At 48.3% G+C, this 286,030-nt stretch overlaps 8 protein-coding genes across 9 annotated transcripts in view; 4 read left to right on the plus strand and 4 right to left on the minus strand.

The window, feature by feature from the left end:
• DHX30 (DExH-box helicase 30) overlaps positions 1-20,928 on the plus strand; it is a 35,339-nt gene extending 14,411 nt beyond the window's left edge. For both annotated transcript variants that reach the window (XM_050891328.1, XM_050891326.1), the window contains 18 exons: positions 2,207-2,337; positions 4,647-4,757; positions 6,880-7,235; positions 8,032-8,158; positions 8,891-9,040; positions 9,818-9,970; positions 11,555-12,376; positions 13,544-13,622; positions 14,415-14,519; positions 15,634-15,809; positions 16,896-17,102; positions 17,498-17,579; positions 18,102-18,295; positions 18,378-18,537; positions 18,848-19,005; positions 19,482-19,585; positions 19,722-19,861; positions 20,602-20,928. In XM_050891328.1, coding sequence (XP_050747285.1) covers positions 2,207-2,337; positions 4,647-4,757; positions 6,880-7,235; positions 8,032-8,158; positions 8,891-9,040; positions 9,818-9,970; positions 11,555-12,376; positions 13,544-13,622; positions 14,415-14,519; positions 15,634-15,809; positions 16,896-17,102; positions 17,498-17,579; positions 18,102-18,295; positions 18,378-18,537; positions 18,848-19,005; positions 19,482-19,585; positions 19,722-19,861; positions 20,602-20,837 — 3,491 coding nt within the window. In that variant the 3' untranslated portion in view covers positions 20,838-20,928. The remainder of the gene's footprint in view (positions 1-2,206; positions 2,338-4,646; positions 4,758-6,879; positions 7,236-8,031; positions 8,159-8,890; positions 9,041-9,817; positions 9,971-11,554; positions 12,377-13,543; positions 13,623-14,414; positions 14,520-15,633; positions 15,810-16,895; positions 17,103-17,497; positions 17,580-18,101; positions 18,296-18,377; positions 18,538-18,847; positions 19,006-19,481; positions 19,586-19,721; positions 19,862-20,601) is intronic.
• An 8,879-nt stretch (positions 20,929-29,807) lies between these two features.
• MAP4 (microtubule associated protein 4) lies at positions 29,808-191,056 on the minus strand. Its single transcript, XM_050892110.1, is given in 25 exon segments — positions 29,808-29,869; positions 30,168-30,345; positions 33,131-33,243; positions 35,287-35,368; positions 40,166-40,258; positions 41,822-41,950; positions 44,261-44,583; positions 44,746-44,805; positions 48,391-48,568; positions 50,059-50,271; positions 51,186-51,286; positions 80,897-81,067; positions 81,876-82,019; positions 83,124-83,762; positions 85,565-85,681; positions 87,008-87,082; positions 87,616-87,744; positions 88,352-88,462; positions 92,497-92,619; positions 117,205-117,210; positions 126,884-126,949; positions 136,755-136,809; positions 136,811-137,009; positions 159,348-159,401; positions 191,005-191,056. Coding segments are annotated over 23 exon segments (3,291 nt in total). The 5' UTR covers positions 136,991-137,009; positions 159,348-159,401; positions 191,005-191,056; the 3' UTR covers positions 29,808-29,864.
• Positions 191,057-206,741: 15,685 nt separating this feature from the next.
• LOC127012725 (40S ribosomal protein S27-like) lies at positions 206,742-206,918 on the plus strand. Its single transcript, XM_050890959.1, has one exon. The coding sequence runs from the start codon at positions 206,742-206,744 to the stop codon at positions 206,916-206,918; it is 177 nt and encodes a 58-aa protein (XP_050746916.1).
• Positions 206,919-218,410: 11,492 nt separating this feature from the next.
• CDC25A (cell division cycle 25A) lies at positions 218,411-232,032 on the minus strand. The gene is given in 17 exon segments (XM_050892111.1): positions 218,411-218,587; positions 219,969-220,080; positions 220,472-220,602; positions 221,336-221,434; positions 221,538-221,600; positions 222,003-222,095; positions 222,423-222,575; positions 223,262-223,336; positions 224,000-224,134; positions 225,024-225,140; positions 225,965-226,066; positions 226,458-226,494; positions 226,640-226,675; positions 227,436-227,490; positions 229,529-229,614; positions 231,876-231,930; positions 231,933-232,032. Coding segments are annotated over 17 exon segments (1,584 nt in total). The 5' UTR covers positions 232,027-232,032; the 3' UTR covers positions 218,411-218,446.
• A 1,891-nt stretch (positions 232,033-233,923) lies between these two features.
• LOC127013313 (E3 ubiquitin-protein ligase TRIM7-like) lies at positions 233,924-239,216 on the minus strand. The gene is made up of 7 exons (XM_050892112.1): positions 238,809-239,216; positions 237,600-237,686; positions 236,989-237,219; positions 236,595-236,617; positions 236,160-236,275; positions 235,800-235,832; positions 233,924-234,620 (listed from the first exon to the last, which is right to left on the minus strand). Exons 1-7 carry the CDS (start codon positions 239,214-239,216, stop codon positions 234,109-234,111), a joined length of 1,410 nt encoding a protein of 469 aa, XP_050748069.1. The 3' UTR covers positions 233,924-234,108.
• Positions 239,217-244,405: 5,189 nt separating this feature from the next.
• Positions 244,406-286,030, minus strand: part of LOC127012726 (uncharacterized) — a gene marked incomplete at its 5' end in the record, with an annotated part of 43,295 nt that continues 1,670 nt past the window's right edge. The window contains 20 exons of the mRNA XM_050890960.1: positions 244,406-245,956; positions 247,974-248,228; positions 249,249-249,362; positions 250,187-250,313; positions 251,612-252,004; positions 252,874-252,962; positions 259,050-259,075; positions 260,322-261,237; positions 263,453-263,563; positions 263,808-263,921; positions 265,677-265,803; positions 266,477-266,875; positions 267,108-267,135; positions 269,380-270,212; positions 283,035-283,824; positions 283,877-284,006; positions 284,122-284,232; positions 284,833-284,946; positions 285,418-285,544; positions 285,647-286,030. The exon at positions 285,647-286,030 is cut by the window's right edge and continues 18 nt beyond it. Coding sequence (XP_050746917.1) covers positions 244,866-245,956; positions 247,974-248,228; positions 249,249-249,362; positions 250,187-250,313; positions 251,612-252,004; positions 252,874-252,962; positions 259,050-259,075; positions 260,322-261,237; positions 263,453-263,563; positions 263,808-263,921; positions 265,677-265,803; positions 266,477-266,875; positions 267,108-267,135; positions 269,380-270,212; positions 283,035-283,824; positions 283,877-284,006; positions 284,122-284,232; positions 284,833-284,946; positions 285,418-285,544; positions 285,647-286,030 — 6,279 coding nt within the window. The remainder of the gene's footprint in view (positions 245,957-247,973; positions 248,229-249,248; positions 249,363-250,186; positions 250,314-251,611; positions 252,005-252,873; positions 252,963-259,049; positions 259,076-260,321; positions 261,238-263,452; positions 263,564-263,807; positions 263,922-265,676; positions 265,804-266,476; positions 266,876-267,107; positions 267,136-269,379; positions 270,213-283,034; positions 283,825-283,876; positions 284,007-284,121; positions 284,233-284,832; positions 284,947-285,417; positions 285,545-285,646) is intronic.
• LOC127030015 (tigger transposable element-derived protein 3-like) lies at positions 267,842-270,460 on the plus strand. Its single transcript, XM_050915930.1, is given in 4 exon segments — positions 267,842-267,890; positions 268,190-268,309; positions 268,439-269,500; positions 269,503-270,460. Coding segments are annotated over 4 exon segments (2,001 nt in total). The 5' UTR covers positions 267,842-267,856; the 3' UTR covers positions 270,288-270,460.
• LOC127030016 (uncharacterized) lies at positions 273,337-278,492 on the plus strand. The gene is made up of 4 exons (XM_050915931.1): positions 273,337-273,383; positions 275,217-275,851; positions 277,251-277,454; positions 278,040-278,492. The coding sequence occupies exons 2-4, from the start codon at positions 275,314-275,316 to the stop codon at positions 278,450-278,452; spliced, it is 1,155 nt and encodes a 384-aa protein (XP_050771888.1). The 5' UTR covers positions 273,337-273,383; positions 275,217-275,313; the 3' UTR covers positions 278,453-278,492.

Raw genomic sequence — 286,030 nt, forward strand, 5'->3', positions numbered from 1 at the left:
GCTGGGTTTTTGTTTGTGTTTTTAGAGAGGGTGGTATGATCAGCAACATGGTTTTTTGCTCTCCCTTACCCAAGTATCCACAGTCTGACAAGTGCTGGGTCTGCCATGGTACAACATAACTCTTTTGCCTTCCCTAAAACTCCTGTGATTTCCCTGTTGGTCAGCTTTCAGGTGAGCCCTCATAATACACCCTCATGACTTCAGTTTTCCCTTGCTGAGCAGCAGCTTGGAGAACGTCTCTCCCACACGCCTGTATTACAGAGCCTTTCTCTTAAACGCTTGCTTTCTTCTCTGGAGCCAGTTACTTTGTATCTTCATTATAGCCACTCTGCAATCCGAGTTTTCAGCAAAACATGATGGCAGGTCTTGGTGATGATCTAATGAGTGTGACTGTTGGGTCGTTTCTCCTTGGATTTGGTAGCTCAATCTGAAATTCCAGATTCTGGCAGTACTGATGATCATGTGTTGCTGACTTCTTGCTCGTTGCTGAAACTTCCCCTGAATACCTGTAGAGAATTAGAAGCCTTCTACAAAGTAGTGCCCAAACCCATTGATGGTCTGCAAGAAGATTAATGAAGTTCTGACTGCCTGGGGAGTGTGTGTTTGTGATGTTGAGTGAACATAGGATCAGAGTGGCTTAGCTGTGCTTGCTGCTGCCAGAATGGGAGATCCCGTTCCTCTCTCCTATTCCCTTGCACTGGTTTTGGGTGCCTGCAGGACTGTGCAGTTGGCTGATTTACTTCTGAGGCAAGCAAAAACCAGCGTACTCCCTTTTTCTGGTTTAGCTTTGTGTTGGATTAGGGCTGCAAATCATCTCTCCATACGTTTGGGTTTGTGCCAGAGCTGGAGCAGTGGTGGTGTTAGAGCCTGGGAGAAGTGGCACTTACCCCTCGCCGCAACAGCGAGCTGTTAGATCTGCCCGTTTGTGTAGCGTAACTGCGTCCAGAATTGTTATCACATTAAACTTAATCTGATCTTGCTTGGGCTGCTGCTCAAAATAAAAGCTCTCCCCTACAGTGCCAGATACAACCGTGATGCATGCGAGAGGTGAGTTAGAGCAGCTTCCTCGCCAGCTAAAACTGCTGGTGTTGGCATCAGGGAGGAGGCTGGAACGTGAGGTGGGCATGACATTGCTCTGTCTGGGGGCAGTGTGATTTTTATTATTGTTACTTTTTTAAATGAGTGATTTGAACTGATCGTTAATATCCCCTTCCTGCAAGTGCCGTAGCCTGAGCAGCATTTCTCACCTGTCGGGGCAGGGGACCTGTGCTCGGCTAGCCAGTCCTACCTGCCATCAGTACCTGCCACCTCGGGCGCTGCTTCTCGCCTTCCTGCTTGGGCTGGTTTATCTCCAAAGTCTGTGCTGGCAAACTTCTTTCCAGGGGGTTCTCTGAGCAATTTAGTACAAACCCATATTCCCAGCCTCTAACCAAGCCATCTCAATAAATTCAGGGAGAAGTCCTCAGGCGTTACTTCACGTTACTACCAATGGCTGCATCTAATGTGTAACTTGTGTGTTGTCGAGATCCTTGATTTAACCCTGAGGTGATACGCATGGTTCAGGAGGGGGATGCAAATACCAAAGTCTGTTCAAAGTAGTTATTGCTTAGATTGTTTTCGATATCGAAGAATGACAAACAGAGCTGCTTTTGCCTCCATAGTGAGGAAACAGCACCAGCTCCATAGGTTAATCTGGGCTTTGAATTCTGTGCTAGGATATTTGTATTCAGATTCCACAGGTATATGTAGTCTGTCATTTTTTCTGTTGATACTGTATTCTTTTGGGGGGAAAAAGTCTTTCCAAGCTGTTACGTGATTGTTAGCATCACTGAATCACGGAGTTAGACTGTCAGTGCTGCAGTTCTAACTAGAGGATATTCATACTTTTAAAAGAGGGGGAAACAATCTGTGCATTTCAGGAGAAGTATGGGACATACAGTATTGCTGCCCATTTTGGATTTGCAGTGTCATCTTACATTTGGAGCTCAGGAGACTTTGCACTCCTGTGTACCATTCTGCTGATGGCTGGAGACATTGTGGGTGAACCACTTAATACCTCTGCTTGCTTTTCTATCTGTAACCTTGGAGACATTAAGGCCCACAGAGCTGCAGTGAAGCAGGTGTTTGAACATGTCTTTGAACAGGACTGCACAAGAACTATAAGATATTTAGTTCCTCTGTTGTTTTGTTGGTGTGTTTTTTTCAGATTCCAGAGACTTATTAAAGGAATTTCCACAGCCTAAAAACTTGCTCAACAGCGTGATTGGACGAGCCCTGGGCATTTCTCATGCAAGGGACAAGCTGGTGTACATCCATACTAATGGGCCAAGAAAAAAGGTAATCCTTTTGTGCTGGGGGTGGTGGTGGGTAGGTATGTTGCACATAGAGTGGGAAGTGAGCCAAGAATACTGCTAGTCCTGGAAGTAACTCTTTAATAGAGAAAATTATAGAAGTGTTTTAATTCCACGTAAAAGTTGCGTGATAATCTTTCAAACAAGAAATATTCTCACTTTTTCCTGTTTCTCTTTATTTTCACATACTTTAATAGGTATATAAATGTAGGTCCTGTCCCTCTCCTTTTGTGTGTGGAAGGATGGATTTTTTTCTTTTAAGTAGCTTGCTGTAGCTGGCTTTTCTCAGCATGAAAGACACATAGTCTGCGCTCAGATGTGTTGGGCTATGTATGCCACTACCTTAGAAAATTCAAATTTAAATGCTGTATTTTAGACCTTAGTAGGCCTAGTTTTTATTGTAGATTCTAATAGAACAAATGCCTAAGCCTAAAATGTTCAGTTGCAACCAGAAGAGAAGAATTTGTTTGCCATGGAGGGAGACTTCTAATGTTACTTAAGGGCAAAATGAAATACAGACTCTTCTTTTTGTTAAATGAAGCAGAGGAATTCCAAGCAAACAGTTTGCCAAGTAGTTTGAGCTCTTACTGGGATGCGAGAGGCCTAGATCCAAATCTGTGCTATAAACTGAGCAGAAGTTCTTAACTGATGGGTGCTCTGTGTTCAAGGGTTTGCCTCCTTTTGTCATACCAGCTCTCGTTCTAGAGCAGAAAGCCCTTTCCAGCTGAAGTTTAACTGTAACATACATTCCAGGAAAAGATTCAGTTCTGATGGATTAACATTTTCCAATAACATTCTGTCTAAAATTTCCCAGACAATTTTTATTACCACATCCTTTTTAAGCATCCCTGCATTTTAGGCAATACATTAGTAATGGTTACTTTAGAGTTCCTTTATTATTTGTGTTTTTGTTTTTCTTGCTTTTCCTCGAGCAGTAGTGCAGTTTCCTAACTTCAATTTTGGAATACCATAACCAATGCCTCATAATTTTATTTTGCGTAATCAGTTCACGTTCTTGCTAGCACTTAAATAGACTAATGTTGGGGATAACTTCAGATTAAAAAACAACAAAACAAAACACTAAACCAAAAAAAAACAATAAAAGAGCTCTTGGAGAAAATGAGGGTTGAATCGCAAAAAAAACCCCAAAAAACAACAACCCAGAAAAAGTGTGTGGGGACAGAAGGACAGATGAGACAACCTGGAGTAGTCTCGGTTGGAAGTGAGCAAGGTTCTTTCATGAGCACCAAGTAACTTGGCTGTCATGAGACAACTTTTTTTCTCAGCAGGTCTGTGCCTTTTCATGCAGAGCCCCTAGGCAAAATACGTAGCAATTTCCTACAGTAAGATGAGATTCAGATGGCAGGCAGGCAGCCAGCCAGATGTAGACTGTTGAAAAGTCAGGAGCCCTTTCTCTAGCCTTATAGGTGGGGTTTTCCCAGCGGACCTAAATGCTCCCTTTCATCTCTGCTGCAGAAACAGGAGAGAATTCCTTAGGCATTTCCCTCCTTTGAGCCTTGCAGAAACTCAGCTACAGCATCTGCAGGGCCGGGAGTAGAACGAGTTCTTGATTTGGAGCACTTTTTCAAAAAGGGCAGGGTTCAGCTTTCAGCATTCTTTGCCTCTGCAGGTTTTGCAGCTGCTCTCATCCAACTGTACTGGTGTAAGAGGAGCTCTGGTGGTACTGTTAGTTACTAGCTTAATAGCTTGTGTTGGGCAGCGCAAGCTGAAGGCTGGGTTCTCGTGTGCCCCATGAGTATGGTAGCTGCCTGTGTAACTGTGATGCAATATGCTGCTAGTTAGAATTACAGTAAGGAAGCAGTTAGGAAGATTTGCTTGCCATTGCAACTGGAAATGTGTTGGAGAGTGCATGTTGCTTCTCAGGCACGGTCTGGTATGCTGCAGCGTACATAGGAACAGTTACTCTGAAACGGAATTGTTCTTGTAATGAGCTCTTGGCATTTGATTCCTCTGAGCTGACACAGTGCAGCCTGTGAAGTTCCGGCCCAGAGTACGTGGCGCTGTGCTGGAAGTCAGCCTGGCTTCTGGGCCTGGCTCAGCCGTGCAGCTTCTATGTGACTGTGGGCACCTCGTATCCCTTTTTCAGGCTTTTCTTTCTGTGTTACTGGAATGGACCTTCCCATAAAGGGACCAAACAAGCAGTTTCTTTGGGATTTTCATTTGTAGTTCTCTTCTTTGCCTGGAGTTCAGAGATGTTTGGAGTAGCTATGCTCCTGGTGGAGGAGGGAGATTGTTCTGTGCTGTCTCACTTTACTGGTTATCTTTGCTTTTCAGAAAGTCACTCTGCATATAAAGTGGCCTAAGAATGTGGAAGTGGAAGGCTATGGGACCAAGAAGATTGATGCTGAGAGGCAGGCAGCAGCTGCGGCATGTCAGCTCTTCAAGGTGAGCTTATGCTCCTCCTTAGCTTGAAGAAACAAGCATTTCAGTGTGCAGGCCTCATCCATTTTGGTGATACGATTTCTGACTTTTATGTCTCTCTTTGCCTGTTCACTTTCTTAGTTGGCCTATCTGTTAATCAAGGGTAGAGGGTGAAGTCTTGAGCTGTCTGAATCCGTTTGAGCTTAAAAGCCCGCTTACTTCAGTCAGGCATGAACTCACTAAATTCTCCGAGTTCTGGTCTTTGTTCTTTATGTCCTAGACCTTAATCAGCTTCTATCTTAGTCTCAGCATCTATGGCGAGTAGTATACCCTTGGGTATATTTGCTGTTACTGTTCACTGACTGACACTTCTGTCAGTCTACTTGTGGGTATTTGCAAGCATAGCGCTTTCAGAGGCTCTTGTTTCCTCGTCATGTAAGCCATAGTGTGGCAATTACATGTTCTGTTTTATGATTACTCTTTTAAAGTTATGCTAGTCTACCACTTATTTATGGCTGGAAATGGTCAATATGTGTGCACAGCCAGTATCAAACAAGTACAGTAAAGTTATAAAGGTCACCGTTTAAGATACGGTGCTACGTAGCCGCTATCCGAGAATAAGATGCATTTTTTTTCTTCAGCTCTGCCACTGTCTGTTGTCTGTAACCTTGAGCAAGTGAGTTTGCTTTTGGAGTTTCCCTTTCATCTATGGAGTAGGAACAATGACGCCTTCCTACTAAGGAGCCTAGAAAAGATGCTGCAGATGCTCTAACAATAAGAGAGCTTTTTGATTTGCTTGTCGATCAAGAAAGCTACATTAAGAAATAACTATTTAGTTTTTAAATTAAGCCTTCAGAGGTTAAGAATTGCAGCATGAAAACTAGCAGTTTCTTCAGCTGGCCCCTGTCTAAGGCTAGTTTCTTTAATCCTGTGATTAGCAAAACTTGTTTCACTGACTGACTTCATTCCACCTGAAGCATGGCTGGTGCTCATTCAGTTAACGTTCACTGGAAATATATTCTTGTTTTATCCTCACTAGTCAGTCTGCAATGAAAGCATTGTTTCCTGCTTGCTTTGAGAGCCTGGAAGTTTTCAAAGGAAAAAAAAATCCTATGTACACTTATAAAATATTTTTCGCCAAATTTTGGAAATGGCTAAACTGTACTTTAGTTTAGAACTTAAAAAAAAAAAACCCAAAAACCCCCAACACCCTGAAACCATAGATTCAGCGTGCAAAGCTTTAACTCTGGTGCTTTGCCAGCTAAACCTATAACCCAACAGAAGTCCCTCATGATGGGAGGCCTTGTGCAATCATAGCTGTAGAAATAGCTACAAATGCTGCTTTAAATAAATACTTATCAGTTCAAGAAAAGTAGTAGTGGTTAATTGGTGCAGAGACTCTCTGAATATAGTGACTTTGAGTACAGCAGCTAGCAAAGTGAATTCTTGCTGTTTTAGGCACTCCTACAGCACAAAATAATACAGCCTTGTCTAATATGGGGCCATTGAGAGGCCTAAAGATGTAACTTTTAATTTATTGCAGCAGTCTGGTAAGACGTGGTGTGTGTTGCACTCTAGATATGTCTGGAGCCTGATGGAAGGTTCGGTCCTAAATGTAGGTGGTAGGCCAGCAGTAATTAGGAACTCTTCTGTTTCAAAACCTGCTGGGTTAGGGAGATCGTACTACTGCTTATACAAATAACTGTTCCTGTGAAAAGAAAGGAGATGAACCATTCCCTGAATTCTCATCTTGTGTTATCCCAGATTATACTTGTTTAGACTAGCCTTTCCAAAAAGATGCGTTTTTCATGCTCTGAGGTGGGTTTCAAAACTTCAAAATGCTAAATGTAATTAATAGTTTGTAAAATACCAATAAATCTTGGCCCACCCTTTCTAACAAGCTATATGGTGCTAAGCAATTGTGCTCTGGGAAGTGAGGTTAGTGAACAGATTCCCTTTCTTAAGAAATAATGGCAGGAGGAAAGCTTTAAGTTTCTGAAAGTCCCTTTTCTTTCTCTCTTTTTTCTGTGGGATATGAAGAAATTGCTCCTGCATTTCTCTCCTTTACCAGATGTGTTTGGGTTTCCTGCAGAGTTACCCCTATCTGTCTCTTTACTGCAGCTAACAATGCCTTTTTCTCTCGTAGGGCTGGGGTTTGCTGGGGCCCAGAAATGAGCTCTTTGATGCTGCAAAGTACCGGCTTCTCGCTGACCAGCTTGGCTGTCCCGACGAGAGGTGGTGCTCGGAGGGCAAGTGGCGCTCCAAGTCCGGACCTTCTCTCGCCGACTTGTCAACCTGCTGGCGACGGATGGAGCCAGACGATTCCATTCAGCCCATGGAACAGGGCAGGATGCCTAAAGCAATGAGGAGAGAAGAGCTGGAGGAAGGGGAGCTAGAGGAAGGGGAACTGGAGGAAGGAGAGCTCGAAGAAGAAGCAATCGATGTTTCTGATTATCTCCCTATGGCACATCAGGATGCTCGAACCCCAGGCAGAGATGCAAGGTACGTCTGCCCTGGTGGCTGCTAATCCAGGGCAGTAAAGAAGAGAGACTTTTCTTTGTAGCTGATGCACCCCTGCAGTTCCTCACAGTTGAGCTGCAGCTTCCCACGTTGCTGGTGTGGCTTGTAGATGGGCCAAACACTGACTACTGTACCGTTCTCTATGCGAGCAATAGTGGGGCAGCCTGGTCTTGTACGTGGCTATCTTCACAAGGGAATGCACACGCACCTTCTCTGGAGTCTTGCCCTTTGGAAAGGCTGCTGCCTACTTGTTCCCTGCCGTTCTTATTCTTCTGTGCCTAAAGAGGTTTCCATTCCCAGAAATTGTGCACGTGCACTTAGACCTTTTTTGACCACCCTTGTTTTGAGGGCAATATTAAATCTGCTCCTTTTCATCACCATAGTTGCTTGCTTGACTTCATATTTTATGAGCACGAATCCTGGATTTTTAGTGGTCAACAGGAGTAAGATCCATAAGGACCTGATGGTGGTGGTTGTTTTTGGGGATGCTCTTTGGGTTCAGAATTACTTATTTATTTATTAAGTCTGTTGATGCTGTCTGGTTTGTAGTGCTAGTGTAAAGGTTTGGTTGCTTTTTAGTAGGTGGCTTTACTGGGCTGAGTGATTGTTCCGTGACTGACAGATTTTAGTAGCAAGGTACAGCTTGACTTTTCAGACGACCAAAAGTATCTGTGCCTTTAACTACTCAGTTTCAGACCTCGGTAGCAGACCTGAAGTGAGGTGCGTCTGAGCACAGAGTGGATATTTGTATATCAAACTGTTCTCATCTTCCATCTAGCCGAGGAGGGAGTTCCATTGAAATGACAGACGACAACACTGCCATCCGTGCCCTGACGCAGTTCCCACTTCCCAAAAATCTCCTGGCCCAAGTGATTCAGATTGCAACCTCTTCCTCCACAGTCAAGGTAAGGTGCTGTTTGACTGGCCCCTGCCAGGGACCTGCAGGGGATGAAGCTCAAAAACTCTGACTGGAATCACTTTGGATGCTTTTTTGGGCAGCTGAGAACTGGGGAGAGAAGGGAAGTTGAAACTAGGCCTAGAAAAATCAGCCTGGAGAGTGAGAGAAAGACTTTGTGGTGTGAGAGTTGAGGAAACATCTTAACAGAAGCATGAGGAATATTGTTACTTGAGGCCGGGGTGATAGAGGAGCTGCTGTGTGAATGAAGGAGGATATTTTCTAAGGTGATAAAATTTGCATTTCCCCATATATCTGCAACAAATACAAGTTTGTGTTGCTCAAAGTAATGTGTAATTTCTGTGCTGACGGAATCTTTCCACAACTCTATTCTTGCCAGTATCTGGTGATCCTCCTCCTTGGTATGTGTCACCCACCTCCTTTCCAGACCTCATGTGCTTAGCAAACAGTAGCTGTGCTCCACCCCGTAGGCTCTCAATGACGTTCACCACACAGCTGTCTGCTCTCACTTCTGCTTATCCAGTGCCTTGTGAGCTGAGGGAGTGGAATTCAGTGCAGTAAACCTGTTCTAGTGCACCGTTAAAGAAAAACAAAACCAAAAAAAACCCCCAAACCAATTTAAGCTCTGCTTAGAAATATTGGGGTGTATTTGAAAATGCCTGCCTAGTTATGTAGGCTCTTAACACCTCCCCAGATCTGATGTTGTTTATGTGTCTTTTAGGAATACATGCAGTTCCGTACAGTAGGCACTAAGACCAAGATCTGCAAGCTCACGCTCCGCTGGCCCTGTCCGATGACTTTTGCTGCCAAGGGCCGTCGCAAGGTGGAGGCAGAAAACAAAGCGGCGGCACTGGCCTGTCAGAAGCTTAAGGTAAGTGCACATGGCTCCTACATCCCATGTCTAATGTGTCTATGAATAGAGGCTCCTTGCACCCGACTCACCATATTTGAGCCTAATGGGATGATGTCTGAAACTTTCTGATCTTTGACTTCATGCTAAATAAACACGTATTTCTGAACCTTAGGATTCAGTCCAAACTGCTGTTGTGCTCCTGTGGTGTCTAATCTGTGATGACCCCTTGAAGGCTGTTGTGCTTGTTTTGAGCCCTCACAAAGTGATGTATAGCGATCACCCTGGAAGTGTTAACCTGTTCGCTTGGCCACCTTGCTGCTGTCTACTAAGACAGACTGTCTTCTCATTCTTGTAGGTGGACTAATCCAGACACATTGCCACAATAGTTTTGCTGCAGACTCTAGAGTCAGCAGAGGGGAAGTCCAAGAAATAGCGTAGGACTTACTATTGAATTGGCACAATATACCAGAACCATAGCAAGAGAGTTAACAGCCCTTGCAAGAGGGTTTTGTCAGATACAGTTGTGGCTGCTGTTTCTTTGATGGGTCTGTTTAAGACCACCTTGTGAGTGTTGTGTTGGGGGCAGGTAGCAGTTGGCTCCAGCGTGTCCGTTTCACCAGAGTTGATGGGATCATGTCTTGTTTCTTGCTGTGGCAAAAGCAGGAAGCGACGGATTTGGGATATGGGGTAAGGATTTAGCCTATCCGAACATGTGGGACCCATGTGCTCTGTATACCAGCACTTCGTATGCAGCAGTCTTGTGTCTGATAGTGTTGTTTGCCTCTTCCTTTGCAGAGCCTTGGCTTGGTGGACAAGAACAACAACCCCCTCAGCCATGCTATGTACAACATGACTTCACTCCGGGAGCTTGGTGAGAACCAGAGGAAACCCTGCCACATCAAAGTCCCCGAAGCAACCCTGCGCAAGATTGAGAACTACCTGAATCACGTAAGGCTTGCTCAGCTCTTTGAGAATCACCTTTGGCTGATCCCATTTAACTTCAGGGATTGCACGCGGGTTGAAAGCTTCATGTCAAAATGTTGAGGGAATTCATGGCTTGATAGTATGCCACAAAAACTGATCGGTCTCTGCCGACCTTTGGGGGAAGGGAGACCCTTTCTGGGCAGCGGGCCTTCTCTGTATGCATCTGTGACGTTTGTCTGCGTTATTTGGCTTTTGGGATGTTACGAGTGCAGTTTTGGCTTGCTTGTAGCTTCCTTTGTAGGCTTACGAATGCTGCCTTGTGCAGGCGTTGGTTCCGTTAAACTCTGGTTGTGCCTCGTAGCTTTACAAGGACCAGGTGCCGGTACTTGCACATTTCCCTTGGGAGCGTCTCTCGCAGTATTGTACATTAGTGGTGGGTGCAGGTCCCCAGGTGCCTGGTGGTGCTTTCACCCAGGAGATCCCTCTTCCTGGTGGACCAGTGGTGAACAGACACCCGTGGGAGATGAAGCAGTGCCGAGACAGGGTTCCTTAGGAGCATTCACTGTCAAAGCAGGAGTTAGCGCTAACGTAAGATGAGGTTGAGCGTAGCTCAGGTACAAATGTGCGTAGCTTATGGAAGTCACTGAAAAGAATGCCTGTGTTTGGAAGTTGGCAAGTCACTGATGCAGTACTCTTGGGACTGAACAGTAAAGATGTCGGGCAATCTTTACAGTATCTTACAGATACTTACAGATACTGTACAGTATCTTACAGATACTGTAAAGTAAACGAAGCAGTAGTGAATGTCCTAGAAAGCCAAGACTGCCTAAGACCGCAGCCGCTTCTGAATGACCTGCTCTAAGTGACTGAACTAAGGGCTAGGAAAGTTAGAAAAACAGCAGCATCTTGAAGGAACTTGGTCTGCCTCCCATGCTTACACGAACGTGAGCTGTCACACCATGTGTGGAAGGGATGGCTTTGCAACTCTGAATAAGGCTGAATCCAAAAGTACTGATTTGAAGCTGAACTTTTAATCCTGCGAACATCTGGGCCAATGCTTTGATTTGTGTTCTAGACAAATCCTGACCTATTGTTGCTCCTTTTAGTTCTTCCTGTGGGATGTGGGACTTCTGTTTTTTCTTTTGCCAAGATAGACTATTTCTGGCTCAGCTGAATGCTTATGTTTTGTGCAAGTTACGTGTCTGGGCTTCCTGAGGGAGAGAAGGGTGGTGGTGTAACTTGATAGTTTCCAAAAGTTGTCTTTGAGGGGCCGTTGCATCACTTGTATGCGGTGTAGCCACTGACTTGGAGAGCTTAAGTTACTGTTTTGTGCCTGTCAGTTCAGGCATCAGCGCTAATACCTCTCTTAAAATAGGGGACACGATGAGGAAAATGCAGGGAGCTGCCCAAGTTAATTCTCACTTTAAATAACCTCAATTCAGAATATAAGTGGCTGAGTTACCTAAAATCTGAAGAGACTTTGGCAAAGCTTCATGGTCACTGCAAAGCCAGTCTGGCTGAGTCTGTTCCAGGCACTTGTTTCTTTCTGTCCTTCTCAGGACTGGTACTAATCTTTTTGTCCCTGCCAACTTTCTCCGTCTCTCCCAGTATCCAGTGGACATCAGGGAATCCAGGCCCCGGATTGCCGATGACATGATGAACCTGAGCAAGGAATCTGGTGCGATAAGTGATGCAATCACGGGGAAGACATACATACCCATGTTGGAAGCAGAGGAAGTGCGCCTTAGCCAGAATCTCCTGGCCCTCTGGAAAAGGAGAGGATCCTCGTGGCAGGAGAGCCACCCACTGCCAGTAGACCCTCACAAGGACACCATCCTATCAGCCATTGAGCAGAACCCTGTAGTGGTAATAGCAGGAGATACAGGTTGTGGGAAAACCACGAGGATCCCTCAGCTCCTTCTGGAACACTACATCCTGGAGGGACGTGGTGCCCGCTGCAACGTAGTGATCACCCAGCCAAGGAGGATCAGCGCCATCTCGGTCGCCCAGCGCGTGGCACAAGAGTTGGGTCCCAACATGAGGAAGAACGTGGGCTACCAGGTGCGACTGGAGAGCAAGCCACCCGCCAGGGGAGGAGCCCTGCTCTTCTGCACCGTGGGCATCCTGCTGCGGAAACTGCAGGGGAACCCCAGCCTGGAGGGGGTCAGCCACGTCGTGGTCGATGAGGTCCACGAGCGAGACGTCAACACTGATTTCCTGCTCATCCTGCTGAAAGGCATCCAGAAGCTCAACCCTGACCTGCGCCTGGTCTTAATGAGCGCCACAGGAGACAATCAGCGTTTCTCGCATTACTTTGGGGATTGCCCTGTGGTCAAGGTGCCGGGTTTCATGTACCCAGTGAAGGAGTACTATCTGGAGGAGATCTTGGCCAAGCTGGGCCGGCACCGGCACCGACACTATGAGATCAAGGTGGGTACGCAGCGTGGTGTTTAAGCTGTTTCCCTTGGATGAGGCACTGACTTCTGACATATCAGCAGGGGAGAGTTTGGGCCTGGAACTGGTCCCTCTTTCCTGTGGTGGCTGGACAGTGTTTGTTTAGCTTTAATTCCACATCAACCCTCCTGAGGTAAAGTCAGCTTAGTAGAATCCCTGAGTATTTTATTAAATTACGGATAAAGATGACTTCAGATTTGGGTCTAAGTTACTTTTGTCCCTCTTTAACGTGAAGTTTGTTTATGTTTGAGTAAGATGCAGACTTGAATGTTTGCATGCTCTGTGCAAGCCTGGTCCAAGACTTGGACAGTTATGACTTACAGCAGTCTGTTACCGAAGTGCTCACCGTCCTGCATGACTGAATTCCCTGATGACTCCTTTTTGCAACTAGCCTTACTGTTCCTCTGGAAGATACCCTCCAGACGTGTACTCTTTGCTGTGGTTATTCTTATTTTGGTTGTGGGTCGTGGAGTCACAGAACTGTTGAGGTTGGTAGGGACCTCTAGAGATCATCTAGTCCAGCCTGCTGGACTAGACGCTGTCAGCCCATTTCTCCAGCCTGTAGAGGTCCCTCCCTATGGCTGAGCAACCATCTGGTGTATCAGCCACTTCTCCCAGTTTTGTATCATCAGCAAACTTGCTGAGGGCGTTCCATGCCTTCAGGGCAATCTTCCTGTTTCTGTTGTGGCTGGGATTTTTACCTGCGCTTTTCAAGCTGGCCTGATAGGTATGTTCAAAATTACCGAGAGATACAAAAGCTGCTGCTCTGTGCCTGGTGGATTCGAAGTCCCAGGTGCATATGGCACAGTTTTGTCCCCCAAAAATTCATGTTAATTTGTGTTACTTGTTAGTTGCTGTTCAGTAGAGGTACACAAATCTCAGTTAGCTTCCAAGTCTGGAGAACAGGAAAGGGACTGTATATTCTCACTGCACAGTAGAGGAAACTGGCAGCAGTTGTGACCAGAGCAAGTTCCAGATGGAGCCAAAACCAGGCTCCTGAGGTTCCTGGCTCCTAGTCCTGGGCAGGCTGTCCAAGTACAGGCATTTGCTCTCTCCAGAAGATGCTCTGGGAGACTGTGTGCCTTTCTGCTGCCTGCTAGATTGCCGCTCATTTATCTACATGTGTCCTCCTGTTTTATCCAGCAATCAGATGATGAATGTGTCCTTGATCTTGATCTGATCACCGACCTCGTACTCCAGATTGATGCTCATGGAGAACCGGGTAGGTTCTGCCTTGCCCCCTTGCTCTTTCCTTTTGCTGGGTGGAAAAAAGCGAACCCTGCAGAGCCCAGACCCTTTGCAGAGAAAACTTGATGCTGAGCTGACTTCTGCAAGGCCACCTTGAATTCCTGTTGAACTGAGTGGTCTCGAGCGGTGTGGCATGAGCTAATTCTGAGTCTTTGGCTAAGACGTCCGAGTCCTCAGTGTCTCAGTCTTAGTGTCCTGAGATACAGCTGTTCCTGGGGTGAAGGGCAAGACTTGTCTGTGCTCCAGCATTTGCAACCTTGTGCTGCATAATTTAGTTATTTTTCTGTATGGGAGACCTGTCCCTGTTAAATATCTTTACATGGGAGGTGATGTTTTTGTGAAGAAAGCAGGACTCTCAGATGAATTCTAAGAGTTTTAAGTGTTTCAAAGCTGGTAGAAGGTATTCACTCTCAAACTACAGGTAGCCTGATTTCTTTCTGGCTTTAAAACCTTGCCCTAATGAGCTCACAGAAGCAGATACAGCATAGCAGGTATGAAGTCTAGACAAACCTTCCCCTGGGTCTGACTTCCCATAATAGCTGTATCTGTCATTTGTTCACGATAAGTATGATGCATGTTTCCTTAGAGATCAGCTGGCGGGGGGGATCACAGACCAGGGCCTTGCTTTTCTTTCGGGTTTCTTGCTGTGGACTTGGGGAAATAACGGGTGTCCTTTCTGTGCAGCAGAAGCAGTTTCTGTGTCTCCAGCTGGGGAAAAGTGCTTGGATTTCTAGGTCGCTTGTTCTTAACTCTTGCTCTGTTTCAGGTGGGATCCTCTGCTTCCTCCCTGGTTGGCAGGAAATCAAAGGAGTGCAGCAGCGCCTGCTCGAGATGCTCGGATCTCAGAACAGCCGGTACCTCGTCTTACCAGGTGAGATGGCAGCGCCAGACCTTTTTCTCCCCAGGATTCAGGAGAATGGATAGCCCAATTGACTTGATGAGCCCCTTCAGCTGTTGCACTCTGATACAGAGCAAGCTTCTATGCTCTGATGTACATACCTGTTGTCTAATTGTGCATGAATAACTCCTCCTAGCAGAGGCCTTCCAAACCTGTATGGGATCAAAGAAACTGGCTTCCTGTTTGCCTTCAGCAATTCAGAATTAGGCAAGGAGAAAAGTGCTAAATTCTGCATTGCCGTAGCTGCATGCTGAGCCTACATAGAAAAGATCTTCCAGCCCTGTTTTGTGGGATGGAGATGTACTCTGTAGCTCAGCTTTGATTAGTGAATTTAATGTCCCCTATCCCAGGAGGGAAATTTATAACAAAAGGCAGTATTGCTCTGCAAGGCTGCAAGATTTTGGGGGTTGGTTTGTTTAGGGTTGGTTGGTTTGTTTGTTTAACGGTCCTCCCTATTCAATGTCAAATAAGGCCAACCAGGAGCACAACTTTGAGCAGCTCAGTTGCTAATAAATGCAGGTGTTCTTTTGTGAAAACTGCATGTTCTTGTGCTCCCCTGCTGTTCTGTGCGGTTGCTGGGAATTTTTCCGCATCAGTGATCTGTAATAGGGCAAATATGTGATATAGAAGAGTTACAGGCCCTTGCTGATAACCATTTTTGACCAAGTGAAACCCAATGACAATGAGGATACTCCGTTCCCCTGCTCTGTAGGCCCTTTTGAAAAGGGGGAGCTGCAGAACTGGACTGTGGGAGGGAGTGGGACTTCTGCTTGGGGCCCAGGGATATTCTGGTGGTGCCATTAGCGCCTCTGGGATGGGAGGTGATCAGAGCTCCTGCTGATGTTGAGCCACAGGTTGAAGCAGCTGAAATGAGGCCTTCCCTAAAGATGTGTGGAAGATTTTTCCTGGGGTCTGGCTGGCAGGGAACTGCTGACAATGAACATTTACAAGTGGTGTCCCCATTTCTGTCCTCCATTTCTGGAAGTGGGAGGTGATGGTACAAGAGGGCTGAGAATCTCTGCCCGCCTTGGCCGTGTACTGCGAAGCAGCTCAGCAGGGCAGGACTGACTCTGGTTTTATTTCCTAGTGCACTCCAACATCCCCATGATGGACCAGCAAAACATCTTCCAGCGGCCTCCACCTGGCGTCAGGAAGATCGTCCTGGCCACCAACATCGCTGAGACCTCCATCACCATCAATGACATTGTCCACGTGGTGGACAGTGGCACGCACAAGGAGGAACGCTATGATCTAAAGACCAAGGTACTGATGCTTTCTTGCCTCTAAGTGCATTTGGGACATGCTGGAGCTAATGGATGTTTTCAGAGCAACATTTGAGATGCCATTAATGGGATGATAGATAGAGCTGCTTCCCATTTGGCCCTTGGGGCACTGCCGCTGTGTCCCTGTTTGGGGACAGAGTGTTTGACTCATCATTCAGAGAGCGTTTGCCTTTACCGAGCTCCCTGCCAGGCTCCCCATCGACTTCTGCTGAACAGGCAAAAGTCTGGTGTCTTCAAAGAAATTTAAGGCAAATCCTGCTCCCTTCCCACCTCTCTGTTAATGCCATCTAACATCTGTAGCCTTTCCATTTGCTTTCTGCCTTTTTCTATGATTTCATCGTAAACCTCTTTCTAGCCAAAGCAGGGCAGCTCTGACCTATTAGGTAGTGCTCCTGTTTGAAGCTATCTTGACCCCAATGCCTTAGCTCGTTAGTCAGCTTTAAGAGGGGGAGTACACCGGTCTCGGGCCATGTTTCTGGCGGCGTTGGGCCCTGCGAAAGCTCTTGTGCATGCACTTTCATAACAACGTGAAGGCACTGTTGCTCTTGGAAGAAGGAATTCTGGCTATGTACTGCTGCCCCTTGCCTTCCCTGTGCTAGAACATCATCTTACAGGGCCGGGTGGCATTTCACACCTTGGAACAGTTCTAGTTTAAAAACAACCCTTTTATATTTGCCCACTTTTACCCTGGTTCATCTCACAAGGCAGACCCTGCAGTGCCTGTGCTAGCACGCAGCAGGGCTGGCGTGGGGGAAGCGGGGACCGGGCTGGGCTGGCAGCTCGCAGCGGGGCAGGGTGATGAGCCCCTGGGGAGCGCCGTGGTGTGGAGCCAAGGCAGGTGTCCAGCAGATGGCATCAGGGTCTCATCCATGCGCTGAGCGGCTCAGGCCTTCACACCGCTGCCTGCTAGAGACCGGCATTGCAAGATGCAGGAGAGTGGGAAAGGCTTCCCTTGCCCTTTAGCGGGAATGGGTGATCCGTCGTGAGGAGTGGACTGGATGGAAAGCTGCATTTAAACAGGACAGAGAGCCATGAGAGCATTCACGCCTAATCCTTCTTCTCCTAGGTGTCCTGCCTGGAAACGGTGTGGGTGTCCAAGTCAAATGTGGTGCAGAGGCGAGGGCGTGCTGGCCGCTGTCAGTCGGGATTTGCCTATCACCTCTTCCCTCGCAGCCGCCTGGACAAGATGCCAACTTACCAGGTTCCAGAGATCCTACGCACCCCACTAGAGAACCTGGTGGTTCAGGCCAAGATCCACATGCCGGAGAAAACAGTAAGCACAGTACATGCCTGCAAGACTGCAGCCGACCGAACCAGCAGGATGCGGCCTGCCTGGTGCCAGTTCCAGAGTCGTGATTTGACCGCAAACATGAGTAGGAAAAACCCAAGATGCTGATGACTTTAGTTCTTGCTTTCCTAAATGCAGTGCTGTCTAGGGAAGTTAAGACCAGGAAATGTATAGATTACGTAGATTACAGAGTACGTCTAAAAGACTCTGCAAGAATGGAGAGGGCTGAGCTCATATCCCTGTAGGCAAACAAAGAGGGAACCGTGTTGCACTCTGGGGCCGTGGGGCAGGGCAGTGGGCTCCCGAGGGCTCTCCCACACTCCTGTATGGGAAACATGCCGGTTTTTTTTTCTTTTCCCTTCCCCTCCGCTGTGTTGCAGGCAGTTGAATTTCTCTCCAAGGCTCTGGACAGCCCTGACATCAAAGCTGTGGATGAAGCAGTGATCTTGCTGCAGGAGATCGGTGAGCTGATGTTGTGTCCTGGTGTGGGTGTGATGGAAACGTGTTTGCTGTCTAAACACGGGAAGTGGGAGTTGGCACAGGATCCTGTGGGACAGACTGGGCAGGATTGTCCCTAGATAGGGATGGCAGCTGACAGGGACTGCCCAAACCACACACGTTGTGGTGCTATTTTATTTCCCCACGCTGCTTTGCTCAAGAAGTGGGGAGAACTTCCCAAGGTTTAAAAAAAAAAGCAGGGGGCTGACAGAGGAAGAAGGAAAGTTGTGATCTGGAGTTCATAGCTGGGGTCTTGTTGATTGTCATCGGGCTGTTACAGCCTTTTCTTTGGCCTCAGGTCAGTTAGACCTGGGAGGTTCTGGGTGCTTATTGCAGGCACCTATGCTGTGTGCCTCAGCTGGAGGTTACACCAAATCTTCCAAGCCTGGTAGGCGGGTTCTCCTGGCAGCTCCCCGAAGCCACCGGCCACCACTTTGGCCCCACTCGGAGCTGATGGATGTGCCCTCGCGGGCGGCTCTGTTGCAGGAGTGCTGGACCAGCGAGAAGCCCTCACCACTTTGGGCAAACGCCTTGCCCAGATCTCCACAGATCCTCGGCTGGCGAAGGCCATTGTCTTGGCGTCCATCTACCGTTGCCTCCACCCTCTGCTCGTCATTGTTTCCTGCCTCACCCGGGACCCCTTCAGCAGCAGCCTGCAAAACCGTGCGGAGGTGGACAAGGTGAGGAGCCCTTCCTAGAGGAAGGTAGAAAGCAGGTAGGGAAGGGGCTGCCGCTTGGCTGACACGTGTGTCTGTCTCCCAGGCCAAGGCTGTTCTCAGCCGGGAGAGTGGGAGCGATCACCTCGCGTTTGTCAGAGCTGTGGCGGGCTGGGAGGAGGTGCTGCGACGCAGAGACAGTCGTGCCAGGGATAACTACCTGCAGGACTATTACCTGTACGGCCCCAGCCTTCGCTTCATCAATGGTGAGTCCCAGAGGCCTGCTTCTCTCCTCTGTCCCCTGAAAAAGCTGAAGCACTGGTGAAGAACGTGGTGCGGAAACGGGTTAGACTGGACAGGTGACTGCTGGACTGGGCGCAGGTTCTGGCTTTGGCACTCGTGAGTGCAGGCGTAGCCCTGGGTGCCGGGGAGGCCGCAGGCAGGACAGGTCTCCTGTCCTAGTGCCGAGGCTGAGCCTCCAAGGCCAGAGCTGGTGCTGCCCTGCTGAGGTTATTTCATTCAGTGGGGCGAAGGAGAGGGTGAATCTCATTCCCTGGGCCTGTCTCCTCCCTGTAGGCCTTGTCAAGCAGTTCTCTGAGAACCTCTACGAAGCCTTCCTGGTGTCGTCCCCATCTGACTGTACCATGCCATCGTCTGTATGTAACCAGTACAGTGAAGAGGAAGAACTTGTCAAGGGAGTCCTTATGGCCGGGCTCTACCCCAACCTCATCCAGGTACCGGCTCCCTGCTCTGCCATCACTCCCCTGGACTTGCTGGTCACTGCGGGTAGCGCAGGGAAGCGTCGAGGTGCCAGAGACACTTATGCTCTCTTGGGAGCATGTGTCCTAGGCAGGCTGCCTGCTTGGGCTTCTGCGTGCTGCTCCAGTGCTGTCCCTGGATCCCTCCTTGTGAGGAGCGGCCCCCCCAGCCTGCGCAGGTCCACGCTTGGGTTCTTGTAGCTTGGTCTGGGAGCCATCGAGGTGGCATCTTCCTCCTCCTGTTCGCTGCCCCTTGCATGGCATTCGGTGACTGCCCGATCTGGTCACTCCCACGTATGTGCTCCGCTAACACAGCGTTGCTGCTGGCAGTGGAGTGACATACTTACCCCTCTACACGTGTAGGAGAAGCAGTTGTGGGGAAAGCCAGGCTGGCTGCTTGTGGGCAGTGCCTGCTGCTTGTGCAAGTGTTCGAGATGCTCTTCTCATTTCAGGTGAGACAAGGCAAAGTGACCCGTCAAGGGAAGTTCAAACCCAACAGCTACGCATATCGGACAAAGGCTGGCACCGTTCTGCTCCACAAGTCAACAATCAACAGGTGGGTGATCTATGTACGTCTGTGACCGTGGGAGGGTGGGGACCCCACACCATGCGCTGCGGACCCCGACACCTGCGCCAGTACCGGAGTACGACTCGTCTCTGCCCGTGGTTGACGAAGCTGTTCCCCTGTGCAGGGAGGCATCCAAGCTCTACAGCCGCTGGCTAACATACTTCATGGCGGTGAAGTCCAATGGCGGGGTGTTTGTGCGGGACTCCTCCCAGGTCCACCCGCTAGCCGTGCTGCTCATGACCGACACAGATATCCATGTCCGAGGTGAGTGCCGCAGCAGCTGCAGGGCTGGCGCGTCCACCTGCACCTCCTCTTGTGCCGCTGCGGGCTCCTCCTGCCGCGCCTGGCACCCCAGGCACCCCGCTCCTGCAGCTGTACCGCGGTCTGAGGGGCTGCGAGGTGGCTACCCCTGACCTCTGCTATGAGCAGCTCTCCTTCTTCCCTTGGCCAACTATCTTCCCCTGCTTTCTAAGCCTCTTGCTTTGGACTGGCTGTTGCTGTAACGGGCCCACAAAGGCAATGATTTGTGAGCTGTTCTCAGCCGTAGCTCTGCGGGGAGACAAGGAAGCCAAGCCACAGGCAGCTGAGCAAGCGGGCTTGTGTCCGGAGGCTCGTCCTTGGGGAACGAGGAGTTGAGCTGGTCTTCAGCCATGGCTGGTGTGTGGGGAGGAGCGAGCCCTTCTCCCTGTGGATGTGTTGCTTTAGCCCGTGGGTTTTTGGCAGCGCTGCAGTTGGTCTCTAGCCCTCGAGCTCAGAGGGGCTCTGCAATCAGTCACCGCCTGTGGGAAAGAGTGGGAGGATCCCAGTGTGATGGGTCAGAATGCTGCCTGGCTTTTGTGGGAACTGTTTGGCCCAGTTGAGTCCCCAGACTCTGGGCTAAAGTGAGCGTGGGGAGGACCTGCGCTGCCCCTGGTAACGGTGGTGGAGAGGGCCGAGCGGCCAGCGCAGGCTGGAGCAGGTCAGCACCATTCCCGCTTCTCACCTCCTCTCTTCTTCCCACTAAGATGATGGCTGGCGAGCAACAGTCTCCCTGACAGACAGTGATCTCCTGGTGCTGGAGGGAGACTCCTACACCATCCGCCTCCTGCGTGATTTCCGTGTGTCGCTCTCCAAGATGGTGGAGACGTGCCTGTGCTACGAGATGGCAGCCATCCCTGGGGACCTGCACCACCAGCACAGCCAGCTGCTCGACATCCTGGTGGATCTGCTCAAAGGCCCTCCTGGCAGCTTTGGCGCTTAGGCAGAGCTGGAGGATTGTGTGGGGACTTGTAATTTGTATAAAGATGTTCACAAATGTTTATTTAAATAAAGTTCTATTTATCCCTTGTGAAGTCATCTCTCTCCATCCTAGAAGATTAATGTTGTCTGAATCTCCTGCTGTCGGCTCCGTGCATGGTCACCGCGTAGGAAGAACCAGCGCAGTACCGCCTGGAATGGACTGGAAGTGCCGATGGACCCTGACGCGAGCTTCGTGGACACCCACCTCCTCCGCTCTTACCAGCGTCAGTCCCTGAACTGGAAAGCAAGGACGCAGCTGCTGCGGGCCTCCTCTGCCCCATCCCCACAGGGCCGGGCTGGAGCAGCTCTGGTGCGAGAGCTACTCCCGGCTCAAGAGGAGGACGGATGTTTTGCCTTGCGGCTGTGCCTGCTCCGGGGGCCGGGGCCGGGCAGAGCGTGGATCCAGCAGCTCTGGTGCAGGGTGGTGATCGTCGTCGTCGTCATCTTCGCTCTCCCTGCGCCGGGTGCCCTGAGGACGTCGGAGGGGAGGAAGCCCTGAAGGCCCTGGATGGACGTGACATTCCACGCGGGATCTCTGAGCCTCACAGCGGGGCCCTGCCACCCCACAGCGCGAGCGCAGTCGTGGCGTTATGAGTGTGAGATGTGACTTGTCGTTCCTAATCTGCCTGTACTTTTTGTCCTCTTGCGTTGTTATTATTATTTTTTTCTTTTTTTTAATTTCTTGTTCTCCCTACGTCAAGGAGGCCGGATCCCTGTAACTTGTGCAACACAGGACATGATTGTAGATGCCAGTCTGCCTGTGAGCGCTTTCTCCTGCGGGAAGCCAGGAGCATAGGCACAAAATTCTTTGTTTTCTATGAACAGGGACCATATTTCTGTGGAAGGGAGGATTGTGACAGGCGCAGCATTAAATGAGAAATCTGGAGTTTAATCCCAGCTTTGCCTTGGATTCCCTGTCAAATGAAGACAGTGACCTACCTCACAGGGCTGTTGTGAGGCTTCGTTGTTGTTTGTAACGCATGTGAGCCCTCGGGCTGGACAGTGCGGGAGAGGAACAGGTACTTCACACTCGGTGTGCAGGCGGTGGGGCGTAGCTACAGGGTTGTGCCCTCACGGGGTGGAAGCGTCGCAGGGCTGCGAATGGCGCTGGAGGGAGGGGGCGGCCGCTGCTTTTCCCCAGCAGCTGAGCAAAAGGCAGTCGCAGGGCCTGGGCTCGTTTGTTTTTATTCACCGTTTCTTACGCTCTTTGTATCTGAAATCAAGGCGAGGTTTGAGCGCGCCAGCCGGGCCGCGCTCCGCCGGGAAAACGGGGCAGGAACGCGTCAGCTGAGCACGGGTGCGAGGCTGTTTCTGCACGTGGGAGCGATGGCAAAGGGGCTCCTGCCCTGGCAGCGTCCGCCCCGCGCTCGGGACGGGAGCTGCCTTCCTCGGGGGCCACCGTTTGGTTCTCCTAGTTGTTCTCTACTAAGATTTAATTTACTTGTCGCGGGCTTTAGTTAAGGGAGCTGTGGCCTCTGCCATCGGAGCTGATGTACTGTAGCGGGGGTGTGCGGGAGCCCCACGGCTTCCAGTGGCTGTGGGCGAAAAGCACAAGGGTGGGGGGCCGGGGTGGGGGGGCTTGTGCCCGACTCCAGCAGCGGGAGCCAGGGCTGGAGGCGTTTCTGTTCCAGAGCCTCCTGGCTCCGCTCTGCCAGGCCGTGGTGGATGAGCCAGCGCGGGGCCCTCGGAGTCCTGCAGCCTGTGTTCACTCAAAACTTTTCATCTTCATTTCACTTGCTTGAGGTTGTCACTATTATTTGACCAGTGTTTGTTTCTTTTGGCCTGTATAATGGGCAGTATGGTTTTCCCTTCCAGCAGGTTTAAAAAAAAAAAAAAAAAAGACAAAAAAAAAAAGACTAAGCTATTGTCTAAATGGTTCAGAACTAGTGTGATATTGGGATACTTCAGTGGCTGTTATGTGATACTGGATCTTTTTACAACATAGATTAAAGACAATAAAAAGGGATAGAGTAGTAACCGCCTCTGTCCTCTTCATTCTTTTTTTTTCCCTTTTTTTTTTTTTTTTTTGTTTTTTTAAATAGCTGAGCAAAGCCTGAAGCTTGTTGTTTTCTTGCTCCTTTTCCTGGGATGGGGAAGAGCAGCGGTGACAGCGAGGGGAGAGGTGCGTGGGTACCCCTGCCTTGCTGTGGGCGACTCAGCGGCACGGCTGTGCTGTCCCACGGCTGGGGCTTTCTGACCCTGTGCGTGTCCGAGCTCCTGCAGAGGGGAAAGCAGCCGTGGTCATTTGGGGTCCGGCAGGCCGGGGGTGCGGGTGGAAGACGTGTGGTGAAGGCAGAGGGGGGTGGTTCTGCAGAAGGGACCCGGCAGCACCGCTACCTGCTGTCAGGTGAAGCCTTCAGGAGCGAGAGGGGAGCTGAAGGGTCTTGAGGGGAGTCACGGGCATCCCGCGAGCAGCCGGGCTTACAGCAGCCGTGGGGGCACAGAGGCACCCAGGGGCGCTTGAGCACATCCTGGTGCTGTGGGTGCTTGGGGGGAACCAGCGTGGCCGTGGCTGCCAGAGGTGGGGGATTCCTACAGCAGGGATGGGGAAGCGGGACAGGAGCTGGCTGCTGCTGCTCAAAAACCTGTCAAGGGCCCGGCTGTTTGGGATCTCGGGCCACATCCATGCTGCGCGCTAAGCCTGAGCGCACATCCTGCCTGAGCCAAGGTAGAAAACCTTTCTTTTTTTAAGAGCGGGCAGGGGGGCAGCTGCTGCGAGGTGGTGGTGGCCCCTGGGGACCCCCCCTTTAGTCGCAGCCATGTACGGGACCTCGCGCTTGCCTTGGAGCTGGCCTTGGCCGCTGCTCAACAAGGAGCTGGGTGGGATGGGCAGAAGGAAGCAAGCCCCAGGTTGGTGCCTGCGTGTGCCTGTGGCTCTGCCCGCTGGCTGTACCAGCCGTGCTGCTCTGCACCGGGCACCGAGGGCTGACGTTGGCCACGGGGAGGTGGCAGGCCGGTGCCTGCTGTGAGCCCAGCAACCCCCTCCCCTCTGAGCCCAGGCGTGAGGAGCAAAGTCAGGGAAGGGGGAATTCTCCAGTGGTTGAAGGCATCGGAGATGACACAATTCCTTCCCCCCCTTTCTTTATGGCTTCCTCTGCCACCAGCAGGACATCAGGTGTCCCCGACTGTGCCAACACCCCCCTGCCCAGCCTTCCCAGCCCCCCCACAAACTCACGCCCATGCTGAGGAGGAACATCTAGAAGCTTTATTTCAACCCTTTACAATAGTAAGAATCACAACATCAAGTCAGGAAATGTTGCTAAGGAGACGACAGTCTTACAGCCCCTCGCAGGAGGGCGCGACAGAAAGGCAGAAGCAAACCGGTATGAATTCACTCCATGGCAGGAGGGGCTCTGCCCCGGCCCCCCCTGCCCACAGAGCTGTTGTCTCAGGCCTTACACCCATGCACTAACCTCCCCCCCTCCCCAGCCCTCGCCTCCCTCCCCTCAGCACCACCCCACTACGGTACAGGTACAGCGGTGGCGCTTGCCCCAGCACCGGCTGCGCCCCCTCCTCGGGCAGCACGGTGCACCCATGGCCACGGAGGAGACAGTGCCGCCACAGAATAATCCTATGACACAAAATAATAATAGAATGTCACATTTAGAGAACACGTCACATGCTGCTCACTCCTCACAACAGCCCGGTGAGGTAAGTAGTATCATCCCCACCTTGCAGATGGGGAAACTGAGGCAGAGAGGTTAAGTGACTTCCCAAGACCACAGAAGGAGCCCTCCCGGGTCCTGCACCCCGAGCCCTCGTCTCCAGCCGCACTGTCCTCTCGGTCCGACCCCTCCACGCGGTCATTTCCCCCACTATGTCATTACTCGTTGTACCTATGTTACGGGGTAATCGAAGCTGCAGGCAGTGCTGAATGCTGGGGTGGGACGATCACAACGGGTGCAAGACAGGAGTCTCGTGTCTGATCGCTTACTCTAGACACCAGCTGGTGGCCAGAGAGACTCGTGTGAGGGAGATTTGAAAGGCAAACACTTACTCTAGCTGGACTTCAGGTGGTGAGGAGGAAGGAGAGACGGAGCATGCTTTCCGCTGCTGCCTCCCGGAGCAGTTTTCCACCCCACCCGCAGGCTGCCCCGGGCCAGGAGAGCTTTCAGGTGACATTTCTCCCAAGCCTAGAGGCTGCTGGCCTCCCAACAGCTATGGCCTTTTGCAGGGACAGCGTTGAACAGCCCTGACCGGCTCAGGAGGGGCTCGGCCGTTCCCTCCTTCCACGCGCGGGGAGGACACAGGAGCCCCTGTCACCCCAAAGATGTCACCGACATCAAGCTCCTGCCGCGTTCCAAGAAAACTAGAAATTCTGCCTAAACGACACAAACACGCGAGGGTCCTAGAGCCCCACTCACACACCGACACTACGCAGGGGACAACAGCGAGGGTCAGCATAGAAAACTACATTCAGTTTGCAGTCAGGACTCGGACCCAAGGGGAGGCGCATACTGGGGGCAGCAGCAAAGCCGCCGCAGCTCCCGGCCTCCTGCGGCCTCAAGCCCACAAACTTGGTTACTTGAATGTACTTTGTTGAACAGTATAAAAAGCCCCAAAGTAACTGTATATGCCACTGATATGCAGGGAGACCCCAGGCTGCAGCAGACCGGGTGGCAGCTGAGCAGCCTGAGCCATGGGGAAGCCTCCTGCCCACCAGAGCATGGGTGCTGGCAGCCGGGGAGGGACCCCAGCGCCTGCCAGAAAGGAGCTCCCACCCAGCCCTTCCTGCTGCACCACATCCCCTGCCCGCAGCCTGCACTGCTTCCTCATCACTTCACCAGCTCAGACACCTCCAAGCCAACGCTCACCCTGACCATGAGCTTAGGAAAGGTCTTTGCTGAGCATCTTGCCTGAGGCAGGCGCAGGCTCTGGCACGCCTAGAGCTTGAGCGCGCACTCCTGCGCACACTGCCTCTGTGCCCCATCCAGCAGGGACCAAGCCCACCAGCGCCTGACTTCTCCCAGCTCACCAAAGCCACCAGGCTGCCCCGGCCACCCCAGCCCTCCTCTCTCCCCCTACGCTGCCTTCCCCCAGAGCAGAGTCACACCACGTGCAGCCGCAGAGAAAGCCAGGACTCAGGAGGCATCTCAGGACAGGAACACGTACATTCAACTTGCATCTAATTGAGACCACAACTCATTTTTTTTTTCCCCCAAGAGAATTTGCTACCTCTAGCCCTAGATCAAGCCAACAGCAAACACAGCTCCTTCCCCTGCTCTGCCCGGCTGGGCGGGCGCTCGGCCAGCCAGCAGCTTCTCTGCAGTCTTCATTCAAGGTCTCAGCACTAACCAGCTCACTCCCACCTCTCCAGATAGGAAACTAAAGTCATTTTCACCACACATGGATCTCTTCCCAGGCTAGCAATATGTACAGCTGTTTCCTTAGAATAAAATTAAAAAAAAAAAAAAAAAATCCGTATTAAAACCAAAGCTGTCCTAGAAAAACCACACCAAACTAGTGTATCTGGATTTAGTTTGTCAGCTAAACACAGGCACAGCAAGTGTTAGAGAAAGTGGCACAGAAGCACAGGTCGGTCGGTTAGTGTTCAGCTGAACCGTGTGAGAGTCTGGGAAGGTTTGTGCATGTTCAGAGACACACCTGAATGCCGCCGCAGCCGTATGCAGGCATGAAAGCCTTATCCGAGACTGCCGAGCAGTCAAAGAATCAGATAAAAGCAATGCAGGAGGAGAAGGTGGCGTTACTGTCCCTTTGCCGGGTGCTAGGGGTTTGCTTGCTTTTTTTTATTTATTTGCAATCTCAGAAGATAAAGTGCAATGTTGCCACTTGCCTTCCTCCTGCAGCACCTGAACTAAGACCAGGACCCGGCTGCCTCCCTCCGCCCGGGCATCTCACCCCCTGGGCGCCCAGGGCAGAGCAGCAAGAGGAACGCGACATTTCAGCTTCCACCTCCTCTTTGGTTAACCACAAACACCACCGGACTTTGCCGTCCCCACCGCAAGCCCCGCGGCTGGTGCCCGGCCGCTGCTCACCAGCACAAACTTCCCAGCTCCTCTGCCCGGCCGGTGAGCCTGGAGGTCGGCTTCAGCCTGCTGCCAGCCAGCATTTGCCTTTCGCAGGCAGGGAAGCAGGGCTCCGCGCACACCTCGCGGGCACCGGACCCTCTCAGCAGCGCCTGCCTGCCCTCCCGCAGCTGCCGGCGCAGCCCTGCCTGCCCTAGCCCGGAGCAGATCGACATTATTGCTTGGGGAAGCACAGCCCCTGCCTTCTCCTGCTGAGGGGATCAGCCTGCTCTCCTCTCAGTCCCTCTCCTCCAAACTTCCCCTCAAATTCAAGTGTTGGAAAAAAAAAAAACAACCCCAAGATTGACAAGATCAAGCCCGTATTTAGAATTTAGCAGTAAGAGAAAGAAGGAAGCATCAGCGAAGGGGCAGTGATATATACCGGGGGGCAGCATGCAGGTGAACGGGTGGTTGGAGGCAGCACCATCACGGGCCACGGGACCGGCTGGAGGGTTTCAAAGCATCACGACACAGCTCTGCTCTCTTGAGAAATGAGGTTTCCAACCCCAGCCCGGAGCTGGAGACGGCCTCTGCGCCTGCCCAGGCAGCTGCCTGCCCCACGCGGGGCAGGAGGGCGGCTTCAGCCCCTTCCCCAGCTCCAGCTTTTCTCTCTGCAGAGCCAGCCACACGTCAGGAGAGCGAGAGGGCCCGGGGTGTTAGTGCTGGCTCGCCTAGGGCCAGCCTCAGCAGCGGTGAACGCCGAGGCTGCGCAGCACACACAACACGAGGGCAGGGAGCGACCAGCTCAGCTGCTTCCCCTGGTTTGGGATTAGAGGGATGTGGCATGGAGGGGAGAGGAGAGATGGGGAGGAGGAGGAGGAGGAGGAGGAGGAGGAGGAGGGGGGGGGGGGGGGGAGGAGGAGGAGGAGGAGGAGGAGGAGGAAGGGAAGCACTGGGAGTTTTCTAGGGTATATATAACCGCCCCTTTCAGGTGCAAATCTGCATTGATTATTTAAATTTGTATTCAGAGGAAAAAGCACTTATGAAACTAGCAGACGACTTTGATGCAAACTAGTACATTTTAATGCCATTTTATTAGAAATCATGCAAACTTTAATATAAAAAATACAAGTGCAATAAGAATCTTTGTGTGTAAATACAGATTCCGGGTTATCGTGTCATTGTCGGCTTCCCAAAGAAATATTCCCAACAAGCATGAGAAGCTGCAGGCTTCCCTCTGTCCCCTCCTTGAACAGCCCCCCCTTAGCACACGCCTGGTTCAGTTCACTTTGATCCCAGTGTTTTGTTATTCCGCCTTTTTTTTTTTTTTTGCTTTAAATTAGTTTGACGACCCAAGAACACTTTTTTTTTTTTAATTTATTTACATTTCATTTCTTTAGTGTCATTTGCAACATGAAACGAGGAGCTCACACCTCAAAGAGTAGGTAAAATCTCCTTCCTAGTCAGAGCTGCAACTCCCTGGCATTAGAAACCTGCCTCTGCCGCCCCAGCCAAGGGCTCTGCCTCCCTCCCAGCCCTCCACAGACGTTCTGCTACCCCTGCCTCACGCCCCGGGTGAGAGGTGGCCTTTCCCTTCTTCCCCACCTCGGCCTCCCACCAGCCTCGCTCAGCCTGACGATACGGTCACCCATACACATCAGCCTCTGTTAAAACACCACACGCGCACACCACAGACCTGCTTTTGCCTCGGAACTCACGGCCTGCGTTAACCTGCAACTCCACCGCGAAAGCAGCCTCCTGCCTTTCCTCCAGACCTCAGGCCCTGGCTGAAAAAAAGATAAATCCCAAGGCTTTGGCTGTGCAAGTTAATAAATAAACTGTCTTTGCCTTGCTAATGCGCAGAAGGTCCTAGGCAACCTCCAGGGCTGGCGGTTTGGCCCCACAGGAGGTTTTACGAGGATCGATTCAACGCGTCTCGTTGCAGTCAACACAGGCTTCATCTGATCTGTTACAGCAAGTTTTCCTTTAACACATTCTTGTGCCTTTCATTTCAGACACGGCTTAATCCCATGAATTTGCTCCATCGTTTTAAAATATTAAAAAAAAAACCCCAAAACAACAACAAAAAGAGTTACAATTGCTGGATATGTCAATAAGAAGCCAGCACTGCAGCAGCGGTTAATGTCTCTACTCTCCTACAGTTAGGAAAAGAAGGAAAGAGAAAAGGAAACTTAGCATGGGTTCGTAGCACAATAAATCATCAACACATCGTCACAAAGAATAAAAGGTTAAAGTCAACAGTTAAAACAGCCTAACGTGTGTGTATAATATATATCGTCATCAAACAGGATCAGCAGAAACTGAAGTGGCAAGGAGGAAAAGGTTGTTTGTTTTTTTTTTTTAAAAAAAAAAGACAGAAAGAAAGATCACAGCTTATCCCTATTAACTCTGGCCTGGCTTCAGCCACCAGCAGCGTAGGCGTGCTCCTACCCAGCCACCCGCCGCCCAGGCTCGGTGGCCGTCTCCCCGCTGCTCGGGACAGTGAGACACAGCCTGGAAGTCACTAGATGCCCGTCCCTGACACATGACACTAACACTCAACTCTAGTATCCCCCTAAAAGCAAAAGGGACGAGGCGCGGAGAGGGAAGGAAGCCCTTTCCAGCCAAAAAGGGACCACCAGAGTCCGGCACGCTCGGGCAGGGGCAAACCTCCAGGATGCTTCGAGGAGTCAGCGCGGCTGAAAGGGACGCTAGCCCTGCTAAACGCTGTCCCCTTCCCATCTAAAGCCAGACGCCGGGTTAAGAGAGCCAAGCTGCGTTACTCTGGGGAGCACGTGGGAGACGGGGCTGGGAGGGGTCACAAGCCTTGCTGAGAAAGCGCTGCAAGGGGAGCTGGCTGTTGCAGCGGTGACAAGGAGGCGACTGAGCCCAGGCTCTCGCTGACGGATGTGCTACGCCAGGGGGAAGTGCTGCTGGAAAGGTTGGGGGGTTTGGAGACGACGATTTCCGCTCCGTGGTCTGTTCGAGCCTTGGCCTCCTCACGGAACGTCAGCTTGTGAGATTCAATCTGCAGCAACACAAGGGCAGGTGAGAAGGGGAAGGGCAGGAGAAGGAAAGAGGAGGAGAGAGGGGACAGGAGGGGAATGGAAGACGATACCATAATGTCATCATTAGATGCCTGGAAAATAAAAGGCAATTTTCTGAATTAAAAAAAGGCAAAAAAACCCTACAGACATCGAAACAAACAGTTCAACGTTCAGATTACAGCGGTGTGACCAGTGCCCAGGGGCGGCCGCTCTGCCCTGCTGCAGCGCTCTCCCCACCCCACCCGGCAGAGTGCGTAGAGAGAAGGCGCAGGCACTTACTTGTTTCTTGTATCTGAGTCTCGAAGCTCTGAATTTCCCTTTGGTCACCACCGCTCAGGGCAGTGGGCACTGCCGGCCCTACGCCATTCTCCCGCATCTCACTGCCTGCCTGGGCCGCTGTCACCTCTCCATTCTGAGGGGCTGGCGGGAGCTGCCCTGGCTCCGCGCTCCCCTCAGCCTACAATGAGACAACGGGGTGGGGGAGGACGACAGGGACGAGTCAATAGAAGATAGGGGTGCGGGGTGGGGGGGTGAAGTGCGGGTTCCCGGAGCCCCCTCCGCCCTCCCCAGCTGCCGAGACACACGCAGGGACGAGGGGGTGTTTGGAAGCGGGAAGCAGCCCCTCGCTCCCCAAGAAACCACCGTCCTGACCAGCTTTCCAGCTTCTCAGAGCGCTTCGGTCCCCGCAGACCCATCAGCCCCACGCTGCTCCCTGCCAGCTCGTCCAAGCACAGGTGCCATGCGGTCCAGAGCTCAGCACCCTCTCCCCAAACACATGCCTGTAATGCCCTGGTGATGGAGGACAACCAAGGCAAAGGCAGCTCAAGGCACGTTGACAGGACTAAAGCAGAGCGCTACGGGGTCAAAAGCAAGCAGGTGGTTGGGTACATCGCAGTAAAGCAGCCTCCGTTATTTGGGGACACATTTATATACCAGACCTAAACAATACACAGCGGATCCTAAAACAGGAAGGCCAAGTTTGCACAAAGGACCTCATCCTCACTTGATGCTGGACTACGAACTGGGAGCACAGTCTTTAGAGAAGACCCCGTCCTGGTCTGTTCTCCTACCATAGCTGGTCGTCCCACCTGGAGTCACCAACTTCTACTAGCCTCGGAGGAGAGCTAAGTCCTACTGTCATTAGAGAAGAGACTAAAACACTGGTGGGAGCCTGCTGAGAGCAACGCAGAGTTGCTTGGAAAGACATTCCGATACCACCAACACTGCAGGGCATAGCAAGCAGAGGAGATGTCACGTTGGATCAGCGCAGCTCCGGGAAGGAGGAACCCATCCAGCCAGGACACCCCCTTGCTGTCACCTTCAGTAGGGAGGAGTACAGGGAGGGGGTGGCACCCTCCAGTCCAAAGCAGCTCTTCTCTGACCCCACGCCCTTGCCCCCACAAAGTCTTATCCACAGGGAATAAGGCTGCTGCGCTCTTCTCAAGACTAAGTCAGGCCCTCTCCCTGCGGCCCAGGTAGCAATGCGAGACAGCCATGGACCGGCTCTGGACCTGCTTACTCAACAAGCAGCAAAACCACCTGGCTTTCCTTCTGGGGTCCAAAGTCCCCACCCATGAACTGAGAGCAAGACCAATATCTAGGTGCTTTTGCAGGAACTACAGGGAGCTGGATGATCGCTGCACCTCCATGAGAGCCACGGCGGGTAGCTGAGCGAGAGCAGCCAGCCCTCTTGCACATGGGTGCCAGCCCCTAAGCGCCACGTGCCCCTGCTCCGACGACAGCACTGGCTGAGATCTGCGGGATGCAACAGGGAAATGATTTGGTCTCTGTATTGAAAGGCTAAATATTAGAGCCCAAAAAAATACTGGATGAGAGCATCATCGACAGAGACTCTTTGCAGCCATGGAGATGGGGGAAAAATATTTAAAAAAATCAGACTAATTCTGAACAGGTAAGATTTTAGAACTTCAATGAAAACCCTAGTTACCAGCAAATAGCACCAGTATATGGACTAGACACTCCAGTAAACTGGACCAGCCAGGCACCGTTACAGAAAGGTCCCTATCCCTCCCAACACACCAGCAGCTTCTCTAGTTCCTTTCAGCTTTTCACTGAGCCCCAATCTGCAAGGCTGAAGTTTACATAAAGGACTGGAGACAGGAGAGTCCTGATGTGTCCCCAGCAAATACTCTGGCAGTCACCTCTTGCCTTGTTTTAACGGGGATGATTAACCACATACTAAATATACTTGTGAATTCTGCTGCATGATCTGCTCTTTAGGACAGGGATTATTTCTTTCCAATTCACACGGCATTTAACACAATAGCTCAAGCCAGCTGAACTCTAAAGCGTTTCACAACACAAAAGTGTTCAAACAAAACAATGCTGGGACAACCAAGGGAACTCAGTGCTTAGAAGGGGTTTCTTCTCCTCCCTCTGTCTATCCTGCTGGGGGCAAAGACTAAGTCATATTTTAACAGTTCTGATGCTGGAGCACAGGATTGTTTTCTCCGCTTCCAGAGCTACCAGCCAATTCAGAAGCAGCGGTGTTTCACATAAAAGCCCCAGCACTAGTGACTACCTAAACATAATCCCCAGCACTGCTCTAATCGTTATGTGGCATGATAGGTCAAGCCCACACATCCATCACTCGGTCATTCAAGCGGGGGTCATTTCCCTGCCCTAAGCACAGATGTTGCATTGCTGTAGCGAGACCCGCAATTTGCAGAGCCGAGGCTGGGGACAGTTTATGTTCTCATGGGGAGAAGCGCTGAATCACAGCAATGAGAGGCGCAACAATCTTTTCTTATCCTCGCACAAAGGGCCTTCGGGCTGGGCTGTAGTACGGGTTACAGGCTGAAGAGTGCTCCGAGAGCTGCAAGGTGCTGTCTCCCACCACAGAGCACTTTGATCTCACCAGCTTTACTGGGGGTAAAAAAAAAAAAAAAAGGTGGGGGGAAGGGCCACAGGCAGCTTCTCTGATGGGCTCATAGCTTACAGAGCAATCCCTGCTCTCAAATTCTTCGAGGAAGGATGCAGATGTGCAGCACGAGGCCTCTGAGTAACGCCTAGCAGGGAGCCCATTCAGGCAGGCCACTGAGGTGGTTCATAGAGCTCTCCTTTTCAACTCATACCTCCTCCTGGGGTTCACAACAGAGCCCACAGAAATAAGCAGATGGCTATAAAAGGCTGGGGGTGGAGAAGCTGCACTACAACAGCAGGACAGGGAGAAACACCAAATTTAAACCCTACCCTGATGTGCCAGAGCTTGCTGCACCCACCTTCACGGTTCCTCCTGCTGGCAAGTGTCCCACGTTGTCCAGAGAACCCACTTTGGCTTGGGCCTTCTCCTTGAAGTTCAGCTTCTGGTTCTCAATTTTGACATCTCCTCCCCCTAGAACAAGATTGCGTAGGAGTGAGTTTATTAATGCCTCCAGAACAGTCCCACCTGAGTTCCGTCCCCTTCCCAGCCCCACCGAAGAACCACTGGGGACCCAAGGTACTTTGGAGGAGGGACAGGACCAAGTAATACATTTAGTGTTTCAGTCTCTTTCCAGTTAAGGTTCAGTTTAAAAACCAGCAAGATCAAAGTTGGTGATCTGCACGCGTGCAGGCCAAGCAACAGTGCAAGCGAGCAGGGCTGCACGGCAAAGCCCTGGAGGTGCCCTCAGGTGGGGAACTCCACACGTCCGGACAGACAGGCTGGAAGCTATCCGCATGCCAACCTCCTCACTAGATCCGCTCGTGAATCTGTCTCCCCCAGCAGAGATGTGAAATGCCAGTTCCACTCGATCCCACACCAGTGTGTTTTTGATGGTTAATACCAGCTGCCCACTCCTATCCGCGTCCCTTGCCAAGGTCTCCGCCAGCTCAGCCCATCTGCGTGGTTGTCGGTGCCGGGACACGTTCTGCTCCTTTTCGTTAACTGCGTTCCTTTGCTCATGATCCATTCCCACTCCTACTCCATCACTGGCACTTGTTTTGACTGCCCGGACCGCCAGCTCCCTCCCCGACACACAGACCCATGTGTCACTGCTTGAACTACTCAGGAGGCAGCCGCGCAGGCAGGGAGAAGCCAAGCGTGGGAACTGGACAGACACGTCAGGTTCAGGAGAACACGACAGTCAGAAAAGCAGCTGTAGATTTCTAGCAAGATTCTTCTAGATTTAGAATACTGTAGTTCCCATTAATAAATAATACTGTATGTGCAGCCCATATTCCAGTAGGTTTCTCAAAAAAACCTATTTAAGTATTGCTAAGCACAACTTTGCTTCCCAGTGACATCATTAAATACTCAGTCCTCAGCACTTTGGAAGCCTGGCACGGCCAATGATGGAAGCCAACTGATTCGGTCTAACAAAATCAGTAAAACATCTGACAACAGATGGATGGATTATTCTGCTTTAATCAGCCCTGGACAAGAGCAGTTATTGTCGCGCACAGCTTGTTATCACAGAGCATTGAATAAACAGAGGTCATGTTTGTGGCACCACGTTCTCAAAGCGGGAGCGCGTTTTGAGGCATTGAACCGTGGTGCTCGGTGTATAAGGTTGAACTGCTTTCAACCTAACAGGCTGGCAGAAAGGGTGCAGGAAACTCCCAGGAGCAGACAAAGACAAGCTTGTAGTATTTGTTTGCAGCTTTGGTCAGTGAACTTTGTCCCTCGTGCATGGATGTTTGACTGCCAGGAGTTTTCCTGTGCAGACAACTGTCCTCAAACGAGCAAAAGTCAGTGAACTGACCATACTTTAGGATGCTACAAAGGTACAGATCCAAATCTGCCTACAGCCACGGTACCTTGAACTCGAGGCTTGCCTATGCTCCAGCTGAGCGGTGGGCTGGTCACTGCTCGGTTAGGAAACCCGAGATTCGCAGGAATTCACGCAGAGTAATCGCTGTGTTCTCAGCGGGGAGCAAATAATTCCTGCACACTCATCCCATAATATGCCATTAAAGAGCCAAAAGCGGTTTATATAAGACAGGAGCTGCTACTGAACTGAAGGCTAAAAAGACCCTTGTATCTGCTTTGAAGAACTAGAGGGAAGTTATTTTATCCTTCCACAGCACATCTATGTTCAGAGAGCCCCAAAGCCCTCTGTACGCACAGATGAAGCTTCCAGACTCCTGGAACGGTCATGGTAGGTATCCACCTTTTTTTTCCCCCCTTTTTTTTTTTTTTCCTCCAAATGGGGAGGGAAAAAGAGAACTGAGTCAAAGCAGTAGATTATCTTCACAGGCAAGATGAAATCCCACATCTCCTAATCCCCTTCTCCGCTCATGAAACCACCAGGAATTGCTAAAGCAGCTAGACAGTACTTCTAGAAATACTCCCTGAATGCAACAAACCTCTTAAACTATTTCAGTCGCAATCCAGGACTATATTTAAGTGACGTGCAATATCTACAGACAAATCATGAAGAAATGGTAAAACTTCTACCTGGCTTATGCTTGATATTTGCTTTGGAGCCACACTTCGAGGACACTTTGGAAAGGTCAACTTTCTTGTTCTGGATCTGCACCTAAAGAGACAAAAAGAAACAACTCAACACAGAGAAACATTTCCTGTGAATCTGGAGGCCAATGCGCCATCTCAAACATCAGGTCACACTTAACCAACCTGCACCCCTTTTCTACCATATTATATTTTCATATTGACTTCCCAGCCACTGTGTGCCAAATGCTATCGTCGGCTTTAGCATTATTTAAAGGCCTGCACCAGCCAAAAGCGGTTAATGTGAGCAGACAGAAATTGAGACCAGATAAAACTAACAGATGGACAGTAACCAGAAACGGGAGTCTTGAGTTCATGGCACATCCACGGAATACAAAAGCACTTGGGAGAGGGACCAAAAAAAAGCCAATCCCATTGCCATGTTCCCCAGACTGTTTCTGCCCAGCGCTGGCTCTGCCTCTGAAGACCTGGGCAGCTCCAGATAGTCACCAGGACAGATGTCATCTCACGGTTCTACTCAGCCACTCTCTTGCTGTAGGGCCAGAGACATGCCGCCAGCTCCAACTTTTTCTCTCTACCATCTTCAACGTGCAGACTGACCCATGTCTAATTGTCAGGCTTTGTTTGCAGCCTCCTCACAGCGGTCCTTCCTCCCTGCTGAGAACAGGACGCCAGGAAGGATCGTCGTGCCCAGATGGAACAAACTGCTCGAAGAAGCTATCCTTCTCAAAGACAAAACACTGGGAGTGGGGAAGCTATTCCCCCATATTATCTCCTTTAACCTCATTCTACCAGTGACTTGACACTGGCATACAAAACCTTCCACAAAAAAATGTACGGCCATGCAGTCATGAAATCATGAGATATTCATGACTCAGTAAATGACCTTCTTCCAAGTCATGGTGTTTGTGGATGTAAGTTTGAATTTGGGGAGAAGTGTCTTCTCTCAGGTAAGACAAAGGTGGAGTCAAAATGTCACAGGCTTTTTGTCTTTTTGCTCAAAAAATATTTCATCTCCAACACCTGGACCAAGTGCATCGTACAGAGCCCCATTTCTGACATCTTTAAAATTCCTCCTGCAGCTCCAGGTGGATGAAAAATTCCTCTATTCCAGAACGAACTTTTTGTCTAACTGCTTGGAGATCCTTCAATTCATACAAACATAGGATAATTTATACCGGAAGGAACTTTTGGTCATCTGGTCTAACCTCCTACTAAGCTGACATTATAACTTTCCATGGGAAAATTCTGGGGGTTTTTGGTAGTAATTTTAAGACGACCTCTCCCAATTATGTCAGCAACCGCCAGCTGACACCTACGTCCACAGAAAGTTCTGCTATAGATCATCTCGCAGAGAAAATGAAAATCTTTCTTTTTGAATGTGACAAGAATTCATTCATTTACCAGCTACTCTAAAAGCTTATTGAGAATTATCATGATAATTTGCAATATATCTTTCTCAGGAAGCACGAATCCTCCTAGTACTTGTGAAGAGGGATGAGTCAAAGCCCTGATGTCTTGTTTGCTCAAAATTAGTAGAACAGCACAGTTCAGCCTCCTGCTATGCTGTTCCATGTTCATGTACCCTGACTCAGTGACACCAGACACTCTGAAAAGGTGAGATCACGGCTACTGGATTTGATTTTCTTGGGGGTTGCTAGTAAAGTTACTACCGCTTTTATAATGAGTACTTGTTTGCTTAGAACTGGAATAAAACTAGATTTATTTCACAGAATGCATTTTAAAATAATGTTTGTTATCAGCTATGGTAGACATACCCAGTTATGACTCCCCATGATTTCACCTGAGGATCCAAACAATTATACCTAAATGGAAGTGTATTTCTTGTAAGATTTCTAACATTAGTTGTTTCGAGTTTGCAATGGGAGACACATTTAAAGGCTTGGGCTTGCATTTATAGAGCCAAATACTCAGACTCTGGTGCCAGAAATAAACTTTAGATCTGAAAGCTTGATACGGAGCCTCAGATGGGAAACGTGATCCTCATCTGTTTTTAGATTTTCTATCTCTGACCATTTCCCAATCCATCTAAGCAGGTCAAGCCAAAGGGCAGAGAAAGCTATGTACATTCCAAATCACCTTGTTAAATCTTCAACAACACGTACGCTACCTGCACTTTCTAAAATCTACCTCTTTACTGTTGCTTTCTTTAAAAAGAGAGGGGGAAAATACTAAAGCGCAACAAAAGCTTTTACCCAGGAAATCTATCTATGTTTGTGTCTAGGTATTTCTGACAAATATAATGTTGAGTAGGAACAATATCTACTGCTTTTGAACATGTCTTCTTGGGTATCTTGGAGGGGAGAAGAAATTACCTCTGTGTATAGAAGACAAAATGGGTATGCAAACAGTGTACCAGCTAGGAACCACTTCACTTAGGTAGGATGTCCATCACTTCTACCAGAGCAACCCTAAAGCTGAATCATAATTTGCTACTAACCACAGCTCTTGTCCACAGGATTCCTAAAAGCTTTAACTGAAGCCACTAGAACAACGGACTTTCCAGACATCCCCATCAGCAGTGGGGTTCAGGAATTAGACATCAGGAAGTCTTCTGTCAGAGTGATCATCGTTAGCTATTTGAACAAGAAAACATCTTGGAAGAGGACACTAATATTACAGTGCCCCAAAGGGAGTGAGCAGATATAAAAATGAATAAAAGGAAACGCTTTTATAGGAAGCCAGACCGGCCACTGCGTCTCATCTACTCACATTGGTACTGCCTGTGCAGGGTTTGGGGGCGTTGGATGGCTGGGAACGACTGCCTGAAGCTGGTTTGGGGGCATTTGGAACCTGGAAATAATAAGCACTTTGCTATCTATTCTCAAAGCAAAAAGCTTAAGCAGTTGAGCAAGGAGGAAAACTGCAGTGGTAAAAGGAGAGTGTGGAAGAAGAGAAAAAGAAAGCAGGCACACACTTGTCCCCTAGAGCTGGGAATGTCCCCAGGACAGGGCAGTCAAGAGGAAAGAACAGGTTTGGTGATTCATTAGAAGAAAGAATAGTTCACTAATGTAGTTAAGCAAGCAAGAAAAATATCCCCCACATTTAAATCACATTTCTGTTGGCCTCAAAAAGAGGAAAAGTATGTGTGAGACTCGCTGTCCACTAAAAGGCTATACAAGGTAAGAGTGGCAAAATTAAAGCGGCTTATAAAACAGAGCTCCTTTGAGTGCCTGAACAGTTAAGATACAACAGCTGCTCTTTAACAGTATAGCCAAAGGGACTTCTGCCACAAAACACTGATCATGTATAAACAGTCTGTTCCAAACTTGGGTGACAAAACCAGCTGAAGTATGCAGTAGGAACAGAAATGTGCATAGCTAAAAAAATATTATGAGGGCACCTAATTGACATGATGGTCTCAACATCAGTTTGTCTTTCTGTGGCGCAGAGAATTCTCCTGCATGAGCATTTCTATGGGAAGCTCCATACACACATGTATGCACTCCTATAAACATTGGGTAAGTCCCAGAAATATCAAATAAGAATGGCAAATGCCACCACCACTGGTGAGAATCCGCAAACTGGAAGGCAAGCAGGGCAGCAGAGATGCGTGTCCAGCGACTCTCAATGGGAAGTCAAGCTTAGTTAAGGGAACACTGCATGTGTGCCTTCAACATCTGTCCCTTACCATCTTGGCAACCAACCTGCAGGGAACAAGTTTGTTAAGAACCCAGATTTGCCTTTTGCAAAGATTTAAGGAAGAATTGGTCACGTAAAGGTTCAGCCAGCTAGACAAATACCCACGTATTTCCCAGGAAAAGTGGCCACAGCAGTTTGCACCACAGTCGGGTCCTATGTAGCACTTGTATCCGCTGAACCAGACATCAAACAGAACACACTGACTATACAGCAGTAAGTCTGGCCCCAGAAGTTGAATATTTGCAGGCAGTTTCATTGATGCTGGCTCTCAGGCACTGGGCACAGAGAAAGCATCACAAGATGTGATAGCTGGACATCACTCCTCAGGAACCCGGCATATTTGAACACCAATGGAAAAAACTTCCTTAGGCTTAAGTACTTCAGTGTCTTTTTGAAACCATCCAATCTTTGCACTTCTGCAAACTACCCCTAGTACAAACAGCCTAGCATAGATTTGTTAAGGTAGTACAGATTTGCCCACAAGGAAACAAGCCTGCCAGACTATAGTCATGTTTTCAAAAGCTTCAGTATCTAGATAGTCAATCTGGTTTTTTTGCCAGACACTTTCAGGATATAATACTCCAAACCAAGTACACAGACATTCCAAGATTACCCTTCTACTTTAATAAGCTCAACTCTGCTGCCAGAGATACCAGTAGCCTTTAAATTTAGAAATTAATCACAGCTCAAAGATTAAGTCCCAAAGTATTTTCCTCCTCCTTTTTCGAAGTCTCCCTTCTCGTGAAACACGAAGTGAAATTAATCTGACTCAGGCTCGCTCTATTAGCCAGTGAAGAGTAACAAGCGCTTCTAGGCCACAATTCATTTCATCTGAAAAATCTGACATCTAAAATAGGCCAGAGGACTGATGAGGTGCCTCCATTGACTGCAGAGGGAATCCACGGTGAGCTAACTCCTGGGGTCAACGATGCGCACATCCTACATTTGGTCATGAATACCACGTAAACCATGTGAGAAATAGGTCAGGTGTATTTGTAGTACTATGAAACAACACACACACATTCAACCTAGCATCCCATGGGCAAAAAAAAAAAGTCTCCAGCCTACATTATTTCCAGAAGCCCTGAAACTCTGCCACACCTTTCTGCCTGAAACAGAGCATTCTTAAGACTGACATATAAAAACATAGTACAAGAGAAGGAGTTAGTAGAAAGACAGCTTGCCCAGAGCCCATACTTACATTCCCACCTCCAGGGACATGCTTAATATTGTCCTTGGAACCACACTTGGACTGAACATGGCTGTAGTTCGCTTTTTTGGAGACTATCTGGACCTGGAATGTTACAGAATGGAAAACAACACAAGGGAAGAGGACTGGTTAGAGTTGTCATACGGCAGGCTGGAGTGGATGCTCTAACATGGTGGATAAACAAGGAGTTGTGTTAAACTCAATCCAACTTTAGCATTAGGTGTGAAAGCAACTGAGGAGGAGAGTGAGAAAAAAGTGAACGAAACAAGAGGCTGCACAGACAGTGTTAGTGCGAGAGCGTAAGCGCTACTGTGAAGACTGCTTCTCCGTATACTCTACGGGTTAGCATCACTGGGTGGGCGCCTGCCTGCCAGAAGGGCTGGGTTTGTCTATGTCCCCCGTGAAGCTTCCCAGGAACTCTCCGGTGAGAGCTTCCCCAGAGCAGGGAGAGCCAGCTCAGCTGCCTCCTTCCTCCACCGATCGGAGCCATGGGGCCACCACTTCCAACAACGCTACGAACTGCTCGGTGTCTGCACCTTATTTCCATTTGCCTGGATTGGCTTCAGTCCTGGGTAACGTCTTTCAAAACCTCTGGGCAGTAAAGCCCGGTCTGAGAAACAATTCTTCTGATGAAGGTTGTCAAACCGTCAGTTAAATTTTATCAGACAAGTCTTATGTTAATTAAATTGTTTCTCCTTTAAACTGACTCGGACATTTTCAAAATACAAAAGGAGTATGCTAAGTGAGCTTTTACTCACAAAGGTAGTAACTGAGTTAGAGTAACAGGCCCATGTTTACAAAGGTTAGTTACGACACGTGTTTAGTCTGGGAGTTATTTAACACAGCACAAAACGTGGCAGAAGCTGTATCCTACGTTCTAGAAAGAGGGGATAAATTCGAAGCACAAAAGGAATCACCAGAACATTCTCACTTTAGCAGGTTTCCAAAAGGTCCTTAGCCAGTTCAGAAAGACTGGATTCAGTGCAACAGCAGCTCTGAAAATGTACTCGTGCCATGGAAGCATATAGTGGTTTTCTGACTTCTCTAGAGGTACAAATCCCGTCCATTCATTAACAGGCTGATAATATCCGAATTAAACCAGCACTGCAGGCACTCCCGCCTCACTCCCCATCCACTCGTGCTGAAATACCATGTCATGACAGCTTCGGAGTAACTCATCAAATGGTGACCGCCTAATGCATGGAGTTAAAGAGTTTTGATGCAACTGGGTCGGGAATATTGCAGGAAAGATATTAAGTCCTTAATATTCTGCAATCTTAAAACAAGCAGCGCTGAACTAAAGCGCTCTCTTCCTAGTTACAAACTAGTGCTGTGTGTGAAGAACGGGTCTTAAGGGAAACCTCCGACTCAAAGTTAAGCCTATCTACCTAAAAGTGAAAATGGAGGACTCTACTCTGAAAACATTTACATTTACAGCAGGCATGGAAAAGATACCTATGATAGCGATCTCTGAACGTGTTTAACTGAGAGCATCTCAGGATTTACAAGAAAGAATTGGAAAAGTGTCTGTGCAAGGAACAGTGACACTGACAGGAGAAAGCAGAAGAGCTGAAGAGAAGGGAAAGTGACTCAAAATGGAAATGTTTTCCTTCATCTCCCACAGAGAAAAGTCTGAAATAAACTCACTTTCCCATTGGGCTGTTTTGGGGCACCCTCTTTTGATACGGTTGTTTTAGTAGTAGCCATTTTAGAGACCGCATTGGGTTCAGACTTTCGTGCAGCAGCGGCTGATTCTGGCTTTTTCTCTATTTTCCCCTAGATGGAGACAAATGGATGATTTCAACCAGCAAAAGCAAAAGTGTGGGCAGGAGATTACGGGAACACAAGCTACCCAGATAAACTTAGTGGAGCAGACAACCCAGGAGAACTTCTTACATGCTGTAATCCTCAGGCAAAATATAATCCCATGCCCAGGAATGATAAAACTAAGGGGGTGGCAGGGAAGCAACATCACTCAGACATGGGATGAAACAGGCACCCTGGGGTCATAAAGCAATAATTAAGTTCTCTGTTTCAAAAAGCTCGTAGGTGCCCTTCATTGGTATCTTATCATTTCCCCAACAGTCATGATGGCAGGTCTCCAAGTGACCCCAGTACATGATATTCTGCCAAAAAATTAAACCCAATCTTTTAGTAACCCAATAGCAGTGCAGGACCACCTCCTTCACACAGAGGACGTTATACAGATCTTAGAGGCAAACACATCCACTGGCTGATTTTCTTTGCCTTCAAGCTCTAAGAGCTCTGCTGGATACAGATACACTGTGCTTCCATTTCTGATTTTGCACCCACACACTGATTTGACTCAGGCTTTGAGATCAACAGCTGATATAGTTTTCAACTCATGAAATGCAGGTGGACCTAGCTAATCCAGCTAAGCAGAAAACTGAATGAAAATTTACAGGTTTTAGAAAAATTCAGCAGCTACCTGAGAATGGATATTCTTCTGCTAATCTAGATCCAGATAAGTGCAGCAGAACCTGCATTTTTGGGGGGACTCAGCATAAATCCTGTATTTCACTAACCTACCAGCAACAGAACAGTAAACAAAAAAACCCCAGCACTCCTACGATATTCTCAGATTCTAAAAACATCTCAGTATAAATAAGACTACACAAAGGACAATTTTCTTAAAAGTACAATTGTTAGGATTTAACAATTCTATGAAAATACTTAGAAAATAAAGGACAGTACAATTACATGTAAAAATAAATTCCCTTAAACTGACACAATAACCCTCTAAGCTAAAAAGCTCTGCAATCCTCAGAATGCTAGCACAGTTTAAAATAACAGAACAATCCTACGTGTTCTTTTTGACCAGATGGCAGAAGGCTTTCTGAACTTCTATTTGGTTTCAAGCTACAATATACAGTATATGAAAGGATCACCCTCCTGCTTGCCTCAAAGTTTTTCAGCAGACTTGGTCTGTCATTTCCAGAAACTCCGTTTTGGGGAGTGGAAGCTTCTGTCCTCTAGACGTCTAAGCTCTGAGGACTGTATTATGATATTGTACAACTAAAATACTCTTAACTCTGAAGAATAAATCCATGCTATATCGATGCTGTCTGTGACATACAACACCACAGCCCACAAATGCCCTTGACTTTAATGTTTTTGCAAGCAGATTAAGGCTCCCAGCATGAAACGTGCTCTCTTGGCATCAGATTAAAGTTATGTGCCAAGTTATTCATTACCGCAGACCTTCAGCAAAGATAAGTGGGCAAATCTGTTCCACTTTGTGGAAATTAAAGCCTTCTGACTACGGGCAAGCTGCTAACACATTTGGTCAGGCAAAGATCGGTGTATCTGTTATACAATATCCAATAAAGGTTTTATGATTATGCATATGCACAAAATTATTTAAACCCTCAGAAGAGGGCTACAGGTATATCCCTAGACCTTTATAATTTACATTGTAGATATTCACAGTGAAAGTTTAATTTAAGACCATTACTGATTGAGAGCCTCAAGTTCTATCTATGTACATGTTTTTCCCTACAGCTCACTTAACACTGCCCTCTTCTTTTCTTGTGGCCACCACAGGTTATCCAAAGAGCAGCGTATGTAGACCCATTTCATTTCAGCTTTAGGCCTGACAAGTTGAAGAGTCCCCGTTCCTAGACCTGGGAAAGGTGCTGTGGAACTTGCTCCTGAATCCAGATTTCCTGCATCGTAGTGCATTATTCCACCTTCTGTACCATTCAGCAGACTCAATTCCTCTATTCAAAGGCAAAGTTTTGGAATATAGACAAGATTTTGAGCTTCCAGTACCAACTAGTTTCTATGTTAGGACGTACGACAGAAAAACAGAACCACAGAGTTTTGAATTCCTGTACGTATGCCAGTAAATACCATGAAGGCTCTTAAGGTGGATTCCTTCTGTACACTACTACCACTACCTTGTTAATGCCTTGTGCATAAACCAGGAACCCAAAGAGGAGCTCTGCAGAGCATAAACGAGAAGAGCAGTGAGGATACAGCCACCAAAATTAGCAAAGAGCACCCATAATGCTTAAGAGCTACTGTTCCAAAGTGCATATTGTTATCAAGTTTGAAGAAACTTACCTTTCCTCCACCAGGCTGATGTTTAATATTATCTGTTGATCCAATTTTGGAACGTACATTTTTCAGATCTGGAGCTGAAACGCTGCTGGTCGGGCGAGGTGGCTTGGAAACAGTGCTGGGTTTAGTCGGAGCCTTAGCAGTTGTTTTTTTAGCATCTGCTGTTGCGGTTGAGGTTGCAGTGGGTTTGGTTGCAGCAGGCTTGGTTTTGGGACGACTGGTGGCTACTCCAGGTAAAGTAGGTGCGCTGGAGGCGGTGGTAGAAGGAGTGGTGGCACTACTTTTTACTGCATTTCCAGTAGCACTCTTAGGGCGGCTTATGTCTGCTACAATTATCATAGCGACAGTTGGAAGGAAGGAGGAAAAAGATGGGTCAGAGGCCATTTATACAAACTTCCTCCGAGTCCTAAAGATGCACGGTGGCTTGTTTAATAAACACAGCCCCGAACAAGGAGCATTTGATTCAGACGGAAACTGAACAAAGTTACCTGATGGTGACTTTGCAGAAGTCTTCTTGGCATCTGCAGGCTTTGCATCAGTCTTGATAGCTGCCCAACACAAAACACACTGATTAGTATTTCAGAGTGGGAGCCAGTTTGCCCGGATGAGAAGCCTGGGATCCCGGCACAGCTTCCCCTGGAGGTCAGGGGCTCTCTGCAGCTCCTCACATACCGATGGTCCTCTTTACCCACAGTCCACATTTCTAACATGCTGCTTGAAAGAAAGCACCACAAGAATTAACTGCTCTGTTTGAACACCTGACTGAGGTCCTCCTCCTAACAGGAAAACCCACTCATGTTTTCCAGCAAAAGGATCAATTCATCTGAAGGATCAGCATTCAGTGATGCAACACACTTGGGGTATGGTTTGCATTTTGTTTTTTGTTCAAATAACTTTCTGAATCTGACAGCACTCACTAAGATTATTTTAATCCCGCTCCAATTTCATTTCTCAAAAAAACCAACCAAACAACAAACCCCAAAACACAACTCCTTTCTTTACTAAATAGCAAAAGCAAAACCACATTTGCCCATCTATAAACTTGGTCTCATTGCTAGATCAGTTCTAACCCATACCAATTTTCTAGCACAGAAGTTATTGCACGTATTTTGGTCCCTATTATCACTGTATAAAACCAAAAATCAATCACTAAACCGAACTACGCCTTCGGGCAAACACCAATGATCATGACCTGATTACATTCCACATAGAGGACAGTCGAAACCAGGAACACATCTATATTTCTCAAAGCAGAAGAAAAACACAGATGAAAGTGATCAAGGCAAAAATCACAGACTGAAAAATATAAACAGAACCTTATTTTAAGGAGCTCTTTGATAATGAAATTGTAGCTTTTTTTTTTTTTTTTTTTTTTTTTTTTTTTTTACTATCAGCGATGAACAACTTTGGCTAAAATCGGCTTCATTTCAATAGCCAAAGAAAGGCAACATTAAAAACAAACAATAAATGGAAAAAAATCTAAGTTAGAAATTATGAAAAACCCCATCTTCTAATATTTAATTTCCATTAACAGTCTTAGATTTTCAGATAAACTCAAGCAGCTGGCAGGGTATTTTATGGAATGCCAATATAGAAAAGAGCAAGCAGAAGAGGCAGATAACTGTAGGCCAAGTTAGTCTGGATCATTCCATCCTGACTTTGCTAAAAGCATTCAGTTAAACACTACAGATAAGATACTAGCTAATGAGATGAAACGCATCTGGATAATTTAATAAGGCCTAAAGGATAGATATCTAATTAACACCAAACACTTCAAAAAAGGTCCTGTCAAACCAACCCAATCTCATTTCTTGAGACCACAACTTTAATTGGGAAAACTGTATGGACAGAACAGACTTAGTTTTATATAGAGGCAAGAGACTAATATGTTGCTCTAATATATAAAGAGATGTTATTTCTACTCATGTCAGCGGAGAGCCAAATGCTGGAACGCTTTTGTCTATGTTATTAGCATGCGATGTTGAAAACCTGGAGAATGATAAAGCTACTGGAAAAATGGTCTATAATGACAGTCAAAGACTTTGATCTTTTTCTGATCTGAAAGACAGAGAGGTGGTCTTGTACAAACATAAAAGTCATTTTTATGGAAAGGGGGGAAAACTGGGAAGAAAAAAAAAATTAAAAAAATCAAGCACCACATAGCCCGTGGCTCTCATTTAGTAGAGAAAGTGACTGACATTTAATACCTGAAAAAGTAAAACCATATAATTTCAAAACACGCCACTATACACATATTTTTAAACAGTGAGAATGACTAAACATTTGAGCAAACCACAAGGAAGTGAGAGTCTCTGTCTTTTGAACCTGAGAAGCTAGAGCAAACGTCCTTCTGAAATACCATCTTTAGCCAGAAACTTATTATCTGTCTCAATGCTACATAATGAGAAACGAAATTGTGATCAGAAGACATCCAGGTGTCCATCACTTTCACCTATGGATCCAGCTGAAGATGCACATGCTCTACCTAAACAGAATTGTTTGGCTCGTTGCGATTCCCCTTCAGGCCCCACAACGCTGTTCATCCTCTATCACACCCTTCCTTTCTCCTCTTCCCAAAGAGGACTCCCTTCTCTTACCATTCATGACTCCTCTGTGCATTTCCAGATCCAGACAAAACAGCTTTTAACTCCGGATGGAGTTTCTCCAGCTGACCTCATCTCTCCCTCGCCCACCCAGTTCTCACTGTACTTTGGCAATGTCCCACCACCCTCGCTGGTGCAGAAGCCTCTTCCTCTGTACATCTTGCCACTTGGAACAACCTTCCTGCATCTCTGCATCGTTGACTCCATCTCTTTTCACGAGTCATCAGAAAACACTTCTTTGTTTGTGTCTCAATTTTGGAAGGAGAAATTAACTGAACTCATTAAAACGTATTAAGCGTTCTGGGCTACAGTTTGCATAAAAGACCACACAAAATGAATTTTACAAGGATGTCCACAGGATCAGTTAAGATACATGGCTCTTGGAAAGTGCAACACTTCCTCTACACTTGATTAATTATATATTCCCCTAGAGCATGAAGTATGGAATGTACATCTAGCCTAATATATTTCAACATAGTTAAAACATTACTATTCTTTTGGGAAAGACGGGTTATGAATTCATGCTTTGGGACTCATAGAACAAAGCAACCAATACGTATTATTAGTTTTACATGTTTATTGGCAAAATTTGCCAATGAGGTCTAGTCATTTGAAGAAACTTGACAACTTTTAACTATATTTTTATCTGACGTTAAATCTCTCAGGCTCCATTAAAATGAGTGAAAACACTGTTTTCAAGATGCTAATACACTGCTCATGTTTCATGCTGACTGTGTTAAACTCATGGGAAGTTCCCTCTTTGGCAACAGTAGGAGTGGGATACAGTTTTCTGATGAAGCTGATGTGATTTCAGCTCCAAATTCTTCCTGCACTAGCAAACCCCCTCCACTTCTGTTCAACCTTTTTTGTTTTTCAGATGCACTAGTTTGAGTGCTTCAGCTCCTCTTCTGAAGATTTGCTCTTCCCAAGTTTTAAATTGGTTTTAGTGTTTATTCTAACTGTTACTATGGCAAAATACAGAGGTAATAGCATCCTTTTTCTTAAATCAAGCATGTTCAGTAATTCTATTAACCCTGAATCACACAGAGCTGATCTGAGTCGGCCTTGAAGGTCATTCAGATTTGTGTTTGGAAGAAGGAGCCCTGGAGAGAAAAAAGTCTGACCTATGGTCTCTGTGCCTTGGCACAGGATCTTGTCTTGTGTTGTATTAAAACGGTTAAACATTTCAGCTACCACTAAGCTTCAAGTCAACTCCTGACTGACTGCTAGGCCAGTTTACACCTCTCAGAAGTACTGGTTAACAGCAGCTGCAGCTTCTCATAAATGGCTACATTTCAAGGTTTTGGTTTTTTTCCCTTCTTTTGAACCTGAAGATCACAAGCTTGTTTACCAGGAGGCTAATTTTAATAAACTGATGGGGCCACAGGATGACCTAAACACAAGAAAAAGCAGTCAGCGTACTGGAATATGTGAGAAAGACATCATAGCGTGAACCAACAGTGCTACTCAAACAGAAACTTGCAGCTGGTTAGAAAGAGATCTCCTGAAGAAAAACAAGAGAATACTTACATGTTGGCCTCTTCGGTGGAGAAGTAGCAGTATTTTTCGCAGCAGCAGCTGCGGTGACTGGCGATGCCGCTGTTGTCCTAGGAGTAGCAGGGGTGCTCCTGACAGTAGTTTTAGGAGTGGCAGATGATGGAGGCTTTGAAAGTGAGGTCCGCTTATCTGTGGTCTTCGCATCTGCAACCTGAAAATGAACAGGCTACATTAAAGCCAGTATTTCACTGACAGTCTCTTCAAAGTGTTTGCCAACGAAAAGCCTGAAATAAATTGAAATTGTTTAAATTCTTAAACACGTAAGCTAGGCACCGCTGAAACATTATAATGCAGAAGATTAAAAATAATTAAGGCATGCAGAAGCGACCGACTATATTCGGTGCAGGACACAGAGCACAGACCCTGCTGAATGTTAGAATTCATCCAGATCTGTTTCAGCATTAATGTGTGGAGGCCATTTACAGATGTGAACGAGGTTCTGATTTCTGAACAAAATGGAGAACATCAGTCCACTAGCAATACTTCTGGGAGAGATTTCTTTCCTTCATGAGCAGAAATGCTTCCTAAGCTAAGAAGGCATTTATTAAAACACTGTGGACATAAGAATTAGGTGTCCGTGGTTCATTCCTAACTTGGAAAAGAACTTCATGTCTGTCCCTGGTAAGTCACTTGTTTGTAAACTGACTGATCTCAAGTATTAAAATACTGAGTTAATGTATGGAAACAAATGAGATGAGATTTTGATTTCATCAAAAAGGGACTCAGAATCATGCAAAAACTTAAACAAAACTGAAGCCACTGGCTTACAGAAAAAAAGTACAGATTTACGCCTGTGCTTTCATACTCTTTTTGTTACTTTTATTTAGTTTTAAAGACACTCAAATGCAGTTATTTAAGCTTAAATGTATAGTAGAAATGCTAGCATTTAAACATCAGCTGAAAGCTTCTGAAATAGATTTTAACATTCCCTTTCAAATTTGAATTCTTCTACTATATAATATCACAAGTGAACGTAGGGAAGATTCAAGGGACGTTTCCCATTCTTAACATCACATGTGGATACCCTACTTCAGCTTTAAGATGCAACACTAAGAACTGTCCACAAGTCTTCTCTTATTGGAGAATTACAAATCTCCAATATTTCCTAAGCATGTAAGTGTATGATCAGTTATCTTTGTACAGTTTTTATAATGACCAGACATCATAAAGAGACAATCAGTGGGAAATACTGAACTGTTCAAACTGATTTTTTTCCCCTCAATATTAATATTGAAGCTCTCCATTCACTTTTCCCATGCTCTTGTCTGGATTTAAGAGTTATCCTATGTTTGTAGTGTATCTATATTTAAAAAACCCTCCTCCTCTAGTAACGGAAAGAAATAAAGAATTATCTTGTGTACTTCATGACAGTTCACTATGAAAATCGTAGTAACACAGTCAAGTTTAATTTTCTCCTCTGCGATGACACAATTAAATGCTTGGGACCTGATGCCGTAAGTGGGTTAATGGAAGCTGATACTAATAACTGCGCAGCTCTCGTAACACAGTGAATCACGTTCCTGATCTTATCCTCCCATGATTAGCACTAGAATTATGTTTCAACTCTTGGGTAAGACAGCTGATAAGTTAACATGTAAGTAAGTTCTTGGAGCTCCCCCGCAAAAGCAAATTGTTTCTTACCTTTGGTTTAGTCTCTTTGGGAGTTAAGGTGGAGGGACGTGTAGTACTGGTGGCTGGGCGTTTAGTAGTAGTGGCTGAAGTAGGACCTGCAGTAGGGCTGGTGGGTTTTTTGTTTGGGCCAGGCGTGGCAGAGGCTGGCCGCTTGGGGCTGGTAGCGGACAGGGGCCTGGCTTTCGTTGCTGCAGGCTTTGTAGATGATGTGGATGCGGCAGGCTTTATGTTTTTTCAAAAAGCAAAATCCAGTATAAAAACAAAAAAATACAACAAAAAATAGCGCATTGTAAACCAAAACATTGAGCTGCAAGAACATAACGATGATATTTTAAATGAAACAAAAAAAAAATTAGCTTTCTGTTTTCTGAGCATAACAAAAAGACCAAAATGAAGGAGCAGAAGAGGGCTGCCTGCGGCACCCAGTGGAGTTTTGCCATTCAATTCAAAGCGAACAGGATTTATTCCAGCAACATCTAAAGCAACAGAAGGAATCGCTGGTAAAGCTGGGATTAGTAATTGGGTGTTCCTGGCATCCAGTCCTACGTGCAATACACAGGACGTTGCTTTCCAATTACATGCACACAACGGATTGCAAGCTCTAAATCCTCATCTGATCAACTCTAGTGGTCATACGTCCGCTGCCTTCGAGGGGACCAAGAACCTCCTGCCCCTACCACTGCTCTAAGAATTTGGGGTTGCATTTTGCTGAATGCTGCAAGCTTCTGAAAGCAGGTGTCTCCCATCTTTCACAAACAGCTCTAAAATAAGAGAATATCAGATCCTGAGCAAGATCTCTGAATGCTAATTGTAATGCAAACAAATGTGTTGTAAACAACTAGGAGAGTATCAGTGTAGCAGAAGTGTTATAAATGTTTACTACTTCTACACCACCGATACCAACCAGAGAATTAATTTAAATAAAGCTTACCACACATTTATTAAATCCACTTTCAGTCACATTTGCTACAGGCTGAGTTGCTTGCAACTTCATAACTGGATGTCTTTGTTCCAGTAAAATGGTTCACAAACAGCAGCTCAGAAAACAGAACTTGTGTTGCCACAGCTTAAGAAGCAGAAAAGCCAGCAAATAAAAACCATGGAAGCGAAGACGCTGACCATGAAACAACACCTACCTTTGTCTTCTTCTCAGGGCTGGGAGGAAGCTCTTTGTTGGGAGGTGCTGTGATATCATTCCCTGTCACAGCTTCAGCTGGTTTGGTCTCTTCTGGTTTTGCTGGGGGGAAAAAAAAAAAGGGAGACTTCGTAAGTTTGAGCTGGTGGGGTTTTGGGGGTTTTTTTGTTTGTTTTTTTTAACATATAATTTTTTTTTTAGTTTACTATTATTCAACACAGTAGCGGGAGGAGACAGAACTGAGACAGTTACAGGTTGACTATTTCTGGAAAATTTCCCCCAAACCAGAATCTCTACAGGAAGAAAGATTTTCCCTGTAACAGGACAGGTTCATCCAGATGCCATTAGCATCCAATTTCTCGTAATATGCCAGTGGGAAAAGACAGAAAGCAGACAAAGGAAAGCTCTGGTTTAATTAAAATAGCAAACCTTCCCATCTTTCAAGTTATTAAAATAAATTGTTGGAATGTTAATGGTGAAGTTCTGACCTCTCCGAGGTTTTACACTATGACTTATCCTGAAGTAGGGCACTGTTTTCAAGCTATCCCTATCGTTATGGCTGTTTCTTCTTGACCTTTCTTCTGCCCACATCCACGCGTTGCAGCTCTCCGCGAGCAGGGCGGATTCCCAGCAGCCGAAGGGAGCCGGACTGCTAACGGGAAAGGTTGCACAGGAAAGCAGGAACATGGAGATCTCATTCTAACACGCGTGGATGATACCGACCCTTGTTAGTGTGGAAACCATCGTGTCATGCTGGTGTACGCGGTGTTTCACAGCACAAAGCTTAGATTCAGTTACAGAGGTTGCCAGTTTTTCACTGTGATTGTTCATTTTTGTCATTGCCACCAAAGGTTGTTAGGCTGAGTGGGGACGGCGAATATACGCGCTCTTCTAACAGCAGCAGAGCAGCCACAACCACTTCCTCATCCCCTTTTAAAAACCAGTCTCTAAAGCATTGTCCAGCCACCAGCAGAAGGATAACTACTGCCCTCCAAAGCAAACAATATAACAAAACATTAATTTAGTAGCAGCTTCGCCAAGTTTTCTCCCTAAATCTTATAAATCCTACAGCAGAACTGCCATGCTGCTTTGCACCATGAGACGTGCAAGAGGCAATTTCCCTATAAATAGCTTTTACAACACTAATTCTCAGCGGTGTTGCTGTACAACTGCACTGCTATGAGCTGTCTTCTGCTGCAATTCCTGTGGCATTTGAATTTTATGAAGGATATGGTGCAAACAACCCATCACAAATTTATGCATTTTCCCTTGTCATCTGGGCATTAAAATAAAGCGTTATCTGTGTTGGATGTTTCTTTTTATAACTACACAACAGATTGTAATGCTGCGGCGCATGCTAAGGGCCCACCAGACAATAGCGTAACAATTCCAACAGTAAAAAGGTTGTTTTCCATGTCTTTTCAAAATTACTATTTATATTTCACATTTTCTTGCTTGCCAGTCTTGAAGGGAGCGTCTCAGAGGACAGTTCAATTCTGGTACAAACGCCACTGTTGAAACAAGCAAAATAAAATAAAATCGTGCCTTCTGCCTTCCCCAGTGACGCTCAACAGCAGGATCGTTTTGTTGTTGTTATTTATTTTTCTGACTCCAGGACAAGTTTAGAAGCCTTTTTTTCCCTTGCGTTGCATTAGCCTCTTCCTAGCCATTTAGCTTCCAAGTCATACTAAATGTTTTGCAGCACTGGGTTTAGCATCCTAGGCATACAAAAAAGACTTGTGAAGAAAAACAAGCACCAAAATGTACAGGCTGGACACTTTTTAATGCAAAATTCTTAAGAATCATTAACGTTCACCTAGAAAGCCCATTTTTTTGTAGCTAATCTATATTGGCTCCTCTATACTAGTTTTCTCCACTGCATTTCAATAAATCTTTATATTCTCCCTTATTTAACTTGTCAGTTTTATCTACAGCAATACCAGAAAGAGCAATTGTTGTTGACGGCTCCTGTTTCTGAATAACAACCTTCTGTCCATTCACTGCTCTCTGCTCCCAGGACCCCACGCCTGGGGATGGCTTTATTTTGAATCCTACCAGTCTCAGGTATCTCAGACATTAAGGTGACTTTCCATCCGTTGGAAGTTACCTTTCATGTACTGCCTGTTGTTATTATTTCAGCTAATTCAGCGGCAACATTAAACCTCTCGCTTGATGACAGTATCACAGCATCCACGCAGCAACACGAATTTGTCTGCTTCAGGGAGCCTAATGCGGCTCCTCAAAAAACCTCAGCTTCCAAAGTTTCAGGATTTAAACTCCAGCAGCTTCCATGCTTCTGAACTAACGACAACATGAATTTCATGTTATTTCATGTTACTTAGTCGAATACGGGCTACTAGACAAGAAACTTGGAGTGAATAACTTCAACACACAAATTATCAGAGAGTACATTAAGGTTCTACAAAAACAAACAGGATTTTTTTTTTTTTTTTTTTTAAATGTAAACCAGAAATGTAGCATCACCAAGCTGATGGAGCTACACTGCAGGACAGCACACATACAGGTTAAGCAACTTGCATCTATAAATAATAATAATAATAATGATAAACCCCGGAGAGCTGGTTAGGGAACTTTCCTACTTCAGGGGCCACAGGACCATAATTCAGGTTCCATCTCTCATAGCCGCTGATATACTGGGGTACACCACCCCAAGGGATTACAGAAGGATAGTTTTGTTCTGTGCTGCCTCAATTTGAGTAACAACCCAATGCGCTCATCAGTACACTTGCTTTCATTCATCATTTAATTATGAGGATGCTCTCTCCTATACAGAGCAGAGAACTGCCTGGGAAGATTTCCTTGTTACACGGAATATTAGGAAAAGCTGCCAAATCTTAATCAAATCTGTTCATTAGTCTGCAAGAATTATTTAAGAGACTTTTCAGTTTGCTTGTTCCTCCGAGCATGGCAACAAACCTCTGAAAGATAATTCAAAGACATTTTGTTGGGAGCTCTGCCCTGAGCAGGGCTCCTCCTTCAGCCGCCGCAGCTCCGGCTCCTCGTGGTGTTCGCTGATGGAGAAAATTCAGCTCAGCTGAGTCAGCACCCAGAACTGAATTACTCCTGGGGGAAAAGGGGACGGGGACTTGAAGGAGAGAGGGAAGGACATTCCAATCTGGCATCTTCCACCGATAAACTCAAATGCATAACCCTGGGATCAGGTGCTTTCTCCCTGCTGCTACTCACTGCAACGGCAAGCTGTGCCGTGCTGTTTTGTACATCCATCCTCACCCCCAGCTTACCATTCGTTACTAACTATGTTTTTAATGGTGGAAATCAAACTTTTTGTACATGTCAGTTCACAACACCGTGAGGCACCACTGCTTCACAATTTCTAAGAGCGACACTGGAAGAAATTATTCATATCTAAGCGCACCAGAGAAAACAAATGACTCCACAATAACGACTAAACCCACAAACCGCAAACTCCAGAATTTTGTCTGAGGTTTTACTGACATCAATTATGAAAGAGCAAACTTGATAAGTGGTGCTTATGTCTCCTTTAACAGCGATACCAAGTGTACTTCAGACACACTCCAGCCGGCAGAAAGAGGGATGGTCGCAATTCCTGACATGCTGTGTGGAGGAGGGACCCCCCGGGGTGCCCCGGCACTTCTCACATGGACGCTGTGTGTCGGTTACTTCGTATTTATAGTACCTATCTGCCTCTAAATGGTTTTCAACCAAACAGGCCAGTTCTCAGAAAAATGCTAAAGACAACTATCCTGCATATCAAAGATAACTGCAATGTTTTCCTTGACAAGGTTTCGCTCTCATCTGCTGCAGGAGGAGTTTGACGCTGGCAGATGCAGCCTTGCTGTCAGACAAGTGCCTTCTCATATAAAAATCTGCTCAAATTCAGCAATGTTATAATTCACTAAAAAAAACCCCCACCCCATAGTTTGAACCCTCTTGCTGGTTGAAGCCTCAGGTGGCTCCTCACCTTGGCCATGCTCAGTGGCCCATCTCCCAGTGCTTCCCAGGCTGTATCCACACCATCCCCAGCGTCAGCTGCGTACAAGCCACCTCTTCCAGGTTCCCGGGCAGATGGAGCTGAGCAAACCAAGATGTACACAAGTTGCAGGTGGGAGAAACCAGACTTCTCCCTTACCGACCCTGCACCAGCCTTGCCAGAGCACTCACCGCCGTGGTGCTAGGTTGGTCAACCAAACCCTGCTCAAAGGCAATCCCTAAGCTGTGGTAACGCACAGCCAAGACCACGCGCAGAAGCCATAGCGCTGAAACTACATTTGGCAAAGGCACGCTAGAGCCAACACAAGTTAAAAAGCATATTTTTAAAATAAATTTGTCACCAGAAACCAGATATTTGCCATTGCTGGATGAAAGACCCAGGAAACAAGACGACATGGTGTTCAGATAAAACTGAAGTCAGAGGGAACAAGACTCGTAACAAACAAGCAATGGTGACTTTTCAGAATAAATAGTAAAAATGAGATGATCTGTGCCAAAACTGACACTAAAAAAAAAGCTCCAGCTCCTTGTTATAAAAGGGGACAATACTCTTCCTATAGGTCTTAAAAATTACGGAAAATATAACTCATTATGTTTGTCTCATACAAGCAGAGTGAGCCATAAAAAAACACTAATGAGGAAATTTATAGTTCTGCCTCCAACAGCCAAGTATAAATACTGTGATGCAAATAAAGCATGTGGGGCCATCCACGCAGCCATGGAGTAGGCACAGTCTCCTGAAAGGCAATTCATCCTGATTTTTAGGTATCAGCAGCCACTCATAACAAGTTATTTACACAAGAACCCTGGTGTCCGAGGAGATTCTTAACATATTTTATCCTCAACCTCTTACTTCTATACATGCTGCCACTCTCTCGGTGGTTACTAGAAGCAGGTGAGTTACCATTAGAGGAAATGTAATTGTGATATAAAGCAGAGTAGATGATGCAATGGTTATAAGAATATTTTTTTTCCCCAGAAAGAACAGACTGTAGAACAGCTACCTTATCAACCGTATAAAAGACCAAAGCTGTCCTCCAAGGCTGAACAGTAATGTTTAAATAGACTGTCTATTATTTCTTTAAAAAAACTTCGCTGTTTGAACAGTGAGTCTCTCTCCAAAGTTTCCTATACAGCACTAACGCAGCTCAAGAGAACAACTTTCCAAGGAGCCTTCAAGCACATCTTACAACTAGTCATTCAGAGCCAACCCATTCCACTGCATCCACAGAAGACTGTCATCAACTAAACCACAAGATTCTGATGTCAAAGCTTTTCCTCTGGTTATCTTTCCTCTAGGGAGACTTTCTCTCATTAGAAGGAGGTTAAGGAATGGAGCATTTCCCCTTCATATCACAAGGATGTACAGAACTTCCCTCCAAATGAATTTAAAAAAACAAGTATGATGACAGAGAGTTTGGTTGATTTAAAGCTCTGCTGTCTAAAAACCATAGGCAGCTTTTGAAAAAGACCAAGGAACAAGACAAACCAAACTCAGTGTTTTGACGGAGTTTTGCAGATGCTAAGGGGGACTCTTCTTCAAAAGCAGCAACAAAGTGGGGGCAAAAGCTGCTGAAGTCTGTTTGAAAACAGAACAGCTGGGCAATAGGAAACGACAGCAGCGGTGACGTTCACCTTCACACTTCTGAATGAAGCAGCAGAGTAACGCAGCAAGGAAGGGTAGGGTGAGACGAACTGCCACGCCACTCCTAAAAAGGAGGATTTCAAACCCACATATTGAAAGCTAAGACAATGCTTCATGATTTTAACCTTGAACTCATTACTCAAAATGCAGTTACACCTATCGTACAGGGTTATTGTGAGAATTCAGCAATCTGCCTGCATGGATGTACCAAAGGGGTCAAGCGACATAGGATCACAGAGCAATGAAGGGTTGGAAGGGACCTCAGAGGTCACCAGCCCAACCCATCACTCAAAGCAGGTCCCAGCAGATCAGGTTGCTTACAGTCATGGCCAACATAATTTCCAAATATAAGGAAAAATTTCTTCAATGTGAGGGAGGTCAACCACTGGAAGAGGCCCAAAGAGATTGCGAGATCTCCATCCTTGGAGACGTTCAGACCTGGAAAGGACACACACGGCCCTGGAGCAACCTGATCTATTTACATGTGGTTTAGAGTCAGGGGTTAAACCAGAGACCTCCAGAGCCCTGTTCCAGTCTAAGTGACTCTGTATTACAGCTACGTAGTGGAGGATGCCCACATTGTACGCAATTAATCATATGTCTTCTTGAAGCCAAGTCCTGATTATGAATAACTATATATAGTTTTCCTAACCGTAAGGAGAAAAACACCCACCCCACTCTTCTCCAAAGAAAATATCTCTCTCACCATCCTGTGACTTGCAGTCTAGAGACTACCCGCTTGTCCAACTGCTTTTTAGCCCATGTAATCATTTAACATTAGCATAGCACAACAATGTAGGTTGGAAGAGATGTCTGGAGGTCATTTAGCCCAATTCCTCACTCAAATTATACCAGATTGCTTGGGGTTTTTTCAGTCATATTCTGAGCATCTCCAAGGATGGAGATTCCACATCCTGGGGCTTCTCCTCCAATATTTGATTAGCTTCATGGTAAAAAAAACACCAAAACAAAACAACAACAACAAACAACAATTCACAAATTCCTGGCACAAGATGTTTTACAGCTTCACTGTAAATTGAATTCAGAAGTCACCCAGCATCATTTGCTTTCATCTGCTGCTGCTATTTTCATTTGATGACCCATATTCTTACACTGGAAAAACTGAACAGTCTTCTCTTGTTCACAACTTTCATGTCATTGATGACTTTATAGACAGTAATCACAACCGTCTCCCTCTCCAAGTCCTCTCACTTTCAGGCTAGAGAGTCTTAGTTTATTCGGCCATTCCCATGTGAACTTCGCTAATATGATGCCTTTATTTATCATACTTCTAATTCTCTTACAACCTTTTTGAGGCAGAGGACAACATGCGGATTTACATATTGTATTCAGAATGCAAGTGCATAATGGATTTATAAATTGATACAATTTTTTCTAGTTTGTTCTCTCTTCCTTTCTGAATTCCTAGAACTCCATTTGGTGAAGGAAAGCCACACAAAAGCATCCTTATGACAACTATAAAATCCTTACAACAGTAGCATTATTGCTCCTCCTCTACAAGTACAGAAGCAAAACCACCAGGGTTACAGCTCGTGCGAGGTGACATTGAGCTGGAACCCAAGAGGAGAGCAAACACAGACCTTCAGCCTTTCAGATCCTTTCACCATCAGTTTTGCTGTTACAGCTCTCATGAAAGCTGTTACTGTGTGTGAAAAAAACAGGCACTAAATCTGAAAAGCTTAACTGTTTGTGTTTCCTTCCCTGAAGTAGTAAAATTAGGAAAAAGTACTTATAGAAACATACCTGTGAGTATCTTTTTAAAGTTAAACCATGTTACTGCATTGTTTTATAAATCATGGAACTCAGAATAAAAGCCTATGTGCATGTATTTCTCAAATATCATGCAGCAACTTATTCAAGAATAAGCACTCCCAAAAATTCATTCTCCACGTCAAAAGGAAGAGGTGAAGACCCCAGTATAACATATCTTAGGCTCATCTCAAAAGGCCAGAAGCAAGTATTTCTATTTTCTGGTACTGCGGTAAGCAAGAGCTAAAGTGAAGATAAAGGATAGCAGTAATTACATACCGTGCATCTGGAAAATTTTTAAGAATGTTACATCTTGTTTTCCTTTCTCCCCTTTATTGACTAGTTAAATGAGCATTTCAGGGGGTACTTGAGACTATATCACTTAAATCCTCTCCTCTCCTAGCTATCCCACTTGGTAAGGTATTAGCTCCCATTTTATGGGGTCTGTATTTCACCTGCCTTGCCCCTAGTCTCTGATCCAGGCTGGGTCATTTACGTGCTTCAAAATGGAAGGGGTCTTGCAGCTGCATTCAAACGTGCTTGTGAACGAGACCAGGCGCTCATCTTCCATATCCCCAGCAAGGGATATTTAGCAGGCTAAGCTGAACTAAAACATCATTCAATGAAACAGCTCCATAATTCTCATAGGGATTAGAGTCATCAGCTGAAAATCCATTAAGAGAAATAGATTAAGCAACAAGGCAATGACCATCGTTACTCTCCCTCTTAAACGTAAACAACCTTCGAAACAAAACCAGACCATGTTAAATACTGCTTTTGCCAGAAATGCTGCAGAGAGGCACAAGCTCTTTCTTGTTCACCATCCAGAAGGAGCTGCTTCATCATAAACATCACCATCAAATAAAGCCTTTTTGTTTAAGGCTCTTAAAGTATCTACAAATATAACAAATCTCAGTCTAAGCAGAAATACAACCCTTATCTGCTTTCTCCTCCCCAGAAAAGGCTAAATAAAATGTCTCCTGCTTGACCCAAATACAGAATAGCTAAGCATTTTATTTGGCACCGAATGCAACTCGATCAACGTATACATTTTTACTTGTTATCAAGAATTGAGGAATAAACTAGATGTCCTCTTTGCCTGCATCTTGTAAACCTAGGTTGACTTGTTAAGACTCTATTTTTCACCCAGGAAGGGAAATCCTAAATCAGAACTTGTTCTTCTAGAACAACCTAAACTACTTGCCATGTTTACCTAACATGGTATGAACTGAAATCAAACAGCTAGTTAGAGTAATTAACATACTCTGTTTGACTGTAATACTGTGCTAAAAATTTGATGCTAGATATAAAAAAGCTAACAAAATCATGAGCTTTTCCCTTTTCATTGATAAAAGTGGAAGCACATTCATAAAACCAACAAAAAGCTCTATTTTCTGTCAATGCCCCTGACAAAACAAAGCAAGAGACACAAGCACACCTCCCAGTCAAACTAAAAATACCAGCAAAACCACAACATTAACCAAAGCTGTCTTAGGAAGGATATCAAGTGGGGAGCAGGGAAGAAACCCGCCTGAATTCGTATTTCAGTCTGTCCCTAAGGCTGGCCTGAACGCTGATGAAACCTCAGAGCATTTCCAGGTGGCCACTCGAGCTTGGGCAGTGCTTGGGCCAGGGGACACCCGGGGTATTTTCAGTATCTGAAGGCATAAACCTGCAATTCCATACTGTTCAAAATGCAAAACAATTACAAGCACAATCCTGTCTTTGAACACTTAAGCATAGAGATAAGCTATTACCAATGATCCAACTAGTCCAACATCAACTTCTTGCTTGTCATCTGATATCAACAAGCCACACAGAAGCCGGTCTGAGGGGTCTTTCTAACCCTTGTATCAGCTGATATATCACTGGCCTTGGACTTGAAGCACAACATTTTATATACCTTTATCCTATCTAGCATACCTTGGAGTCCCATCCGTAGAAATTCCCATTCTTTAAGTCCTGCCACACTTGGCACCTCAGGCTTGCAGCAGGAATTTCCAGGGATGAGCAGTGCACCGTCACAAACAACACCCCTGCACAAAACCAACACATGCTGCCCTCAACCCATCTTCTGCTCCTGAATATCTCCTTGCTCTTCGCATCTCTGTCCCCAGAGAAAGGGGCAGAGGAAAGCTTATGCATCTGCTGTAAACCACTGTTTTGAAGGTAGTCTCCCTCAAACAGCCAGTAGTTTTTGCTATTTCTGAGAAAGCACAGCGGGTGTTACAGAACAGGGAACCCACCTAATTTATGTAACGATTACAATACTTTCAGCATCAATTTTAAACTCAGTCCCTGAGAGATGCCAATGTTTATTTTATATTTAAGGCTGAACATGTGTACACCAAGAATTTTCACTGAACTATCCACAGCCTGTATCAGGCACTGTTTATCACTGGTGCCTTCATTTTCTCCTCCTTCCCGCAGCCTGCAATCCTTTATTTCTTTTCTTTCTCATTAAAAGCATGATTTCACCTGGCAAGGAGCCTTGTTTGCAAGCCACCATCCACACCGCTAACATTACCTGAACAAGTATCATTAGTTCATTACAAGGTAGCTGGGCTGATATTTCCTAATTCCATAATTAACTTTAATCTGTGTAAACCTGAGGCGATAGGCTATCACAGCCTCACTTATTTGTGTTGGAAGTCTCGGATTCTATATTTACCTAAACCACAAAGTGTTCTGCTGCAAAAAAACCTGCAGGAGATTGAGAAGTTACGTTGGATTGCGCCCCTTGCTTATGGATTTATAAAGAAATAAAAGTCAGAAGACCAAGACAATTTTTCTGATGCATATGCTGAGCTGCTGAGTATCAGAAAGGTGACAGTCCGAACCGAGCATGGTCGAGCAGAGCCTGGAATTCCTGGTATTTCAGAGCAGAAAATATTTCAAGTTGGAGGAAATTCAAAGAAAATGAGAAAAGGCAGAAGGTGAAGGCAGTGGTGAATGACATCGCTTATCTAAGTTATACCACTGGAGGTGACATATTAGGTACGTGCAATAAATCACACAACAGCTTATACACAATGTGAACATGAATCAAATCTGTTGTTCAGTGCAGGAAACAATGTGACCGCTTGTTTTGGTGAGAATCTGCAGTGATTGCTGATGTGATTGCAGATGAAATAAGGGACCAGAACAAGTTCTGCAGCTCAGCTCTGATCAGGACTAATCTGCAGCCAGGATCTCCTTGCTTAAAATACCTGCCGTGGGTACACGAGAGATTTGGACGGATATGTCTTTTTGACAATTTTTAGAATGAAATTAAACTAAATGTGCTATCATACTAACACCCAACTATTTGCAAGAAGAAATATTTTATGTACAATTCTAGGTCACCTTAAAAAAAAAAAAAAACCAAACCCAGGAGTAGCAGATGTTTAGCAAAAAACCCCACAACCCTGGCTGGGTAAGACCAAGGAAGTCTACTTTTGGCAGAAGTTCTGAGAGATGCCATTCAAATGATTAGAATCAGGTTGGACAATTCTTTCAGGAATTTTTAGGATGAAAGAAGGTGCAAGTGACAAAAGTTGTTACCCTAAATATAAGCGCTAAGTTCAGAATGAACAGGTAGAACAGGCAGAAAAACAGAGGAATTAACAAAGAGAAGGAAAAACACATTTCTATCAGATAAAATAGGTATGTTGGCCATTTTGGACACATTGTGTTGTGACTGGAAGGAGACCTGCAAAGTGAATGCCAAGACTGAAGCAGGGGAAGTTGATAAGGATAGGAATGGGTAATTTAGCTGTGATTCAAATGCAAAGGACAGATTTAGAATCAGTTCCATACTTACAGCCAAGACTGCTTGCTTGGTTGTTTTTATTATAACCACCTCTCTGCTTATTAACAGGGGAGAGGAAGCAAAAGCTCATCACAGAAAGTTTGAAAGCATTTCAGAAACATCCGAGGAATTTTTGTCTGTTTTCTCTTGTATTCCAAAAATCCCTTCTAACCTACGCATATATAAAGCAAAGAAAACATTTTATCACGTCTACTGCTATGTTCCAGGAGAGAATAAATCCAGAGTTTATTTTTTACCAATGCATTGTAGGCAACAGAACAAACCAAACCTAACCTAACCAGCTGTTAATTTTGGAGAAGAGAGTAAAAAAGAAGTTACAACTCTATCGTATTCTTGCCCAGGAAAGCCCGTGAGCTGTCTGCTACCTCCGTTATTACTGTATCAGTTCACACTCAGACCTATGGTTACAAAGACAGTAAACTAGCTTTTAAAATAAAGATTGTGAGAGCGCAAAATTTTAAACCTAGATGCTTGAAAAAAAACTTGGCAATACGAATTACCCATCTGCAAAAAGCAACCCAACCAGAAGACTCTGCGCGTTCATATCTTTCAGTGACCTTTACATCACTGATGCTCAACCCCTCTGGGGAAAACATGTCAATCCACTTTAGATTATGTTTTAAATGTTTTTCTGATTTAAAGATCCCACATATCTGTGTTTTGAAACAGTTGCCTCTTGAGCTCGACAGAATTTGCCAGCCTACCTAAATCTGGTTTCCTAATTGTCCAAAATATCAACCTCCTTGCTAATTTGCCCCATTGCAAATAAACTGCAGTCGCAGAGCAGATGTCGGCAAACCTAACCACCCCAGAAATTCTGTGATGTGAAAGATGTGCACAAATACAGTATTTTTTCTGTTCCACATTTGTTGCCAACATCACTTTTACCCATGTCATGCGTAAGTTGTCAAGAAGTCTGATGATCTTTTCGCGTTTAAGTATAAAATCGAGCACATGTAAACACACAGCTGCACGGGTCCTACTTGCGCCCAAGCAAACACATCTCCAGGCGTCCCCTCCAACCGCAGCTCGCGGCCAGGAGCTCACTGCATAGCTCTGGCGACTATCAACAGGAGAGCTGATGACTCCTGCCCACGTGAAAGGACTTGACATCTCTGTTCAGGCTCGGAAGGACCGACGTCTGCCATCTGTGACGCGCTGCCACCAAAACTGACACTACTTCATCTCACAACTGCCAGAGTTATTTAAAATCTGTACACCAAGTAGACCGTAAGGAACAAGGTAACACTGAGATAATGGAAACGGGAAGAAGGTAAAGACATGTTGGCACTTCGGAGAAGGGAGGTTGGTATTGCCAAAACCTCGTTCTACAGATCTCTGACCATGAGTCCTGGAAATTGAAGCACCTTAGAGAAATCATTAGAGAAAAGTAAAACTTTAATTAGAGACAAAATATGATTCTGTTGAAAGTGCTTACTGACAGCTGGGAGAAGGACGGATGATCAGAGCCTCGCGCAGGCAGCCAGGAGCCGACCGGCCGACCATTGGGTGTCACTAACACACCGCAAAACCAGAGAAGGTAACTCTCCAATCTGGTAGTTATCACAGCACACCACCTTGCTCAGAGACTGCCTTTCCGTGCTCATCGCTGCGGAGAGCTCAGCTCATCAACCCAAATTAAGCGTTTTGGAGCTCTACCTGAACTGCGCATCCCTCTGCCCACCTGCATGTCACTCTCCCCTCTCACACCAGGGTATTACAATTTCAAGTTTTATATTAGTCCTCTGAAGGTTTAGCAAACCAGCTGGCTACAAAAGAAGTCATCGGATCCAAAAATTCTCATGCAAGTCTTTTGTCTTTATTCCCCGACACATTTTCTTTCCTCTTCCCACGCAAAGCTCTCGTTAATGCGGGCGACAGACAAAGCACACAGACCATCCTCACACCCAAAATCTGGGAAAAAAGCAGGTTTATTGCTGGCTGAAGCTGGCAAAAGGGACAGAGATGTTGTTCCAGGCTGGAAAACAAAGATTAACTACTCTTCTCACAGATTTTAAATCCGGGAAGACTGACCTCATACATCACAGCACTATCGAAACAACAAAACACTACAAAATAAAACAAGCTGCTATTGAACACTTAGCAATGGGAAAGGCTCCATTGTAACTGGGGTTTTGGGAAAGAGGTTACAGAAAGTAATGGGGAAATTCCACTTTGAATTTCAGCACTGAAACAGTTTGGAAGAGCTTAACTACGTAAATCATTCTACCCATGTACTCTCGCTGGCCCCCTCAAACAGAAATACCAAAAGGTGCTAAAAGCTTAACGGAAAAGCACAACCCTCAGATCTTTTTGACACTGGTTGAAAGGTTTTAACTTTGATAACGCCCTCACTCTAACAATACAGCTTGCAAATCAGAAGGGTATCTCTGCTCAAAAGAGGGAGTGGCAAGAGGGTACTGAAGAGAGACCTATGTGGATCACTGTGGATGCTACAGATTTTAAAAGCTGTTAGTCAGGTTTAGAATCCCAGCAAGAAATTAATAGCTGGTGCTACAACAGATGCTGTGGCACCAGCCAGGCAATTATTTCTTTTACATTTTTCTTCCATTTTGGTCTATCCAAAGATACAGCCTTTGTTCTAACTACCGGAACCTGAACCATGTCAGTCTTTTCAGGTGTACCCAGCCACCCACCCTCTGCCTGCAGTCTGTAAAGTCAGTTAGTGGCTTCCTAGCTACTGTCTGCTCGCTCCCCAGGAAGGTAAAAATTAGCAACATACCATCACGTGGTAAATCTCCTTGCTTGGGAGATGGAGAGCTCTGCACACTGCTGACCTCAATTTCTTTTCTTTCCAGTGGAGCAGTTTTGCTGGATTCCATCTCGGTGCATTTGCTTTTCGGAGAATCAAACCCAGCAGCTCCATCGGTGGCGTTTCTCTTCTCCCTCTTCACCGCCACCTCCTCCCTCTCTTTGTCCTGGCTGCTGATTTCAGGGATTTGCTCCAGCTTGCTGTGATACAAGCTCGGGCTGCCCAGCTCTTTCTTGACCGAGTTGCTGCCGCTGTTCCACTCCTCTCTCTTCTTGGCAGCCGGCTCCTCTGCCAGGAGGGACTGATGCTCCTTCACCACCAGGCTGGGCAGCCCCGCACGGCTCTGCTCGGGACCCAAGCTGCAGACAGATGTTTGCTCTTCTGACACGGTCATTGACCTTTTCATCGGAGCGCCCGGCTTTCTGGCTGTGGGGCTCGAGCACTGGGTCAGGCTGCTATTAGGAGAGAGCAGACCAGTAGCGACGTCTTCTCTAAGCACCGGCTCAGGGTATTTATCAGCCAGGTTAAGGGTTAGGGGCACTGACAAGTGAGAGCACTCTGACATTGCACGCCTCATTGCCTTCCTTTGGTGGGCAGCCCTGTTCAGAAAATTGCCGTCGTCTGCACAGCTCAGCTTGTCTTCCATCTCTTCCTCCATTTCAGTGGTATTATTAAAGTAACTACTTTTGGAGTCATCTTGTGCAAGCTCTATGGTGGTAGTTGGAGGTTCTGGCTTAGATGCCGTTGAGGAAGAAGAAAATCCACTCTGCACATAGTTGTCATTAACCACCCCAATTACACAATAGCTGGGGGCTCCATCTTTTTTCACGGTTGCTTCTTTAGACCCCGAATCATTAGGCAGGATAGGGTGGAAATTTGGATTCCAGACACTGATTTCCTGTTCCTTCATGTATTTGCTGGGATCGCTCTCCGACACCGAGAGACTGGGCAGGTTTGGGTCTGGCTGGCATTTGGTCTCCATTCCAGCCTTACCGGCTGCTTTCTCCTGATCGGTGATGGCTTCATTTTTACCCAGCCCAGGACCAGGTTTTTCAGCTCCTGCCTGTCCCACGTGAAAATCTGTAGTTTTAGGGTTTGCAAAGTTCCCTTCTGCAGAAGGAAACGTTTCAGAAATCAAAGACCAGCTCTCAAGGTGACCTGCAGCTGCCTGGTATTTTTTGCCTTGCACCTCAATTTCTCTTTTGTCTTTCTGAGCTATTTTTAGCTCTTTGTCTAGTTTTCCTTCAAAGAAGCAGAGCTTGTCCTCATCCGTGAAACCAGCATTCTTAACGAGCCCATCCTTAATCGGTCCCCCTGAGTTTACATTCAAGCCAATCTCATTAAGCTTCCCCTCAGTCCTCTGCCATTCGAATTCAGCTTTGCCGAAGTCTTTCGGGGACTCCATGCAGTGGAAGGCTTCCGAGAAGCTCTCCGTGTTCTTGCTTTTGCACAGCTGGCTGTATTCGGAGAGCGATGCGGGCTGCTTGTTCGAGAGAGACATCTCCGATCGCTTCGCTTCCTCCCGTGGCTGTAACACCAGCTCCGAGCGAGCCGAGCTCGCAGGCTGCTGGCGCCGGTGACGACACACCATGCCCCCTGTATTCATGACAAAACTCCTTCCTCCCCACCCCCTGCCTGCCGCACGCCTTCATTTACTGGATTCAGCCACTAGTTCAAACGAAAACGTCAGGTTTTATCTTTTTGTTAAAAAAAAAAAAAAAAATCAAGAGGAATACACTTCTGTAACAGAAATACCCATCTCTGGTTAGATGCTAGTGGGGGTTTAATCATCTCAGTGAAATGATTTTCCTGTGAGCAGCATTTCTTAGGTAGTTGCACATTTCAGGAAATATTGCCATCTCCTTTTTCTCTGTCAAACTATATTATGATCAATGCACTGATAAGTATTAATTCCTGCTGATGAACCACTCTTAAGAATACTTAGGAACTAAGGTCAGCAATTTTCCTCTCCTTAAACAAAACCAAAACCAACCCCCAAAACAAGGCCAGCCCCAAACATTACAGCACAGAATGATCTCTTTCAGCACAAGGGCTTTGTTTTCAGTGAATTTTAATGTATTCTTTTGGAGTCAACAGTGATCACAAGTGTTGCTGTAATGAGGATTTCACGATTCACAAACCATATCGCTCATACGAGCAAGTGCACAAAGCTAAAAAGGATGAAATGGGACAAGTTAGGAGAGGTTTTGTAGTCTTAAAATACTGTAAACTTGATTTTTTTTTTTTTTTTAAATGTGAACATATCTTACAACATTTTTGAGCTGCATTTTTCCTATTGCACTTAATTTACACTCAGCATTTCACATTTTGTGTTGATCTATTCAAAACCAGTCTCAACATGTATGAAGTGCACTACTTGGCCATCCTGCAAAGCCTCTATATCCAGCATCCTTGACAAGGGTTTTCTAACTGCTGTTCTGGATTTGGACACCATTTCCCTGGTTAAACTGGGAGCCTACCCGAGAGGGCTGAAGATCGCTTCTAGCCACTCAGCCACCAGTATCTGGATTGCTACTATTGCATTAGCACCAAACTGCAGAGTCGTCTTTTTTCTTAAGTGCCTGGTACAGATTAATCCTTGACTAAGGCAAATTTTCTTCTTTGAACCACAGTTACAATACTTTACCGACATTGACCATTACAGACATCAAAATATTCCAGTCCAGGAGAAAATTTTGTCCTTATAGCTGAAGCAGTAAAAGGACTCCCTGCTATAGTTTAACTGAGCATAAATGTATTTTTACACCCAGAGTCTGCAAGCTACACTACGCCCCCTGAATTTAACCTGCTGCTGAGAAATGCTACAATCCACACATTTATCTACTTGTATTTAAGCTTTGGATTTAAGACACTGCTATATTTAAAAACAATGACTAAGGAACTGTAAGTTATATGAATCTTTCATGACACCCTCTAATTAACCAGAATAGTTCCACCCACAAGCTTCACTTCTCAAAAAGCCTCAACAATTTTTCTGTACTTTAAAATATTCATAGGTGTCTTGCTAGTGGAAAATGGGACCTTAGCTCAAGGCTTGCATTCTCTCTCGTAACTGATGTAGGACTAATGTTTGCAAGCACTTGCTCACTCTGAAAGTATTTAGTCTGCTCCCCAAAATGGCAGACCTGGAAGTTATCTAATCTCATGTAATTACTGTTATTCCTCTATTGCTCAGTCAATTCCAAAACAAGATTTTTGCAGCAAATCTCAACCCATTAGAGATCACTTAATGCACTTCACCAGGAGCGAGGGCAAGTTTGTAAAGCTACCTGAAACCACCTAGTAGATTTTTTTTTTTTTTTTTTTTTTAAAAAGCAAACAGCTACCATTTATAATAGAAGAGAAAACTCTCATTGATTTAGGGGCTCGTACTTCAGAGCCCACTATCACAGAAGAGATTTGCATCACTGGAAAGAAAAGCCTGACTGAAAGTCAATATACAGCCAGTAACAGCCACCACTGCTACTTTATTTAATATTTTTTTTTTACTGTAGGAAGTGAACCATGTTCAATACCTGGGATACTCAGAAGCAGGAGAATGCTTAGCTATGAAAAATCTCTAAAGTAATTTAATATTTAATCTCTCAGGACATTAACGGAGGTAATGTAGAGTTCATACACTGAGAGCTTTTCAACAGCTTCATCCTGCCCATAGCATGTTGTTTCCAGATACTCATTCTCAGTTCCAGTGCTCTAGCCTCTACCTTCTACTAAATGCATTTTTTTTCCTTTAAATTCATTAATATTCTGCTTCTGAAGCTATACCATGGTTGTTGCGCTAAGCTTTCAACAAGACCAGAAATCGCCTCTCACAAGATGCAACCAGCAGTCCTCACACCAGAGCTTTGGTCCCAGTTGTTCCTTTAGATTCTTACAAACCTTAAATTTTCTAAAGAATTCTAAGAGAAACTAGTCAATGAAGATAAACAGGAAAGAGTGGGAGGATGTTCAGAAAACAGGAGTTGGATAGATTTTGAAAAACAACTCAAATGAGGAAGGGCCCATGCTAAAGAGGAGTTGGGTTAGAAGGGTAAGTTAGACTTCCTGAAAGGAAACCCATCCACTGCTTTTACCCTCAGTTCAACTTTGAGGCAGATTTCATACTCTTCAAATATCAAATCTGGGGTTTCACAATCCTTTTGGCTCTCCACCATCTGGGTTTTTTTGAGAACGTGTCAAATAATGGCAGTGAAATAGTTATAAGCTCTTGCAAGTCAGACGCTGGTCCAGCTTCTAGACATGGAGATTCACCCACTGCCTGGAGCTTCTCGCAACCTTCCAGTGGTGAGACAGCAGCCTGTTTCACAAGGAGGAAGGTTATATTTTGCCTGTTCACATCCTTTTATCATCATTAAATCCTATCTTTTCTTACAGGTACAGTTGACAAAAATAAGCCTGTCAGGGAAGCTGAGCACATACAGCACATTTCAGTACCAACATTAAACACATCTGTAGTCATTTATCTGAGCTGCTTAGATATATTTTGATGCTTATATTGTATCTCTGAACATGAGCATTTTCCAAGGGAAGACACACTCATGTGCTGAAGAAACTGCAAAGAATCCCTGTCCACTTCACTGGGCTTTACCAGGTAAAACACGGCTGCGCAGGCTGAGAGAATGCCAATAACCAGAGCAGACTAAGATCGCTACATCAACACGTCACAACTTAATACCCAATCTGCAAGCTTCCAGCCTCAGCAGATGAATCAGCCTAGTGTTTCTATTTTTGCTTCGCTCCCGAAGCTATTACTTATCCCTTCTAATGCCCCCTTTTTTTTTTTTTTTTTTTTAAATCTAACACAATCGTTTCCGTGCAGTCCTTTGCACTGGTTTCTAAGGCAACATCACTTCCCAGGATGATAAGCTACTCCTTGCCAGCATCGCCAACTAATGTGATCTCTAATTAAGTGTTATTACCAATAACAGTCAGTGATCAGACTGACCAAAACCATCAAGGACACGCTCTGTCTATAAAAGCCAAGACCATAAAACTGCAATTTACACACTCACTCGTCTGTATGTTCACACATGCACACACACAAGTGTTGTGCTGCTCAGCCACTCACTCACTGCGTGTAAAACAAGCAGCAACACGAAGCCTGAAGCCTGACACTACCCGCTGAACTTGCACGCTTCGTTTCTTCTCACAGTCTGGAAGAAGCCAGGCTAAAGGATAAAAAGGTGAACCGGAATATTTAGTATTCTGGCCATCGTAACTTTGCACTACAAGCTTAACATTTCAAAGGTGTGGAGCTGTACAATACTTAAACACAGTCTCATGTTTTATAGAACAGGACATTTACAGACAAATCCCATTTACTTTAGAATTTACATATAATACATTAAAAATCCTAGTGACCAGCCAAAACCATAATTAAAATGCACTCAAGAGTGTTTCCAACTCAAAATATTACCAGTATTTGGCTATTGTAGGAGTATTTGATAGTGGAAACTGAAAAGAGGCAAAGCAAAGTCAACTGAATGATACACAAGCAATGAACGAGCAACATCAGCAAGGAAAGATGAGGCCTGAAATTCAGAGATCCCCTGAAAGTTAAACATCACCACTAAGGAAATGTGTTCAACATTCTTAAACTGGCAGAATTTACAAACAGAAGTGTATTTGTTTCGCTCCCAGCTTTTCTTGAAAATCAGAGTGTCAAGGATGAGCAGGCATATAAAATAAAGGAAGAAAATAAAACTTAGGAAGTCTTAGCCAAAGACTATGGGGTGCCAGCTTAAAATGAGAGTTGGTGCATGAGACCGTCCAGCTAGAGAAAAAGCCAGTATCAATATAATACACAGTACAAAACCAACTAGAAGAAAAAAGATGGGCTTATGCAGTCAGTTACAACTGTTTTGAGCAACCCTTAAAAGAACATATTCAGAGCTATGCACTGATTCAACAGAAGACAGAGAGGCCTCTGAACACCCGCTATCTGGAAGCTACAGATCTGCAAAAATGTCCTCTAAGCTCAACTCACCTTTTCATTACGGACAGAACCGATACCTCAACAAAACTTTCTGTTAAAGCAGAATCAAATACAAACACACAACTGCAAAAAATTAGGGGGAAAGCAGATAATAGCAAAGATCTCTTGCTGCTTCATAAATACGTTTAATACTGACATGAGAATTGGCTGGTGATATTGTTTGGTTTTCACTTCTCTCATACACCTCACTGGTATAATTAACAGGTCTTAATTAATGAACAGGCTGCAATATGATGTTATTCTGACCATTTCAAAAGCATTATTAAAGTACCACTGTTATTACGAGGTACTTGTCCACGACTGCATTTGTGATGATGATTTCAGGTAAGATGGATGGAGTTAGTTACACATCCATACAGTCCACTGCCCCACCGCGTTCACGTAGCTGGTTAGCTCATATTAGCAAACCCCATTACAGTTTGGGGTCCCACAGCAGAATTACAGACATTATATGAATGAAAGGTTACTGTGGAATTGCTAAACGGACTGAACATTATAATGACACCAGTATAATGGAAACCAGTCAGGAAAAGAAAATATTTAGAGAGAGGGCTTCATTGTGGCTGTAAAAGAAAAGCAAATACTGTAATTAAGCAGGGATGGCATTTCTTGCTTTTAAATGTATCTTATTTACACACAAGGGATTTAGAGCTGTCATATTGAGAAATATGTACTGTATTACACACGGTGATTGTGCCAATGGGCTGCAAAGACAGCTTGTCATCAGCTCAGCTGAAAGGACGGGCTCTGGAAGGGTGCCCACAGAAGGCAGTGACAGAGATTGCGATGGAAGCTTTTGAGGAAAGAGGGAAACTAAGCATCAGATGACCACTTCAACAGGCCCCTCCAATCTGTGTTTGGGAGAGTAATTCAGAAGCATAACTGTCCAGACCACAGTGTGGTTATGCAATAAGCTCTTTATTCTGCCAACACCGAAGCCCACAGCATTAAGTACTGGAGCATCACTATAATAGACACACATGAAGATGGCCCTTTCCTGAACAGCTTATGCAAATAAAAAACCATAAAATACAAAACTCAAAACACTGAAACAAATAAATTTCTTTTTTTAAAATAGACTATTCTTTAAGGACAGATTGGAGGAAAAAAAATCTTTTGAAAGTCTCAATGTTGAAATACAGCTTGAGGAGTAAAGGGAAGAGGGATGCTAGCAGTAAATCTGAATCCAATGGCTCAACACTGGATAAATGAAAACCTTCCATCATTTCTTCTATTAACCATTCTTCAACATCAGATCCCCAGCCCTGCATCAGCCAGGGTACCTGCTTGGAAGTACAGATTTTAGGACCCTGCTTTTTCATACATAATTCCCAATTTTAGTTTTAATTCCACACAAGAGGTAGCATAAAGGCTCAGTCACATTTTAAAGGCTGATAACGTCTGACGTGTTTTGGTTATCATCTCAGCTGCCTCCTGACATTAAAAGATATAAAATAATTTTCCAGAAGAATCTGGGGCAGTTCTTACAATGGCAACAACAAAAATGAGAAGCTGAAATAAATCCACAAGATGGATAAGGGATTAAATTCAAATTGCATGAACAGCCTTACATCCAACCTTTCTTAACTTTAAGCTGCAAAGTCAAAATTAGAAAAAAAAAATTATAAAATTACAGAAGTTTGCAGGCCTGGTTTATAAAAGATACATACAACTTCCGTCAGTGAGAGAAATCTGCAGCATCACAGTTGCCATGACTCCCAAGGGAGCTGTATCACAAAGCTCATATGTATTTTAGCAGTACCAACAGGAGCTGATGCTTTTAAGGAAAGCCATCCTGTTATTCTAGAAGACACAGTGTAAGACATGGGAGCCTGTCTAAAGAGATTTTAGTTACTAAACTTTAGCAGAAGATCCTCCAAAATATCTACGTGCATTATTCTGATAGCAGATCACTGACTGCCCACCAGAGGAAAGAAAAATAGATTATATGGGCGGATATTAGGTGTTGCAAAGTATGAGCTTCACAGTCCTGCCTGACAAACACAGATGAAGTGTTGGCCAAGTTCTGGTGACAGGTAAAAATATAAAACCTTTGAGCAGTCAATTGTTATCTTAACAGGAGGATGAACAGACATGTAGAGGGTATGTACAGTCCACAGCCCCATCAGCCCAGTGAAAATCTGGACTATCTCCTGGATCCCTGTAGCTCCTTCTCTGCCCAGTAAACAAGCACACTCATGTTCATGGTCTTGAATCTCAACACCTTTCCCTTCATTGATTTCTGGTTTTAACTTGTGTTCAGTTGATGCATGAATTCACTGTTTCATCCTCGGATCCAGCCTAAGGCACTTCCACACCAGTTGTGCCAATTTAGGGATTCAGTCTGGGTTTTGCAACTCACTGAACAGCTGCTTCGTTATGAGTTGGGCAGTTGAGAGACAAGCCTCGGTAACATATCTGGATGGCAAAGCAAATCTGCTTCCCTGCTCCTCCACTGCTAAGAGCTCGACTGCAACTTACGCTCTGTCACTCAGCCCAGATGTTGTGCGGTCACCATGAGATTGCCCGAAGCTATGCCAGGGGCCAGGTCTGCTGCCAGCGCTCCTCAGCAGCCCTGCACCTGACAGCATTTGGATTTGAACTGCCATAGGAACACGTCAACCAACATTTCCAAAACAAGTTCAGTCATTCACAGCTTCTCTTAAAAAAAACCCACCGTTGAGTCTATGAAGTGCTGAAAGTATGAAAGCAACTGAATATTAAAGTCCTGTGCAAACTCAGGTCAGGCCAACTTACAGATGCAAAGTGTGTACCGATTTACTCACACGCTGAAGTGCTACTCTGAACCAGGAATCCTTCAACTCCGTAAACACTTTACCTGCGCAAAACATTCAGGAAGAGCTTTTCTTTTTTGCATGGATCTGCTACTAAAATTCTGCTCCCTTGAATACAGCAGTTAGCAAAGGAAAATAAAGACTTCTAGCAGACAATGGAAAGGCTTTAAAGAAGTGTCTTTTAAAAAAGATGCTGCCTTTAGCTTTCCCTTTACTTTGTAGCATCATGCATCAGAGAACATTACTTCTGCAGGCACAAGTTCATGCACAGAACACCACTTTCACTAAAATAGAACTACTTCAGGTTATGCAACACTCATTAAAATTACAAAACCTCTCAAAAACCTGACCAGCATGTTAAGGCGCACTTGAGCTCTATCTTTGTTAAGTTAGTGGCTGCATCATGCAAACTGGCAGCAAGGAACTCCACAGAAACAGGAACAGGAACAAACTTTCATGCCTGATGACAAGGCAAAAACTAAGAGCACCTAAGGGCAGGGATAAACTTCCCCAGCCCCTCTCAGCAGACTGCAATTCACAGAGAAGATGCCAATTCTTTCTGAGGAAGGTTTAGAATGAGCAGAAGTACAAGAATACTTTTTTATTTCATCTCTATGCATACTATATTCTCCATTTCAAAATTCCTATGAACTTCATTAAACTCTATGAAATTAATTCCATCTCATTTTCTATGAGTACAGGGATCTTGTTCCCTGGACAACAGCCAGGGTAAACAGTCCAAAATGCTCACCAGTCCATCCATAGTCTCAACAGAGAGATAAAGTCTTAAAATCTGTATCAGTCCCGCTATTGTTTTGTTACAACTCTGCTTTAGTAAAGATTATTATTCTAGAAGGAAGCACATTTTATAGATGTAGCAGTTCAAGGTAGCTTAAAATAAAGTCATTAACCAATTGCAGGAGGAAAAGTAGATGGTTGCAGTTAGCCTGAGCTAGGATTAAAACCAAACCCTGCAACATGACAGCGATCGAGAACATTTCCTACCACAGACATACTCCGTTCCCTGCCCGCCAGTGGCATACAGTGCTATTTAGTGATCACGATGATTCACTGTTGCACCGCAGATGAAGGTCACTTTCAGTCTCAGATGACAAGAAGCTAATGTAACTTAACACCAAAAAGTGCAAGTTTACTTAAATATTGTACAATATATATGTAAAATAATCAAGAGTTCTGGAACTTGGACCAAGCTGTCAATCCTTCAAACTTTGGGAATTAGCACTGTGAGACAGGCAAGCAGAACTAACAGCCTTTTAAGATCAGCCAAAAAACCAGTCATGCCACACTCGCTTGTGCCACATAGGATTAACAATTATGTATTCATGCCAACGCACTGACAAATAGCAAGGTCTTGCACGCAAGCTGTCTGGATTACTGCTGCTAGCTCAAATCGCAAACACACACCTTTTTCTTGCCTCTGCCGGCTCATACCAGTGGGTTTCAGCTGCCTTTGTTTCTCTCTGTCTGGAGCAGCAGACCTGGCTGGCACAGTTGGCACCCCTCTTGACTTTGTGGGTCTCATGTAGCCTTTTATCTGTTCTGCTGCTTTAACTCTCTCCTTCTTTGCCTCCTTCACAGCTTTTTGTTCACATTCTTCTTCTTTTTCTTTAGTTGTGTCTTGAGGTTTATGTACTTCAGACTTCAATGCCGGGGCATCCTTCAGGTGAGCTTCCCCACCGTGAGCAGCATCCTCTTCTGCAGGCTGAGGATAACCTTTATTGTTATCTTCAGGACTTATTTTGGTTGTTTGGGCAGCTGTCAGATTTAAACCAGCAGCCTCTGCTTCAATTGCTTTATTGTCCAAACTGCCCGGACACTTCAGCGAGCTCTGCTCACTCTTCCTACCTCCATCCAGCTCAGCCTCTTCAGCTTTGTTCTCCATCAATGCTTCTGCCACAACCTGCGACGCGGCTGCTTTTGCTTTGCTCTCTGGTTTCGCTGCAAGTTCTGGGGAAACGCACCCAGTGTCCTTCTCTCCAGAAGAGACAGTTGCTTCTAGTTTCTCTGTCCCTTCGGCACCTACAGGAGCTGGTCTATTTTTTGAATCCGCCGCCTTCTGAGGAAGGTCTGAGAAAGTGTTGTCAGTGTTGTGCTTTTTATCAGGAGTTCTTATTTCTTTATCATTCACCCTTGCCACAGGAGAAAGCTGAACTTTGTCCTTCTTTGATTTCATGTCCTGTTTAACTGAATGATCCAAAGAAAGTGGTTTACCTGCCTCATTGCCATCCTGGGAACCAGTCTCTTTGGTTTTACCATCTTTCTTTGAAACTTCTTTTCCAGGCTCTTTTTGTCCCAGATTGATCCGTTGCTCGCAAGATTTCTGTGTCTGTATCTCCTTCTTAGCACCAGATCCAGGCTCTTTGCTGCTTTTCTCTGCTACTGCTTCAGGAGGAGGAAGCCCCTTACTTCTTGCACCCTCATCTGTCTGCTTTGGGAAGCCAGAAGAAATATTGCCAGTGTTATCAGGGCCAGTTACTGCAGTCTGAGCAAAGAATTCAAAGTCACTTCCTTTATTATTCCAAAGCATTTGAGGCTAATGGGAAAGTTTTTAATATTTCTGTTTTCATCTACAAAATCCATGTCTTCCATTCCATATTCCATCTCAGATCCCATGGGAGGCTGCACTTCACTCCTGTTTGGTTTTGTCTCTAGAAAAACAGGCTGCTTAGAGGCATTTTTAGCCTTTTTACTACTTCCATCATAACCCCTCTTTTTCGATCTATCAGTAACTGTGGCCAAAGCGTGATCTGCCGCTGCCGGATGCTCTAGGATAGGAAGTCCACCCTCCCTGCTGCAAGGAGTGGGACTTTCTGCTTCAGATTTGTCAGTTATCTCCACGTCATGGGGAGGAAACATCTCTGCACCTGCTTTACGCTCCAGAAGAAATGGCTGCTGCAAGTTAGCCTCCATCTTTTTGCACTTCTCTTTACTACTTGTGTGTGATTTTTCTGGCTCCAGAAGTATAGCAGCGGCTTGTACTTTCGTAGTATCAGTTAGGTCACCTAGCAGACTCGCTAAAGTACTGGAATTAGTCTCTTTGCCTTTATCAAAAGACTGAGTTTGTTTGATATTTCCCACCTCTTCACCTACTGCAGGGATGTTACCTGGACCCAGTACAACAGAGCGCTCAAGACTATTTTCAGCCTTTTTGCCTTTCACATCTCTACTTTTTTTCTTAGGCTTGTCCATCACCAGTTCCCTGGTTGGACTGTGGGCCACAGCTGCGTCTGTCCTGTGCTCTGGGAGAGGCTCGGATGTATCTAGTTCCCTACCTTTATTCATGGGCCAGGTTTCTTCAGTGCTGACTATTTCTGGCTCTGATGTCTCTACTTTATGACCTGAAAGAACTGGCTGATTAGACAAACTTTTTCTAGTGCCACCCTGTATTTCAGGCTTTTCCAGCACCTCTTTGGTTATACCTGTCACATTCTCCAGCAAAAGCTCTCTTTCAAAACCAGACACCTTATCTTTATCAAAGGCCATTTCTTTTGTGTTTCCAGCCACCTTCTCTTTGCTTGGAAGATTGCTTGTTTCCACCCCAGCATCCAGGACAGCTGCCTGCCCCAAAGGACTTTTTTCAGGTTTTTTTCTTTTCCCATCACTACACCTCTTTCTAGGTTTGTCTGCCACCAGTGTTGCATCAGAATTGATCACAACTGATTCACCTGCAGAAGTAATTCCAGCCTCTTTGTCTTTATTAATCACATTTGCCTCTGTTGTTTTGCTGATCGTGTCAGCCATAGCAAGATGCTTTGCTTCCTCTCTCCTACTCTCCAGCAGGAATGGTTGGTCTAAAGCACCCAAATCAGCTATTTCATTTTTTCCAACATTTTCTTTAGGCTCCTCTGTTACCAGTTCAATTGGCCTTTGCATTTTAGTTACATCTGATGTATTCTCCTGAAAACACTCAGCAGTAATACAGCCCCTCTCTCTGCCTTTATCACTAACTTCCTTAGTTTTATCAGTTATGTCAGGAAAACTACTTGGGTCCATCCTATTCTCAAGAAAAGGCTGCTGGAAAAAACTTCTTTCACCTTTTTTACTTCTTCCATCACTACCTCTTTTTTTTGGCTTGTCTGCAGGATAAGCATGTGTAGTGCTTACTGACGGATGTCCTCTAGCAGTAAAACCTCTGCCTTTATCAGGGTAAGTTGTTTCTTTTATAGTCTCATCTGTCCTCACTCCATCAGTAAGTTTGCTTACATCCTCCGAAAGCATCATCTGCTCAGAGAAGCTTTTGATTTTTTTTACTTTCCCTTCACCACGCTTTTTTTTAGGTCTGTCCATCCCATGTGCAATATCGGGATCTTTTCCAGTCTGCTGCTCTAACACAACAAATCCTTTCCCTTTGTTTTTATCAGGGGAATCTGCTACCATCATTCTGTCCACTGCTTCAGCAGAGGTGGGATGTTTGGTTGCATCAGACTTAGCCGACAAAAAAAATGGCTGCTCTGAAAAACAGTCAGCCTTTCTGCTTTGCAAAGCAGTAACTTCCTCAGGTTTTGGTAAAACTAATGGTGTAACAGGCATTTTAGTAGTATCTGTTGGGGTCTTCAATACTCCCTCTGAAGTACTAAAGTCAACGGCTGTGCACTTATCAGAGGACACTGGTTTAGTTTCATCAGCTGCCTTTGGCTCGTGAGGAAGCTTGTCCGACAGGGCCGCAGCCTCTAGGAGAGCACGCTGTTTGAAGGATTCGTTTTCAAGCCCTTTGCTTTTTTCACAACTACCTCTTTGCTTTGCTGCTGCTTCCAATGCCCCACTGGAAGTCTGAAGCTCAGGATGGACGGTGTCACTGAACGCTTCACGCCTGGGAGATGTGCATTTAGCCTCCTTATCCTTATCAGAAAGGAGCAATTCTGAAGGGTTGGTCTGTAAAGGAGTTTCTACTTTGCTTAGATTGATCGCTTCTGAAAGAGATGCCGTCAGGGCAGCACATTTTGACTCCTTATACTCCCTCTTCTCATTTTTATCAAGAAAATCTCTTTCCATAGGCTCGGTTGGCCCCTTTGCTGTAACAGATTCCCCCACCATCCCTACCTGCTCCAAGGGAACATCTTTTCTTTTGCCTTTAGATTGCAACATCAAACTGTCATCTCTCATTTCTTCTGTTTTCAAGACATCCCCATTTTTTGCATCCAACACAGATTCTGACAGCACGCTGGGTTTTTGGGCCTGCTGTCCTGGTGCTGGCACTGAGAAGGCATTTTGCTCATCCAGGATATGACTTCCAGTTATTATTTTAGCATCTTTTGGCATATCTGAAGCTCTGCTTCCTGAGGCAATTGACTGTTCTTTGCGAGCTTCAGCAGGCATTACGGGACAGACATCTGGTTTTTGCAATTCAACAGCAAATGGAGAATTTCTAGGAGCTTTTGAGACTGTTACATTTTCATCCCAGAACTCCACGTTCTTGGCAGCTGGTTTTTCTTTTGTTTTGGTTTCTTTTTCTTTTTTTTCACAATGGCCAGAGAACCTTCCAAATCCCAGCTCTCCCTTGGTACGTCTCTGCAGCTCTCCACAAACTCCGACAGCACACTGGATGGCTGCTCAGTTGCCTTTTTATGTGAAACCCTAGTGCGAGGGGATGTTCCAGCAACACATCCAAGTTCCACTACAGAATAGGGGTCTACTTTTGGGTCAGTACTCTTCTGTTGTGGGAGACCTATTAGACGTTCCTCTGGTACATCTGTAATAGGCACTGGTGCAGGTTTTGCTCTGCCAAACCTGCGTTCACTTGATTTGTTAGCTTGCCTTATTTGTGCAGTAGGGAGACCTGGAATACAGGAAGCCTGCTCAAACATCAAAGCAACTATTTGCTTTAAAAAAAAATAAATATACTATATATGTGATTTTAGCCATCTAGAACAGTCCATACAGTCATATATGCAGAATTTTCCAGCTCTGATACCACACTAATTCTAAAGCCACCTCAGTAGGGCTGGGATAGACATTTACACGCAAAACCTATTTAAACTACTACCGATAAATACGTCAATGCTATTTAAAAATACGTAATTCCTGATGCATGCTCTTACCCCACCAAAAAGCAACAGTTCTTGTAAGGACATGCTATGGCTTTTTAAAAATGCATTAAGGATCCATTTTGTCTTAGCAAGACAAGATAACAGATACACTTTTTATATCGCTAGCTGGCATCTTTCCAAAATGTGAAAATAGAAGTTTAGCGGAAAGATGAGACTAGGGAAGAGAGAAGGGGGAGTAAAAGAGCTAAGTTTCCCCCAGCACCCACGGTGGAAGCAGCGGAAGGCAGAACCTCCGTAACAGAAGTCATTTGCTGTACTCTGTTATAGGCAGCGCTAGGTTTCCTTAGCTACAAGCCACTGATTTTAAAGGGAGCATCAGTCGTTTATCAGTTAGCCCTGGCCCACAAATCAGCCTCCAGTCACAAGCGTAAGCAATAACAGCTCATCGGAGAGGCTGGGTTAGTGGAGCAGGAAAAAAATTACATTTTCCTTTGGTAATTACAAAACTCAATTTGGAAGGAGGTCTTCACTAGGAATATTGTAGTAAGAATTAATGGTCCTTTTTAATACCAAAATAAAAAGCTAGCAGTAATGGCAAAAAGATGGTGAGCTTTTAAATTCTACAGCAGAACAGATACAAGCCAGTCCCAGTGATAAAGTACTAGCAGCACCCATATTTGGGCTTTTAGTCCGGTGAACATGGAGGGGAAAAGAGTATTTAAGAGGGCAGGGATTAGAGGCAAAGTGCAAGCAGAATCACCGATGAATGCAAAGAACCGCACAGCTGCTTGGTGCAAAAAAGATTTCTGCTTGCTCAAGTGGCAACGCAGTCAGTAGGAAAAGGTGAATAGTTCACAGAGGATATTTCCATTCTAAAATTGAATTATTATTTATATTCTACCTGTAGGCTCTTGCAGGGTTTTTTCTTGCTGAGGTTCTGCGTGTTGGACATGGTTGTGTTCAGCCTCCTCCTTCTGTTTCTCTGTAACAGTAACATCCACAGTAGTAACAGATTTTTCTGGAAGGAGGTCTTTATTTTCTAGTGCAACGGCTTCTTTTGCTTCTACTGGAACTGAAATATGAAAAATATGAACAGAATGCTTCAGTTCTGATGAATACAGGCAACCTGCAGTTTAAAAGCAAGCCCTTGGAAAGGTATAGGTTTTATTTTATTTTTAATAGGAATGAAGTTTATAAAGACATGGTAGTCTACTACATATTATCTCCTCACAATCCCATTTTAAGCAGCAATTGTATATTTTGGCAGACGTGCCAAGGTGGAGGTAAAACATGAAGCAAAGACTGTCTTGGGGCTTAAGCACAGGGTGAGGGTTTGCTGGGGTTTTTTTTCCTCTTTGTAATCAACTGAATTCAGACTATACTAGCTTCCCACTGGAATTTAAATCCAGAATATACTCCATTATCAGTCTGGAGTCCCTATCTAATGCTAATCATCTAGTATTCATATATATCTTAGAATATATTCATGCAGACACTACAAAATTCCTAGCTACACATAATTATAACAAGTTTTAATTTGTAAGGCATAATTACATTGGAGAACAGTTCTCTGTGTAATTAATTTTATTTAAATTTTAAATAGAAATAAAAATTTTGACAGACATTGGTACAACAACTATGGATGAGGAAGGAAAAGGCAAGTTATATGATGGTAATTTCAAATGTTAAGACTACCATCTATTTATAACAGTCCCCGTGTTAACACACGCTAATAACCTTCTTGAAATTAAACCTTTGTTGCTTTTTCCTTGCTAAGGACAGGAGAACAGTCTCTGCGAGAAAGAACTTAGGTGGTGGGGCAGAATTAGCTGATAGCAAAGTGCTGGCTCCAGTTTTATACTGTGGTTTGCATTTCTCACCCGCTGGTTCTGAAAGATGGTTTGTCTGTTCTGGAAGATGCTCTTCATGGTGGCTGGGAGGTGGTCTGCTGTCTTTAGCTTTCTCTAACAGATCAACACAAGCTTCTGGGACTTTTGATTCTGGTTCCACATTTGCAGTTGCTTCTGCAAACAGAATGTAAAGAATAAAAATTCATATTATTTTTAATTTAGATCAGATTAAGCAAGACAAAAATCACCTCCTCACCTAATTCTTATCTTCCACAAGAAAATAAAGGTTTTCCTCACTTTCAAAACAGTGGTAATCCGCTTTTCAGGATCACGTTCTACCAGCTCCCCCCTCCTGAAAGCCTAAGATTTCTGCTAAAGCATATCTTCCTGTATTGGCCAGTATTTACTCTTTCATTCACCCACTATGCCTCTCAGTTACTACATTCTAGTAGGGGTTTTTTTTGTTAAAACTTCTCTCTTTTGAAATTTATTCCTACCTTTAAATTAAAGAGTATTAGAAGGCGAGAAAGAAAATATCTCACTCCAACTCCTTCTGCAATCAAGCCACATATACTGCCTCTGCCCAGTACTATTTGCTATATTTTGACCGTGATTTTCTCTCCGAAAGGATAGTGTCCTTAGAGAAATCTCTGCAGCACAGCAAATTTATTGTCCACCGCATGGAAAAAACAAAAACACCCGCCTCGCCACTTTGATGCCTATAGTCATTCCAAGGAAATGTCACAAAATTATCAACAAAGCCTATCAGTCTATTCAGAAACCGTTTTCAAGATAAGAACCTTTGTTTGAAAACACTGTGTCCTACAGGATCTGTGGAGATCTCAGTATAAGCTGAGGATGATAGTGATACAAAAATAAGAACTAACAGGGATGAACTAAAATGTCTCTATGGCTGTCCTAAAAACTATACATCACTGCTAACGATGCCAAGTAAAAAAAAAAAATTGAAAATCATTAAGATATTCTAGTTTTATATTTTATAATCAAAAAATCCTCGTGAAGCACTTCCTGTGTCTGTACCTTGACAGCAGAACTGAGCTCTGCTTAAGATGTTTTGTGCAAGGCATATCATAATCTTTACTGCTAAAAAAAATGCTTTTTATTTGACAGTCTTACGACAATTGTGCATCTGTGTAGCCATCACTATGTGCTACCAGGAGTGTTGCTGCTAGTGCTATGCCAACTTACAGTGGCCTTCTCACACCACTTGCCGTGCTATTTCAAGCCTGAACGAAGCTTTCAGGCATACACGCTCACCTGCAGGAGGCTTGTCGAAAGGTGACTTGTCTTGCTCAAGAGAAGACTCAGACGTCATCAGCTCTTCAGATGCAGCAATCTCGGTGTCAGCTGCGGAGACAGACTTAGCTTCTGTAGAGGCAAACCCAGAATCCATGGCAGGAAGAGGCTTGGCTTCTGCTACAGGAGCAAACCCAGAATCCATAGCATGAAGATGGTTGACTTCTGCTGCAGGGGCAAACTCTGCATCTGCTGCTGGTGCAAACTCAGAACCCACAGCATGATGAGATTTAGTATCTGCTGCTGGGGCAAATGCCAAATCCATAGCATAGTGAGATTCTGCATCTGCTGCTGGGGCAAACCCTGCATCTTCTGCTGGGGCAAACTCCAAATCTGTAGCATAATGGGACATAGCATCTGCTGCTGGGGTGAAGCCAGTATCTGCCACTGGGGCAGATGCATCATTGACAGCATTAGGAGGCTTGGCTTCAGGTGCAGGAGCAAACCCAACATCCATAGGCTGAAGAGGGCTGGCTTCTGCTGTAGGTGCAAATCCAGCATCCAGAGCTTGAGGAGGCTTGGTGTCTCCTGCAAGAATGGACCCAGCTTTTTCTGCAGAAATGGACATGACATCCGAGGCAGGAACATATGCTGCATCTGCTACAGAAACACAGATCACAGAAATCAACAAAAAAATACGGAATGTAAATACCTGACAGTGTGGTTTTATGACTAGAGAAGACAGGGCTTTCACTCCTTGTCTGTCTTCTTGTCTTTCAGCATCACTTACTCCCCCCACTTATGCCAGTGCACTCAAGTCGTACCAGTCTTCATGACACTCCTCAGTGCATCCAAGTGCTTTTCCTACTACAGCCTCATGTGCCTTGTTTTGTATCCTTGACTACAGTGTTAGACATCCATCTGCTCCTAACGTACATCAGCCAAAAGATGCGTTGTTTTCGTTTAAAAACTACCTGATGCTACATAGCTGGCAAGAGACCAGAGCTGCTGGATCCACTGTGAGCAACACATTCCAACAGAATATATACAGGCATCACAATGAAGGGTTTTTCCTATATAGCAGGACACAGAAACTTTTGGTGTCACCTTTATGAGCCCAGCTGTGTATTCCAACAGCGGAAAAAGTCCTGAAACATTCCAGAGTCATACGGACTTCATTTTAAATAGTGTTTACGCTGTTCACGGGTGGTATGGTGCTGCAACTTGAGCAGAAGCATTGGCACTCTTGACACAAAAGACACTGCCATCCACTGAATCACCAATTGCCCTTTATTCTTTCATGCCCAACTTGGTCTCGTCCATTTTTTACATAGTATCTACTAAACACTGAGCTGTTAGTTTCAAAATAACATTTGTCAGTTTGCAGTACAGTCAAATCTCTGCATTTAAGTTAGCGTTTTCATAAAATCCCCTTAAAGGAGTTTTTTCAGTCAGTTTTAGTTTAATGTTTCAGCTGTCTAGAGGCAAGTTTTTACACGTTATCAAAAGCCAGAAGCACTAGATTTCTCTTCTGCAGCTATTAATTTCAACAGCCCCAAGCACTACCCATACTCGGTGTAATGCAGCACGGTGACCTGAACATCTTAGATATATTGCTGAGTAGATGTTAAAAAAAAAAAAAATAAAATTTCTACTGATTGTTTGAGTCACATCTAAAAACACCCTCCCCAAACAATGGACAAGATATTAAATCTTAAATTAGATACTTAAACTGAAAAAGGAAAGAAATTAGAAAAATGGAAAAAGTCCCTTTTAAAATAGCACTTCAGGATCCATTTAGATAAAACCAATATTCCAGTGAACCACACCAAAAAGATCCATTATGCACTAGCCCTCATTTGGTTTTGCCTTTTTTTTTTTTTTTTTGAAGTAGTATCATGATCCTCTCCAAAATAAAACTTAAAGATTGCTGTCTTATTCTTCTGTAAAATCACAAAGAAATGGATATTAAAAGTAGTATGGATGCTCCCTGGTGAATCACGGAAAGTACTGGAATAAAGCATAAAGAAACTGGACAAAGACTGGTACAAAATGTACCACGAGTCTGATGCTGTATATAAATACCTTAAAAACTCTGTTTAAAGAGAGTCTCTAAAACGGACAGTTTTTAAGATATTTATATATAGCATCAGACTTATGGTACAACCACGTTCTTGACACACCTTAACATTTTTCTGGAGCTAAAATTTTGAGAAAGTAAAGAATCATTAAATCAGTTACTGGACTGTGACACAAGAGTTGAAAAGTCAAGTAGACTTGCTATTTCTCACCAACACAATTCAGGTATCATAAACCTTTAGTCACAATGGACTTCGTTAATACCTTGCTGTGTCTCCTTCAGAAGAGGCAATCCCATGTCTTTCCACCGTTACAGCTTGCTCATGAAGGGCCTAAACCCAGGACCAATCTTTAGACTGGAGCAACTTTACCTGATGCCGCACCTTTTGGTCCATCAGTAGCTTCAGCCTCTCCTGGGGATGCTGTTACTGCAGCAGGAACGAAAACAGGAGCCACTGCTGCAGGGCCTTCCGGCAAATTCAGCTTTATTGCTTCAGTCACTGTGGGGGCACTGGGCATACAAAAGGAAGTTTGATTAAGCACTCAGAAAATTCTTAGCAAACAGCTTTCTCTTCTGGAGCTGCCAGGATGTGAATCACCCTCTCAAGGTGCTGCCTGCAGCAGCAACCCTGATGAGTAAGCTCCCCCACTTCAGCATCCCAGTCAGATCAGACCAAAACAGAATTGTTTTTTATTGTCAATTTTCAGAAAATTAATTTGTGCAATGCTTAGGAAAACACTTGTATCTTGAGAGAAGCAGCTGCTCTGACAAAGTTTAGGAACGTTCAGTTACAAAGCATCCCAGTTCTACCCTGAGCCCTAGGTAGAGCCACCAGCTCCAGAAACACTTTCTACCTAGCACCAGTGTTAAACTACTTTCTTCTTATCTTGTTCACCAAAATCAGCAATAAAGATCCCATTGGATCAAATATCGTGATATACATGCAACCGCAATGGAATTATGTCTCAATGGAGCTTCACAGATTTACCTGTAAACAGAATCTGAAGACAAGTGGACAGAATACACAGGTCTGCAATTAGAATTTAGTTTAAAATTCTGTTGATTATGCACGAGCCAAAATTGTTTGTTGGTGCCCTCAGCTGCACTGACCCTTAGAAGCAGTAAACATGAGTGCTCTGACTTACCACTCAAGTCAGCAGATTTGACTCTCAGTGTGTACAAAGACTAGAATCCTTGACAGAGTACAGTTCCAGTTTTAGAGTTTCTTTTCAAGAGTAAATTTTATTCACCCTATTTATTATTTTAGGGTCAAGTAATGCTTGAACACGCATCCCAACTGGAAATTAAGGTACCTTCACTGTAACAGAGACGCACAGAATGGAGACACAGTCTGGAATCCACACAGCTTGCTGCTGAACATATTTTTTTTTGCACACATCTACATCTGCTAACTTAATTCCCCAAAACCCACGAAAAGGGCACGCTTTCAGTGGGTTAAAGCCCTGCTACACGATATGCCCCCAAAAGGGCATGCCACTAATATCTACTGACGGTTGGACTTGGAACTGCATGTATTAAATTTGTTATCCTAAATTAGAAGTAAACAGTCTAAAATGAAGGGTTCTCCCCATGCCTTACAGCACTAAACCAGAAAACGCGTGTTAAGCAATATCTCTCTAAAACACACGTTTCTATTCTAAATTGATTTGAGAACTAGAAACAATGTTTTTCTTGGTCAGGTCCCACTTCACTCCATTACAGCCTTGTGTTTCTTGAAAAGGTGGACAAGGAGAGAAGCTCTGCTTCTGCTTTTCAGAAACTCTCTATAGACAGTTCCTGCAGATCAAGTCAAAACTATTTTTACCTGGTGGCTCAACAAAGAAAGAGGCATCTGGTCCCTTCACGTCATGCTGAGCTCCCATCCAATGTTCTTCAGGCACTATGGAAAACAAACACATTTAGTCCTGCCACTGACACTAACACTGCTTTATTTTTTCAGCTGAAGGTATTGACTCTGCTGTTTTATGAGTTCATTCTCAGGTAACTTATCGGTTCCCTTTAAGAATGGTACCAGAACATCATGTACTTCTGTGATTATTGCTCGTGAAAGCTTGCATCAGAGAAGAGTTATAACCAGCACTGACCTCAGGGCACAACAGAGCAGGTTCTTTCCTCAGTTCTTCTGAGCAACTGGCTCTAGGTGGCCCTGCTTGAGCAGGGGGGTTGGACGAGACAACCTCCAGAGGTCTCCTTCCAACCTCAGCCATTCTGTGATCTCCTAACATCTTCAGAACATTCACACTGAACCAAGAACTGTCACTGCCAGTCGGATACTTTCTAATCTTGACTCATTTTACGTATCAACTCCCCCACCAAGATTCTTTAGGACTAGTAAACCAACATTTTCCAGCTGCGTACCCTTCAAACCCCGCTAGCAAGACAGACAGAAATAGCAAAACATCTGCTTCTTACCTGCTTTGTCTTGCAGAAATTCTGCAGTTGGGTCCAGGCCAATGAAGGCTGATGGGTCTAGAGCCTCTGCAGGAGAATACAGGGGCCCCAAGAAAGGTTGTTCAGGTACCATCATAGATCCATGCGGTGCTAATGAAATAAAAGGCCATTTGTTAATCACCACGCTAGCCCTACTGACTCCCCCTGAAAATCTAAAGTCTATACAACACTTGGAAAATAAACTATTCTGTTCTGCTCACAAGCAGTTTAGATGAAGTTTGTAAGCAACTCTCTCAATTAGCTCACCTTTACAAACTGCATTGTAAATTATGTATGCATGTATAATTTTTTAACAAGGTATAAAACAGTAAGCACAGGCAAATTATTTCCCTTTTGCTTTCTGCTTCTGCTCCCATGAATTCTTGTTAATAACCACTTAAACGCCAATAGTCCAAACACCGAAGACCACTTTGTGGAAAAAGTTCATGTGTATTTGGTTTCTAGCCATGAAGACAAAAGCCATTGGTAACCCGTGCTTCAACTCGTCGAGATGTCCTATCTCCTTCTGCCTAAATACACTTCAAAAAAACCTTCCTGGAACTAGCTATTGCAATGGCTTTAGGCACGCACACAAAAAATTTAAAAAAACTAATGTGAAGAGATTATATAGTCTATGCACTTAGCAGCTCAATAGTTTTCAGTACATGAAAGTCAACAGAGAAAACACCAAAACCTGGCCATCAGAGGAGGAACTCACCATGGATGTCTCTGGAAGCATCAACATGGTCCGTGAACAGCGGCACATTCTTCATGTCAGTAGGAAACGATAAATCAGGCAGATTCTCGCCTCTGTGCATGCTGAAGGGGTCTGGCAGGAGACAAGAATGAGGCCAGTGTCACCACACAGGGGGAAGACACGGTGCAGAGTAAGATTATTTAAAAGAAAAAGATGAAGATGCACCCAACACCACCACTGGACTTCGGAGGGAAAGCTGCTTTCAAGATTATTTACCAGGGCCAAACACCTTCATAATTAGAATTTATGGCCAACAGTAAAACACAGTTGCTCAGACTGCTTCCTAGGGAAAACTGACTGAAGTTTAGATTACGACTGTTGCACGGAGAACCTGTCTCCTCCTCTCACGGAGGAAGCATCTGTTTCTGACCTGATGGACACATACAGCTAACCTGAGTCAGGAACAACGGCTGAGCTCCGGATCAGTTAACTTGACAGCAGACCAAGGAAAGCCTTTGTAAGCTACGTGCTCTTCTCCCCAAGAACAGCACACCAGTATAAACTGACTGATGGGCCAGTATTTTAACCAAGTTACAAGCCAGAGAGGAAGATAACACATTTCAACAGTGTCCCAGGCAGATGAACAGCCTTTGCCCTTAGTTCCAGACCAGACGCACTGGTGAGGCTGTCAGAATTTTTAGTCCACGTTTGCAAGTTGTCTGGCGTCAGCTTTGGTTGGTCTAACATGCATTAGCTTTGTTCTGCTTTTGGTCCGTGTTTTAAGTGGATGTATCAATGTCATCTGCAAAAGATGGTACTCCAGCAGCTGAAGATTCAGCAAGAGAAAATTCCTTTTCTGCAAGTTTTATTTTTTGTGTGCACACATCTCCTTTCCCCTCAAGTAATCAGCATGGGCATTCAAACCAGACGGGACAGAGAGAACCACCATGCTGGGTTTTATAAGATGGATTACTTAACTGAAATGCCATGAGTCAGAGAGTAGACAGATGACCTAACTGACAGAATAAAATGAAGAAAAGACGACCCTTCCATGAGTTAGTCACTGTACCGTAATACAGTCAAGGGCAAGACACTGCAAGGGAAAGGAAACGTGGCATTCCCCTCTCAAATTATTCTGTAGTTTACAAACGCCTGGATGTGTTTTATGATCAATGATTCCTAACACATCTTGCTGGCTTGTGCCAGATGTACATTGCATTTCTCTCCAGACAGGCACAGCTGAGCAGCAAGAGGTTTCGACTCAAGGGGCCTCTTGCAGACAAGTGACATTTCTCAAGACTCTCTCACATGTGGCATTACCCAGGAGCTGAAGAACTCTCTGTTCCCAAAATGGCTGTCACACACCGATCTTCAGACACTGCACAGATTTCTTCCGGTTAAGCACAATTAAAAGGGATTCACTTGAAGGCTGTTATTCATTTTTACGTCAGGCATGCTATCTGCGGGGATGACAGCCAAACTTCAAATGTTCACATGCCCACAGTGCTCCAAGATGTCAAGATCAGGTGAGCCGCATGAGTTCTTTTTATAAATCTATCAGACTATTTGAGATGCCAAGACAATGTCTTGCTTCAGAGTAAATTGTAGAAAATTTTAATTTCAAGCTGTTTAAAACAGTATTACCAAGACTAAATAACTGCCTTTTTTCCAATTAAAACAAACAAACAAACAAAAAAAACCAACACAAAAAAGTCCAAACAAAAAAACCCACAAAAAAGCATCATGACTGAAACCAATTTAAAAACTAAAAGAGATGCTGATGATCTCCCCTCTTTGTCCAGCAGTTATATGACGTGGCAAAAATGGACGACCCAGATTAAACCCTATCTCTGCTCCAGGGGGAGAAAGGGGAGAAGTGGAAGGAGTTATGGCTGAACTTTTGTTTCCCATCTCCAAAGATCCTCCACAGACTCAAAGTGGACCTATGCCCTCCTCAAATTTTAGCATTTTTGTGACTGGGAAGCGATGCCGCTCTGCTGATGACAAGGTGACGCTTCCAGCAAAACACACTGCAGCTGAAAATTGAAAGGCAGATGGGTAAGGATGAACTGTATGGATGGGATACGGCCAGTTCAGGAAATCATCAGTTCTTGCATTAAATGAGCCCTGAAAATAATTCTCTACTTGCTCAAAATTTGCAGCTTCTTTAGAATATTAGGAAGCCAGGCAAATGTTAAGAATCTGAGAGTATTGTTTCTAGACAGCTGGAGGTAAGATTGACAAAACATTTACAGAAGCTTCTTTTCAGCTCACGTCCATAGACACTCGTATCCTTTGCTGTTCAGAGACATAGTTTCAATTTGCCAATGACTGTGAACTAAGAAAAGCATATTACTGTAGATCATTTAAACAGGGACTCTTCATGTTTAGATATTTACCTGTAGTTACAGTAATAAATCATGATACACTTGTGATTAAGGGCCTTGCAGCACTTTCAAAGCTTGCAAGCAATTAGATAATGTTTGAGTTTTATTCCTTCTACATTACAATAACAGTTTTAAAACAAGTCTTTTTATTACAGGTAGTGTGTAGAATACATATGTACGTTTTTGCTCATAACTGTTACTTTCATAGGGTTGGGTCCCACTGTCAGACCCCAACACAGTGTTTGTAATATATAACAGTAAAGTGCAGACCAGACTCAAACGCACTCTTTCAGCTGCTCACAGAAGTGGCAGAGCTGGCGTTCCCCATGTTTCTCACCAAGGAACGAGGAATTAGAGCAATGCTGGTCGGGAGATCTGTTACACCACTGACCAGAGAATTCTCTCCTTGGGAGGGAAATCATCCTACCGTTTTCCAAAGAGTGTGCATAAAAATATATAATAAACCTGTAGACTTTTATGAGTCTGCTGTTCACGTTTTTCTCCTTCTGCTAACAAGTCCTTAAAGCTTGTCTGTCCTCTCTGGTCCCTCTGCTCAGTTATGGGAATCGACTAATCTCTAAGCAGAAACTCTTGTTTACACAGTACCAGGAAGAGCAGTATGGAGGAACACTTTCATACCGAAGTATACGTGGTACCTTATGCATGTACAGGTGCGCAAGATACTCTAAGGACATGAAACCTAAGGAAATGTGGTTTCATGCAATAGATAACCTACGGATTCATATTATTCAGGCCAAAAGAATACTGGGTGATGGGCTAGGTATGTAAATTGCTCCTAATCAACAAGTTGGTCATCTGGCTATTGAGCATAACTACATCAACATGCCATTCTTTCACCTAACAAAGCAATGGGAGGGAAAAACCCAACAACTGTGTTTTAGAAACCAGTGGCTCTTTTGATCCAGTTGTTCCATGAATCATTTCTTACCCTTGTAACAATATACAATTTCTTCACAGAATCTCTTAGTAAAGATGAGATACAGATAGCAAGAAAATAATTTAGTAAGCGGGTCTACAGTGCTCAAAAATATATATAAAGAAACTTTCATCCTGTTTCAGCCAGTATCTTTCCCAGGTTTATTGCCTGTTATAATCTGAGCAGCACATGCATTTCTCATACCCTCCAAGAGCTAGCAAGTAGTTTCCCATAAGCTTTCTCAAAAATGAGAGAAAATTGGGTGAAAGTCGTTGGGTGAAAGGGTATCTTTTCGCAGGGGCAAGTTATACAAGGTTCATTTAATTTTCAAGAGAGTCAGCAGCTACACAGGCTGCCTCTGGAACAGACTGACCTGCATTGCAGACACAGCTACGTGACAGCTGGAACTGGCATTTCTGAGAGCCAGGGAAGACTGGCTTTCAGCTGTCAACAATTTTGGCGAGGTTTGCACTGAAAGCCACAGTACTCCAGAGCCGTTAAACTGTGGGAGTCAACCAAAAACTGCTATCGCTATGTGAGCCAAGTCAGGGGGAAATCTGCTCACCCACACTCTGTGTACTCTAACACACCGGACTTGCAGCTCCATTTTTAACCAGCTAGACTATGCTCTAGGGCAAGTTACGGGCTTGATGCGCTAAGTGAACTCTGGTGTCAAGATGTTACACATTTTAGGAAAACCGAGTAACACATCCTAAAGAACACAGGCATGAGTACAGGGCAAGAGGACAAAACCACCCTTAGGGATAGAGGCTAGGACTCTGTCATGTTACACAGCTGATAAAATAACTGATGCTACAGTTTTAAGAGTAATACAGTCATACCAGTCATTTCCATGGGTTTGAATACGGGCTGTGATTCAAAGCACAGGTCTCTGTCATCCATCGTCCAGGAGTCATTGCGATCGAGAAATTCTTTGTAAGACAGCTTTTCATCCATGATTTCTCCTGGGAATACTGAAATTAGAGAAGAAAATGACACAGTCAAAAGAGAAAGGTTAAGCTAAAATATTTAAAATAGATTACTGTATGATATGACATTTGGAGGCCAACAGATAACATGAACCGTTAGCCAAACCAGAGACCATGAATATTCATTTTTTACTGCTTTGATCCAACTCTTCAAATGGAAGAAACATAATAATGGGAAATTCTGCATCTTGATACAAACGTAAGATTGACAATGGACTCGCACGTCAAAGTGCTGTCCTGTTTTCAGATGCTGGACAACTCACACTACCTCCTCACGTTCATCTTTAGGGAGATTTTTTCATTAATGTGTGAGCTGGAACAACGCTGAGACCCTGAACTTGTGAGGCTGAGCAAAGCTTTCATGTCTGTCAATACAGAAACACTGAACACAATTTGCTCATCAGGTCACAGTGAGGAGGAGGGGAAACCAAAGCCCCTTCCCTCTCCTGCCTAGGCATCGACTCGTATGCGCCAAATCTGACCATATTCACAAAAACGTTAGTGCCACCACAGACACACAGTACCCATAGGATGGTTTTGTTCTCTATTTACTAGGAAGACAAAATCCAAATCATTTAAGTGAATAACTTTTCACTGAATACCTCAAAGGCCTTTATTTGTATATCTTTATATTTCACACTTAAGCCTAATCTTCCCCCAGTTTACAGTAAAGACAGTTCTTCGAACACATGAATACATCAAAGCCTGACGGTTTATATCTGACCAAGGAAAACATTAATCTTTCTTTGCTGCCCCATGTTAAAAACAACTGCACTGAGACTAACAGCCGTCAGCAACTTGAGATGTCAGAGAGTCAAGTATTTTATTACTGAAGCCTTGGTAGGCACCTTTCACAACCTATAAATGCCCCACAGAAAAATGCATGGAAATAAAGAAGTTAGACTACATAAAACTATTTAAATAAGGTTTGTCACAAGGAATATTAAAAATATGCAGATCAGCCTTCTCCTGAAGTCCTTACAAGCAGTTGGAAGACATTTAGAAAACCGAAGCAAGAAAGCTCAGCTGTGAACTGAGACACGCCATGGGCTCTCCTCTTCCTCACCTTCCACGCTTGGTTTGGTTTTTTTATTTACATCTCCACTTTGCTCCAGCCTATTCACTTCTCCCAGTGTAGCACCTTGGGATGAACTAGTGGATAAGCAAGAGCCTATAGCACCCCTGCACCCCCCGCCACGATACGCAGACATACAAAACACTGACAACAGCCCCAGACGCACCAACATCTTCATGAACAAGATTTCACCTCTGTCCTGGGAGGCTGGGATTTAGAGGCCCCTGAGAGTGCTGCAGGCCTCTCGAGGAGGGTGGTCCACCCCTACATGTTGGGGGGAAGCTTTGGATATGAAGGGAACTGCACATGCATCTCTACCGACCGCTATTTTTAACACTTTAAATCACTTCAGCAGAAAAACAAAAGCAGCAGCTAGTGGCAATGGCCAGGATGGGAAAAAGCACTAAGGCATAAATTAAGTTGTCCTTGTAAATAAGATGTGTATCAATATGTACAGCATATGAAAGCTAGCTATAAATGAGCTAACACTCACGAGGTTTCATTTACACTTAGAATTAACACACAAAAAAATGCCGAACTTCAGCTGTGTCAATACTGGCTACTGTACTGTAGCTCCCTTGTAACCTCAGCTGTTACTGTAAAAAGCCCGGTCGTTTCAGCTTTCAAAGACATTTCCAGATCCTGTAGTTGTACAAAAGAAACAAAAATATAAGTCCTAAAGTTTTCAAATATGACAAAGGCAAGGGAAAGACTCAAAATAAATACCCAAACTCACAACTTTTCAGATTAATTTTCATTTTAAGGAGGCCTGAATTTGTCAATCCTTACATCAACAACATTAGAATTTCAAACTGATTTCCAGTTTCTTCTGGAAAGAAACACAAAAAGTGTACACAATCTCCTTCTCTCATCCCCTAATGCAATATACTACACTCTCTTGCCAATACATCTCTTTATGCTTTTAATATTTTTACCTTCATTTAGGCTAACAATACCACTTGCAAGATGGGAGCTCAGGAAAGGAAATTGATAGTGTGCCTCAAAAGATATCCCTGAAGACAACCCTTAATTCAGTGCAAAACTGCAGTTAATAAAAGCAAAACCAATGTTAACACACAGAAGGAACAGAACGGAAGAAATAATTAAAAACACTACACTGGTATATAAAAGCAACAATCGCTGCCTCTTCTAGGAGGCTGAGGTACCAGCTAGCCGCAAACAGAGAATCCATAGCAAGGTGGAACAGAGATTCATAAAGAGACTGTAAAAATTCTAGTAATAATAAAGTGATTGAGAAAGAGTAAGATGAAAGAGGGCTTTTGTGGGTTTTTTGGTTTTACATCAAAAAATAATGAAACAATACCAGTATAAATCTATCAGTGGTTACAGCAATTTTATCAGAGATTTTGTTTTTACAAGAACAGGTGAAGATTCAATGAAGTTAGAAACATGTCAAAATCTCAGATTAGTACATAAATACTACTTCCCATAGTTAGACTCTGGAGCTCAATGCCATACAGTGTCCCTGGGGTCTAAAACTTTGCAAGGTCAGAGGCATATGATGGTCTGCATATTCCTATTCTGAGTCATTAACAGCAATACACTTTAGCAGAGACTTCACAGATAATCCCCAGGGAAGGCAGGAGAATTAATGAGCTTTAACTCCCTTTGAGGCGTTACATGAACTGCGGCATGACAGACAGGACAGGGGACTAGGCGAGCGCCTCTCTACCCAAATTCAGAGGGAGGCAGTGATGGTGTCACCAGGTTTCAGTTAACAGCAGCTCGGTTCCCTCGGCGGGAGGCAGGACCCGGGCTCTCCCTGCCCACGCTGGCCTCCTGCTAGGCAGGGAACCCGCTGCCTTCCCGAGGTGCCGACAGGCAGCCCTGCGGCCGCCGGCTCGTCCTCCTGCTCCATCCCCAGCCCTGTGCAAACAGAGGTGCTTCCAGCTGCCAAGCTGACCTGAACGGGGACGTCCCAGGTGTGCTCCGCTTCCAAGGGGGCTGAGAAACGTTGTACCAGACGTGCCGTACTGTGGACGCAGTGAGCAAAACCGAACTGGATCTTCAAAGGGAAACGAGACAGACTATTCACAAGACTGCTCATGGCACCAGCGTTTGAACTTGGGTGTCCCACAAGAAACAACCAAACAAGTAACACGCTGGAAACATGCTTTTTTCCTACTGAAATTCAAAATACAGAGAACGCTGCCTACAAGCCGCAGGTTGGGTACTGACACACCACAACACGACGGGCACTAACTACAGGAAGCCATGTTATGCTCCAACAGAAGTTCACAACTGTAGAAGAGTTCCTGGTTCAGATTCTGAACCAACTAAATAGAAATAAAATGCATTTATTTTTTACCCTTATATGCACTCAGAGGGCCAGAGAATGCGAATTCAAAGTATAATTCTAGTAAACACAAGATCATCTACTACTTCGCTTCTGTGTAAACACCACCAAGAGAAAGCGCTGAACAACTGCTTTTGAATAAATTCAATTTCTGACCACCAGCGGAGTTATTCCTACCTCTCGTGCTACAACCCTGCAGATGCTACAAGCATCCTAAAGCAGGGCTGATTTGGCAAGTGGATGCTGCTTTTCTGCCAGTGGCTTTTAGCTATTATTCTGCTAAATGACTACATTTGACATGGTTGACTTCAGGAGAGAGGATACAGAAGCTTCCCAGGCCAAGCTTTACGACAGCTCTGCTTCCTCCATGCAAAGGATGAGGTACAACTGTGTGCAAGCAAGCAAGCAGGAAAGGTGACACGTGAAGGCAATAACCCCCTCGTGCTCAGCAGCAAAATCAGCCTAGGCAATGCTGGCTGATCATGGAGTCTGAGGGTAGCTTAGAGGCTGACAATTTAAGCAGGAAATATTTTATTAAGACAGACAATGATCATTTAGATTTGCAAAGTACTTTGAAGATAAAGTGCCACTACACGTGTCAAGAGACATTATTATTTACGATTATTTGTGGTGCAGAATAGCAAGGGATTTAATTATATTCTACGGTAAATTCTTCTGGACAGGAGCCTGTCATTCATTTGTCTATAAAACTCCATTTAAAGCAAAAAACCCAGGAGACTGTAAATGTTCTTGTCAGTGTGAGGAAGAGGCCTGGGAGCAGTTAAGAAAATTTGACATGAACTTTCTCAAAGATGACTTTAACTGATTTTTGGATTGGACCCACACTAAGTCTGATCAACTGTAGAGCACACACCAATTGAACTCTAAATATTTTAACTAAATCTGTTAGTACTAGACCACAAATACATATTGGCATATTGCTATTATTAATAGATCTCACAGGGGAAGAACATAAAATTAGGGTCACAACAGGTAAAGCAGAAGTAAAACCTCCAGGGTTGGGTTGGTTTTGGGTTTTTGGGTTTTTTTTTGTTTTGGGTTTTTTGTTTTTTTTTTTTTTTTTTTTCCAGTAGACAGGTTGCATTCATGCCTTTAAATAAAGAGGAGGGGAACCTCCCTCAATCACACACCTTGCTGGAAAAGGAATAAGCAGGACAGTAAGGCAGCAGACAAAAAGGAGTGTAAAGGGAAACATTTACATGTGACATCAGATGAAATCAAACTCCTGTAACAGTTGAGTAGAACTATAGTGGTATTTGCAAACCCTTGGTTCTAGCAAAAGCCCCAAAAGCCAAATGAAAGATGATTCAAAAGCAGTTGTGAATTGCCTCTGCCAAATCATTAGAAATATAAACCAAAAGACTTGCATATTTTTCATACAATCTTTTCATAACAGATGCTAATTAAAAAACCAGAACCAAACCACCATTGCTTTCCAGCAGAAAAACAAAGGTAAGAAGGAATCCAGTTAGCTGCTCGAGGCAGCCAAGAGGCCAGCAGCCAGGTCAGCAGCAGGCACAAGGTTTCCGAGACCAGAGCAGCCGTTCGCTCCCCCCTGCCAGCGGCGCACCTCTGCTGAAGCCAATCTTCGCTATGCAAGTGCCAGTGAGACAAAAGCGGAGAACAAAGATTGCTGTATCAAAATAAGCGTTAGCAAAAACTCCCTTGCTATTCCCAGTCAAAGTGTTTTTCAACATTACTTGCTGTACAGCTGTGAAGTGGACACTTCCAGCTTATTTGTCGCTCCCACCCCATCCCAATATTCAGTTCCTCCTCATTCAAGCAAGCTTGGTGGAACATGAGAAACGTGATCTCAGAAACAGGGTCCCAAGGACTGTAGAAAAGAGAGTTTTTCAGTTCCAAACCCAGTTCTGCAGACCCTCCTAAAACACACAGTCTGCATGGGATCTACAAATAAAAGACATAAAAGCAAACAAAAATGACTAGCCAGACTCTTATGACAATCAATCCTGAAAGTGCCTATTAATATGTATCAGCAGCAGATAATGTACTCAACACAAAATATAAATTTGACGGATCCCACAAACCTGAAAAGTAATTTTAGCAAGTATTAAAGCTTGCTGATAGTTGAAAATCTGGTTATGACTGTTGATAATATAAACCAATGTAGGATTACAGCTTACAGAGTCTTGCTTAGAGAAAACAATACCATTAATAACATACTTACAAAGCAAACTTGCTTCTGAAAGTAAAAATATGGATCCCATGCAAGTAGCACCTTCCCTGAACTGATCCCATGGCAGGTTCCGGAGAAAGAGCGCAAAACATTTAGTAGGGCTGCTGACAGTGTTGATTTGTTTGTTTTATCATCTGCTCTGCAAAGATCAGCATGGTCACATAAGCCAATTCAGAAGCTAATCCATACAAAACAGCACTTCTGGCAACCTACAACACAGACGCTCCCAACACGGGCAGCCTGCTGTGCTCAGACCTCCAGAAGAAAAAAAAAAAAATTAAAAAAAAAAATCTGTACCCACTAACATGCAGGACATCGCACAGTGAACTTCCAGCAAGAAGCACTCTTAGCAGAGGATTACCATGATAAAGCCTTTTCGCTGCAGGAGATGCTAATCTTGATAGGTCAATGACCAGATCTCCAGCTAGAGGTTAAGTATCTTCAAAATTAATGAGTCTGCAGCCATGAGATGTTCCTACCAGCACCAAGCCAAGCAAACAGAAAAAGAGAAGCTTAAGAGCTTCATTCCAATAGCCGATCTTAAAGCTAATTTGCCCAGATCACTGCATTAGTTCAGTATCTTAAATGGATGCCAAGTTTGCCTTGCTGAAATCACCACCTAAGACCAATAGTTTTACCAGTCAGCAGAACGAGCCATGCCCTGCAATAAATTCTTAGCAATCTCAAAGGAAATGAAAGTCCACACAACCTGTGCAGGGTACGGTACACTACTACTTTTAAAGGAACTTTAAGAAGCATTGTTAGAAGGCAGAGGTTTGGTAGCATGCAAATTTTTATATTCTACACGAGATTTTGAGCTGTTTTGGTAGCACACAGTTCCTGCGCAAGGCTCTGCTCTGCACAGCTGCACTCAGCGGGCTGCTATGGGCAGTTACTAACACGAGCAGCTTCTGATTCCCAGCATATGGATTCATGAGGTATTTGCCTGCATGTCCTCTCTGATTTTTTTAATGCACACACACAGAGGTACTACCTTCAATATGCCAACCAACGGTATTATATAGGATGGGATGACGTGTGGAACAGCAGGTAAAAACCCTACAGGCAGCCAAAACATTCTGGGTTCTCCTCCTTCCCTCGCTCAGGACATTGATGCATTACTTAGGGTAAGGGGTACAGAAGCCTCACCTTAAAGGTTACACAGTACCTCTTCAAACATGCTCAGTGCTCCCTTTGTGCATGCTGGCTTCAGAGTAAATGGAGAGTACCTTGCAGGAATATCTTCTCAATATTTTATCATCAGTTTCATTATTTTGTATAATAGAATACTGTCTAGTTCAGTTCAGAGTGAAGGGTCTTAAAATCACTGTAAGTGACTATTACAGACAAGCTTCACTAATACCCAAAATCTAAGGGATAAACATAGACAAACAACTACATGGAAAAGGATATAGACCAGCCTACCAAAGGAAATTCGTACATTTTTATCCAAGAGGATAAGAGCTCAAGATGAAAGGAAGTTTTTGCATTTAATAAATATATAAAGCACAAAGCTGGCAGCCTTGATGGAGAAGAATTTATCCAGACCAGAGCCATTAAACTGGTTACTTTCTTCCCAGTGACTTTCCTCTTGTCAAACTGAAATACAGGCAACTCCATTTAAACTTTTTTTTTTTTTTTTAAATAAAAATCTGAGGGAAATTGAACACTGGACAGGTTGTGGAGTCTCCATCCTTGGAGATAACTCAAAACCCAGCTGGACAGAGCCCGAGCAGCATCCTCTGGTTTCCCTGCTTTGAGCAGGGGGGTTGGACTGGAGACCTCAGAGGTCCCTTCCAGCCTCCTAAGCCTTCTCAGGCACTTCAGATGCTGCTTTTGGAGAAAGAGACTTCTGTCCTTGCAGAAAATAAAGGCTTAACTACCAGGAGCTAGTGCTGAAACAAAATCTGGCTGAGATTACTGTAAATACTTTAATTTGCTGCAGTGAGAAGCAAATTAGAATCCACCATTGAGCTAGACACAAAAAAGAAGATCAGGAATATATTACAGGTCCTCAAGAAACTGCAGGGCATTTCAGATGGTGCTGAGAAGTCAAGAAACATTTCATCGCTTTCCTTCTGAAGTTCCATGCTGTTATATAATCTGGGATGCTAAAAAAGCTCAGTGCGTACGACTGTCAGAACCAGTATCTCCTGGCTGAAAAGACACAAAGTCAGTAACTTCAAAGTTCAACACAAGGTTCACATTTTGCCTTTTTAAAAAAAAAAAAAACTGCAAGGAAAAAAAAAAGATGCAATAGTTACAGTTTATTGTATAGTTTTTTACCCCTTACTTATTCTTCCTAAAGAGACTTTTCAGTGGTGATTGCTTGATGATAAATTGAAAGCAAGAACCAGAGATGCACAGAAAGCATACCTCCCACCCTCAGCTCTAATTGCTCTACAAGTGATGTTTGTTCTCATGCTCCTGCTTCCCGCTGGGAATGTCAGATGCTCAGGAAGTGAGTAATTTGTTATCACATCTCAGATGTTATTGGAGAAGTCTCACAGATCGCTGACAACGCTCCGGACTGCAATGCAGGACAGCTTCCACCAGATACTCTTTAGATTCCTCCATCTAGAATTGCACTCTATTGAGTCCACATTTTTTAATAACGAAGGCACTTAAAGTCCTATTTTTAAACAGAAGGCTCTCTAAAGACTTATTTCCACAGAGTTGTCATAGACACATATAAATAAAATAGCTCTACTTAGGAGACTTCTTTTACCCATGAAGTGTTACTCAGAGCAGGTATCTGTTTGGTGAATTAAGAAAACAATACTTGTGTTTTCTGCAGGAAGATGAGAATTACAGAATACTGCCGGTGTTACCAGGCATTTTAAAACTTCAGACATTTGAACCATGGTTGAATATTTTTACTTTTTGCTATTCTTGGGCTTTCTGTTTGGTTTTTCTTAACTGAGATTTTGGAGAGCCAAGTGATACAACTAAGACAGTTTTACTGTTTCACTTGGGGTTCCCTCCTAAAGCTAAGGGCCTTCTGCATATCCTTGGTAGTGAATATTTCAATCCAAAGCCATGCAAAAACCCCACAAACCTGTTCAACAGGCCCAACACAAGATGCAGACAATATAAGAGAACATCTCTGCATACAGAAACCCCAAAGCAATAAAGCCAAGACTGACTCAGCTAAAACACTCCCCCATGCCCCGACCTTGGATCCAGCCTTTTAATTGAGGAGCCCTTACAAGAAGGTATCTGAACATCTTGACCAGGCAGCCTTGCCTAACATTTATGAAGTTGAAATAAGCAAAATTCTGAGGCAAAAGACTCACAGCGTGGGAACCGCCGGCTCCTTATGGTGAGCATGAGGCCTATCCAAAACCCAGTTTGCTGGCACTGGAGGAGAGCCCAAGAGATGTGAGGACCAGGTGGTGGGGTCTCACCCTCCACGCTGCCAGCCTGGCCAGAGCTCCTGAGCACGGAGATCTTGCGCTCGTGAATACACAGGTCTGCGAGTGCAAGTGATGAGAGAATGATTGCAAGTGACAAAAGTTTTGTTTAAAGTAAGTATCACCTGCCCTTCCATAAAATCTCACACTGACTTCTGTTGCTTTAATATCCTACAAAAGCCTCCTGACTTCCAGAGCAATCTGGAAGCCACCAGCACAGCGCGGTGCTCGTTCCAGCTGACAAGGAAGGAAGCCCTGAAGAGTTTTTGCGGTGGACTGCAGCCCCTCCGTGCTCAATACTCCCGAGTGGGGAGAGCGTGTCCCTTACACTGTCACCACGAGACAGTGACACTGCAGTTTACAGCAGTGAGCTGTGACCCAGAGCACTGTCATCCCTCATTCCGAGCAGGAAAAAAAGCTATTTCCCCTGAAAGGGCTGTTACCAAATTTAAACAGCTTTATACTGATTCAGGCAATGCTCCAATTCCAACACACGATTATAACTTCCTCGAGCAGGGCAGGGGGAGAGGCTGGAGCAGCACCTCAGACACGGCAGTGGCACATTTTGAGAAGACTGACCATGCTACAGATCAATCCAGGGTCAAAACACTGCGCAGCACTTCAGAGCAGAAGCCTTCGAGAAGAGCAGAAGCAACAGCAAGGAACCAGCATAAGGATTCATTCAGCAAAGGTCAGTGCTGAGCTGAAGTGCACAAGCCTTTCAAACATGGATATACAAAGGCATGAATTGCCACCCTTGTGGGCTGTAAAGGCTTTGGTTTTCAAGGAAGACAGGTTTGGAAGTCCTTTTCCTCCAGGGCAATTGAATTAGTCTCTTCAACAGGGACACAGATCTCCCCTAAACCTCTGGAGATGTGGGCAGGGAAGGATGAGAAAACACTAACAAAGAGACACGCTAGCTCCCCAGACATGCAACCCAGAAGTTTGAAAAATGAGCAGGATCTACAGATGCTGTACATGAACAGCTGGTAATGGGCGAGCCCTGACCTTGAGACATGTGCTGGAAGGTACCTCTCGAGTATACAGCGACTCCATGGAACTGAGGACCAGAGGACTGCTCAGGAGGCCCAGGAAGAACCGCGGTCCAGCCGAGACAACAGGCAGGTCCGTCCCTGGGACACGCTATAGGGAACCCTGAGCTGCAGCCTGGATTGAAGCCCACAGCTAAAGAGGGTTCATGACACCATAAACACAGGAAAGCAGCTAATGCACAAGCTTCTGCCATTCTGCAAGTAGGACTGGGACTTTCAAAGCCCAGTGTCCCCTGCCCTCAGGAAATCCAAGATCCAGAGAGTGGGGTTAAAAAAAAAAAAAAAAAAAAAAAAAGGGCGCTGAGCCATAAAAAGCCAGTAAAATTCTTAAAGAAAATATCCCCTGCATACCATCTGATGATGATTTGGTAACTTGTGTTGAGGAACTCCAACCTTCTCTAAGCTTTATCCTTCTGCACTGAGACAGATCACATTTACCCAAGCTATCATGAAAAATAAGCCTGCAAATTTCTCTTCAGCTAGACACAAAGTGCTTCTTTATCTTTAACATCATAAGATAGCATAGGATTTCTTTTTATCCCATGCCCATACCAGACAGACTAACCAATTACTGTTCTCTTCATGAAAAGTGTTTTATATTTGAGATGTCTTTTCACGGGTCGGTTAAACATCACACATTCCCCATGCCCCCAGACTGTCTTCCATTTGCCTGCTTGACAGACACTAGGCAGAGCTACCCAGCCAAGTCGTCATCGAAAGCAACTGGAGCAGAATAACTGCCTCTACCTCCTCGCACACAACACTCCTGCGAGGACATGGCCGCTGCTTTCCTGTGCTGAGCTGCAGGTCAGTTGTGAGCTGTTACAATTCCCAAGTTTTCTCCTGACAACCTCCAAGTGCTTTTCTGCTGAATTCTTTCTTCAAATATAATCAGGGCCAGAGAAGAAAACAAAAATAAAAGCACTTAAAATCCCTATGGAATGAGCACGATCTCCAAGTGTATTCTTTTAAAAGTCAGTATTTACAAACAGAAACACATACAAGAATAAGGTCCATACACCACCATATGTGAAGTGTCCAGCCAACTGCTTGAAAGTAATCCACTAATAAGTACTTTTCAAGAGCTATTTCTCTAGCTGAGGAGGGCACAAAACTGGCTGTCTCTTCTCAAAACTTTTAACAAGCAAGTTAGGAAACTGGGGTCACGTTAAAGGAACATCGTTACTCACTGCTCCCCATCTTACCTACGCCTCATCTGCTACCTTGTCAAACAAAAGCAGCTTGAAAGACTGTTTCAAGAGCACAGCGCATCCTGTTTATTACCCTGCTATTCTCTAGTTGGTTATAAGCTGGTTGTTTCATCACTTGTTCTAGTATCTTTCATTAATTTAAATTAGGTTGCAAATTAGTAATGCTTCACATCTTTAACCCAGGTATGGTGCTTGCCCTCTTCCATTGCCTGGGACCTTCCACCCCCATCCCCATGAGTTCAAGACAGCTGCCGATGGTTCGGAGGCTGATCTTCCATGTACTGTCCTGTGTAAAGACTTGCTATTGAGGCCTATGCTACAACCCTGCTAAACAGCATTACTTATCAAATCAAACAATAAAAAACAGAACTAAAGGAGACAAGAGTCTGAATACTGCCGCCTTTTTTGCATCATTTTCTCCTCCATCTCTGTTTAACAGTTTTCTTTCGACCTTCTCTTATGTCTAATAAATTAGAAAGCCCCTTCTTTTTGACTCATGTACTTCAGTAGTTGTAAATCATTATGCACCATAATCTGTGTAGTTTTTAAATCTCTCGAGCTGTAAGTCCTAGCTTCCATTTTTATTAATTTCTTCCTTTTTTCCAGACCCTTTAAAGAACTCCTGACATAGCCATGTTAGTAATAGTCTACAAATGTCTTGCCTATACATACGAATCATTTGCCTTCATCAGTTTTTTAGCACTTCATCTTCCCAACAGATTTAACTCATGAGATCCCTGACTGGCAAGGTGAATTTAAATTCACTATCCTTTTTCCCCTGCTGCTCATACCTTTACTTGCCTAAAAATAGCCAATTCTATCATATTTACTTACTTTCCACCTTATCTTCTATCCTTATCTTCATTCAGCTCTCTCGAGTGAAAACATGCAATAGAGACAGCACCAGCTCACTTATTAACCCTTCTCCTAGTTAAAAAAATCCAAACAATTTATTTCAGATATTTCTAGATCATAAGCCAACACTTATCCCCAAAACCAGACGCCCGGAGCTGTTAGCGAGGAAGCCACTCAGAGGACTAAGAAGGTATTATAAATATGCATGGAGTCTGGGAACTCTGAAAAATTTTAATGTAATACTGCTCCATGTTCAACCACATGCTATCAGTAATTCCATCCCCAGAACCATTAGTGTTTGATTGCTGCTTAGATTCAAAACGCTTCATTTCTTTTGACCTACATATTTTGGCACTTTCACTCTTTCCTTGTCTGCTTCACATGAGATGCAGAGGAACCATTCAGAAGTGACAATATATAATGTCACTCTTGAAACATATAAATACATATATATATGTATACACACACACACACATATATTTATCTTTTCTACTGCTTCCCAAATCCCATCTGTGGGTGCATGTACACAGAAGTCCCCATATGCTTGTTCTGCAGAATGAGATAGTGATAATGGAAATAAGTGCTTAAAATAGAAAATTTCCCTTCAGCATTACAGTCATGTTTGTTTAATGCTGAGATTATAGCCCGTTTCTCAGCCTATGTTCACACACATTGCGGTGACCTACTTTCTGCTTTTAAAATCCCACAGCAAAAGCGGTGAGCTCACATGAGGAATCAGAAGCAGTCAAGAGAAATCTATCTGCCACATTTGTAATATAGTTTTATGGCCATTAATTCCAGCTAGTGTCAAACTAATGACACGAGGGACATCAAAGCATGAAGCCATTTACATAATACTAGAAGAATCTACAATTCTATTACTATTTATTCAGGAAGCTTCTGCTTAGAGAATGAGAAATATGACATGCTGTCTCTGTTCTTTTGAAATCATTATAATTTACAGCCTTGTAAAGAGTCAGCCAGTTTTCTAGGAATTTTTTAATTCCTCGCTAAGGAGTTTTTGATGTTTTGTGGTGCTAAATAAACCTTGTCAATACTATTTTCTCTCTGTAAAACTAACCAATAAAGTGCCTTTATTAATGTGGACAAGCCACTCGAGACTGAACACAGCCATCTGAGGGAAGCAGTTCACCTCAAAGGAAAGGCTGCTGCAGCTGGCATTTGCATGGGAGCTCCCACCTACACACCACAGACCCAATATGTAAAGAAAAAAAAAAATTATTACTCAGATCTCTGGTCTAATATTGAATTGTCTCACCTAGATGTATTTGACAGTCGGGTCTCAGGCACACAGCTAAAACAGAACTGCTAATGCTCCTGCTGTTTGACAGTAAGTAGGCCGGACATTTCCAGGGTTGTCAGAAGACTTTCATGGTCTGTGACACTCCAGCCACACTGAGAACTGCAGTGAACGCACTGCAGGGCATTTCTGCAGTCAGGGCAGGCAAGTCTTCTGTTTTGTTTTCATTTTAGGAAAATATACAACAGTGCACAGAAAGTTCGACCTTGAAACACAGCTGGGCAACTGCATCACGCCACATCTACAGGAGCTGTCCCGTGCTCTGCAGAGGGACGCAAAGGTGCAGTGTGTGTCTGTTGTGCACTGACAACCAGCACGCTTGCAACACCAACTGGAAAGCACATTCGAAGGCTGCAAAAAAGTGTTGTACACAGTAAGGCAGTAGGTTACTCCCAAGTATATCAACGAGGAAAAAAAACCCACTCAAATCCCCCCCAAAATCTTTTTGGAGGTATGGCTTGAAACGGAAAATTTGAATTAACCACAGAGTTCAAAGATGCACATTGAGACATCTTGCTCTGGTTAAGTCTGTTCACTTCACTGAGATTTAGCGCTGAAACATTTTTATGAAGCAACCTTAGCAGGACCATAGATACTCCTGAGACAGAAAAGCAGCACAAGTCTCAGCAACGAGGGCATCTGTGGAACTCTGTTCACCTTCAACCAAGTATAATCCTGAAGAGCAAACAGCAATTTAAATATTCCTGCAATTACTCCTTCAACAAGCAGGACTGCCTTTCCATGCTAGCTTCCAAGTAAATCACTTTAGCAAACAGTCTAAAGAGTAAGAGGTACAAAAGTCAATGAGACCCCTAAGACCAGCTCTTCTATAGTCAACACAAAACCCACAACTGGTAGTTGAAACCAATAATCAGCATATATATATATATATATATATATATATATATATGTTTCTTTTTAACTGAAGGTCTGGCCAGGTAAATCTAATCTTCCTCAACTCTCAGCTACTAAACTGGGCAACTCTAATTTGGATCTTTTCATGATTATTTGGTTCCCATTGATGTTGAATCTGGCTTTAGTAGAATACAGTATTGCATTAAACTATGTGAAACTTCAAGTAATATACATATAAATGCAGATTTTTCTTTTCTTTTTTTTTTTTTTTTTTTTAAAGAGAGCCAGTCATTTTGGTTGTAAGATTGAGACTCTGATCAGCCCCTAAAACCTTGCAAAACTGTTTTCATGTGAGTGACATTTTGAAAGATAAGCTGTTTGCATCATTGAAAAACAGGGTAGTGTTAATGTAAGAGATGTAACATAACAGATTTTCTAGACAAAGCATGGAAGACTTGACTTAGCTGAAAGCAAAGTATTTTTATCTGTAGCCAGGGGAAATGTTAGGGAAACCAGAGACACAAGGAAATGACATGAAGGTAAATAAAGAATTGGCTAAGTGACAAGTGGCAAGGCGATGTCAAAAGGGGAATTATCTTGCTGGAGGAACATAACTAGTTATTAGAGTTTAAAGATCAAGAATCCAGAATAAAAATAAAAATGTTAAGCCTGAGTTAATCTTAGAAATTAGAAAGGGTTCTGATGAAATGAAGTTAAAAGATAAAGCCAGCAAACGGTGTTAGGATGCCCGACAGGCGAGGGATGGCTGTTAGAGAATGGGATGCACTAACGCCCTGTAAGACCACAGCAAGATTTCTTCAGCAAAGCACGTCACGCAGCTCTAATCAGCATCCCGGGATAAACAAGAAAAACGATGACTGAGACTGGAAGATGTACAACAATATTAAAACTTTCTTGAATATCATGAAGAAAAGACTAAGAGTTCAAGTGGTTTAACTCACCAAAAAAGAAGGAAAGGGAACATATTCTTCTCCATAAGTTTACTGGGGCAATTGTTAGGGAGGTGGAAGTGTTTCCTCAAACTTAAAGCCAATATCTGCACAGAACAACTGCTTGTATCATTTCCACAGTATCTTTAAGTATGGAAGTTAGAAGAAACTTTCTAAGTAACCTTCAGGGAGTGGAAGCAGTGAAACAGCCCATGAGCTGCGACAGGAAAACACATCTTTTTCAAGGTGTTTATTAAAGAAATCACTCCTCTACCTACAGTAGTTAGAATCTGGGTTTGATCACCCAAGAACATCTTTCCAGGTTCATGCTCACTTTGTAGTGTGATTAAATTAAACCAGACATGTTTCAAGTTTATTAATAAACATCTTCAGTGCCTCAATCGCCAACAGTAAAGGTGGCACAGGACAGCTCTGAGACACACCAGCATGCAGCTCAGTGAAACACCCTGCGAGCAAAGACACTGCACTGGGCTCACCATTGCATAATCCCAAAGCTTGACCCCAAAGTTAGACTTTATATGTCATCCCCGTGAAATGGGCAAAATGCCAGCTAGCCTTTTCCAAATATCATTTGCACCTTAATTTCTCAGCAGGATTGATGACTTCCATCAACAACGATTAGAATGGGCAGGCTGGGTTAAGTTATTAGAATTTAACCTTGTAGTTTTGGACTATAACCAGCATACAGAGTAATTCTGAGTTTTACAAAACAGACAAGGTTGTATTAACTAAATTGTATTTGAAAATCTGGCTTCTCTTACCACTGTATTTTACACTAAACACACTGCAAAACAAAAAGCATCCCATGAAAATAAGATGCTTGCCTGTGTGTTAACTGCATCCATGTGACACTATCTCTCTTTAAAATGTGTATCTGGAGGGACTGTACTTTTCTGTGGGTTCAAACAGTAAATGGAAATAAGTCCTTCAGTTCTTCACCATTACGTTTCAGATTTGTGTACTCAACTGGTTTGAAAAAAACCCACAACATTATATAGCTTTATATTTAAACAAAGTCCATGGTTTGTAGAACACGTACATATTCAGACCATCATCAACAAGCGATTAACTCTGATCTACTGACCCAGGCTAGTTTGAAGGAAATAACCTGAAAGGGGAAGAGTGCCAAGGTGGTCTCAAGAAGCCAGTCCTACAGCTGGTAACCAGTGCCTGTATCTATCGCACGGGGTTGGGTTCCAAAGACTCTCTTGCCTTCGTTAATCTAAGAAAGGTTGATCCCACCAACCATGTCCCACAGTCGATCTTTTTAAGAAGTCACTCTGGTCTCCTGTGTCTGGTACTCTCCCTTCAACAATATTTGCCTAAAAATGTAATTTAAGGTTACCTGGGTTTGTATTTGGTTTGTCTCTATGCTGTAAGCCCTAACTGCAGCTAGAGGAATGGCAGCGAGTAGGAGGCTGCTATGGTAGTGGTCCATCTGAACTGAGAAAGGTGACAGTGTGACACCATAGCACTGCAACACAACAAGAATCCTGTTTTATAGCCACACTTTAATATTAAAGAAGCAAAGCATCTTTTCTCAGGCTTAGACAAAACATTCTTACTTCGCACCTCAGACACACTGGACTAAATTGAATAGCCAAACTTGTATTATCTGCATGTATTGGAGGCAGTGATTAGATGCTTGTTCTCTGCTATCAGAAACGCCCTTGGACTTTCTACCCTGTTGACAAATTTCATTCTACAGCAGCACGTCTTAAACTGGCACCAAGAAAAGAGATTTTAAAGCACAAAAAGCTGTGTATCAATTAAGGCAGAATACGTGGCATCCTATCAAGAACCCAGACACCTCTAACCCTTCTCCTCTGCCAAATCCCATTAACACAGAACAGTTCATAGAGCCATCACAGATTGACGATGAGACCCACAACAGCTTTCTGCTGGCAAACACTGTCACATCTCGGGTCGTGATGCTCTGCCTGCCAGTTTCTGGTTGGGAAGCAACAATTTTAATGGTTGGCTCAGGAAACCCGAGTTCTCCTCCCAGCCTTCCCCCTAACTCACCATGTGGCATCATCATTAACCACCAGTGCATTTTCCTCTTGAATCTGGTAAATAGCCATTTAACATTTTAAGTTTTAATCTGCACAGAAAAAAGGACTCCAGAAGAATAAAATGCCATTGTTTAGTCCTACGGTCATCTCTGAGGAAACTACCAACCCTCTTAAATGCAAGTAACTGCTAAATCCCCAGCAGTTGAGAAAGAGCAGAGAAAGACAGCAAGTTTAGCCAGACTCTTTGGTTTTTCAGGAAGCCAGACTAACCTGAGGGCACAGAAAAACTAACTTGTCACAGAGAACTACAGAAAATTCTTTTTCAGAATAGATAGGTCAAATATAGTGTGCTCTAGTTAAAAGGAAGAAGGTTAAATAACATAAGTCACATGACAAAACAAAATCAAGTATCCCTTCCAGATAATTTCTTTTTTGGGATGAATCATGTTTTGTTCACTTCCTAGAGTCTCATGTCACTTCTGTGCCTTGCTAAGTCATTTCTAATTTCATAGTTGCCTACAGCATCAATTGTCGACAGAAATATCATAGACTAATTTGGGTTGGAAGGGACCTTTAAAGGTCATCTAGTCCAAATAATCTACAGCCCTAAAGCTATATGATCACTCCTAAGGGAGCTGTTAATCGTGCATAGTTTAACAGGCATTGATTAAATGCGAACAGCCAGACGCCTGTTAAGAAATTTCAATTTCTACCCAGTCATCTCCAGGAAGCAGCCTATTTTGCCATTCACTGCTCCTAAAATGAACTGCCAGATTTATGGGAACAGCCTCCTCTTCAAACACCACAGCATCTCTGTGTTACAGAAACCATGATCCTACCCTGTTCGTTACAGCAGAAAAGAACAGCTTCAAGTGAGGAGGGACCAACTCTGATACATCGGAGGTGAGCTTTTATCACATCGGATGAAGGAAAGGAGATACCGCACAGTATTCATCAACAGAAATGAAAAAAGGAAGAGCACATACTTAAAAAAATAATAAAACATTGCATTTTGCACAATTTCCAAGAACAGGGTGAGCTTCACTTGCAGCATTACCCAAAGGGAGAAGAGATCCGTTCAGAGAGGACCAGGCAGAGCTCTCTGGGCCAGGAGAGGACAACAGCATCCCGAGCATCCCTCACACCTTGTTTCAGAGTTTTATAACTCCGGAAAGTTGCACAGCTTTTCTTTTCTGATACTCATTCCGCAATAATTCAGGTAACTTTTATGTTATACTGGACAAAAGCCTGAGTATTTTAGAAATACAAACTCTACAGAAGGTATACTTGGTATTTGATGCACTGGAGCTGGCAAATAGCTGTACAAGTTGTACCAGAATAGCAGCAAAAAGGGGAATTACTGATAAGCATATTTATAATTTATTTTTCAGTGAATTACTAATGCAAGACTAAGTGAGCTGAATTTGTTCAAAAACATTTCCATAAAGAGTAGTTTTATGGTTTTTAATGACAAAACACTAGCAGCCAGCTTGCTAAGCATCTAAACTGAATTCCCATTTGCTTAGCCATTTAAAAGATACACTTGCTCTGAGGTGTACATTTGCTCTCACTACCAACTACCAAAGATCTCCTCTTGCTCAGCCTCATCGTATCCAGATACGTTTTGTATAACTACAAGATTTTCTTTTTCCAGAAAAGGTCAGATTAATCCAAGATTACCCGTGGTACTAGTCAACACCACTGAAATGAGAACGCCGTGATAATAACAGATGCAGCATAGCTGTAAAAGATAAAATGCACAATATAATCAGCCTTACCCTATTTTCAGTGATGGGACTGAAATGGAAGAAGATTAAAGAGCTAAGGCCTCCGAGTGAGCTACAACTAGAGCCAGGATTAGGGAAGTTCCCTGACCCCCAGGTTCATATTTAGCCCATGTCATACAACCTTCTCAAAGCCACTCCGACATCCCAGCACACAATTCTTTCTGAATTTTTATAAGCAGGAAAAACCCCTATTAAATGAGTTGTTTTCAGAAACAGAGCCCCCAGGTTTAGAACAGGAAGAAGAGGTGAAAAAAGGAAGAGTTTTAAACGAGAGAGCCTGTGCACTGTGAAGAGGAGATAGCAGCTTGGAGCAGTGCAGCATGTTTCACACAAACCCACCTTGCCGTCAGCCTCCGCTGCAGAGGGGTTTTGCTGGAGCTCCCGGCGGGTATCGGAGCCGGCAGCTGCCGGCCACCCTCCTGTTCACGCCTGCAGATGTGCGAGGACTGAATCACTGCAGAGTTGCGTTCCTCTTTGCTTTTTGCTGTTAGCTCAGTAGCTTATCCCTGGGGCTTGGCCACATTACTAACTCAAAGGCAAATATTTAGCTAACTGATCTAATATGAAAGATAAATTCTTATTATTAAACTAAATAATTAACCCGATCTAGCAAAAAGGTGATAATAAAGTGTTCAGACTAAGCTTAATTTTGATGTGTGTTTTACAGTACTATTGTTTGTTTTATTTTCCTTTGACAAGTCTCTCAAGCATACATGGCATATAAACTCCAGTAATCTAAAGGGTCACTGCAAAAATTGTAGTACAAGCTATCAGAATAAGCAAGAAAAGAAACAGGATGTTGTCTGAGGCAATAACGAGGGGAAAAAAGAAAGTATCTTTTTAACCTGCAGTTAAGTTCCAGAAGGGTAAGCAGTAAGGGTAAGTGGTCCTCCTTGTTTGCAGCAATAAACCTCAGTCTCTCCTCTGCCTGCCTCAAAAACTCTTTTAAAAATACCACTCTATTTTAAAAAGGCTGCCTCGATGTCCAGCCATTTACAGGATTATGTGTACAAAAATATTCTGGTACACAGAAACAAAGTTCTGAGGAATGGCAATCAAGCTGATTTGGTGTAAAGGCTGATGAACTTGAAGGATGGACAGAGAGAAAAAGGGTTCACATGTTCTATTAGATATTAGTCTGCATACTTCTTCAATACTTCTAAGCATACCTCCACAAATCAGTTGGTTTAAACGCACTAATAAGATATTAAATTCAAGATATAATCTCGAAAGCTCATGGCTTGAATATTTTAAGTAACAGCTACTTGCTCAGGAAATTCAAGCTTTGTAAAAAACACGTTAATTCATCCAGCTGTCAAGACGCTTGCTAGAATGACTCTTAAACACACTACAAAAACTAAAGTTTTTGCATTAACATTTTTTAAATCTCACTAAGCCTCACCATAAAGCTTTTAATAGACTTCTCGACATATGTACTACTTCATTATAAGCTTTTTTTATTTTCTATTGAACAAGTCAAGTCAGGATACATTCCACCTTTGAATCAAAGTTTAGAAGCAAGAAGTGAAAAGCAGAAGTAGCAGGTTGCTAGGAAAATACCATTTGAGAGAGACACAGCCATGGCAACAGCATTTTTCAAACAAAAAAGGTCCCTTCTTTTACTTGTAGCCATCACTGGAGCTTTCAATACATTCCCAGTAGCTGTACCAGTTCCAACACTTACTGTCCTTCATGCGTCAGCAGTCTTTTAGGAACCCAGAGTGATACTCGCTACAAAAGAGTGCTGGCTTTCTGAAAAACCTACATCCTTGCTAATTCCCACCTCTTCCCTTCCTCATCTCAGAGCTTTGTTTCCCCACACCGCGACACCACCGCGGCCCAGAAACATCAATGCTTTCAATTACATACTTGTGTCTTCAGCCTTGCAGGGAGCTGCACGGGGGCAGATTCCCCTTTGTCCCCGGGGAAGCGGAGCATTTCATAAAGCAGTTCCAGTGGGCCTGCCATGCTCTACTTTCTTGCAAATAACAGAGCTCGTTACACAACTACTTAAGCTGATTTGATACAAGCAGCAAACAAGACTACGGCCCAGGAAGAAAAGCTTCTTGAGCATGTCATTTAACATATGTAAAAAAGCAGACTGATTTATGTCAGAGTAGACTGAACTTCAGGATCTAATCAGTGTTTCCAGTCAGCCAGCCTAAGATTTATCTTATTTATACTCCCTTTGCGTGAAGTATTAGAAAGTAGTCATCAGTAGCCAACTCAAACCTTGCAACTAGACACAGCACCTACACTAAAAAACATTCCTTAGCAGGAAAGTATTACAAATCGTGCACACACTTGATTTTATAGTTATGCCATACAACCATTTAAGTTTAAGTGTTACATTGCACATGGGTGGATTTTGTTTGGAGGTTTTTTTGTTTGGTTTTTGGTGGGGTTCTTGTTGTTTTGTTGTGGGTTTTCTTCCCATCAAGCTACATTTTGGTGCAAAACTGCACGCAAGAAGGACATTTTGAATAGTTATTCCAGAAAATTACTTGTTTAAAATATGGCTGATAAAGCACAGGGGGAAAAAAATATCAAAGTTATGAAAACAGTTTGCTTTTTTTAATCTAAAACTGATTAAAGAGGAAGACTTTTATATATTAACTGATTTTTTCTAATCATGATGTCCTGCAAGACATCAGAGCCAAAAGACTGTCCTTTCATCCCTCATGTCACCAGTACCATCATCAAAAAAGGAAAAACAAGGGGGTTGTTTTGCTGTTTTCAGTCGTCACTGGCTTCTCAGTTACAAATGAACTACTTATTCACCTGGACTAGACAGAGTCACTAGAATTATCAAAAAAAATATTTTCTGAACCTGCAGCAAAAGCTGTGACTGTCAAAAGCGAAGCCCTTCTGGCCAACCCAGGTGGCTTCCTGAACACAGCCTGTCGCTCCCCACGTCTTAGTCTGCTCTCTGTAAGACATCAACAGCATGAACTGGCTGAATCTTTTTGCCTTATTTTAGGAGATTAAAGAATTTAGGCCTAAATAGAGTTCATAAAGATAGGCAACTAGCATATTTAAAAATGTAATAGTCAAGTGATATTGCAAATGCACAATATCTTAACTATTCCCCACTGCAACGTGCTTGAATAGTGCCCAAAATGGGCACTACAGTACGAAAAACCTGGAGTACAATGCTGAATACTTTAAACATTTAGTAAAGTCATTCCCTGGTAATAACATGGCGATTTGCTGAATCTAGTAGCCCCTAGGGGATCCAGTACTATCATGCAGACAGAAAAAAAACCCTCCTGACGTTGGTTTTTGACACTTGCTGCATGTCTTCACATGCTGCCAGAGGAATCCTCTCCAGCACGGGGAGCGGGGATAATGGGAAACCTGCTCAGAGTCACACAAAGTGGGTTCACGACAGCAAAGTTGCAAACTGAGGCGGGTAGGAGAGTCTCCACCAACGTAAACCCCCTTAACATAAGGCTCCTATAATCCAACACACATTAGACATAGCAGAAGTCTCACATAATGTGGAGACTTTATCTATGATGAAGTTACCACCACCCAGCTTCTTGCTCAAAAGCTGTATTTCATCATTGATCAGATATGACTTCCCAGCCCAAAATATCTACTGTCAGCAGCATCCATTTATTCCCTTACTATTGCATTTGGGAAAGTCAAAGTTTAGTTTAGTGAAACACTAATTAGAGGACTGTTGTGCGAAGAAATAAAGATACTGATGCAGGGATTAAAAAAAAAAAAAAAAAAGCAGTGACAAGAATATACAAAAGAAAAATTGTGCTTCTGCTCCATGGTCAGGGTAGAAGTGACGTCAAGATATGAAATCTGTAGCAAAGAATAACTTACTATTATATTATTTTATTTCTTTTCCCAATAGAGTTCATTAAAGTTACCAAAAAGACAACTTGTGCCACAGTGCCAAGGCTATCAATTACATTTAAATTAGAGCCAGGAAGTTTCAGAGAAAGCGTGCTATTTACAGTGTACGTAAAAGAGGCTGTCTGCAGTCGTAAAACACCCCTTGTTGCGCTGATGTTTCTACAGGAAAGCGCCCAACTGCTCCAGCAGCCTCCCGTGCAGGGAGATGCCGCACAGGGCACGTGCCCTCCTACGAGCAGATAGCGAGGGCAGAAGGTACTCGCGTTTGCCGACAGCCAGCAGCCGTGCTCATTAGATTTAAGACACTACATAAGACTTGTTTTGGGGTTAGAACTGAAATTTCAAAGTGTGTTCAGACTCATAATTAGTAATTTTAAGTAGTTTGACCTTGAAAAATTATTTCTATTTAATATGTACGTATACATAGAACAAGCAAGTTAAAGGTGAGAAGTCTATAGCTGCCCAAGCAAGGCATCGGAAATAGGGAGAAATGGCTGTATTTTGTGAAAACTGACAAAAGACCATCTGAGGCATCACTGGATCACTGCATGAAGCAAAGGCACAGGCATTAGCATAGGCATTAGTCTACAGTTCAGAAGAATTTGTAATTTATTTCACATAAACACAAATAAGCTTTTAGAATTCGTCTCCACAAGGCAAAAAGCCCTCTGAAGATGTTAACAGCCATTCATTCCTTGCTTCAGTTGCTGGCGCAGGGGCCATTCTTTAAGCCTAAACAGCACAAAGTAGTGGCTTTCACAAGTGAAAATGAATTTGGTTTTGCTCCTCTGAACAAAAAAAACCCAGGACACAAGGTGCAGTGCTTGCAGCCCTCCACAGATGGGGACTCGGTACTCCCGGATTAAGTAGGACATTGAAAAGGCAGCGACTTCTGCAGAAGGTGACTTGCACTGTTACGTCTTGCTATGATTTCATAAGGTAACCGAATACAAAAGCTGTCATTCCAAGGGCTTTCATTAAGTTTGTACGTGTGCATTTAGTGTAATACAGGTGAGAGTCACCTCTGCTTGGATGGTCAAAGAAAACGTCAGTATACCAGGCAGGTAAGAGGCTGACAAGCAAGTCACATATCCAGAATCTTCAAAAGAGGTTGATTATATGTCCTCAGAAGCGGCCTGATTTTTGTTACAAATACGTATGCACAGGGATGCATATTATGGTGCACATCTGGGCCCCAGGATTCAGAAATTATCCTGGAATCAAAATAATCTCCCTGTCAATGCCTAACAAAGGTTTCATGAACAGACTGACTTACAGCTGCTCGTTGTCAACAACATTCAGATACCCTTTAAAGAAAGGAGAGGCAAGCTGATCAGTCTACAACTACCTATACTGGAAGTAAATTTCTCAGTGTTGCTTGTTTGAAGTTCACTGAATTTAAAATAGAAATAAGGAAGTGTTTGGTTTTGTTGTTTCGGTGGTTGTTTTTTTTTAAATAAAAAGAACATTTCTGGTAGGAACTATACAGAACTTACCCCAGTAAAATAGATTATTTAAAATCTTTACATGATAGAAGAAATCAAGATCAAATATTTACAGCAAAAAAAAAAAGTTATCGGTCTGGCGTGGAACTTACTCACTGAAGACTACCCTGTGTTGCAGAAGTCAAGGCAGCGGCCATTAGTGGTCCTGTCTCGTTATATGAAATGGTCAGCAAAACACCAAAAACCTTAGAGGTACACTACACTACAATATTTAAGCTTCTTTCCACTAAAATTTCATCTGAAAAAAAGACAGTTTGTGTTAGTAGCAGCTGGCTCCTCCTCCACACAGACAAATAAATTTCACCTATTTAATCTTCCAAAGTCACAGTTCTTCAAGTAAGTTATTCTTGTGATATTAAAGACTCATACAGTCATTTCACGGTGCAGATGAAACCAGCATTCTGAACTGAATATTCACAAAAATATCCGAAGTCTTAACAGAAAGAAGGATTTAGAAAATTGGTAGCACAAATGACTGTCTTTTGGGACACGCTCCTTCACGGTGGTCAATATACATCTACATCACTCCCACACAAAATGTGACTATTCAACTCACCGAGATGTGGAAGAGCAAGAGAGATTCAAGGACTGAAAGCTCTTAAATGCAATACTTTTAGCACAGACCTGCAATATTTTAATGCCAAACTGCTGCAAGACATTATGTATACTTCAAGAACCATTGTTAAGCAGCTCACAATACACCTTTTCAGTTCATAAGAACTCAAGTGTCTGTCAGGTACATTAAACTAGTACACAGTCAGACAATATAGAAGAGCTGTATTAATAAAACGTGCATTGAAGTGACAGATCTGTGCCCTGGTGATCTCATGAGTCATCTTTCACTGTGATCTGAGTGCTCAGTGACTTCGCTCCCCTGCACGACACTCCACCGAACACTCAGCCGCGTGAGAATTACAGACCTTGATCTAATCCAGGGCATGGAAGGGGCTCTTCTGAGCAGTCGGGTTTTCTAAGCAAAGTTCTGTGCTGAACAAAAATTAACCCCGATGTCTCTTGTGTTCCCAGTGTTTATAAGCGCTTCAACCTCTGGGAAGTTTCTTCAAGCTTTCTGAACTGCTCGCGAGGAGCTCATGAGTCGAGATTATGCTAACTGCTACTCAACTCCTTTGCCAGCCGCAGAAAGCCACAAGGGTTCTTCGGTTGAAAGAGCACTGGCTCCTTCAGAGCCCGCACAAGGGGCACCCCGCAGAGCACAAACCTTCATCCTCCGCACTCACCCTCCAGGAGCGAGGGGGAAGCTGCACATCCCCCTGGCAGCACCTCTGCCTCCCACCCAGCATCCTCATCGGGCGTCACGGAGCGCAGGGGCGTAACACCCCCCAACCTCTGCCCCTCGGCTGTCAGATCAGCTTTGTCGAGACGCCCACCTTCCCCTTCCCTCATCCATCTCAGGCCTAAAAATAATCACCCCCAAAAGATCAAACAGACACACACAAAAAACCTCTTAGCCATGCCCGTCTGAAAAACTAAACAAGCCTTCTGAATTATTCAGTTTGCTGCTTTTTTTAGACTGAAGCAACAAAAAACATGAACTCCCTTTAGCAAATATGGTTGGATGCAGACCCATTCTGAACAGCCTAAAAAGTTCTCCCATAAGTCCAGAAAGTATAAAAGCCTTTATAAATAAAAACTTGCACCAAACGGGAAATATGCAGGGAGGTAAAAGAGGAAAAATAGCTTTAATTAGAAAAGCACACCTTTAAGTGTCCTATTTACAAAATGCTAAACATAACGAATGACTTTTTTTAGGTTTTTTGTGGGTTTGGGGGGTTTGTTTGTTGGGGTTTTTTTTAAACTTTGTGCACTAGCAACTTACTCAACAGCAAAAGGGGATTAGATAACAAACAGCAAAGACTGAACCTCAGCTGGGGTGGCAGTTAAATGCTTCCATTGTATACATCATATACTCAGGAATACTGTTAAGTGTAGATTACCATTCCCACAGACATGTCATTTTTCTGTGAATCCTCACAAAATCAAGCATCTTAAACCATAAGAGGTGCACTGCCACAAACACTAGACATTATTTACTAGCTAGTTCATACGTGCAGATTTTAAGTACCTTGTAAGTCCAACATGGAAATGAGCATCCATCTCATCCATCCCCAGTTCACTTTTTATTCCTTGAGCACAGTGGGAAGAAATTTTCCTTCTATTTCTGCCCAGCCCCCCCAACACCACCACCACCAGCACTGTGTGGCTCATTGAAAGAATTTCCTTTTTAATGTATTAACTATATTAACTAAACCAATTTTTTGATGGACATGTTTTCAAACATCTGTCCAGACAGCAAACTATTCCCGTTTAAGCCATTTACCTCTTTTAGAAATAACACCAGAGCGGTTAATCAAGCACATGCAGCTACCTGTAGATATTAATTATGAACAATCAGCACAATCCATGAAGATTCTCACCACAGTACAACTATTGAGAGGTTAGTTTGAGATGTTTATTAGGGTGATTTATTCAACAGTGATATACAGCTTCACATCATACAAAGCATTGGCATCATTAAGAAAAATCAGAAGTGATAACAGACAAGCTTGTAAGCACAAGAAAGTTATAGTACGTTCAGCGAAGGCTTCATATCATCTCCAAAGACTGGAGAGAAGTATGGGTAACATGAAATTTAAACAGAGGAACATAGGTAGCTACCTGGCTTTCTGAAAATAAAAACTAAAAAAATGAAACACACTCCTGCATATTCATTTACTGCACTAAGTTTTCAGAAAGATACATGTACATTTTCTGGGACTGACAAAAGATACAACACTCTGCATTGACCCGCCAACATCCCCTACCTCCCCCTCACCAAAACATTCAGCCTCCCAGAACAGGCACTTTACCCTTCTGCCCCAGAAAAAGCCAACGCATGACATGGCAGAGCTTTTGGTAAAAGTCCTGTAAGGAAGAACCACCACAAATGAGAAACAACCATCTCCCTTCCTCTACAAGTTCACATTCAAATTTGTAAACCTAATGACATTTAAAATAAACAGGGATAAAAATATGGGGGGGAAATGTGGTAGTGTAATGGAATGAATTATTCATGTTAGCAGCTGAGACAGTGACTGAACCCCCGGGGTGCCCCCGTCTGCATTAGCAGTCTTTGCTTTGGTCTGCTCGAGACACTGCTGTGCCTGGTTAGCTGAGAGGCATCCAGCCCGGTTTCACTGAACTGGGGGCTCCTGCGCCAGGCAGATTGCTCCGCAACTCCACTGCCCGCCTCGCAAAGCGAGTTGACCTAGCCAACTGCTGCAAGTGCTAGAAACTCCCCTCTAGCCAATACTTTAAAGCATTATTGCATTTCAATAAAATAAAGCATCTGTGGGAGGGGGAGAAAGTCTGATATTCAGTTAATCTGAAACCTTCTATTATTCAATCTGAAAATTTCTCTCTGTAATTTATTATTTATTCTCTATTTCTAGGGCACAAATAGTTAAGCCCGCTTAAGGCAAAAGGTGAGAAAGAATGATTTGTGGAACCAAGTTAAAATGCCTCCAAACTAGCTGTGATGCTGCCTTGCTCCAAAATCAACCACATTAAAAAAAGAAAAATAGCTACAAAGAGGTCTTTAAAAATAAAGCCAAGAACACAACAATCTCCTTTTATGGCAACAGACACCAAAAATCCCCCAAGAGGAAAGCACTTCATGACAACAAGAAGGACCAAACACCTCTCCTTGCATCACACGCCACTGCTCTCGTCTCACCTTTCGGTGTGACTGAGCAGCAGACCCGCTGTGTGAAGTACGGCTGGAGGAACGGTCCTGGATGGCTTGCAGACCCGTGAGAGCGGGACCTTCCACCACCCCCAAAAGGGCACTGGTGAGGCTTTGGAGACTTGTCAAAGGTGGAGGCTGTTGGCTACATGCTACCACGTGGCATTATTTCCAGTAAAACCAGAAAGACGGAGGGCAATCTGTGACAGCCATACTTGCCGGCGTATCCTGAATCCCAATTACCATTATTGCTCTAGTCCACGGGGAAACGCTTATTTTTGTACCTCTGTCAGGATCTGGTCTCAAAGGCTGCTGGCCTTAAGCAACTGCGTGGTGGCTCTGCCAGGTCGGCACATCGGACCGGCAAGGGAAGAGCCCAGCTTTGGCACCTGAGCGCCCGTAGGCAGCGGGGCTTTCTCAGAACTGACAGCCATCTACCTGGAGGAGAAGCCAACGGTGTTACTTGTTCAGAAACTGGCACCACAAGGATGTTAGCTACTAATGAGGCTTTGAATGGTGGGTAAAGCAATAAATTGCCACCAAATTAGAGAACAAAAGCCTCAAGTCCTGATGCACATCACTAAACAGGCTGATTACACACAATTCATTGCAGCAACTCTGGACACTGTCACCCTGGGTGGGGAGCATGTGAGGTCTCAGATTAAAAAAAAAAACCAAACATAAAACAAGACTGGAGGGGTCACTATTTGATGGAGATCTTCAAAGAAAACCCTCTGGTGGCATTAACAGTAGTATTCATTCAAGGTGCAATACTCTTCCAGTAAATCATTAGTAGACCAGTATCATAATGTAGTCATGGGTACTAGCAGGATACTAGGAATATTCAGGTGCAAGCTACTCTCTTCACAACAAGAAAATATCATTTTCAGGCAAGTGAAAGTATGCTAGCTTTTGGCAATTTGGAGAATCACGTCCTACCTTAGACTGGATTTGGGTTCAAATAAATCCTGTACTTGTGTCAGGTGTTGTAGGCAAAGTACCTTTAGCTACACAACACAATTATCCTCAAACAAAGCATTCACTCATCTACAAAAACCTGGGCTGAGCTTGCCTCATGTAACATACTAAGTAGTCTCTCTAAACTATTTCCTTCTCTTGCATTTTATCTGTTGAATAGTAGTAACTAGTACTTTTGTGTTTGGAAAGCTTTGCAGCTTTATGGAGACAGCAGGAATTGCAACAGACTTGCTGACCTCTTATAGCTCTGTTTAAGGTTAAAACAGGCCCATTCCTTTTGGCATTGCTGGAAACTGTCATAATTATTTCAGTATAGATTTAACAATTTAGTCCTAGATCTCTTGTTTCTCTCAGTTTTAGAAGGGACAGATTATTTTTCATAGCAGGTGAAACTTCATCCAAGGCTGTCGTTACCAAAACAAAGCTAGAGGTATGAAGTTAAAGAAAGGCAATTCTCCTTACTTCCAAGGCTTGCAGGAAGCAGTACAACAGCAAAGCAGCTTACTGAGGCAAGAATTTGGGGTTGGTCGTTTTCCTTCATACTCCCAGTTGATGGCAAGTGCTTGAACCCCATAATCCACCCCTCACACACTGGAGACAATCTGCTTGTACCTCAGTAAACATGGTTTTTCCTAATCTGTTTTAAGTCTGTATAATAAGTGCTATGATGTGAAAACACCTGTTTTGAAGAAGACAACATTATTAAAGATAAAAACCTCATATGAGAAGGTTTCAAAGCAGCAAGGATAAAGGCAGGTAAAACTCAGCGTTATTCTAAAAGGCTGTGGTGAGTACAGGGAGAAGGGAAAGGAGCTGCAGTCATGGTGGACCCATCCGCTATGAAAGCACAACTTTAAATTTAATATCAAACCTTCTGTTATTAAGCATCCATGAAAAAGGATATAAATTAAATTTAAAAGTGGTTGAACTAAAAATGGAGCTGTAGTTGTGATTTAAAAACAGTGGGAGTGTTGAAATAGTGCAGTTAAAAACCATCATGCACATTTGTGCTTACACAAAGAAAGGAAGGTTTCAACAAGCACTGCAGAGCAGAGAGGGAGGAGGAGAAGGGCTGATCGGCCGACAGCACAGCTACCCTTTGGTTTCTTCTACCCGGAAAGTCCAAGGATGTAAAGCAAGAGCTCTGCAAAATGCTGAAGATTTTAGAAGTGTAATGGCAGGTAGAAAAGTACACTGGTCTTGTATCAGTGGCAGCCCCAGTGTTAGGAGACAGTCTAGGCTTCTAGGAGGAGAAAATAGAAGAGAGGAAAAGAAGTAGGAGAGGGAAACGGGATGGGGAAAGGGGCAAAAAAGCGCAAGTCATTAGTAAACATGAACATTCAGGTAGCACACTGCACAACAAGCAATATTTCATTTAGTGCAGCCAGGAGATTTGCCAAAAGCCAGATTAGAGACACATGGAATTTTGCTTTTAGAAGTGTCTGAAAATATATCACTAGTCATGCTATGGCATGACATTGTGCCACATGCAAAAATTAGCTGTGATAAATCAAGATTAGTGACAAATAGCTATCAAGAGAGCAGCAGCTCAGGATGCTGCTTAAAAGCACAGTTTGCACTGAAAACAGTGACAAAGTATTTCTGTGACCCAATCTCAGACAACAGAACGACAAGCAGGCTGGTTGGAGAGAAAGTCCAGCTAGGGAAAGTATGAACATTGAATAGCGATACTTCCCTAGGTTACTTCTCATCTTCCAGCAAGATAATGAACAGGATCTTGGAACAAGAGGCATCCAGATTAAACCATATGATCATCCATGATGGATTTCTTTCCAGAAATTTGTCTTTTTTAAAATATATAATTCCTTTGAACTCTAGGCAAATATCCTGCAATAAGGAGTCGCAAACATTGCACTGTTTGAAAGTTACGCATATATTTTTTGTTTTAAACCTGCTGAGTTTTACTAAGCACCCCCTAACCTTTGCATTGTGAAAGTTAGCAGTTAGTTCCCTAACTCAATACCTGCATGCCATCAGCAATTATAAGCTATTAACAATTTCCCCCCACCCTCGCCGATTCACTTGAGTTGCACCAGATGTGCACAGCTTCCCTCCGAACACCGCACCAACTGCTCTTCTATTTATCCTTATAAGGAAGAACAGATTTAATAGAGAGAGTTTCAGTCTATGTGCTGAGTACCCAAGCCAGAGCTCCCAGTCTGTAGCTCTCAAATTCTCAAAAAAACAAAACCCCACAAACCACATAAGCAATCGCCACATACAGCTCAGCACTGCCAAGAACTGAACCCTTCAGTGAAACTGCCGGTCTCTCCCTTTCAGGGAAAGGAAACGGGTGCAGAGGGTTCTCAGCCTCACGGCCACAGGTTTGGACCCTCAAGTAAACAGCCAACATAAAGTCAACCGTTCACGTTTTTCCTTTACATTCTGAAATACTGAACTATACGCATCCCTGCGTCAATGGTTTAAATACATCACTGTTGTTATAAAAATAATTCAACAGTTAATATAGGGTTTTGCCCCCAAGTTACATTAGTTTTGGATTTATGCCATCTACTACATTAACGGTATTTTGGAGCGGGGATCTGGTCAGGAGGCAGCACAGGCTGCCAAACCAGCACTAAGATTTCAGACCTGACTAATTCTAACCTCTGCGTACACATACACCAAGATGTCTGTAGATAATGTTGCGTGCAATAAAACATTTTATTTGTTAGGTGAAAAAGACGTGTAGCTATGCTTCCTGTGATCTAGACCGGAGAGATAAGCAGACATTTGTCTTTTCAAATAGCTTAACTACATCTTTCCCCAATACTTTCCCTGAAGGCTGTTTCAGAATCCAACTCAAACACAGCTCTGCTTTTAAAAGCTCTCTCTGTAGCTCTTAACACTGCTTTTTGTAGCAAAAAGCTGGTTTCCTTGAGCATCACCTTCCTTAGTTCTCTCTCAGCTGCTCTGTTTCCCACCTCTGCACTGGGCCCACGTTGCACATCCAAAAGAATCATTTCAGCTTTAAAAAGAGACAGATTAGGAATAGATCCAGCTGAAAACAAATAAGCCAGCCAAAAACTGAAGGTGGCTTAGGGCCAGGGACAAAAGGCTTTAGGCAGCACCACCTACTAAATGTAGAACCAGGCACTACTGAAGTCCATTACCTGGTTTGGAACAACTTGCCTGTATTTCTGCAGAGCATCAACTGCACTTCAACTCTGAAAAAACCTTCATTATCTGATCAAAAATTAGCATTTCTCCCTTACTCTCAAATGTATAAGCACGGATATTTCACGTATTCCATAGAGAAGGGGGTAGGGCGAAAGAGTCCGTGAAGTAGTTGTGTTGTATAAATCTTCTGTTATTCTGGAGAACCTAATTAACTTGATGCCTATGACTCTTCATCCTTTGACATGCTGTTTCTACCACTTTGATGTCACTTTTAGACAGCCTTTAACAAGAAAATAATCCATCTCTACCCCACAAAGATGGAACACATGAATAAATTAAAAAGCTTCAGACACATAAAAGTATCTTTGATCAAAGTTGTTAACATTTAGTGTGAAGAGTTAAACCTCCAGAAAGCTAGTATTAAGTAAATAACAAGAAATTTTTTAAACACAATTCAGAAGTTCAATAAAAAAAATCCCAATGCATTTAATTAGTCATACCTGGAGAATCATAAATCTGATTTTATTTCTACCTCCTTTTAGTTTTATGTATTTAAAAAAAGAGAGGAAGTATCCTTAGGAAGCTTCAGAAGTTTTCTTAATTTCAGTTTCATACTAAATTATAAAAGATGCACAGCTTCCTTTTGACCAGATTTACAATAGCAAATTACGTACAAAGATCAATTTTTATATTCTCATCTTCAATAAGAACATGAAACTTGCTCACACTCTAAATAGAATTACAGCAAAAAAGTGTTTTAATTCATCCCTGTCTCCTACTCCCATACATTCATCATTATCTCCTGGATTTGGGGGGGGGGGGGGGGGGGGGGGGGGGGCTGCCGCACGTACGGACTAGCAGGGATGCTAATGCTGGGAACATCTGAACAATCTTAGCAATGATCTGTGCTGCTAAAGCTGAGCTGGAGATCATGAAAAGGGAGACCAAATAAATAGCTTTTACCAATGCCAGCATGACAATTGACTTCCGAATATTTTATCCTCAAGAAAATGGAGGTGCTACAGTATAGCCTGTCAAAGTCCACACCCTCCTCACCACAAAAGGAAACAATCCACTGGCTCATGCACACAGTCTCTGAATTGGTATTGCTCATCCTAAACAGTTCAGCTGGAATTTGGTAGGAAACCCAATTCATAGTAAGAAAGTCTCATAAAAGGGAACTGGTGTTTATCATTAAATGTAACTGCTAAAATAAGACTAACTTCAACATATGTTAGGCTGATTGGAAAGATCAGTTATTTTTGCAGATTCCTCACAAGTCTGAAACATTAGTCCACTTAAGTCACAACAAGCTTCTTGCAGACAAAGCTATCCTAACGCTATTTGAAAAAAAGGTTCAGAAGACCTCAATTTCAGCTTTGACATTGCTAAACCAAATATTAGGAGATGTTTACCGAAGGGTAGTTTGGGGTGGAAGGAGAAGCTGCAGAATAAACAAAGCAGTGTAATTTCAGTAGCAGCTAAGAGTTAGTGAATGAAAAAACTGCATCAAAGGATGGTGTACTCAGAAGAAACATCACTGTCAGTCTCACGGGGAAGAGGAGAAGTCATTCTCACAGGTTAGGGTAGAGTTCAGCTATGAATATTACGGAGTCTCTGGAAAGCCATTTAGGTATCAGTGCCCTAGATGTTGCCTCCCAACACTGACCATGGATGAAGTATACAATGTCTTCAGAACGAGGCTTTATGCAAATAAGCCATTTCGAACCCGAAAGAGAAATGAAGTTCTATTTCGTTTCAAATTCTTTGAAGAGATCATTTAAAAAACCAAAAAACAACCCTCCATGGAGAAATACGACTCAAAAAGAAGATGCATTTTGTCACAGTGAGGTTTTACTGGTCCAATAACAAATAAAGAAGTCAACATGTTTCCTTCAGACGTTAAGCACGTACCTGTGTGGTGATCTTCTATTCCATGGTCACCATTTTCTACAACTGTTGGCCCAGAAGCTGAAGTATCTGCAAGAAATCAAAGGAAATGTTAGCATTGGATGAAGTTAATCTTAATCCAAATGTTAAAAACAACATTGTAAGGACAACACTGTAATGTTATTAAACACAGATAATGGGTTTTTTTCCCTAGAATTATTTTTGAAATAAGTTAAGGTACCCACATGGCACCGAGTCAGTGCAACTTAAAACCCAAAAGGAAGAGTTCAATCACAGAAAATCTAGTCCCATGAAGGAGACAAGGCATAACAACTAGAAGCTTCTTTATCTATTCATACCATCACTTCCAACTAAGCTTTCCTAAGGGCCAGCACTAGACCACTGTGACTCTGGATTTCCTTCAAGCAAATGATGCTTAGCCAAGCTGATAAAATTAGACGGGCTTGGTGGATGTGAGGCAAGAGCAGTCGATGCTGTTGACCTTAACACTGTCTCCCATAACATCCTCATAGACAAACTGACAAAGCATAGGTCAGATAACCGCACAGTGAGTGGATGGAAAACTGGCTGAACAGCCAGGCTCAGAGGGTGGTGATCACTAGCACAAAGTCCAAGTGGAGGCCAGTCACTCACGGTGTCCCCCAGCAGCTGACACTTGGGCCAGTACTGTTTAACATCTTCATTAATGACCTGAACGATGGAGAAGAGCACACCCTCAGCAAGTTTGCAGATGATACAAAACTGGGAGGAGTGGCTGATATGCCAGAGGCCTGTGATGCCATCCAGAAGGACCTGGACAGGCTGGAGAGGTGAGCAGAGAAGAATCTCATGAAGTTCAACAAGGGGAAATGCAAAGTCCTGTACCGAGGGAGGAATAAGCCCAGGCACCAGTATACACTAGGGACCAACTTGCTGGAAGGCAGGTCCTGCAGGAAAAGCCCTTGGGGTCCTGGTGGCCAACAAGCTGAACATGAACCAGCAATGCACCTTTGCAGCAGACAACGTCATCAGCATCCTGGGCTGCATTAGGCCGAGCACGGCCAGCAGGCTGACAGGGGTGATTCTTTCCCTGTCTTCAGCACTGTTGAGACACATCTGGAGCGCTGGGTCCAGTGCTGGGGTCCCCAACACAAGAGAGATGGAGCTACTGGAGAGAGGTCAGTGAACGGCCACTAGGATGATTAAGGGACTGGAGTGTCTCTCATATGAAGAAAGGCTGAGAGCTGGGACAGCTCACCCTGGAGAAGACTTGGGGGTGATGTGTACAAGCACCTCAAGGGAAGCTCTAAAGAAGCCTCAGGCACGCTCTTGTCAGTGGAGTCCAGTGACAGAACAAGAGCCAACAGGCACAAACTAATTCCCCAGAATTTTTAAACATTGGTCCACTTCAGTCATGACAAGTTTCTTGCAGACAAAGCTATCCTAATACTATTAGAAAAAAGGATCAGACCACCTCAATTTCAGCTTTGACAGCACACTGCTAAAGCAGGTATCAGGGAGAGATTTAGAGAAGGGTAGTTCAGGGTGGAAGACCACCGATTCCAAAGAATAGCATATAAGATACTTACCACCAAGAGATTTAGTCTATCTTGTTCTGACATTGTCAGATAAAATTTTAAGAGGCACCAGGATGTACACGCTGAACTTGGAAAACATGGCAGCAATACAAGACCTAGTGATAGCTGAGGCAATCTGGAACCAAAGAACTGAGCTCTAACCTTGGCTTTGCCATCTGCTCAGTGGGCTGCCTTAGGAAAGCCACTCTGCTAACAGGTAGCTATCTCCAAGCTTGCAATGTTTCTGAAAATGCTGTTTGGAAACCATCTTTGGGAATAATTAAGGAATTTAATTAACAATTTTTTTTAAAAAAAAAAAAAGCACACTTCTTGTTCTAGTACTCAAACAGTTCTTCCTAATCATCAAAATATGCTAGTGAAATTCTATATTCACCCCATCATCTCTACACTGGGCTGCTGAGGGTCAATAACTATAATCACTTAGGCAAACTGCTTGAGGAATTTTATTTATTTTAAATTACTGCCTTTGAGATCAGACTATGGTCCTTACAAAAGTAGCTGGATTGTGCTGGTATTAATACTGGTGCAGGTTGCCAGCAGCGCAATATTTCTGTAGGCAACCACCACCATGACAGGTATTACAAGGCCATTTACCCAGACTGAAGATATCATCCTTGCACCAAGTCTTAAAATATTTTCTAATTTTCTTAAATAAACTCTGCTTAATTTCTAAGAATTTATCCCATTTTCCAGTTGTGAAATAGTGAAGACAAGTCATTGCAAGAACAATACTGAGTAGTATTAGTTAAGCGTAACAAGCTCTAACAGCAGTTCAGCTCCTCAGGCCATCAGTTCTCCTTACTGTGAAGAAACACTCAGGGCAATGGCTTAAAAAAATCCTGTAAGTAAATAAAATAAAATCACTCCCAAAGAGACGCACATTCAGTTACCTGGAGTTGCTGCTGTCCCTTCCCTGAGCTCAAGCAGTTTTAAAACAAAGCTATGTTACCAGTGTACTTTAGACACAGCATTTTAGGGCTTAATCCAACCCTCAGTAAAGCAAAAGGAAAGGCTTTCCAGTTACTTCAGTGGCTCATCCTGGTGTTTTACGAAAATTCAACATGAACTTGCCAGACAGCTTATAGAAAAACATACACCTACATCCTCTTCAAGTAGCTGAAAATACTACAGGAATCCCCAGACCTGTTTCTTAGCAGTTGAACACACCAGCTCCTCCTGCTGTCAGTCTTTACAAGGTCTGGTATTTACTGTAACAGTAGAACTGTCTTAACTACTAACTGGAAGAACTACTGCCAGTCACTGAATTTACTGATCGATTCAGGCAAGGAGAAAATCAGGGTCACGGGATGGTTTATACAACACTGCTTCACAGCTGCCAAAAGGTATGCCGAGTATCCCGTGGAGTAGCGGGGTCTTACAATGAGATCTCCAAGGAATTACGTAGCGGAGCTATGCAGGTCCTGCTGAACCTTCCAGTTAACAGCGAGGAACCTTAGCTCCAGTGCAAGAGCTATAAGTTTTCTTAAGTCCCGCTCAAATGGGTGTCATAACACTGGTTTAATGAAGGTAGCTGATGATGCCACTGTAACAGAGGCTTTGCAAGTCTTCTCTAGTCTTCACTCATGCTAAACGTGTCAAAAAAAAAAAAATCTTTTGGTGGTGGGGAAAATAAACAGCAACCCCCACTACCACGACCCACAAACTCACTCCCATTTCTTCAGTATTTAAACTGTAATTGAAAACTTGAGTGCAAGTTCTGTTTTAAATTGGACAAAATGATTACATAGTGCTTTCAGTTTCATCCGAACCTGATCATTATACCTTGCACAGACAATATAGCTGTTGAAACGTTTCATATTCTGGTCTTGATGCTACCGCCATTATTTATGCATTAAAAACAGGACTCAACTTGATCACAAATATGGCTAAACACTACAAATTTGGTCTGCAAGTCTGTGCATACTTCAAGCACTGGCTTCGGATTGCCATGTTCATCTGAAAGGAAATGTTCATCTGTAAGACTGGTCTGATAGCACTTGAAATGAGAAGTTTGTGTGCACTTGAGGTCAGCTTTGCACTGCATATAGTCCACTCAGTGGTGCTTCTGGCAATTCAGTGCATTTCAGCTATTCAGAAAATAAACACTTCATCTGTAGAAAAGTTTCATTTAGAGACTGATCTCCTAGGTAGCAAGTGATCCAAGCCAACTGTCTTCCAGCAAAAAGAAAAAAGCCAGGACACCCTGCCGTCCACTACCAAGGGCTCTGCAAACTTAAAACAAAACAAAAAAACCCCTACCAAAATATTAGTGAAGCCTACCAAACACTATGGTAGATGAAAACAAGGACAGCTCAAAGCCAGCTGTGTTTCTGGCTTAACCTTCCATGGAGCTGACAGGGCTCTCAAGTCTGTGGCACTTCTAGACTACAAAGCACAAATACATTCCTTCAGGGAAGCTTCATCTTATCCAGTCCCCTATATTGACTCATTTCGGGGGGGAGGGAAAAAACATAAGACATATGTATTGAAAATCCTACATTTGCTTCAACGGCACAGGAATTAGAACAAAAGAATAGGTTAAAGCCATTGCGGCATTCTTCTCCCTCTCGACATGCTGAGCAGTAACCACAGTAGCTGCTCTTCTCTGCGTGCACCCTGCTAGCTGCAGAAGGTTGCTTCTCTGCCATCAAAGCCATGAGGAGGGAAGTGATCTAAAAAACCTCCAGTTACCAGAATGGCAGAACAACCCGCAAGCAGGTCTGATATAGGCAACAGCTTTTAACTTTCCCAAAAAGGTCTGCGAACACGCAGGGATAAGCAGGACACCGTTGCACATGCATCATTTTCTCAGTCAAGCCAGGGTCTCTCCAAATCAAACACTTAACCAGGCAAAATCTAAAGAAGATTTTAGGCTCAACAGTGGGTTCCCAAACGAGCAGAAGAATCAGAAATGCCATGTCTTTCCTTCTGCACTTCTTGGGAAGGATGAAAAGCAGGTAAAATGGTCTCCTTTACAGTTTTAGCTTTTTTGGAAGACAAGCTTCCAGAAAATCAGGTCAAATCAAACAACTCCACCCAGCATTAGTAGTTTTTATGTCTCTGAAGGTCAGCTCCTTTGGAGCAAAGCAAACTTATTTTAGTTAGCTAGAGTGCAGTGTGAAAGTACCCAGCAATCATCTCAGGGCCGGGTCTCCACCCCTCATTCTAAATTGCATAAAAACAAAAACATGTCAAGATGTTGTAACTACATAATCCTCATCAGAATCACAAGATAGTATTTGCATCTGGGTAGTGGATCAAAGGATTGTTTTTATATAAACAAATTTAAGGCCGCATTCGCTAAACCGATAATCTCAAGCAAATGGACAGTGCCAATATAAAAAACCCTAATCTCCAGCAGTGACTTGGCATAGCACACAGGGAAGCATACACACAACTGAGCACGTTTCCACCATCAGACCTGCATGGGATACTGGGGCGGGGGGGGGAAGAGAGCACTCTCAGCAGGCCAGGGTGGGGTGGATGGGTTATGGACGAGAGTCATTTTCCATGTTTTATCATCCTGTCACACATTTGTGTGTGCAGACTTGGTTGAATGCAACTTTGTCAGAGAGCTTAGACAAAAAAACATGAGTGGGAACAAAAACGCTGAGAAACAGAGTGCCATAAAGTCAAAACTAGCTGGTAACTCTTAAACAAGAAATAGCTTAAGCTATTTCAATTCATATGTTTATTCTGTCTCAAAATGGCTTCTGAACAGCAGTCAGGCTCATCATTTCCCAGAGTCACCAAAAAAAAAAAAGGCTTAGAGTTTTGCTTGCCCTTTGGCATTCCAATAGGACATAAACACTTGGTTTGGATTCTCAAGCTTCTCTCTCTAACCATGAGAATTGAAGAGAATTTGAATTTAAATGGAAGCCAAGGCTTGCTTGGTTTTGTGTTTCGGGGATGCCAGAGCTTTCAGAAGCACACACATACTGTCAGATGGCACTAACAGAAGCACAGCTGCACAGGCAGGTCTGGCGTCCACGAGCAGGAAAAGGAGACCTGCCATACTAATTTCCACTAAGATCCCTCTCCTCCCATCCCACCTTCACACCTCTCCTTCTGAAATAGGAAGCTGAAGCTTGAAGGTTTAATCACCTTGCCTGATCACTGGCTGCCTGTGATGGGACTGAATCCAAGATGGCTAGATGTTAGAGAACCCCAAGTGAAGTTCACTAATTGAGCACAAATATTACCTGAGGGATGCTAAATCAGTGTAAAGCAACTGAGCTAGAAAAAGATTCATTTTGCTTTCTGAACTGTAACAACTAGATTAATTTCACCACTTTAGTTCATAAAACATGGAAAAAGTTTCAAGAACACTTTGGCTTATCAAGACAATAATTAAGGCACTCCTTCCTCCCTAAGAAAATAGAGGTATATTATGTAGTCAAGCAACTCAAACCAAGATCCGGGTGACTTTACAATACAATCTGCACTTTAAACAAAAAGCACCAAGAAAAAAAACCCCTCACCGAAATACGCTCCTGACAGACTGCTGGTGCAAGGCCCTATGCTGAAAGGAACCCGCAGTTTCTGTGGCTAGGCCACGAGATGCTGGGAAAGCAGCTGAAATCTGGGGCAGAGCATACAAAACACACACAGCTTAGGAGTGCACCTTTTGTATCACCTGAGTGTCTCTGAACTATTTTTAATGTTTATTTCGCAAGCGTCTGACAGATCTGAGAGTGCACTCTCAGATCATGCTCGATACTTGTTTTTGTACAAAAAGACAATATAGGGATTACCAGAAGTTTTAACAGCTTTCGGGCAGGAATGGGGATAGACAGACTTTGAGAGGGAGAAGGTGTTTCATGTATCATATAAGATTAAAATGCAAGTATCTTAACATCATTTGCTGACTTTTTTAATCCCTCTGAAACTTTGGGGTATATGGAACATTCGCCATCTTCACTTTCGTACATGACAAAGTGTTTAAACTTCCTTTTGCAAAAGCAAAGCCTGCTGCCTTCTGCAAGAAAGGTGCTTACTCCTAGTGCAGAAAGGGAGGTAAAAGGAAAGGGAAATGTTGTGGTTTGGCCTCGGGTTTCAGGCTCTGGAGCTGTGTTTTGTTTCCATACCAGGGGAGGATGGCCTGCTCTGCTGTGCAGCAGTGTCTGTCCAGCAGCATCACGCAGCACCAGCAGAGCCATCTCGTGGCGACATGCGTGCTTGAAAAAAGCCCCAAAGCCACTGCCCATAGCAAATTAAAAGAACTTCATCGCTTACATTGTGCTCAGTATGTATACAGTTTTTCAATAGGGAAACAGAGTTAAGACTCATCACCAGGTTTGTGAACAGAGTGAGTGCAAGAATGCAAAACATGCATACTGACACCCAACTCAATAGCGACCACCTCTTCACACAGCGATTCATGTAAACACACACAGCCCATACAATAGTCATAAGAGGATTACCCCAGAATTTGCCAAATTATGATGTCCAGCCAGGTGCTAGAAAGAGTAAAACCCTTTCTTCTTAAGCTATGCCTTTCCAATGATATTTTAAAAGTTAACTGTTATTAGAGCTTTATTCTAGGACAAATTTGTAGGTGACCGTACAACTGCTCATCACATCTCCCTCCTCTTCTCCAACTCTCCGTACTCACATGGTTCACCCAGGTCCATGATGGGGGCCCATCTGATCGTTAAACTTGTCTAATCTGGCTCCTGGGTTTAGGAAAAAAGTGAAAGAAAAACCTTGAGCAGAGATGAAATAGCTAAAGCCTGACGGGACATATGATTAAACCTCTTCTGACTGGGGAAAGGCAATCTCAGTAGCAGACACCGTGCTGTCTGAACACATTTGTGCCTTTTAAACATAAATAAATTAACAAGCGGGGCTGAAAAGGCTGATCCATGAAAGAAACTCTTCTCCCTCAGGAAAACAAAGCTATTTGCAGTCATATTTGGAGCCAGGGACATAGAACTCCTGCCACCTTTCACATACCAGTTCCCCTTCCCCAAAAACTTCACGTTACACTCAAAGCACTGCACTAGAACAACACTTAACACTCCCATTAGGACCTTGTAATATCTCAACCCAGGCTCATTTATTCTATAGCCTCAGTAGAAGCAAGTACATTAAGCTTTACTATATTTTTTTAAACAGTTATAAACATTGAATAAATCTCATGGAAGAAATAGGTATCCTTATCACTTCAGGGAAAAGCAAATTAGACAAATTAAGACATAACAGGATCAAATCCTAAGACTGGCCTGTAGTAAATTGACACTGTTCTAAACTGCAAAGCTTGACAGCCCTTCCCCTCCTGGTACAAGGTGGGAAAGCTGACAAACTTTCTCTTATCCACTCAAGGCAAGCAAGCTCTCTAATTTCTTCAGTGAGGGTCTTGTTTTCATCTTGCCAAAGATTTAGATAATGCTCATAACTGTTCTCCAGCTATCCCAAAAAAGGGAAAAACAAATCTCCAAACCAAGAACAAGAAATTGCATCCCCCCCCCCGTGCCACGTAGGAGGGAAACAAGTTCTGCTCAAGCAGACAACTGGTTGTACAGCCAGGGAAGGCACTGGAGAGGGGAAGGGGGTTAGAAAAGCCAAGAGATGCAGATGAAGAGAAGAGTCTGGCCCAAAGGTAACTGGTGTTAGCACTCCAATATCTCTGCCTCAGTTCTGCACACAGGAACTGGCAGTTTTCTCACAGGGCAGTTCAGTGAGTTTTAATTACCTGAGCAAACCCAAAAGGCCTCATTATACCTGCTTCAAGAATCTGAAGTTATTTGAAATAGTGAGTTATGATGGTAATGTTCAAGGGATACACGTCTGGGAGGACACAACTTAAGGAACTTGTATTTTAAAGCAGTATTATGTAATGATTTTAACACTGAGAAATTCTGGTGCCGAGATGTTTTAGAATCTGTAACTTTTAGAACAAAGCATTATTTTAAAACATCTTTAAATCATATGCAAAAGTGTTAACAAGCCTTCATGTTTCTCTGTTACTCCCACTTCTGCAATGCTAAAATACAAAACACCTACCATGAGAAGTACTATAATTGAATACAGTAATACACATCTGAATTGACCAAAGCTCAAAGTTTTATAATCTCTTTGCCCACTTCCATCCTTCCTACTCATTTGTTACCATTTAATGAACTATGTTAGTATGGAAAATTCAAAATTACATTTTCTGTATTACAAGGCATCTGATACACTTCTAAACAATGCAAATAAGTGCCTTAAACAGACCAGAAATCCCCATTGTATAATTCCCCATTCTGTAGTCCTGGAGGTCGTGTTTATTCTGATGGATGATCATTATAGTTCTTCTGCACTTTCCACTTTCATCAACACTGATGAGCATCAGGATTAAGGCAAAAAAAAGAAAAACTTTCTTCTGAAACAAGTCACCAGGTCATCTGTCTAGAAGCAAACGTTTTCTTCTTTTACATAGCATAGATCAAGGCCAAAAAATAATCAAGGCACTACTTGTCACAGGTGACTAGCCCCATTTGCCTGGGGGGCGGAACACCACACAGGCAAAGATACAAAGAATTTAAACTGCTTACTGAGAAAGAAACCTAATGGATGACCCCTAAATCTCACTGTTTTCTTTTTACCTAGCTAGGGAAGCAAGTATCTGTTTAAACCTCTCCTTCTAAATAGTTTCTGATAAAGCTGTTAACACTAGTAAATATCAACTGGGCTAGTAAATGTTCATAACCAGCAGAGACAGCACCACATTTTACTATATATGCACATAACCAGCATATACATGCAGCAAGAAATCAAAATAAGTAGACCCTTGGATCAGTGGAGAAACAAACCTTTAGCTTTAAACATTCTAGTCTCAAGCTCACAAACAGTGTGGACCTTATGAAGATGCCAATCTGCAGACGTCACCAGCAACAGCAAGTCATCAATCTTTACACCCTGGATTTGCCATTACCCAGAGTGGTGGTATCTTGCACATTCTAGTATTTTGAGATGGAAAGCACTGTATATAAGTGTAGCCATCACACACGTTGGACAGTGCTTCCTCTGAGAAGCCCAAGGCAGCCCACAAAATATTAACATAAATAATAGCATCTTCTGTGGACTAGTAATAATAGCTTATTTTACAGGCTGAGGAACTGGACAGAAGGTGGTAGAGTAGAAAAGCAGGAAACAGGACTTGATCTCAATCTTTGCTTTTAAAATAAGTTGTTCAGACTAAAACCAGCAACATATAAAAGTCCTGTTTTAGCAGGTCTAGCAATATTACAATAAGCAAAAGTGTTCTCTGATGCTTAAGTGATGCAGCTTTTTGGTCTTGTGCTTTAGACACTTACGTTCCACCTGAATACCGTCTGCATGGGGTTTGCTTTTTGGTTCCTGGCTCCCAGCTTTTTTCATCATCATCCAGCAGAGGAACATAGTCTGTTTTATCTACTGTTTCTCCAACCACATCATCAAATTTCTCTGCTTCCAGAGTGGCAATGAAGTCCCTTTTCACTTCTTCCTCAATCTCGGGAGGTGGCTCTGTCAGAGCATCCGCAAGACTGAGGTTGTGATCCAAGTCAGCCATGCTTTAGCACCTTTGCAACCTGAAAAGTGATGTGGGGAAGAAGAAGAAAAAAGGTCTCTTATTAAAATGTTATTAAGTTTACTCAGAGTTTGATGTTGACAACTGTGTGCCTCCTGTGCCATAACACAATAAGAAACATTTGCTTTAGCACTCAATAATTCCCAGATGTTTACAAAACCCCCACACCAGTACAGAAACAAACAGCTAGATCATCTAAGTCAGGTTTTACTGCATGAACATCACATTTCATGTAATGTTTTATCAGAACCTTAAAAAAAAAAAGAAAAAAGAAAAAGAAAAAATGCGGTACCTGGCCAGCATAAACACAATCTTACATTGATTTCTGCCTTGCCCCAGATCTGTGAGTTAATTACATATCCTCAGGAGCAGAAAGACAAGTGATGCAAGCGAATTTAGTTCTCGGGTTGGACTCCACCCAGCCTCCCCTATGGAGATCAGGATTTTACATAATCTCTGATGTATACTTCAGTGATGCTTTTGATCCCTTTGATAGGGTCCTGTAGCATGTTTATGTCCTCAGCGAACCTTACTAATACCAACAAACCCACTCTAGCCCTGGGATTTGTGCTGGAAGCTGAAGTTTTAATAACGCCTACATGAAAAAATATAGTAAAGTACACACGTACACGTTATATATAAAGCCATAAATTGGAAACGAAGTAGAAAGAATCACCATTTGTCTTTTCCTCCCTGATTTGTATCTCAGCATTCAATGTAACTTCCTGGCACTAAACAGAAAATGTCCCCGAACCAATTCATCTGTTTTGCAGCTAAAGCTTTCAGGTTGGCATAATAAATACACCCATAAACAATCATTTATTTTTTCACATTTCATCCTTTTGAAGTTATAGTTAGGAACAACAGCCAACAAATACTGACATGAATTTATAGAAAGCTGTCTAAGGGAGCAAAACCCACCACTTCTGACTGACAAAAGGCACATTTCTGAAACTTTCTTTCAGAGCAGTGTTAGTCAGTGTTCTGTATGCATGACACTATCAAAACAGCAAAGATATCAAAAGCTCTAGTCATACATTTTAGCCATTTGCAGAAATTGTCTGGTACAAACTGTAAAAACCAAACCCATAAAGGGCCTTTAGTATCTATATTGGCGTACTTGCAACTCCTACTATGGTAGCTCAGCTTCCTTTAATTTTGGTCTACGTTCAGAAGCACAAAGCAATTTGATGCTGATCTGTATTACACTCGCTATTAGATGTGCAATCTGTGCAGAGACTCTCCCTGTTAGTGAAAGATTTACTCTATCTTAGGAGTCCGACGAGCCAATGCAACAGTGCCTGGTTGAGAATCAGTAGAGAACAAGGACTTGGAAGCAACAAGTTCAGAGTTCCAAAAACAAATTCATCCAAACAGAAGGATATGAAGGATATGAAGGAGCTTAGGTAAAGTGAGTCATCATTTTACGACCAGTCCTCACTATATTAGACGAGAGCCACCAAGCTACATTAGGAGAAAATTAGAAATAGAGCTGAAGATACAGAACTGCATACGCAAAGAGGCACAGACACTCACAAGAAAACACAATGGGCATTTGTATGTGTTGGTTAATGAAGGGCTGACCCAAGTGGCCACTGCGCAGCAGTCCAGAGTCACTGACTTCCAGGGTGATGGCAGAACACAGATCCTCTTGTTCCAAAAAAACAAAGGCTCCTACTCCTTGAACTACAGGAAATTCTTCATCAGCAGTATACGGCCACTGACACATACCTACAGGCTCAAGCCTCTATAAGGCAATATTTCACATTCTTTATAAACAATGGTATCCCACTGATATTGTTGTTTATGTAATTGCATGCAAGTATATTATGGAAACTAATTCAGTTAATTCTATTCTTTTTTTCTTTAACAATAAAAGGTCAGACTTCAAGCCAGATCAGACTTCAAGCAGCAACTGCAGTTTTTGTTGGTTTAGATAAAGGCCCTGAAGAATTACCACTTAATGGAAATCTAGAGGTGAAAGGTTTGGAGCTCTTAACCCTTTGTGCAGGGTCACAGTTGAATGAATTATGGTTATTAAAAAAAGCCATCTTTATACTTAAGTGAAAGAGTCTTGTTAAAAAAAAGGTTCTTTCAGATAGAGTTCTTGACTATTTTCAAGACGCACCATCATACAGCTCTGCACACAACTGACCGCATTACCCTTGACTGAGTTTCAGCCAGGGAAGTTAGTCACTTCTAGAAGTTTTATCTTTGCATTGACCAGTCTCTTCGAAGGAAGAAATGAGGCTCTTCAATAGCCATCTTTTCAACCATGTCCACCCTTGCTTTCAACTTGAAAGTGAAATGATGGCCTTTAGGTCAGTCAATCTTAAAAAAAAAAAATTTGGAGCTATGAACATTTCATTCTTTTCTTCTGAAAATTTCATTTAGCATAAGGAAGAAAAACAATATTTAAAATTTTTGACAAGCTGCTTCATGATGCTACTAGGAAATGCAAGAATCAAGACTACAGTCAGAAAATAGCTACAGAACATCCAATAACTTGGGGAATAAACAAGCAAAGGCTGGAGTGAACACACCAGATGCCAAAAGAAAAATTCAACTCCTGTTCTTCACAGCAGGCATGCCAGGTCGGGCTGAATCAGATTCTGCAGATGTCACAAGTCCTTCATGTTCGTAGTATCGTATTTGGTTCTGCACCAACACCAGCACAGCAAGGTTTACCCATCAAGAACCTGAAGCTTTACGTAAATGGCATTTAGGAAAACCTCTTTTTAACCTCACTCCAAATGCTCGTTAGCAGTAGATTACAGTCCGTAAACTGAACTATCAGCTCACAATTTTCACACGTTCACTTCAGATTAAACATTCCTGCTATTTTAATTTCAGGAACACCAGTGGCCTTTTAGGAGCACTTCCTCTTGACAGCTTAATTTAGGGTCTGTCTAAATACCAAGTCATTGCCATCCTCCCACTCTAATGGAACCTATTACCCAGCTACTTTCTACAGAGGCCCTTTAACATTTAGCATCCCCTCCTCTGCATGATCCAAACCCAGTAACCATCTACAGCCAACACCAGACCGCACAGAAACATGTATGGCCATAATCATCGGTTTGTAGTCAGAGCAAGCTTATAAGCAGTATTTAGATGGCCCAGAAATTATTTAGTCCTTGTTCCACTGAGATATTCAGTCACCTTTACTCTAGACCTAAACAACTGCACTTCAATTAACGGAGCAAATATCTCCGGAGCCCCAGTGGCAGCAGGAGCTGCCATGTGAGTGGGGTTAGGGAAGCAGTTAGGAATTCTTAAACCCAAATCAAGGCTAATCCCACCCAGATCATCCTCCAACATATGAATATTCCACCACAAGCAACTGATGGATTCACATCATGCTTTTTTTGGTCCACATTAATGTGGTAGCACTTTATGAATAGTTGCCATAAAATAGCATTGACAATGTCTCTATTTCAGAACTACACAGGAACTAGGACACTAAAGCAATCTAGTTTCTGGGGAAAAATAATAATGAGGTTATGCAGACTTATCAGCAGGACATTTCCTTGTCTATATTTAACTTCACAGGGAATGCAGAAACTATGTATTAAAAAAAAATAAATCAGAGTAACTAATAAAAGCCATTTTGCATTTTTGTAGCAAAAACAGAACCGGTATCTCAGGCACATAAAAGCGCCTGGCAAATAACTGGCTGCCCTAACCCAAAGCACCACACCGGCTGCAGGAAGCCTTCAGCAGCCCAGGTAGGGTCAAAGGACAGCCAGAACACCACTGGAATTGGACTGGAAGCAACTTCTCCGCTTTCCATCTCTGGTGTCAGAGCAGCCAAAATACACTAATGTCCAGACTCCCAGTTTGAACTAGGGCCTATAGAGTTAACTAAGACAAAAGGAAAATAAGTATACTGCACAGATTCTGCCCAAGGCTAGAGAGTAAATCCTGAAGCACATTCATGTGTTGACCAGCTTAGCAAGACAGATGCTTCCTATACCATTTTCATTCATATGGAGCAAAGTTAGCTACAGACAGGAAGCATTCAAGAATCGTTCAAGAATCTTCATCAAGATGTGCCTTAATACACTGCACGTTATGTAGCTATGCAAATTAGATATTAACAGAGTACAAGGAATATGAATTCTGACATTAACTTTTAAGATGAAAGGGCAAAACTGAGGAATGACTGAGGTTTCAGAAGGCAGCAGTTTAAAAATGTATTAAATAATTCTTCAGCTGTGACACAGCTGCCGAGGTCCTCGTTTGTTAAATAGCAGAGGGAACAACAGCAGCGATGGTGTAACACCAACCTGCATGACTCAAGACTTCTATCTCTGGAAGAGCCTCAGAGGACAGTCAAGTCCTCCCTGAAGAACGCCAAGTTGAGTAAGTATTTTGCTCAGAGGAAAGGTGTGGAAAGGAGCAGACCATAGCGCTATCAGTCCCACAGTGACAGCTGTACTACAGACAAGGAAAAGAGTTTTCCTGTAGCTAGACATTCCTCAATCCATTCCAGGAAATCTTCAAATTATTCCACAGCAAATAAATCATATTCCCTTAATTCACACTTTTTTTTGAAAGAATTGTTTAGACCTCTTCATGTTCCAGCAACAGCTGATCTGTTTGTTATACCCAGTATTTGCCCCATCTGTTCTTTTTTATGCTCAGAATCTTTGTGTACCCAGTGAGTAACCTGTTCGTTTTGATAAATAAAATCCATCTTCTTGTTAGCTAATCTGAAATATACCGAAGAGTTATTTTAATCTCTTACCTGCATCATGGACCCCCTATCCAGGCATCTTGTTCCAAAGAGCTCCTACTATTCACCCAATTCAATTAGTCTCTCCCTTTCAAAACGAGCTCCTTTCTGGGTGTTCCCACCATCTTATTTGATGTTTGACCACATCCGCAAAGTTGAAGTTTGCTAATGTACGCAGAACTTGTGCTCGGCAAACCAATTTAGAGAGTCACAGACTCACAACATCCTAGAGATCCCAAAGAAGTTAGACTGGCACTTCCTTGCAGAAGCTTTACTTCAAGTGACCTAGTGGAATAACTTTCAAGAAACATCATCTCATCCAGCCACCCTCTGAAAGTAGAAGCAATACAAACAACGCTTACTTGCATAAGCCACTGCCTCTAGCTTCCCATCTAGGGAAGAGTGGAATTTATTTCCTGAACTTTGTATTTCCATTTTGTAGCTTCCCTAACTGCACTGTTGTGTACCTGCCTCTGGGCATGCACAGTCTTTGAATTTAAAGTTATGATCAGTCTGACCCAGATTTTTACGCATCTTGTCTGAAGATGGAGAAGGGGGAGAGCAGGCAAGTGGGGGCAGGGGATGCTGCCCACAAAAAAAAAAAAAAAAAAGATACTTGAAAACCTGTAAACTGTTTAAACAGAATCATACTTGGCACAAGACGTTGACTGACTTCCCTCAGATTTTTGGCAGAGGGAATAGATGATTTTTCCCAGAGAAGCGTATACACAACAGGTACCACCCTCTGCCAGTTTTGCAAGGCAGAGCGCTCGCTGCCTGCCAGCCCTGCAGTGACACAGCACTTCAACCCGCTCCAGAGAGCCCTGCAAGGCTGCTGGTCTCCTAAAGTGGATACACGTCTCTCTCCTGTACCAAGGAGCTGTACTCAGCCTCTGTTCTTCCACTTAACACCGATTTTGATAGTTAGTGGCTGTATACATACTAGTATTAACAATATATTCTCCTCTACCAAAATAAAGTTCGAGCAACCTTTATGCCAAAGAGGTAAGATAAATCTATTCACAAAAGTAGCACATCTAAGAGGAATAAGAAACGAAGCAACATTTCCTCACTTTTGTTTTGTTTGTTTAAAGGAGACACTCTGATACACAGATTTATGAGAAGCATGTACATTATTTCATCAGATCCACTTGCTCCTTTAAAATTAGCTCCTAACTACATACAGAACAAAATCCCCGACTGGAAGAAACAGGGACAGCTCAGTCATAATTCCCATTTCTCTTGTCGTAAGTCAGCTTGCTTTTCTTAGACGAGGCTCTCATGAGCACTTAGCAGTGGCCATTGAGGCATAAGAAAACAGGATAGCAGGGAGCAGATATATGCTAAGTCATCTTCCTTTGCAGTATCCTGAAGGGAGTCTTCCATGAAAAGGATGTCTGCATCTATCTTTCAAAAGGAGAGGACACATCGATGAATCAAATTGCTGACATTTCTTACATTCCATGGCTGGGCATGACAAATCTATGACCTAATTTAATTTTTTATATTTTTTTTCTTTTTTTGGCACAGTCTGAACCAGTGGGATTATTTTTTTTTAAAGTTAAACACAGTAAGATCCCCGCTTTATTTTTGTGGACGTTCCGAGTCGCAGGAAATCACTCAAATTACTAGAAGCTTCTTCTCAGAGGCAGTGAGATGCAGGTCAAGGGAACTCTAATAAAGTCTTTCCAACAACACTTACAAATTCATGCTCAACTCGCTACAAAAACCAATGCAACAGCCTCAAAATGGGTGTCCTGAATTACAGGCTTACATTCAGGAATTAGTTCCCCAAAAATGCAGTGACGTACAGTTTCCATCTCGCTAGTAGAGGGAAGGCCATCCAGTCCAGACACTCAAGACCTGCTAGACAAGTGTAAGTACCCGAGACCACATACATCATCATCCCACTAGTTAAGTAGAAGACTACAGATATTTCCATAGCAAAAATCAAACACTGATTTTAAACTTCCAGCAGTTGTTTAAACTGGAGTGCAGTCAGCAGCTTTCTTGTAACTCCTGTGAGCTAAAGCAAACAGCAGAGAGCAGTTTCCAGCTCCTGTCTGCCATACCACTCGTGCTGCCAACCTCCGTGTCACACTAAGGGTCTGCTTACGTAAGGCATCACATAAAATATCTTATTACTAATTTCAAATGCATGTTTGGACTTCCAGCAACATCAGGATTTCAGTAAGACTCATGTCATACAAAACCACATTCTCCTTCAGACAATACATAAATACAGCAAGAGAGTTTCCAACTATTATTTACACAGCTTAAGTAATTGCCTCCCTCCTTCATGAAGGACAAAAGAATCATCAAGTACAGAGAAGGTAGATTTGGGGCATTTGTTGGTTTTACGCCTGGATTGCTACAACAGACAAAGCACTTGTAGGGTTGTTTCCCTTCTCAGCACAAATTCTCCAACAGCTTTCTGGCTAATTTTAAGTATACAGAATACATTAAATAAGTCCCAGAACCTCCAAGCTCCTATAGATAACAAGTCAAAAAGTGCACAACTAAAGTAAAGGGAAAAAAGTTCCTATTATTGCCTCCACGGAGAAACACAAGGACAACGTAGACATTTCCACTCAGGACTACCAAGCTGCAGTACATGCTATCCATCATGAAGGCAGAGTTTGGGAACCGGTGATGGACGCGAGGGTACTGCAGAGGATTGGGGACACAGCAAGGTGTCCCTAAGAAGTGTGAGCTTTTGTACAGAAGTCAGTGCCACTGAACCACATACTAATAACCATAAAATAGCTCCAAAGGCTTGATGCAAATCTCAGTTCACTTCCACAATCAGTTTACGGCCACACACAAGATAAACATGATATTTTAACTTCTCACTTTAGATGGGTTTAACAAAGTTATGATTCAGCTTGTCAACAGAATTTCAAAGCTGAGGCAGAGCTTCAGCCACTATTGCTTCCTCATAACACAGTTTGCTCAGAGTAATTTCCTCTTCCACATCTGGTATCTCACTGCTTCCGCTTATCAGGTCACTAATAGCCTTTCCCTCAGCTTTTGATTCAGGCTGCTATTCTCACTTGAGCTTTTTTCCTACAGCAAAAAGCCTACACAACGAAACAGCTTAAACAAGCTCTGAGTGACACTACACACACTGAAACAATCCCAGAGATTCTCAAGCTGTCTGTAGCCTGTTCAGTCGTGGGCAACTGAACTTGCACATTAGGCATGCAAGGAGCCAAGACAGATCCAAGCAGAAAATGAAATGAGTGCTCCAAGCACTGCTGGTCTTTCACTTGGGAGAGGACAGTTGGAGTAGACCTGTGAGCAGGCATGGATATGAGCAAACACACTGGATTCAGGTAGTCTTGGGTGGAACACATGTATGTATGCATGTACTTTGGATAAGGAAAAAAGCCCAAGTCAGAAAAGTAAACAAGCTTCAGGAAGTGGAAGGGGACATGCAAAAGAGGAAAATGAACACAAGAGCCACAAGATGACTGAGCAGAAGCTTGACTGTGGTACACTTGTTAGTCAACTTCCCACTTAGCAATACGGCTCCAAGATGTGAAAGCTGCACGTTGATCTACATACAGACACGAGGGAAACCAGCACAGTGATCTTCCAGGTGGGTTCGTGAACTTTTCCAGGCAGTGGCCACAAAAGACAAGCTGGGAAGCAGTTTCAGTCTCAGCTGGGACCTGCACTATAGAATCAGGAAAATTGGAGGCAATTGAAGTGACTCTGCAGAAGATGCTCAGGATGGCTGCAGGCAGCGGGGCTGCGAGCACTGCAGGTGGTGAGCACGGCTTGCATGTCAACTTTGTTAGTGGTTCATTAATACTATTAGTCATTCACTTTCATGGGCACATTAATATTTTGAATAAACAAAAAGCAACTGTCAGAGCAGAACGGAAACCACCACAGCAAGGCCAATAGACTATGACATAGAAAGTCATTTGAACAAAACGAGCTCTAGCTGACAAAAGCCATTTTTTTTAATGCCATACCTTCAACTTTTATAAATTGCAACTTCAGAATTTCAAAGTTGATGGCTTAAAAAAGTGCAGTTATTTCAATTTCATAATGCCTTGTAGGAGTCTACATAATTCTGGTTTTTATTCAGTACTTCCAAAGAGTATCCATCAATTTGTAGGGTTTCATTACTTAGGATATGAGCCACTTCTCCCCTGTTTAAAGTAAAGCATTATTTGTGCTGTTAATTGGTACTGCAAATATACCCAACTTCTACAACTAGACTGCATAGGAGTCTTTAATGAACATTTCTGCTCCATAAGCTTGAAACATTTTCATCAACTAACTTCCCTTAAGAAAGCAATAATAAAGCCAATGAAGCATGCTTTCACCATATTCAATTATTCAGATGGCACGTGAATTAGCAAAGTAAGGCAGCAGACAGTCTCCCAGAATTCGTGCCTCTTCAGTAGTGTTAAGAAGATTCTCTCAGTTTTCTGGAGATTTGAGACAAGTTCTATTTTCTTCCTGCCTTCCAGACATTCATAGCTTGGAGAGCCTACACTTCATCAAATGATAAAGTCTACAAAGATAACTGGGCAGAAATCCTGAACTAGCCAGAGGAAAGCTGTAAAATAACCTCTTCCCTCCACATGTGGATCTCCTACTCACTGTCAACGTAAAAGCCATAATTAAAGTCAACCTGCAAGCTGACAGTCCAACATTTTTCAGGTTTACTCAAGCTACATTTCAGTTTATAGCCGCTCTTTTTAGATGTAGACATTTACTTACATTAAAATTATCTGTACTTGATTTAACAAAAAAGAAACCATTTTGCTTCAAAGTAAAGGGACTTCAAAAGAAGCTGCAGGGACCACGAGAAGGCCATCCAGGGGAGGTAACGGCAACAAGGACAATTCAAGTATACTTGAGTTCAAGTACAGATAGACAAATTGTAACTTGAGGAAAACCAGTTTGATTTGTCTTTCTGAAGAGGATGGTGCCCAGCCTAACAAATACAATGATCAGACATCAGCTTTGCATCTCCGTTATAAGTTCCACAATCCACACAACACCAGGTAATGAAAAGCTCCCAAATGCAAATAAAAATTTCATTGGAGCTGGCTAGAAGGAAGACCATTGTAACAGCTATGAAACACTGAAAGACCTTATGAAAGGACTATATACATTTACAGCTGTAACAAACACGACGAGGTTCCATGGCTGCTCCACCCTCTCCAGGGCAGAAGCCTTGTGACCCAGGATGATGTTTTTCAAGAAACTTTAGCCTTATGCTAAAGGATAGATCAATGCATCACTCAACCTTTCCACCATTGCACTTGCATCTACAATAGACTCTTCAAAGAGGAATGCAATGCTCTGCACTGCTCATTTAAAATACAAGCTTTGCACCAGCCAAAAGAACACACTTTTATAGTGATCTTGGTCCATGAAGAAGTTGGGTCACTCCAACATTTAACTTGGCTGTAATTTAGTATAGGAATTGATCTCATCATAGATTTCAACAAAACAGAGGTCTCTGGTGATCCAGTCCACAACAATACAGGCCAAAACCTCTCAGCAATCAAAGCCTCTGCTATTTTACAAAGTGTCATTTGCTGCCTCCCATCTTGGTGTTTAACGCATCACACTAAGCATTCGCCTCCAAACACAAAGAGACTAGCCACCCATGCAGCCAGGCTCCTGGCGAAAGATCACCTGCAAGGATAGGAACTCTCCTGCAGATTCCATCGTGTTCAACTTAGCGTTTACCTCTCCCATGGAAGAAAGGCAATTCTGCCTGAGCAAAGCTGCCTGGAGAGGACTGATTGCATTACTTCCAGTTATTAGGGAAGCCTTCTACACAAATTGATCACTGTAGCCAGATGTGTTCTTAGTGGAGGGAAGGAAAAAATAAATAAATACTTCAAGACTTTGAGGAATCTCTGTATTCTAGCAGCAGGTAACGTGCATATTATACGCCCCTTATTATCATTATTTTCAATTAAGTAAAAGCAGTTTAAAAATAAAGTCTACATTCAGCACTTATGCAAAATCAAAATAATTAGCTGGAGCTAGATCTCCATTAAAGATCAAGGCAGAAGGAATACCAAAATGAAAGAGCACCAGTAAGAAGTCTTGTTTGCGTGTGTCTAAATATATACACACACATGTACAGGTGCCTGTATATATGACATTCGTTAATGACAGAACAGGGAGACTTAGGAGGCATCAATAAGAACATGACATGACTGGCTTCAGCTATCTTCATCTTTGCTTTTAATAAAGAGGAGATCATTTCTCACTTGGCAAATATCTGCCTGTCCAGAATCTCCTGGGTCACCTCTTACGATGGTGTTGCGAGAATAAAAGAAAGTCAGAAAGAAATCAATCAATCACCTTCCACGTAACCAACACTATTGGTACAGTTACTTTGGACTAAGAGTTCAAGAGCTGCAGGCTGCTCAGAGAGGTTGTGGATTCTCCATTCTTGGAGATGTTCAAAACCCAACAGCACACACTTCTGGGCAACTTGCTCCAGGTGACCCTGCTTTAAGCAGAGCGGGGTTGGACTAAATTATCTCCAGAGGTCCCTGCCAACCTCAGCCATTCTGTGATTCTGATACTCTTTGAAGACCACTGTTCATACTTTTGAAACCAATGATCAAAAGCCTATGAACAGAACAAGACATGTCCTAAAGCACTTCCATTTTGCATCTTGAAGGCAAGCCTTAAAACCAAACCAGAACCACCCTCCCAGCCTCCCTGGCCACACATACAGTTTTGGAAAGGATCCATTTCTGTTTCAGACTCTGAGAGGATAAAGTGGTGTGGAGAGCACACAGCAGTGCAGTCCTGCCGTAGATATGGCATTTCATTCATGCAGTGGCTTTTGCTAAGAATGGAAACGAGACAAGGCTATGTAAAAAAACTGAGGAATAATTCCAGAATTTGCATCTCTGATACACAATGGCCAATCTTGTTCACTCAAATTTTCAGGTAACTCTCTTGCTCTTAATTTAAGAACTAAAATTACTTTGGGTGCTATGAAGCTAGCTCTAGGAATTCTAACCAGTCCTGCAATGGAAAGGCAGCCACCGATCCTGCTTACTAATATACAAAGGTCTTCCTCCTGCTGCTTCAAAAGATCCACATGTTATTACTTGTCTGCAGTTGCTTCAGTTTGTCTACAGTGCGAGGCCAGAAGTCAGTACAGTAGGAAAAGCTTGACTTGCAAAACTATGAAGACAACCAGAATTAATCTGGAAGGTCAGCTCCAAAAGCAAGAATTTCATGTATATACACAAGAAAGATGTTAGTTTCTCACTACTCCTCACCTTCTTCTTCCTGCATGGAAAGGTATATGAAAATGCAGCTTTAAGATAAAAGCAAATATTATCTAAAAAAAGCTTCCACATGTTGTCACTACTTGTAAGATTATTTGGGCTTTTGTTAGCATACTGCCACCAGAGTTGTCACAACCAACTGATGGGACTGAAACAACAAGGCTAGGAGCTGCTGATCCTAGTTGAGAGCTCCCTACCCAGAGCACCACACTTCCAATCCCGCACAGCAACGTGTGGCCACAGGCCGGGATGCAGCAAGTAAACTTCTGCCTCACAAACCGGGAGGGAAAGAGCCATATGAAGTCAAGGGGCTTTTTCTTGGTCAATTTTGTTTGGTTTTTAAATCTCTGGGCTGATATTTTTCTCCCTATAGTTATTTCCTAGTAAAGGATTAGGATGTTGGGGAGAAAGAGTGGAAACACGCAACACCTCTCCATCAGTTGGGAGTGGCTGACCTGTTACTATCCGCATATGGCAAGCATATTGCCATACTGCACCTTCCCATAAGCACCACAACAGGCAGACAGCATATCAACAGCAGCTACAGACACATAATAATTCACAACTCCGAGCACTCTGGATAAATATATTTTATTAATTTATTAATTATCCAACTCTAGTTTGGACTACTAGACTTCCTCCCTTAAGGATAAAACCCCCTCCTTTTGTGGGTGACATAAGATCATCTACGCTAACTTGTAACATCGATTTTTATGAAAGTAAGGAAAGATGGCTGCATCACATTTTATTTATGCATTCATGTATTCCCCTTTTGAGAACTTGTTCCCAAAGTACTGCTTTAGGGAAGACATGAGAGGTCATGAAATAGGCCCAGTTATTGCTCTGAAAGTGTTCAGAGTTGCTGATGAACCTCAGAAGGCTGGACTTAACTGCTGCTCTTCCGGCTCCCTAAGACAACATCATGGAACTCAAGGACGATCACGTTCAGAAGCATTACTTCTCTGGAATACAGCATTTACCTGGCACAGATTGGCCCTTGCTTCATCCAAAGGTCTCAGTATGAAGTCCACTGTGCATCGACAGTTCTACTGTGCAGTGAGACTGCTTGCTAACTCAGATTTCAGAGTCTCAGTTGCAGTTTTCCATCAGTTACATTCCCTTCTGGCCTTAATTCAGGTTCTTCGCTGCTCAGGGTGAGGAGATACTTTTTGCAGAACTTGTTGTCTTTTCTATGCAGGGAAGTAACGACATGCAATAGCTCCAGAAGGAGATGCATGGGAACTCTAGGCATGAAGTACATGCCTATTTTATCAGTACACTTAACAGCCGAGCAAAGCCAAGACAGCAACTTGTTTTGCTATCTGGCTTTGAAGAGCCAAATGCTGGTCATAGAACTCAGAGACAGAAAACTCCAGACACCCAAGAGAGTAACTCTGCCACATCCTTGGGAATTACACCTAAATTGCTCTGCAGTTGTCTAAAAGCCTGAAGTGAATTTTGCAATTTCCCCTTGTTACGTACCACTGGAGAGGTAGTGCAGCTCCCTTTGACAGCAAGGGCCCTAAGCCACCTAATAAATCACTTCAACTGACAGAAGATTTAGCACAGACAGAGCTGACCAATGCTACCAAAACTGACAAGAGTGAACAATCATGAACTGAAGGTAAAATTGTTCAGACTTGCCTCCTGTCCAAATCACAAGTGAACCCTAGAGAAGGACAACAAGTGGAAGGAAGCCCACCTGAACCAGTCCTGAGTGTTTGGAGAAGCTTACTTGGAAGCAAAAGAAAAGTCTTTGAGCAAGTAAGTACGGTGGGAAGGGGGGAGGCTCACGTAGGAAGAGGGCCTTACATCAGTCTAGCCACAACTGGACAAAAACCAGAGCCAGGAGGCTTTAGGAGTGTCAGGCTGAGAAGAGAGATACAACTGCAAAGAATCACCCCAGCAGACCAGTTCCAACCCTGACTTCACTTCTCTTGCACTCATTCCCAAAAAAATACGTGGCATGTATTCATGCCTGCAAAGAGCATTTTACTATTGTTAATTATACTTAAGCACACTGAGATAAGAGAACACCAGCCTCCTGAATGATTCCCTCCCTTTGGGCAATTTCACTACTATGAACCACTCAGCAAGATGGGGTAAGACTGTCCAAGTCAGATTGCTACATTATGAGTTGTACCGCTTCCAAGCTGATAAAAACTCGCATTAATAAACTTGCCTTAAGTTACAGCAGGATAGATACTCTGCCAGAGCAGCTTCACTGGGAGTACAAGAATAACTTTCCTATAAACCCCAGCAGGGATTAGGGACTCTAGAAGGTGGGGATTAATGGTCTTGGCTGGCCTTCAAAAAAGGCACATGGAAGATGAGTTCATGGATAATAACTGTGAGGGACTTTCAAGTGTCTAGCTCCACACAGGCCTACAAGCATTGAAATAAGAGACCTAGAAAAGACTAGTATGTCATCTCCAAAAACCATAAATGCTTATCTAAGGAAAATAAAGGAGTCTGCCCACCTTCTGCACAGACTTGTAAGTTTTAGCTCTAAAATGACCTATTCCTTAACTACTTTAAAAAAAAAAAAAGAAACTCCCCAGAGTCTTACTTGTTTGCTGGTTTTCAAGCTGTCTCAGAGAAGACAGGATTTTCTGTGCTGCACACCAGGAGAGGCAGCACCAAATAAGGAGAGTTTCATTAATCATGGGGGTGAAGAGTCTCCTGTTCTCACTTGGCAGAGGACAGAGGGAAAGACAGTCAAAGTGGGGGCAGGGTATGAAAACTCTGGCTGTTAGCAGAGCACTTTCTTTCTATGTTGCATATTGACTGCTAAGCCACAAACCAAACAGGCAAGGCAAGCAGCTGTTCCTGTCAGCTGCTTTCCTTTAATAGCACATGCATCAGAAAGGAAAGCAGCTTCTACCTCCCTAAGAGCAAAACCCAGAAAATAATGGCTTTCTGGCGTTTGCTAGAGTCCTTTCTCTTGGTAGAAAGAGAAGGATGGCACATTTCTAATATAGTAGGTCAGTCAATGATTCTCATTTTTATTAGGTATTTTGTACCTCCTCATTCTTCCTCCCACAAGATCATCTCACTGCCACGGCCTGGAAGTGAAGACTAACGAGTGCACAAAAAGGGAGAAGTTTCACTACAAAAGTTCACCTCAGTCACTTAGTCCTCGTGTCAGCTCCTCGAAATTCACCCTGCTCCACATTTGCCTTGCATATGCTGCTCCCAGAATAACAAATCTTGCGCTTACGTGAGAATTTTGTCTTCCATTTCTAAGTTGTTTTTTTTTAATTGCTTGTGAAGAAAACTCCACCGTATGAGCACTAAAACTACAAACAGGAGATGAGAAAGAGCTAAAGTCATGCTGTGAGAAAAATTATTTTTCAGAGATCCAGTCCAGCTTAATTATGGTTGTAATACCACTGTGCAGGCCCTCGATACCTTCATGAACTCACAACATTTTGCCTTATGTATACATACACATCTGACAGGGTAGGAGGGAAAGTAAGACCACGGAAGACAGATTCTGAAATTAAGTTAATAAAAAAGCAGCTCTCATTGAAGAGTAAAATAAGCAGCCATTAAATAGCATTCAATGTGTTACATCCATATCATCTCTCATGTATACATCAAGAAGTTTACTGTAGTAAGCCTTGAAAATTCTGAGTTAAACTTTCTGTAGAACAGCAGAAACAATTCAAGCTTGTGGAAATGGGCTGGCAGAAAGAGGCAAGACTTCCACTCAGCAACTCTGCTCCCTTATTTCACCAGGGTTATCAAGAAGGATAAATCAAGTCATAAATGGCACTGGAAAGACCTTCTCAAGTAGAGCTCCTGGAGGCCAGCTTTGTGGCTTCTCCTACTCAGGTACACAATCTGATGCCCACAAGAAAGGCTAGATGCCATCTGCTGCAAGCAAACTGACTCTCTAGAGAAGTGCCCAAAGATCAACACGTTAGCCAGTGTCACTCAAAAAGCAAGATAAAATTTGAGCAAGGAGCATAAAACATCACAGGTTATGGAGAGCAGCAGATACAGCAGATACAACCATGAAAACAGAAGCAGCTTGTTTGGCAACCGGGTGTGCACAGTCACTGCTTCCAGGCACTCAGTTTACATACAAGCTTTACTCCTTTACCTATATAGAATAATTCTAGTTACATTAGTGACTATATTAGAGTAGCTACTCTACTTTTAATTAAAATAAGCACCTCTCGACAATGTAATTATATAGCATGAGAACCTGTCGATCAGGACACAGAACTGGTAGTTTCAAAATGAGAAAGTTGACTAGTAAACTATTTTCATCGATGACAACTCATCACCAGCTTGATGTTTCAGAGCCAGATGAGTGGAACAGCAAACCTGTCAATGCTTTTTCAAGTAGATTTGCAAAGGGCAAACAATACTTTAAAGCTTTCCACTATGGGAAGGTCAAAAAACTTTGGAAGAATGAAACAAACCTATACTAAGAAACGAGTTTTAGCTACTTGCAAATTCTGCAAGATCTTAGCTATAGCAAGTAAGTTAGTTTATGGACTCATCAGTTGCCTTGGAGAATCATGCCCTCCCCTCAGGCTTTTGAGAACTGACAGATATGCCCCAAAAGGAACCTGGAAATAGAACAGACACATTTGAACTAGTGGAGAGGCAGGGGTTTGCCATTTGAAAACCACACCAAAGCGTTATGGAAGCAGACATTTAAAAACAAGAAGCAAATGCTGTTAGTGCCCAACCAAGGTTTCAGAGCATCAGCCAGAGCAGAACTCTGCAACCATGTATGCAAACCAGTTTAGAATGAACGTGCCCATTTACCAAGCATTAGCAGCTTTCCGTTTGCTTCACACGCATTAAGATTTTCAGGCCAGGAAAAAAACCTCAGTCCCTGTATTTCCATGGAGGCCACTCAGCTGCTCAGAAATTCATAGAGAAATGAAGTCCCTAGACACGTTTAGAGTGGGAGCAGAGTATACCTAGAGGATTCAGAGCTGTGGAGCCTGCTCCTTCTTACTCTGTTAAGAACAGCTTTGGGATCTCCAAGTCTGTTTTTACACAGTGGTGTGTTACTAGAACATGCTTAGGAAGGGCCTGGCTCTTTGCACCACCTTTTGCAATTCAGTGCATGGATTTTGTTCATCTTGGGGCAACTCCACAATACATATAACAGAGATTAAACGTACTCCATGTTATGAGGAATTACTTCTAAGTATGGATGTTTGTGCCTACACACAAGTAAGAAAGACGAAAATCAGAAGTCCTTTTAAAACAAGGTAGAAGCATATAGCTTTAAAAATGCTGAACACACTTGGGCACCTCTGCAAGCAGAACTGAAGTCTTTGGCTGCAATAGCTCATGAAAGCATTTGCTAGAAGCCTGGGAAGCAAATATTGCCTGCCTGTGATCCAAGAGAAAGAGGCGCTCCTATTTGGTAATGTAACAGCTTCAAAACAAAGAAAGGTAGAACAATAATTTAGCTTCAGAATCGTATGTGAAGCAGGGAGAGGTCTGGTGAGTCACCACAAAACTCCCAGAGGGGAGAACACACACTTTTCTGAGGGACCACAGAATACAAGGCGCATTCACGTGCTCCATTACCAGTGTTAATGCACTGCAGGCCGGCAGAGCAGAGACTTTCTCCCTCAGCGAGGGAATTACTTGCAAGATAACGTTATCTCAGCATCCATTACTGCTTGTGCCAGAACATAAGCCACATGCAGGCCCACTTGAGGCAACAGTACCAGACACCTACACCAGTTCCAGTACCTCTCAGGCTACCAAGGGGGGGAAAAAAGAAAAAATACAGGTGCAGAGAAGTGCTCAGAAGTTTGCTCAATAGCACATTAATAGGTATTTAAGCTGTAGGCCAAGGCCCAATATGAAACACTGCTAGACTAGAAGTTAAGCAAATATGTTCACATCTCCTTCTTAAGGGTATTTATCAGATTCTTGAATTATAAAAACAGTACATTCTGAAAGCACTATGTCACCCCGGACTGACAAACTCAACAGCAAGGAAAGCTAAAGGTTACATGCCAGACCCTTCTGCTTCCTCTGGACTTGTAGCTTATCCCTTTTAGCCAGAGAGGGATGCCAGCCCTGCTGCTGCTGTTATTCCTTACCAGCACGCCATTTTAATTCTCTCAAAGCAGGGAAACACTCCTGCTCTCACGTGATGTTTATTCTTAGAGAGGATCCCAGGGATTTTTATTTAGCTAAGTTCAGTCATGCAGTTGGCCAAGTGCCATAAGAGCATCACAGAACTCCTCAGTTCTGAAAAGGGAGCAGCATTAGTGCAGTATAGACATATTAATAGCATTAAAAGTGGCAGGTTATGCAAGAAAGACCTGGGTAATTGAAGATAACTAACTCTCCCCAGAAAGTTGTTACTGCCATACAAAGTTCATGACAGACTTCGTAAAAAAAGCACGACAGCCATAGTCTGAGGTCAATTTAACTGCTTACACCCATCAAACAGCTGAACCTAATTCCTGCTGAGCTAGTCAAAAGAACAAATTCTACCATTTGAGCCTTTCCATTATCTTGAGCTGGTTTTAATGACAAGATTCCTGCCTGACTAAGAAAGCAACCAACATTAGCTACTAGTGACCCAACTAGAACAAGTAGAACCACATTTAGGAAACAACACTCAAAAATAACTGCAAACTTAAGTCTGGGAGAAAGACACTCAAGTCCATGAAGGCACTGCTCCAATTTTTTAGTTTTTCTTCTAAGAAACGTGCTCAAGTGTTGCAAGCAGATGAATGCAGACTTAGTTCAACTAGAATGGTGCCTGTGTGGCTTCTCTGGTTAAAGGTTTAGGTAAAGTGGAGAAAAACAAGATGTCCTGTTAGCCAATGCTTGCATCAGGCTGGAGCATGGGAAAACGCTGAAAGGAGCTACAGCAGAAGGCCTTACGTTACTTCTCAGTCTCAAGGAACATATGCAAGACTAATCGTTTCTCTTTGCTCATAGTCTTTGGTTTTTGAAATCTGATGGGGTGGCAACAGGGGGAAGAACAGTCATTTCTGAAATGAATTAATGCAGAAGAATAGTTTCGACCTTCCAAAATGTATGCAGGAAGCCAGCAGAGGAGGAAGGGAGTAGCTACTGCAGTTCAACCACTATTGTATTTACATTTCCGTACTCTTGATAACAAATACATTCAATGATGGCTGAAAAACAAGGCCTTGGTTAGAAAACAAAAGCTGAGCCTTTCATGAAAGAAAGAGCAATAGAAGAAATGTCAGGTCTCCCTGCAATGTTATCAGGTACGGTCTATTAGTTTCTTTAGAGAATGATTCACTTCCTTATTGCAGGTATGGCTGCAATATCCAGTATCACAGTATTGTGCCCTTTGACACAGGCAGTTTCCCTTCCAAAAAGAGAACGGTAAGGGACCAAATAAATTACTGTTCAGTGTACTACTGAAAAAAATTTTTCTTTTTTAAATTTTAATCAAAATAAACAGTTCTGCCCACATCACTTTAAGGAAGTAAAACCATATGTGGTTAAATGACATGGTAACATTGCCTTCTTCCCAAGGGTTCTCTCTTACTTCAAGGGCTAAATCTTCTCAGTTCTGTTCTCGGCATTCTCAGCCTAGAAGCTCAGCCCATACTTCCTCAACCCCCTTTTAAAAGGGTGGGTGATAATGCACCAGCCCTTCCTCCAGCAAACTGCAAAATCCTCTCAGAGGACAAGGAATCACACTTGGTTCACTAAAGCACAGAGGTAGAGGATGTTCTTATCTGCTTGCCTTATCCGAGCAGAATTCTCTGTAGGCAGAGCTCTGCTGCAGGAGGGGAGCAGGGATTCACACAGCAAGTAGCAGCTACTTGCTCCAGGAGCAGCCCCAATCTAGTTCACTTTCCATCAATAAAATTGATCCTAAAGATGTGGGTTTGTGCATGTTTCTTCCCACTTAGAGCAGTTATACAAAAAATATAAATTAATCCAGCAGGTAGTGTTTTCAGAAATACTTTCTCCCCACTTAGACACATGTAACCAATACAATAACCAAATGAAGTTCTAGGTACCACAAGTCATAGTCAGTATTTGTAGTTTAAGGAAGCAAGTAAGATGACCAAATATGCAACTGTACTTGGTTGAAAGAGCTCATAACAGAATAAGCAGGAAGAACCCATTTATTTCTGAGTGACAATCCGAGATGAACAGGTTATTGTTTTGTGAAGAACCCAAGATATTCCTCAATCAGGTCATCCAACAAGAACCAACCAGCCAGTGCGAGACTCACACAAACACTTCCTCCTTCCTGCCTGCTCTCCCGGGCTTCTCCAAAGGATGTTGGGGAGGAAGTTGCCTTTATTCATCTAGGCAGTCAATGAGTGTGGATTAAATGTTCCCGGATAAGTTACTTCAGGAAGCATTTTTAGCTGCTGAATACAGTCTGTGGGAAACACCTGTTTGGTTTCCATGTCCTGAAACCATGGGACAACAAATGTTGAGAGGTACAACTACACGTATCCCTGGGACTCTAGGAGGCAGCTTATGTTGTAACTCTCATTTTTGTACAATGGAGAAAAGAAAGGAGGACAATTATAACATAGCAAACTCACCCCCTTAAACAACTTGGGAGTTAACAACATGGCCAAGTAAATTGAAATCTGAGATCAATTCCAGACATCCACGGAGTCTGGCAGACATTAAGACCACATTGGTCAAAGCTAAGTGAAGTGGAAAGGGAGGCAAAAAGAAGTTCAAGACCAGAACGTGCAGGAAGGGCACTTACACTCCTACATCATCTTCTCTGGTCAGCTGTGCATAGCGCTCACTCCCTGCAGGAGAAGGTGACAGTCTACCTCCCGTGACCTCTTTAGCTCCATCGAGGCCACAGTGAAAAGCACGCACAGCATTCCAGGCACCTCCCCTCCCGCCCCCTCCCTCCATCCCACCCAGAGGGAGATAAGCCATCTTATTTGGCTTTTATTCAAACGGCTTTTAGAGAACGACTTAAGATGGTTTGGCAGGCAGCCACAGTACACAGTATAAACAACTGGTGGCATGGCTGCCCCTAACTCAGCCTGTTTCCAGTCACATCGCGAATGGATACACAAGAGCATCAGCCCAACTGAAGAGACAGAACTTTGCACCTATGACATTATCTCTGCGCCTGCCATTTAAGGAGACTAAATAAAGCAGTTTAGGAGCAATTTTATCCCGTACACATAACACAGTTTTAGGAGACATGCGAGGCTACTGTCACTTCAAGACGGTTTTAGTAAATCGTAGTACATACAGTTGGTGATGTTAAAACAAGCTGTAATTGAACTGCATCCATTTGACTCCTCTGCATTCTTTACAGCCAAGTATCATTGGATGGTACTGGCAGACTGACGTTAACAGCTTAGTCATTTTTGTACAAGTGCCCTGTGTTTCATTGGTTTACATTCTAGACTACCTTAAGGATAAGGCAGAAGGAAGTATTTATTAGTGGAGTAAACAAGCTGATACTGCTCCCAGGACTTGAAGAAATAGGCAGCATTTCAGAACAATCAGTCATGCTAATCAAACTGCAGTGTAGAAGACACCTGGGTCCCTCAGTCCATACAATTTCTTCATGATATTTGTAATTCCTTCACTAAAACATGTTATGTGAGCACCTGCACCTCAAATATCCTCTGACTGCAGACCTGATGACAGACTCCAGTGAAAGTGTACCTTTACGGTGCCTTCCACGAAGGAAGGCTAGGACAAGAAACTTGGATGATCCGCTGCTCCAAATTCCTAACAAATCAAATCAGACTTGTTTCTTCTTAGCCTAGTATGCCCATTTTAATCTTTTGTAGTCCTCTTACTCCGATAAAAAGGATTTGAGTGATCTTAAACAAGATGTCTGCCCTTTGCAGCAGAAAAAGCAAGAAAAGAAGGTCCAACTGGCCAGAAAGGACATCCCTTGAGTCACACGCCAGCCCTGCTATCTTGAACAGAAGCAGGGGAATATTAGAAACTTTAATAAATACCCAAAAGGAAGGATGTAAAAAGAGTAGTAAATAGAGTGTTTAACATAAAAGAATGGAAAGGTAAGCACATTTCAGATACGTTTATTCTGCAGAAGTTCCAGTCGCAGAACTCTCTGTATAATGCCTTTTAGAGACAGGCAGACTCTCCCAGAGTCCATTCAACACTCCACTTGTCATAGCCAGGCATACCTGCTCTGCCAAGCTTTGCTACTGAACTTCTGTCGGAGATTATGACATTTCAGAACGCTAGATGTATTTTCCAGAACAGATGAAGTTTTAGTGTGTACAGGCAGCTGTATCAAACCTTTGCTTTAATTAAAGATTTAGTGTTGTGTCATTAGAAAAATAGTTCATACCTCAAAAGCAGGTGTTCCCTTTAGCAGGTCCTTCAGTCTTCAGAAACTGCTTATCTGCAAAATACAATGCATGCACAATTAAGAGGAAGCCATACAATTACAGAGTACTTGTATGTGAGCTAATTAGGGATGGCTAGGAGATGATTTGTGTTACTCAAAATTAACTAAAACTTGAGAAATTTTACTGCAGTCCCACTACAGTCATCCAGGCAGCTTCCTTTAATGTTCACTCCTCAACAGGAATACTATCTAGCTATTACTATTTCACATCAACACTTGCTCAGGCTATTAAGGACATACCATGAAAACTGTGAGCAACTTTTCCCTCGTTATATGACTTAATAGGTTTTTACAAACACACCATTAAAGCTGTAAGTAATCCAGGATGACTAGGACATCCCTCCACTAAGCAGTATTTCAGGTGCTCATATAATGGCTTAAAAGCTCTCAAAGTCACTGTTAGGCATACACCTGCATAGCCACCTGCGACAGCCAGGTTTGATTCACGAGTTGATTTTTATCTGACTGGAGATGAACAAAGCTAAAGAGGCACCAAAACATCTGTGGCTCGATTTATCAGCTATTAATACGTAGAGCCACTGTGCAAGGCACTCTAAAGGCTTCCATATGGCAGAACTGTTGCGTTTTAGTCTGAGACAAGCCAGAAAGCAAAAGATGAAGCTTTTTTTCTTTCAATAAATGTTGGACCACTCCATGCCATTTTCTGTACTTCCAAACTTCAGAGCAGACTCTCTTGCAAAGTTTTTAATACATTCACAAGGCAAAACCTACAGGTATTGCTAGACGTGTTACTCCACTAGAAAAGCATATGCTGTATTCTTTGAAGGATTACATTAAGGATACTTGGATTAATATTTTAAGGAGATCCAGATTTTAAAAAAAGGAAGAAATCAGGCGCTGTATTTCAGTTGCACACAGCAGGCTATTTTCTGTACATTTTCCATTATTTCAGTGAAGCTATACCCACCAGCTTTACCAGGGAACCATCTCCTCATCTACTGGGTGTTATGTCCCAAATTTTTCTATACAATATTTTACACTTTGTTCATAATGTTTCTTTATGATTAAACAAGCATATCTACAAAAAGAAAAAAAATTTCTGTCAAAATACTCCTTATACTCTCCATGCAGCGCTCCACAGAAAAGAATATAAACTAAGCCGCACAGAGTCAGCTAAGTATTTCAATCCACATGGAGAAACGTTCAACTTGCTCTTCACCACAGCAAGTAATCAAGCCAGTCTCACAACAAAATATCATCTCAGTACCTGCTTATTAATGCAAAGTCATATAGAAACACTAATGCTTGTTCCTCTCCCTACAGATGCACATTTCATGTTACATGGAAGTAAAATGCCAGAGCTTTCAGTTAAATGAAAAAACAGCCCACTGAAAGAGTATCATTTCAGCTTTAATAACTGGTAAAGCACTCAGGAGTGATAAGAACCTTCTGAAAGAGTCCTGTTCCCTTCAGAAGGGGTGGAAAGGAGAGTTACTAAATTAATTAAGGAACGGAGAAAAATCTTGTATACGATTCAGATACATGAGTATTAAGGATGAGCTCTTGCTTGTGTGGTAATGCTAATGCTCCCCTTTCCAACAGAAGGAAACTCTGCTAATACACATCATAAACCCACATTTTCTTTTTCCACATCATTATTTGCAGTTTAGCCACCCTGTGATAAACTGGGGCATCAGGGTCCTCTCCAGCTACTTCCAGCTGATGAACACCCACATCACATCCAAAGGCATCAAGCCCTAAATGCACAGCCCAACAGGCTGCTCCATTAAAGTTCACCCCACATCTCTTGCTGTGATCCACCAGGTTATTATGCTCTTACACATGATATTCCAATCTCTTTGCATTGAAAACACTAAACTTTACCTTATTTGTTCAGAAAAAAAAGAAGAAAAAAAACCCACAGCCCTATCTTTTGTGGCAGAACGTTAAAGAAAATGAAAAGTATTAGCTCCTTTTTTAGTGCTGGGCATTGCTACTCCATCTCAAATTGGGTGGCACTGTATCAACCATGGTTCTGATAACAGTGAAGTAAAAATCTACCACAGTTTCTTGGTCTGGGCAAAAACACTTCTTCCCTCGGTAAACTTGCATCTCTAGTTGCTCTTTCCTTCAGGCTTTATTTAAAGAATTCCTATACTACCAAGGTGGTCTTAACTACCACAGTTGTAAAGATTGCTTTTTTCCTTAAGTATGGGGTGTTCTTGACTGACAAGCAGAAATGCTAAATAATCTGTCTTTCTTAGCCCAAACTGACAGATTTGCTAAAATCGCAGGTGTGGCTGCAAAGATTTTTTATGTCCTAGGTCTTACAGTAGTCTAAGATAGACTTCACCTTGTTCCCTCACATAATGAATTGAGGAAGACTCCGACCACTTATAGAAGTGTTGGTGAACAGCAGGAAAAAAGTCATCTATCACCTGGCCAGCAAATACTGACTCATGTGTTCCATTATTAGCCATAATGTTTTCCAGTTTGGAGAAGTATTTCTGAGAACTATTTTAGTGTTAAGAGATATCTGTCTATACATTGCAACCCTGATTCCAAGTTCGCAACTTTAATTCTCCCCAACGCAATTTTTATGCAAGTGACACTGAAAAGCAACACAACAGAGGAAAAGCAGTCTATTTCATTTACATCCCACGCCACACCCACTCTTAATTTTATCTTGCCTACACTATCAGAAAACAGGTAATGCCTGGTATGCATACTGCCCCATCATGTTTGCTATCCCTATAATATCCAGTTTCACATCCTGCACCAGTAGTTCTCGTTCCTCAGCTCTTCTGGTTCCCAAGCTCCTTGCACTTTTATTACTAAACATCTCAACGGCTTCTCTAACTTCATCCAGTTTTCTACACAGATTTCTGCCCCCCCCCCCCGAATTGCCTGCATCCCATTAATACACTAGACTACTTTCTGCTTACTACCCAGTCTCTTACCTTCTGTTTCTTTCTCACCTGAGAGTTCACCAAATCCACCCCATCTATAATACAACAGTTATTCTCAGGAGTCCCAAAAGCATATACATATTTCAGAGCAAACATTAACAATTCATTTCCACTTTTTATAATTTTTAAGGTTCTTACTACTTTAAGTAGCAACTACTTGTCTCTACCAGTTTCCAGTGGCAGCCCTTTTGAGGATGGAGTAAACTACCACCTCTCCTTGGTCCATGAGAAAAGCATACAATTTACCTTGGTAAGCCATCCAAAGAGGATGCAAGACAGAAGCAAGGAAGTGATTCCCCTACATCCACCTCACAAAATTATCATGATTAGACAGTCTCTAGTTCCAATAATTTAGTACGTTCTGTATGAACAGTGCTTGTCTCAATCTGCGTTTATGTTGCTGTACTGCCAAAAGAGAGAGACAGTAGAGCAAACCTCCAGTTATGTTCAGGATTAATCACTCTTATCCCAGCTAAATGGAATGCACTTCAGTGCAATTAAGTTTATAACAGAAAGAATGTGTCATTCGTCATATCAGATGCCCTTATAGGCTCCCTCAATTTCTCTAAACAAGCAACACTTTCTGTTTTCTCATCCCCAAATTCGTAAGACTGTGTTTCCCATATCCTGGGAGCGAAAGCCACTCGATCTTTTAGTTTCCTGTTGTCTCTCACCCTTCGTACTTTGTTTCCAAATCTCTAGATAAACAGCTTCCTTTAAATAGCTACCCATCTTAAATATGCATGGTACACGAAGATCACTTGATATGAAAAGCTAAGAGGGGCAGCACACATTGCAGCTATAGCATTCCACACGCAAAGCAGTATCACATTGTCGAATACCATGGGTTCGAACGCAAAGTCTTGTAAACCCTGAGCTATATATACATGGTGGCCATGAAACCGGGAGATTAAGGCATCTCAGGTTTTCATCCCAGTCCTTTCCTAGAGGAATAATGCTAGCAGCAAATTAACTACAACAACTTGACACAAGGAAAACTGCCTTTATAGCCACAAGCTCCTATGTTGTCTCCTTACCTGTACCTGAACTCACCGAGATCCTAAACCAAGAGTTTATTCAAGAATACATGATGGGCATTTTTTCTTCATGGGTACCATTGCCAAATATTCAATGAATTTTTGTTAAGCATCAAATTCCTGTTCCCACACTTGCACAAGGCGTCTCAGATAAAGCTGACAGTATTTGAAAGAGACTGCTTTTAGATTTGATTCTAGACTTTTGAGTAGAGCTTCTCCCGAGAAGGAAAGTGCTGAAGTTAGACTAATAATTCAAAGAGTCTTCAAAAAACAAGATGTAGTTCAACTGAACTCTAAGAGTGAATAATCTTTTAGGGAAACATTCATGAACAGCAATTCAGACTTTCACAGTAGTCCCGCAACTCTTACTACTCGTAGAAAGAGATCAGACTTCCCAATTGCAGGTAGCACACAGAAGAATAAAGGTCTTCAACTGTAAAGCAAGCAGATATTCTTCGGCAATATCCACATTTAATCCTTACTAAACAGGACAGGCTTTAAAAAAATAGTCTTCTGTAGCAATTCAGGTTGATGAAGTTAAAAAACAGTGAGGTTCATACAATCAGACAGTAAATAAGCAGCTGCACAAGTGTAGCTGGTTTTATAGCACCACGGATTTTCTTGTGTCAAGAGCAATTTGAATAAAGAAACAGCGCGCAATGACTCTAGATTGGAAGAGTGACTCATGGATTGACAAATCACCAGTGTCAAAGACCAACCAAGGACCTTCCAGAATGATCCCGAAAGGCTGGACAGTGCAAGAAATGCTAATTAAGAGGTAAGCTCCAGCAGCCAGTGGCCTTTAGTTAGTTGGTGTACAACCAAAGAGCATGGGGAGGGTGGGAGCGAGTGGTCAACTACGTTACAAGAGAGAACACATATGACAAGAGGCTGAAAACACCCAGAGAAGGCTGAGATGAAATGCTTTGACAGACATGATCTTTAAATCTTTAGACACATCTGAAAGATCTGTAGAAAGAGGAAAACACCCTTAACACACAAACATCCAGATCCACAAAAAGAAAAAAACCACCAGAAACCAAGGCAGAAAATGCCCTTGGTGAGAAACAACAAAGCACATTCCTCTTCAGTAGAAGCTCAATAAAAAAAGAAAGTGATTTAAGCAAGACCAAAATATCTCTCTTCACAGTTGAAGAACTCTCCTGCTAACAGAACTAAATTAGCTAAAATTAGCTATCACAGTTGCATTCCCAACAGCACCTCTAGCTTCCTGTGTGGATGAGTAGTTTTGGTAAAAGCAGTTCTAATTTGGATTCAGAGCATGCAAATTTAAGGAGAATAGTGATTTTAGTGATTTCTGACCAGTTCCTTCCATGAACACTGATGCATAAGAAAAACTGTCTTTCACATTCAAGTTTAATCCTCTTCTGAAATATTTATTTTTGGAACAATTCACTGAATGATAAGCCTTCAGCCTAGTGAATTACATCTAAAAATAAAGGTATTAAGAATTCAGGAATTCCTCCTACTGTTATATCTAATCAATACAGATCCACTGTGACTCCTGTCATATGCTTTATTTGTCAAAGCACATGCCCACATCCACGCTTGGACAGCGTTATGCAACAACCTGCCATCTTTTTGGCTAGTATAGACCAGAGATAGGCATTTTTAATGATTTGAGATGTTATCAAAATTCATAAAGTAAAGATTCAGTTGCATGCACATTAGAAAAAGGAGCAGTAAGAACCTGAGTCAAGTCTTGAACTATGACTGAAATAGGAACACACTTCAGTTAAACTATATGCAGCTGAAGCTCATCCAATGGCCATTTTGCCTTAGCTGGGACCGAACACTAATGATCACTTGATGAGGACAAAGAGAAAAAGCAGCTTTCATTATTCAAATTTCACTTGTCCTCTAATGACAGGCTGCTAAACTGATTGCACTTCCTGCAATCACAAAGGAGCACAAAGGCTACCTCCCCACTAGCAAGTTCAATGTCAGAGTTGACTTAAATGTGCCCAGGACCACAGTGTCTAGGAAAAGGCTGCACTCACACTTGTAAAGTCTTACTCTTTAAACTAGGGTGGCTACATGCAAACAGCTCTTGAGAATGGTCCTGGTCCACCATAGCTCTTGAATAGCATCCACCAGTGTCTGGGAGATTACTTTTGCCCTAGGCCAAAGACTGCAACAGGAAATATTCTAAAAGCAACAGCACAGAAGTCACCAAGCATCATGTAACTTGCTAGCACAGGCGTAGCCGGAGATGCCAGACTATGAGAAGCTTTTACTGACTAAGTTGTTTTGATATTCATGTCATCCCAGCTTCCTGGAAACTCCAGTAGTCCAGCTCATCCTCATCTGCCACTACAAAAGAGCATACCACCAAGAAAGTCTCCCCAGCCCACTACTGTAAGAAACAGGGTTGTTTGCAAGGTCTTATCTCTCAATGCCTTTTTAAAAAATAAATAATAGAAGAGGCATTATCATTTTTGCTAGTCTTTAAAAAAATATTTTATAAAGTCTCTCTGCTCTAGATGGTTCTTTTTATCTGAACTGAATGCCTGGCACATCTGTTTTTCACAGGTTATTCATTAGGAGGTTAACATGGACAGCCAGCAACTCTCCACATATTCTCCTCTGTAGTTTTCCTCTACCCCTTCACAGGGTAAGCCACCCATCCATGACAACTTCAGCTAAAACAGAGAGCTATTTCTAACCCAACTCCCTCTTCACTCACACTGATTCAATTCTTGTACTTTTTAAGAGGTTGTTTAACAAACTGCTGGAAGTGTGAGGCGATCATAAATTTTCACCAGTATCTAACCTACGACTGCCACCTCTTTAACCTGAAATACTGCTGAGCTGACTGGCTGCCTAGATCCTTGTTCTCTCTTTCTCTGTACAGTGATATATGTTGCTCCATTAGCTATATTTCTCAGCTGTGGAAACTCTTGCTCTCAATTTGCAAAGAACTTCTTTGAGCTCAATCCTATTCAAGCCATAGTTAACGCTTCATTTTTGCTCTATGGAGGCAGCCAGCCGCCATTTCCAGACATGGTAGAAGGAGGATAAGGAAGAAGCATGAGACTTCTAGTTGCAAGTCATAAAAGGCACTGAGGTCCCATGCCCAGCAAACAAGCCTGAAATAGGTTTATCAGTAGCCAAGTTGTAACAGGCTGTTCAACACGTAAAACAAAAAGCATCCTTCTCTTAATCATTTCATCCACACTACACCCTTTTAGAGCAGCAGTACTGTAGAGAACACCGCTGCTTTCCCACACCCTGATCTGGCAAGTCTTGAGATGGCTCAAGAACAGGGCTGTTTGTTTCCTTTCCGCTTTCACAGATTACAAACTCTCTCTATGCAGATCAAAGAGTCAATGGAGTGGTCAGTGCTGCTGTGCACATTTAAAAATATAACGTGAATGTATATCAAATATACCCAGCTGCTGGTGCACCCCTGAATGGAGAACACCATAATCTCATTTGGACTATGAAAGATTGTCCTTCCTTGACTTCAGAAAAGGAAAACCAAGAAGGAAGTTGCAGTTGCCAACAGCAATTTTGCAAAGTTAGACCAGATTAAAGAATGTTGTCTGCAGTGTCAGCTAATGTACTACCGTGGGCAAACGAGAGAAGTTCGGATTTCCTGTTTCTTTGGGACCTTGAAGACTGCCTCAGCGATGACACGTTGCCATGGCAACAGCTTTAAAGCAAAACAACTATCGGAGGAGAACTCTGAACCCTCTCTGACATTTTACTATTGTAAGAAAGCATAAAGATTCATGAGACTTAAATCTACTTATGTTTTCAAGGTTGACGCCTGCCAACTTTCAAAATCTAAGTGCCAGAGTTGCCCGTTAATATCTCCTCACTTATACACAAGTCTCCTGCAGAGGTCATAATCCTCCTCTTGTATCACTGCTCCTCCAGGAGCAAGCGCAGTACGGAGAGGATTATACCACTGGTACGTATGGACAGCAGTGATGAGGGCAGGGGAGAGAGCTGCACACTGCAGGTCACCTTTCAGGGATTCTGTTAATTGACGTCACTGAGCACTGAGGCGCTCAGCGCATCTTAAAAAACACACCTATCAAGCCACTATAGTTTTTTATGTTAAAGGATCCACACAAAGAACAGCGGGTGCTCTTTCAGTTGAGGTTTACTTGGTGCTTGGGAATGGGTCATTTTACAGGGACCTGAGGACTCAAACATGGCAGTACTGTTGACCTGTGCTTCTTCACCCTGACTTGCAACTGCCCCAGTCTTGACCTAGAAGTACCTTTAAGACAGAGAGATTTAGAATTTATGGATTTTCAGTTTGGAAGCTTATTTATGACAGCAGATTTTACATGGAATGCTATGGAGAAAAAACAAAACAAAACAAAAAGAAAAAAACCCAAAACCCATCAAGTACCAGAGTTAAGCAGAATACACGCTGGCAGCCTGACCAGCACCCTGGGTTAAAAGCTCTGAAAGTACATGTTATTTAGTTAAAAACAAAACAAACAAAAAAAACCAAACATAAGATATCTTCATGCAAAAGGTCATTTATATAGACCAAATTCTCAGGTCCAGATGTGCTCTAAATAAACACCAGTATCTGAGCAAATCAGTTTGACAGGTTTAATAACCTGTGTATTTTAGGTGAAAAATTGACGATGTTTAGGAACACTTAAGAGGAACTGAACTAGGCATTAACCATGCCCTTAAAAATCAGTCACACCATCACTTCAGAAGGTGACCAAGACTAAGATGAATCTACTCAATAGCAAAGTCAGTATCTCCTTTGTTTACAGTGATATATTTTATGAACTAGGTGCTCTTTATAGACACAATTCTGTGAGGAGTTCTGAGTTAGGGCCACACATCTCCATAACAAACATCATGACAGAGCTTCCATCGTGGCTCTATATTCTATTTACTGTCCTCATCACACTGTCAGACATAACAGGCAGCAACATTTTCAAGAGGCAGAGATGCTCATCCCTTGCATATATAATGGCTCATCAAAAGAGATCTGTCCGCTTTCTCAAGGGGCGGAATGGCAGCAAGGAACAGAAGGAGCAAGGCAGGGGGAACCAGGGGAATAAACAAAACAACACACACACACACCACTGCTACTTAAGTGCTAGAAATCAATGTGCTTTCCTGCTTGCTTTTTGTGGAATCCGCTCCTGAACACAGGTGCTGCTTTACAGGAAATTCTATCTTCCTTCACTCAATATCTATTACCTTTGCACACACGAGCTTCACAGGTTGGTTTCCAGTGCCTTACGTCTCTGTTACAGAAATTGGAGATGAAGTGGAGCAGAATGGCTCTAAAGGGTACCAACAGCAGGACTGGTGTCAGAACAGCCAGATAAGACCTTATTAGAAACACCTAACACTCCTCATTAGTCACAGGTGAACAAAGGCATCCCAAGGGCAAGTCACATGCAAGCTATTTCTTAAAACAGATGAAAGAAGGAAAACAGCATTTCCTCCATGTGCAAGAGCTCCTGTATTAAGAAAGGTAGATGGAAATGATAATTCCCCTTGCCTCCAAAACTTACGTTTAGTCCATGGCAGAAGTCAATAGTGAGATCACAAACACAACAGAATCTGATCTTGCTTTTACATTTTCCATCTCCATGTCAGGACTGTTATTTATCCAATGATGATACAGAAGATGCATCATCAGCTCTTATTAGACAGAGGGAACACAACTTTTTTTTTTTTTTTAATGATGCCAGATAGCAATGCAACTAGTACACCAAGGAATACATTAAAAAAACCAAACAGTAATCTTGATTTTCCATTGCACAAAGATAGGACGTTTAGAGTCTCTGCATCATCAATAGATTTCTCTCTGCATTCTCAAGAGCCAAAACATTAACAAGGATCAGAAGGAAGAAGGCAAAAAAAGCATTTAAACCCGGTGCACAGACACGTGATCATTGCCACTTAAGTGCTAGAAATCATTGAGCTTCCCTACTTGCTTTTCTGGAATCTGCTACTACTAAACCAGCTGCTGCCTTGCACATCTGTAAGACAATCTTCACCGATCTCCTGCCAATGGAGAGGACCAGTTGATAGGAACCAAGGCTTACTCTGCGACAGTGCAACTGCAGAGACAGATTACCTTTCCAAGTACAAAGTTAAAACTGTTCAGGGCTTAAGTGATCCGCTACATTTGACAGCTGAATATTTCAAATCTTGCTATTTTAGAGTCTGGGTTGCACAGTGAAGAATTACAGATCCTCGCTGTGGTTCTACAGCATGTGAAAGCATACTCCACTCAACTGTAATGAGCACTGTAAGACAACCCTGGCAGGGTTTTTTTTGTTCTTGTGTTGGTTTTTTTTTTTTTCCCCTCCTTCTTCAAGCTAAAAAGCCTTTCCAGGAGTCATGGCTATTCAGTAGCACAGAGACTATATATATACTTTACCTAGTATAGCTTACCTTTACAGAAGCAAGCACTTGGGCATTAAGAGGGTGCAGGGGAACAAAAGAAAACAAACATTCTCCCATTATTTATCATACAGCACCAATATTTAAGACTTCCAGCTAAAATCAGAGCAACTAAGAGTGGATTTGTTCTGTAAGGTGTAAGCAGAAAGTGATACCCAGACCTGGTGAAAGGAAAGAAGGAGAGATAAAGGTCAGAAGAGTGTAGCCAGATAGGGTTAAGATCATTAGCATTTAGTTATTTGTCTTTTAGCTTGCATATTACATTTCCAAGGCATAAAGAAGCCCATCTTACCCAAGCTTTTGGGGTTTTCCATCAGTCTTAACACTTTGAGGTGATGGGGGGGGGGGGGGGGGGGGGGAGGGGACCAAACCAAACCAGTCCTGCCAGAAAAGAAATTTTTGTCTCTCCCCAAGAGGAACAGTCCTTGGGACTCAGATTGGGAAAAAAAACCAACCAAACAAACAAACAAAAAAAGGTCAACCTGTAAAAGGTAAGTTTCCATTCTTAAAAGTGGGTTGAAAAACCAAGCAGTCAGAATAAGATTCAATGCCAGTTTGCAAACAGATTAAACATTTGGTTTCAGCTGGAACATGGTTCATATACTCTGCATCAAAACTATGGCTTATGGTTTTTAAAACAGTGTCACTCCTTAGCAAATTCAAGACAAAAGTGACTGGCCTTGGAATTACCTGACGAATCCTTCAGATGTTTATTTACAACTGTAGAAGAGTAATTAAGGTTTCTAAAGAAAAAAGTTTCTAAAGCTAACAAAAAATTAACTGGAACAGAACAACAACACTAATTTCCCATTATGCAACTGCCTCCAAAAACAGATTTGTTCAATTCAGCATGAAAAAGTGGGATGGAGTCTTAGTACCCAACATCAGATGATGACAGGTTACAACAAGGTGCAGACAGCTGTGCTAAACCAGAACAGATGAACAAATTGTTTCAAGATCTGAGACGCAATATACATAATGGTGTATTTGACACAGATAGGCTCTTAAATAATACCCTGCAGAAGATGGCTGCAGAGCAGAGCACCACAGCATAAGACCATTCATCCGACATTCACTCTGCCCTGCCCTAAGACACTTAAAATCATTGTGAATCATGATTTTTAATTTATTTTTTTAAAACCTATCTGTAGTTATGGTCATGGCAAAACCAGCCAGAGGTGTGGAGGACATGAGATTCACGCACTTTTATTTTGCTGCATTTTTGCAAATTGCTATTCAATTGCAGTAAAGAAAAAGTGAGATGGAGAAGAACTGCAGGGGAAGAAAAAAAAAAAAAAAAAAGAAGTGAGAGACTCAGCATCTTCGAAGATTCCTTCCCCACAGACCCTATTTTATTTTGGTAAAGGCAGAGGAGCAGTATTAGTTTGTCTGTGTTATGACAACAATGATACCCTAAACCAAGGGAGCTTGGTGGAACTGTTTTCTCAGATACTTGTTCTGTGCTTATCAAGGAAAGTGATATCTGCTCTGAAGATGTAACAAGATCAGCAGCAGTTTCCCCATCAAGACTGAAAGCAGTACAGTGTGCGTTACTTTACATCACAATCAAGTAAATTAGTGCACAGATTTACTGCCTTAAAAGTCTCAAATAATGTCTTCAGAAATCAAAAGCTACATGAATAAAATAAATATTGTACTATGGCTGAACGAAAAAGGTTCCCTTGTGAAAATGCTTCAGACGTACCAATAAAACTAGTTTCCAGCACTATACTTAATCCATCTGATTTCTATTTCTCACAGCTATTGGAATTAAGAAAGTTCTGCAGAGCCACAAGACGCACAAGAAGCTTACACCCTGGAGGGAGAACATGCACATATGCAACGTCATTTATGCAGCGTAGCAAGGCCCCAACTGACCAGCAAAACAATCCTAAGAGCTGCTCCAGTGCCAAAATAGAAGTAACTTTCTAATAAAACTCCCTCCCTCCTCCATACATGGGCCTCGAATCCAGTACCTAGTCTTGCTCAAGCACGCAGGCAAGTTACTCGGGGTGACGGTCCCACAATAGCTGAGGTTTGCACTGCAACCAGAAGGAGCAGTGACTCCAGCTGCACATCCCCATCACTCTCCTGTGCCGAGATAGATGATCAACTGCTTCCCAGGCCAACTCAACTCAGTAAACAAATCAGAAAAGCCTGTCAGTTTAATGCATAGGTTCTTACTGCAAAGACCAATTAAAAAATAATTACACCGTCCTCCTTTTAATCTGAACTTAAAACTTTTCAGCTCAGACTCTTTAAGAAGAAAAAAAAAAAAAAGCGCTGTTCATAGGTCCATCCACAGTTTCACTTTCATCCTGGCTGAGCCACAAAATAGTACAGTTCTGCTACCGGCCATTACACCAGCTCAAAATAAAACCAGGAGTACACCGACACGGTCAGGTGCAGAGATGTGCCCGCTCACTCTGCCCGCACGAAGCGCTGGCAGAGGCTGGCGCCAAGGCAGACGGCGTGCACAGCCGCCAACTGCTGCTTAAACATGTGAGGCTAGCTTTTGTAGGAGTTACTTATGAACTGCACTTGTTTGCATTTTGGGGTTTGTTTCGGGGTTGTTTTTTTTTTAATATTTATTTTAAGCTCACTGGCAAGATCCAGCAAAGCTGTTTCACTGTCTGCCGTTGCAATAGGCCTGTATGTGAATAGCAACCCTGCACCTACAGGCTCTACTCCCAAATATCATGTTCCCCACTAATGAAATGTAACTAGGAGGTGGCAATACAGTGAAACTGGCCTGTGCAACATGCCTGACAGCTACTAACAAAACAAAAAGTTGTATAAACAGCTCTGTTCCTATGCCACCCAGGGTTTGGGGATTTCTAAGGCAACAACATCTAGGTGAAATGTAGTCACTCCTGCTGCGTTCAGATTTAGAAGCCATTATGACTCTAAAATTACTAATTAATTCTTCCATAATTTTTAAGACAAATTCCAACTAAAAGGAAGACAAGTATAATACATTGTCTCATATGTAATTCCGTTATTTTTACAGTTCTCAGCATTAATTGGCAGAAATAAAATATTTGTATTTGAGTTTCAGCAGACTCCAAACTTTTTGGCCTCCCCTACACGAGGATATCGCATTTTAAACTGGAACCAGCATGCAGCTCTCAATGCATCCAAGGACAACAAATAATCCTATAGGGGTGAGAAACTCAAAGAACAAAAACATTGAATACTACAACTTCTAGTTTTTAAAGTTGACTTAGAATGAACCAAACCCGCTTCGTTTCTGGCACATTACTGAATTCTAACTCAGCAAGCGAGACAGACAGAACTGTCAACTCCCCCAAGAATCACAGAAGTTGAATAGCTGGGGTTTGCTCTCACTACAGTAAGTTTTTCCAATCAACTGCATATTTTAAAGCAACAATTTTATAATTTTAAAAATGGAAACAGGTAGAAAGCTCGCAGCATCTCACCACGCACCACTTCTAGTAGCTTGCACTACTAAATAAAATCCCACTATTTCCAGAATTTTTACTGAAAGTCAATGATCTCATACCCAAACTGTGATCACGCACACAGCAACGTAATGTGGGGAGAGGGGGAGAAGGGTCCTCCTCTCAACGGCTGCATTTCGGAAAGCCGGAGGGCTTCAGTCACAGCAGCACGAATACACTGATAGCCAATATTTAGTAGTGAAAATATCAGGGTTTACTCTGAGTATTGCTACACAGTAGCTACAGGAGTCATTGAATGTTTTTGTTGTGTAAGCCTGTGACAAAGTTAATCTAAAGGGAATGTTAGATAAATGCTCTAACCCAGTTAAGAGATGCCTTCATTTCTTACTCTGGCAAGACAGAAATTCACTGCAAAATATAGCTCGGTAAATTTAATACAGAAGGCATATTGATTCACTGTACTAAACTTTAAAATAAATAATTTAAAACTATGAAGCTAGAGATCACTGTTACATCATTTTTAATTTAGATCTTTCATATAGAGTCTTAAAAATCAATGTGATTGCCAGAAAAACAAAGTACATCAAATTCACAAGAAACAGTTCTTGCTTAACCCACCTCGAAGATTAGCTCTTGTTTCTAAACTGAAGTGAAAAGCTCTACAGACGGTATCTCCTACCTGCTGCTGCGCCATGACTGCATCTGAACAGACACACAGCTCCCTCCAACACAACCAAACAGATTACTCAGTGGTCAGCCGATGCAGCATACTTTTGTTTCAGCAAATAGTTAGAGCATTGCACAGTGACCAGTTGGTCACCAGGATGAGATCATTCCCAACAGCAAACTTTATCAAAAAGCTTTTTGTTACATGCTGTTGTACTTTAGAAAGTTAGCTTCATTTTATGATTAATTAGTAATGAAGATGTTTTACAGAAAGGTTCACTTTATTATTCAGAAAATATTCAGTAGCCCCCCCTCCTTTTTTTTCTCCTACATTTCTACCTTTTTAGATTTAGAATGCTTAAGACATTTTTAAATTTTTTAGCCAAATTATTAGAATCATAAGGGGAGGACTTCTGACAAGTATCAAAGGGGTTTGGGAGGGGCTTCTTGTTTGGGTTTTTTCCTTGGTGTTTGAAAGAAATAAGTCTAGATTCTACAATATCACTTCAGTTATGCTTTGCATTTATTCCTAAAGCAACGAGAAAATATTCTCAACTGCCCATACCTGGCCAGAGGCTGAAGAAAAAGAAGAATATGCCGGTATGGAAGGAGAAGGTTGCTACTGCACAAGGCACCCTTGCTGAAAAATGAGCAAGGAAAAAAAAAAAAAAAAAAAAAGAAGGGGGGTTGGGGGGGGTGGGGAAGCAGTGGCCATAGTACCTTTTTTTCTTCCCCAATAAAATCCAAATACTGTTCTTGGGCTCCTGAAGTTCAACTCAGAGGAGCCGAGACATCTACTTTCAAAGCATCAGTTCAACAAAGATTACGTAGCCTGCTCCAGTGCCCGAAAGGCTCTAGACAGCCAAGTCCTCCATACAAAACTTCATTCAATGTTTGAAGTTCTGATGTTGTACCTGTCCGAGGGCACTGGCAATTGATTAAGCCAAATATCCAGTGTATGCTAGATCCATAAGTTTGGCATCCTCACATAGGCCTCCGAATGAACTGATCCCACATGTACACTCAAGCATATGAAACATGCACAAACAGCATCAAGCTGAAAGAATACCAAAACATCTACAGTGTCCCCATTTTAAGTGAAGCAGGTTCCACACCTTGGGAGTTGGAGATCCCGGTTCTATTTCCTCCTCAGCCTGAAAGCGTTCAAACCCATCTGCCCCATTTCTGGAAAGTGCATTACCAACCAAACATTTGCCACAGACACTTCATGCACAGGGGGTCAGCCTTCACATGTAAGGTAAGCCCGAATGCATGAGTTCCTAATCCTGAAAGACCAGCAAGGCTGTGTCTGTCTATCCCCCTCCTAACCAAGCATTCTAGGTTTTGACTTCTGTTTCAAGAACTGTTTCTGTGTTTCATGCAAGAGGCATGCTGGATAAAAACAGAAATACTCCTAGGGACATAAGCCAGAACGCACAGCTCCTGACACCTGAGCATCCTATTCACTCCACTGCAACTGAGCATACCATTTTTTGAACCTCCTTCCAGATCTTCCCCATTATTTTATTCCAGTCATGCAAGAATTCTCATCTTGGCCGCAAGAAGCAAAAGAAAACTGGATGCAGAATTAAGATTTGCCATTGTATAGCACACAACTGAAACAAATCAAAATGCAGTGGTATTTATTAATGGCTAGATCATAGAAATTAAGAACAAAGACAAAAACTAGAAGTCATGGAGTGTTAAGGAATCAAAAGAAACTTTGATTATGTTCTATGAAATTATCAATTCCACAGATCTCTAGTGAGGCACAGGCTGTCTATTCTCAACTCACTTTTCAGAAGGAAACACAGATGCTTCAGAAAGTTTCACCCTGTGGTTGGTTTGTTTCTTCTTTCATCCAAGCATCTGCTGCCTGCAATTCATTCGCCTTTGCAGCCTTTCAGCTTTAGCTAGATGGAATGAATGAGTCACTTAATTAACCTAGAGTTTACACAAAGGAAACGTGAAAGCAAGAGACTGCCTTTAATCAGATCAATCCGGTGAGCATCTCGAACACACTGAACTATTTTTTTTAAATATATATTTAAAAAAAAAATTAGTAGACTAACAGAAGTAATTTAGTAAAAACTAGCTGAGAGAACAACTCGCAGGCAATTTCCAGACTAAAAACCATACAATTTGAGTCAATTCCATAAAATACAGTCTACATCCCTGTTTAGTAGATGAAAATGGTCCCCTCAGTATACAACCCCCTTCGTTGGTATTATGCTTCTGAAAAGTATAATACAAAGCATTTCATCTAGGACTTATGGCTCCTGTACTTTGAGAGATTAAAAGAAACACTCTCAGAAGAGATAAGCAGGGACACAAGAGCGATTAGTGTGACCTGCAAGCTACAAGTGTGATAAATTGTGCTGAGAGGACAAAGGTAACAGTGGTAACCAAAGATAATCTTTTCTATTTGGAGATATAGAGACTTTTGAGCTGGGTTATTTCCTCAACAGCACCAGCGCTTGCCTGTTTACAGATTATTTGCCTTCTATGAACAAAAGGCATTTTTTGTTGCAGTAGGTCAGCGCGGGTAGTGTAGATGAAGAGACTCTGAAGAAGCCATACTACACATCTGAACACCAGACGAAATCACACCCGATTCACACACACAGGCTGCAGTACAAAAGCTGCTGATCAACACCCAAGGCTCCAGTGCAACTAGTTAAGAGGAGATAGTCCACACTTAACCCTCACTTGAGCATGGAAAATGAGAAGATGAATAAAGGACAAAACAGAAAACACGCTACTGCACAAATGCACGTAGATGAACCTCTTGCCTGACCTGTTGCAGTAGTTCTTACGTTTTGATTTTTTTCATATGCTATGAAAGTGGAAAGAGTAATACTGTCTTGCTGACTTACAAAAAATAAAAATCAAAATAATAGTGACTTACTTCACCCTACTCCTCTGCTGTTCATGCTAAATTATTTGCTTTTATTCCCCCCCCCCCCCCCAATATGTTCCATTTATTCCTCTGATCTAGCATTTTTTTCTACCCCCAATCCCACAAAAAAGTTTCGGCTTGAATCTAAAGCATTAACAGGACTGCTGAAAGAAAACTACTTTGAAAAAGTCCGATTCCAGTAAACAAGAAGTGTAGCTGGTGGGTATACAGCTTCCCTTTTTAGTTTGACTTCTGTTAATAACCCAGTAACATCTTTCAGCTTAATCCAAATCTTCTGTTTCATAAATAATTAGATCCAATAATCTTTAATTCAAAAATTACAATAATTTAAGGACAAAATGTAGGTCCTCCAAGTCGCTTACGAAATTACCTTTCTTTAAAGGCATAGGTTAAAAATTCAGTATGGAGAACGATATTACTCAAGGTGGTCTGTATGTGATAGACAAGATACTCAACACCAAAGACTACCTCTATTGTACTTCTCTCTTTCAGAGGATTGTTTACGAATCTGTGTTTATATTTTATTCCTCAATTCATAAATTGTGGAGTTTCTTTTAAGTAATACTACAACTGTTTAGAAAAACACATGGTTTTACAGTTGTACATCAGGATGCCCTAATGCATTTCAACCTAGATTAACTATTTTCATGTACTCATTGTGTTACCCCCTTCACATTTGCAAAATTAGTTCAGCACATTTAATTATTAGAATAGACTTGAAAAAATAGCTTCCACTGAAATTTTGATGAGATGTTAAGGATATATAACCGTCGGTCTTGATTCCCCCCACCCTCCTTAGGCATTCAATAAATTGACATCTCTTCAAGTAAAAAAAAATGAGCAAAAGTGAAATTACTGAATACCACAAATGCCTACTGTAAAAATATATAAAAAGAACAAATGCACTTTAATTCCATACAGATTTTAAGAGCAAGTTTTGCACTATATAATTTCCTGTTCAGTTCACGTTCAACCATTTGATTACATCAGCACCTCAAAATGATATTAGAAGATGTGAAGCTTGCCAGAGAATTTCATTTGGGAAATGTAACAGGCACAGTCAGCATATTTGGCTGCTGAAAAATAAGGCTACAGATAAATTACATACTGGAGAAAACAAACATACCCCAGACTCGAAGGAAGAAAAACAGTTTAATTTTGATCAATCTCAGGCATTTTCAATGTTTCTACAGGCATATCACAGAGGAAAAGCAGTTGAGGGTGCTTTCAGAAACAAACCTGTAGAAAGGCAGCCGTTACTACACATTGCAGGGTCCCACAGGAGAGCACCTTGTCTGTGGGATCCCAGGTAAGCACAGGGAATCTGGTCTTAGCAAGCTGCGCCATCTGAAGTGGAGCTGTGGGATGATCAATGGGCATTTAGGTCCTGTTAGCACAGGACAGAGAGTATTGCTTTCATTACGATAGCCGATCAACTATGCCAAGAACATTTCTCTCGGACAAGTTGTGTTCCTCCCACTCCCCACATGTAATTTCTTTAATGGAAAGCTGACAATGAAAAGGATTTTAGAAGACAGACAGAGGGATGGTCTCAGCTAATGATTCCAAATAGCTGGCCAACACCTACAAGTTCAGGCTTTAAAAATTGAATTATCAAAGTACACTCCACACATGGACTCACTACACCTATAGAAATTAGTATCTCCCTTTTCACTTCTATACAGGAAAAAAATTAAGTGGTGCCAAAATTATACTGCCGTTCAAAAGCACCCTATGTCCTGGAGCTTACCAGCATACTTGAGCTCTGCCAACAATCTAGATATGTTGACCTCAGAACGTACCCCCAAGAGCTATGAATGTGTTACCTACAATATAACATTGCTTTTTCATATATGCAATCAGACTGAAGTTATGGCCCAAGAGAAGTGGATTCCCCCATTTATTTTACTGAAGATGGCACTTAAAAGCATCAACACTATTTCAAAGCTCAACAATTTAGCACAGGTTACTGAGGAAGCAGGAGAGAAACAAACAGAACTGGGAACTAAATTAATGGTAGTCTCATTCCCTCCCTCCCACATTCCTCCTTTGAGGCAAGGACAGACACAAACTGGTACAAAACATGAGAACAGCATAAGAGAAAACAAATCAAAAACACAATGAGCAAGAAGATAGAAAATTATCTCATTACACAACAAAATGTGAGTATCTCGAGTTAATAAATCTTAAATTTCTTTAAAAGAGCCTTATACAAAAAAACACAACCAATATTCCAGTTTAAATCCATACGAACATCAGACTTGCAAGAATGGCCGGTCACAGTATGGAGTGTATCGTGTATGCAGCACCAAATTTTAACTCCTTCATTTAAGAGCAGACTACAAAGGCTCAGCAAGTTTAGTGACCCCCTGCCAGAATCCAGTTGGCTTCCTTGGGAGTTTGTATCACTGCCTCTTAACAATCCCTGCTGAGTAAAGGTGATCTGCTTTAGAAATTTCAATATTGCCCTACCAATAGCATAAAAAGCCAGTTTTGACTACTGATTACTGCATAATTCTTTGCAAGATTGCCATACTGGTAAGGGGGAACAGAAAATGCAGGTGGAAGAAAGGAATCCCCAGGTCTGGCATGGGGGGGGGGGGGGGGGGGGGGGGCGGCAGGACACACCACGACACGACAGGGGGGACGGGACACACAAAACCACACACAAATTAAAAAATAACCTATATTCACATCTTCAAATCACAAAAGCAAAAGCCAGCATGGCTCTTAGAGGTTCAAACTTGAAGACACATCATGCTTAATAACAACACAGCAGCTTACTGAGGAGATTAAGAGTAGTTTGGAAAGAGTTAAATCTTAAGAGGAATCCTAGATGTGCACTGTACAACTCTGTCCTTAATGAAACCTCCCTTCCGCTGCTCTGACCTGGTCCCTTACTTAATTCCTTAAATGTATTCCTCTCACTTTCCAAAGAGAATTCAAGTTACTAGTACACTCCTGAGCATATTTTCTATTCTCCTGTCTAACAGCCAGTTACCAAAATAACTTTTCTATTCTCCCAGTGTCACTTTTGGACCATTTCCTACTCTCATTATGTAACCATGGACCTCTACTTTAAAAGGGAATCTCATTTTATCACAGGAAGTCAATCCCCCAGGGGAAAAACATCAAGTAGTCTGCAGTGTGTTTAAATAAGACACAGCATCAGCTGATGCCAGCCAGAGCTAGGATTTTTAGGAGCACTGTATTAAATTATGTGCTCCAATCAACCCTCAAACAACCCTTTTAAAAGGTCTTTGAAGCAAAAAAGAAAACCACCCTACACTCAATACATTCAGATGGCCTATAAACACAATTTGGTGGGCAAGAAACACAAATAAGGGAGAAAAACAGCAGCATACGTCAGACACAAGTTTAGCTGACATAGATGCAAAGAATAGACAAATGGAGAGAGGAGCGCAGCAGTAGTAGGGTAGCAGAGTAGAACCTATAGCACAAACACAGCTCATGATAATTAAGAAAAAAACCAAATCAATGCTTTAGAACTGAAGGTGTCCGCCAAACGCGTAAGGAGATTCAATGTACAACGTGGCTATCTGCTGCGAGTTGACAAATTCAGTTTTTCTTGTTTAGTGAATCACAACCATTTACTAATTCATCACGACCTGAACGTGATTCTAGGAGAGTCTGCCAGTACAGAGGAGCATGCATTAACTGCAGACGAGCACTGGGAGCTGCAGACCAGATTAAAATGGAAAATCCTAGTGAAGTTACCATCTCCAGCGCTAACCAGTACTGGATGCCGAGGATCCTGCAAGAGTTACGTTTAGAGTATAGAAGGATGTGCCCATAGGGTAAGTCTTTTAGCAATACCAGCCATTAGAGGTAATTTGGCAAGTTAAAAATCTTAGCTGGAGAAAACTAAGCTTGGAATTGCAAGGTGTTTCTTTATGTTCCCCAGCTCTTTCAAATTCGTATTTATTCATTATAGGAGAGGGAAATCTCATAGAAGCTGCCAGCAAAGGAACACAACACATCAAAATAATATAGAATACCACAAGTTAAAGAGTTGTTATAGTTTTAAGAACAAGACGATGACTACTGATGCAATAAAAGAACAGTTGACCAATTTTTTTAAACACCATTGACAGCCCCAGGTCTCAAATAAATATACAGCTTATTGGACAAATTTGGTTTTCAGCAACCAGACAATGCTGCACAATACTCTTCTACATTCAGATGTAGAACTGTTATTCCTAGTAAAACCATTACTTTTAAGGGGAAATACAAGCCTAAAAATGCTAGTTTGAGGCAAATTATAGGATCTCTCCTTAAAAGTGAATTCCCAAGCTGAAAATAGGTTGGACCAAAAGCAAATAAGCTAGGGTTACATCAAACCAGTGCTAATGCAGATATACATCCCTATAAATCCAGTCAGTCATTCACCAAGTACACCAATGCAAGCTACTAAGAGGGTCACTCCAGGACAAATATGTAATCCCCAATGTGACACTTGATCCTATCGCCCTACATGCTCTGTTCAAATCCCAATTAAAAAAAAAAAAAAAAGTAATACATTTTACCTAAAAAGACCAGTTAAAAAAAAAATCCAGTCCTCAGAACACGAGATGGATATCTCCTTTAATTCTCATGTTGTAAATGCTTAAATAGCTTAAAACACAGTCTAAGAAAAAAGAATATATATGCTTTAAGCATAAAGACATCCTGGAAAAAAGTAACACTGCAGATTACGTACATTGTAGCTTCATATGTAAATGCAAATTTGTTACCTAAAACATAGCTTGAGCCACCCACAGCATCCTACAGAGTTCCCATCATGGTGGTGTCACAGTAGTACCACCTGATACATATATTGGGTGACAAGCGTTATGGCATGTCATCCCAAAAGCATTTAATGCGAGATGTAAACCTCGACAATGATTATTAGTTTTACAGACACCCTGGTGATGATGTCCCATCATTTTGTCCAACTGTCCTGGTATAGGTGGAACCACCTTACACTTCAGGAGCCGCACTCTGCCAGCCTCAGCAGGAGTGCAGACACTCAAATCACAAGTACCAATTGCTGTGCTGACCAAGCATTTCCTCCAGAATCTCAAGATCGTTTTAAAGGTTTCCTTTTACATCCCACCTTTCTTTCCAGAGGTTTCTCTCTGCCTTTTCAGGGATAGAAGAAAACATTAGCATATATGAAGTTATAATCAAAGTAATACTTCTGAAGCTGTGCATCAATAGCTTATGTTATGACCTGTTATTGGATTCCTAACATAAATATATTTGTTACTAGCTCATATCTAAATCACTTTAAAATAATTTTAAAAATATCCAGCTAAGACGTCCGAATCATCTAGCTCTTAACATCTAGAACCCTTTTCCTAATTGCTGTGATTCATGACCAAAGAGAAAAGAGATTCACTCCCACCACAAAAGTCAAAAGGAAGGAAGAGCCAGTGACTCAGTTCTTTGTCTCATTCTTTGCCTCTTATGTCTGCAGAGCCTAATTCGAAGCCTCTGCTGGAGCTGACTTACAGATTTTTGTCTTTGCTCTTCCAGTTTTGAAGTTTCCAATTAATTTTGCTACTATTAATTAGTTATCTATGAACAGCAGGAAAAACTGTTCTGAGATTCCTTAAGACCAGTGTAGAAAGCATCTTTAAAAAGAGCACTACACTTAATAAAACTGTATTAGAGAAATAGCCTTTATAGAGTCAGAAGATTGAGAGAAGTAGAACACTCAAGGTTTAACAAACAAACAAACAAACAAAACACACCACCAAAAAAAACACACACACACACACACACACAAAAAAAGAGGAGGCCTGGAAAGGGATGAGAGAAAAACACGCCAATCAGCAACAACAAAAAAAGTTCCAATCTCAAGATTCATGTGTTTGGTGTTAATACCATTTCAGTCCAACAGAAAGAGAACCTTAGCGTAGACAGTAACCAGGTTACAGGCAGGAATTAAGCACTTAGAACTGCTATGAACAGCCCTAACAATTACGCTTAAAAATGCTTTCCATAAGCTGCTGTTTGCAATAGGGTTTTCCTCAATATTTCTAACAGTGTTTCAGATCTAGCATCATTAATAATTTCACAGGACTACTCAAGCGTAGATCAAGCCTTACTTACTGTCGTGGTTTAACCCCAGCCAGCAACTAAGCACCATGCAGCCACTTTCCCCTCCCCTCTCCCAGCGGGATTGGGGGGGAAGTAAAACTCGTGGGTTGATATAAGAATAGTTTAATAAGTAAAATAAAATATAATATACTACTAAGAATAATAATAGTAATGAAAAGGAATATAACAAAAAAAGAAATAAACCCCAAGAAAAGACAAGTGATGCACAATGCAACTGCTCACCACCCGCTGACCTACGCCTGAGCAGCGATCCACCCCTCCCAGCCAACTCTCCCCAGTTTATATACTGGGCATGACGTTCCATGGTATGGAATATGCCTTTGGCTAGTTCGGGTCCACTGTCCCGGCTATGCTCCCTCCCAGCTTCTTGCACACCTGCTTGCTGGCAGAGCATGGGAAACTGAAAAATCCTTAACTGAAGATAAACGCTACTTAGCAACAACTAAACCATCAGCGTGTTATCAACATTATTCTCACACTAAATCCAAAACACAGCACTGTACCAGCTACTAAGAAGAAAATTAACTCTTTCCCAGCCAAAACCAGGACACTTACCCACATGGGAACAGAGCACGTGCGAACTTCCTGAGCAGACGTCATTAGTCACTGTCAAGAGCACCTACTAGACCAGGGGGACCTTTAGCCTAACCCATGATGAACAGCCTTTTACCGAACGGCAGACCTCTTCCTCTTAGCATGCCTGAAACCCAGTCAAATTTAAACTACTAATAGCTAGACGCTTAGAAAATGCACAGTACTTTCCAGAGGGGATTAAAGGAGACCTGTCACTAAAGCACAACTTTCAGATTTCCATTAACATCCTAGCATGCCTGGCAGCTGAAGCCTTTCCAATCGAAGGTATGTATGGTTTGGGGGTGGATTTTCCACCCCCAAGCCTTAATGCTTTGCACTGCTCTTATTCAATCATGCCACTGACAGTGTTTCTCCATCGCATTTTCCCCAATAGCAAGCCAGTTTGATGTATGCTTGGGATCCCCTTCCCTAACTAGTTGTTTCTACTTCCCCTTTAATAGGGGGGATGCAGCTCCTAAAAATAGTTCTAGAAATCCCACCTGATCACCAACCCATTTTACAGCATGGATAGTTATGTTGGCATAACAGCACAATAAAAAGTGTAATGTGGAAGGGGCTGGAACCTCAAGCCAGTTTTGTTATGGGGGGGGGAAGCCAGAATATGGAAACAAACTCTCAGTATCACACTCCTAGAAAGACAAACTGCCAGAGTATCTATAGCAAAGACCTAGAGTTAGATATGCCACAGTTAGTGCAAGAAACAAGTGACGTGGGGGGGAAGGAAACAAGACCAAGTAAAAGCACATGCATGTTTTTCTGTCCCTTTCAGAGGATTTTAAGCATTTCACAAACATCTGTTAAATTACATGTACATATTTGCTACAATCCTCAGTTTGAGAGCTGAGGGTTCAAAACCCCAGTGGGCGGGGTGCAACGAAAGCCAGCACACTCAGAAAGCAGCATGCCCAGCACCAGAGGGTTTTCACTAACAAGTATGAATTGATCTCGTATTCTAGCACTTCAGGAGTCATAACTCAAGAGTATGTAAACGTACTTTGAAATTCATCTGATAAATGCTCCCATAGTTTTACTTTGTTTAAAGCAAGTGTCAACACCCTAAATTCAGCTGAAAAACAGCTTTTCAGGATGATGTAGCTCTAATGCAATTTTACAAAAGGAACAATGACTCACTCCCAGGCGGGAATGTGTTGGAAGTGTATGACCTAATATTCAGAAAGAAGCTTACTTTTTGAAAAAGATCTAGCTTTAATATGTACAGTATCTCCCCAACAAGTAAAGTTTTAAAAAGAGAGAGATTTTGCACAAAGGAATTTACAAAATTACCTCCTTTTTGGCTTTTTTCACTTCTTGTCAAAATCCAACCAGCCTATCTGCAAGCAGCTCCCCTAGCCTTAATTTCAGCCTAAAACTGGTCATCTTTCCATAGAATTACATCCACGTATGACTCACTCTCCAGCCCATTTTAGCCCTGGCCATTAGAGGTAAGGACAGCACCGATCCAACATGCCACCCAACATGAAGAGATCATCATCAAATGTGGACGGAGGCGTTAAAATTAAAACATTAGTACGCACTAGATATGAAACATTAGCAAGCTATGAGCACTTGACTGACTAGCAAGACAAGCCTACTTCATGTTCAACTGGATTCCTGACAATCTCACTGAGGATCTTCTATCTGTGAAGGGCTGATTTTTAAGATTTTATGTTCAGACAGCAGCTGTATGGCTTATTGAAGAACTTGCCTGTTATAACAATATAAAGCCCAGAATTATTTGATACATTTAAAATACCAGTGAGCATCCCTTGGGTTTGAGCCTGCATTGTTCTCAGTCTGTCTTATGCTCATACTTGCAAATACTCCGGATAAAAGGGGTGAAGTGTAGGTGGAAAATGGGAGTGAGTGACACAGGCTAATCAGGATTTTAATCATGCTAATGGATGTGATTAACTGCATACTTCTCCTAGAAGCTTCCTGCAGCTACACGAGTAGCTCGATAGCCAGAATGCAGCATGAGCGAACTGCTCATCCCATTCTAATCTCCAGCTACACCATGTGTGTCACGTCATCCGGCGTGCAAGGATATACCTAATACTTAACCTTATTTCCACCCACATATCAAATCTTCCACCATGCCAACACAATCATTTTGGGCAGGGTACAAAGACTCCAGACCTGTGTTTGTCTACGCTAAAGTCTCTTTACAAAAAAGTTACCGCTCCAAGAGACTGGAAATCTAACCTTCGCAAAGGAAAGCTAATACAGGGCCTATTGCATTACAAAAAACCTGCCTGAATAATGCAGCTACAATTTTTTTTTTTTTTTCTAGTTTTGTCCAAATCACAGGGACATTGCTAGCTTTATCTCAAAGTTAGTATCTTGCTACTCCTTGGGGGGAACTACTAATTCAGCGGTTGCCACTCTCTCAGAGGAAAAGTCATAAGAGGCCAGGCAAGGATTAAAAGAGCAACAAGAAATAGCCTCTTCTAATAGTGAGGAGGTTGGGTAGGCAGGGAAGAAATCAGACCCTTCCCTCACTATTTCTAGGGGAGGACACATGCACAGCAACAGAATAAATAACCCACCATCCTCCCACCTTCCAGCAGATATTTCAAGGGAAGAATGTGTATTATGGAGTTTGAATATACTATCATTTACATATACATCCATTTTTCATCTAGGTAGTAGACTTATACTTCCCATTAACACAGTGTCTCCCTTGTTTTCTAGAGCAACAACTGCAAACACTCTGCTATCAAGCATACCAACATTTACAAAATATGGGCTTGTATGACAACACACATAATTTAACAACTTATTCAGAGGAGTCTAAGACTAATCTTGTTTGGGAACAGATCCCCCGTCCCGCCAAACCCTTACCACTATCCCGATATATTTTTTAAGAGTGCTAGAGCTTCAATACTACTTAAGCATCACACTAATGTCTGTCCATAATCCTTTGGGGTTAGAATTCCCAATAATTTTAAATAACTTTAATATTTAATAATTTCTAACATAAAACTTCAGTAAGAAGCCTCCTCAAGAGCAACACAGGGCACTAGTGTGAACCAGAAGTATTTTATTCTTATTGTTACCAAGTTAATGTCTGCATAACATCTACAGCAACTGATTTCACTGACCTTTTCTTCCCACAAGAAATTCTTTTACATGTGCAAAGTACTAAGTCATGAAATTGGCTTCTGAGTTGTAGGAGTCTGGAGAAATTCACTGCAAGGGAAACATGGGTTTGCCTGCTGTGCGAGCCTACCTGTAGGCATTATTCACATGGGCTGTACTTTGTTCAACCCAGCTTTTATGCCACCTCCTCAAGAACCTGATCCAAAATACATCTACCCTCTCTTCTGGGAGATGAACCCTCTGTAGCAGATGACGGCAGCGATGATGGCTCAAGACTCGAGCTGTTCTGCCACCATACTGTCTGCTGTAATCACAGACCCCTGCATTTCTCTGATCTACAGCTGAGTATAATTTAATTCGCCTTCAAGGGGAAAAAAAGGCGCCAAGAAAATCAGTTCGATTGCACTGTTAAGACACAAGGAAGCCATATACACAGACATTTGACTAAGCAAGAGATTGATCTATTTCAGTTGGGACAGGAAGTGTAAACAGGAAACTACAGGAAATAACTATCTGCCTTCCAGAGCAGTATTAGCTTCTTCAAGTTTGCCTTTGGAACTCCAGAAGCACATACACAAAATATAATTTTGCCATCTACAATCAGACTGGCAACACCATGATGAGTAACATGCCTTGAACTCTTCATTCTCAAAGGAGACTGGAATTTTATCTTCCAATCTATGTCTGGACTAGCAAAATAAATTATTTGGGATTTTTCTGGACCAAAACAAGGTATAGTTATACATTATTTGGCTTTTAAGTAACCATCACTTTCATTTGAATTGCAAGTAGCTTGAATTCATCTTGACAGACTTACACCCTGTCTGACCAGTGGTTTCCCTTAGTCATAAGTTTGGCATATATCAGAATTTGGAAGTCTGTACATCAGTGCTATGTACATAGAAACATATGTAGTTTAAATACCGAGTTATGAGCTGAAGATATCAATACAGAGTTTAGTATACATGAGGTAAGCTTAAGAATAGTATACGAGAGCAAGAGCAGTGCTAAAAGCGATGGGTCCAAACTAGACCTGAACTCTGCAAGAATTCAAATCTGATTTCATGGCTTAGATTCATTTATTTCTAGGGAAGAGAGGTAACCACTAAAATACTACAGGGGTTGGGACCTCAAATATAATTATAGCTCCATTCGCTAAAATTAAGGCTGCGTCAGCCCTTTTACAAACACCAGAAAGAATACGTAATTCATTTGTTTAAACTGAGTATTCATCGGACTTCATAAAATGAGCTTAAGACTGGAAATCAAGTCATGTCCCACCCTCCACACAGCCTTACCTACTGCTCTTTCAAAAAACAAGTTGCTTCTATTTTCATTGTATTTCTGTTATTCAGGTTGTCTTGTGCTTATGTTGTTGGAGGTGTGGGGGGTGTTTAATATCATGATAGAAAGAACAGTTTAAGCAATTCTTTGGTATTTAAAACCTACACTTAACTGTCTAGTGTCCCTGGAAGGGAAATGAACGAGTACTCTAAACCTAAGTACTTCAGAATTAGTATTGCCATCTTTAAATGACACTTACCAGTACTGTAAGGCACAGCGCACACAGATACAAGAGTAAGTCCAAGCTGGTTTCAACAGTTTATGGGAGCCTGTCGTGTGATTATTCACCTCCTGGTCTCTTTGCTCCACTCTCTACGATGCCCACAGCCAACTCGTACCAGGCAGCGGGCAAGGGCTAAAGTGATGCATTTACCCACAACACCACACTACTCAACCTTCAAAGTTTCCCACAGACAAATTAGGCAACTTGTTAAAACAGATCTCCAGATATCCTGCAAGGGTGAGGTTCCGCAGTTCCCAGAGCTGAGCCGTGGTGTTCAGCACTCCCCAGAGCCTGCCCGACGGTCACCGGCCAGCAACATGTAAACTGACTGACAGAGTCATTAGCTTTTAAGAAACAATCTGATAAAGTCAGATATTAAAGCTTCAATGAGTATCCGCTGGCATAAGCGTACTACCAACAGGCTTCCCATTTGTTCTTTAAGGGCAAGAGTGACATAATCCTCTCCTAATATCATCTGAGGACTCGGGGGGAACGAGGGATGACCCACAAAACTGTACCCATGGCAACACTGTGCTCTAGCTGAACTTGCAGGGCCGTGATCTTCAAACCACTGACACTTCTTTGTATTATTTGATATTTCCCTGATGTCATTTCTGCAGAGACACATAATACAGATTTAATAATATCCACGGCCTTCAGTTTTAGAGTCAACAATCACATTCACAAACAGATCAACTATTCTGCCTTCAAGCTTATTATTTGTCACTAACGTGTAATTATTACCAAAGAAAACAAAAGACACAGGATATTGCTGCTGTTGCAATAGCAAGTCAGTTAAGCTCTTTTTAAAACTGAAAAAGCCCATCTCTTCTGATGCGAGAATGGCAAAAAAGATAAAAATCAAAAATTAAAAAAGAGCCCATGAATCCTCAAAAATGCATCTGAAAGGATAATCAGAAATTTCACCAGTTCTCGTAAGGAAAAACGAACAAAAAAAACCTTAAAGCAATTTTAACAGAGACAGGTCTGTCCAGCCAATATCACTTTTATCATAATTGTATTGCTATGTTGAATATTTGAGTTACAATTTATTTGTCTTTCTCAAATAAAGAAAAAGTTAATCAAGCTGCAACAGTGCATATATATATAATATATATATAATACCAGTAAAACATACACTTACCAGATGGAATAATCAAGCCCTAGCAAAGAGGAAATAAGCTTTACAGCTGTAAAACTCCAGCACAGTCCTGTCCTTTCATTTTACAATGTGAAGCTACAGCAACGTCACACACAGAGCCCTGCATAAAGAGGGCATAAGGAGGCACTGAGCAAAGTTTGCTATTCCACAAGCTGAAATACTGAGAAAGTACTTAGATGTCTATTATATTATTCAAGAAGCCTTTCAGATACTGTGCTGAAATTGTAAGCTAGGAAGAACACAGTTCATTGAATATAGGATTCCAGCTTTAAAAAAAAAAAAAAACACTTTAAAAAAAAGCTAAAGAAATGAGTTTATTTGTTAAATCCATACAGGAATCAGGGGAAAGAAATAAGAGAGGGAGCAACCAAGTAAGAGTTATCAAGAAGAACCTAAAAAAGCCCCAAACCCAACAGCTATATTCAGCTTTAATATGTTCACAGATCATGCATTTAACATACCCCTCTAAGAGGGGTAGAGTTTACAACAAAGCATACTACCTACAGCAAGATACACTGAGAAATGGCTTTTGGCAGTAGAACAGCATCTTCAGAACCAAAAACTTCACTGTCTCGAGTTTAAACTTATTAGCAGCAATCTTACATCATGCTGTAGTAAACATTTGTTTAATACTTATAAACTACAACTGTTCTTTTAGAAAGACGTTTGCTCATGTTGAAACCGGATCTATTTATCTATATAAATAGATCGCTGTTTGAATCTGCCGATGACTGGGCAACGCTACCATATAGGCCTCGAGTCTGCCGCATCCACTCCGCTCGCCACACCCATCGCACCAAGCTGCGAGCGAGCAGCAACTCTGCAAATACTTATCCCTTCTGTGTTACCGAATTACAGCACAAATATCCCCTGATGCAACGCCACAACAATCCTTATAAAGCAGGGAAGGAGACTGGCCAAACAGAAGGATAGCGGGGAAGGTCGGGGGGAAAACCACGTTACACAAAGTTTCGAGACGTCCCAACGAGAAGTGCCGATTCACAGCGTTGCCCTCGACCAAAAAGAAGCGTTTCCTATGTGTTTGGGGGCAGTCGGCTCTAAAAGAGCTCTGTTTAAAGTAAAGCTGCAGGAGCAGCAGCCTTCCCCAGGATCACCTCAGCCTCTTCCCCCCATGCAACAAAGACGCTCCCCGGCAGCTCCCACTTCCTCCGGGATGACCCAGGCGCAAGCTTCTCCAGGCAGATGCTCTCCTGATGCTTCGGCACCTTCCTTCCCCCCGCCCTGCAGCTCCCCTGTCACCGATCCCGCCGCAGCCCGGCCCACCCTACCCTCGCTCCCGCGCCGCTGGCTGCCAACCGCCGCAGCCCGGTTCCCCGCGGCCCGGCCTCCCCCCCCCCCCCTCCACCCCCCCACCCCTCGCCGCGCCCCTCACAAAAGACCCCACGAACGCTGCCACCGCCGCCGCCGCCCCCCGCCCGCCAGCCGGCCCGCTCGGCCCCCGGCGCCCCTCCCGCCCCGCCGGACCGCAGGCCGCCCGCGCCCCTCACAAGGGCGAGGCCGGAGCCCCCGCGCCCGGGCCGGGCCACCCCTCCATCGCCTCAGAGGGCGCCGCACCCGCTCGGAGCGGGGTGTCCCCTCGCCCCCTCCCCGCCCGCAGCGGCAGCCCCCCCACCCCCCCGGCGGCCCTTACCAGAGACGGAGGGGGGGCACGGGGGGCTGCCGCCGGGACGGAGCCGCCTGGTGAGTGTCACTCTCCCCTGCGGGCCCGGCCGGGGGAGGAGGAGGGAACGGAGCCACCGCTGGCCTCACGCCGAGCGCACTACCCTGCTAGCGCCGCGGGCGGGCTCTCGCCGCTCCGCCAATGGCACCGCGCCGCGCCCGCCGTCCGCCAATCCCCGCGAGCGCGGGCGGCGCAGGGCCGGGCGGGCGGCGGGCGGGGCTGAGGAGATGCTGTAGTGACAGGGCAGCGGGGTAGGGTGCGGCGCGGAGGGGCCATGGCGCTGGGTGGGGCGGGGCGGGCGGGCCGGGCCGGGCCGCGGGGAGAGGGGCCGCGGGGGCGGGCTGAGGGGAGTGCGGCGTGAGGGGGAGCCGCGAGGGGAAGGGGCATGGCTGAGGGGAACGCAGCGGAGGAGGAGGGCTGTGGGGCGATGGGGGTGAGGGAACGGCCCGAGGGGGAGCAGAGAGGGCAGGTGGCCGAGGGAAGAGGTGTGGGGAGGCGGGGGAGAGTGGGCTGAGGGGGATAGGGGCCTGGGGGGACGTGGCTGAGGAGAGAGGGAGCTGAGGGGACATGGCTGAAGAGACAGGGGGCCAAGGGAACATGGCTGAGGGGGAACAGAGAGAGGGCTGAGGAGACATGGCTGAGGGGGAACAGAGAGAGGGCTGAGGAGACGTGGCTGAGGGGGAACAGAGAGAGGGCTGAGGAGACGTGGCTGAGGGGAACAGAGAGAGGGCTGAGGGATGTGGCTAGGGGGAAGGCAGCTGAGGGGAAGCGGTGAGGGAGACGGCGGCTGGGGGAAGCGATGAGGGGGATGGCGTTGAGGGCACCTGGAGGTGATAGGGAAGGGCCCAAGGGGATACGGTGAGGAAACATGGGGCTGAGGGGAGATGGGGCTGTCAGGCACTGATGGGGCCTGAGCTCGGCTGGGGAGGCCCTGGGTGCTGGCGGGAGTGGGAGGGTGTCTTTGCAGCAGTGCTTTGGAGTTGGTGCAGTCTCTGGGGGGTGATAAGAGCAGGTCCTGTCCCCAGGCAGGGAGGAGCAACCCTGGCATTAGCGTGGCTACAGCGCTGACACACGGTGATGAACAGCAAGCAGCACATTTCGGTTCCTGGCAGCAAAGCTTTGTCATCTCACCTTTGGGGACCAAGATGGTTGTTCACAGAGACGGACAAGTTTGAGGGTGGATGATGGCTGACAGGGGATGAAGGAGATCCCATGGGTTGGGGAGGGTGAGGTGGGGTGGGAAAGGACTACATTTGGTGGGGGAGAGGATGTCCTTCTGGGAGCACGTGCATGCCTATAATGGACAGGAGGACTCACTGATGTGGTGAAGTAGCTGGAAGGAGGCTTGCTGTAAAACATAGTGTCCAGGGACAAATGGAGAGTTCACCCACCACTGGTGCTTTTGCTTAGATTCCACCGTGGCCCTTCTGGTCCAGAAGTGCAACCCTCCTTGCATGCAGGAGGACAGGAGAAGAAGATCTAGGGATGAAATGTAGATAGCAGGATGGTAAGTGATGAAAGAACGTGCTTTTTACAGCAGGCATAGTTGTAGAATCATAGAATCATAGAATGGTTTGGGTTGGAAGGGACCTTAAGGATCATCTGGTTCCAACCCCCCTGCCACGGGCAGGGACACCTTCCACCAGACCAGGTTGCTCCAAGCCCCATCCAGCCTGGCCTTGAACACTTCCAGGGAGGGGGCATCCACAGCTTCTCTGGGCAACCTGTGCCAGTGCCTCACCACCCTCACAGTGAAGAATTTCTTCCTTACATCTGATCTAAATCTCCCCTCTTTCAGTTTAAAGCCATTACCCCTTGTCCTACCACTACACTCCCTGACGCAGAGTCCCTCCCCAGCTTTCCTGCAGGCCCCCATTAAGTACTGTCAGGCCGCAATAAGGTCTCCCTGGAGCCTTCTCTTCTCCAGGCTGAACAACCCCAGCTCTCTCAGCCTTTCCTCATCAGGGAGGTGCTCCAGCCCTCGGATCATCTTCGTGGCCTCCTCTGGACCCGCTCCAACAGGTCCATGTCTTTCCTGTGCTGAGGACCCCAGAGCTGGACGCAGTACTGCAGGGGGGGTCTCACCAGAGCGGAGCAAAGGGGCAGAATCCCCTCCCTCGACCTGCTGGCCACGCTGCTGGTGATGCAGCCCAGGATAGGGTTGGCTTTCTGGGCTGCAAGCGCACATTGCCGGCTCATGTCCAGCTTTTCACCCACCAGTACCCCCAAGTCCTTCTCGGCCGGGCTGCTCTCAATCCACTCATTGCCCTGACCCCTGTGCAGGACCTTGCACTTGGCCTTGTTGAACTTCATGAGGTTCGCATGAGCCCACCTCTCAAGCCTGCTAAGGTCCCTCTGGATGGCATCCCTTCCCTCTAGAGTATCAACCACACCACTCGGCTTGGTGTCATCCGCAAACTTGCTGGGGGTGCACTCAATCACACTGTCCATGTCCCCAACAAAGATGTTAAATAATACTGGTTCCAATACAGACCCCTGAGGAACCCCACTCATTACTGGTCTCCACCCGGACACCGAACCATTGACGGCAACTCTTTGAGTGCGATCATCCAGCCAGTTCCTTATCCACCCAGTGGTCCATCCGTCAAATCCATGCCTCTCCATTTTAGAGACAAGGATGTTGTGTGGGTCAGTATCAAATGCTTTGCACAAGTCCAGGCAGGTGACACCAGTCACTCTTCCCTTATCCACCAATGCTGTAACCCCACCATAGAAGGCCACCAAATTTGTCAGGCACGATTTGCCCTTAGTGAAGCCGTGTAGTGCACATGGCTGAAACTCCCTCAGACAAGAGAAAGGTGAGACCATCCAGTATTGGTACAGTGACCACAACCACGCAGGAGGAACATTCAGCCTTATTCTTCATGGTTTAAACCATTACAACCCATTATGCGAGTTAATCCGGGAGGGAGGGAGCTCATCCCCTGTCTGTTGACAGCAAGGTTCCTGCACGTGCCCAAGGGGCATATGTGTCACTCATCTGACCAGAGGGAGCTACAGAGCTACTAAATCTCACGAAAGTATGTGACACGTTGGCCTGCTAGATAAGAAAATCAAAGTGTGGTGACTAAATTAAAACAAAAATAGGTGTGTCTCTTATGTCTGGTCACTTGAGGGAGGAAACACCCTTTGCATCAGGCTGTGGAAGGGGGCACACCCCATCCATGTAGAGTTAAGGTTGCAGCTTGTGCCTGCCGCCCTCCTCCCAAACTTGAGAGTGTGGGTACATTTCCAGGGCCAGAGCTTGTAAGGAGAAGACGGGGAGGGAAATCCCGTGTCCTGATGAAAGGCATATATATAACAACTGCTTGTACCATGTGCTATTTTTAAGCTCTAAGATAAAATAGCATCCTAATGGCTTTCTTTGGGAGGATCGGGCGACGGTTTGAATTTCAGGGCTGTCCCAGCCTACCCTGGGTTTCAGATCATCATAGGCTTAAAGATCCCTCTCTCTCCTCAGTAAATCCACCTCTCTTCTCCTCTGGAGCCTTTCTGCTAGCTGCTCTCCAAGACAGGGTAGACCCTGGTTCTAGTGCAGGACAGTAATTCCTGTGTCTGTGGAGCAGACATTGTAATACAACAAAAAGTAGGGGGTTACATCGGCGCCATGTTAGGGAGTATGTCTGACCACTGGGCTGACCCGCTTTTGGCTTCAAAAAGAACTTCTGGTTGTTCACCAAGCCTTGAATTTATTCCCCAAAAGAAAAACTTAAGAGTCCAAAGCCTACCCTTGAATGCACAGTGTCCACGCAGGAGCAAACTATTGGTGTTTTAAGGAGACAGAAGTGTCCAGACTTCACTCTGTCAAGCAACAGCTTTGATAACTCGCCCTGGTCCCTGCCAGGCACACCTATCATAAATCAGAGCGGGTAGCAGTCCTTTAATGCGATAGGTGTGTCCATTATAAACTACATGCTGCAGCAGGCAACTGTCCACCGTAATCCAAACATCCGTATTTCATTGCACAAGGGGATTCCTACTTTACAAAACCTGAATTTGTAAACCCTGGGAGGTGGGCTACCGTCAGCCCAAAAGCTGTGTTTTTTCCTTCCACTGAAACGAAGTAAATCTGTTTCTACAGCATGTAGCATCACAGTCCAGGCAGCTGTCTCCCATCACTGTTCTTCCATACACGTTGCTAGCTGAGAACAGATTCTTCTGCTTGTCTCATCCCCATCTACAGCTTCTTCTTTGTAATATGTGGCATGCTCCTTGCACATCTTAAGCTGTTATGGTTTTTTACCCTATTATGCATAGCTTCGCAGTACACTGAGGACTGGGCTTCCTGATTTTCTTAGATCCTGTCTTGCTTCAGCTGAAGCCAGTTGAATTTTTATCATTGGCATTGGAAGGAGCAGGATGGAAGAGAGTGTTTCATAGCTCGGCTTACATCTAAAGAACAGAATAACTTGTTCCTGACTAGAAGGAAGGAAGGAAAGGCAATACACAATACGAGCTGCACCTCTATCCTCCACACAGGTGAATTCCTGTAACTCTTCAGAAATCATCAATGTAAAGACAGGATGAAATCCCAACTGGACTTGTTCCTAGGTGAACAACTGACTGATGTGTTCTCTTAGCTGTTACTGTGCTTACAAGCCTAGCTTGCCCAGAAAAAATGATGGCTACTTTATTATTCTACCCGAGCTTAGCCTGGCTTTTGTGGGGCACTGTTTAATATGAAAATTCCTTGGTTTAGTTTAAAATCTGAAGTCTGCTCTTTGCTTTATGGGAGCAACTTTAGGACAGACTCCATTTGTTGCCTCCCCACATACTTCCTCTATGCAAAACTTCAGAGTATCTCATTTGTCTTTGTTTATCCCTCAAAAGAACATAACCTACTTCTCCACTTGCTTTTCCACCTGCCTTTCCAGACTCCCTGAGTCCTCTCTCAGCTATATTTGGCCTGAAAGAGAGGGCAGCATGAACCACTCGGTCATATGGTAGACAAAACCTATGAGACGCTATGGGTGTGTCTGTCCTTGTAATAGCAAGGGGGGATTATTCTTTTTGGGGGGGGGCAGGTGGAGGGAGAGAAGGTGTGTAGGCAAGGGCTCTGCCCTTTCATCAAGCCAGACAGTGCAAGTGGATGGGGGAAAGGGAAGGGGACCAGCTCACCTCCCTAACGAGTCCCTCCTCGCCAGGCCCATTAGCCCAGCAGGGCAGGTAAAGTAGGCCAGCAGTTAGGCTGCTCTAAGTGTAGGCCTGACTCATACCATGTGAGTCACTTGTGAGCACTGAGGGAGCTGGAAAGGGAGAGCTCACTTCTGGCGAGTGCTCGTTCATTGCCACTTTGATGGGAGCCAGCGCAAATTAAGGACGCTCTGTAACGTGGCAGGGTTTGGCTCTGCTGATTCCAGGGCATTGGCAGCAAAAGTCTTGGAGAGAAACAGTAATGAACTGTGCAGCTTTCTTGCCCATTTATCAAGAGTTTGTCATTCTCTCCTCAAAGCACATGATGTGATAGCCAAAGGTGAATCCTCAACATGAGAAGTGCTCGGGAGGCAGGGCTGCTGGGGTTTGTCCTGGCTCCGCAGGGATGCTGCTTTAAGAGCTGCTTGTTGCTGAGGGGTTCGCTGTCATTCCTCTGATTTGTCACTCATTTCAGACAGGCAGCAGAGCCAGTGGAGGGGTCATTTCCAAAAATGAGTGCTCGTCAGTGGCAGTTAGTAAGTAGTGAACCTGAACTCTCTAGAAAGAAAAAAAAAAAAAAAAAGAACCGGATCTATAAAGTGTTTGAGTAGAGCAGAGAATTGCCTCAACGCTTGTAGCAGCACCCAACAGACTCTCATTTTCAGGAAATTTAGGTTTCTGTATGCTTTTGAAAGTGAATGCCTGTAAGCATCTTGGAGAATTTGAATACTCTGACAAAACTAGCCTGCAGCTTTCACTCCCATGCCGCAGTCTTCACTTCATGTCCCCTTCCCTATCATGAATCAGGCATGCAAGTAGAAGCTAACTAGTCAGAGCGAGGCAGGACGCTGCTCCGGCGACAACAAAAGCATTGTGGGTCACTGGCAGATATTCACCAGCCAGACAGGGCTGTTATGCTCATCAAAGCTGACTCCAGCACAATGGAAGGCATGGAATTTTGGCCAGGGATCCCTGCCATCCCAGAGACCTGTCAAGTCTCTCTGACCGGTCATGGGATTTGCCTTGCAGCTGGCACACCCCGTGATCTCCTGATCTGGGATCTGTCCGTCAGCTGTAACCTGGTGTGTGGGGCCACAGAGGAGGAGGAGGGTGGCTGCGGTGCTGCACTGAGGCTGGGGGAGTAAGTACCACTGCTGAGAGCTTTGCAGTCCTGGGAGTGCCAGCAGAAAGCACGGCTCTAGCTGCTATCTGCATCGTAGATCCTACTTCGAGTGACCCAGGGCGTGGGACACTTCCCACACACAGCACGTGACCCAGACCATGGGCTTTCCCACACGGGAAGAGGAGAACCTGCAGAGGCTTGTCGTGATGTAGCAGCTGATATTTGCATCGTTCTTTATCTAAGCGGAGCCTTGTCCTGGGAAGCGCAGGGCAGCTTGGCCTTCTAGAGGGCTTAATCCTGCTCCTCTGCACTGGAGAGGGCTTTTAGCATCAGGTTGGCAGAGCTGATCTCTACTCTAGCCTGGGCCTTCATAAACCAAGCCCAATTATTCTGAGGCAGAAAAATTGAGTCTGCGCTGTAATGACAGAAGGAAATGTCCTCAGGAGTTTGCATGTAGCCTTGAGTTACCTTTTAGAAATAGGTTAACAGCTGGAGGGTCCATGTTTGTTTAAAGGGAAAAGATACACAGTACATGCCCTATATGATATGCTTTGTCCTAAGCAATTCTGCCATTCCGTTGATTTATATCTGGAGATTAAAGGATTTGCCTTTCAATCAAATTATTCTCCTCAAACTACCAAGTGGGGGAGAGGGGGGATTTTGATCACGTTCTCCACTCTGTGCAGCCATCCCTGGTGAAGCCACAGACATTTTCTCCCTTGCTGTGCGAAACATGCAGCTCACAAATTACTCCTGATCACTTTGATGGTGATTTGCTATTTCTGTCCTGCTTCTGGTGCACAGGACACTCGGGGGACAAGAGCGGGTGAGAGGTCTTTGGGCCCTAAGGAGCTTCCAGCCCGAACTAGACGGAGCATGTAACCAGGACTGACAAAAGCTGTGGGATGAGACAGAAGTGACTGTTCTGGGGAAAAGCAATCTGCAAAGAGTCCGGCTCCATTAGGCCCTGCAGGTCTGCAAGAAGTTTCATGCAAGTCAGATCCCTCACCAACAAGGAGAGTGTCTCAGGGGTCAGGGCCTAGTTTGTTTTAATTTTACTGTTCTCTTCCTTCCTCAGATGATCAGGTACAAGATAAGGCGCAGAAAGCAGCAGAGGGGAAAGTTTGGATCACTCATCTAGACACTGGAAGGAGCAGATCTGAGGGTGATGAGATGAAGGACACTGGTATCTGGAGGATTGCCGTGCCTCTGTTATGAGACGTGCTGTCATTGCTTGGACAGAATGAGGGAATTCTGAAAGGCAACCAAACCTCACGTCTTTTTAGTGTAGTACCTTGACTCTGATGGTAGCTGGTGCCAGGCGCGCTGTAACAGGCGCAGTCAATTTGCCAGGCCAAAATGGGGGTGATCTCCTCACGTTGGATCTCATCCTGCACTCTGATTGCTCGACTGGTTGAAGCTCTGGGACAGGAGGTTTAATACCCTTTCCATACCACTTGTTATGACTATTGTAGGCATTCCTGGGACCCAACGGTCCACTCCCTTTCTGAGTCCTAATAAGCCAGTGGCAACGCTTTCTTGTGGCAACAAGTTACACAGAGTAATGGTACATGTGCAAATTAATGGTTTGAAATGTGCTGCTTTCTAATTCCTTTGGTTTTGTGTTACATCAAAAAAGAAATGGAAGCTTCCTGCTTTACTTTCTCTTGGCCATTCAGTATTTTCTCTGGTTCCATCACGTAATTTCTGACTTTCCTTTTTTTCTCAGGTGGCCAATCTCTCAGTGTCTCATCATGTGCTCTTCTCTCTTCCATGGCTGCCCTCCCTGCCTTTGGTGAACTCTCTTGAATTCTCCAACTTCCCTGCTGTGGCGGGATGAGACGCTATGGGTATTGTCTTTGGAGAGACTATAGCGTTTACATACATTTCCTACATCACTCATCTGTGTTCCAATACTTTCATTATACTTCATCTTATTTCTCTTAAATCTCTAACATCTTGTTGTTCCTTTTGCTCTTAGACTAGGCAGAAGTCAGGACAGTGCTATGTACAGTAATGCCCAAGTTCACTTTCTGAAATGACGCAGTCGCTTTAGAAACCTGACACCCATGAAATTCCCCTTGGTTCGTCAAAATGGCTGAGAGCACTTTGGCTGTCTGAAGAATTCCCGGGGCATTCTCTGTTGTTTATTTTCAGTTTGGGCAGCTAGTCCATTTGCATGAACCCTATGAAGGACTTGTGGGATGGAAAGACCGTATGCGTGATGCTCATCCACAGCTGTGCAGCCACTGCTGGTCCCATTTTGCTCACTCATCAGTTCAGACATGCAAATAAAGGGTGTGTAGCCTTCATTTATATGCTTTAGCTTTAAATATGAGCCGCACATGAAAATTGCATGAAAAACATCTTTTCAGGCTAGAAGCAAGCCCTCTGTGTGGATTAAAGGCAGTGTCACATTAGCAGCAAGGACAGAGCTCAGCCCTTCTTGATCAAAAGCTTCTTTCCCCTGCAGCTTGAGCCGATGGAGGCAGCAGTATAGTCCCTATGCCAAACACAAATTACTCACATACAGTACAGCAGAAGGCAGAGATCTTCGTATGCGTAACACCCAGCTCACTGCAGCGTCACCTGGGAGCCTCATGAGAAGTGTTTTGACAAGCCAGAGATGGTCCACTGTCCCTGCAAGCCCCTCAGCACCAACCAGTTGTGCTGGGCTGAACTGACTGCCCAGCACCTGAGCGGGCAGTACAGTCATTTGCCTTTACCAGCTAACGGAGCCCACCCAGCTTAGCAGACGTGGAGCACCGGGCTGTGGCAGATGGACCTTCCAAAACATTCTAATGTGTTACCTCACTGAGACGAGTTTTTCAGGCGTGCAATTGGAGAGGTTTTCTGAATCTGCTCCCAAACCCTGGCTGCCAAAACAGAGTGGAGTATACGAACCAGAGCTAAATCAGCTAACCCTTCAGGCTGGGGTTAGAGAGGTGATCTCCAAGGAATCATCTCACATCCAAAACTGTAGTAGGAAAAAAAGGAAGGTACTGGCTGGGATGAGGGCGTAACTGCTAGAAACTGGCCCAAAGGAGAAAAGTGACAGTGCATCACTGTGCTGTATGACATGGCTGCAGCAGATATAGCTACTTGAATTATATATAAAAGAGGGTGGATGACATTAGAATTAAAAGTTGCCTGAAAATGCTGAAGGATGAAACTCAATCTGTCATATAAAAATTTAATTACCATGTTGTTAAACCCAAGCTTTCTGGAAGAGACAAAGTAAACACAGTTTCTAGAAGACTGTTTCTTCCCTTGGGACTCCATAACAGACCGGGAGACCTGATTGCGAAATTACATCATTGCCAGTAGAAAAAAAAAAATACGCAGACAACATCCAAAGCTTATGCTCAAAGGCCACAAACTGCAATATTTTTTCTGCATATCTTTCTGCTCTCGCTTTAAAAAGAAATGAGAGCTGGGGGAAATGACAGCAGCTCTCATTACTATGGGTGAGAATTCCCATTTAAATTCTTATTCATCTTCCAAAAATGAGAGACTTTAAGGAAGGGGGTGGAGAGGGGAGGGAATGCACTCCGGTTGCTTGGAATAGAAATACAACTCGCTCATACAAAGCATGGAAAATAATGATAATCTGATGAAAAAAATCTTGGCAGCCTATGAAATTCAGAAAAGGAAGGAGGGGAGAGAAAATGCAGAAGACTGTAGAAAGTCTGAGCAGTTGCAGAAGTTAAACTCAGCAAGAAGGCTGAGACAGCCCCCCCAGCGGCGTTTCATGAGCGTCATTGGGTAAAACATGCTTTGGGGAGAGCAAGCAGGTACTTAGGGCCCAACAAAGGAGGGCTATTGGGGACTGATTTTAAGTATTATTTTGGCGTTTAATTTTTGCAGTCAAGAGGAATTATCACAGAAAATAGCATGGCAGCAGACAGGCAGAAATTAAGGAAAATTTAGGCACACCTCTGTGAATCGAACGTAATTGGAAGCATTCACCAGACAAGGATCCAGCCAACCAAATAGCCCAACTCAACTATTTTCAAGTTTTTGATAAGCTGAATGAATCACTATTAGCAGCACTTAACTGTGAAGTGGTATCTGTATTAAAGACTGCCTTTTAAGGAGAAGAAAACAAACTCTGAAGGAATCAAAGCGCCCTTCATCTAAACTACTCCCAAATTATTTGATTTGAAGAAGGTTTGTGGCAGCTGGGAAAATTATGGGCATGAAATGCCACAAAATAAGTGATAAAGACCTCTATAAATAGAAGTCTTCAGTGCCAGCATCAGTCAATAAACAGAGAATCGTACAGATAGAGCGAGCGTGGGAAAAATGAATCCTAGAGAAGGAGTGAAAAAGATTACAAGAGAGTCATGAAGACAGAAGATCAGAAAGCTATGTCGCAATTAACTCATTTAAAAGAGTATGGTTGAATATGTTGGCGACAGACGCCGGCAAGCAAACCTTTAGGAACATAAAGATGCCATATGAAAGTGAAGAAGATATTGGCTTGAAAGCCTGAAATTACGCAAGAATTCTTTCCTAAATTAAAAACAATCCCCAAAGGTCATTACACATCATAATGAAATACATGCTACTGTTGCCGCTTAATATAAAATCCTCTAGTCCTCAAATAGCCCAAGTTCTGGAGTTGCTCAAGTAGATCTGCAAGCAGCAGACTAGCTGAAGATACATGGGGTTGATTAAACCTGAAATTTTAGGTAACAGGAGAAACTGTAGAGGCAACAGGGAGTTTGAAAAGCTGTGGGGACCGATAGTATCCAGACAAATGTCACAAGGTATTTAAGGCAAATGTCACAAGGTATTTAAGGCATTGTTAGCACATCCCTGAGGGGTGACCTTCAGGCCATTCCTTTCAAGAGGAACGTCCACAGTCCATGAAAGAAACTACTGTAGTTGTTCACCTGGTGAGAGGAGCCTTTCCTGTGTGCAGTTCTTAGAGGCCCATATCATTACTAAATCGCTGTTTAAAGGTTTTAGCAAAAATACTAGCTAGTGAACTGCAGACTGTGCTTGTGGTTTATACAAACCCCAAATGAAACTGGATGAAGCAAGGACAATGTTCAGATCCTGCTAACAGAGCACTTGGAAACTTTCATAGTGCTTGCTTTTAGCCAGCAGAGAACCTTTTAATTTTAGCTGTATGAATCTCTCATTGTAGAGTTTTGGAAAGGGAGCTCTCTGATTGAAGTTGTGTCCCATGTGGACATCCCTCCCATATTTTGTTAATGGACAACTTCTGTCAGTGTCAGCCCCAAAGCAGTTTTAAAAGTCAATGAATTAATTCTCCTCTGTCTGAGAACAGGCTCCAATGCCTATTGTCTCCTCTGCTTGGCCATGGAGTCTTTGGAAGAGAGAATAAGGGATAATCAGTTTGTCAGAACTGTCAGGAACGCACTGCACCGAGCTTTACATGCTGATGGAGCAGTGCTGGTTGTAACCAGCCCAAACATTTCCCTAAGATTAGTATCTATCTAAATAAATCCATTGCTTTGGGAAAGCATCTGCTTTTGAATTAAATTATTCCAGATCTGAATATTAGCAATATTTTTGCTAAACTTGAGCTGTCACCCTACCAGGGCATGATTAAATATTAGTCTGCAACATACTCCTCAGGAAACCTGAGAAGTAAAATGTGAAACCACTGAGAAGAGCCAAACGACTTAAATGTCAAATTGCTGCTTCAGCAAATGGAAGCAGATTTGGAGCGCTGGGGGAATATGCAATTTCTGGGTTGAGAAGATGAGCCACAGCCATAATGAATGTTTTGCCAAGCCTATATCTGGTTTCAAAATCTTCCCACAGTCATCCCAAATAAGCATTGGTGAGAATGCAATGTTATTAGAAAGGGGACAGAATAAGAACAGCCTGAGCATTAATGAATGAATGTAGGTTTGTAACAGAGGCTTGTTAAATTGGGGGAACTAGCTCAAAGGTTTTAAAATGGAGTCGTGTCTCTTGCAAAAGCGGGAATGGGGAAAGCAGACTGTATGCTGAGCCTGCGCTCAGTGGGTCCCCACTAGAGCTCGAAAAGCAGAGCCCTGCAGCCTCACACCGCTGCCGCTTTCAACCTCTCGTCCTCCTGATGCGCCCACCGAGCACACGGCAGCACCAGGATGCTCCTCCGTGCCGCTCCGTGTGTCCTGCGGCCCTCAGAGGAGAGCTGCGTCCGCTTTCCACAAGTGTGAGGTCTGCTCCGTCTGGCATACATCCGTGTGTCCCTGTTTGCATGTGGGGATCTCCGGGGCTCCCACCCAGTGGGCTGATCCCTGCGGTGATCCTGGACTTGTGCCACTGCCTCCAGCAGAGTCACGAGCTACAACAGGCACAGTGGAGTGGAAACCCTTAGGGACAGCTCTGACTCCTCCAGATCACAGAGCACAGAGACAGGAGAGGAAATAAAAATGCATGCGTGGTAGCAAAGTGGGGTGGGATTCAGCATGGCCGAAGAGCAGAAAAGGGCCTGTTTGGAGAGCTGCTAGACAGGCTCTCCCGGGTACTGTGGGATGGGACCAAGGCCATAGTCTCAAAGGGAAAGTGGCCAGAGGGCCTGTAGCGCACCTGATTTCCCTTCTTTATCGGGCAAAAAGCCGTGAGTGTAATTATTGCTGCACTGCCCTGTGTTAATGAAAGAAAAGAATCACTGCCTCCGAAAATGCATTCATATATTTTAGCAGAGGTTACTCTTTTTTTTTTTTTTTTTGGTACTTCTATTAGGAAGAAAATTAACTCTATCCCAGCCAAAACCAGGACACTGGGACAGAAGCAGACAGGCATTGCTCTTTCTCAGCAGTTTTAACCCTTAATCGTGAAATAGGAGATTTAAGCACTGGGAAAGCAAAGAAATACTTGAAGTTGGCCAGCTGGTCACTAAAGAAACTTCCCTGACTTATTTAGAAACTAAAACAAACTCTGCTAGTCTTCTGGTTAAGCCTGTAGGGCCATACTCGGGCAGCAAACACCACCCCGATCCCCGTGCTGTATGTTACCGGTTGGCTGTGGGCCACCGGAGCCGAGAGGAAGGGCTGGAGCTAGGGAGATCAGAGGAATCGGGACCACCTGAGTCCTCGCAGCTTCAAAATCCTGTCATTTCATTGCAGTGACGGTGCCTGCCCACTGAGGAGACTTGCAAGCAAAATATATAATTTTTTCCTTTGCTGACAAGGTTGTGTACCAAACTCCCCGTGCACTGCCGCAGAGTCAGGCTTTAGTCTGGGAGAAGAGAACCGACGACTTCATTTGGCAGCATGATGAAAGAACATCGATGTAAGTATTGTTTCTAAGGTTCCTCATAGGGTTAGATTAAAAGATAGGTCAGAAGAAATCTTGAAGGGATGGTGATGAAAGAGAAATTTTGTGTTTGTATGGTAAACATGCCCAGTTATTAAAGAGTATTAGGATGCGATTTGTAACCAAATATTACAAATATGGCTATTTATTACCAAATGATCCTGTGGTAATCCCTTGGGGCTTTCCAGCCAGAATGCTCAGGCACGAAGAATGGAGAGATAATCTCTCTTCTAGCAGTTGACGACAGACAGCCTCTTGTTCAGAGAGGAAAATCAGGCCAAAACTGAAAGAACAGTTCAAAAAAAGGAAGTCTATTGTTAAGGGAAGGCTGGCGTATCAGCGACCTACTGCACAAAACCAAAAAGTGCACAAATGAGGTGCTTAGCTGTTTTGTTGCCATTTATTTATTACTGAAAATAGACATAGCTGAAAACAATTAGCATATTTTTAAACACTAATGTTTGTTAAAAAAATATCTTCTTTCCTGCCAGGACAGCTGAGGGGAGCTTAATAAAATATCAGAAATGACATCCTGATGTTGTGCAGAGGCTAGCTCCGCAGCCTGCAGAATAGAGCTCTTTCAGCTGAGTCTTGCAGTGATTAAGTCTGGTTCTAATATTTACAGGCCATTAATTTTAAAGCATTTAAAGTTGCTAAACAAAGAGACAGCATAAAATAGCTATTCTATGCATATACATATGTATAATGATGTGCAGTACAGGATTGCTACTATTGTTTCCTCATAAGGCGTTCTTGAAAATGAGTAGATGACGTTGCTCTCTGTCATCAACAAAGACCTGCGGGTGCCTGCGGCAGGTCGCTGCTCACCGCCGGCACGGCTCTGTGTGCGATGGGGAGGCGGGTAGCTAAAGGAACAACAAGGGGGAAGGGATTCAGGATGCTGCCAAACCCCACATTTCTAAAAAGGCCGGGGCTTTCATGCCTGCATCTGTTGTGCCCACCTTGAACATCCCACATCTGTGGAAGCGAGGCTCAGGGTTTGCCGAAAAGTACCTTTTGCCCAGTTTGTCCAGCCAGGCATATAAAAAACATTAAGGATCATGAGTACTACCATTTGTACAAATGTTGCAGTAGTACTATTTGTACCAATCTTGGCTGCTGTTATTTGAATATTGAAATTCTTCTCAGTGGAAGTTTGGTGAAACGGGAAGGTGCCCCAGGGCATTGGTTATGGTGGGGAGAGAAGATGGTAAATCTCTGTGTCTCTTGGACTCCTTCAAGTGCTACGTACTGAAAGTCCCTGTGTACGCAGCTGAGCCGTGAAGAGCTGAAGTATTTTGTTCTTTTCAACTGGAACAGCTTCTCCTCCTAGGCTGATTAAAATGTCTTGTAATGGATGCTTCGAGCAACCTGATACCGTGACTCAACTGAAATCCAGCCCTGGATGAGCTGGCTGCCCGGAGATCTGCTGCAGAGGCAGTTCTTGATAGGCCTGGTCTGCTGGAGAGCGGAACAATGCTCGCCGCAGCAGAGAGGCAGCCTGATTGCACAGGGGACTGCAGGAAATTATGGCAAAGACCAGCTCTGTTTGGAAATAACTGAGTTATTTATGAGTGGGTGGGTGTCTACATACTTTTGTCAATAGCAACATCATTCTAGAGAAAGAAAAGTCTATTCTAGCTGTCCTGTGGCGAGGGAGGAGAGAGAGCCTAGCTTACTGTGCAGGGATCTACTCATCACTTCCAGGAGGAAGAAGAAGCATCTGAACCCCAATTTTGCCATCAAAGTATTCAGCAAGGTACGGAAGCTCGTTGAGCTCCTACTCAGTTTTAGCCAAAAGCAGAGTGTGAATGCTTAGCTGCAGAAATGGGAGAGGAAGCTACTTTAAGGCCTGTTAACCTAATGCTTTTTGTTTTTCTCAGGCTTTCTTACTGCAGCCCCACTAACATGCAGGAGGGTGTGAATGCGTGTAGCAGCCAGCGTTTCCTGCCACCCGCCAGCTGCCTGTGTCTGTGAATGTTCCCTCTGCAGCCGAGCAGCCCTGGGTCAGAGCCCAGGCTCAAATCCAGACTCGCTGCTCTTGACTCTGCACAAACATGCTTCTGACAAAAAGGACTTGTGCATCCATCTGAGGAAGAAAAGAGGCAGCACAAGAGCAGCTGGCTCCAAGTCCAGCTCCTGCTTCATGGATATGAAATGTCCATGTTGCTGCAAATTCCCTGCTGTATTCAGCCATGCTCAGCGCAGCTCGGGGTCTGTGCTGCTCCGCTCAGCTCTGCTGCACCAGCCCACCGGAGCAGAGGCAGGGCTCATGGAAAGCTGCTCTGTCAGGCAGAAGCAACGACATGTGTGTGTGAGGTGAATGAAACACAGATGAGAAGGTGAATAAGACCCTGAGGCTCGATGACTCACCTAAGCACCATGGTGCTCCCAGACTGCTGTACGGTGATACCCCAGGCATGTGGTGCCGGAGCTGCTCAGGAGCCGGTGTGTGGTCTCAGCCCATCTCAGCCTGAGCGCTGGAGCACTCTGCAGGGTGAGGGTCTGCGTACACCCGGGGGCTCCGTGCAGCCCACCCTCTCCCTCACACGGGCTGGATAGAGCAAACAAAGGGCAGACCTGAGCATCCAGCCAGGATCCCAGGCACAGCATGGAGGCTTTGAGCTTGCACAGCAGCTTGGCAGATAGCCAGCGATGAAGACGGGGAGCGTGGCAGATACAGCCTTCAGCTTACGTATGGCTGCTCCCCATCTCACGAGGCCTGAGCATCAGCACAGCCCAGGGTCAGCAGGTCTGCCGGCATCCAGCAAAGCCCACGCGGAAATTCCCAGAGCGTTTTTCTATGAGGCACTGCTGGTTGTTTCTCTTCCAATCCCAGCACCCGTTAGCCAAACCCTGCACTTCTTCCTCAGCCACAATCCCCCTGAAATCTGCTTCTCCCAGCAGCTGCGGGGCTGCTCTCCCCCTTCCCAGTCCTCTCTGCCGACGCAGGCACTGCCAGCCAGCCGGCCTCCGTGCTCGGGATCAGCTCCCAGCTGCCAGGAGTTTCCTGGTGTTGAGAGGGGCATTGGGGAATTGTTTTCCATGAGCTCCAGCTGCTGTTTAGCAGCGTGCAACAACAGCACGAGAGCCCTCCAGGCCTCCACGCCACAGCCTCCGTGCGCGACAGCCACTTGCCTCTTTGAACCCTGTCCATGCTGTGGCAATAACAATCGTGCTTTTGTCTCCTCGGTCGGAACGTCTTTGTTTCAACTGTCAGCTATCCAGGCAAGAGACGGTCTTCCAGGCCACGGACACACGTTCGTTTTGCAAACAGCTGCCGCAGTTTAAGATGATACCCCGCTCCTGCTGTCCCCTTTCCGAGCTGTTGTTCCAGTTTCTGATGCCTAGCAGAGCTGGTGGACCTGGGGCTGAGAGCAGTCCCTTCTCTGCTGCGAACCCCACGGCAGGGCTTGTTGACACAGCACAAAAGGTGGGTTGAAATGACAGATCAGATCTTGCCTGATGTGAGTTTGGGGTGAAATTCCCTTAGGAACAGGCCCTGGCCACAGAGTGAGGCCAGACCAGGCGAGGAGTAGGGCGTTAGTGAGTGGAGAGAGCCCCAGTCCCCCACTCGCTGCCCCCAGGACCCCGTACCCCACAGCCTCTGGTGCAGGGGTTTGCTGTTATCGCGGCTCTTGACAAAAAGCAGATTGTGAATGACTCGGATGGTCCCACCAGCGCAGCAGCCAGCTAAAGAGTCAGCTGTGAGCAGCTGGGAACAGTAATACATTAAACAGCCTCAGCAGGATCCAAAAGACATCTGTGCACAGCCGTAGTGCGTGTGCATGTGCGTGTGCATGTGTGCGTGTGTGTGCACGTAGAGCCTGTAGCACAACAAAGCTGTGATCTCAAGCAATGCTTCTGCAGCTAATCAGAGAGCGACTTTGGGCAGTCATTTAAGCAAGTGGTGTTGTAAATGATGGCTCTGCCCCGGTAATCTCTCCTTCCGGAGCCGAGGGAGGAGCGGGTCCTGCTGGTTTCTGACGGGAGAAGCTGGAGGTGAGGAGAGAGCCTCCGAGGGCGGGAGGTGAAGCTGAAGAAGGGCTCCCCGCACCCCCTCTCTGCAGCTGTACCCCAGTCAGCTCGGGCTGAGCCTGGCGAGACCCAAGGAAGGGGACGCTGGCCGCGCCCTTGGCATTTCACCAAACACCTCCCCAGCCCCTGCGCGAGGCTGTCGTGGCGTGTTCTTGCTCTTACCCCCGCAGCGGTGCAGCCAGGGGAGAGCAAGGGGAGACGCCAGCTAGATGTGAGCTCCCTGCTGTCACCAAGTTTCCTAAAATAATCCTGCGGCGCAGGGTAAGTCACCGTGGGCCCCTGCCCCTCCGCTGGCTGTGGATGTTTGTGTAACTAGAGACACAGGGACGGCGCAGCGAGAGCCCTCCTTCAGAAAGGACGGGCAGCTTTTTATCGGGAATATCTTGGTCTGACCACTGTCCACAATGGTCTTCAGAGATGGTCTGAAAGCTAACCAGAAAACTGAGGGGGTCTGCAGTGGGCCTGGGAGTGAGCTTGGAGGTGGGAAACGGGGATTTCTGAATGTGCTAGAGCTGGCGAGGGTGGGGAGGAGAGGACATCCTCCACCCATCCGTGGAGAGCACAGGCAGCTCTGGGCTCCAGGACCTGAGCGACACATAGTGCCGGATGCACGGAGACTCGGCACAGGGCCTCGGTCTCTCACTCCCTCTGAGCATCTTTGGGATTTAACCGGTGCGGTGCAGTGCTTTAGGGACAGGTTTCACCCCAGGGGAGAAAGGGACAGTGAGAAGCTCTGCCAAACTAACGCACCCGTTCCTCCAGCTAGCCAGGCTTGCTTGCACAAGCTGAAGAGGCTGCACTGCTTCCCATTAAAAGATCATTATCTTCCTCGGCAATTGTTTGAGCGGTCAGGGGATCCTCCAGGCTGCAGGAGAGGGTGGGTTTCAAGGCACGGGCCTGTTTCAGCACAGCCATTTCCAGCTCAGCCACGATGATGGACAGAGCTGGGACCACCTTTTGGAGGAAGAGCTTCTGGGTGGCGTGACGTCTCTGCACTGCCGCCGAGCCCACCGCTCCGGTTTTTGCAGGGCACGCTCTGACCAAGGGCAGCATCTTCAGGTTGGTGCAGAAGCTCATTAGCAAGCGCCACGGTGGGCAATGGTCAGTGGCGTATGTGCTGCCGGAGGGCTCCCTGCGTTGCAGCTCCTGTGTGAATTGAGGCAGTATGTGGTGCTTCCTTCCAAGTCCTGCCTGGATTTTTGGCCGAGTTTCCCAGGGAAACAAGGCTGAGCAGCGCTGTGTGCGTGGATCTGCCTTGCACAACAACGCTCAGACTTCTTACCCAATTCCAACCACATTTGATGGAGGGGAGAGGAGCAGCCAAGGGGGACACAGATCTGTGGGACTGGTGGGGGTGTGATCGGTTGTTCCCAGTGTGGAGCGTGGGGCACCGCTCCTCCTCCTGCAGCGACAGGATAACGGCCAGGACCAAACTCAGCCCCTCCGCACGCAAAGCACCGACTCTGCACCCAGGAAAGCCCCAAACGCAGCCCCAAATGCACTTGTGGTTGCTTTGCAGGGGCAGACCCTGCATCTCCTGGGGCCGTGGTGACGCCCGGAGAGTTCCCATGAGCACAGGGGTCCCCCACGGAGCTTGCTGCACACCAAACTGGTTAACTTGGTGGTGGGAGATAGATTTGAATCCTTCGTCATAGTGCTGCCTCCCAAAGCATGCCTCTGCTCTTTAACCTGCGTGAGAAGGGCTGCAGTGGGTGGTGGCTGGAGTCGCAGACCTGTGTGGGCCCAGCTCCTGCCCCTGCGTCGAGCCGATGGGACTGCCCCCGCCCCGGGGAGGAGGACGGCAGGAGGAGGAAGCAGAGGCGAAGCAGGGCTGAACCAGGGATGAACCGCAGCAGCGCTGGCACCTTCTAATTACGGCGTTGCTCAGTGTCACGCACGGCCAGGATTGCAGCGCTGCCACGGTGCTGCTGGATCATCCCTCATGAGTGTGCAGCCCCGGGGCTGTTCCCAGGGCACACCCGAGAACCCCGTGCTCCCACCGCGCCGCTGCCCTCTCCCAGGGCGCGAGACCCTCAAGACGAGCCACGGCATGGCCATCTCTCGTGCCCACAAAGGGGCTGCAGCTCCTTGGCGAGCCTCCACGCGGCATCAAGCCACGGCAGCTGATCCATGCGGGGTGGCGCGGAGGCCTGACGCCGCGTGGGTTGCCCTGCGGTGCAGCTGCCAGCATCCCCCCAGGTGCCAGCCGTGCTTCCCGACCCACCACCAGCACCGGGGTTTGCTTGTGCGGGGTTTGCTGAGCTGTGGCACGTGGGGAGGCTGCCACCCAGTACAGGAAACCTGGTTAGGGGGTAGCGGGGATGAGCACCACAGAGCCGTGGTTGCAGCTTCACGTGGCACCTGGCAGTTGTTTGAAGAGGCTTGTGCAACCGCCACAGTGGTGTTTGCACGTACTAATCTCATCACCGCAGAGTAGCCGCTCTCTCCTTCCCCGCCCTGCTGAATTCCTTTGGTGGAGACACCCGGGATCCGGCCACAGGGCTCCTCCACCGCCACGCACGTCCCAGTGTGGACCGACCTTCCCGTCCCACCAAACACAACGGCAGAAGTCACCCCACGCGGCTGTCCACCGAAGGGGAGTGAAAGCTGCAGCACGGTTCCACCCCGGCTCCAGATGGGAGCTCCTTCCCTGGGCCCCTCTCCTCCAGCTGAGCCTCCCCCCGGTTCCCTGTCCTCCCCGGCACCCCCGAGCCGCCGTCGGGGACCCTCCTGTCGCGTGGCCCCGTGGTGGCAGAGCCGTGCGGGGTCAGGGCCACGTCTTGCCTGGCACAGGGATGAGACACAGCCCACAGTCTCAGGGATTCCCCGCACAGAGCGAAAGAAGGAAAGGGCACTTGGCCGTGTTCCTCTTGGCCTCCTTCCACTTTCCTCTTTTGATGTTATTCTCCCTTTTTATGGCTCCTTGCTTGAGCCTTAAGCCCCAGCAAACATCGCTGGAGAGTTCATCCAACAGAAACAAACGGGGACATGTCTTCTGCGGGTGGAAAGCAGCAAACTCCCCTCCCGCCCCGGGCCAGCACATCCTGTCTGCGGCCGCTGGGGCTGTGCCCCCAAAAGCAGATAAAACCCCCAAAGGCAGACCCACGCTGGCCCAAGTGGCCGAGCCATGGGCATCTCGGTGACATCGCTTCTCCAAAGGTGCCCGAGGCTCTGTGGCGTCTTGAAATGCTTGTGAGTGCAGCCCCATTGCAGGAGGTGAAGCCGAGGGGCTGCCTCCCCCCATGCATGCCCACCCTTCCTCCCTGCCTGCCCACCCACTGCGGGGGAAGCATTTTGGGCGAGGAGGACCCCGGCGGTGCAGACCCCTGCCCGCTCCCTTCTGCTGCCTCGCGCCCCTCAGGCAGCAGCTGAGCGCAGCCCGTACCCGGGGACTGGCACTGGCAGCGTGGAGTTGACACAAGTGACAGGTCTGATGGCACCCGTGGTTTCCAGGAATAGCCTGGGCATCGCCTGCGATGCAGCAAAAATAAATTTCCCAGGTGCTGCTGCGAGGGAGGAGGGAGGGGTGTGGAGGAGGTGGATGGCAGCACCGGACGGAGTGGCCACTGTCCCCCCACACCACCCCACGGCCGTTTCCAGGTGGCAGCAGTGTCATTCGCGTCCCACACTCACAGCTCCACGGCTTCTCAGGGACAATTACGCCCTGACTGTCGCTGCTGCCTCAGCAGCGGGAGGAAGAGGGTTTGTCACTCCAACTCGATGGGAGCACAAGCGTTTTGGCACACCGGCCTGCCGGTGGGTTTCTCGGCTCTGTGACATCCTGGTGGGCAGTGCGGGAGGAGGCTGCGGGGGACAGGGATGCTCCTGTCATGGTGAGGGTGGACAGGGCCCTTTCAGGCTGGGGGCTCCCCTTGTGCCCCCCAAGGGGCATGCAGTGCCTGGCTGCTGCCCACCCCGGGGGCCGAGCTGGACGGCCTGGCCAGCACCTAAACCTCCCCTCTCAATAGAGCTCCCTGGGCAGACGAATGCACCGGATTTAATCTAAATGCACGTTCCTCGTCCGGCCCTGACACGCAATCTTGTTTTAGCCAGTTTAATCTGTTTCTGCACAACTTGCAGGCCCTGTTCCCACGGCGGGAGGGAGGACGGGGGCACCACGGTCCCGCATGGCCGGGGACAGTCGTGAACCGCAGGCACAAGTGAGCCACGGTCGGGACTGCCATCAACCAGGGCATCGCACCCGCCCAGCCGCTGGGTCCCCTGGGTCCCCCTTCACCTGTGTGGGTGACAGCAGAGGGTTTCTATCTGTCCCCAGGGTCTGGGTTGCACTGGCCGTGTCTCACCTCCACATGCTAAAAGAGAGCAAATTGCACCAGAGAAAAGTGAAGTGCCGAGTGAGCACCACAGGGCCCTAACCCTGGGGGTCTGCAGCCCGTGGGCACGTGGGGAGAGCTGGGGCAGGTGCTGGGGCCATCCCATCCTGGCCGCGGCACGGAGGGATGTGCATGGCATCGACCAAGAGCAGGCAGCACCAGGAGAGCGTGGCATCAGCTCTGTCCATCTAAAATAAGACACGGGGCAGAGCTGGGGCTGCCGACTGAGAGCTGTGGGGGCTGAGCAGAGCCGGGAGCGAGAGCTGCACGGAGGGCGACAGCAGCCGCTCGGCGAGCGCAGCCCTGGCCGCAGCGGGGAAGAGAACGGGGCACTGCCAGGGAAAACCCGTCATTCCTTAACGCTGAGCAGACGGTCTGCGCCGCCTGGCCGGGACCCCCGGCGTGCCGCTGCCTGCTGAGCGCCGCCGCGCAGGTTGGCAGCCGATTCATCGGCCCAGAGCAGCCTTAAAAGGCAGCAGCCGCCCGGGCCCCTCAGCTCCAGCATGGGCCCCCGAGGAGCATGGAGGGACCCAGTGGCTCCCGGCACCAGCGGCACAGAGCCGTGCACGTGGCCGGTCCCAGCAGCAAGGTGCAGGGGTGCACCCATTGAGAGCCCCGGTGTGGGTGCATCGTGGCGGCCGTGCCCAGTGCCTTGTCCCCTGGGGCCACGGTGCTGTGCCAGCCCGGCCTCCCGCACGCCTTCCCCATCGGCACAGAGACACAGCCACGCTGCAGCCGCTGCCAGGCCAAGGGCTGGCACCCGCACGGGGAGTTTTCTCCGGCACGCCTGAAGCTTGGCTCGACTGCAGGAGATTAGCTTCGTTTCCAGCTCTGCCTGGATTTGGTGACCTCTAACAAGGACCTTCCACCCTCCACCCTGGCTGGCAGCCTCCGCTCCTTGCTCTCGGCAAAGGGAGGGCGATGGGTCCCCCTCCCCGGGGCAGAGCCATCCCATTTATCACTGTTACTGGGGAAGTAGAGGCACTGGTGCAGAGCCGGGAGCTGGGACTGTCCCCTCGCCCTCCCCAGCTCCTGCCCCAGTGACAGGGTGTAAGTGTGCCCAAAGCGGAGCAGGGACCACAGAGCTTTTGATAAGGGGCCGGGCAATGGCAGGATGTCCCTGTGGAGCCACGGTGGACCAAAGGGAAGGCAGGTGCGACGTGACGCAGCAGGTCACCCCATGCAGGAGAGGGCTTACGGGGCACCGGGTTGTGCCGCAGCCCCCGGAACGGCGCCGTGGGAGCAGCCGCTGTCTGGCTCCAGTTCAAAGGAAACCCAAATGGCAGCCTGGCCAAATCCTGGTACCAACGTTTCAGGAGTTATGTGGCACTGCTGCCCACGCACCAGCTCTCCAGGGGGCTTCTTAGTCACACGTGTCACTATAAGCCATTGCCAAGACGAGAAGCCAATGGTTTTCTTAACAAAGCAGCTCCTGCCCAGCAAAGCCACGCGAATCTCCTTCAAAAAGCTTCAATGCTTCAAAAAGCATTGCCCGCATCGAGGTACAGCTGAGACTTTCATCAGAGGTGACTCCTTCTGTTGCTTCTCCCTACCAAAGCCCCCAGCTTTGGGGAGACAGCGCTCTCCCAGCCGCTGCCCTGAAACACATCCCGCTTCACCACTTGCAAACTAGCAGGAGCAGGCTTGGTTTATTAGCAAATTTTAGCTGATCATTTGAATCCCTCTGCCTCAATCCAAGCCAGTAGCACTCAGGCCCTCGCAGAGCATCCTACTTTGCCCTTTCACCACGCTGGGTACCAGGCAGAGTTATCACACGCTCTGTGCTCCTGCCACAAGCTGAGATAATTCCTCCCGGCCTGGCAGAGCCTCAGGTAGGGGCAGTTTCACTTGACAAATAACTACAGAAAACTGCAAGGTTGGGTTTCACAGCAACCAGGCTGCCACGTGCAGGGAAGGGAGCGCAGCTGCCTGCCAGGAAAGCTGCCTTCGGTGGCAGGAGCAGAGATGCAGGAACAGGCTCCGAGGAGCCAGGGAAAGAGCCATGGCACAGCCCTCCTGGGCAAAGAAAATAGCGGAGGCAGAAAGGCAAAGACAGAAGGTTCGTTTGAAAAGTCACAAAAGGATTTCAAACCAGGGAATTGCCCGGTATGACTGTTGTAGCTAAAAAAAACCCCTTTTCCCTCTTCATAAGGCAGCAGCTGAAAAGCCGCAGCGAGGCAGCACTGGAAGGATGTCCAACACCTGCTTCCGATGCCCCAGGGGCCCTCGCTGAAGGAGCTGCTGGCACATCCAGGGCAGCTGGCCCTTCGCAGCTTGCCTTTCTTGGCCACCAATGTTGCAAGATAAAAAGATAGCACAAGTGTCCTTTTGGGCCACAAAAGGTAAAGCAATATGAAAGAAAACACTAAGCTTTGCAGCATTCAGGAGCTCATGGTAGAAGCTGATGAAGCTGTAAGCTGCTTTCGACATCAGTTTTAAGGATGACAGATGGAGGCAAGGAAAAAAAACCCACCCAGTTCTCTGCTCTAGCCTCCAGTGGATTTGAAGTCACATTGCTGTATTTTAAGTGAAGCTTTTAATGCTGACCCCATTGTTGGCCACCTGCTCTTCATCCCCACGCTTTCTGCTGAAGCTATTAACATCCTTAACAAAACAGCCCTCTCAGGTGCTCCACTGGGAAAGCGTCCAGCACAAACAAGGATCTTCATCCAAAAGTGAGCTGCAGCTCTCCACAGCATAGGTGGTACGACGGAAATTCAGATGGCTGCAGCCCTGGTATTCCCAAGTCATTGGGGTGATTAAAGACCCAAGCCCCCCATCAGCCTGGAAACAGCCTGGACTGGGGCTGAACTGGGCTTTCCCAGCTCTGCCCACCCCTGCCAGGGTCCCGGGCCCCTGCACGAGGCTGTGAGCGGTTCTCACCCAGCCACCTTTGCCAGCTACAGGTAGGCAAATATCACGCAGCTCTGCCAGCCGGGCCAGAAAACCGGCCTTCCTCCAACTGGTCCAATTCCTGCAGGAAAGCGAGGCGCTGTTTTTCATCCTTTAAAGTTATCCCAGAAGCAATGAGCAAAGAACACAAGACAGGGAAAAACAGCGATTGCCAACGTGGGTTTCTTTTCAAGCCGCAGTGGGTGATGCCGAGCGGTTCAGCAGCGCACATTCTACCGCAAGACAAGCTGAGTTAGACAAACTGCTGAGATTTCAAGTGCTTTATTCTCTAGCCCGCAGTAGTCTGTTACGGTTGCGGGCCGATACGGTACAGATCCTGTTTAGAAACACACCTCTCGCAGCCTTCTCCTTCCCACCCCCAGGACTCTTTAATAAACACAGCGCACACGGAGAACTAGGTGGGGTGTAAAGCAAGGGCTTGCGTTTCCATCTCTACGGGGTTACAGGCATATCCGACCCCTCAAAGCGCACGCTGCGGCTCACGTCCCCCGACGCTGCTGGGCCACGGAGCAGCAACGCCCACACCACCTTCAGCTTCCTGAATGTCAGGAAGTTTGGGATCACGAGCGGAGTTAGGGGCAGTCGCAGGAAGCACAACGGTAAAGCCACGGGTTGCTGTAATGGTTTTGCTCCAGATGAGTGACCTCAGAGCAGTCTCCATCTGCTTTTTTTGAACACGGCTGGCGAGTTAAACTTTCACAGAGCGACTATTTGTTTACCAAGTTGTGCCGAGACATCATGCCCGGCACTCGTATTGCTAAACTGATTATTTACTGCTTAGGCTTGGCATAATGGGCCTTGCGCCAAAAAGCAGTTTGGGTCGATGGCGTTGCTGCCCGTGTCGCAGGCAGCCGGCCTTCCCCACCGACTTACCGGCCCATGATCTCCTCCCACCACACAGCCCCCCCGGGACCTCACCAGCTTCCGCCAGGAGTTCAGACCTTCCAGGTGAGATGTGGGAGATTCGGTAACGGATATTTCTGATTTAGCATTTCATCATCTTCCCATTCAAGGTATTCAGCTTTGAGGGAAGCCAGCAAAATCCAATTTATTTTTTTTTTTTTTAAATGAGAAAGTTCAAAGTTTATCCTTTCAGTTCTCAAGAGGATTAACAACAGGTTTTAAGAAACAGTTTAAAAAAAAAATCAAGTTAAAATTCCACATAAGGCACCTCCATTTCAGTATTTTTTTGACACAGATACAACAGCACGCAAGACTAGCTCGTACTGAGCAAGCCAAGCCGTGCGAAGCGTGGATTTCTGCTAAAGAGCAGAGAGCTTCCAGGATGCGTGGCTGTTCCCAGGCTGCACGCCCGGCCTCGGGAGCACTAGCTTCACCAAGAAGTCCGTGCGTGAGGAAGATGAGCTACAGCGATCATCACAGCGTTGCTGCGGCAAGCAGCCGGCCTTCCCCTGAAATCACTGGGCTACTGTAAGGTTCATTAGTTCCTCTTCCTTCAAGAATTAATTATATTTCCTGCCTTTCCTGACAGGAGGTACTTCTGCTACTGGAGAAGTGGCCGAAGTCAAACCCCCGGCAGCAGGAGCAGTTTCAGAACAGCCTCCCAGGATCCTTACAGCATGATTCCTCACAGCCAGGCTCTTTTCTGGACACATTTCATGATAATCATATGCAGCCTTGGAGGGAGCAGCGGCAGTAAATTGCTGCTGTTGAGAAACCTGGTAACAGCTTTGCCACCCGGTACTTCTGGGATCACCCGGGACAGCCTCATTCTGAATTACCTTCAGTTCCCAGAAGTTCTCCCTGCTTTGAAACACCAACTCCTCTAGAACTAAAGCAGCAGCTAAATTCAAATTACTATGAAATAAAGCAATCTAGATTAAGTAAACGAGGTGAACATGATACCTACGTACAATAAGCAATTTCCCCTTACACCGTCTTCAAGAGGCTTCCCACAGCGGAACACAGGAGTTCAGTGAGGTGGGAACCTCTAGCTGTAACAAGCTATTTCCCATTCTCCTTCACCGCGACGCATTATGCTATGAAAACACAGAATCAAAGCTGCAGCTGAGAAAAATAATGAACCCCCCCCTACCCCCAACAGCAGGCTGCCCTTTAGCAGAAACAAGGTTTACGTACAATCCAGATGATTCAACTGCAGCGGTATTAGCTTCATTTGACTGTATTTAAATAAAATAAAGCATTTAAAAAAAAAAACAAAACAAAAAAAACACCCAACAGGCACTAAAATACCCTCCACTGCTTACACCACGTACCCGCCGAGCCCCATGCACGTGGCAGGCGACAGCCCCTCCCCACCCCTCCCTGGGCAGGCTGTTGGGCAGTGTGTGGATGTCACAGAACACGAGAAGCCATTTCCACGAAGCCGCGTAACAAGAGTATTCAGAAGAGTCAGCTCCCAGCCAGCATCCAGGTTGCTCGGTTCAAACCTGCAGCCACAAGTTCCGCGGTGTTCCCAGTAAGACAACAGATGAGGAGAGAGCCGGTACCCGATAACCACAAGCGAGGAACAGGCCCGTCTCCCTCCCGCTGCAGCATTCCCCCCCCGCCCCGATGGGCAATCTTTGCTTGTTCAGTTCAGCCCTTAGAGTTTCTTCAGGCGACTGTACAGTTCCCTTTTGCTCTTCTCGCCAGCCCAGGTTCGGCTTTTGGTGCGGAACCTTTTCAAGTCTTCTTTAAAGTCCTCGTGGTGCATGGGGCGATAGCTCTGGGGCTCGCAGAAACTCTGGGGAAAGAGAAGCTGGTTTCACTTCAGTGTGTCACCGGAGCGATGATCTCTGAGACTCACCGACAGAGCCTGGTAGAAACCATTCAAACAACTCCCACAGAATAAACAGAAACAGACCCCCCCACTCTACGCAGGAGCTTCACACCAGACACTCATGAACAAAGCCAAGTGATATTCACATTACAGCCACTTCAGAAGCGATAGCTATTAAACGAAGGACTTTCAGCCCCGCGTACAGAGCTCTCACCCCAAATTTGCTGGCAGACATCAATACACAAACTAAGTCTATCTAGTATTCACCTTGAAATAGCACAGATTTGAAGAATACTTGTGTCTCGGGACCGGCCAGCCCCTGGCTCACACACCAGAGCATTGAAGGCTGCCGTCGGCTGTTCCATGCTGCCACCTTGAGGCCCTCGGTCCTCTCACCTCGGGAGAGGATACCCACGGGGCCTGAGACAAAACCCAGGCGCTCACCACCACATGGGAGCCAGCAGATCGCAGGGAGAGCCAAAAAAAAACCAGGACAGCACTCACTGCCACGAACACCGGCAGCCCCCGCGGCGGCCCAAAAGCTGGGAGACCCAACATCCCACTGGGAAACAGCACGCGGCCCCACCCAGCCGGCCCCAGAGAGGCCAAATCTCTCGCATCTCTCTGAAAACACAGCAAGTTGCAGAACAGGAAGGTAATCGAAGAGCTACTCTGAAGTGCAGCGGCCTGAGAGGGACTAAAGCGACGGTCAGGCCACGGTCTAGTTTGTGTCAGAACAGCAGGAAGAACGAGCTGGAGAAAGGGAGTACAGCCACTGAAACGCGGAAGCGGCAGAAGCCAAGTGATACGAGAAACACCATCCTCACAACGCTGGGAAGAGAGCTGCGGGGCATTTTATAGTTTCCTTTTCTGAATTAGAGGCTGAAAACTCAAAGCTCGAGTTCTTCAATTTTGCTATTTTAGTATAGTATGAGACTTCAGGTTTCCATTTGTTATACGGCAATTACTGTCAAGCCTGTCTTCTCTCCTAGTCCTTGCAGGCTGAGCAGTCTTAAATTCCCTCTCCGAATGACATTTAGAACTCCTAGTTGTTATAAAGGGGCAGAAAACAGTTTTATATTTTACTCGAGACAAGTGGAAAAGCCTTTCCGGTATGGCAGCAAGACAGCTCTGAAGTGTGGAACAGGCTTAGAGAGCCTCACTGCCAAATTTTGACTGCTCTCAGTACAGGAGCACTGTGAAACAGAGCAGGAGAAGCTACCCCAGCAAAACCCACTCTACTCCAAAGAGAAGTCTGATCGAGTATGAATACATCAGTATTATTTATCTATCGTTTCTTCTCGTCTGAGTGTGAAAGAGATGAATTGAAGAGAACGTTACTTACACGGCATCTTAAGAAGAAGTCCTTGTAACCCCCCTTCAGGACATACAGTTCTGGGTAATGGAGGTTGGGGTATTCGTTACCCAGCCTGTCCCGCTCTCTCACAAACCGGCACCTGTAGCAGGAAAAAATCCTACATTAAATCTTGCATTTAGCAAAAAACACATGAAAACAGCTCTCACCCGAAACTTCCCATTCCTCAGATTACAGAAGTAAGCCACTGCCTATCAGGAACAGGCTGAGAAGCCACACTGGCTGCAAAGCTGCAGCTAACTGTTTTTTCCTTTCCATCTCTAAGCATTCCAGTGCGCCAGCCCAGCTTCAACATGGCCACTGACACCACGGGCTGTGTCACATCCCTGCCAGAGGTGACAAACAACACCTACGCATGATAAACTGCGTATTAAAGTAGCATGCCAGCACAGTAACTGGTGCCGCCCTGAAAGCTTTGCTCTCAACTAGCACAGCAGTAAGTTCTTATCTAGGGGAAGTGTGGGATAACTCACATTCGAGGACCCCGCTCTGAAGAAAACTCGCAGTGGAACACTATGATCACTCGTTTGTTCTCCGATGGCTGGATTGGCTTCTTAAGCAAGTAGTCTTCCACATCCTCTTCCATATGTAGGTTTACAGCACCCTGTAAAGGCAGAGTCATGCCTGAGCACACGCAGCGAGTGGAGGAGAACAGTAACAAACCCATCCCGCTTCCTTGCAAGCCCTTTCCTCATCTCAGTTTCCTAGAGGAGCTCTGGCAACCCTCTCCAGCCATCGGGAACACAGCTCCAAACCCGAGCAGAACGTTACAGACAGTCTAACACTGACTCTGGGTGACCTGGACCCGTTTCAGATGGCCATTTCAACAGCTGTAGGTTGTGGCTCGTTGGATTTCCCTTCCCATCTCATCGTATTTGAGAGGGCTGGCCAGCTTGCTCGAGCGGCAAACTTCAAGATCAATTATGTTTTGCACAGCTGTTTGTTCGTTGAAGTCTGTGGTTGAAATGAAGTTTAATATTCTAATTTTAGCTTCCCTAGGTATCAGGATGCTGGACAGCGAGTGTCTTCCATCCTCCTCTGGAGCCGTCTCCCTGCTTGCCACACAGGCCACCTCCTCTGCTTAAGGAAAGCAGAACGGTCCCTCCTTTGAGGGAAAAGTCACTTTATGAACTAAGTGTGAGCTCAGTGTCCTGAGATTTGTGCAGCGCATCAGCGTAACGGGATCGCAGACCCCAGTGGGGCACTTGGGCATCTCAGTTATAACATATCCACGTGGCCTTGGATACTCGCTAGTAAAGAGCAGCCCCACACGGTGCCAAGTGACCCCGGTTTGCGACTTCAGACAACTCTACATTGCTCTTACGGGGTCAGCATACCTTGATGTGTCCTCCTTCATACTCATACGGGTATCTACAGTCAATTATCACGCATTCCTTGATGAAGCTCGCAAACTTCCCAGTCAGCACAGACACAATCTGAAAAAAAACCCAGAGTTCAGTTGTTTCAAGATGTTTTTGTGTTGTTCCGGTCCCCCCGCCCCCAGTAAAGAATTTTTCTTACTGTCCCTGGAGCACATACCATTTCGGAGTCAATATATTTTAAATCTTGATGTTTCCCATCGACAGTGTGGAATAAATAACCCTGCAAGACAGACAGCATTTAACTGAGAAAATTCCAAATGTGAGCCACGTAGGCGATAGCACAGTGTCCAGCAGTTAGTTTTGTAACACATACTTTGTTGACAAGAATCTCTTCAGCAAAGCTCAAGAGTTAAAACTAAGAATTCTAAAAATCAGGGACAGAATTTTATTTGTGGCTCCTATACTGAAGGGATTTTGTAGATCTTTTTGAATAACCGCAAATGAATCGCTTTGCCTAACCCATGAAAGCACCCTTCTCACCGACAGCCTTTCCTAGTAACTTGAGTATGTACTGTTAAAGAAGGGAAGCGCATAAAGCACTCGGGCTGGTTTGAGACACCTCTACCAAGAGGGGCCATTAAAACACTTGAATCAGTGATTTCATAGTCAAGTGTTGAATTACCTTCGAGAAGTCACCGATAAGGTCTCTCTGGTCGCTGTCCAAAATGCTTTCGATCTCTGCTGTGGAGGACTGGGTCTTTACCATTTTCAAACTCTAGAGGAATACAGGTTAGAGATCAATGCCGAGCACACACAACAGAGAGATCTTTTTCCCATAACATAACAGAAAACTCAGAGTTTACTCTGAAGCCCTGAACTATGACTCCCCAGCTTCCCTTTTGGATTAAGGCAAAACTCAGGCCCAAGACTAAGCTAAGACCAGCTCCCCCAAACCTCCTGCACTATGCAGGGAGAATGCCGTTTTGCTAGGTCAGCAATTCACCCGAAAAAGCTCTCTCATTAACCTTCATAAACTAGACACCTGTATTAGACCCTCTCCTAATCAATTCTCTGTTACAAAACGGGATGCCAAGCCACCAACCGTTGAGTCCTCAGAAGGTGTTCCAGGCAGGCTTTTCCTCTTCTTGCTTTTCCCTGGAGAATTCTCTTCCTGGGATCTCTCCATCCTTTTCTGGGTGGTTCTTCCTACACCACTAGGCAGAGATGAAGAGCCAAACAACCGGCATCGTTTGGCCTACGAGGAAGGAGAGAAGTTAAGAGTTGTCTAGCAAAGATTTCGATTAGAAACTACGCAAGCCTCAAACTTTCAGACTATTACAAATTTTGCCTTATCTAAGACACGGCCACTGCACAGCAACAGCAGGATGTTAATAGGGTCATCGAAATTCAGGACCTACATTTCCAGTCACAGTACTTTCTTGCTGTGCGGACTGGGTGAGCTTGGAGCACCATAAACAATATGAAGTGCTAGCAGAGTGCTTTATATTAATTAGCAGACAATCTATCAGCAGATTAAGGAGCTTTTTGCTGGAGTCTAAACTCCCTTCGCAGTCTGTTATCAGAAGATTGGGCTGCAGGCATTCCAGGTAAGTCTGTGCAGAATGTATTCAAGATATGTCAACAAGTATCTGATAAGGGAAGTCAAGATCATCTCGCATTTATGAAGGGGTTTTGTAAGAGGAAAGTTAATGCCTATATACGCACACAATGAGCATTGTTCCACACTGCCAAAGTCTTTCAGGTAAACAGGCTTTAGAGATAACAGAATACTGAAGGGGGTTTATGCCATCTCTTGTCTTGTTGTTGTTGTTATTAGGGGTACAGGATCAGAGACAGCGTGATCACTTGTCCCAGTAGTGAAAACGGCTGCCAGAACAAAGTCCCCGTCTCTGTTCTGTTGTGCTATGCCAGAACACTTACCCGATTGTCTGTCTTCCTCATGACTAGTGGTGCAGTCCAGAGGCTTGCCACGTCAGACGGCATCTCCTCATCGTTCTGAGAAAAAAAGAAAGTTCATTCTCATCTATTTCGCCACGGGCAGAGACTGTAAATACAGCTTCTGCGCAGCTCGGGCAAACATTCCAGTTGAATTCAGCTGCCAGAGCAGTTTTAGGAATTTAACTCAATTACTAGTCCAATACTCAATGAAATAATGGAACAGAGTCGAGACACGTTGGAGAAGGTAAGTTACATCAATTCATTGACTGATTAACAATGATGTTCCTCCAAAGCTTTAAGCATTTCAAATTCAGTTAGAAACAGTCTTCTATTTAAGTGGCTCGAAAGCAAATATCACCTCTAGCTCTTTTAGCAAGTTTCTAAAGAAAAACGCCAACTGTTCAAATAATTCTCTCTAGTAACGCAATTCTCATCTGCCAATAGGAACAGCAGCAATTCTTAAACTAACCGCTGGTCACACACCAAGTAAATCCCAGTCTGCACTAGGAAAGAGCACACACGAGGTAGAGACACTGAAATGTAAGAGCAGAAAAAGAACATGATAACTCATCTTCTAGGATTCCCTACTACCTTGCAGTTTGACTTACCCCACTGACTTCTGCTAGAACATACGTGCACCACGGACACATATTGTTGGCAGACTATTAACATTAGACAGAGCTGATTTTGAAGTGTCTGTCGTATTTCCTTTGTACCTACCTTCAAATCTTGCTCATCTAGCAGCTCTAGGAATCCATCATCATCTTCGCTTTCAGAGGAAGTCAGAGAAGACTGCTGCAGGAAAGCTGGCCTGTAGTTTTGCTGTTCACCCGTGGGTATTTCACCCATGGGAAACTGAGACAAGACAGACAGTTTTAACAACATTCTTTCTCTTTACTGCAGGACGCTGTAACCACAGAGGTGATGCCATGCCTCTCACTGCACTACAGAAAGCACGTGGTTATGCCACCACCTTGAATACACTGACTTGAGCAAACCCCAAACCGAGTTCCAACACTTCGATTTGATCCCTACAACAGCAGAGGGCTTCATTAGCCTCGTTAAGCAATAACCCTCTGCTCTGGAAGAAGCTATCTAGTGAAGGTGCAAAGGAGAGAAATGGGTGGTGTCAGTAGGAACAAGAACTAATATAAACTCTGCAGCTGATAAGCACGAGATCAAGAGTACTGTAAGCAGGATGAAGGAGTGGAGACAAGACTTAGGCCCCCAGCTCTGTTTCTGTGCAAGGACCCATCATGTTCTTTCAGTTGCTTTTTCTAAGCAATAGAATATGAATAAGGTAATATTTTCTTCCTGGATGTCATATCTGGACATCAGATTCAGTTGCATCTACACAGTTGGCTTCATGGTTCCAAATGCATCTCCCTCAATATAAATATCTACTTCACTGACAGTGAAAACAACTACAAACTAAATTCTTCTGTTCCACATCGATGTCCACACTCCCTTGATTTACTGCAGCGTAACCTCAGCTCTGTAGTGACTAGACTAATCTTTCACAGACTACAGAACAATCCACGTTTCAAACTTCTGACCATCTCATGAGCCAAATGTGAGGGGAGTTTTCTTATCTGGCAAATAGAAAAACTTATCTATTTGGCACATGAATAGTGGTGATTAACAGCATTGTCTTATAATCGTGATGCAATTTTTCTTCCTCCCCGACAGTAGGTATGCAGAGGATTAGGTGAGAATTAGTTGTAAAGAACACTGTAGTACTTACTGTCTGAGCTGGAGATGAATTCTGCCTTGGTCCGGGAACACCTTTTCCATCACGGGAATGGACATGCACAGAACAACGAGACGCTGGTTTGGTTGGCTTCTTAAACTCAAACGATTCCTGAATTAAAAAGGAGCAGAGTGATCATTTTACCAAAATTACAAACTGTGTAAGTTGCTAGGATCAGTTTATCTTTTTAGTTTTTTTAAAACTACCTGATGTTTTGGATTTAAGTTCCCTGCCACCAACAGGAATAGTCTGAAGGTGAATGTTTTCAAAATAAAGATGTTACAATAGTGATTCATTTGACATAATCAAGCTTTTATCCTCTTGATATCACCTACACGCTTAAGGCTTTTCTATTTCTTTTGTCAGTCAACTTCTCTGCAACAGAAATCATTTTTAAAGGCAGCCAAGGCTGTCTCCTTACACCCGCTCTTCTGTAGAGACCTGTCGGAGTCCTACCGACGGGATTTCCAGCAGCAAGGCCTTTCAGGCCAAGCAGGCAAAAGGACATTTGAGCTGTGAGGAACCAGGGCTCCCCATGTCAGCAGCGGAAAGAGACGAGATGATCTATCTCAACAGCTTTCTGGAGGCACCCCTCGTAGCTATCTAAAGCTAGCAGTACGAATACATTTTCCCTTGCCACAGCCTAAAAAGAGTCAGGTTCAGTAGCACGAAGGCAGAGCTGCGCAGTCAAAGTCTTCCAAATTTTTATTAACCTATAATCAGTTTGCAGTCGCTATAATCAGTGCTGTCGCACTTCACTGCGAGTTCCCCTACGATAAGCTATGCAAAACTTTTGTTATGTCTGAACTACAGCCTGGCAGAGAGTAAAAGCAGCCTTCTCCACCACATCCACTGTTGAAGGGGTGCGCTAATTCAGCTGCCTTAGCATCGCCTCTTACACCGTATCATCGCAGGCAACAGAAAGCAACACTTACATTCTCCTTATTTTCGTCTTGTTCCAACAGTTGAAAAGCATCACTATCCAGAGAATCGGAATGGTTTCTCTTCAGAGCAGGACTGGATCCCAGGAGGCTTTGCTACAACGTTCATACAAAAGTGCCAGTTCACTATTGTGCAATATAGTCTTTGCACAACTACATTTTAAGCAAAACAGGATTAATAAAGACTGTAAGGTCTCCGACTACAAATTGGTGCAAACTATGTGCAGGAGTCTTCTGTGCTGGCATCTCGGTACAGGTACCAAAATGCTTCAGCTGCATTAGTGACAGAGCCACATCACTGAAATTTCACGCCAACTTGAATGAGATTTCGAGTTTACAAGCTGTAATTTTGACAGTTTTCATTAAGTATCACAGCAGCTGTTCTTGAAGCCAGAAAATTAACAAGTTATGGAACGTATCCAACTAAAAACACTTAACACACTAAATTGTTTAACATTTATATATCATCAATACCACCCTCACTTACTGGCAGTGAATGTATTCTTCTGAAAGGCATTCGAATGCTGCAATGAAAAAGAACCAAGATTTATTTCAACATTTTGTTTCAAAAGACAGTAACATGAGTAGAACTCACTTTTTTCCCCCCCAATAAAACTCCACAAGCTACAACAGTCACTGACAAAGAAGTTAAAATAGAAGTATACTTACTTCAGCCTGCTAGATTCAAGAATTGCTTTCTCAAACCTAAAAGCAAGTGAGATGCCCCACAGTTAGCACAGAAGGATAGTACACTAGAAATCAACCTTGTATTTAAGTCACGGAGTGTTATGCGAAGCAGAAGCCAACATGCTTCTTGATGACACTTTGTCTTTCTCAAAAGCTATTTATAGCCAGCTTATCCCATCCTAGTTTTTGAAACACTAGCTAGACTCCTTCTCCCCTCTGTTCCCCACATTCTTTTCAGCACTGCTTAGGCAAGAAGCTCACTTGAAGGAAGAAAAGCTCAGTAAATCAGGGACCAAGGACATCTGTCCCCCATCCCTGGGGACAGAAGATTGGGGGGGGGGGGGGGGGGGGGGGGGGGGGGAGTAATCTAATTGAAAGTGGCAAATTCAAAGCTCAGAGCAACGGCTTGGTATCAGTTAAGGCATATAAAAGCATAAATTATAGTTTAAGCGTTGAGTGAAAACTGCAACTTACATGCAATTTGGTGCAGCCTCAGACTCCTGGTAAGGTGCCAATGTCATGCTCAAACAGTCTGGTTGGTACAACACATTAACTCAGACCCAAGACTTGTTAAGTACTCTGGGACACAGACAAGACAGAAAGCCTAGCATCTCAAGCTGCAGAGCACTACAGCACAGCCTTCTAGAAGTTTAAGAGGGAAGAGCCCACGGCACGCATGCCAGCAAAGGAAAAGCAGTGTCAAGCCTCTCATTAGCCTACGATTGTTAATGGTGCAACGTGAAATGCCAGAAGTCAGGCTTAGCATATGGTTACATACTTTTCCTCCATGATATCATTCGAGGTTGCAGGACCAGGCGAATCCAAAGCACAACCTGCAGAGGAGAGACAGCGTTTTCTACCGAGTAGTATCTTAGCACCTAGGAAATGCAAAGTATTGGACATTGCTAGATCTCTTCTGAAAGACCCTACATCAGTTTCTTCTCTAAGCTCAGGAAGAAGTCCAGTCTGCAGCCTCATCTCAGTGTAGAATCAAACAGTTACAGATACTTCATACCATTGTTTTTTTTACCATCGATAATCAGGTGTTAGCGCTTGGGGAAAAATAGAAGTAATTAAAAAAAGCACTCCTAGCCCTGCCTAGAATGTCATATAGAACAGAGTGCTACCACATAACATGGAATACTCTTGGCTTATTCTCTCTCACACACACATCTTAATAAACAACTTAGTCCTTTAGGGTTTTTTAAGCCATGTTTTTAGTTACACTTCTTTATAGGAAGAAATTCTGGGCTCATTCCAAAAAAAGCAGTCAAAAAGCCCTTCTTAACGCATGCGAGGGTACTGGAAACAACAGCAAGCACTCCATAAGCACAAACCAAGTGAAACATTACGACTACATAGCATCTAAGTAGTCAAATATGAAGCCTACTTAAGCACAGACCCCCGAGGAGTTTTTCTGTTATGGTAGCATTCACAAGCCCTAGTGATAGGCCAACAGCTGACCAGAACACACTCTATACCATCATGACAAGACTTGTTGCTACTTCAGTGACTGTGATCTAAACAAACAACTACAAAGAATTAATTTGACTAACATGACAGGTAGTGGTCTTGGCACAGCAGAAGCCTTAATCATGAGTGTTTTGTAAGCAGTTAAGACCTGCTTTGGAGACAGGAAAAAAAGAAAAAAAGCCAAGAAGAAAGTGAAGATTTAGCAAGCTTGGTTATTCTATCCCGCTCCATCATTTGTGAGCTATACTCGCATTTTAGCAGTTCATAAAGTTCCTTTGAAAGCTGAAAGTACCACGCACAGTCAGACTGGTGCATAAATTCAGGTGGAGACACTGATTTCCACTGGTGGGCTGGACCAATGAAGTATCAGAAGCTTCCCTAATTCTACAAGTTATGGGGTAATAGCTTATTCCATTTTCACTGATAAAGCATCTCATCTGAAAAAAAAAACCAACCAAACTTCTAGGCAAGTATCAGTACTAAGACGCAGCTCCCCAGGTTTCAGATAAACAATCAGCTCATGTTAACAAAAAGCCACAAAAAAACACCCAAGCCAGAAGACAAACCCTGCTCAACAGCCTCCATTCGAGCGTGCAGAGAGGTTAGCACAGTTTGGGTTTAACGAGAGAAACCACACGGTGACGACTTGCTTTCATCAAAGTTATCACCCTCCAAAGGGCAGCAACTCAAACGGGTCCCATTCGGAGCTGAATGCAGATACGCAATGGATCCTAACAATGAAGAATGAAACGCTATCTCCCCGTTTTCCAGACCACAGCCCCAACACGCAACTATAAACACTCACAAGCCAATATCTGCAAGACACCACAGACTAGAGAATGGTGAAGCCTATCTTGGGCTATCTTTAGCAGCCTTCATCTTCAGCCGTCTCTACTGCAAGAAAGGCTGATACACTCATGATAAGGTGTTGACCTACTACCATGTACAGAGCAGAACATCAAGGCAATCAGAAAATGGCAGTGATAAACATCATGCTGGAGTACAAAGCATGACAGGTCAGCAACCACGTCCTAACAGCCATCCTAAGAAAAAAGGCAAAAGCCATCTCTGTCAGAGTCCCCCTGCGGGGGCAGAACCAGTTTTTCCTCCATGCTAGCTCTACTGCTAACGTACTCCAGGACAATTAAAGCAAAAAAAAAAAAAACCAAAACCAAACCACCCACAACCCAAACCATGAGCTGCAGAAGCTTGCTGAGTGATGGTTTGCCTGCCTGCCTCCCTCCTTTCAAGACTGTAAGAATGAGAAGTGGCTGCAGGGATTGCAGGCAGGCAGCATTAGTTCTCTATCCAAACCCTGGAAGCTGCTTGCAGTGGAAACCATTAAAGATACGAACTTTTCGTTTCTTACTTGTTCTTTATTAATTGAGAAAGCCGTACCTGAGTCTGTTGATTCCGATGACACTGTTCTTTGTAAACCATTAGTATTCCCGTTTCCCAGATCTTGCTCAGCGTTTTCATGCTGACTGTAAAGGAAGTTAGGTATTTGTTTTAAATGCTCATTGAAGCAAGAAATACAATATAGGAGCACCTGAACGTAGATACACAGCACAGGTAATCATAACCTGAAACCTTTATCATCGGCCAAGTGAAAGGATTCCAGCTTGGCAATCCTGCAGACTCCTGTGCTCTGCGTGCTGTTGAGTACACAGCCAATGCCACCACCAGATCACCACGCTTACAAATATGCTCAGATCTAACACCTACAGGGACTTAAGCTTCAGGTTTTGGCTTTGTTTTTTTAAACCTGCACATGCGACCTAGCAGGGAACCACAAGGCAAGCTCTCCTGCCCGACTGCTGAGCCACATCAGCGCACACTCGTTTCAGACATGGGCAGGGGTCACGGCAGCTTCAATACAGAGATACGCATATCATACGTAGCCTTACTCTATATTGCCTTACATAAGGGAAAAGCTACTTGAGTGTGGCTCCTCCATCACATGGGTTGATTCAAAAAATGCACCAGGGCGCAAGCTAGGGCTACAAATTCAAAGGACAGAATAATGAACACGGAGGGAACTGATGCGAATGGCTTACAGGAATTCCAGGAATCTGAAGGAGGGAAGGATTGTAAAGAAAGCAGGTGATTACAGAAATAAGAATGATATAAAAACAGCAAAGGACAAATACCAGAAGGGCCATCAAGACCAGAGCAGGCCAGGGCAAAACAGGAGCCATACAAGCGACAAACTGTAGAGGTTACTGTAGGCATAATGAAATTAAAGGAGTTCAGAGACTAGCAACAGCACAACTGGATTGAGCAACTGCATGGCTGGAGTTACGGGGAGAGAGGAGCAGCAGAGCCCAGAGACTGCAGCACTTCCCATAGGTGAAACAGTAAGGAGAGGAGGGGTGTGCAGGAACCGGGCGAGGGTGCGCAGCAGGGTTAAAGGAGCTGGGTCACAGGAGACAGGCAAAGGGTGGCAGCGAGGAGCAAGAACGGAGCTGAGATGATGCAGCTAACGTGGCATGGAAGGCAGGAAGGACGGACACAAAGGTACCAGCATTAATGTGTGGGAGAGGGGAAAGCACCCAGTGCTGGGGCCAGGCACAGGGAAGGGCTCAGGAGCAAAGTGGATGCCCAGAGCAGAACCAGGGGAAGATGGTGGCACGTGGTGGGACACCACAGGGGGAAGATGGCCCACGGTGCAGGAGCCACGACCACATGGGGGGCAGAGGCGGGGGGGGGGGGAAGGCCCAGTGTCGGGGCTCCCTAGGGAGAAAGGGGCAGCAGAGAAGGGGGATATTTGGTAGGAGGAGGGGCCCTCAGCAGCAGGAGCGGGGAGCAGAGCTCTGCAGGGGTGGAGGTATCAGGAATGGGGGGGGGTTTTAAGGGAGTCGTGGAGGCCTCGGGTTTGCAAGGGCGGGGGGGGGGGGGGGGGGCATAGGAAGAACTCCTCGAGGCCTTGGGGGGGGGGGGAGGAGAAACAGCTCCTCGAGGCCTCACTTTTTGGGGGGAGGGTTAGGAGAAGATGTCCTCGAGGCCTCAGTTTTAAGGGAGGGAGGTGTTTGGAAGGAGCGAATGCGGGATGAGGTCCTCAAGGCCTCACTTCTGGAGGGAGAAGGAGGTTAAGAGAAAAGAGACCCTCAAGGCCTCGGTTCGGGGGGTGGGGAGGAAGGAGAAGAAGAGAAGAGATCCACGAGGCCTCACTTTTGCGGGGGGGGGGGGGGGGGGAAGGAGTTGAGGGTAGATGAGATCCCCAAGGCCTTGCTTGTGAAAGAGGTGGGCAGGGAAGGAGAAGAGTTCCTCGAGCCTTGCAGCTGGGGGAGGAGGGGGGGAAGCAGAGGTAGAAGACGAACTCCTTGAGGCTTTATTTTGGGGGGGGGGGGGGGGCGTAGGAGAAAAGTTCTGCAAGGCCTCACTGCGGGGGAGGGAGTGAACGGAAGAAGAACTCCTCGAGGCCTTGAGTTTTTTTCCTTTTTTTTTTTTTTTTTTTTTTTTTTTTTTTTTTTAAGTGGGGAGAGAAGAAGAGCTCCCCCAGGCCTCGCTTCGGGTCCGGGGTGAGGGAGAAGAGGCCCCCGAGGCCTCGTATGGCGGGGAGGGGGGGTCCCTTAGGCCTCGCTTCGGGTCCGGGAGGGAAGAAGCAGGGGGGATAGGCCCTCGAGGCCTCGCTTTTTTTGGGGGGGGGGCCATGGTAGAGGCCCTCAATCAGGAGAAAGGGGGGGGGGGGGGGGGAATGCCCCAGGGAAAGCGCTCAGCAGAAGGGGCCCCCGCTTTGACTGACCCGCGTCCCAGCTGCTCCATGGTGAGGCGGAGGTCGGAGACCGGCGAGAGGTCGGCGGAAAGAGAGACTTGACCACGGCGGGTGAAGCGGGGGAGGCCGGGGAAAGAAGCAGGAGGCGGCGGCGGTAAGAACCGCCCGGTGCGGGATCCATGGAGCCGAGCTGAGCTGAAACCCTCCCGTCCTCCTGTCAGCGCGGCCCGCACCGCTTTGACCCCAGCCGCTACCCGTCGCCCGCTCCGAAGCTGGCGCCAAACTTCCCCTCCACCAATCAAAACCCTCCCCTGCGCGACGTTTGAAGGAGGCGGGTGTTTTTTCCCAAACCTCCCCGCCCACCGCCCTCGTTCTGACCAGTAAGAACGGCGGCGGGCGCTTCACTCCCCGCCTCCAACTGTTGCTTGACGTCGCTCCTGCCCAATAGAAAAGCCAGCCAATAGGCTGCCTCAAGTAGCATGGCTGCCAGAGGGGGACTACATTTCCCAGCATGCAACGCCGAGGAGGGCAACGCGTAGACGCGTTGCCCTCCTCGGCGTTGCATGCTGGGAAATGTAGTCCCCCGCTTCACTGAGGCGCCTGCTTTGCCGCCACATCTCCGGCCGTCTCCCTTTAGCCGTGCCTCCACCCGCCCCGGGCCTGAAGGGAAGCGGGTAAAACCGGGAAAGATGAAGGAAAAAAGGCATAAACTCAGCAGGTAACTGTGCCTCGGTGAGCCGAGGAACCCTTCCCCTGCGTCGTTCCTCCTCAAACGAGATCTTTGTGGGAACAATAAACGAGCGGCATCACCGGGGAAGCGGCGGCCGCTTTCATGAGGCGAGCGACAGCGTGAAAATAAGAAGCCAGCGTACCTCCCTGCAGCACTGAGATGGGGTTCGTTGGAGTGAAACTGGAGTGGGAGAAGAGAGACTTGAATGCACCGCACGCTCACGTCAGCGTGAGGTGCAGAAAGCCGGCACAACTGGGCTGCTCCAAATAACCTCTGCAGACCTCGCTCGTGTCTTCTACCTTCAAGAGACTGTGATATTTACCCAGGCGCTGCTATTTGCCTTAAAAATGGACGCATGCCCAGCTTTTCAGAGGACCCATTGCCCCACCTTGCCTTCTCCCTGCCCTGTCCCCTGCCTACGGTCATGGAGCAGGATGGAGGCGGTGATGGTTGTGCTGTGGAAAGGAGGGGACTCCTTGCGTGGGTCATCCCTCAGGCCTGCCCAGTTGTGGACACTGCAGGTGCAGGGGGAGCAGTCCCAGCTCCAAAACACATGGTCCCATTTTACAGGTGGAGAAACAGGGTGATACAGTGAAGTGCTCAGGACATGCAGTGTGGCTCCAGCAGGTCGTGTGTCTTCTCCTCATGTAAGGGTTGCATATCTCCACTGTTCGAGCCGAGTCCCCGGCAGGTGTGCTCTGCTGGATCTCCCTGTGGTGGTTTCAGAGGCCGCTGTCTCCGGCTGCAGGGCTGATCACATTGGGTCCAGCGTTCTCAGCCTCACGCAGAGATGTAAAGGCCTTGTCAGGGGATCCCACACATCCAGGACACAACCCGCATCCCTCTGCCTGGGCCCTGCCACCCACCACATTCACACGATGCTCCTGGTTCCTGTATTAGACAACATGGCATTTACTCCCTCTCTGACCACCCAGGATCTCACAGATCCCCATCACACCCCCGTTGCTGCTGCTCTTCCAGCCTGGAGAGGCTCAGGCTATGCCCTCACCCAGCTCTCCAGTCAACCCTGTCCCCTCCCTGAACATTTTCCTTTCAAGCAACAGTTTCTACAGTTTTATGTGAGCAGTTACCACCACTATTAGCAGCCCCGTGGCTCCACCCTGAGTTCCTGGGTGTGGAGTGGCTGCACCCCTATGCTGCCTACAACACAGCACACCACACCGAGCCAAAGCAAGCCATGCAGCGCTGCCAAAAACCGGCACGGGCAATCAGAGCATCTTCCCTGCCTCCCTCCTGCTTATTTGTGTGTGTCCTCAGTGCCCACAGGGACAGGCGGGACACCGTCACTGTGAGATCTGGCCAGGATACCAGCATGCAGACACCCCCAGGCAGGACAACACATCTTTAATGGTCCAAAGGACTTGGGAGGAGGAGGTGCAGCAACATGCAGAGGGGATCCAGCCCAGGCAGAGCTGCAGTGAGTTTGCAACGCAATGCTGCGTCATTCCCACGCCTCTTGCCTGCTCAGCTAGCCAAAGGCACGGGCAGGGGACCGGGACGCATCCGACCCCGTCAGGCACGCAGCTGGATGTAGGTTTCTTGGGACCAGAGCCAAAAGTATGGGAAGACCTTCTCGGTGAAGGAGGCCTTGAACTGCAAGATCTGCATCATGTTGTCCACATTGTAGAAGGTCACTTGGCCCGCTTCGTAGTCCAGGTGGACCCTGATTCTCCGGGGCTCTTCCTTCAGTGCCAGCGGGGCGGGGGGCATGTGGAGCGCCGTGTACTGGCGATTCCAGTCCATCCGCAGGGCCCAGATCTTCCCCATGGCCATGTTGAGCGAATCCTTCCTCCGCACCGACTCCATGGCCACCCCCACGGCCCAGCTGTCCCCGTCCCCTACCTCCAGCTCCCAGTAATGCCTCCCGGCTGTGAACCCCTGGGAGCCCAGGACGCTGGGGCTGCCCGTGAATCTCTTGGGGGTGTCGGGGAGGTTTTGCTGTCCGTCTCCCAGCTGCACGGTTTTGCGGTCCTTCGAGAGGATCAGGTACGGGCTTGCCGTCTCTGGGTCCAGCATCACCTTCACTAATGCACGACAGAGAGAAACATCAACCCGTTGCCCGCCGAGGAGCGAACCATCACCTCTCCCTCCTCTTCTGCGGGGCTGGAATGTGTCCTGTGAGCACAGCGGGCACTCGAGCCCCGCGAGCACACACACACACAGCACCCGCAGCACCCTCGGGCAGCATGGGACATGGGACCCTCACTGCCCTCCCCACTGGGACCCACGGGCAAAGCAATGCTCCCTGAAGCAGGACTGAGCCAGGTAGCATCCCCACGCACAGGGGACAGACGCAATGGACTTTGCTAAACCTGCTTTGCTAATCCTGTGCTGGATATTGCTGGGTCTAAGTGTGAGGGGGTTGCAGCCAGGCTGAGTGTGGCGGAGCAATATATCCCCGTGGGTGTGAGGAAGCATTGCCTGCAAGGCAGCAGTGGTGCCAGGCCAGTCCCTGCTCCAGTGACAAGGGGGACAAATGCTCACCAAAGGGAAAACCAGCTCCTAACCCCGCTCCGCCGAGTAACCAGGCAATCTCACTGCAGAGCCGGAGCCGCCCCTTCATGTGGGATGTTCTGCTGCCATCCCGCGGCCATCCCACAAGGCCACAGAGGTGTCACCGCGCAGTGCCACCACCCCAGGCCCTCTGCTAAACCCACTCCACCGGGGCCCTGGCTCACGGTGGGGACCGCAGCGTGGGGGAAACTGAGGCACACCTGTCCTGTGTGTCAGGTCCCTCATCCCGAAAACTAAAGAGGGCAGAGACCGGCCTGAGCACAAATGGTGCCAGCCAGACCCGAGCCCTGCGATGCTGCCAGGACCGTGTGGACCCCGAGCACCTGCAAAAGCATTTCTGATCTGTGCCTAAAAGCCAGCTCAAAATGCATATGGCTCCTCTGCTTAACTAGTCACAGCCTTACACATCGTGGCACAAGAATAACAGTCTCCAGAGACAGGGAAGCCGAGGGCCTCGTGCTGTCCTGGCCCTTGTTTGGTGTTGGAGGACAGCATCGCTGGGCGTTACCTGGCATGGGGACCGACCTGGATTTTTATAGCAGGCCTAGTCAAAATGAAGGGACTCGGATTTAGACAGACCCGGGATTTAGGTATTGTGGTGTGAGCCCATCTGTGCCCCAAGGACGTAAGAAAACTCATTCTGGAAAGCTTTTCTCCCTCATTTGTGCCCATTAGCTCCAGAAACTTACCCCTTTCTCTGTCTATCTCGCTCAGCAGGTTCACTAGAGGAAGAAAAAGAAGATGCGTGAGTCTCTCCTTCCTGCTCCCCATCAGGACAGCAAGCCAGATGTGGAGCTCGCTCCCCAGCTCCCACAGCCCCAGGCTCCAGCAAAGCCCATCTCGGAGACGGGTCCCATCTGGAGCAAGCGTGTTTTGCTCCCAAACCCTGGGCAGAGGCACCGGGCAGCGAGGATCTCCCGCTGCAGCCGAGCCCAGGGGAAGCACAGCACAGAGACAGCAGTGCCCAGTGCCCCGGGGCAGCAGCAGCCCACCTGGGGCCCAAACACCAGCTACGCAGCAAGGCATCAATCGCCGCTTCTTTGCTTTACCTTTGAATTTGGCCACCGCACCCACGACCAGCTGGCTCATCTCAGAGAGGCTCTTAACGGTCCTCCGCAGCTCCGGAGAAACCGGCTCCGGGATTGGGGTCTTCGCCACCTCGCAGCTGAGGGGGAAACAACACGGAAGAGGAGCTCTGACCCCAGCAGTCAGCCAGCACCCGGGGCCAGGAGGGAAACGGGGGGAAAATCCCCTACAGCAACAGAACTCTGGGGAGCTGTGTCCCAGCCATTGGCACGGGAACCCCGCCTTTAACAGGGCTGCAACGACCTCTGGTTCCAGATAACATCACATTAAATCCCAAATACTCAGCAGGGCAAAGCCACCTCCCTCCTGGCTGCTGCTACTCGACTGCCTGCAGCGTTTCCAAACCTCTGCCCGAAAGAGCTGCGTGGGAGGAGGGCGACGCTGAGCCCGTTTCGTACCTGCTCAGGGTTTTGCCAACATCCTGGAAGAGAGAAAACACCAGGTCAGCTCCGGCACTGCTGAGAAGGACCACAGTCCCCGGGAAGTGAGTTACAGTCGCTCCCCGCTGCATGAAGCAGGGTGATGGGAATCAGGGGGGGTCACACCACTCTCCTGGGGACTCTCTGGTGACTGGCTCACCCAAATCCTCGCCTGCCCTCAGCTCACGCTGCAGGCTCAGACTCACACCAGCTGCACCACGCACCGCAGTGTCACAGCCTGGCCGCTGGCACCGTGCTGCCCTTCGCTCCCAGGCTCTGGGCTGCACGGGCACCGGGATGCAGAGGGTGCCTGGTGGGTGGCCCCAGCCTCGCTGGGGGGGTCACAGCGCCCAGATGGGTGACGCAGCCTCACCATAAGGAATTCAACCACCGGCTGGTCACGTTTCTTCTCTATCTCTGCAATCAGCGTGTCCAGCAGTGATTTTCTCTCCGAAACACTGGAGACGTATTTGCGGCGCTCCTTGGTGAGCTCCCCGTGCGCCTGGTCGAGCTGGGCCAGCAGAACGCCCTCCTGCTCCTGCAGGAACTGCTGCAGCTGCTTGAAGGTGTCCCGCAGCCTCTGCCGCTCCGAGGCCACCTTCCCCTGCAAGGCACCCGCATGGAGGCCCCTGAGCCATCCCATCCTCCGGGAGCCTCCGCGCAGGCACGGGGACCCGGTGCTGCGGAGAGGGAGGCAAGGATCATGGGGAAAAGGAGAAGAGGTTTTGGGGAGGAAAAGCTGGAAGAGCGGAGGGGGGAGAGGGGTGGCAAGTCTGGATGGACCCAAGATGACAGCAGAGTCTGAATGAGAGCAGGATGGAAGAAGGATATATGGGACGGACAGAGAGGGAGAGAGAAAATAGTGTTGATATGGAAAAGGAGATCAATATATATGGGGAGAGGGAAAGATGGGACGCGCCCGTGAAGACGGGTGGGTAAGCAAGCAGGGGGGCACGGCGTGCTCACGGAGAGAGAAACACGTACCAGCAGCTCATCGCTTTGCTTTTCTCCTTTGGGCTTAAATTCTTCTTTCTCTTTTTGTAGAAAAACCAGGTTGCTCTGGAGTGTCTCCTGGAGGGGGGTGGGGGGGAAAAGCGCATTTGGTGATTTGGGGGTTACATTTGCAGGAGTGAGATGATGTCATCAAACAGCCTCTGTGGGGACAATACCGCTCTGCAGGGTCACTGGGGGTGGGCTTTGAGCTCAGCTCTGTGGGGAAGAGCTCGGAGAGAGCACCCACCTCTCTCCAAGCACGCGTTACAGACAGGCTAGGGAGATCCCCATGCGCAGCTGTTTTGGCCAGAAACATTTCTGGAACAGCTTCAGGTGGAAACCCTGAAGTTTGTGGTTGGTTTTGGTTTTTTTTTTTTAATTAGGAAAAACAACTTTTGGTGTTGGAAGTGGGATTTGTGGGAAGAGGTTTGCAGTGACAGCAGCACCATGTCTCAGATGCACTCCATAAATTCGCTGGAGTATTAAAAAAACCTCGTGCTCCTCCAAGCCATGCCCTGCGGCAGAGCGGGCTCCTGGCAGGGGGGACCCCAGCCTACATGTTGGGGGGACACCATGTCCCCCGTAGCTGCAGCCCCAGCCCTGACCCTGCCTGGGGACATATGGGGCACTAGGGACCTTGTGGGGCCACGAGGGGTGAGCAGCGAGAGGGACCTGCGCTCCTGGACAGGCTGGGGGGGAGGCGACGGGTGGTGGGAGCCATGAGGGAACCAGCAGCCCAAGAAGGGTGGGGGGGATACGGGACCCCAGCCCACGGCCAGACGGGCACCCCAAGCCACGGCCAGATGGGGACCCTAACCCGTACCCAGACGGGGACCCCAAACCCGTACCCAGACGGGGACCCCAAACCCGTACCCAGACGGGGACCCAAATCTGTGCCTGGAGGGGACCCAGACCTGTGCCCCAAGGGGACCCCAGTCCATGAACGGAGGGGTACCTCAGCCTGTGCCCTGAGGGGACCCCAGCCCATGCATGGAGGGGACCCAGATCCATGCCTAGAGGGGATCCCAGCCTGTGCCCAGAGGGGACCTCAACCTGTGCCTGGAAAGGAACCCCAGATCTGTGCCCCGAGGGGACCCCAGCCCATACCAGGGAAGGCACCCAGCCCACTCCCCCAGGGACCCCTGCCGTGAGGTGTCCGTCCCCCCCAGCTCCCCCCTTCCCAGGCAGGCTCCCCCCTACCCGCAGCTGCTGGGCGGCCTCCTCGGCGGGCCGCGCCCGGTGGTCGCGGTGCCGGGGCCCCTCTCGGCACAGGGGGCAGAGCGGGGTGCGGCAGCTCTCGCAGAAGAGGCTCAGGGCCTCGCCGTGGGCCTGGCAGCGGGGCCGGCGCGCCTCGTCCCCCAGGGTCCCCGCCAGCCCCGCCACGGCGCCCAGCGAGCGGTTGGGCCGCAGCGAGCCGGGGGCCACGGTTGCGCGGCACTGGGGGCAGGCGGCGGGGCGCGGCGGGACCCCCAGCACCGCCGCCATGCAGGGGCCGCAGAAGTTGTGGCCGCACTCGGTGATGACGGGCTCGGAGAAGAGCTCCAGGCAGACGGGGCAGGTGGCCTCGGCCTGCAGGCTCTCGCCCAGCGCCAGCACGGCCCGCGCCATAGCTACCGGAGAACTGCCGCTTCCCGGAAAGGGCGGGGGGGGGGCGGGAGACCGGGACACGGGCGGCCCGGGCGCTGCACGGGGTGAACTGGGCCCCGCGGGGCCGGGGGGGGGTGTGGGGCCGGGGGGGTCTGCGGGGGCGTGTGTTTGGGTGCATGTGTGTCTGTGCACATGGGTGTGCATGCGTGCGTGTAGGCGTGTGCATGTGTAAGTGTGCCCGTGTGCTGGCATGTGCCTGTGCCTGCATGTATGTTGGCGTGTGCATGCGCCTGTGCGTGCGCCTTTGCATTGGTGTGTGCATGAGTGCGTATGTGTTGGCATGTGCGCATATGTGTATCTGCATGCATGTGTATGCATGTGCATGCGTGCATACATGTGTATGTGCGTGAATGTATGCATGTGTGTTGCACGTGTTTGTGTGTCAGCACATCTCTGCATATATGTGTGCGTGCATGTGCATATGTGTAGTCATGTGTGTTGGTGTGTGCGTGTGTGTGTGCATACTTGTGTGCCTGCATTGGCATGTGCATGCATCTATGTGTGTGGATGCATGCACATGCATCTCTGTGCACATGGATGTTTTATGTATATGTGTGTATGTGCATGCGGATCTGTGTGTGTACGTACATCTGTGCATGTGTGTTGGCACCTGCGTGTATATCTGTGCAGGTGTGCTTGTGTGTTGACATGTGCATGTATGTGGGTATGAGTCTGCATGCTTGTGTGTGCATGTGTGAATGTGTGTGTGTGTCTGTGTGTACTGATGTGCCTGTGCACATGTCTGCTTGTGGGTGCATGTGTACACATGTGTGCACAGGCACGTCTGGGTGTACGTCTGTCTGCGTGCATCTGTTTGCCTGTGTGTGGTGTGTGCATGTGCGTGGTGTGTACATGTTTGCGTGTGTACATGTGCAGGTGTGAATGGTTTTGTACATGTGTGCCTGCATGTGGGTGCACATTTGTGCATGGCTGTGTGTCTGCATGCACATATATGTGTATGGGGGGGGTGTGTGCGTGCATTTGTGTGTGTGTGCGTGTCTCCATGTATTTGGTTGTTGGCGTGTAGGTGTACATCTGTGTGTACGTGTGTGTGTAGAAGTGTCTGTATGGGGGGGTGTATACATCTGTGTACATTTATGTGTGTGCCAGTGTGTGTATCCATGTGTTTACATGCATGTATGCATGTGTGTGTTGTCTGTGCATCAATGTGTTTACATGCATGTATGCGTGTGTGTGTTGTCTGTGCATCAATGTGTTTACATGCATGTATGTGTGTGTGTGCGCGCACATGGGGGTGTCTCTCTTTTTCTATGTTCGTGTGCCTGGATCTCAGCACACACGTGTGAGCATGTCTTTGTGTGTGTGCGTGTGCAAACCGGGGAGGAACAAGCAGGGAAACGCCGGGGGGGAGCACAGGGCCCCGCTGTGTGTGCGGTGCGTGTGCCTGCGTCTGCACACACGCGTGGCTGTGGGCAGCCCATGGGAGCGGGGATGACGCCGGCAGCCGGCGGCCGCAGCCCGGGGAGGGCTGGTGCGTGTGTCAGTGTGAGTCCTGATCCCATCCTGCACCGGGGTGTTGGTGCAAGAGCTGGAGCGTGCCATGGGGCGCAGCGGGGTGGGGAGATGGTCCCTGCTCCCAGACCCGCTGCTAGCCTGTGCCCTCCAGCAACACTGCCCAGCAGCTCCTGGACGGGGAGACCCCTTGAGCCACATGACACACCCAGCCTGGAGCCTGCCGCTGGGTTTTCATCCCTCTCTGCTTTATAAATTGTTTAAAAGAGGGATGCTGCAGTTCATCTGACTCGGAGCAGTCGGAGCCCTCCTGGGCACCCAAGGCTGCAAGCTGGCATGCTTTGACATGGTGCTGCCAGACACCTTGGATGCTCTAGCTGCTTAAATAAGTTTAATCATTTATAATCTGAAACGTGCCCGGGAGCGCCGGGGAGCTTTGCCCCAGCTCGAGCCATCGCGGGTGGGTTGGAGGTGCGGAGCAGGATCCTTCCCGAGGCCTTGCGCTTGCAGGAGATGCTTCCCACCCGCCGGGGCTGGGGGTGAATGCAGTTTAAGGGATTGTGTCAGCGCGGCAGCTGTGACACGCGGGAGCCGAGTGTGATCCGGTCTGTGAGCCACTTCCCCAGGGCCGGCTGCCTCCCCACGTGCCGCCGGCCCTTTCCTGCACACGTGAAATCCCACCAAACCAAGCGGCCGCCCTGGGGCCGGGGGGCTCCGGCTTCCATCTGTGCACCCCATGGCTGCCGGCAGCTCTCCCAGTGTCTCCTCTGCTCTTGCCCCAGCCCCAGAACACCCGGGGGGCAGCAGCGGTGCTTAGGGAAGAGAAGAGGACGCTCCCTCCCCCGCGGGTGCTGGGTGCCCAAAATCAGACCCCCGCATTCAGCCATCGGTTCTGCTCCTCTGCCACCCTGGTGCGCTGCCAGCCAGGGCCCAAGGAGTGACCCCAGCGTTTTTGGGGGCACCGCACATCCCTGATGTGCTGATGGCAGCTGGGCAATAAAGCAGTCGAATAACGCCCCCTCCCCGGGTGATCAGTGCCCTGCCATGGGCTGTGCCCTGCCAAAAGCCCCTGCCACCCCGCTGCCTGCTTCCCCGCCACAGCGGGTCCCCAGACTCCGTCCCAGCCGTTGCGGCGAGGTCGGCACGATGCTTTCAGCCCCCTGTTCACCGTTGTTGCGGCATCCCAGGGTGACAGCCTGGTTTCCCCGCTCGGACGGAGCCTCTGGGCTGCGGTGCGGGCGGGCGCTGGGGTGCTGCCGGGGGGTACACTGCCCATCTCACACCCAAGTGGGGACAGCGGTGGCTCCTGCTCATCCCCTGTCCCCGGGGCTGCTGCCTTCTGGGTGCAGCCACATCCAGCTCCCCTGGCACCCTCGGCCAGGGAGGGCTAGGCGAGCATGGCCGGGCCAAACCTGCGGGGACGTGAGCCCTCAAAGACTTGGTCCTGCTGCGGGACGGTGCCGTTAACCCCCATAATTGGGCAGCGTTCTAGCTGAGGACTGTGCAGCATTCAGCGCTCCCCGAATGAACCCGCCTGCAATTAAGTGTAGGGTGCCGATAACCTGCAGACAACTCGGGGGGCGGCGAGGCTGCTCGCGGCACACGCCACCCCCAGATTTGTGCCCTGCAGCACCGCCACCTCTGCAGTTTTTCGGTGCTGCTGCCACCCCGAGCTCGGCACCCGCCGGGGGCCGTGATGTCTGTGTCGTCCCCCTCGGCGTGGGAGCTGTGGCTGCAGACTGTTGACATTCGAGCCGCTGAAGGTCACCTGGATGTTGTTAAATCCTGGCAGCGTCCAGCGACCGCTGCCGTTACGTGCGTACACAGCCGGCGAGGAGCAGCACGAGCGGGGGAGCAGTCGCTGCATGGGGCCCAGTGACACGGAGCGTGGGCGCTGCCAGCCTGGCCACGCCGAGGCGAGAAGGGGGCTGCCTGTCCCTCAGGCTCCCCGGGCAGGTCCCGGCACTGCGGAGGGGCAACTGCACTCCCTTTACTAGTACGGCCACTAAGTGCCTGCTTTGCCAAAAAAAAAAGCTGAATCCATCCATTTTTAGGAAGAAAAAAGGACGCTGCCAGGTCTGTGGCACTGCCAGCGTGATGAACATGAGCTGCTGAGAACCAGAGTCAGTTCAGCTCTTAATTTCTTTATTCCCCCTAATTGCATTTAGTCCTGATGAGGGGGATGCAGGGAGGCTGCCGAGGGGCTGCCGAGGGGCAGGGGGCAGCCAGCCGGGCTAGGGGCTGCAACCAAGCGCTCCTGTCCCGCACCAGCACCTCTCTCCCGGGACACCAGCCCCGTCGCAGCATGTTTAACCCACCACGCCGTGACCTGAAGCCCCAAACTGCTCCCAGGGAGTTTCTGGCACCACCCCGGCAGCGGGAACGCAGGAACCTTGGCTGGAGCCTGCCCTGGCAGCCCCGAAATGCTTCTCTCCGTGGCGGTGACCGGCCGGCAGCTCTCGGCAGCAATACAAGCTTTCTAGCGTGGAAGAGGCTGTAAATTACAGATTTAGGAGGGGTTCATGCACATGGAAAGCCCTGGAGCGAGGACTTTGGTTCTGCAAAGGCATTAACAGGTCCTGACAACTTATCCCATCATCGCTCTGTTTATTGATGCCACTGTCCAACATGAGATTTGACACCGCCTTCCCCACGGCACCCGTCAGCCAGGAGCCCGGTGTGTACCGGGGAGCTGGTGTCACCGCTCCGGCCACAGCCCGGCCCTTTGGGTGCATCTCACCCAGCCGCAGCCCAACGACAGGAGCTGCGATGAGGACAAGCTGGGACTGCGGAGAACCGAGCCGCTGGAGACAGGAGCTCAAACCAACAGCAAGGAGACTGCCCCGTGTCCCACCCACTGCGACGACAGCCACAGCCGTGTGGCAAGGGAGCCCGGCAGCGGGTGCCTGCGAGCCGGGAGGTCTCCCATAGGCAGCCCTGAGCTGGCCGGGGCTTTTCTCAGAGCCAGCCCGGGACCTGCTCCTCCGTCTAGGGCAGGAGTCCTGCTGCTCCCGCTGCTGGGGAGTGCGCGGTCGAATGCCACCGGCAAGGGCGAGGGCAGCCCGCTCGCCGCAGTGCGTTTCAAAGAGAGCAAAAGAGCAGTTAAACACGTCAAGGTCTTGTGCACAGGTACATCATGACCCCACAGCACCCCGCGGCAAGACCCACATCTACAAACCGCTCCCGCGTCTCGCGCCGGCCGGCGATGCCTTCGGTACAGCTCTCGTGGTGGCGGGAGGGCCGGGCGCCCAGGGTCGCCGCTCGCTGGAAAGGCGTCTGCCGCTGCGGAAGGATTAAGCGCTAGAAATGAGTGTTTGGAGGAGCCTTGCTGATGGGGTCCTACCAGAAAAAGGTTCTTTTACTGCAACTAGTATTTTATTCTATCATGTAATTCATGAGTGCATCACAGCCCCGAGAGCCGGGCAGGCACCTATCAGCGCTTCAAATCTAGACACACGGAGAACTTCCTCGTCATCTGGATCTATTTATTACTCACCTCCCCCTGGCCGGGAGCTCCTTGTCGCCACACGCTGCTGAGCGGCTGTCACGTCCAGCCCGGAAAGCCGGGACGAGGCAGCGCCTCTGCAGAGCTCCTGGACAAAAGTGACTGTGCCAGAATCAGCCTACAGAGCATTTTTAAAAAAAAAAAAAAAAAAAAAAAAAAAAAAAATCTTGGCGATCCTAAGTTTGCTTATCAAATAAAAAGTTCCTCCACATTTATTAAAAAAACCAAACAGTAGATTTAAAAAGCAGTTAAGAGTCCTACTCCGGCAAAACACCCTGTACAGGTTTCTTTTGTTGTTGGTTTGTTTGCTTTTTTCTGATGGTGAGGATTTCCCCTAAATCAGCTGCTTCTGTTAATTTTATATATATATAATCTTTTAATTTTGCCGCGCGTTGCTTGCTTTAATTAATTAATTTATTTCCAATCAGCCTAGCTGTCTCCACCAGACCAGCGGCGCTACCACACAAAGCTTCCTTGATGTCCATGCCCTGAGCCGGGGGTGGGGGGGATGAAGGGAGAGTGGGAAAAGATGAGCGGACGAGGAGGAGGAGGAGGAGGAGGAGGAGGAGGAGGAGGGCTGGAGGGATGGATGGAGGGAGGGAGGGGAGGGAGAGGAAGCCGTCGGCAGCCCCTCACTCTCCCATGTGCGTCCTCAGGTGGTACTTGAGGGACTGCTTGTAGCGGAAGCACTTGGTGCACTCGGTGCAGGGGTAGGGCCGCTCGCCGGTGTGCGCCCGCTGGTGCTCCAGGAGGTGATGCTTCTGGGTGAAGTTCTTGCCGCACTCGGTGCAGTGGTAGGGCCGCTCGCCCGTGTGGATGCGTTGGTGCTCCAGGAGATGGTGCTTGCGGATGAAACCCTTCCCGCAGACGGCGCAGGCGTGCGGGCGCTCCCGGGTGTGGATGCGGTAATGGTTGGTGAGCTTGGACTTCTCGCTGAAGGTCTTCTCGCACTGGCTGCACTGGTAGGGCCGCTCGCCGGTGTGAGTCCGCTGGTGCCGCAGGAGGTGGGAGGGCCGGGTGAAGTTCTTCCCGCACTGGGGGCAGAGGAAGGCCATCTCGCTCTTGCCGGCGTGGATCCTCTGGTGCATGATGAGGCTGATCTGCAAGCGGAAGCTCCTCCGGCACTCGCCGCAGGTGAAAGGCCGCTCCCCGACGTGAGTGATCTGGTGTTTGCTGAGGCTCGACTTGTGGCTGAAGCTACTCTCGCACTCGGAGCACTTGTAGGGCTTCCCCGGAGGCGGGGGCCGCGGCTGGGGCTTGAGGCCGTGCTCGGGGCGCCGGGGGACCCCCACGCCCCGGCGCGTGTGGCTGCGCTGGTGCAGCAGGAACTGCTGCTTGTTGCGGAAGCTGAGGTCGCAGTCGTGGCACTCGTAGGGCCCTTCCTTGAGGTGGTTGCGCTGGTGGATCATGAAGTTGATCTTGAGCATGAAGCTCTTCCCGCACTCGGGGCAGATGTAGGGTCTCTCCCTCGTCCGGTTCCGCTGCTGGGCGATGGCCGGCTTCATCTCCCCGGAGTCTCTCTCGCAGGCGGGGGGCTTCCCCACGCGGGCGGCCGCCAGGCTCCTGGGCTGCGTTTTGGAGCTGCACTGCGCCTCGCAGCCCAGCCCGGCCTCGTGGCTGGGGAACGCCGGCGGCTCGGTCCTGCCCGAGAACATGGCACACGGCTCCAGGGTGTCGGGGTCGTCCTCCTCCTCCTCCTCTGTCTTGATCACGATCCCGTCCTCTGAGGGGGAAAACCGGAACAGCGTTAGGGTCATCGGGTGGGACACGGTGGCCTTTTACACACCTGGGGGTTGCTACAGAAACATCTGCGTGGGCTTCTGCAGCTGTTTGCACCCGCCTGCCTGCCTGCCTGCTCTGCCCGACCACCCGGATGCGAGCCGGCTGCAGCCCGGAGCCCTGCGCCCTGGGACGGGGCACGTCCTCCCAGAGTGGCAAGGCGAGCCTGCGCACCCCCTGACAGGGAGGACAGACAAATCACCTCCCGGACAGGCTCCTTCGGAGGGTGCGGTGAGACCTGCCTGTCAAAAGGTTTTGCAATTTCACGATGCTACGAGACGGGGTAAAAGCGCCATCGATTTGCAAGCACTCACGCAGCTGAGTGATCTCCGAGCAGCTCCATCTGCTGCCATTTCGCTGGGCTACAACAACGCTCCCCGCACCAGGCACGGCACTGCTCGACGGAAACACAGCATGGGGCTGCCGGCCTCCAGCTCTGCTCCCGAGACGACATGCCCAGCCTGGCACTGTCCCCTTCCTTCAGCCTCGCCGTGACGGGGCACGGGGAGAGAGAGACCCCCCTCCTTCCCAGAGGCAAACAGCGCTGGGATGGACGGCCGCACATCAGGCTCCCCCCTTGTGTCACCAATGCTCGAGGTGACCTGGTGTTTTTGTTTGGTGAGACCGGCCCTACCGGGGACGCGTGCAGCAGGACGCGCAGCCAGCATGCCCCGAGGAAAGGCCCGTGGTGGATCCCTCACACGTCACCCCGCGCTGGACTTTGAGCCAGGCCTATGTACTTTTCTAGGAAGAGCAGCCACGCTTTCCCAAGAAAAGGCAGCCGACGGGAGCGGGATGTATCAAAGCTGCGGACCTCTCCCCTCCGACGGAGGGGTCAGTGGGGAAAACCCACATTCCCAGGTCCTCCTCCCCACCTCCTCGCAGCAAGGAGTTTCCTCTGTGCGGACCCATGGGCTATCACGGCTCGAGCGCTGGCTGCCGGCACCCGCACCCTGGTCAGAGTGTTGCCACAGCTCCCGCTCAGCCCCATCAGCCGGGGCCCTGCACGTCAGCAGAGGCACTGGCTCTCAGACGAGGATCGGCTCCAGCCCCACTGGTGGCTTGGCTGGTTTCCTTTAGAAAACCATGAGGAGACTACAGGATCCATGAGACGGAGTTGAGGAGGACCTCAAGAGCCCACCTCTATCTTTCTTGGTTTGTGTTACACCATTGCAAAGCCATCAGAAGGCAGGGAACCTGCCATTCCCAACAGCCCATCTCCCCGCTTTCCCATCTCCACCCTCAAAGCACATCTGTCGGACCTGGCCCATATCTGCCACCCAACTGGCAGACTTCTACACATGAAGCGCCCAGTGCCATCTTCTGCATCTCTCCACTAAAGAACCTCACCCTTCCCCTTCCCTCCCGGCAGCTCGCATGCCACGGACCTCCGGCCACCCTCCTCCCCGTCCTCTGGACCTGCCCCGAGCGACCCCCATGCTGGTCGACATGCAGGACCCCACACGTTCCTCCAGCAGTCTCTGGTGTGTAAGCGTCTGAGTGGCTTACACCATTCCTCCGCACGACTAACACCAGGGCAGGAGTCCTCAAGCGACGTCCTGCCCTCTGCAACGGTGGGATTTTGGCAGCGGGGGCTCACTGGGGCTCTCATAAAACGCTGCCTGAGACACGTCTTCCCTTGGTCTCCATGTGTAACCAGGGCTTTTCCCACCCAAGCCACTGCTCGCTCCACTCTGGAGCGGGTCAGGTACCCTCGGAGACCATGCTCCGATGTCCACGGCACGCGTGCTGCCTCCTCCTCCCAGCCTGAGGTCTGACCGCAGCTGCTCTTGAGGTTGCTGCAGCCAGAAACTTTCCTTCTGGTGCTGGTTCTGGAGGGATTTAACCCTTCTCTTTTGTCCAACCCGTTCCCCACCTTTGCCTGCCCCACCACAGCCCCTCCTGGGCCTCCTGTCCCCCGACATGCCACGTGCCCCGAAGCCGTGTGCCGAGCGTCTCACCTGTGCAGCTCCCGTGGTGAACGATGACTCTCTGGATCTCGTTGAAGTCAGCTACATATTCGGACGAGTCACCCAGGCTGGTTCCCGGGAGGTCCCTTGGAGGGGAGACGGAGCCGTAGGGGCTCTCGCAGGCTGCCTCCTCGTCCGGACTCTGGAAGCTCCCCTCCGACTGCCCCGACATCCCGTGCAGCTCGGGGTTTTCGGGGCTGTCTTCAGGAAGGAGCTCCTCCGTTTTGATCACAACCCTTATACCAGCTGCAGCAAAGACAGATTCCCGCTTGTCATCGTTCCCGGGAGCCAGGATGAAGAAACCGCTCACAACAATCCCCGCCAGCTCCCCACGGGCCAGCTCTGGCTGCTGATCCCGCAGATGGGTTTCATTTGCTCGGCCACTTCTGCTCTCCCTTCAGCCCCTGCCCTTCAACTATCCCTGCCAGGCTCCTTCCTCTCGCCTGGGATCCTCCGCAGGCACAGGGACTCGCTCTGCCCAGCCTGGGACCTCAGCGCCTGCAGCTCAGCACCCCTCTGCCACCCCACATCCCCTGGCCGCAGCGCTGGGCCGGCAGCTCCCTGTGGGCAGAAGATGATTTTTCTCTTCCCGTTGGCCTCGGTTGAACTTCAAGATCCTCGTGACCAAGAGCACGGGCAGGGGGTTGGAACGACCCCACATCCGCAACCCGGGGCCAGAGACCAGCAGCGGAGCTGACACCATCTCTTCTAGGACACCTCCTTATCTTTTATCAGCCCCCCTTATCTCAGAGCAGGAGTTGCTCCGGGACTCGGAGTCCCTGGTGCCCCTGCTCCCAGCCCAGCCCTGCCCTTGGAGAAACCCCTGAGCACCCCGGGTCCCTGCGCCCAGGATGGAAGCAGGCTTCCCTGCCCGGGGGGATGCTCCAAGGATAAACCCAGGCACCATTCGCACAACCAGAGAGGGTGGAGAGGATTTTTTGGGTGGATGGCTTTTCCCAATGGGACCCGATTCCCCTTTCTTGCCGGGCACACCGGCTCCCTGAGGACCTGGACTGGTTGCAGATGCTTCCCTTGCTGACGGCTCCTAATGCCCAACTCTCCGGGCTCCGCTTGCCCTGGTTTATATGTTGAGCTGTACCTGGACATCCAATCTCTAATCAGCCAAACCTTTCCCACTCGTACGCAAGGCTCCTCCTGATACAACCTCCTCAGGCACGGCTCTCAGCAATGCTTGCTTTAGCCTCGGGGCGAGCAGCTCCTCTGAACGCAACCTACAGCTCCCCTTGTGCTAAGCCGCCGTCTCACCTGCGGTGGCATCAGTAATGATCTCACTCTCCTCCAAGTCCTGCTCGTTCCTGACCCGCGATTCCTCTCCTTGCTCGATCTGAGACAAAACACCAGGTTTGGAAATTGCATAGTCTGTTGAGAGACAGAGGGATGGAGAGAGGGATTACTGCACAGCGAATCCTAACATCGGCTTCCACCTCTCCCCAGGGCCCGGGGGGGCACGTGAAGACACTCAGCAACATCCACAAAGGGTCTACAGGCAGAAAAGCCCGGTGCTGCAGGCAGGCCGGGCTCCCCAGATGGGCAGAAGGGATTCACGGAGGCAGGAGCTCAGGTGCCACACACAGAGGAACTGCCTTCGAGAAGAAACCCAACCCGTGTGTTTTTCTGGCGGGGTTTTAGAATTTCTCAGGCAAATTCCTGGCTCTCCTGAAGCCAAAAGCATTTCACCTCTGGCCCCAGCAGAGCCGGGATTTCTCCTGCAGCTTCACTAGGAAATGCCCCAAGGGAGCATAGCTAAGACCGCATCAGACCATTTTTCTCTCTGCAAAAGTTTTCTCTAAAGGGGTGCGTGGGCTGGTACCCGCTGCGGACCCAGAAGATGAAGAGAAGCCCTTCCAACAGCCACGGGGAAGGTGCTGGTTTTTCACCGAGTGACTCTGGCTGGGAGGGGCCTCGGGAGGTCTCCAGCCCCCATGCCCATGGGTGGCCCCCACCCAGCCGGGACAGCACCTTGCCCCGAGCTGGGAACAAAGCCGGGCATTGCCGGAGGGATGCCCTTACCCAGACTACAAACATCCTCCTGTGTTTTTAAGTCTCCTTTTAAAACGGGACATTTGGGTCTCAAGGGGATCCAAGGGGATCTCCAAGGAGGAGTCAGAAGGGGCCCAAGCCTGCGGGCAGCCAGGAGCCCCGGAGAACCTGCCTTCGCCAGGGCGAGGACACCCTGTATTTACCCAGGGAGATCAGCGACTCATAGTTCCCCTTCATCACGTTCTTGTACAGCTCCTTCTGCCACTCCTCCAGCTTCTCCCACTCCTTGTCGTTGAAATAGACGGACACGTCGTCAAACGTCACCGGCACCTGCGATCACAAGCAGCACGGGTTCAAGCGGCCGCCTCGCTCCCCAGGAGCCCAGCGTGTTCTCTCCGGCCGGCGGCGCAAGCAGCTCGCTCCCGCTCGGATGCGGCCAGGCTTCAGCTACTTCACTGCCATCAACAAGTTGGGTTTTATATTTAAAACAACTCCTGCACACGTATTTCTACGAGATTAAAGGTCGCAGCCAAACGGCTGGTTGCTGGTGATGAACCCAGACTGTGATTTCCCCAAACGACACCGACCTCCTCCTCTGAGTCCCCGCACCGGCAGGGACAACTCTCCAGAGGTGACCGGGCTTGCGCCCGCCTGGAGGGAGCGTGAAGGAGATAAAAATCGGGCGCTAGGGCTGGACCTCATCTCTATTGATGAGCTGACGTAAAACCCCAGATTCAATTACCCCAGAACTCGAGGGAAAACTCTACCGGGGCCTGAAGGGCTCCCAGTTACCGTTAGTTATTGTGTACAAATTGGCCGGGAGCAGACCGCAGCTTTCAAGCCTGTTCGTTTGCAGAGTAATAATTTCTAAGGATAAATTCAGGATGCGCGAGCCGGGCTCTGTTCGGCTTCTGCTCCCCGACTGCGCTAATGGGGTGTCAGGGTGTGAACCCCCCTCTTCCAGACCCCCTCTGCTCTCTCTGGCGAAGCGGTGCCATTCACTTTGCCGTGTCCCACACGGTCCCATCTGCAAACTTTCTTTTAGCGAGCGGGTCGTGAAACGCAAACAGGAACTGAATGTTGTCGGTGGGCTGCTTCTGATGCTCGGCTAAGCCCGACTGTGAGCGCAGGGAGCTTGCCCACCTTCCCCCAAATCCCAGAGGTTCCCCCTTCCCTGCAGCAGCAGCAGCAGCTCCCACTTGCTCCTTCCCTGGCCCGGGAGACTCCCACCGCAGTGCCAAAGTGGTAAAAGAAATGGTGGTTAATAAAAAGAACCACTGAATCGGCAGGGTTTCTCTCAAACGGTGGTCAAAAAAAAAAAAAAAAAAAAAAGTAAATCGCTCCCGGGCTGCACAGCGCGGTGAAGCAGAAGTGAAACCTCCGGCCTGAGTCTGGGGGGAACATTCCCCTCGGGTCCATCTCCCACCGCACACGGGTCTCAGTGGGGAAGATGCCGGGAAGCTGCGAGGGGCAGCTCCGCTGCCTCCAGGTCCCGACGGCGAGCGACTCACGTGCGCCGGGGCTGTCCCCGCTCACCCACCGCGTCTCCCCTCTGTCCTGCCCTCCATGAGCATTTCGGGAGCGTTTCGGGCGCAGACCCGGGCTCCCGCACCCCAGGACACCGTTACCTTGGGGACTTCCCCCTTCCTGCCCGGCGGCAGCCGCAGGATCCAGAAGTTCCTGTTCTTCAGCAGGTTCTCCATGTTCTCCAGGCGCCGCTGGAGCAGCCCGTACTCCTGGATGAGGGTGCCCAGCGCCGCGCACTTGCTCTCCAGCTGGTTCCCCAGCTCCGCCGCCGTCTTCTCGCAGTCGATCAGCTTCTTCTCCGCCATCCCCGTCCGACCCTCCAGGTCGAGCAGGCGGGTGGAGTGGGAGTCCACTTTCCTCTCCACCGCCTGCACGGCCGCCACCACCGTCAGGGACAGCTCGGCCGTCTGCGTCTCCCGCTCCGAGGTACGCTCGGGGCCGGCCGGCGGCCGGAGGGGCGAGGGGCAGCGCGGCTGCAGCACCGGCTCCGGCACCTGCGGGCAGAGGGGTGCGGGGGTCACGGGGGGGGGGGGGGACGGACACCCCCAGGGGGATGGGGACCCCGGGGGGGGGGGGGGGGGGGGGGGGGGGGGCTGGCCTGCTGCAGAGCCCAGCGCTCCCCAGGGCGGCGGGGACGTCCCCACGTCCCTGCAGGGCGCTGACCCCGCTAAGCTGCTTATGGCGGCGGCCCCGTGCGGGTCCCACGGGACGGGCAGGACCCGCCGCGGGGGGGAACCCGACACGCGGGGACGGGAGGTGACACTGGGGGGGGGGTGGTGACAGGGGACAGCCGAGCCCCGTTGCCATGGGCACGGCGAGGGGACACTCCGGGGGGGGGGGGGGGGAGCTGGCGGGCGCTGTCAGGGCAAGGGCGCCCGTCGCCATGGGGACCGGGCGGTGACACGGCGGGGGGGGGGGGGGGGCGGCCTGTCACCGGGGGGCGGCGGGTCTGTCACGGAGGTGGCGGGGGGGGGGGGGGGGGGGGGGCCGCTCCCCGACCCGCTGGGCCCGGCCGCTGGGGCTTGGAGGGCGGGGGGGGGAGCGGCGGGACGGGCAGGCCCGGCCCCCGACGGCAGCTCGGGCGCCGCCGGCCGCGGAGGCCCGGCCCGGCCCGGCCCGGGCGCGCCGCCCCCCGGGGCTGCCCGCGCCGCCGCCGGCCCTGCCCGTCCCCCGGGGGGGCGGCCGCGGCCCCGCGCTCTGACAGCCCCCGCCGGCCTCCCGCCCCGCCGCCCGCCCCGCCGCCTCCCGCCGCGGCCCCGACGGCGCGGCCCGCCCCGACGTGCGGCCCGCGGGCGCCGGGCGAGCGGCGGCGGGCCGGGCCGCGACCCGCGGCGGGCGGGCGGGGCGCGGCGGGCGCCCTTACCTGAGCGGGAGCCCCCTCGGCCATGGCCCTTTGTTCCCTGCCCGGGGCCCCGGGGGCCGCGGCCGGGAGGATCCAGCGCCCGCTCGCTCCTTCACCTCCGCCCGCCGCCGGGCATCGGGCTGGGCCCGGGGCGGCGCGGCGCGGCGGGGCGGCGGCGGGGCGGGGGCGCGGCGGGGCGGCGCGGCGGGGCGGGGCGCGGCCCGGCCCGACCCGACCGGGGGAGGCGGCGGGGGGGGGGGGGGGGGGGGGGAAGGGGAGGGGCGGCGGCGTGAGACCGAGCGCGGGCTCCGGGTCCCGGCTCCGCCGCTCCGCGCTGGGCGCTCCGGCCCCGCCGCTGCCCCGCCGAGCCGGCAGGGGGCGGGCGGGCCGCCGCCGCCGCGCGGGCCGCGCCGGGGGCCGCGCCGGGCGGGGCGGAGCGGGGCGCCCGCCGCCACCGCAGCGCCCCCTGCCGCACCGACGGCATCACCGCGTCGCCGCCGCCGCCGCCGCGCACCGTCGGGCCCCCCCCCCGCCGGCACCGCCCGGCCCGGCCCGGCCCCGCCACCGCCCCCGCGACGCGGGGAACGGACCGGGGCGGCCCTGGGGGGGGGGGGGGGGGGCGGGGGGTGCCCCGGGATCGGGCCCGTGGGCCCCCGCGCGGGGCGGGGCTGCGAGAGGAGCAGGGGGACTGGGGGGGGACTGGGAGAAACTGGGGGGGGGGGACGACGGAGGGAGGGTTGAGCGGGGGGTGAGGGAACGGGGAGGGGCTGGGGGGGAACCGGGGAGGACTGGGGGGAACTGGGGAGGGGCTTAGGGCGACTGGGGAGGGACTGGGGGCAACTGGGGAGAGGCTGGGGGGAACTACTAGAAAGGGACTGGGGGGAACTGGAGGGGCTGGGGGAACTGGGAGAAGACTGGGGGCCACTGGGGAGAGGCTGGGGGTGACTGGAGAGGGACTGGGGTGACCGGAGGGGCTGGGGGAACTGGGGAAGGACTGGGGACAACTGGGAAGGTGCTGGCAGCAACTGGGAAGGGCCTGGGAGGAACTGGGGCAGCCCCAGGGGTAACTGGGCTGACAGGGAGGACTGGGGGGAACTGGGGAGGGGCTGCAGTTAACTGGGGGGAACTGGGGCTGTTGCCAGGGTAACTGGGTTGACAGGGAGGACCAGGGGGAACTGGGGAGGAGCTGCGGGGAACTGGGGGGAACTGGGGCTGTTCCCGGGGTAGCTGGGCTGACAGGGAGGACTGAGGGGTGACTGGGGAAGGACTGGGGGTGACCCGCGGCGATGGCGGGGGAACTGGGGAGGACTGAGGAGGGGCTGAGGAAACTGCGGTGAGGGGTAACTGGGAAGGCCGTGGGGTAACTGGGGGGGTGAGGGGGGCTGCGGGTGACTGAGGGTAACGCGGGGCACCGGGGGGTCCCAGGGAACTGGGCTGACTGGGGGGAGTGAGGGGGAAGTGGGAGAGACTGGAGGGAACTGGGCAGGAACTGGGGGGAGATCGGTGTGACACGGGGGCCAGGGGAGCCGAGGGGCCCTGGCAGGGCACAGGGGAAGGACTGGGGTTACTGGGGGGGGGCACGGGGGGCGGCTCCCCCCGGCCCGGCCCGGCCCGCACCGTCGGGCGCCGCCATGGCGGGGGCGGGGCTGGCGCGGGCGCCCCCTGCCGGCCCCCTCCGACACCGCCCCCCCCCCCCAGCCCTGCGGCCTCGCGCCCCGCGGGCCTGTGAAATGGCGGCCGGAGGGCGGCGTCGCCATGGAAACCGCCCCCCCCGCCCCGGGACCAGCGCCCCCCCCCCCCCCCCCCGCGGCTCCCGCACGGACCGGGGGCTGTCGGGGCTCCGCGGGGGCGGCACTGCCCCGCCGGACCCTCCCGTCCGTCCCCCGCCCCCTCCCCTCTTGTCCCTTCCTGTCCATCTCCTCCTCTCCTGTCCCGGCCTGGCTGGTCTTGTCCCGGCCTGTCCCATCCCATCCCCATCCCATCCCCATCCCACTCCATCCCATTCCCAGCCCAGCCGCATCCCAGCCCCATCCTGTCTGTCCCACCCCACCCCATCCCAGCCCCATCCCATCCCCTTCCTTCCTGTTGTGTCCTGTCCAGTCTTGTCATGTCCCATGCTGTCCCATCACATCCCATCCTGTCCCATCCATGCCCTCCTGTCCCATCCTATTCCATCTGTCTCATCCAGTTCCATCCTGTCCCATCCCATCCATCCCATCCCATTCGCCCTATCCCATCCCATCCCATCCTATCCCATCCACCCTGTCCCATCCCATCCCACCCCATCCGTCCTGTCCCATCCCATCCTGTCCCATTCCGTCCCATTCGCCCTATCCTATTGAACCCTGTCCCATCCCATCCCACCCCATCCCACCCTGTCCCATCCCATCCCCATCCCATCCACCCTGTCCCGTCCCATCCCATCCCCTTTCATCCTGTTGTGTCCTATCCAGTCTAGTCATGTCCCATGCTGTCCCATCCCATCCCATCCTGTCACATCCATGCCCTCCTGTCCCATCCTATTCCGTCTCATCCAGTTCCATCCTGTCCCATCCTATCCATCCTGTCCCATCGTGCCCTGTCCCATCCCACCCCATCCACCCTGTCCTGTCCCACCCTGTCCCATCCCATCTCTTCCACCCTGTCCTATTGCACCCTGTCCCATCCCATCCCCATCCCATCCCCCCTGTCTTATCCCATCCTGTGCCATCCCGTCCCATCCCATCTCATCTATCCTGTCCCATTGCACCCTGTCCTATCCCATCCCACCCTGTCCCATCCCATCTCATCCATCCTGTCCCATCCCACCCTGTCCCATCCCATCTCATCCATCCTGTCCCATCCCACCCTGTCCCATCCCATTCCCATCCCACTGTCCCATCCCATCCCATCCCATCCCATCCCGTCCCATTCTGTCCCATCCCATCCGATCCCACCCCATCCCATGCCATCCACCCTGTCCTGTCCCACCCTGTCCCATCCCATCCCATCCACCCTGTCCTATTGCACCCTGTCCCATCCCATCCCCATCCCATCCCCCCTGTCTTATCCCATCCTGTGCCATCCCATCCCATCCCATCCATCCCATCCTGTTGCACCCTGTCCCATCCCATCTCATCCATCCTGTCCCATCCCACCCTGTCCCATCCCATCCCACCCTGTCCCATCCCATCTCATCCATCCTGTCCCATCCCACCCTGTCCCATCCCACCTGTCCCATCCCATCCCATCCCATCCCATCCCGTCCCATTCTGTCCCATCCCATCCGATCCCACCCCATCCCATGCCATCCACCCTGTCCTGTCCCACCCTGTCCCATCCCATCCCGTCCCCTCCTGTCCCGCTGCAGCCGTGTGCCCGCACACAGCCCCGGCAGGGCCCCGTGCGTGGCAGCAGCCCCCTGGCACACGGCCTCGCTGCCGGTCCTGACCTCGGGGACCCCCGGCACGGGGCGACAATGGGGGGAAGTCGGTGACACCGAGCAGGGGGGAAGGCAGGAAACCCTTTGGTTTGCGGAAAAAGGGAGGGGAGGAGGGGGATGGGGACGAGGCCGCATCCCGTCACCGTGGTGATGCCGGGGCGAGGAGCACGGGCTGCCCACCGGCACCCACGCTTGGGGGGGTACAACGGGGGAGCACAGGGGTGCGACGGCCGGTGGGGACTTGAATTAGGGACACCCCCCCCCCCATCCAGGCCCCTCTGGGCTGTCCCAGGGAGCTGCAGCCCCCGGCCGGGGGTGACACCCATCGGGAGGGGACACCAGGAGCAGCTCTGGGATGGGGGGGTCACTGCTCGGGGCTTGTATGTCCCAGTGCAACTGGGGAGACTGGGATCTGGGAGCAGCTACTGGGCAGAGGGAGTGCCTGAGCCCGGCTGCTGGAGGGACCCACGCTGTACCTATGGAGAGCTATATGTATATTTATCATGTGTGTTTATCTCCCACTAGTGGATCTTCATTGCGATCAGCCAGAGAGGGATCAGGATGTGGCCACTGGTGCTGCGTTCACGTGAGCACTGCGTGCCTGTGATCCGGGCTGCAGGCCAAGTACGTATGTGTATATATACACACACACAGAGACAGTGCATGTATACACCATAAAAGTACATACGTGTGTATTTACGGTGTCTCCACGTGCTCGTACGAGGAGCCGTGCTCAGCCTCGCCGCTGGCAGCAGCCGGGGCACAGAGCTGCAGCAGCCGCCCTGCGCTCGGGCTGCCGGATCCAGCACGATGCTGCTTCTTCCCCTGCCACCCTGCGCTCGCTCCTTTCTCCCTCCTCCTCTCCCTCCCCACCACCCCCGGCACCTCCGTCCCCGCAGCCCTCCCTGCATGGGGCAGCCCCATCCCGCCTGGTTGCTCCAGAGAGCATGGGTGGGGGGCAGATTCGGCTGGGGTCACTCGCTCCGGCTCTGCGGGCACCCGGCACGGTTGGGGCTGGCTGAGGAGCCCCGGCATCCTCTGGTCTCAGCCCGGCAGTGAAGCTGTGGACCTGTGGGCCGTGAACGCCATGTCCCTGCGCTGGCTCTGACCCACGGACAGGCCCCACGGGCTGCCCTGTCCGCGTCCCACGTTTGGTCTCAAGCCAGAACAACCCCTTGGGCCTCGTCAGAGCTCGGGGCAGGGCTCCGCTGGCTGCTCCCCGGGGAGGCCAGGCTGCACCGCGGGCAAGGCTGGGAGAGGGGACCGTCCCCCTGTGCCAGGCTCCGGCAGGGAAGAGCCTGGAGGACGCTGGGCTAGGGCGAAGCTCCTGGAGGGGCAACGCATCCCCCCCAGCACCCCGTGTGTCGCACTGCCCAGGCACCCCAGCACGGCCGGCAGCTCCTTGCAGTGTCAGAGCGGAGCCAGAGCCGGGCGGCTGCCCTGTACCCACTCCAGGATGGGAACGGGGGAGAAACAGGAGCTTCCACCAGCCAGGGCTTGGGACCCATCTCCTGTGGCCGTGGCCGTCCCCCTGCAGAGCTGCAGAGCAGGTCACCGGCGTGGGGGGAGAAGCGGGGAAGGCGGAAGAGGGGACATGGGGACAGCTGAGGTCTGGGTGCAGAGACCCAGGAGCAGCCCAGGATGCCGGTGCCAGGCGGGCCAGACCCGGCCTCTGGGCAGGGGGGGGTCTGGGGCTGTGCTGGCCTCCCCTCCACAAACACCCCAGGAGAGAAGGGACCCCCCCAGGCATGCCCCCACGGTGAGATGAGGGGCTGAAGGCAGACGGGGTGCAGCCCAACCGGGGATGCGCTGCTGGGGAAGGGAAGGGCAGGACCCTCCTGGGATGCCACAGGGCACCCGCTGCCCCCCCGCCAGCCCTACGTCCCCAGGGCCAGGCAGCTCAGCCCCGCCAGCCGGCACCGCGTTCCCTGGGACGTGCGAGGCCCTGGCGCAGCGAGACAAAACGGGGCGCTGCCCTGCGGGGCCAGGCCTGGCAGGAACAGTTTATTGGCAGCCCCGGGTACAAAGAGCTTGGGTACGTGCGAGCGAGGAAGCGGCGATGCAAACCCGGCGTGGCCCGGCTCGGCGGCTGCCCCTCCAACAGGCAGCGGGCACGAGCAAGCCCGGTTCTGCGTGCCAAGCTCCACCGGGATGCCACGGGGGACCGCAGGGCCAGGCCACCCTGTCCGGTGAGAGATGAACCCGCAGTACTGGCAGCTGGACCCTCAGCAGAGCTCGCCGGGGCTCTTCTCGCCTGCCACAGTCAGTGCCGGAGGGCCAGTCCACGACATCCCAGCTCCAAGGCGCAGGGCAGCGCTGCAGCCGCACACACCGGTGCTTCGCCTGGCACGGCACTGTCCCGGCTCTACCCCGCAGCAGAGCCTGGCTGTGGCCGGTGACTCCTCAGCCATTGCTGCAGCCCTATTTGTGCGTGGCGCAGGCCAGCTCCCGGAGCTGCGACATTATTCTGGCATAAAACCGAAGTCTGCTTCCAGCCATAGCGGCAGCAGAGAAAAAGCTTAAAAACACGAACCCGAATGCCGGACGCCGAGCACAGCAGCCCCAGAGCCGTGCCAAGCAGCCTCGTTTGCCGGACCTGGCTCCCCGGGTGCTCGGCTTGGCTTGTGCGGTTCACCAGTTCTGCAAGTTACCTGGAAAAAGCTAATAAATAACAGGCGGGTGCCGGGCAAGGGTGCTGCAGGCGTCGCCGCAGGAGAGGGGCGAGCAAGGACGAAACACAGAGGCCGGCGAGGGGACCGGGGCTGCGATCACTCACCCGACACGGGCTTCAGAATGGAAACACTGTATTGACAGACTTTACAAAAGTTATTACAAAACACGATCACAAACCAGCAGCTGACGATACACAGCGGAAGAGACACCACTTACAGCCACCTCAGGAACACCACCGATTAGCTCCGAGAAGTCAACCAATATTTACACAGACATCTGAAAAACTCCGGTCAGTTATCTCATACATTTAAGTGTTTTAGATCAACTGTGAAATATAGTGCCACACGTTTCCTTGTAGTATTATAATAATAATAATAATAATAATTAATAATAATAATAATAATATACTACTTCTAGATTAACTAAAAACCAAACAGGTCTTTACAGGGGTTAGGAGAAGTTGCTTTCACTCGTCTGACTTACCTGAGTGTGAGACCAAACCCAGTTAAAAAATAATAATAAAATCGCCTTCATTGACAGGAGTTCGTGTGACGGACCAGCGGCTCCATTCCCTTGGGCCAGAGGGAAACTACAGCCCGCCTGGTGCCAGTAACATCCTTCGGAAGAACAGAGACGCGTCCTCCTTGGGTGAGCTACCCGACCGCGCCTCCGCACGCTGCCCTTCCCGACTCCTCCTGCTCCAATGTCCTCAGCCCCTTCTCCTGCCCGTCCTTTCCTCCTGCACCTACTTTTTCTCACCTTGCTCTTTGCCGCTCTCTCCTCTCCGCGTTTTTTTTGCCTTCGACAAATCCTGCGTCGTGCCCCTAACCGTGTCTCTGCCTCGCCTCTCTTCCCTTCATCCCAGCCCTGGCCTCGCAGCACGGGGCTGCCGTTCGAGGTGCGGCAACGCAACGGGAGCGGGCGGCCAGTTGCCTGGGAATGGCACCTTCCTTCCCTCCCTCCCTCGCGCTTCCAGCCTTGCGGTGAAACGAGTGGAAAAAAGAAAGCGAAAGCTCGTCACTCCTGAATATGCACAAAGATAGGTGGGGAAACACCTGCTAAATACGGACCCCAGAGAATCGCTCGGGATTATTCTCTACAGGCAAAATCCAAACCTGCGTAGGGGGCAACTAGTACAAGGCCTACGCCGCTATGGAAGTCCCACGTAACCCCGCGGGGTCGAAGAGGTGCCTAGGCCGTCCGATCAGAGTTTTTAAGAGGAATTCCTTTGATGCTTCAACAAAGCGGGCTTTGTAGCATGACCACATGGATTAGCTGCGATACAAGTTCACCTCGCATCATGCTGCACGTCCACCTGCTAGACCATCGTCGTCACCGCGAGCCCTTCTGCCCCGGCCTCCCACCGCAGCGCTACTGCTTAGTTTCTTTTTTCACGCAGAAATGGCCGGTTTGAGTTGCCGACTCCAGGTTGTGCTGCGAATCCTCCATGGGCCGGGGGTTGCGCGAGTGGATTTTCTGGTGACAATTCAGAGACTCTTTGTAGCGGAAGTGCTTCCCGCAGACGGGACACTGGTAGGGGGTCTCCCCGGTGTGGACCCGCCAGTGCTTGAGCAGGTGGTCCCGCCGGATGAAGCTCTTCCCGCACTCGGTGCACTGGTACGGCCTCTCCCCGGTGTGGATGCGCTGATGGCGGATGGCTTTGGAGAGGTCTCGGAAGTCCTTCCCGCAGTAGGTGCACGTCAGCGGCCCGTCGCCCTTCCCCGTATGGAGCTTCTGGTGCAAGATAAGGCTCACTTCCAGGCTGAAGCTCTCCTTGCACTGGGAGCAGGTGTACGGTCTCTCCACCATGTTGTTCACCTGGTGCCTGACAAAGCCGTACTTGAAACCAGAGCTCTTCTCCCCATCGGGGCGCTTGGACGGTTTGGAGCGGGAGGGCCCTTGGGTTTTCGTAGGGGTTGTTTTGGATTTCTGCCTGAAGCTTTCTCCGTGCTCCAGGGAAGTGCAGGCTTCCTCGCTGGCGTGCGCTTTCTGATGGGTGGCGAAGAGCTGCTTGTCCAGGAAGCTCTCCCCACACTCGCAGCAGATGTACGGCCCCTCTACTGCGGCCGCGTCCTCAGGAGCGTCCTTCTTGGCCAAGTCTCTCCCGCGGCGAGCGGAGCGCCTCAGCCCGTTGCCCGTTGCGGTTCTCTGCTGCGGGGTCGATCCGCTCCGGCTCTTGCTGCTTGGCTTTACCTCTTCCTCTGGGCTTGAGAAAACCTCTTCCCACTTTCCTGCCAATGAGCTAGGGAGCTCAAGGCTTTCGGGACCTTCCTCATCACACTGCTGTTCATCTGGCAGAGCAGAGACATTCATGTCATTTCTTTGAGATAAGAACTGCCTTGTTATTCAGACCGCACTTCTCTCGGGGCAGAGGTGGTCTCTGCTTTGCACGCTCAAGACAGCACCTGGCACTACGGGGTTGCAAGTCCCGTCTGGGAGCTGCCTAAGCAGTACTGGAATACAAAGCCAAAGTATTTTGACTTAGAATAATCACTGAGGTCGGAAAAGACCCTTAAGATCAGCGAGTCCAACCGTTAACCCAACACTGCCAAGTCCACCACTAAACCATGTCCCTAATTGCCACATCTACACGTCTTGTCAATCCCCCCAGGGATGGTGACTCCACCACTGCCCTGGGCAGCCTGTGCCAGTGCTTGACAACCCTTCCGGTGAAGAAATTTTTCCGAATATCCAATCTAAACCTCCCCTGGCACAACTTGAGGCCGTTTCCTCTCGTCCTATCGCTTGTTACTTGGGAGAAGAGACCGACCCCCACCTCGCTACAACCTCCTTTCAGGTAGCTGTAGAGAGCGATGAGGTCTCCCCTCAGCCTCCTTCTCTCCAGGCTAAACAACCCCAGTTCCCTCAGCCGCTCCTCACAGACTTGTTCTCCAGACCCTTCCCCAGCTTCGTTGCCCTTCGTTGGACACGCTCCAGCCCCTCAATGTCTTTCTTGTAGTGAGGGGCCCAAAACTGCACACAGTATTCGAGGTGCGGCCTCACCAGCGCCGAGTACAGGGGGACAATCGCTCCCCTAGTCCTGCTGGCCACACTATTGCTGATACAAGCCAGGATGCTCTTGGCCTTCCTGGCCACCTGGGCACACTGCTGGCTCATATTCAGCCGGCTGTCGACCAACACCCCCAGGTCCTTTTCCTCCACGCAGCTTTCCAGCCGCTCTTCCCCAAGCCTGTAGCGTTGCATGGGGCTGTTGTGACCCAAGTGCAGGGCCCGGCACTGAGCCTTGTTGAACCTCATACAATTGGCCTCGGCCCATCGCTCCAGCCTGTCCAGCTCCCTCTGCAGAGCCTTCCTACCCTCAAGGAGATCAACACTCCTGCCCAACTTGGTGTTGTCTGCAAACTTACTGAGGGTGCGCTCGATCCCCTCATCCAGATCACTGATAAAGACTTGTTGGGAAAGCTCAGACAGTACAATGATGAGATCTCTATATATAGCTAGACAAAGGGAAAAAGTGGGTTCCTCAGCAGGAGGTGAAGCAGAACGGGTCTTTAAGAACACGTGGTTTAGGATAAAGGCAAAAAAAAATTGAGGGAAGGGAAATAAAACCTCTTTTCCTTCTGGGCTTGTACAGTGCCTGGGGCTGAATGATCTCCCATGGTATAAACGGTAAATCAAAGCAACCGCCAAGGACCCTGGCAAAGGGAGGATGAAAAGAGCCCAGAGGATCTGGGGATGTGGAGAAGAGGGCTGAAAAAAACACAGGTTTCTGCAGAGCGTGAGAAGGTAAAGCTGTGCCGAGCATTTGCGTGCCCAGAGAAGACGGCTCGGCACTCCCTATCACAGGGCTCTTCATCTGCCTGTCGCTTTGCCAGACATCTAAACGTGTGGCTTGAAAACGAGCCGTGTTGTTTGCATCGGGCTGGAATTCTGGAAAAGCCTCAGCCAGAACAGTTGAGCTGCTTCTGAGAACAAGGCCAGGAAGCCAAAGGCACACTCTAGCAAGGGATGCTTCCCAAAGCGGCTCCCGTGTCCCCATGCTTCAGAGCAGGGACCTGGAGTGACGGGGCGGTGACAAGGACATGCCTTTTGCTGCGCCACAAGAAGCCTCGCATTTGGCTGAGAAAGCTGTGAAAAACAGCACTTCACATATTTGTGGAAAAGACTTCTAAGAACTTTGTTGCTAACGCCATCGAAGCTTGCCTGCACTACGCGTGCTCCTGCTCATCTCCGCTTCAAGGCTGACCAAACACGCTGCCTCGCCGAGGGATGCGACACCGTACCGGTGACCTGCACCCCCCTAGCCAGCCCACAGCTGCTTTCACAGCCTGCTGCTCGCGTACCGCAGCTTCTTCTGCACGTGTGCTAGCCATCTGCCTCGGCTGCCATCCGGCTCCCACGCCGACCCTTGAGGCAAGCCTGGCAGAGACCACGGCGAAGGCAGGATCTCGCCCCGGGCAATCCCCAGCAAGTGCCAAGAGCCTGAGCCCGCCTCTGCCTCCCCCTCTGCGCAGCGCTCGGCGAAGCTCTGCGCTTCTAACTCACATGTACTAGGGACCTCCATGCTTTCCTCTTCTTCAGAGCCCTCGTGGCTTTCAGCCAGAGTCTCTTCGTATTTACTCCACGAGCTGTCATCGGGACCAGGAAAGGAAAACTCTGTGCACAAGAGAAAGAACGACAGGAGTTTTACGCTCACGCCTCCCAGCTGCTTTACAGAGGATTTCAGGAGAGGTGGCCGCGTCGGGTGAGAGCCGGCTAGGAAAGCAAAGTCACCCCTGCACCCGAGGACAGAGCCGGCAAAACTCGACAGCAGAGGCAAGCGGAAGAGTGCGGGCAGGCGGTGGCAGCCACGTGCCTGCTTTCCGCCTCCCCACCGAGTCCTGGGAACCTTATGGCTCACCGGTGCTGGGGTCTGTAGGGGTTTCTCCTCCCTCAGAGTCATCCTGATCCTCCGCGTTGGGATCCTCTCCTTGCTCAATCCGTGACAGGAGGTCAGGCTTTGAAATGGCAGCATCTGCACGTAAACAGAGGATCAGAACGTTTCCTTCGCCCTCGCGGGAGAAAGACTCTCAAACCTTCGCCCACCAACCTTCCTTCGCTGCTGGGGATGACGGGTAACGGAAAGAGAGGCTTAAGAAGATGCTCTCACACATCTGCACCGCTCACCTTGTCTGGGCCCTGGGAACATGAGCGGACTGCAGGAGCACACTCTGCTCAGGTGAGGAGCACCTCCCAGCCTGCAGCGTGAGGAGGAGAATAAGAAAATGCATCTGTGCTTACCTCCAGGCTTCCTTTCTTCTCCTCTCTGCTAAGGTCCGCGGATCCATTACAATGGGGACTTCAGCTCGGGGACAGCACCAGAGCTGTCAGCCAGCGGCAGCAGGGGAAGTGCCCTCCCCATGCGGTTCCCTCCAGCCAGGACCGTTCCATCCTACTCGTCCGAGTCACAGGCTGCTTGCGGATTTTGGTGGGGGAAAGGGGACAATCACAATCTCTCCTAGGGCGGAGAGCGGAAAACTTCATTTCCAAACAAGTGTGAGCCTCTGGGTATTAATTTCCACCGCTGCTCTGGTGGAGCCGTTTGCCTTATACGAGGGCCAAACCCCTAAACCTCATCACTCAAAGGAAACCTTCAGATGAAGCACAGATACATTTTTCTAAGCTCCAGGCTCAGATCCGCAGATCCCCTTCAGCGGGACCGTTACGTTCCTGCGCCTCTAGGGTAGGACGCAGGATTGGGTTTTAAACAGGGGAATGGGGGGCAGTATTTCTCCTTCACCTTTATCCCTCGCACGCAGGGACGGCAGAAGACCTCCGTTCAAAAAAAAAATAAAGGAAGAAAGGGGAAAAAAAGAAGGGCAAAAGGCCTGGGTCACCCAGAGCTGGATGGCAGGTGAGTCTGCACACCAGCGGCCTCAGCACAGGGAGGAGATGCCCGTCTACCAGGGACTGCGTCTGCGGACGTCCGGCCAAGGCAAGGTCATTTCTCAGAACACACATAGGTGCTCGTCAAGGCAAGGCGTCCCCCAGAGGGAATCCCCGCAGCCGGGACTGGAAGGAGCGAGCGGACCACGTTTGTTTAGCCGTGAACGCGCTGCCCTGAGCTGCTGGAGAGGAAAGCGGAAGGCAGAGCCTGCCTTTGCCCATCGCTTCTCCCCAGCTCTACCCCGGCACTCCAGGAGCAGAGGCAGCAACAGCTTGCGCAAGCAACGTTCCCTGGGATGAGGCTGGGGTCAGGCAGAGCACCAGGGCAGGCAGCCGACAAACCTCGCTCTCCTCCCTTACGAGCGGCGCTGCAGCTGAAGGACTGATCACCCACGGAAAGGGCTGGAAGGAACCTCAGAGGCAGGGCACCCCTCTGCTGCCCTAAGCGGCGAACAGGCTGATGCACCCAGCGCAGTGGATCTGGGGACCTTTGCGTGACAAAGAAACTCCCCTCTTCCCCATCTTTACTTGGCTTGAGGGTCCTCTCGCTTCCCCTCCTCCTCACGACCCCCGGCGCTCGCTCGGCTCCTACCGGCCACGGAGACCGTCAGGGAGACGCGGTCACGGCAGCGACGCTCGTGACGTCCGTCCACCGCTAAACCGAACCGGTGAGGACTGAACTAAATTTGCCAGGGCTGCTGTCGAAAGCCGGCATACCGCGTTCCCGGCCAGCACACCATCCACCCTCCCCAATCCTGCCAGGCACAGCGGTGCTTCCGTTCACCAGGCCCCGGGAAAACCTGGCGCATCAGAAGGCTCAGGGCAAACCCCAGCTCGTCTTTACCCATCGAGATGACGGCCTCGTAGTTGCCTTTCATGATATGCCTGTAAAGCTCCTTCTGCCACTCGTTCAAGCTCTTCCACTCCTCCTCCGAGAAATTAAACGAAGCGTCGTTGAACGCCACGGGGACCTGCAGTGAGAAGCGTCGTACGCTCAGACGTTTTGCCTCTTGTTGAAGAAAACACCCGGGGGACGTTTTTTCATTCAAACTCCCCCAGCACCGCGCAGGACAGTCCCGTGCAGCAGCGCCCGCTCCTTCCCACGCACCTCGCTCAGCCCCCGTGCCTGGCTCAGGCAGCTTCACCCCTGCCTGCACGGGACACAATGGGGTTTTCCCACATCACCTGCCTGCACCTCGCCCCCCAGCTCAGCCTCCTCCCGCTGCGGGCGATGTCCTGAGCCCAGCGCCCGACACAGCCTCTTTTCCCCGCTTCATTTTTGACGCCGTTCTGCTGCCAGTTGCCTCTGAACAGGCACTGGGGACGTTACCAAACCCGCCAGGCACGCGGGGCTGAGCCCCGCAATTCTGCGTGACTCGTACAGGGCTCCAGCCACGCTAAGGAGTTTGTGACCCCACGCAGAGCGGCCGACGCGTTCTGGCGAGGATCGCGCGTATATAACGAGCGGCGCGTAATGTAACGCAAAGGGAGCTGCGCTGGTGCTTCTCGCCGAGCGCTGGAGGAAAGACACCGCTGCAGAGAAGCTGCGTCCCGCTCAGCGCCGCAGCTGCGCTGGAACGGGGCTGCGAGCGCCGAGGACGTGCGGAACAACCCCGTTTCAAAGACGGAGCAGAGGACCGTTACCTTGGGGACTTCCCCCTTCGCCCCCGGGGGCAGCCGCAGGATCCAGAAGTTCCTGTTCTTCAGCAGGTTCTCCATGTTCTCCAGCCTCTTCTGCAGCTGCCCGTACTCCTGGATGAGGGTGCCCAGCGCGGTCCACTTGCTCTCCAGCTGGTTCCCGAACTCCACCGCCGTCTTCTCGCAACCGATCAGCTTGGTTTCCGCCATCCTCATCCTCCCCTCCAGGTTCATCAGCTGGGCGGCCTGGGCGTCCACTTTCCTGTCCACGGCCTGGATCTCGGTGACCAGCGTCAGGGAGATCTCGGCGGCCGGCAGCTCGGCCTCGCCGGCGGGGCCCTGCTCGGGGGCGGGCAGGGGCTGCTCCAGGGCCAGCTCCTGGGACTCCATGTCCCACTCCAGGTCCTGCGGGGGCACAGACAGGGCCGTGGGCTCCGCCGCTCCAGCGAGGCGGCACCCCGGCCGACGTCCAGGCGGCCGCGGGACGAACGGGGCTCCGTCGGAGACGGGACGGGCCCGCACCGGCGCCGAAAGCCCTCGGGCCCGGCCGCCGAGGGGGGACGTGAGACGGGGGGCCCGGCCGAGGAGGGGGGGGGCGGCGGCCGGCGGGGGTGGGGAGGGCGGCGGCAGCGCTTACCTGAGCGGGGGCCCAGTCGGCCATGGCCCTGCGGGGCGCGGCGGGCGACGGCGGCGGCGGGGGCGGCGCGGAGCGGAGCGGGCGGGCGGCGGCGGCGCGGGCCCGGCGCCTCCTCAGCACTGGCGGGGCAGAGCGGCCATGCCGAGAACGCGGCGCACGCTGGGAGCGGCGCCGCAGCGACACCTAGCGCGGGCGGACCGCGCAAGCACCAGAGCGGGAGGGACGGCGGCGGGGCGGGCACCGCCGCAATCCCCCGGCCCCGCGCTGATTGGGCGGTGGCGCGGCCAATCCGCGCGGCGCCCGCTGGCGGCGGCCCAATCGCTTGCATAGAGCGGGGCGGGGCGTCACGCGGGCGGGCGGGCCGGTGCGCGCGCTCCCGTCCGCCGGCAGCGGGGCCGCGCGGGGCGGGGGCGGCGGGGCTGGGGCTGCACCGGGCCCGGCCGGACCCGACCGGACCCGAGCGGACGGGAGGGGACAGGGCCCGGCCCAGGTACGGCACCGGCACCGCGGCCCACCGGGGCTCGGTGGTCCCGGTCCCCCTCCCTCCACAGGCGGCCCCACGGGCACCGCCGACGCCCCGTCCTCCTGCCCGCACGGCGGGGTCGCTGGCGGCCGGCCGGCCGTGCGCCGTCATCCCGGTGCGGCTCATCGTTCAGCCACCGCCGTCCTTCCCGCAGGTGAGGCCTCGCCGGGAGCAGTACCGGCAGCAGCTGCCGCATCTCCGCGAGGACCGGGACAGCGGCGGTGCCATGAAGGAGGACCGCGAGCGACCCATCGCCCTGGGTGAGGCACACGGGTCCTGCCCGGCACCAGCCCTGGTGCTGCCGGTCACGGCCTGGCCGTGAGCGAGGCCAGCGGCATGTCGGCGTTGGCACCGGCCCGGTGGGTGGCGGGAGCAGGCGGCTGCGGAGCGGCTCCGGGGTCACCGCAGGACCACGCCAACTGTCTGTCCCCGTCACCACGGGGGAGCTGTGGCGGGGGGGGGACGGCAAGGCAGGCCTGTTGTGACCGGCCGCCGTGGTGCCATGCAGCGGCATCACCGGCGGCATCACCGGCCGACCCTCCTCTTGTCTCCGTGACAGGTTACGCCGTCACCAAACCTGACATCCTGGCCGAGGTGGAGCGAGGGGAGGCGGCAGCGGGGCGCTGCGGGGAGCACCGGAGCCACCGGCCGCGCGCAGCAGCCGCCGGCCCTTCCCAGGGTGAGCGGGACACGGGTGGGACCGGGACCGGGGCTCGGGTGATGGGCCAAATCCTGCCGAAGCGGAGGGCTTGGTCCCGCGGGATTCCCGGTGAGGGGGTCGCTCCCCAACACGTTCCTGTCTCCGCAGGGGACTGGCTGGGGAAGGAGGTGAAGAGCGAGGAGGGGGTGTCCCCGCCGCCCGGCTCCCCCCTCTCCCGCCGTGCCGGCCCCGGCGACTTCCCCGTCCCGCTACGGGAACGGAGCTGCAGCTACTGCGGCGTCCCTGAGCCGGAGCTGAATCCCAGTGCCGGTAACGGGGGGTTCATCGCCCTGCCCCCTGCCTTCGAGAGCCGCCGCTGCCGGCCGGGGGAGCCGCCGCTCGAGTGCGCCGAGTGCGGCCGAGGCTTCGGGCAAAAGCCGGACCTGGTGCGGCACCGGCTGGTGCACGGCGGGGAGCGCGCCTACGCCTGCGGCCGCTGCGGCAGAGGCTTCACCGAACCGGCAGGGCTGGGGGCCGCGGGCAGCCCCTGCCGCCCGACCCCCTGTACCGGCCGCTCCCCGGGGACTGCTGAGGCGGGGACGGCAGCACCCCGGAAGGAACGGAAGGAGCTGTCGCTGACGGAGAAGGTGCGGGTGCTGGAGATGCTGGAGGGCCCCAAGGTGTCGCAGAGCGAGCTGGCCAAGCGCTTCGGGGTGTCGCAGCCCCAGATCTGCCGCATCATCAAGAACAAGGAGCGGATCCTGAGCGAGTGGCACCGCAACGGCGACCCCGAGCGCAAACGCAAGCGGGAGGGGAAGGACGCGGCCCTCGAGGCCGCCCTGCTGCGCTGGGTGGAGGGCGCCCGCGCCGCCGACCTGCCCGTCAGCAGCCCGCTCCTCCAGCTCAAGGCCAAACACCTCGCCGAGGCGCTGGGCCGGCCCGACCCGGAGCCCAGCGGCGGCTGGCTGGCTCGCTTCGAGGCGCGCCACAACCTCACCTTCAAGAAGCCGCCGGCGGAGAAAGGGGATGCGGAGCAGCCCACAGCCGAGCACTGGGCCGGCGCGGTACTGCCCGGCCTCCTCCGCAGCTATGCGCCCTCTGAGATCTACGCCTGCGGGGAGACGGGGGTCCTCCTCCCAGCCGGCTCCTCCGGCAAGGGCGAGAGCGCCGGCGACCGGCTGACGCTCCTGCTCTGCGCCAATGCCGACGGCTCGGAGAAGGCCCCGCTGCGGCGGTGGGGGAGAGCCCCCGGCCCCGCTGCTTGCGGGGCATCAACCTGGGGCAGATGCCCTGGAGCTACCGCGCCGGCAGCCTGGCCAGCGTGACCGCCCCCCTCTTCGCCGAATGGCTGCGGGAGTTCAACGAGGGCATGCGACGGCAGGGGAAGAGCGTCCTCCTCCTCCTCACCAAGCATGAGGCGCACCCCTACCTCCAGCTTTCCAACGTCAGGATGGTCTTCGTCCCGCCGGCCACCGCCCTGGCCCAACCCCTGGACCGTGGCATTGCCAGCGACCTCAAGGGCCACTACCGGCGCCGGTTGTTGAGGTGGCTGCCGACGGAGCGCGGCGCGGGGCAGCCGACCCTCCTGGATGCCCTGCACATGCTGGCGCAAGCCTGGGGCGACGTGCACCCGGGGCTCATCGCTAGCTGCTTCCGTGCCGCCGGCTTCAGCCCCGATGCCGAGGCCCCGGCCCCGGCGCCCGGCCCGCTCAGCCAGGAGCAGCTGGAGCGCCGCGCGCTGATGGACGAGGAGCCGGAGCGCAACGGGGAGCCGGCAGAGGCGGATGGGGATGAGGGGACGGCGGAGGGCGAGGATGTGGGAGAGCCGGCGGCGGTGCAGCCCTGCCCCTCGGAGCGGGAGGTCTGGGAGAGCCTGGCCACGCTGCGGCGGTACCTGGAGTGCCGGGCCACCTCGCCGGACCTCTTCCAGGCCTTCTACGAGCTGGAGGATGCCGTGCACATGGTGTCGGCCGGCACTGGGCGAGCCCTCATCGGGGACATGCCTCCCAAGCAGTGAGCGGAGCAGCCAGCACGTGCCCGGACCCGCTCGTGCCCGTGACAGGGACTGGCACTCATCGGGGCCATCACCGGACTGGCCTGGCCACTGTCCCCTGCCGCAGTGCCAGCTGAGTTGTGCCGTGGGGTTTGCTGTGGGTCCGCGTGGCTCGGGGGCAAAGGGGGTACCCAGTGGGGAGCACCATGCACGGGGGCTGCAGAGCCGCCGCGCTCTGGATGTCACCCATCCGGGCAGTGCTGGGGGCTGGCGGTGGCAGCGCCGGGAGCACGAACCTGCTGCCGAAACCTTCTCCCAGGGGATGGCTTCTGCAGCCGGCGGGAGCCGTCATGGAGCTGCCCCCGAGGGGGATTTGCCCTGAGTGGGGTAGTTGTGTTTGCCGGGGGGGGGACGTGGGGTGGTGCTGGGGTGTCCCCGTGCTGGGGGCAGTGGCTTCTTCCCGCGGGGGTTCGGGGGGACCGGGTGCCACCGGCCGCTGTCACCACGTGGTGCCCGGAGGTTTGCAACAGACATTAAAAAGGCAGAATTCAGCAAAGCGCAGCGCGGGTGGTGGTTGTAATATTTTAACATCACATCCAGCCCTGCCATGAGCTGAGCAGAGCCCCCGCGTTCCCCCGGGGCTGCCAGCAGCAGTGGGGCCACCCCAAACCTCCCCTTCCCTTCCCTCGCCCTGGCCCGGTGACACCGCGGCCGCTCCTGGGCCCCCATGGCACCCCAACCCGTGCCATCCCCACCCGGATGCCAGGGCCACGGGCAGCACCCGCAGGCAGTGGGGACCTGGCTGACGACCCCGTCGCGGCTGTTAATTAGGAGCCCCGGGCTGCACGCTGGCGGTGCCGGGCTGTGCCAGCCCCGGCGTCCCACGCAGTGCAGATAGCACCCATGTGCACCCTGGGGGTCCCTGCACAGCCCCCCCCCGCTGTGTACACTGGACTGCACGCCCTAACAGGCACCCACTGTATACCCTGTCCCCGGCACGGCGACTGCTGCGGCACCGGGGTCCCTGAGGCGGGATGGGGCACGGAGATGACCCCCCCCTGCGTGTGCACGGAGAACCAGGGGCACCTGGAGGCCACCACGCTGGGCTGTAGCCCGTGGCGGGGACAGGCATGTCCCCCCAGCACCGTGGCACCCAGGGGTGCTCTGCACCCAGCCCTCGCAGCCACCCCTGCGGAGGGCACCCCTGCCAGGACCCAGGGGGAGGGTGAGTGGCGGGACCCCGGGGGGAGCCTGGGGGGGTTGGGCAGGAGGTGCCTGTTGGGGCACGCCTGGGCAGGACACGCAAGAGGGGCTCATCGGGGTGCCTGGGGCAGGGTGCCCACTGGGACGCAGCGAGCAGTGTGTGCGAGGGGCACCCAGGTGCCTGTTGGGGTGAAGGGGGCAGGGGGTGCAAGGGGCACCCATTGCATGGGACAGGGTGCACCCGGGGGCCTGTTGGGGTGCTCACTGAGTTTGCCTGGGGGTTGCCTGTGGGGATGCACGGGTGGAGTGCACAGGGTGCCCGTCGGGGTGCACAGGGCAGAGGGTGCAAGGGGCACCCGTGGAGGTGCATGGGCAGGGTGCACCAGGACGTGTCCATCTGGGTGCAGGGGGTGCCAGGGCCCCCCCAGGGGTGCAGGGGGCACCCAAATGCCTGCCAGAGTGAACAGGGCAGAGCGTGCAAGGGGTGCTCCCGGGGGTGCATAGGGCAGAGTGCACCGAGCGGTGCCCATTGGCATGCGTGGGCACGGGGTGCAAGCGGGGGGCACTGGGATGCAGGGGACCACAACAGCCCCCCCACCCCCCGCCCCGGGGGTGCAGGGGCAGTGGATGGGGTGCACAGGGAAGTGCCCACCATGATGTACAAGCATGGGGGTGCAGGGACAGTGTGTACCGCGGGTGGGGGCATCGGGGTGCATGGCGCACGGGGGTGCAGGGGACGGGGTGCACAGGGAAGTGCCCACCAGGGATGTGCAATCTCTGGGGTACGCGGGGCTCCCCTGGGGGTGCAGGGACAGTGAGTACCGTGGGGGGGTGCGGGCATCAGGGTGCAAAGGAAGGGGGTGCGAGGGGCACCCAGGGATGCACAGGGAAGAGCCCACCGGGATGCACAATCACGGGGGTGCAAGCAACGCCTGGGGGGGTGCAGGGACAGGGTGCACGGGGGCTGCCCACAGGGACGCACACTCACGGGGGTGCACGGAGCTGTGCCGGGGGTGCAGGGGCCACGCGAACCACGGCAGTGCAAAGGAAGGAGGTGCAAGGGGCACCCAGGGTTGCGCAGCAAAGTGCCCGCCGGGATGCACAATCACGGGGGTACAAGGGGCAGTGCGTACCGCGGGTGGGGGCATCGGGGTGCACGGCCCGTGGGCTTGCAAGGGGCACACAAGGGTGCAGGGGACGGGGTGCGCAGGGAAGTGCCCACCGGGGATGCACCATCACGGGGGTGCACGCAGCGCCCGGGGAGTGTGTGTGTGTGGGGGGGGGAGGGGGTGCGTGCAAAGACGGGTTGCACCGGGAGAATTCCCCACGGGGGTGCACAATCACGAGTGTGCAAGCAGCATCCGGGGGACGGGGGATAGCGGGGTGGGAGGTGCGCAGGGAAGCCCGGGGGGGGGGTGGGGGGGGGTGCGCACGCCTCTCCCCCCGCAGCATGCAGTGACGGCGGGGCAGGGGGTGCGTGGGTGCGGGTGTAGGTGGGTGGGGGTGGGTGCGGGGGTTCCCGCCCTTCTTCTCTCTCCCGCCCCGCCGCCCCGCGTCCCTTAGCTCCGCGACGGTGCCGCCAGGGGGCGCCCAAGGGCGGGCGGGCGGGCGCGCGCGCGCGCGCGCGCGCAAGGGCCCGCGCCGCGCCGCGCCGCGCCGCTCGGTAGGCGGAGGAAATGAAGGCGAGTTCCGCCGAGGCGGGAGCCATTACCCGCCGCCGGAGCTGAAACACTTCCCGCCCCCCCCCCCTTCCCCCTCCCTTCCTCCCTCCTCCTCCTCTTCCTCCCCTCCCCTTTCCTCCCTCCCCCCCCCCTCCCCCTTCCTCCACTTTCTCCGAACCCGGCCCCTCCGTCGCCGTTCCTCCCCCCCCCCCCCCCCGCACACCCCCTTCCCCTTCGCACGCCCGTCCCGGCACAGGTAGGCGCCGCCGCCCTGCCCCGGGGGGTGTTGAGGCGGGGGGGGGGGGGGAAGGCCTGCTGCCGGGGCCGGTGCCTGCCCCCGGGCCCCCCCCCCCCCCGAAGGGGGGGGGGGGGCCCGGGGGCAGGCACCGGCCCCGGCCCCTTTGTCCCCGGTGCCCGGCGGAAGCGCGAACAAAAGCCGCCCGCTGAAGGCCCCGGCCCTGCCCCGGGGGTGCAGCCGGTAACCGGTTGCACCCCCCCCCCCCCCGCCCCTGGGGAGAGGCCGTTGTATTGGGGGAGGAGGGGGGGGGTGTGGAGATGCTGAGGGCGGTTGAGGATTTTGCTGGGGGGTGGTGGTGGTGGGGGGGGGGTTTGAGGGGGATCGGTGGGGGCCGAGGCCGGCACCGTGGCACTTGGGGTGCGCCGTGGGCGAGAGCCTTGCCGGAGCCCACGACGTGGCCTTCGGGTGCTCACCGTGGCGGGGGGCTTTGCCGCGGGCCCAAGACCTATACCGTGGCCGGCCACGGTCTTTTGCCAGGGTCTTGAGGCACTCAGCGGGAGCTTGAGGTGTTCACCGTGGCCAGGGTCTTTGGCGTGGCCTCAAGGCTCTCACTGGGAGCTTGAGGTGTTCACCAAGGCCTTTGCCGTGGCCTTGGTCTTTCCTATGGCCCCAAAGCCCTTGTGAGAGCTTGACTTGTTCACCATGGCCAAGGCTTTCGCCATGGCCTTGAAGGATTCGCCATAGCCGTGGTCTTTGCCATGGCACCAAGAGCCTCAATGGGAGCTTGAGGTGTTCACCATGGCCAAGGCATTCGCTAAGGTCTTTGCCACGGCCCTCAAGCACTTGCCATGGCCGTGGGCTTCGCCATGGCCCCAAGGCCCTCAATGCGAGCTTGAGGTGTTCACCATGGCTAAGGGCTTCCGTAATGTCTTTGCTGTGGCCCCAAGGCCCTCAATGGGAGCTTGAGGTGCTTGCCATGGCCAAGGACTTCACCATGACCTCACCAGGAACCTGAGGTGCTCACTGGGGTCTTGAGGTTCTTACCATGGCCAAGACCCTTGCCAAGGCCTGCATCTTGGCCAAGGTCTTCACCATGGCCTTGAGATGCTCACCATGGCCAAGACCTTTGCCATGGTCCCTAGACCTGTCCTGTGGCCAAGGTCTGTGCCATGGCCCTGAGGCCCTTGCCGGGAACCTGAAGTGCTCACCATGGCCAAGGCCTTCACCATGGACCTGAGGCCTCGTGCTGCGGTCCTGGTGCTTTCATCATGGCTGTAGCCCTTGCTGTGGTGCTGAGGTGCTTGCCATCACCGAGGTCCGTGCTGTGGACCTGAGGTGCTGACCATGGCCAAGGCCCTCGCTGTGGTGCTCACTGTAGCCCAGAGACGATGGCCGTGGCCCTGAAGTTGTTGCTGTGGCTCCTGCCGTGGCCCTGGGGTGCTTGCCAAGGCCGTGTCCTGGAGGCACTCGCCGTGCAACCAGAGGCGCTCCCCATTGCTGTCAACGTGGCCGCGAGGCCCTTGCTGTGGCCTTGAGGCGCTCCCCATCGCCCTCAGCCTGGCCCCGAGGTGCTCCTCAGCACCCTCTGCGTGGCCCTGAGGCACCCGCCACGGCCCTGAAGCGTGTGCCGTGGCTGAGGCGCTCGCCGTGGCCCCGAGGTGCGCGCCGCGGCCCTCACCGCAGCCTCTGTCGCGCTCCCAATGCGCGCACCGTGACCACGACCCTCTCCGCGGCCCCCGTGGTAGCTGGCCGGGGGTCCCCGGGTGCCTCTGGTTGGAGAGGGCCGGGGGCCTCGCCGTCACCCCGCACTGCCGCCACCCACCGCTGCCCTTTCCTTTTCTCCCCTCCCAGGTGCTCTCGAGCCGGGGCGAGGGGATGAGGTGCCCCCCTGCCGCGTGGTGTGCCGAAGCGGCTCTTTAGATCCTCCCCGGCCCAAGCCTCCCCTGCCATGGATGCCTCGGGGGCTCTTGCTTCGGCTCCCTCCTCCGCGGCTCCCTCGGGCTCCCGCAGCCCCATGTTCCCCCCAGGAGCTGACAGAGAGGAGTGGGGACCGAGGTTCAATTGTGCCCCTTCCACCTCTGCCGCAGCCTCGCAGGCGATGCCAGCGTCTGGCCGGAAGAGGAAGGCCAACTTCTCCAATGACGAGACTGAGACGCTGGTCTGGAATGTGGTCCGGCATTTCAGCGCCCTGTATGGGTCTGAAGCCCTGCGGGCTCACCCCGTGCGGCGGAAGCAGCTCTGGACCCAAATCCAAAGCCGCGTCAACTTCCTGGGCTACACCGAACGCTCCATCGACGACCTCAAGCACAAGTGGCGCGACCTGCGGCTGGACGTCAAGAAGAAGATCACCTCCAAGAAGCACCTGCCCATGAACCGCGCCGGCGGGCCGCTCCACAAGCCGCGCCTCACGCCCCTGGAGAAGATGGTGGCTTCCACCTTCCTGCAGGCCAGCCACGACTCGGAGCCCGAAATCATCTTGGACCCAGGTCAGTCGTGGTGGTTCTCTGGGCAGAGGAGAGTCGGAGTAGCAGAGTCCCGTGCTGCGTCCCCACCTGCGCTCTCCGAGTGACGTCCGGCCTGGTCACGTCACCAGGCCGCCGTCCCCCGAGCCCCGGCGTCTGCCGAGCGTTTGCGTTCTGTGCTAGCCGGCGCGGCGTGGATTGCGGAAGGAGACTTTTGGGTTTTGCTCTCGTACGCGGTTTGTGTCGGGATTGCAGCGTCCGGCAGGGCCGTTGGTCCTGTTGTATCTGAGTAGCAAACCGCCAGGCTTGGAAACTGCGTGTGCTGGAATTAAAAATCCACTGTGGAAATAAGCTGGGATCAAGAGGAACACCTCAGACTTTGTGGGAGCGGGTCTTTTTTGGTTTTTTTTTTCCTTTCTTTAGTTTGATACAGTGCCTGGCCTTGCTGGGTACCGTCTAAAGGCAGCCGGTAAAAGACGGGATGGGATTTTATTTCCCCTGTTCCTTTCAGGGTCAGTGTCCCCCATGGTTAGCTGAGGTCAGAGGGAGCGGGAGCAGCTGCTTCGGTGCAAAGTCACACCGTCCTCCCGCAGCGTCTCGCACCCGGGTGCCATGCGTGGCCGGGGGGAGCCGGTGGGTCCCGGGGCGGGCCGTGCCTTCTCGATGGGGCTGTGCCTTTGACCCCTCCGTCGCCTGCAGAGCAAACCTGTGTCTTGGCCTGCCGCAGAACGCAGAGCCCTCTTGCCGGTCCTGCTCTTGGGTAACGCCTGTTTAGCTCAAACGCCCAAGAGATGCTCGGGGGGGGGGGAAGATGTTGGTGAAAGACCCGACATCGGTCTTGCAGTAGCGCTGAGCTGGGCCCACGGGTACACCCCAGCTGGGCTTTGTTACTGGCCAGGAGGCAAATACCCGCCCTGCCCTTTCATTTCCACCAAGGGGATGTATCTGGCTTCTTTGCGTCCCCAGAGGGCACCCGGGTTAGTTGTTCCTGCTCCTTCCTCTGCTCTTTGATTTCAGCTTGGCCCGTCAGGTTTCACTGGGGACGGGTGGGCGGCGTGGGTCTCGTTTCACTCAGTTCGGGCTCGGGCTGTCTCTGAACCAGACGCCCATCTTGCTGCAGAGCAGAAGAGCTCTGGGCTGAAGGAAGAAGTCCTGCGGGACGTTGAGGGGATGCCAACCCCCTCGGGGCTGGGCGAGTTCAGGACTGTCCTGGGGTAGGTGAGGGCGAGCGGATAGGGTAAGCCGGCCTTGCAGGAGGAGCGTTTGTGCCTCGGTGCAACCGTGTCCCCCACGCAGCGTCGTTCCCCAGCAGATTCCTGTGGGACCCTTCTCCTGGGGAGCCCCATCCACCCTTCCACGGGGGCACGTGAACTGCCGGTGCTGTCGTCACAGTGGCTGAGGCTGGATTCTCTCTGTCCCGCAGATCTGTTCTTCCCCGGCGCGACCAAACAGTCCTTCATGCACCTGCAGCCCGGCGTCAGCCACCCCAGCATCTACATCGATACCAACGGGCAGCCCTCGTCCCTGCCGGACGTGGAGGGCTCCGCCGTGCCCCGGCTGGCGGTGCAGAGCCCCGACCCCTCCGTCATCTGCGAGTACAGCCGCGGGGAAGGACAGAGCAGCTCGGGTAAGGCTGCGGGACGGGCTGCTGCGGAGCTTTAGGCGGCGGAGGGAGGGCGCGGGGTCTGGATGGAGATCCGCTGGGAGCGTGGCGGCCGGCAAAAGGTTGCGGTGGTGGTTTGCACCGAGAGCCCGGTCCTGGCGCGGCGTCGCGCTGCTTGGTGGGGCTGGCTGCAGCCCTCGGCATGACGCTGGGGGCGGCACTGCGGGGGACACCCCGATGGGAGACGCTTCCCTGCGCCTGCCCAGCCTGTGCGATTGTCTCCTGGTCTGCGAGTCCCGAAGGGCTGCCGGTGCGTAACGGGGAACCCGGAGCCCAGTTTCGTAACCGCCGAGGGTTGTTCGGTGGCAGGAGAAGGCGGCAAATCCAAGGGAAGGCAAAGGCCGTGGCCGCCCCTGCGTCATGCGGGGAGCTGGGGAACTCGCTGCGGGGGGCATGCGAGGCAGGCAGGGGCGAGGGCTGCACAGACGGGACGCCTTGGCCCGCTGTGTCCGTCAGGGATGTCCGTGAGGGCGATGTCCGTGTGTCGAGGAGGGGCAGGGGGCCGGGGCAGCGGCTAGGGCTCACCGGAGGGCTTCTCTTCTCTTCCAGCCGAGTCGGGACCGGAGCTGCGGACTCCAGACGTGTCAGCCATTTCCCCGTCCTTGCGAAACGAGTCCCTCGTCTCCTACGCCTCCCTGTCGGAGGAAGAGGAACGGGAAGGCCGGGAGGTGGAGAGGGGCCACGGCGGGGCCGTGGGGATGCAGCCCGGGCCCGAGGCCCCCATGTCTGCGGAGGAAGACATGAAACTGTCCCGCCAGGCCATGCTGATCCGCAGGTGCAGCTCCCAGGGCTCCGTCACCTCCCTGCCTGAGGACCCTCTCAACCCCGTGGACGCTCACTCGGACTGGGGCCACGAGGGGGTGTCCGACCTGCCCCCCTGGGCCGCGGCCTCGACTCCTCGCACCCCGAGGAGCACGCGGGGGGCCCGGGCCCGGAGATGGGCGCTTTGCCCAGGGTACTGATGGGGCCTACCTGGGAGAAGCCGACGGCGGAGGAGGAGCCCCCGGCCCGCTCCCCGCTCCACGGCGCCCTGACCGAGGAGTCGCTGCCCTCCTCCGCCTCCCCCCCGGGGGACGCTCCCGCCGCCCCCGGCCCGCCCCGCGGCCTGGGCTGCTCCCGCCTGCGGGAAGACCGCCGGGAGAGCTGGAGGACTAACATCCATCACTTGCTGGACCTGGAGGAGCAGTGGGACCAGCTGTACCACCAGGAGCTGGCCATGTGGCAGGAGGAGCGGGCCACCCAGCGTGAGGAGAGGGCCCGCGACCGCGAGCTCCAGTTCCGCTTGCTGGGCGTCCTGACGGACATCCGCGACGAGCTGCGCTACCTGCGTCAGGAGAGGGCCAGCGCCCGGCAGAGCCAGGCGCCGCCGGCCGAGCCCCGGCCGGACCCCAGCCCGCTCCTCGAGCAGCCCAAAGCCGAGCCCACCTTCCCCGAGCCGCAGGCCGGGACCGCCAGCTGGGGAGAGACCGCCGTGCCCAGCCGAAGCCCCTTCGGGAACCGGGGCCGGGGCCGGCGTCGGGGCCGGCCGCGCGGCTCTGCCTCCAGACACAGACGCCTCTTCCTCACCAACAGCTAGGGACGGGTGGGGACGCTGTCCCGCGAAGGACATGGCGTGCCTGCGGCCCTCCCGGCGCCTGCGCGGGGGGCTCCGGCCACGCGGTGGGTGCCCGGCCATGGACAGAGGGGCGTGCGCGTGGGAGCCGCCTGGGTCGCCGCAGGTTTGCGCGAGCGTGTGTACGCCAGCGAGGTTGACGCCTGCCCCGCCGGCACACCCGGGCCCCCCGCGAGCGTGGGGAAAGGTACAAGGGGGTGCGGGTGTCCGGCGCTGTGCATGCCTGCCACGCGCTGGGAGCGCGTTGGGCACGCGCGCGTGCCCGGGGATGGAGGCGGCGATACACACGCGCGTGTAAGGCGTGCGAGCGCCCGGGAGGCCTTCCTACGCCCGCGGTCGTGCCTCTGCCTGCACGGGCAGCCCGGGGCAGGGCCCGCGAGCGTGGCCGGCCGGGCGCGCGTGAGCGAGCGGGGCACGCGGCGGGGAGGCGTGTGCGTGCGCGGGTGTCAGCGGGGCGGTGTGACAGCGCTAGTCGAGTAGGATTACTACCTTTCGGGGGGTGGGGAGTTAGGAACACTTAGTCGCTGATGTGCGAACATTTTATGCAAATCATTTAATGACCTAATTTGCATATAACCATAAACTTCTGTTAAAAAAAAAAAAATCCCCAAAAAACAGAAAAGCCGTCTCTGTGTGTGAACTCGGAGCCGGAGCGGCGCGGTGAGGAAGGTCCCGGACGAGCGGGACCTGCTGCCCACCGTGAGCCTTCCCGTGCCGCCTGCCGAAGCCGCGCTCCCCTCTCGGCCGGGAGCTGTGCCGGGCCGGCAACGATGCCCACCGTGGTGCTCGCGGGGGTGGTGAGCCACCCGCGTTGGACACCTGAGGATTAATCCTGCCCGTGCGAAGGCAGCCCCTTGCAGGACCGGGGTGGGGGGGCCGTGTGCTCCCCCCGTCCTTCTCCCCGGTCCGCCCCACAGACAGGCAGCTGCCTGATCCCCTGGCAGTGGGGCTGCTGTCCGTGGGGGGGTCCCGCTCCCCTGCCCTGCCTCTCCGCTGCGCGGGTCGTGGGTCCTGTCCCCTCCCGGCTCCCCACGTAGCTTCAGGGACGTCCCCGAGCCTCTACCCCGGTCCCCGCTCGCTTGTGCCAACGCTGCTCGGCTGCTTCGTCATGCTGTTAATTCGCTGCCTGCCCGCCGTTCCTCCCTGCTCAAATCCCGGGTGCTGCCGGCACGCTGCCGCGCTGGCCTGCCCTGCTCCTGGGTTTTCCCGAGCCGGCTGGCTTGGGGAGCGTGCAGGCAGCACCCGCCGCGATGCAGCCTGTCTGCGATGGGTGCTGTGCTGTGATACGGAGTCGTTTGCCCCACGGCCCTGCCCGCGCAGCCCGGTACCGGGCTGCGCGAGGCAGGGCGTGGGGCAAACGACCCGGGCTTGGTGGCACCAGCTTCACCCGCTCCTTCGGGAGAGCCAGCACCCGGGATCAGGGCTGGGAGCAGGGGGGGGAACAGGACCTGCAGCCTCGGGCTGCCTGCGTGGCTCTGGGGTAGGGTGACAGCGTGCCCAGCTTGGGGGTGGCGTACGTGGTTCCTGGGCAGCGTGCAGGGTCCCTTGGGCGGCATGCGGGGTTTCCAGGCAGTGAGTGGGGTCCCAGGCAGCGTGCTGGGTCCCCGACAGCATGCAGGGTCCCCAGGCAGCGTGCAGGGTCCCTGGCATCATGCAAGGTCCCTCGGGCAGCGTGCAGGGTCCCCAAGCAGTGTGTAGGGTCCCCAGGCAGCGTGCGGGGTCCTTGATGTCATGCAAGGTCCCCTGGGCAGTGTGCAGGGTCCCTGGCATCATGCAAAGTCCCTTGGACAGCATGCAGGGTCCCCGACAGCATGCAGGGTCCCCAGGCAGCGTGCTGGGTCCCCGACAGCATGCAGGGTCCCCAGGCAGCGTGCAGGGTCCCTGGCATCATGCAAGGTCCCTTGGGCAGCGTGCAGGGTCCCCAGGGAGTTTCCAAGGTCCCCAGCAGCGTGCAGGATGCCTGGCAGTGTGCAGTGTCCCCAGGGTGTGTGCAGGGTCCCCAGGGTGTGTGCAGGGTCCCAGGCAGCCTGCTGGGTCCCCAGGGCGTGTGCAGGGTGCCCAGGCAGCGTGCATGGTCCCTGGCATCATGCAAGGCCCCTTGGGCAGCGTGCAGGGTCCCCAGCAGCGTGCAAGGTCCCCAGTGGCGTGCAGTGTCCCCAGGCAGTGTGCACGGCCCCTTGGGCAGCGTGCAGTGTCCCCAGGGAGCGCGCAGGGTGCCCAGGCAGCGCACAGGGTGCCCAGGGAGCTCCAGCCCCGCACACCCTGCCGCCTCCTCCAACCGCAGCCCACACCCAGGCGACAGCACAGCTAAGAAGCCCACCCTGGGCTGATGCCCCCCCCGCAACCGCAGCATGCGGGGACCCCCAGCCACGTCCCTGCTCAGTGGCAGCTCCTTTGCCACCCAGGCAGGACAGGGCAGGCGGGTGCAGGCGCCCGGGGAGCGGGCAGCACTGCCAGTGCCAGCCATGGGGCAGCAGCCGCCGGGCAAAGCATCACGAGCCACGGCACTCGCTGGGTCACCGGCTCCGGTCGGGGCCTCCCAGGGTGACCGTCTCCCTTGGGGGAACAGTGACACCCAGCTCGGGGACCCCGGGGTGCCTGGGGAAGGGAGCACGGCTTTCCATGGCTGTGGTTAAAAAAACGTGTGTAAATAACTTATAGACCCAAATCAAGAGTAGGAGGGACCTGGGACTGGTTTGGTGACGGTGGGCAGGAGCCGGGGCGGGGGGGGGGTTCAGCTGGTTAAAATGAAGGCAGGCCATGCGGGAGCGCTGCCTGCGCTGCCTGCTGTTGCAGCCGCTGCGAGCAGGGCGTTGCCGTCCGGTTGTGCTTTACTAGTCGGTGAAACGATTTGCAGAGGGGTTTGGGGGGCGCAGGGAAGTGGGCGCTGGGTCCGTGCCCCCCGGGGAGGGCTTGGCCACAGCCTGCTGCCCGCGGGTTTCAGGGAAAGGCGGGAAAAGTGAGAAATGTTGGGAATCGAAGATGCTAAAAAGGGTTTGACCGGGGGGGTGGCCTGTGGGTCAGGGGCTGCAGCTGCCCGGGGAGACCCAGGACCTGCACCATCCTGGTGAGCGCGGCTGCCTCCGGCAGCCCTTGCACACCCACGGCTGGTGTGCGCGTGCACGCACGTGCACACACGCCCTGGAGCATCGTTGCCCATTCTTCCCTCTCCCTGCAGGGTTTCACCCGTGGGTGCAGCCACCCCCCCTGCTCCGGGGGTCTCTGCGCATCCCTGCCGGCACAAGGCCACCACAGCCGGTGACGTGGGCCGCTGGCAGCCCCCGCACCCCTCGGCTCCGCGGCGCTGCCGTTCCCACTGCCCCGCGCCCTTGTCATGCCGCGATTTTACCCCCCCTTGCCCATCCTTGACCTTGCAGGCGCTGCCGATGCCTTCCTGGGTGCCGGACCACGGGGAGGGGGCAGGAGCGTGGCCAACAGGACCTGGGGGGAGATGGGGGACCCCGCGGGGCCGGGGGCGAAGGCGCTGCAGCCCAGCACGACTTTATTCCGTATCGCATCGTCCATACAAAACTACACCCCAAGCACTGTACAGAGCGGGACGGCGCGGGGCGGGGGGCAGTAAAAATAAGCAGCGGGGGCCGGGGAGCAGAGCGGCAGGCGGGGGGGGGGTAGCGGCGGTGGGGGGACACGGCGGGGGGCTGCTCCCCATCCCGTGCAGCAAGATTGTCTGGTGGGGGGGAGCGGCGGGGGCCGAAGAGCGTCCGTCCGTGGCAGGGGCCGGCCCTGGGTGGGGGGACCTGTGGGTGCATGGCCCCCCCCCCCCCCCCGGGGCTCCCTGCGTGCCCCCCGCCCCGGCCGGGCACCTGTATTTGGTAGGAAGCTGCGTGGCCGGAGTCTGCCCCCGTCCCGGGGAGGGGGGGGGGGTATCAGTCCACGGCGGGGCGGCCCCTAGTCCCCGGGGGGCATAATGCCGGGGGGGGCAGCGGGGGGGGTCCCGCCTCGGCCCCGTGGACCCGCTGGTGATCCTTGAGGGATTCCTTGTAGCGGAAGCTGCGGCCGCAGGCCGGGCACTGGTAGGGCCGTTCGCCGGTGTGGATGCGCTGGTGCTTGAGCAGGTTCTGCTTGCGGATGAAGCTCTTGCCGCAGGCGGCGCAGGCGAAGGGCCGCTCGCCCGTGTGCAGCCGCTGGTGGTTCTGCAGGTGCTCCTTGCGGCTGTAGCACTTGCCGCACTCGGCGCACTTGTAGGGCCGCTCGCCGCGGTGGATCATCTGGTGCCGCACCAGCCCCGAGTGGCAGTTGAAGCTCTTGCCGCACTCGGCGCAGGGGTAGGGGCGCTCGGCCGCGTGGCTCCGCTGGTGGATCCGCAGGCTCTTCTTCCCGCTGAAGCTCTTCCCGCACTCGGCACAGCCGTGCGGCCGCTCCTCGGCGGGTCCCGGCGTCGCGGTGGGGATCCCCGCCGCCTCAGCCCCCGGCCCCGGCTCTGAGCCTGGAGCTTTGCCCAGTCTGTGCTGTGCCGGCAGAGCCACCGCCGCCGCTGTTGTCACCGCTGCCTGTCCCTCGGGGTTCCCGAAGCCCGCGCCGGGGAAGAGCAGCTCCCCGGAGCCGCCCGGCAAGCCCACCTCCTCGGGGGGCTCGGCATGGGGGCACCGCTCCTCCGTCTTCACCAGCAGCCCCTCGCCGGCTGCAGGGGAGGGAAAGGCTCTGGTCAGTGCCTGCCGGGGACACTGGGGACATCCCCGAGCCACAGGCCAGCCTGGGTGCCTGCTCCCCCCCCAGCCCCATCCCAGCCCCATGGGGCCGGGCTCAGCATCGCTCACCGGGACCGGGACCGGGACCCGTCAGCATCTCCCTCTCCGGCAGCTCCCAGGGCTCGCGGACGCAGGGCTCTTCCTCCTGCTTGATCCACGACAAGAAGTCGTGCGCCGTGATCAGGGCGTCCGCGCCTGCAGGGGAGGATGGGGACTCAGCCGAGCGGGGCCGCATCCTGCACTCCAAAAGGCAGCGGCTGCTGCCGGCGTTGGGCAGCCGGCGGGTGCGTGGCACAGCCCCGGGGCTCACCTGCGCAGGGGTCCGCCGGCATCCCCCGCTCCTCCGCGAACTGCTGCTCCCCGACGAAGGCCACCTCCTGCTTGATCCGGGACAGGATGTCGGAGGTGGAGATCAGCGACTCTGTTCACAAGGAGAGACTTGGCCGGCGCCAGGATGCGGCCGCCCGCTGTGACCCATGGCCAACGCGCCTCAGGGTGCGGGACCCCCGGGCTCCAGCCGTGCGGGATGTCCCCGTCCCACAGCAGTTATGGGGCAGCAAACACCCCCAGGAGAGCTGTGAGGACGGGTGACCGTGGGACAGCCCTTGGGGACGGGTGACCATGGGACAGCCCATGGGGATGGGTGACTGTGGCACAGTGCATGGGGATGGGTGACAACGGCACAGGCGATGGGGACGGGTGACTGTGACACAGCCCATGGGCTCTGACATGACGTGGTGGCGGTGGGGGATGCATGGATCTCCCAGCGACGGATTCCCAAGACCCCTAGCACTTTAGTCATGGGGGATTTTCCGGGGTCACTCATAGTGGCCCCCAGTCGCCCAGCGGGAAGCAGAGCCCGGCTCCGGCTTTCAAAATTGGGCCCTGGGGGGCTGGGACCGCCGGGGAAGGAGGAGGGACGTCCCCGGGGTGAGCAGCGGGGTGGGGGAAACATGAGGTGGGAGGCAGCAGGGACGAGGGGGGGACCCGGCACTGCCCTGGCTCCCGGCCGGTATCTCACCTGCGCAGGCATCCGGCGGCAGCTCCCTCTGCTCCAGCTCCCTCTGCTCGGGGACGCAGGGTCCCTCCCCACGCTCGCTGCGGGGCTGCGCCTCGCTTCTGGAGAGGGCACCGTCTGCGCGGGGAGACAGCGCGGCTGGCACCGGCGGCGGGGCTGCGCCCGCCCAACCCTCCCCGTCGCCGAGAGGTGGGGGGGACACACAGGGCTGCCTGGCCCTGGCACCTCTCGCAGCAGAGAACCTGCCTAAATTCGGCAGGACCCCCATGCCGGAGGCCTGTGTAGCGCAGACGCTCAGACCCTCGATTTTGGAGGACTAGGACCCGCTCCAGCTCCCTGGCGCCAGGTGACACGGACTGCCCCACATGGCAGCGCCGGCACGGCACGGCGCGGCACAGCACATCATTCCGTCCCCGTGCACACAGCACAAGCTGCAGAGGGTTCCCTCCAAAACGGGAGGCCCCGGAGCCACGGCGTGTGCCACCACCAATCGCTCACAGGGGACCAGGGCACCCACGTCCGGGACCCTCCGGGGAGACGCAGCCATCACCCTGGCCTGCTGGGAAAGGGGTGAAAAGGGATGTTTACCCAGGGAGATCAAAGACTCATAGTTCTCCTTCACCAGGTTATTGTACAGCTCTTTCTGCCACTCCTCCAAATTCTTCCACTCCTCTGCCGAGAAGTAGACGGCAATGTCAACAAACGTCACCGGCACCTGCAGGGACAAGACCCCATCGGCTCAGCGGGCGCCTGCTCCCCAGGGGAGCCACGGGTCCCCCCACCAGGCCTGCAGCCCCCCCACCCCGGGAGCCGTTACCTTGGGGACCTCGCCCCGGGGGCCGGGGGGCAGCCGCAGCACCCAGAAGTTCCTGTTCTTCAGCAGGTTCTCCACGTTCTCCAGGCGCCGCTGGAGCAGCCCGTACTCCTGGATGAGGGTGCCCAGCACGGCCCACTTGCTCTCCAGCTGGTTCCCGAACTCCATAGCTGTCTTCTCGCAGTCCAGAAGCTTCTTCTCGGCCGTGCCGGACCGACCCTCCAGGCTGAGCAGGCGGGTGGCGAGGAGGTCGATCTTCCTCTCCATCGCCTGCACCGTGGCCACCACGGTCCAGAGCGAGGCCTCAGCGGAGTGGAGCTGCGCCTCCCGCACGTGCGCCCGCTCCGGCAGCAGCGGCGGCTGCAGCGGCATCAGGTGGGGGGCCTC

This window comes from Gymnogyps californianus, chromosome 2 (genome assembly GCF_018139145.2).
Source record: "Gymnogyps californianus isolate 813 chromosome 2, ASM1813914v2, whole genome shotgun sequence".
NCBI lineage: Eukaryota > Metazoa > Chordata > Aves > Accipitriformes > Cathartidae > Gymnogyps > Gymnogyps californianus.

What these genes read in the sequence shown, in the direction of transcription:
- LOC127012725 (XM_050890959.1), top strand. Translation starts at nt 206,742, where the DNA reads ATGGATATGAAATGTCCATGTTGCTGCAAATTCCCTGCTGTATTCAGC.
- LOC127013313 (XM_050892112.1), bottom strand. Translation starts at nt 239,216, where the DNA reads ATGGCGCGGGCCGTGCTGGCGCTGGGCGAGAGCCTGCAGGCCGAGGCC. An exon ending in AGGCCGCCCAGCAGCTGCGG is followed by an intron (nt 237,687 to 238,808) that starts GTAGGGGGGAGC and finishes ACCCCCCTCCAG; the next exon opens with GAGACACTCCAGAGCAACCT. An exon ending in TGCGGTGGCCAAATTCAAAG is followed by an intron (nt 235,833 to 236,159) that starts GTAAAGCAAAGA and finishes TTCTTCCTCTAG; the next exon opens with TGAACCTGCTGAGCGAGATA.
- LOC127030016 (XM_050915931.1), top strand. Translation starts at nt 275,314, where the DNA reads ATGGATGCCTCGGGGGCTCTTGCTTCGGCTCCCTCCTCCGCGGCTCCC. An exon ending in CGAAATCATCTTGGACCCAG is followed by an intron (nt 275,852 to 277,250) that starts GTCAGTCGTGGT and finishes TCTGTCCCGCAG; the next exon opens with ATCTGTTCTTCCCCGGCGCG. An exon ending in GGAAGGACAGAGCAGCTCGG is followed by an intron (nt 277,455 to 278,039) that starts GTAAGGCTGCGG and finishes CTTCTCTTCCAG; the next exon opens with CCGAGTCGGGACCGGAGCTG.